Source organism: Epargyreus clarus, unplaced genomic scaffold (genome assembly GCF_041222505.1).
Source record: "Epargyreus clarus isolate Ecla_fem2 unplaced genomic scaffold, WU_Ecla_fem_2.2 ptg000034l, whole genome shotgun sequence".
Classification (NCBI taxonomy): Eukaryota; Metazoa; Arthropoda; class Insecta; order Lepidoptera; family Hesperiidae; genus Epargyreus; species Epargyreus clarus.
This window is the reverse complement of record NW_027332239.1, coordinates 11,823,553-12,111,910: the sequence shown is the minus strand read 5'-3', so window position 1 is coordinate 12,111,910 and position 288,358 is coordinate 11,823,553. Positions and strand designations below refer to the sequence as shown.

Below are 288,358 nucleotides of genomic sequence, written 5' to 3'. Positions count from 1 at the left end.
CAATATGAGCAATATAGCGTAGATAAATGAATGTGATCTGTTAGTTGTCCTAATAAAAGTAAAATTGCATGCGAAATAAACAAGTTTCTCTATATGTCCGTTTGGGAGTTTGTAAATCAAGGACCACTGATTCGCATTATCCTTTTCAGTATACAATTTTGAAAGTTCTTATTGTCCGTGAGATTGATTACTATTCCAAAAGTGTAGATTTCGCGAAAATCTAAAATGTCTGAAGAAAGTCCAGAGCCAAGTCAAATATTCATTAAATACATTAGCTACAGAATCCACTAAACATTGGTTAAATGTCATAAATTATCGCTTGTCATAAAATATCGCTATAATAATTATTATTATAACTCTTTATCGCCCACCACAAGAAAACCCAACTTTACAAGTGGTGGAACATTCTGTGGTTCGGCCCCAGTATCACCTTCACACCTATTTCTGCCTATTATCAGCAGTGTTATGCAAATGTAGGTATATGTTAATAAACTGTTTAAGAAAAAGCCACAATGGATTATATCACAAACTTATTACTACAATTCGTACAAATTCCATGCGTCTATTTTTAAATTTGAAATGAAATAAAAAAAAATGAAATTAAATATATTTATTTTGTATAGGCCAACGACGGCACTTACAAATTGTCAGTTACAATATTTTTCTTAAACTACTACCGGATCGGAACTCGACCTCTACAGATCCGGTAACAAACTCGGTGGGTTTGTCTTTTTTTAATATTAATTATTATCTTTTTTTAAATGCTATCATTTTTACATATTATTAATAAAGCGTTAGCTCCAGTATCTTCCTTTACGTTTATCTAAAAAAGAAGTCTGTTCAGTAACCTAGCTATTTACCTATAGTTGTCATTTCAATTAGTACTTGACAAAGCTGAGTAACTCTTTCTAAGGCTCCACCTTGTATTTTTAATGAAGTGGTTATTAGTATAACTGACTGGACAAACACTACTTATCTACTTATATTTATATTACCAAAATATTTCCATTTACATATTAGTCATGACCCGCTAATTAAGCACCGTTAGAATCTTTTGTGAGGGCATTCGCTTTAAATTGAAGATGAATTTAAATATTGGTCCCATCGGTTGGTATTCGTCTTAATTGACGCTTTCATAACGTGTAGCGGTTTTTTAATCGTTAGGCAGTTTGAGAAGACATGTTTTGTTAAATCTTTATTTACTACGTTCATTTAAATCATTTTTTTCGGGTCAAATATGTAGTTTGTTTTTTCAAGTTATTAAAATTTTGTGCGTATGTGTAACAAAGTTTAACTTGATAACTTGATACTAGGATATTCTCAGGAAAGGTAATACAAACTTAGCAGACATAATTTTAAAGAAATATAACAAACGCATTGCACAAGATAAAGGCAGAACAAAGATAAACACTCTCATTATCACCAATAATTATTCTTCGTTTGTTTTCAAATTAACGTTTAAATACAACAATTTATTAAAGAAGTATAACTTATTCCTAATTTATTTCCATAAAAAGTAATTACCGGCGTACATGTAAATATAGTACGCTAAAATAAATTTGTCGTAAGTAGCAGACTTATTAATATTTACCAAAATGAAACTAAAACTTGAGTACATATATGTTAGAAGTTGGGCAAAGTCGGTAATTCTGTTATGTCGCATGAATTGGACGCTAAATATTTTGCTCGCATCGTATCAACTTTCAGAGCTAATATCACGGCTAAAAATAACAGTGTAGAAACCAACAGAGGCAGCCTTGTACAATTTTACAGCCTTACCCTCTATAATCTCAATATTGTAGAACCCTTTGTGATTCGACTCCGACGGCACGACCGCCGCTCCTATTTTTGCCTTATAACAGCAGTGTTGAGCGTTGCTGTGTTCTGGTTTGAAGGGTACGGTAAGGGAGCATATTCCAACACGCATTTCCCCATAGTTTTGTGAGACTGGTTAGTGTTTTTATTGTTTTCAAACCGGCCATAAAACCTTCAAAGTTTAACGGGTGCTATCCAATGGCAATAATCAAGATAGATGGGAAACTATACATAATTTGTTTATTTATTACATAAATATACCAAACTACATTTGATGTCATTGCCTGAAAATCAAGCAATTGAAGCTATAATTAATATTCCCGTATTGGACTTGCTTAACTGAAGCATAAAATATAACATAATTTAATTTTGAAAACACAGTTGAAATCACAACGAGACTCCTTATTAACATGTAAAAATTCTGCGCAACCTCTTTGTCTCTGTTGAATTTTGAAATGACACACAGAGAGACTTCAATCCTATACAACATATACATTGTGCATATTTTGCTACAATCTTATTAACATGTACACATTATATTCAACCTCTATGTCCCTATTACTCTGTACCGAAAGTTCCAGCGTCTTAAAATCAATTTACGTGCGGGCGGCTCAAAGAAAGAATTTCTCATAAGACGACCCGTTGAGGACACGTGCCCGGCAATAACCTGCCCTGTTGTTTAGGCTTTGGCTTTTCTAACTCGAATGGATTTGGGCTTTGTGTTAACCGAAACGGCTGTACGGATCCGAGTTCAAATCTGGGTTTGCAATTTTTATGCAATAATCTGATAGTTGACGCTTCGGTTGATAACTTAAATAGATTAGATTCGAATCTGGGTATGCAATTATTATGCAATTATCTGGCCTCTATGTTGTGTAGTTTTTCTGGCCTAATGAGACTCGTTTTCTACGTTTACGATGGCTCTGAAGATCCGGGTTCGAATCCGGAGTATGTAATTTTTATGTGTTGTTAAATTTAAGACAATGTTACCCAACATTTACGGCACCCCACGAATGACGTCGCATCACTGCACGTTGCGACGTCGTGTAAAGTTATGACGTCGCGTCCTGGAAATATACGACATAAATAATAACGTCGAGAAAATTAATGACGAAATCCAGAGTTATTTTTTTACTATTTCATTATTTCATCATAGATAATACAAAGGAATGGATGAACTCAGTATGTTAATGTGTTTTATCCTTACAAAGCGAATTCGCAAAGAATTCACGATATCTAAAAGAATTTGCAATACCGCTCTAGCCCCGCCCACACACACACGTACGTACTATTGGCGAGCGTGTATCGGAAAAATGGGGGAAATCGGTGAAAAAGGCCCCGTATGGAGAAAAGAGTTGGGTGGAGTTTCGTAAGATATGCGAGCGCCTTGGGGCAAACACACGTTAGGAGTTCGCATTGTGTCGTAACTTGTAAGGGTACGCCTGTAGCATTACCATGAGTTGGCATAGAAACGCCACTATAGAAATGGTAAATAGAAAACTATTGTCATTTTGCTAGTGAATAACATAACTACTATCGTTACGGTATTTCTTGACAACATCTGTCAAATTAATGACTCATGGGACCGAATTTGTATGGCAATAGATCATAATGACATTCGCTAGCGATTTGATTTCGATAGGTTTTTAGGTATCGAGTTACGTCACTACGGATTTTAGTTCTACGAGTAACCACCAGAGGCGCTGTACAATTTTTCATACATTTATTTTACGCAGTCGCTAGCGAGTAATACTTTTGTAAACTCATGGTAGTCCTACTGACTTATTAGTGTATTTTGAAGTTTTAAGATTAATACTAGTAATGTTGTACATTATTCGTTAATACTGATATTGATATTGATATTGGAAATGAAATTCGTAGACTAGCAAATAAGTTTATTATGACATGAGAACATGAGAATAAAATGATGATTCAATATGAATCAAAATTAATGATACGCCTTATAAATGAAGTTAATTTGTACGCTGTGCTCATTTTTATTTAAATTTGAAAACTTGGCTAAACAATTTGCCTAAAAGTTCCGCTCAAAACCAAGAAGGGGTCAGACTGGAAGAAAATTAATTCTTAGATTAGTTTGTCGTTCTTAAGTATCTTTAAATACGAGTTACAGTGTGGACAACATTGACATTTTTTAAATCGCCTGTTTTAAAGTTGTCAACATCATTATATGTACTCGTACTTAATGACACTTTAATTTAAATTATTTGCATAGAAAACCTAAACACGAACACGAAAACTCATAGTTTTAACCGCAATTAGATTTGCCAAGGAATCTGACTTTGATAAAATAGCCAACCGTAAAATGCATATAACCACCGAACTGTGCATCGATGTTAAAAAGAAAGGGTTCCATACGAAACTACGTAATATTTACCCTGGGAAGATACCACCGTCACGCCCAGTCCTAGCTTGAAGCCCTTCTTATGTTTCTATGGGAGGATATGTAGATTGGCTGCCTTACATATGAGTGCGACCATCTTTGTCCTCAGTGACATATCTTTTTTTTATATAGTTTAATCTAACGATTAGGCAGACGTGCTACCTGATGGAAAATAGTCAACGCCGCCTATGGACATTTGCAACATCAGAGCAGTCGCCAATGCATCGCCGGCTTTGTATGCGAGCTCTTTTTGCACCTTTTTTGAAGAGCCCCATGTCATATCTGTGATCGGCGTCAGCTTAAACTTGTTGGACTCAAAAACTGAAGAACTACGTTTTCAATTTCCAGCTTTGAGAAATGTGATTCTTATTATACCTGCTTTCTAACAAGAATATTCTTAACAAAGTCCTAGTTTTTTCATCATATACTCCTACATTTATAAAAACAAAAAAAATTAAGCGTTTGCCTGTTATTAATTTTCTTTCTTTCCTACAATACATTTTTGAATTTTTACCTGTCTAATTGTCTGTTTTCTCTGAGTACCACTGAGTTATATTCGCGAAATGAAAAAAAATACAAGAAGTATTAGAGGTTACTTTTAACCCGAAAATGTTCTATATATTGCACCTCATCTCAGATGTGCAACTGAGTAAACTCATGAAGAAAGTGTTCTTAGTATGAGCTCACGGAACCCTAAGCATTACGGTTCCATAGATAGAGCCCTGTGACGGACGGACAGACGTACAGACAGCGAAGTCTTAGTAATAGGGTTCCGTTTTTACCTTTTGGGTACGGAACCCTAAAAATTAACGTGCATGCAACACGACAAACTGATTCCAAACTGTAGAACATTCCGCGCGATAAGGAGTTACAAACTAAAAAGGCCAGAAGTCTTACTTCCGGAGCAGACGTGAGCCGTGTCAGACGCGATATTACGAAACTTGCGCAACGTTTTATTAATGGCTGAGCTTCTTTCGTAGTTATCATTCAAATTTTATTTATACTAATATAAATTGAAGGTACCTAGACCACACCTATTTCTACCTCATAACAGCAGTGTTAAGCGCTGCTCTATATTATAATAATTAGTATTAATTGTATTGTATTAATTAATGAAATGAAAACCCTGTGACAATTGTAAATTATATCTTATGAATAATATGTATATAATATAATAATAATAAATAATTAAAATAAGTAGAATAATAATAATATTGTATAAAAATTGCACGCCCTTAGGGTATACACAGAGGAACTACCATTGTAAACACCATCATTTTATGTACCTGTTGTTTTAGCAATAAATTACTGATTATTGATAAAAAAATCTATGAAAATTGGATACAACGCGAACAAACAGGAAATTTAGACACGCACACACATAAACATGTGCACTTCCGCACTTACGTTTGTATCAAAATTTAAAAGACAATTTACTCGAAAAATTAACTAATTTCTAACTGTGATATGAAAAATTCACAATCATAAAAAATACGAGATTGAACCTGGGAAAAAAAAACACAGCTCTGTCGCATGCAAGTTTCGATTATCCCAGACTACAACATGTTTTCCCATTTCAAATTATCCACCACGCAAAAAATACGTATATTAGAAAGAGCCACAAACTAAAAGCCAGAAGTCTTACTTCAGAGCATGAATGAGCCGTGTCAGACTATCGCGATATTGCGAAACTTTTCCCAAGAACTTTTATTAATGGCGGCCAGTCTTTTGTTCACTCACACCGCCTTTGAAGTTATTTACACCAAAGTTGTTTTAACTCTTTATTCCTACTTAGGTCCATAGTGGACCCGAATACGCTATTTGTCTTATCAAGTCCCCCATTAGGGCCTTGTCGAAGTTCTGTGGGACTTGTACGTTTTATTGCAGTAAAATACTGCTAAATGTTGAGTTTTACGACTGAAAGATAAAATATTTTACTTGCTATATCATACTTTGTCAAAGTTTTGCAGCTATTCGTCATTTCCTTCCGCTCCGGGGTTTAAGCCTTTCTTTATGTTAGTACTTAAGTATTACTTTGTTATCTTATCATTTATTTCAATATTACATGTTTGTACGACTGAAAAACGTATGTAAAATGTGCACTCATTACTTTTTCCCTCCCTTGAAACAATACCACACACTCGGCTATTAAAAGAAACAAATAGGTATCCCGGTGGTGCTTCCAGATTCGAACCTCAAAAGGATCTATTACCTTCAGCTCTCTTACCACCATCAAAGCGATCCGCGATCTCACTACCCAAATTTATAAAAATGTTAAGATTAGCGGTCTATTTCTAACATCGTCTACAACAAATAATACATACGTATAGTTCCAATCCACTTAACGTAATCTAAATAAACAAGGCAATCCGATGTCGGTCGAAAAAAAATCATTCGCATCCATGCTTCAGACTTGCTCACTTATTTTCCAACGCTTTCCCATTTTCGTCTCTCGAATAAGTCTACGGTATCTGTGAACCAATTGTATTTAATGTTCAATCTATATACGAAGCTGGGTTATGTACATGCATTTCATTTACTCCAGTCTTTCGTCCTTTACTGGCACATTTGTTGTCCCTTTCTTTGGATTTCCAAGCGCCAAATCCTACTTATAACGTCTCTTGGCTCAGCTGAAATGGATTTTTTCTGATGTATCTCGCTCGATCGGTTTTGATACTTTTGCAAACCATTTTTGTGATAACTTATCGAATTGTATCAACTAATTATTCAAAAGTGACAATTCAAAAGTAAATATGACATAGGATGTATTTTTGGCTTTATTGTTGCTTAACGCTTTGAAAGATGTGTTAACGGAGATATAATTATACGAGACGTCCCAACTCAGTCCTCTGAAGCACCAACACCTAAGGAAGGCGCATTTATCTCCTACCTTAGGTAGGAATGTAATCTTACCTCCTTTATTTTTTTTTTTATAATACCTGTTTGAGTGGTAGAGAAGTATGCAAGATGGCAAGTACATCTATAATCAACCTCAGATAAGATTAGACTCCTACCTGATACGTCAGCCACAGATGCGCCGATAACCCTGAGGACTAAGCTGTAATACCTCATAGAAGTTTCCCTTGCCACACCCTTCAAACCAGAACACAGCAGCGCTTAACACTACTGTTATAAGGCAAAAAAAGATTTCTATCGAAAGCTTTGCCAGTGGTAATTTCAACAAACATCAGTTTTAATGCAATGAAAATGTAAATTACAGTATAAATAAACATCAATGCAGTAACAAGAAAGTTCAGCGAAATTTAGCTCTGTTTTGTAATTTAAAACCTAAAACGAATGAAGCACGTTTTGGCTCCCCGCCAAGATTAATTTTATTCCGGCCTTTCCCTCTTGTAACATCAATGCCAAAGCGTGTAAAAACAACCAAAACATGCCAAAAACAAACGAGGTACAAACTAAACAGCTAACCAATCCGTAAACAGCTAAGTTAACAATGTGCTAACTGTATTTGGTTCATATTTCACAGAAATATAACGGATTTTAAATCATATGATATTATAGTTTCTGTGACGTGGCTGCGAACATGTTGTGCAATACAGAAGTTATACTTCTTCAAGTCAAAGAAAAAAATACACTCTAGGCACATACAACCTAGATATGGACCCCATATGCCCTTAGAGTAAAGACGGAACGGCTATATATGAGAATGAATCTATCCATGTGTTTTACCTTATTCAATGTGGATGATTGTGTAGATGAAAATCAATATGCATCTTTTCTTAAAATTTTAAATAGTAATTAGCGATTGAAATTACAATTAAAACTTTTAATAACAATGGCAAACTAATTTATTCACGGAAAAGCGGACAGCTAGGGCTGAGACATCGTATTGTTTGTATCGTAGTGATGTGTCTACTCTTACCTAATCAAAACAACCATACTAGAAATTAATCATTTTTAACGAACTTGATTTAACGGCGAAGGAAAACATTTGGAAACCTGCACACCTGCAAGACTTATAAAAAATGATGTGTGAACTCTACCAATACACACTTGGCCAGCGCGATGGATTTAACCTAATCCTTCTCATTCTCAGAGGAGACCCGTGCCCATGTGGGCAACGGCACATGTGGCATGTGGGCCCAATGGGTTGATAACAAGACTTACAAATAAATAAAAAACTTACTTTTAACCAAGTCAAAGGATTTGTTTTTTTGTTTTAATAGAATCAAGATTACTCAATCCAAGTAGTGAAAGAAGAAATGCCACGGTACGCACAGAGAGATATTTCTTTATATTCAGCGACACGACCACTCCTGGGAAATATACGTTCTAGCTAGTTCAACGCCCGGGCGTTGCTCGAGTGATTACCGCAATAGATTGACGAATAAAAGCTTATTGACGATTTTCGTATCAAAACCCAGAAATTAATTTTCTGGTGTTTCACTAAGGAAACTATAACTTAGTAATAAAGTTTAAGTTTAAGTTTCTAAAAGGCTGAACCGATTTGACAGGTATTTTAATGACAGTTTGGTGATGTTATAAGGCTTAGACTTAGGCTACTTGTATTTTAGAAAAATAATTAGGGTACCGCAAAATAAAATTAAAGCCCCTGTAAATTCGCGGTTACACTTTTGAACGCGGCCGAAACGCGGTTTCATCATTAGTATGCTCCTTGACTACCAATATAAATGTGTAAGAATGCTCATTACATCATACACAAAGCATTTGGGATCATCGCCTGGGGATTGCCCAAGCATTGACCGCGGTACCACATATATGTAATTATGCTGTTAAATATCAATCAAACCTTAAAATTGGTGATACAGCTGATACAGCTGATAGCCATCGATATCCGCTTCCGAATAAATAATAGTTAAAAAAAAAACGAAAAAAACACGCTTTTATTGCTAACCGAACTGAAAACTAGAAAATATTTTTTTATGACAAAGAGTTTAAGAGTAAAGAGTTTCAAATAGGGTAAAGAGCATGGGGTGCTTGATATATTAAATCCTGAGGAGGAGAATGAGATAAAATTATTAAAATCGTCTATTACCATCGGTTTTTGATAATTGTTCAAAATTTTAAATTAATCGGACCGTTCAAAGTGGGTGAAAATCGAGTTCAAAGATTCCGTTACGTACATACATAAATACAACCCAAGCTAATAAAAGCGTGTTAATAAAAAATTAAACGCTTTCTAAACTCACAGCCCACACAAGTATTCCCTTTGTCGTGAGTGACATGGACAAATACACCTACACATAGACAAAAACATAAAAACCCAGACCCAGAAACAGACACCTAAATTCATCATTTAGATATCTGTTTGGTCGAACCCGAGACCCTCTAAGCGTCAGACCGGAATGGTGACCGCTTCGCCATGCGGAAGGTAGTAGAACTCTTTGTGGTTCGATTCCGGCGGCACCACCGCCACACCTATTTCTACCTCATAACAGCAGTGTTAAACAATCCTTTGTTCTCGCGTAAGCGCTGCTGTGTTCTGGTTTGAAGGGTGTGGTACACTTTTGGTATACATTTCCGAGGCATTCCAGCTTAATCCTCAGGGGTGGCGGCGAAACTGCGGCCGACCTCAGGTAGGAATTTAGAAGGTGGTAGAACCCTTTGTGGTTCGACTCCGGCGGCACCACCGCCACACCTATTTCTGCCTAATAACAGCGGTGCTAGGCGCTGCTGTATTCCGGTTTGAAGGGTGTAAGCAAGGGAGACAGCCTTTCCGAGGCATTCCAGCTTAGTCGTCAGGGGTAGCGGCGCATCTGTGGCCGACCTCAGGTAGCAATACCTAATCCTATCTGGGGTTGATTACAGATGTCTATGGGCGGCAGTAGCCACTTACCCTCAGGTGGACTGCATGATCGTCTGCTACTCCTATATTATAAAAAAAGACTAAATTAGAACGCCCACGATAAGATATCACCCTTAACATACCCTTCAAACCCTTCTCTGCTACTCCTATATTATAAAAACAAATGATTATTCTTTGTCAACACTTTTTCCTGATATAACTCAAAAAAATTAAAGGCAACGTTCAATCGCTCATTAACAGTTAACGTTAACTCAATTCCTTTTTATGACCACCATTTTACAAAGCTTTACAAAGTAACCGCAGTTAAAATAATGAACTTAACAGTCGAGCTAAAAACCGATTAACATTTAACCGAAAGAAAGATTACATTTATCTCTCTTATGGATTATTTAAACGTACTAAAGATGGATATAGTATTATCTGTCTTTAGTGCATTTTAATTAGTATTCATTACGTATCTTGATGGTTATGGGTAATATTTAGTATTTAAGCACCGGATGGCAATTCTAGGCGCCATAACAATTTCGTTCTTCACTTTAAAGGCAAATTTGATGGGTGGATCATGTCCGTGCCACTTCTAGGCAATTGCGGGGAATGGTTACGTATAATAATAAGTAATAAATTAACTTGTGTTCCCGACTTGGTCTGCGTGGTGGTGGACTTTGCATTGTGTTCTATAAAATACTAGCTGAGACCCGGCAAACGTTGCCATATAAATAAAAAAATGCTAAGGGTGAACAACCCTTATCACTTAGCGGTATGAAATATAGATAGTAGCCGATTCCCAGACCTACTGAATATGCATATAAATTTGGTGAAAATCGGTAAAGCTGTTTCGGAGGAGTACGGTAACTAACATTGTGACACGAGAATTTTATATATAAGCTTGCAGCTTGCAGTCCATCTGATTGTGAGTGGCCACTGCCGCGCATATATGATCAAGTCCGTATAGAACAAGTTCTTCTTGAAGCCGATTACAGAAGCATCGCCACTCCTGAGGGCTAAGATGGCTGTATATTATTATATAAGTTAGCCAGCATTCACATACATACTTCTACCGAAGCACAGAACTGATTCACGCTAGAAATAGGTGTGGTGGTGTTACTCTAATGCTCTACCACTTTACAGTATAATTTAATTCAAATATAATTAAAAGTTCCGTATTTTTGACGTGATATGTCTACAAACAGACAAACAGCTTTATAATAATATACGTAGATATTTTTTTCTTTAAAAGCAGCAATCAGCCTATTAACATACAATAGTGTTACAGGAGCCATCATGCGACCGCATATGCACATTCCTCGATTAAAATTTGTCAAATGCTAATCATAATTGCGATGAATAATTTTATTGTTGAATGCAACGTCATCAAACTTTATTGAGCTACTATTTTAGAAGCCCGACTACGGCGAAGCAAAAAGGGGTAATGATTTCCACTTGATCGAGTCCTTATACTTAGACCATGATTATACTCTGAATATAACTATAAAATATTTTCTTGTTTCATGCTTCTTAGTCCGCATTATTACATAGTGAGCTTTTAGATTCTAAATGTTTTTTTTTAAACCTGGCATCCTGAATTAACTAAATTAATTTTACCTTATTTTAGTCACATGTCCAAATGGCTCAGCGGACACCGCCTTGCAAAGAGTTCCGAATTCGCTCTCCGGTCAGGTTAATATAATTTGCTGCCACAACCCAGAAAACCTTAAATTAGGGGTATCAATAGATATCGAAAGCATTAAAAAGGTTTCATAACTTTCTTCAATGATTATGTTCATACCTTGCTTGTATGGAAGCCTGGATGTGTATTAGAATACCATGAAAAATATTGTTTAATTTGAACCAAAAACAAACCAAGGAGTCGTGTTATTTTTCTTTGCCATCTTACGAATTTTCGTACAGGTCACGTGTCCTGACGTGAGTTTAAGATTTTTTACCCCAAAAAGTGCACAACGCCGCTAATGAAGTTTTGACTTCTAAAACCGTTCCCAAAAGTGTAACACTATTTCTGTCCCATTTCTGGATACGAATAACTAAAACACCAACAATAAATGGAGACAAGTTCTAATCAACTTGCCCTCAGAGGTCTGTTCCGCTAAATTGTTTGAGGCTTCTTGGGACTTAACAAAGACGGGAAAGTGCCTGCCTCGGTCAATATTTAAGTTTGATTTATAAGCAACTTTTATTTTGGTGCCTTTTCGCGTTTTAACCTACGTGCTTAACAATACAGGATGACTTTTTGCTATATTTTAATACATGCGTATTGTTTTTGATAAGAGTATTCCTTGAGGTTGGACACAGTTGCATTGCTTTCCCTGAAGACTTTCGAAGGTGGTAGAACCCTTTGTGGTTTGACTCCGGCGGCACCACCGCCACACCTATTTCTACCTAATAACAGCAGTATTAGGTGCTGCTGTTTTCCGTTTTGAAAGGTGTGGTAAGGGAGACATACTTTTCCGAGGCGTTCCAGCTTGGTCCTCGGGGGTAGCTGCGCTTCTGTGGCCGATCTCAGGTAGGAATATCTGGTCCTGTCTGGGGTTGATTGCAGATGTCCATGGACGGCAGTAGCCACTTACCATCGGGTGGACTGCATGATCGTCTGCTACTCCTATATTATAAAAAAAGACTAAATTAGTACGCCCACGATAAGATATCACCCTTAACATACCCTTCAAACCCTGACACAGTAGCGCTTAACACTTTTGTTATAAGGCAGAAATAGATGTGATGGTGGTGCAGCTAGAGTCGAACCATCTTCGATATTCTTTGTAGTATATAATATCTACCAGTAAACATTTCTCTTATTTTCGCGCGAAACATCTTTGAATATTAATTGATTCTAAGATTACAGAACAAACAAAATTACAGATAATTTACAAAGGAGATGAGCACGGAAATTCCGTATCCCATAGGTGTATTTCAAAGTTATTGCATACGACCACACATAAAGTGTGGAATTTTAATAGTTTTCGGCTTTTAAGTAATAACTTAGAAAACTAGTCGGGCACCACAAGGTTTTAGTGGTTCGTGGAATTTTAATTAGTAACTAATTAAAGTTGTGATCATCAAAGCTCAAAGCTTGGGGCGTTTACAAGAGCTTACAAAATGTAGTTTCAGCTCGACCTACAGGACTGTGTTGGATTTGTGAATGTTTTTATTTTCCACTAGCTGACCCGGCAAACTTTGTACCGCCTCGAAATCTATTTATCAAATATATTTCACATAAAATATAGCCTAGGTTACTCGTGGATAATGTAGCTTTCGAATGGTGAAAGAATTTTTAAAAGTTTCGGTCCAGTAGTTTTTGAGCCTATTCATTACAACCAAACAAACCAACAAAGTTCTCCTCTTTATAATATTAGTGTAGATTAAAATGGTTAATTTGGAAATGCTAAAAAATTATGTTTATATGGATCCTAAGCTTATTTTTTGAAGTCGAGTTATTGCTAGTTTGATGTCGCGCGAATATCATAACTTTTACTTAATCTTACACAGCTTTATTAGGGAGATGGTGTAAGCTACAAGGTACTGGTTAAAGGTTGCCATGACAGTGATGTAATGATATCAAAATAATGGTTCATAGTAAAACAGCGTTCTAAAGGCTTCTCAAGGATGACACACATCTATGTTTGACCTTAGTTTCCAAATTCGATTGCCGTTTCTGCCGCAATGAAAGTTTACTCGATATCTTCGGGATAAAGTGTCCTAACTTCTTTATCATTGTCTTTCTTGCAGCTCTTATTTAGAATTGAAATTCTAAATTATCACGCAGGATACGAGAAAATTGAAAAGAACGACTCATTCTGTATTTAGGCCCGATTTAATTAAAACCCTTCAAACTTTAAGACTTTTCGTATCAACTTCAAACCCTTACGACGAGCCGATACCGATAATGGCGGCGCCGAAGTAGCGTACATACATTTACAGCTTGTCCACCGCATGTCCGTCACCCGAGCACCGTCATCTCGGCCGCCGATATTTTATCGGACCGATATGCCGGCAATATAAAACACGTTGGAACTTGTCCATACACTGTCGTCACACGCCGATATTGATCGAACAAAATAAACCGCCGATATCGGTCGCGGTGGACAAACTATCGCCGTCACGACATAATTAAAGTCGGCCCGAAAGAATCTCGTTCTCGGTATCGGCTCGGTGACGGTGCAGTGGAGAAACAGCCTAGTGCACGAAACTATAATTTCTCCATAATAGCAAACAATTTTTAGAAGCCGCACTGTAAGAAGCAATAATCCATGACCAGTGATTCCCGAACACTTCCGTATGAGCTGCGAATACCGTTGTTTTCAAATAGCCTATAAACTAGCTTATAAGCAACGTGAACATACGCCACAAACAATCGGCGTTCACGTGGCTTTTAACACGGTTGGTCTTTATGTATGTATGTATGAACGTATGTATGTATGAATGTATGTATGTATGGACGTATGTATGTATGTATATATGGACGTAAGTATGTAAATGTATGTAAACATACAAACACATAAGAGATAGACCCTTTTTCACCCGCGATTAAAGTTGTAAATACTTGAGAGGATATGAAATTTCATAGGTTCATAATTTTTGCGCGGAACCCTAATTTTTATACAAAAATAAAATATAATTAACTGTCAGTCAAAGTCCCATCTAAATCGGTCCAGCCGCTTCGAAGGTTAGCCCAAACTCCACAAGGCCCCGTCGGGGTCGCTAGCCGGGCAGTTCGAGCTCCCACTCTTGCCGCCCGCAACCCTGAAAGCCCCTTTTACCTGCCCGACAAGCAGGTGATACCGTAGCCCTATTCTGGTCCCGGAACTACAGGGACATCATAAAATAATAATCTGCAAAGCTTTTAAGGTAACAAAACCTTTTCCTCACCTTTAACTATTTATATGTTATCCTTTATACCTTTATAATTATCTAAGCAACAATTATTTCTGGAACGGTTTATAGGCGTTAATTGACTTTGAAGTATGACCTTTCTCTTGACCTTTGCGGTAACAGTCGGAACCTGGGCTTAGGGCATTAAAGGTGAGTGCATACTAGAGCTTGCCCCATCCCATTGTGTAGTTTAACCGATTTACAATGTTAAGCAACTTCGAGCGCGGTTAGGTTAGTTTAGGTTAGATTTTGTACTGTGACCTTTCTCTTGAACTTTGCGATAACAGTTGGAAACTGGGTGTAGGGCACACTTTAAGCTTAGTGTATACTCAACCTCACAACATCCCATTGTGTATTTTAACCGATTTATAATGTTAAGCAACTTCTGGCGCAGTTAGGTTACTTTAGTTTAGATTTGGTACTGAGACCTTTCTCTTGACCTTTGTGATAACAGTTGGAACCTGGGCTTAGGGCAAAGAAGGCGAGTCCACACTAGACCTCACACCATCCTATTGTGTAGTTTAACCGATTTACAATGTTCAGCAACTTAGGGCGCGGTTAGCTTAGTTTAGGTTAGACTTTGTACTGTGACCTTTCTCTTGACCTTTGTGATAACAGTTGGAACAGGGCTTAGGGTATGATTAAAGGAGAGTGCATACTAAAACACATCGACTTATTGTGTACATTAAGTGACCTACACAATTAAGCAACTTCGGGCGCGGTTAAGTTAGTTTAGGTTAGATTTTGTTTGGTGACCTTTCTTTTGACCTTTGCGGTAACAGTCGGAACCTGGGCTACGGCATTAAAGGTGGGTGCATACTAGAGCTTGCCCCATCCCATTGTGTAGTTTAACCGATTTACAATGTTAAGCAACTTCGAGTGCGCTTAGGTTAGTTTAGGTTAGATTTTGTACTGTGACCTTTCTCTTGAACTTTGCGATAACAGTTGGAAACTGGGTGTAGGGCACACTTTAAGCTTAGTGTATACTCAACCTCACAACATCCCATTGTGTATTTTAACCGATTTATAATGTTAAGCAACTTCTGGCGCAGTTAGGTTACTTTAGTTTAGATTTGGTAGTGTGGCCTTTCTTTTGACCTTTGTGATAACAGTTGGAACCTGGGCTTAGGGCATTAAAGGTGAGTGCATACTAGAGCTTGCCCCATCCCATTGTGTAGTTTAACCAATTTACAATGTTTAGCAACTTCGGGCGCGGTTAGGTTAGTTTAGGTTAGATTGTGTACTGTGACCTTTCTCTTGACCTTTGTGATAACAGTTGGAACAGGGCTTAGGGTATGATTAAAGGTACATAATTAAGCAACTTCAGGCGCGGTTGAGTTAGTTTGGGTTAGACTTTGTTTTGTGGCCTTTGTCTTGACCTTTGTGATAACAGTTGGAACCTGCGAGGTTAACCGTAACTCCCTGAGTAAATTAATCGAGGTACAAACATAGGTAACTTCGGATTCAGTTAAGAGTTGGATGGGTGACTGCTAGTGGTTAAATGAGTCTTGGCTGTTATCCACAAATAGTAATCGTTAGACCTGAGACCTTATGGTCGGTCTGCAAACATTTGATTCATTTCGGCCCCTAAGCTGGACCTTCCTCTACCAATCTGCAAGGAAGCAGCGTTGTGGAATAAGCGCCAGACCTCTCGCATTACTTGGAAGAAATATATTTGTGAAAGATCACAACCCGACTTACTCACACGTTCATTCATTACGATAAACCCACCATCTATCACTTGCAGAAACGATTTATGACCTATGTCATTTTTTCCCAGAGAGTTCAGACCCTCACCTATGTTCTCCCCAAGTTTGTCGTGGTACTTAAGGGACACCCTGTATATGATATGACAGGTGTAAAGTGTATCTATATACACTTCACACCTCATCCATATCACGGATGCATCAGGATCAAACCTTTGCTTTTGATTGATACAAAAAGACATAATACAACTTGTTCTGTTTTTAACGTTACATTACAAGTGATCTAGTATGTATACACCTTAATAGCTGACCACACGATCCACGAGTAGGCAGCAACAGGTCAAACATAATGTTTAAGACAAGTTTCCGCTCGTTTACCACTGGCGTATGCCTTTCCCAAATAAAAACCCTACGTGAGACCTTAAAAGTGTTGGCCAAATGGTTGGCCCAATTATGTGACTGTTGGACAGATGACCTCAAAACTTAAGCATCTCGTAATTAACGTAATCATGTAAGTTTTAGATATTAATTGCTTTAAGGATAAAAATATAAGGTGTTCCATACTTTTAGCAAGTTTCTATTTAATTTGCTGTGTTAGTTCATCTGCATGAGAGCTACTACAAATGAGCATACAGTCCAGTCAGTTTTGAAAGTGGTAGACCCCTTTGTGATTACACTCCGGTGGCACCACCACCACACCTAATTCTGGATCATAACAGCGGTGTTACGCGCTGCTGTGTTCTGGTTTGAAGGGTGTGGACATACTTTACCGAGGCGTTCTGTGCAACTTAGTCCTCAGGAGCAACGGCGCATCTGTGGCCGACCTCAGATAGGAATATTTGTATTAATATTAAAATCAATACGTTCAACCCTTGCGACCCTAACAGACACATTACTTCTAGCATCAGCCCTTCGTTCCACAGAAGACATCTAAATTCATCGTTTAGGTATTTACTTAATCCAGAATCGAACCCAAACTCCACAAGGTACCCTATATAATGGCCACTATACCGCCCAGCCACTATTTTTACCCATAACTTAATCTAAAATAAATTTACTCAAACCCAATAACTAATAATGTTTAAACATAGAGAAACTCGAAGCTCCAATAAGATTTGTCGATAGCTAAAATGTTTATTTATATTTGTCGGAATTTGTCCCTCCGTCGGGAGTTTTTCTCTTATTTCATTTAAATTTCATTTTCAGACCGAAGGCGGGCAACTCGTTCAAATCACAGCTATAAAATTATTGGTAGGGCGGGAGTGGTGTGTCCATGAAAATTTGATTTCGTACATAACATTAATTAATGTTACATTTTGGGCTAATTTGGGAATCGGTAATATAATACAAGTGTGCACTATATACTTTTTTACAGATATATCATGGTATGACTAATAATTGTGATCACATTATTATCCACAATAGTGATTATTACAATCTCTAGATTCTCTAAATATTTCAATAGATTTTATTTCATGTTTGCACTTAACTAAAAACTTTAGGACGCCAGTTTAAGAGGCTGAAATTCATGTGACTCGGAAACTGCAGAATTAATTATTAAATTAAACTAATACCATTTTATTTAATCCTCTCAAAGTTACTTATAAGTTAATCATGCATATGCCACAAATACTATTCTCCTGTATTACAAAAATATTGTTTTTAGACAAATGTATTTTGAAAGGAACTTTAAAAACTTGACACAATTAATATTTTTGTTGTAACACAAATAGGAAATTCCGAATAAAATAAAAATCATTGCCACACTACTCCAGACTGTAAATAGGTTCTAAATGAATATTATCGTCTACGTCAACTTTATTGAAACTAGCCTTCCGTGCGACTCCGCCAGCATTTATCTACACAAAATAGTAAATAAAATTGAAATATCTGTCTGTGACTTCAAAATAAGTGTCATTTCAAAATAATTTTAGGACTTCATTTTACTTTTTACTACCCAAAGGGTAAAAACGGAACTCTATTACTAAGACCTCGTTGTCTGTCCGTCTGTCCGTCTGTCAGAGGACTCTATCTCTGGAACCGTAATAGATAGACACTTGATATTTTTACAGAAGATGCATAACGGTGACCGCTGTAACAACAAATTGATATTATTTAAACGGAATATGGCAACCCGCGTGGCATTAGGATTTGGATTCGGTCCCTAGCCAGATAGATATTATCTTAATATGAAATTACATTTTAGTTCAAGATTAAAAAATTAATGACACAGGAAAAATCTTCGTGTACTCTTGTGTGTAATCTTGTGGTATAAGTAATTTTTAGGCATTATTACTAAAATAATCTAGCGACACCATCGTCATATTCGTCTTAGTCGTTTAATAGTAAAGTTAATCGCTATTATTATATAATGGTTTGAAGGGTTTAGTAAGGTTAACACGAGGCTTTCTAACTAAGTTCTCTGAGGTAGCAACATCAACACATTTTTAGCTAATTCTTATATTTGTGTTCGATTAGTGATGTCCATGGACAGTACTAACCTTATACCACTAATTCAACTGTATGTCCGTATGTTTTTTTACCCTACTGCGGAGGATGATGTTTTCGAGTGTATCTATGTATGTGTGTATGTCTCAGTTTTTAAAACGCCCCTACAGCTCAAACGATTTTTAGGTTTTTAACATAATTATGAGGTTTCGTTAAATTCGACTAAATTTTCGGAGTGACATAGGCTACATTACTTTTCTTTTCAATTTATAATTTTTAAGCAGTCTTCTTTTTATAGCAATTACTAGAATTCCATTAAAAAATGTTATGTTTTTTTCTCCTAATTATTTTAAAGAACTTCTATGCTTTTGTTTTAATTTTCTTAAACTTGTAACTTCAAACACAATACGCAAACAAAACCGGGTGAGCCAGTATGCCAAAGAGTCTAAAGTTCGCCAAGTGTTTGGTGCCAAGTCTGGGCGAGTATTGATTTCAGGACGAACGCCGCACCAGAAAAATATGCTTACATCATACAGTCTTTGTCGCCGACTGAGAAGAATATGAACGCTAGACAAGTATGGAGATGGATTTTCTTTAGGCTTTTGTTTTGATTTTAAATATTTGATATTTGAAGTGAAAACTTCTTTAGCGGCGTTGTGCACTTTTATGTTATGTGATGGGTGAAAAACGTTAAACTCGGACACGAAATTTCGTTTGGAAAGTTTTCACTTCTGCCAACACTCCCGGAGCGCAACCCGTTAATTTTTTTTTATAATTTCAATACCGATATAAATGAGTTGAGTTGATAGAAAGGGGTCGCCGTCGCTTGAGACATTTGCCACAGTAGTCTAATTACAATTGTCCACATGCCCGTGGACAACTGTAATCAATCCCCGATAAAATTAGACTCCTGAGATTGATAACAGATGCATTACTACTCCTGGGAACTGGGACACCTCGGATATGTATTACCCTTACATGCTGCTGCATTTGACAGAAATATATGTGTTGCCTTTGGAGTCAAACCACAGAGGGCCCTACCATCTTCAAAAGGTGAATACTTACATACAGTAAGGCAGGGTTCATCAAAAATATTTAGGGGTCCGTTACAAAAAAACAAAGACTGGCGATGCAGGTGAGCAGCGTAAAACCAAATCATAATTATTTTCTTAATTCACACTCATTATCACCGTGCTGGCAGTCATTATGTAATTAAAAAGAAATGTTTATTACAGTAATTGAGGCGCTTTATGTTACGACCATATATGTTTATTTGATTAGCCTTAAATATTAAAGAAACAGTTTGGGATGATGCATACCATCGTTAAACTTAATAATAACATTTATCACCTGGGTTTACAACCGAATTACTTTTGAAAATTCTTTTGCAACTTTGTTGTTTCTGCAAGTATGCGTTTACGAAGCGAAATGCATTGTATGTAAACTGTATTGGTTGTATTGTAGATTATGGCTAAAGATACTAAATATATAGGGATATAGAGTAGATTTTAAAAGATAACCCATTAACCATTTCACACTGATACTCGGGTATCTTAGATCGATTCACCAATTGGTACTAACTTGTGCATGACACTTTTTCTCACCATGTGTCTCTTTATAGTAAGAGAGGCTAAAAACAGTAACGGTAGCGCTAAAACAGTTAAACATTCTTACAGAATTTTCTTAGAGAACTAAACGACATCATTCCACGATCCTCTACCCTTATAATGAGTTTTTATGTTTTTACAAAAATTACTGTTTTGGTATTTGTTTACGTATTTGCCCATACATTTCCAATCAGCACCCCTAGCGCATTGTCAGAACTGATTGGAAATATTTGGGAAATACGTAAACAAAAACAGTAATTTTTGTCAAAACGTGAAATCTCATACTACTACTGTTAACGTTCTTACAGATTTTTCTTTGAAAAATTGACACAGGCCAGAGAGAAACCAAACGACATTGTTCCTAGAAATATCCCGGCCAAAAATTTAAAACCTGACACAGACTCGTAAAAATATTTTTACCATATAAATCTGAGCTAATCAATGATCAACACGAGCCATGAATTATTAAATTTATGGCACCATCGTAAACGTTAAGAGGCTATTCATTTGAGACGAACGCTTTATGATCATGATTCTGTATGATCTTATTTAATTACATTTGATGAGTAAAATACAAAGATACTTCAGTACCTTGAAATTGAATGAAGCCACAAAGGGATGATTTTATCATTTTTGTTTAAATTCTTGACAAACATGAAACATTTTTAAAGACAAAATACGTGTAAATAAGTAAATGCTAAGTAATTTACGTAATAAATAAATATTTCAAACATTTTAGAGACATTTCAGAACAACAATTTCAATTCTCAAAACTGGTTCACTTTCTTGTTAGGAGTGATCAATCTATGTATTTTACTCGTCTAAGCTATTACAGCTATATGCTCTAATGGCTGTCCAATCGCAGATTCAGAACTAGTATAATAGAGTCAACATTGCATTGTGGAGATCAATAAAGATATCAATTTATGTGATGACTTTAATTAATTATTTAATTGTTTTAATACCTTACACTAGGATTTCTTGTGGCATGGACATACACAAAGACGAATATATAAATGCCTTTAGACGGTGGTAGATCCCTATGTGGTTCGAATTCGGCGGCACCACCGCCACACCTATTTCTGCCTCCTGGTTTGAAGGGTGTGGTAAGGGAGACATACTTTTCTGAGGCGTTCCAGCGTAGTCCTCAGAGGAGGCGGTGCATCTATAGCCGACCTCAAGTAAGAATATCTTATCCGATCTGGGATTGATTACAGATGTGGGAGGCAGTAGCCACTTACCATCAAGTGGACTGCATGCTCGTCTGCTTCTTATATTATAAAAAAAAAAACCTCATTTGTATACATATTAAAAGGCAAACATCCATTTATAGGTGTTATCCCGGAGAGAGTTTTAAAATATTTTCCACTACCGTTGAGGTGAATAATTATCGATTTTCTAATACGCAAGTAACATGTAAAGCTCAGTCGGTTATTCTTAGAAATTGAATCTCGAACGACAATCACAACTGAACTTCATAACTATTAATTCACATAGAAAATAATAGACTCATTCCTTACTTACTTCGCCTAAAATCTATCAGGGTTTGCTAGACAAGGACGCAACAGCGCGTTAGAGCGAGAGGGAGCGCGTAATCCACTTATACGTTACGGTCGGGTTGCTCTCATACATTTTTACTGGAGAAATTTCGGGATACCCTTAATGCATATTAAGCCCGGTCCAGGGATATTTGCAATGAGGCTAAGGGATACTCTAGACTAACTTTTGCCCGAGACTTCGCTTGTGTTTGCTAAGTAAATACAAACCAAAAGCTTTTTACTATCTATCTTTCATTATGTATGTATTCAGTAATAACTTTCGTTTTTATTCCAATTAAAAATTAAAACAAATAATTAAAAAAAAAATCAGTTTATAGCTGAAACTGATTCCAATAAATCGCTCCTCTCATAATAAGAAGGATTAGGCCATAGTATTGGTAGATTTCACATACCTTTGAGATTTTTTTTTATAAATCTCTCAGATATGCATATTGTTAAGAAACCATATGCATATCATATGCATATGGTTTCTTCACGATGTTTTCCTTTACCGTTTAGCAAGTGATAATTAATATCTAATACGCACATAACTATAAAAAATCAGACCTGGGATTTAAACCTCGGACCCTACGATCGAGAGGCAGTTTCTTAACCACTAGGATATCACCGCTACACTCTCAAAATGATTTAATTGAGAAAATCATAGAAACAGATTACCTCAACAATAATTATTTTAAAAAATACAGACATACACACAAACAAATATCCATATATATGTATATGTTTAAAAGAGTCTGGTATCGGGCGATTGAAATGAAATTTTCCGCCATGTGGATTTTAGGGATAATGAAGGTTCTGTACTCTAAGACTGTGACCCTTCCCGTTCGCAGGATTATTGTTTCGAGTACTTTTTTTATTAATAATGACTGCCGTTTCGTTATATTTAATACGAGTGGGTTCTATTTTACTTCAAAAGGTTCTCGTGGGTTTCTTGTATGTTACACGATTAATGGATAATTTTGGAAATTTAAAACAAGTTAAAATAACAATTTAAAATAAGTTAGGAAATGTATTCGGTAGTTTTCCTGAAATCCTGAAAAAATGTAGTCGCACAAATAACGTATTACAATAACTATAAGTTTTTTTAATGTTCCTTATCTAAAGCGTCTAAAGCGTATACAGTTGGCATACGGCACCGTGCAATATTTTCCTAGTAATCTCTACGAATCTCATTTTTGAGCATAAAGTAGAGTTTGCCACCTAACCAAATTCTTTATACATAAAAAAAGTAGAAATTAACTCAATCAACCCGTCGCTCATATATTAAAGCCCTTATTCAGGCGTTTGCAAGAGGACACTATTAAGTAAAATCTACGTAGTAACAAGTTGACCATAAAGCGGAACTCAGTCCTCCAAGTACTCATAAATAGGTATCACTTACTTTTACGATCAGAGAAACTACGTTATAAACCCTAAGTGAATGTTCTCCATAATATTTTGAAAGATTTGTGAAGACTATGATCACCTATTGCAACAATCTACTAAATGTAAAGTTTAATACATTACGCTTTACGAGGCGTTCCAACTTAGTCAAGCAAAATAACGTAACTATGTAGGTATTGATAAAATGCTAAAAGAAATTGACAAAAGAAAATAATTATTGAAGAAGTAAGCTGTATGTTTGAAGTTTGAATAATATAGCATCTTGGCCATGCCACTTGATATAAATGTCGTCTACATTCTTCAAATAATCCAATCATCAGTTACAATTCTTCAAGTAAAACTCAATGCTTTTCTACTATCGAATATAAATATTTTAAGAATTAATTTTGAATCATTTGAATAGTTTACCAACATGACTATTTCACATGCTCAAGCACTTCATAAACATTACTAATCAAATTCTAATCTTAAAGAAATTCAGTGAAAAAGTAATAGTCTGAAGAATCTACTTTGAATATTTGAATAGTGTAGCAACATGACACACCACGTGACCTAAATGTAGGTCGTGTTCGACGATCAAACTTAAGTAAAGAGTCTACTCTGAATATTTGAATTTTGAATAATGTAGCAACATGACTAAGCCACATGACCTAAATACAGGTCGTGGCAAACTTTGCGTTGCCTTTTGTGAAGTCTTTTGTATTTCGTATTTCGCTAGTTAGTGGAGTTTGCGTCACCCTTTTCAGCTGAAGCCTGCTTGCTGACTGGGTCGAGTTCCATTATTGTGCCTTCAATTGCCAATTAGGCTGAATATTTAAAATTCGAATTCATACTAATAAAATTGCCTATTTGTAATTTTGTAGAGACATTTTTTAGGATACTTAATTGTTTTTGATTGTAGATAAACAATAAACGGAATGCGAGCTAATCTTGAAAACGTCTACTTATTTGTATATAACTTGTACTAAAAGATAGGTGACCTTACGAAGAGTAACAACGTTAAAACATTCACAGTTCTAGAGCAAAAATCAAAAACCAATGAACTGCGATAAGTCATTAAGCCACACGGAAACGTTTGTTTGAAACAGGAAAACTACATATATCACATTTACATAAAATTATAATAACTGTTATATTATATACCTCCAATACGCTGCACGTCTGTAAAACTGTATCCACTTAGTCATTGGGTCCTTGATAGTGTGAAGTAGCCTGAATGAGTTCAAACATATGATTATGTTTACGCCACTGAAGCTTTGTATGGTTTCCTTTCTTATCCATATTCCTTGAGTTGAGCATGTCGAACAGTAGAACACACACATGTAACACATACATATACATATGTTCAACACACACCACTAGTAACTTAGCATTCACTGCGCAACCAATATTTTCCGATTCGAGTTCTGAAAACCGAACACTTGAACATTGTTTTTGGACTGTCAACAACTGTACAATGAAACCTACGTTTTAAGTACTCGGCAGCCAATTTTCATTATTCATTAAGTACTCGCTATTGTAATTAAGACAGAGCTTAAGCTAGCAGTCTACCCGCGACAGCGCCCCAGTCAGCACTGGTGGGCTAAATGAGAAAGATTTCTCCTATTTCTTCCCATTCGAGAGAGAATATAAAACTCTTTTTCGCCTTTTTTTACTTCCAACTTCGTCTTAATATGCCACCCGCTCGGACCTTGGGCCATAGACACAGGAATGTGCAAGACATGGCTTCACATGATATTTTTGTTGCAAACGCCCTCTCGCGGTAAAGTTCACAATCTCGAAGCTCACGAAGATAACAACAAAATGTAAATTTAAGCAACGTTATAACGTTACACGATTGGGCCGTATTATAAGTTAGCCGCTATCGTGTACTATCAGAAGTCTACATCCAAGTATAATTCAAGATAGTAGTAGTAGTAGAAAAATAACGGGCAGGGAAAGACTTGAAATCTATATCTTGGTCTTTTAATAATTCTATAGCTAAGTGACTACTTATCTATTGAATTATCCCTTTCTGGCATAATATTTCAAATTTTAAAGAACACGAAAAAATCTAGAGCATCTAAAGCACAGATTTTAAGTAATTCAAATCAAAATATTATTTTTCACGGGATTTTTCACACATTTACTTTTCAACGTCAACAAATTTCTTGTATCATTCGTGAAGAAGCGACGAGAGCAACACATAAGACACTGTACGTCGTATTTCTTCCAGAGCCAATACTAGTGACTCGTAAGTCTTCCCGCAGGGGTGGTTGTGTTAATCGCGGCCGCCCCCGGTCTTCGTTAGTCTAGAATTAATTCGTTGATAAGACGCCGCGCCTCCCGGCAGTGGCGTCTCCAGGCTCCAGGGCTGCCACATGGGGAAAATTAGGAAAATTGTCCTGGACAATTACTATTAATAACTCGGAATCACATTGGAGGGATCCGAGCTACGAATCCTCTGATTTTCAAAGTGTATTACAAATACGCCTTATATAATTAAGATGACTTGCTTAAAACGGTAAAATTATCAGTGAAGTCTACCAATCCACACTTTTGCGGACTATGGCTTGAATCACTCGATCTCAATCCGAGATGAGATCTGTGTCCATCAGGCAGGACATTAAAGGGTGGACGACGTTTCTCTTCCATATTCCTTGGGCAGCAACGCATCTTTGAGGTGAGACTCTTGTCCTATGTAGGATAATTTACCATGCCACAAAAGTCTGCAGGCAGCATTGTTTGCATCAGGTAAGCTGCAAGTCTCTTTCTTATTCTCCACTGATATTATACTTTTTTTTTTTTTTATAATATAGGAGTAGCAGACGAGCATGCAGTCCACCTGATGGTAAGTGGCTACTGCCGCCCATGGACATCTGTAATCAACCCCAGATTGATTGGATTAGGTATTCCTACCTGCGGTTGGCCACAGATGCGCCGCTACCCCTGAGGACTAAGCTGGAACGCCTCGGAAAAGTCTGTCTCCCTTACCACACCCTTCAAACCGGAACACAGCAGCGCCTAACACTGCTGTTATTAGGTAGAAATAGGTGTGGCGGTGGTGCCGCCGGAGTCGAACCACAAAGGGTTCTACCACCTTCAAAAATACTTATATAAAATCAGTTGCACTCAGTTAATATTTACCAAAACGGCAAGTTTGATGTTGTTTTTTCCAAAATCATCGACAATTACAATTAAAAGCTTCTTTGGAGTCTAGAACAGAGTCCTGAATACTGTAGTACTAGTAATGCAATTAGTTGTATAGTCTGATTCATAATTAGGTGTCCAAAATGTAAACAAAGAAATGTCATTGTCAAAATACGATTACAGGTATTGCAAACCCTAACAAATTAACAAGAAACGAAAACTTTCACAAACTCAACAAAAAACAAAAACTTAATAACTGCACACAATTTAAAAAAAACGCAATACGAAAACTGGAAAACATCCGAGTTCGACCACGATCACGAAAATGAATAATATCAACTACGAAACTTAAAAATGGCGACACAAAAATGTTTTTGATCTCTATTGTGTTACCATTATCGCAATTTAATTTTCCACCATAAATCTTGTTTTTTATTATTATTACTGTATGAAATGAAATTTAGTTAATATAGATATTGGAAAATGTGAATTGATTTTAATTTATTAGGATTATTATTTTATTATCGTTGTATTAATTTAATATTATCAAAAATAAGAAACTACCATTTGAAACATATTTTCTTGGTAGGTCAACACCTTTGTTTACATTTTGGACACCTAATTATGAATCGGACTATAGATTTGGAGTTCGACATAGAGTATAATCCTACCAATTGTAATCAGATTTTTCAGCGACACAGCCCTGAAACTCAAGAACAAATTAAAAAGACGACCACAGGATCGCCTCGAGGGACGGGGGAAATTACACCCCCACTCGCTGACCCTCTTTAATGAACATTGCATCTCTCGCCGTCCCCCTCACTCGTACCACCGACAAAGGGCAGGATCGTCTGTCTCTTTCTAAAAAATATTTGCTATGATACCTCATTGTTGTCAAGACTGCATTTTTATACAAATACTGATATTAAAGATGTCTCGTTCAGAAACTGCTTACGTTTCGAAGATTTCTTGCTGACTGTTTTAATCCGCAGTCTTATTGAAAATTTTGATGATTCTCGAGTCACAGTGGTCATCGTTCTGTTCCGCCACAGGATTTTAGGTTCGATTCCTGGTCAGACAACTATTGAAATATTTATTCTCAATATATTTTTTTATATAATATAGGAGTAGCAGACGAGCATGCAGTCCACCTGATGGTAAGTGACTACTGCCGCCCATGGATCAACCCCAGATAGGATTAGATATTCCTATCTGAAGTCGGCCACTGACGCGCCGATACCCCTGAGGACTAAGCTGGAATGCATCGGATAAGTAGGTAAGGGAGGCACCCTTACCACACTCTTCAAACCAGAATACAGCAGTGCTTAACGATGCTGTTATGAGGTGACGCCGTAGTCGAACCACAAAGGGTTCCACCACCTTCAAATGTGAATGTTTCTAATTAACGTAGCCGGCAATCGAGCAAGTACCATAACTGATGGTGCGTTTATCACTCATGAATATGTAATCATCCCAAATAAGATTAACATGCGACTTTTTTAAAAACATTCGCGTGAGTAGGTTTCCTAACGATGTTTTCCTTTACCGTTTAAGCAAGTGATAATTATTTTCTAATACGCAGACAACTTAGAAAAATTAGGGACGCGTACGTAAAGTTCGAACGTCGGACCTCGGCTTAAAGATCGAATTTTTAACCACTAAGCATAGATAAGTATAGATATCTCACCGCCTTGTAATTCAAGGAAGCCATTAAATGGCTTAAACGACTGACATTTCTGTCAGCCATTTAATGTCTGTCATGGTGTAATTTACGGAACAATGTCGACATGCGCATTTAAGTGGTGCAAAAACACGAAATCGAAGAAAATGTGCGGAGAAATATAGTTTCATTCGTGAATGATCTAAAAACTACATTTTTTTAATATTTTTCAGACACGAAAATAGATGACGGTGACAATTTCAATTGTCAATGCTGGTTACATTTTATTGTTAGGAGTGAGTAATCTTTATTAATCTATGCCACTAAGCTATCACTACTAATATCGAGTACTAGAATATTATCTCCTTATTCTGAGAAGAGACGAGGTACACGATGTCAAGAAATATTTATCAACTTTCCTTCCATTTTTTCTAGTAGCACAGACGAATACAAAGTTGCGAACATTATCTACTTCTTTATAAATGGACCCTAATGAGTTCCCATTATACACGAGTGCATCAATGTAATCGGCAAGATTATACTTTTTACGTCCCCGCAAGGTGCAAACGAAATTACACTGGCTATATCAGCATTTATTACTATCACATAATGTGACTAATTCACTGCACTTACACTTTTTAGGGTTCCGTACTCAAAGGGTAAAAACGGAACCCTACTAAGACTCCGCTATCTATTTTTATCTGTCTGTCACAAGTCTCTATCTCCTGAACCGTAAAAGATAGATACTTGATTTTTTTACAGAGTATGTATAAGGGTGGCCACTATAACAACAAGTACTAAATTTAAAAAGTTGAAAATAAATGGAGGTTGCCATACAACAAAACACTATTTTTCGACTTCATTTGCTTTACATTCAACCGTAATTATGCAGGCAGTTAAAATTTTAACAAGGCATTTTCTTCAATTGCTGCTATAATAACAAATACTTAAATTTAATAAAAGCGTGTTAAAAAGAAAACAAATTGATGGTACGGAACCCTCCGTGTGCGAGTTCAGCTCGCACTTGGCCAATTTTTTCTCTATATCAAATGTACAGAACCCTATTAGGCGACTAGGTGATAACAGAACGCAAGTAAGATATCCGATTGATAAGAGGTTAGAAATTAGATATGCAACTGTCAGCTGTGTGTGAATGTACCACTAGATAACTTTTAATAGTTTTGTGTCTGTTTAACTGGATTTCTCTACTATATTATATATTTATACTATATTTATTATATTTACTTATTTTAAAACTTGCCTTCACCCGGCTCTTTCTGAGTTATTTTTTCAATTTCTATTTATAAAATTCCGTAATAATATTCTATCAAAGAGTAGTCTATGACAATATTTATAAAGTTTAATGTAGAATTCCCATCAAAATTCGTTCATTGAATGGTTCCCTAGACTTACGAAAAATAAAATATAATTTCATACTGCTTCAATTGTTCCCAATATTTCTAATATTCCTTATTAAGAACAATTTACTTAAACAAATTAAAAATTTAACAAAATCATTATTCTTGAGTTTTGACAATTATATTATGAACGTGATACCATACGATATGATACGACCTCGATACCATAAATATACCGTCTTCCATTACGAAGCCGAACTTAACATTTAAAAATATCAAAATATTCCAACCTTTAAATTGCAACGTTATGTTACACATCGATTATTCGCCTTATCGCAAAATTTTAAATTTTACGTAAAAGCCCACATTATACGTTTACGATCTTTATACGTAATTACTAGGGATGGCGATTCATTTCGAAATAGATCGATTCTTGAATCGATTAGAATCGAAGTGCAATAAATCGATTCACAAAAAAATGGAGGCTAAAAGAATCGATTCTCCAAAAATCTATCTTCGATCTTTTTTGGGCTACATAGGGCGAATATAGCGAAAAAAAAGGTTATCAGGACCTAACAAACACTGAAATCCATCAACAAAAAATGTCCATAACACGGTCAACCAACTTCGAAAAGGTCGACTTTCGATTTTCTTGGATGAAACATCGATTCACTGACTCGATCCATTACTGGAGATCGATTTAAATAATCGATTTTTTTGGTCCAAAATATCGATTATCCGATCTCAGATCGCCATCCCTTGTAATTACCTGTGTGCAGTCATAAAAACTTCACACCTTGCTAAGTTAAGTGATTTTTTACGTTACTACGAAAAGAAATTTCCGGTATTAAAATAATTTACATACAGGTATCGAGAACGTTTGTGTATTCTTTTTTTTTTAAATAAACTTTAGATTCTCAAATTAATGAATTGAATACAAATGCTTCATATTTATGTTAGGTTTAAATACACCAAAACTCAAGGTTTTGTATGAAGGAGGAAAAAATATGAATAATACTTTATGTTTTTAGGATTTTGTACCCAAAGGGTAAAAACGGAACTCTATATATAAGACTTCGCTTTCTTTCCGTCTGTCCGTCTGTCACAGAGCTATATCTCCGGAACCGTAATAGATTTTTTACAGAGGATGCATAATGGTGGCCGCTACAACAACAAATACTATAAATAAAATAAAGTTGAATATTAAAGGGGGTCTCCATACAAAATACCGGAATTTTTCGGCACTTTTCGATCTAACTGTTAAACCGTACTAGGGAGACGGTTGAAATTTTTACAATCCGTTTACTATAACTGATATTATAATAAATACAAATAAGAACCATAAAACATATTTTAATATAAATAGTTATTTTAATTTTATTATACGTTGTTTACGCATCATTCATCATCACCCCAACGCCATCTATTGTTGTTTCATACAACTCAGTATTGTTGAAAATAATAAAATTAATAAAAAAAAGTAAAAAAATTATGAACATTTTGTGGCACGGAAGCCTCCACGTGCGAGTTCGACTCGTACTTGGCGAATTATTTTAATACAGTACTAATAAAAGTGATTTCAGAGACAATAACACATTATTAGGATACATAATAATAGCTTATTTTCTCCAATGCTCGTTTCCTATTAAGACTGATACGGTAGAGGCGCCATGGCTTCGTACATAGCATCAAGCACAAATAATAGAAAACCCAGATGCAGTAAGGCTGGCACGAACAAGCCATTGTTTGCTAATTTGACTGCTAATTGACACCGTGCCGGGCGCCGCGGCGCCTAATAATGACAGAAACGGCTTTATTACTTAGTGGCCAACACTGCCTGGAAATGGTAGGACCTACTTATTGTTTACGTCTGTGCCGCGTTGTAGAGTTTCTAGAACCCTTTTCGGACTCTTTTGAAAATACAAAAAATTGGCGTGCAGTGAATTAGGTGACCACTGTCGCCAAACTGTTCGTCATTTTTAGAGGAGGAAACCTTCAAAAGATACCCGGTGCTATGGGAGCGACATAGTTATGTGGTATTCATATCGCACGAAACCCCCCCGGTGTCCGTCCTCAGGATCTTCAAAAGAACGCAACCGGAGTCCTCTTAGCGCCGGGATACCGTAACCCTATTCCGTTCCTGGAACTACAGAGACACGCCAAACTGTTCTAACAACCACAAATAGTATTGGAGTTCTACCTAATCCAGTCAACATATTGCTAAAATACAAAAATACAGTAGGTTAATAGTTATGAACGCTCAACGGTCCTTTTAAGCAATGTAATAAACAATGTTAATAATCGGAAATTAATTGGAAGTTAGAGCACCTTCAAATTCTTCTTCAGGGTCTATTCAATTCTATGGGACTATTCAAGAGGGAAACTGAGTAGAAAACACTACGACTCTTCAATCGCAAAAACCTGATAGCAGTGCTGCATCTGCGCGACACACAGCGGCTAATTTGAAGACACCTTAATTAGAGCATTGTCTGTTGCCTGCCTGTCTGACGACTTCTAAAGGAGATGTTTCAAAATGTATGGGCTTCTGGCCACCTTTTGTACACTATTCTAAAAATTAAGAAAAAATGCATACAACAAGTCGTAGTGGTTCATATTCTTCAAATAATTTTCGTTTAATTGTTCAAAGCAATAATTGTTCCAACGCCAAACACAAAACATATTTGACATAAGTCGACACAACGGAATTAAACCATACACAATTCGACTGACAACAATGTACTGACACGTAAAAAAGTGTTGTGACCTCGAATAAATTAAATTGAATACGGCACAATATACGTACCGCACGGCTACCGTACCAAATTACGGAATTATGTTGTCATAAATAAAATTAATTGAATTGCTCGCCTGTTGGATGCCTTACGATGATGTAGATGAATACACTATGACCTTTTTTGAGGGAGCATTCTGAAATGTTTCTTTCTTGGTATTTACGGATTAGAACTTTTCTCTAAATTTTCATCGTTTATCAGATAGTTTTCATATATTTAACATAGTAACATTTACGCGAATTGAGCCATCTAAAATTAATTGTTATAATTTGATATAAGAACTTTTCAATTTTTGAAAACATGGAATGTCACACAGTATATAACATAGTGTCCTAAAAAAAAAAGAAATCTCGAAGGTGTGTGAAGTCTACCAATACGCACTTGGCCAGCGGGGTGGACTATGGCCTGAACCTTCTCACTCTGAGAGGAGACCCGTGCCCAGCAGTAGGACAGTAATGGGTTGATGATGATGATGATGATTATGATGATGATAGTGTCCTAGCCAAAAAAACATATTAAACGTAATAAAATTAGTAAATATAAATAAATTAAACACAACTGCCAGTAATTCCATAACTGCAATTTTCTAGTCATATCATGTTTTTCGAAAATCAAAATAGTTTTCTTTTTTTCTTTTACCACTTATATAAGTCATTTGACGGGTGTTCACAAATTAGTTACCTGAACCATAGATTAGTAAAGATTACTCACTCCTAACAAGAAAATATACCCAGTTTTGAGAATTGAAATAGTAGCGTAAAAAAGTTTTGCCACGTCTCCGTGCTAAAATGTCCCTAAAATATTTGAAATTATTATTATAAATTATTTAATTATCATGTAAATTACGCAGTATTAGTTATTTATTCGTAAATTTTCTCTAAAAATGTTTTTATTTGTCAAGAATTCAAAAAAAGAATTATAATAAGCCATTTGCGGCTTCATTCAATTTCAAGGCGGCGAAGTATCTTTACTAATCTATGACCTGAACTATTATTTTTTGAGTGCCTAAACTATTTTCACGTCTAAAATTACATTAAAAGTTTTTTGTTTGAACATACACTATTGACAGTACTAATGCCGAGATGAATAGCCGTCAATCATGGGTCCACAGAGGTCACATTAATCTGGACAAAATAAACATGACTCAGAAATGCTTTTCATACACTCCACCCACACATTGCATTATTGTAATATTTGCTTCACAAGTTTGACAGCGAGCGCGAATAGTGTCAAAACTGACATATTATTATTGTATGGGTTAAATTAGTTGAGTTTAGCCATGTTGCTTGAGTTAAGTATTCAGTGCGAATGCGCGTTTTTTGAATTTCATACAACAAATACAACTCTATTTAAAATTAGGTAAACCGTATACTAACAAATAATACATTTTTTCATAAAAAAATACCTTATTCGTTTTGAATTTCTGAACGTGACAGTGTCATTACTACATCCTATAAGGATAGAAGAAGAAAGTACCCTATGCATCGTTTTTCCATTTTTACCGAGGAACTATTTTCTTCGTGCATTCCTCTAATTCTTCTTTACTTTCATGTAAGTTCAATTGAATTCGATTCAACATTTCCTACTTCAATCCATTAAGAGACACACATGAAAAATCAAAACGGATTACTGGCTTACAAAAACTAATCAAAAAAGAATTTTGTCATAATAAACGGACACTACAATATTATTTATTTTAGCCATGTCAGACAAGGTCGCGGGATCAAGCAGGGCGCATGCCATGTCGCCGGCCTCCAGAGCGCGTGATTGATGCGCGGTAATGACTGCCTCAGGGCTGTGTTACCATTTGGATAATATATTGAAATAGTGCGAATATGCTGTGACTTAGATAAGCAACCGATCTACGTCAAGCAAATCGTTAAACAATGTAACATTACACACAAAGAACTTCAATCCTCTCTAGGGTCGGCATCCACTTACTTCCACCTGAACTTAAAACCGCTTCACGCTATAAATGGGTTTGAGGGTGTTACCTCGCCCATTTAATCGTACTACTTCTACTATAAGGTGGTAGAACCCTTGTGATGGTGTGAAACAGCAGTGTTAAGCGCTGCTGTGTTCTGGTTTGAAGGGTGTGGTAAGGGAGAAAATTTTCCGAGGCGTTCCTGCTTAGTCCTCAGGGGTAGCGGCGCATCTGTAGCCGACCTCAGGTAGAAACATCCGATCCTTTCTGGGGTTGATTACATATGCCCATTGGCGACAGTAGCCACTTACTGTCAGGTGGACTGCGTGCTCGTCTGCTACTCCTATATTTTAAAAAAAACGTGACATGGGTGAATTACCTATCGATCTATAACATCAAGCAACCGCAGTTAAAGGTGCTCTTCGTTGTTCGACTGTGGAGACGTCGCCATCACACCTATTTCCACCCTGTGTATTAACAGCAGTGTGAAGTGCTGCTGTGTTCCGGTTTGGTGAGTGTAAGGGATATATCTCCCTGAGGACTTGGAGCGTCTCGCGTACATATATACTTATGCGACACGCTCCAAGTCCTCAGAGGTAGTAACATATGGCCGTCCTCACGAAGATCATCAAACTCTGCCTTCGATCTATACTATCTTTACCTTTCGTGATAAAGTATGTTCCAGACCACCTCCAGCTATGAAGACAGAAACGTTCCAAACGGTGGGACATAAAAAGGTTTGTAGCCATGAACGTTTTGAATGTTTTACTCGAACACACATATGTAAACTTAAAACATCAAGTGACATAAATTGACATTTTTAACTGACTCCAAAAACCAATGGACAAGGGTTCAATTCCACCATATAGTTTTATATGTAACGTGATATCTCTGGCATGTATAGATATAGATCGTATTTGTTTAATCAAGGTGGTCCTTATGAATACTGCAGTCTTATAAGTATTTTTTGTCCTTCAGCTTATAAGTTTTACTATATCAAGTCGTAAAAATTGTGTGTTATGTTTTGTGTTTCTTCTTTCCTTTTCGCCCACGCATCATACTTCTCCAGTTCAGAATTATTATAAAATGAATACAGGTAAAGCAGCTAAATAATGAAATAAAATTTGAAATTGAATAAATTCACTATACCGTTGTACCACACTGTTCCATTGTACCATTCTTTATGTTATGCCTCTAAAAAGTGAAAAAAAATTGGAATTTATTCCATGATACGAAATTAATTTCTGATGACCCTATCAAGGTACCGTTCAGCGGATAAATGCTAAATGGTTTTTGCCCATGAACTATTGGGCTACAATACAGTAACGGCACCTAGGCCGGTTTTGCAATAATTTATGTAAACAAATACATAATTGTAAATAGATTTTCTATAGCGCAAATATAAAATAAACGTTGGCAGCGTGGGAGTGAAGTGCAAATAACTTATTTATGATTTGGTTTTCCAAATTTTTTTAAGAAACCCTAATGATTCTACTATGAATAAAATATTTTTGATTTTTAACTTGAATGAGTCTTCGATTTTAAAAGAAGCCTTAAAGAGTTTGTCCAGAGTTATGAGTTATGACGGTTTAGTTGAATGTTGTGGATGCCGTATGACTTACGAGTACATAAAGTACCTAATATAAAAAATATAAGTACCTACAATTTTAGTCATCAGAACTGACAACGCATGTACTACGTCACAACCTTTGAAAATAAATATCCTTCTGAAATTAAATAGAAAGGCCTTCAATAATTTTGGACATAAGCATTTATAACAGACAACTACAGCAATCAAATTCTCTTCCTCCTCTTAGTGGTTCCTTATATACTTATAATTATTTCATAAAAACACTCATTACACATACCTACAGCTAATTACACTTTTATTATATGTAAGATGATATCAACCGACCATCAAGTCCATATAAAAGTCGGGAACATAAAACTTGACAGTTTTTTCGCTAAATGTTCTCACGTTTTCATACTTGAAGCGTTTAAGAAGTAAAGAGGTTCAGAAGATAAATGAATTTTAATTTCGCCTATAAAGGAGGCGCGTAATTTCTTCGCATTTAAGCGTAATTTAATTAATGGTTCAATTTACATTAATTCACATAAATATATAAGAAAAAGTGCATAAGCCATTTGTCAGAGATTGAGCGACTAACGAGCAACTATAACAGTAGGAAAGAAAGCTAACGCATACGTTTACAGCTAAAGTTGCATTCGCACTATGTGGGATAATGCGAATTAGCGTAAACAGTTGCAAGTTAGTGACCAACTATTATACAATCTATCTAAACCCCTCAACTTGGGAGAGACTGGGAGAAAATGCTATTTAGCATTAAGTCCGCCTTTTGCACCACACTGTTTTTTACATGGTCAATAAAGAGTAAATAAATAAATAAACTTATAGAAAGCTTATGGCGTACAAACTTATAGAGTTATCACGCTTCAGCTATTCTTGCATGGATAGAAATATATTTTACTAGCTTTTGCCCGCTGTTACGAATGTGTCGACATAATTTACCACTCTAGAGAGTATCCTATGTATTTAACTAAAACATAAACTATATGTATATAAAATTACATCCAAATCCGTTCAGTAGTTTTCGCGTGAAAGAATAACAAACATCAATCAATCCGTATAAACTTTCGCGATCATAATATTAGACCATAATATTAGTAGCAAGATTTGCACGTGGTAATACTTAGGTGTAGCCGTGATGTTACGTTATTCGAACCATGAAATATTTAACTATACTCTGATTCATAATTAGGTGTCCAAAATGTAAACAAAGGTGTTGACCTATCAAGAAAATACGTTAGAAATGGTAGTTTTTATTTTTGTCGATATTTAAGTAATACAACAATAATAAAATAATAATCTAAATAAATTAAGATTAATTCACATTTTCTAATGTTTATATCACCTCAATTTCGTTTCATACAGTAATAATAAAAAAAAACAAAGTTTATGGTAGAAAATTAAAATGTGATAATGGTAACACACAAGTTACAAGTTTCGTAACTGATATTATTCATTTTCGTGATTGTGATCAAACTCTAATGTTTTCTCGTTTATATAATGCGTTTTTAAATTGTGTATATTTGTTAAATTTTCGTTTTTTGTTGAGTTTGTTAAAGTTTGTGTTTCTTGTTAATTTTGACAGTGACATTTCTTTGTTTACATTTTGGACACCTAATTATGAATCAGACTATATTTAAAGTGCTATCTAAACCCTTTATATTACTAGTATTAGTTTGTTAACAAACTTACTCGTCCATGGTCATACAAGAGCATTAATAAAAGTTCATAAAAACTGCAAGGTAATGACAGTAATGTCATTTTATGGTGATTGCCACGACTTTATCCTGTCGTGCGGCAAGTGACAAAGTATTCTTAATTTATTTTATTATTTTTATGTATTAATACACTTGAATAGCCTTAATAAATTATTGTTCTACTGCTACGGTATTTATACATAGAAATTAAATTGTCACTTATTGTAACGATAATGGAAAATAACGTGAAGAAACTTATTATGTCAAATAGTTCTCTAAGGAGAGATAATTCTCATAGTAGTGTAAAATCTACAGATACTCACTTTGAAGGTATTGTATACTTCGCATTTTTACCATGTGATGCCATGTGATGTGATGGGAACCAGTCACTGCTGTCCATGGACATTTGGCAGCAACTTTTTATTAAGACCACGCTTTTGTACACTCAAAGACCCACGATTCATGATTCGGATATCTGTCTGACCGAGGATCGAATCCGGAACCCACTGCCCGTTAGACCCATATGGTGACAACTCCACCACGTGCGTCATCAAACTAAGTCTGTAGCATTTTAAATAACAAACAATCATTATACACCATTATCTAGCAAAATCCATCTACAAATGGGTCGTTGAAAAGGTTAGCAATTATTTAAAGTACTTGCTTACAGAAAATTTTATTGTGAATTACAAAAATATGAAATGTTAAACAATTTCGCTTAAAGGTAAGTAGTCGATAGCTATTATTAATTTATTTTTACACATCGCCATTGTCGGGAGCTGATACGCGTGACCGACGCCGCGGGCCACGTCTAGTGTAATAACACACTGTTCATACAAAATTGTACCATAGAGCTCGTAATATATAGAAATGACCTGCAAATTTTAAAGTGGTAAAACCCTTTGTACCTTTTTTTGTTGACGAGGGGAAAACCTTCAAAGGGTACCCGACGCCATGGGAGAGACGCCGGGTTATGTGCGATTTTTACCGCACTAAAACCTCCCCGGTGGCCGTCCTCAGCGTTTGGTGGAGAACTCCGGGATCTCCAACGGAACACAACCGGAGTCCTCCTAACTCGATGCCCTTCTATCGGGCTCTGCCCTGGGGGGAGCAATTTACGATCCTCTCACATCCCCTGGTTATTACAGCGATATGCGACCACACAAACCGCTGTCCTTCCCGGGGTCGCTGGGGGGGGTGCTGGACGGTTTGAGCTCCCACTCTTGCAGCCCGCAACCCTGGAAGCCCCTTTTAGTCGCCTCTTACGACAGGCAGAGGATACCGTAGCCCTATTCTGGTCCCGGTACTACTGGGACCTTTGTACCTAATAACAGCAATTATAAGTGCTGTTGTGTTCCGGTTTGAAGTGTGTGGTAAGAGAGCCATACTTTCCCGAGGCGTTCCAGCTTAGTTCTCAGGGGTATATCTAATTCTATTCGGTGTTGATTACAGATGTCCATGGGCGGCAGTAGCCACTTACCATCAGATGGACTGCATGATCGTACTTTAGCTTTTATTTAGCGACAAAATAAAAATGCGCATACATTTTCATTTTTAATTAGCGAAAGAACGGCTAAGTGTGTCGGACCACGCTCAGTGAGTGTTTTTGTAGTCGGGATGAGCATTATTTTTACGTGCAGTAAAAATAATTTGAGTTTCTTATTATTTCCCATGCATTTGTTTAGTTTCTATGTCTCTTATAACCTTTCATAATTGACTACACGATTGTATTCCCTACCGCTTAAATTTTATCCATAATATGTTACCAATAATTGTGGGCGAAATCAAGGTTTCAGCAACTGACCGCGGAACTTAACAAGACCATTTGTCGACAATTTCCTCTCTGTAAGATTATATACATATAACACTTAAATTTTTATCACCCTGCCGTAATTACAAAGGTGATGTCTAATTGATATGAGTTCTGTAACCACGAAACACGCCCACATGCACGGGAGCACCTGTACTTTTGGTTTGCAAATTAGCTTACAAAGTAAGTTTCGTACGTAAAAGTATTGAAAGCTTACACGATAATATTAACATGAATATTACACTAGGAATTATAAGACTTAAGCCATATATGGGTAAGCAATTAATACTTATTTTCCTTTTATCCGTATAGCCCGCGGCTAAGCCGCGTAGATCTCATCTGCAATTACAAAGTTAAGCGACATCGGGTGCGGTCGGGAATTGGATGGGTGGCCGCTGGTGGCTTAGATTTTTGGTGCAGTGTTTCAGTGTCTTTAACCTTCTGTCTTTATTATCATCTCAAGTCACGGGTTTATAGGCCTTAAAGTTGCTTTGAAAATTACCTTTAAAAGCTCCCCCATTTGTAAGAGGGTGGTAGATATTCTTCATTATAACAGTTTAGCTTAACAGGGTTTAACGCTTCTGTAGTCTGCTTTGGAACATGTGGCAAGGCAGATACGCTAAGTCGAGGAGTTCAAACTTACTCCTAATAGCAAAACCATGTTCAACTTTAAATAGGATTCTAATCAAATTCTTTTTTTGGGTTATGTCTATAGGAGGCTGTAACAATTGACCATCAGAGCCCTTAGTATGAGTCTTTACGTTTTTACAAAAAATGCCTGTTTTTTGTATTTGTTTACCTATTTGCCCATACATTTCCAATCAGCGCCCCTAGCGGACAAATACATACTAAGGGTACAGGTGTACTGCCAGCTACTTCTTTAATATGTCGCAAAACATAGGGATTACATGTACAGTAGCATTACCATGAGTTGGCATAGAAAGGCCACTATAGAAATGGTAAATAGAAAACTATTGTCATTTTGCTAGTGAATAACATAACTACTATCGTTACGGTATTTCTTGACAACGTCTGTCAAATTAATGACTCATGGGACCGAATTTATATGGCAATAGATCATAATGACATTCGCTAGCGATTTGATTTCGATAGGTGTTTTACGTATCGAGTTACGTCACTACGGATTTTAGTTCTACGAGTAACCACCAGAGGCGCTGTACAATTTTCATACATTTATTTTACGCAGTCGCTAGCGAGTAATACTTTTGTAAACTCATGGTAGTCCTACAGAAAAACCTTAAACTACACAAGTAGGATAACCCCCTTAACCATACGTTACTGACGATGCTAACCTCAGGAACAATATTCAGAATGGATGGAGCCAGTGGCGTGGTGGCTCGGTATTAACGATGTGCCGATATCCTCCGGACCTCCCTGAAGGAACCAGGGATGTATTGGAAGTCAAAGAATAATCTACTTAAAAGACTAATAATGGTCTAGAGCACGAATTATTAATCAGACGATTTTATGTAATTTTGTACATAGCACTAAAGATTTTTGAAATTGATTCGGTAACAAATCTGAGTAAGAGATGAACGTTTGTATTTTTTACCACGCTTTTATTATCTTGACCTGTATGTTAACCAATTTCAATTTTTAGTATCTTTATGTCAGTTTCTTAATAATTTCTATATTGCCGATATTTCGACCAAATTTGATGGGTCATGGTAAAGGGGGAAACTAAGTTTCGTAGAACATTTACTTACAAATATTTACAATCCTTAATAAACCCTTTATAAATAAACCTGAATTTCCGCTTTCCTCTAGTCCAGTGAAGTAGCAAGCTCAGTGGTGAAGGTGGTAGAACTCTGTGTGGTTCGACTCCGGCGGCACCACTGCCAAACCTATTTCTGCCTCTTTACAGAAAAGTTAAACGCTGATATGTTCTGATTGGAAAAGTGTAGTAAGGAAGACATAATTTTTCGAGGCGTTCCAGCTTAGTCCTCAGGGGTAGCGGTGCATCTGGCACGAGCTACCTAAGGTAGGAATATCTAATCCTATCTGGGGTTGACTACAGATGCCCATGGGCAGCAGTAGCCACTTACTATCAGATGGACTGCATGCTCGTCTTCTACTTTTACTCATATAATATAAAAAAAAGTTATAACATTTAGAAAGTTCCTCATAGTGTAATCCATTAGTTTCATTATTATCCACTGACTCGACATAACATTAAAGCGAGTTAGCGCATTAATATAAAACACACTGCCGGCCCTGCTCGATCTTTATCGGCGGGAAAAAATCAAAAACGAACTTCGAAAATAATTTGCGGAGGTATTATAATAATTTATAGCTTCATCGACATCGATAACAGACTTGTTCTACCGCGAACGAAGAGCGATGAACGAATTGTTGAAATATTTTTTAATTAATTGTTCAACTAGTTGTACTACATTTTGGAAACGTATCGTATATATCAACTTTCGTCATAGATTGCTTTACAACCACAGATATACGAGGCAGCTATGAAATTGTTATTGGTTATTAAGTTAAATATGTGAAATCCAACAAAAGGATTACTTGATTCTCAATGCTTTGATAGCTTAGGATTGGTAAGAATGGAATGAAATGAAGGTATTTTTATATGAAGGGTATAACCGGTGTCGATATAAAATCTACATAGCACATTCTACTATAAAATCTAAATAGCTTCACTTCAACATTACTCACTGCTTAGCTACTTCACATAACTTTAATGCAAACGCAACCGTATTATGTAGGCAAATACTCCCTGTAATGACACAGTACTAAGTTGATCATTATCAATCCAGCCCTTCACGATTTTCTCATCATTTTTTCACTTAAATCGCTACTCGCCAACGGTCGAAGAAGTCCTACCCCGAACACACGCGCAAACATTAAATTTTTATGTTAAAATCACTACATAATAAACTCACGTACGCTCTCGGTTTTTAAGTTAATTTACGACGAAATAATTGAACGGGGCGGGAGTCAATTATACTACTAATATCAACATTGCCTTGTAAATTATAGTACCCCGTATATTGTAAGAAACATTGTAAGTACGAGTACTCCCTTTGTGGTTCGACTCCGGCGGCACCACCGCCACGCCAATTTCTGCCTAATAACAGCCGTTTTAAGCGCTGCTGTGTTCAGGTTTGAAGGATGTGGTAAGAGAGACATACTTTTCCGAGGCATTCCAGCTTAGTCCTCAGGGGTCGCGGCGCATCTGTGGCGGAACCCAGGTAGGAATATCTAATCTTATTTGGGTTGGATTGCTGATGTTCATGGGCGGCAGTAGCCACTCACCATCGGGTGTCTGCAGGCACGTCTGCTACTCTTATATTATGAACTAGCTGACCCGGCAAACTTTGTACCGCCTCAAAATCTATTTATCAAATATATTTCATATAAATTAAGGCCTATGTTACTCGTAGATAATGTAGCTTTCGAATGGTGAAAGAATTTTTAAAATCGGTCCAGTAGTATTTGAGCTTATTCATTACAACCAAACAAACAAACAAAGTTTTCTCCTTATAATATTAGTGTAGAAAAGTAAACTCAATCAAAACAAAAAACCATGGGATTTATCAGCTGTTGAGTTATTATATTGGTTCTTGAGGCTATAAATGGTTTTGTGGCCAATTCAGATAGAAAGTTGTTGGTTGAAGTACCTACTGTAAGTAGGTATTTATTTTGTACTACTACTTTTACTTCTATTCATAAACGGTTACTACGGCTTTGTGTCTTTCTGTCTTTATTATAATAGAAAGACCATATTTATAGCTAAAATATTGTTTTGAGAATTTATGAATAATGGTATAGAAATTGTGGACAGGAAATAAAGAATTGATCAAATGAGTTATACCAAATGCTTTCGTCCCAATATTTCGTAATTCATAATTCTTTATTTGCATAGAATAAGGTTAACGAAGGTCTTAAAGCTACAAATCTTCTATCATTCTGCCATGTCGGCGTGCAAATTTTGTATAATTAGTAAGGATTTTGGTAAGGTAGTTGGATGGGTGACCACTTGTAGCTAAATTTCATGTTCGCTTCTGCATTTCAAAGAGCTCTTTAATTCGATATTAAAATGATTACATTCATTAACTTGTCGAAGTCGTCCAGGCAATAACCTGCACCTTTCACCAATCCACATTGGAACAGTATAGTATCAGTAATTTGGTTCCAGACCTCGTATTGGAAAAATACTTGTACCTAAACATAGGACAAAAAGCATTGCAAAGAAAATGTGTGCGATCGTAATAAATAAACAACTACAAGACTACTGCAAATCTCCAAGAATCCCTTTATCGCCTACAACAACAGCGAGTACAAATTGCGTTTTTCTAACCTTTTTCTAACTCTAAATTCAATCTATTCTTGCATCGTAAGCTAAGTAACAAATAAATTATTTAGATAAGAAATATTACCAGCTATAACGTGTAATGAGAGAAATTTCCAACATCTTTATAATACATCTGAACGCGCGAGATGCTGCATCTGGCAATGGGCTCTTCTTCATTTAGACGGCACGACACGACACCGACTGAAAAATAAATTTTAAAGGTAGAACTCTTCATAGTACGATTTTAAAGGCAACGACGTCATAGACATAATCTTATATATAAAATTCTTGTGTCTCAATGTTAGTTACCCTACTCCTCCGAAATGGCTTTACCGATTTTCACCAAGTTTTATATGCATATTCAGTAGGTTTGAGAATCGGCTACTATCTATTTTTCATACCCCTAAGTGATAAGGGTCGTTCACCCTTAACATTTTTTTAACCAGAATTATACAGAATCCATTCGCTTGAACAGATAATATCAAACTGTGTGACGCCACAGTAATTAAAACATTTGTTACCCTTGCTTTCACACAGATCGGTAGTAGGTACACTAGGTACATACACTATTTAGTTTGATTAGTGTCTAGTTCCGGCACTGACAGAACTGACAGAACTGACTAAAATTCTAATATTATTGTTTCCGTGTCGTGTCGTCGCAGTAAAGAAGCGCCCAATAGATTGTAACGTTTTAATACTGCAAGAAAGCCCGCTGTAAGCTTGATAAGATCAACTACAATTAAACACGCACATCTTAGTTGTATGGAGGCAGCACATCTTAAATTTCATACGATAAATCTCGAATACCGTTGTGTAAACCATAGCTTAGTTAGTACACTTATCTTGCGGACATCCCTGCGAGATGCGATAAGGCTTTACAACTTATTAGTAAGAATTCAATTGCATTACCTGTTACCAACTAAATGTTTGCTAATGACTTTACCGAATAAGGAGTTTTTAAAGGTACTTCATGCAATTTACGCTTATTGAAGATTTAATATGAATGTAGTGGCAATGTACGGCGCCTATGTGTGTTTTGTTACTAGTTTGAAGCTGTTATATGCTGGTATGAAGAGTGTGGTTAGGGAGAGAACTTAATCTCCAGATACTTTGTATATTCAGCTGAAATAGGATTACTACGGCGTTGTCCACAGGTGACGACCACAGAAATCCAAATCGAAATATGTTATTGAAAGTAGTTCCATCACAGAATTATTTTTGAAAATCTATAACTTTTGTGCACTTGGCAAGATGTGTGGAATGTTTTTTTGGATGTGTGAAGAAATGTAGATTGTTTACTCATTTGTGGCTTACCTAAAGTTTAAAGAATATGAGTGTTATTTTACAACAATTTTCAGTTTTCCATTGTTCTTCAAATTGTGTGAGGTCAAGTTTTCACTCAGTTAAAGTTTTTGTTTTTTTTTTTATAATATAAGAGTAGCAGACGAGCATGCAGTCCACCTGATGGTAAGTGGCTACTGCCGCCCAAGGACATCTGTAATCAACCCCAGATAGGATTAGATATTCCTACCTGAGGTCGGCCACAGATGCGCCGCTACCCCTGAGGACTAAGCTGGAACACCTCGGAAAACTCTGTCTCCCTTACCACCCTTCAAACCGGAACACAGCAGCGCTTAACACTGCTGTTATTAGGTAGAAATAGGTGTGGCGGTTGTGCCGCCGGAGTCGAACCACAAAGGGTCCTACCACCTTTCATTTCAGTGAACTAAAGAGTCATAAAGTAGCTAAATATCCTTATTTCCCCTGAATTCTATGCGCAGTGAAACAATAATCTGACCATTCTACACGAAACTAACACATCATACACGAACCCACACAAGCGATCCCACACGCGAACCCATGGCATTCTCCCATGCATGTTTATTACAGATTACAGCACAATATCCATTCATCCCAAACAAGATCTCGACCCCATAAATCGTTCGCGGACGCTTCAGGCTCGCCGTAACCGATTAGTAGGTGCGCCACGGTTATCCACCGCGAGAAACAATTTCCAATGCATTATATAATTTATGACTTCATCGGCCAATCGCGGGGTCACGAAGACTGAACGTGAGTCGGGTTTCGAGAATCAAGGAATGGGTTAGGGATTGTCTCCATTGGATGGTCTCTAGTTGTGACGTCATTTCGTGGTGACTAACAGACGAAGTATGACAATAATAAATATTTACCTAAGTGACTCCAAAATCCTGAGTGAGATTCATAAATTGTCTCAAAAGTGAAAGTCTATCAACCCGCTCTTGGCTAGTACGGTTATACAATAGCAGCGACATCTGGTTAATATTTCTATATTTCTATATTTCTTTATATTTGTTTTTTCTGTAGGTAATTCAAAAACTTATGAGAAAAGCCCATTTTTTAGGTTAGGTTAGGTTAGACGTGGTAAAGAGAAACAAACCTCATATTACCTACATTAGACAAAGAGAAGATTTACGCCCTGATGACGTACTTGTGCTCAACAATTTTATTAGTCATCGTTGTATCACACTTGGGTTGGTACATTAACATCTACGGCAAAATTACCGTATCGGATCCGTTATTGGAAACAGATCCTAAGGTCCAGTTGTTTTGTACAGTTCGGAAATCGAAATGTCTGCCACGAATCACGTCGTGATTTATTTCCCCGAGTGTACCGGCGGACGATAAACCGCGGCGAATCGCTGATTGTGCCACAATAACAACAATTACACCTCCATTTTTTATCTAAAACAAGTTTATCCACGCGGCTTTGATTGCTACCTCTGTAGGCCTATATTAGACTTTGTTACTCGCTGTCTTAGATGAGTAAAATACATAGATTGACCACTCCTAACAACAAAGTGTAAGCAGTTTAGAGAATTGAATTTGTTGCGTAGATTTTCCTCATCTCCGTGTTAAAATGTTTGAAATACTTATTTATTTATTAAGTAAATGACATTTTCTCTAAAAATGTTTCATTTGTCAATAAATAAAAAAAAATTGACAAATCAGATTTTTATGGCTTCCAATTTCATGAAAAGTATCTCTCTATTTTACTTATCAAAGCTCCCTGTAAAAACAATGTTTTCGAAGTCCCGTCAAAGGCTTTATACAGCAGCCTCGATATTTTAGGAGTCAGACACATTTCTAGGATCAAGAATATTTTGCTGCCTTAACTTTCGTACCGAATAGGTTCAGTAATTTCTGAGAATAAACAGTATAGATACTTGCCTGTGACATTTTATTGACGGGAGTGCTAAGGTCAACTTTACAAGCGGTGCTGACCTCACCATCTAAGTTTGACGGCGTCATAGTTGCATACCTCACCCTTCAAGCCAGAAGCTTCAAACCAGAATTACAACATAAGGCAAAATATAGGTGAGTATACTATAATATTCGCTTTGTTTCGAAGCTCGTAGAACCCTTTGCGATTAGACTCCTAAGGCACCACCGCTTCACCTATTTGTGCTAATAACAGCAGTATTATCCGCTGCTGTGTTTTGGTTTGAAGTGTGTGTTAAGGGAGACGTTCGCGGCGTTCCAGCTTACTCCTCAGGGGTCGACTAGCTCGGTCAGCTAAGAATATCTAATCATATCTAGGGTTGATTATAGATGTTCATGCGCGGCAGTAGCCACTAACCAGGTGGACTGCATGCTCGTCTGTTACTCCTATATTATAAAATAAAACTACCTTTACTACTGTTACTGTTTATTCTTTGAAGATGGTAGAACCCTTTGTGGTTCGACTCCGGCGGCACTATTTCTACCTAATAACAGCAGTGTTAGGCGTTGCTGTGTTCCGGTTTGAAGGGTGTGGTAAGGGAGACAGACTTTTCCGAGGCATTCCAGCTTAGTCCTCAGGGGTAGCGGCGCATCTGTGGCCGACCTCAGGTAGGAACATCTAATCCTATCTGGGGTTGATTACAGATGTCCATGGCCGGCAATAGCCACTTACCATCAGGTGGACTGCATGCTACTCCTATGATGCTCGTCTACTACTCCTATATTATAAAAAAAATCGGTTGTCTGTAAAGTCGGTTTACTAACGATAGTTGAACGTGACAACGTCATAAGAAAATACTGATGACACGGTTGCATTTTTCAAAAGAAAATAATTAATTAATTTTAAACTAATAATTTACTTAACACTATCAACATTTATCAATAGTATGACATAACCTATAAACTCAGTTTCTCAACTTTTGTGTCAATCTAACAATTAATCAATCAATCATAGTTTACGATAATGAAATATCAGTGTACAATTATTTACCTTTATTGTTGTAGTTGTTGTAAATGATAAATGACGAATCTAAGCACTCCATATTTTCACTACAGACACAGCTGACGATACTTTAACCACACGTGTGAACTTGTATTGTGACGCTTTCTTGTTTTTCCAACGCCAAGAACGTTCGAGAAAGACAAAGACAGAGACACAAGCATGCGCCGATTCAATGCGCCTAATTCTCTAGTGCTGCGCGCGCGGCAGACCGATCATAGTTGAGTGGGAGAGAGACGCAAGGCATTCGGCGGGCCTCTCTCTCGTTCGGTGACTCATCGTAACGTTACCGGGCGTTACACTTTTTCATAAGTGACTCCCAGCCGCAACCTAATTTAAGACGTTGTCACGTCAAAAAATAAACAAAAAAACTTTACATATCTTGACATATTAAAAATCTCCCAAAAGTAAACATATATTACGCGTAGCGGGTTTCCACAAACGGTATTAGAAAAAATCTAAGTTTTCCCTCTATTTAAAAGCTCGTAAACAGGTACTAAGCTGGTTTGTAGGAATGCGTTTAAATTCAAATAAATCCGCTTTTTGTCATAACAGTTTACCATAAACTATACGTCTGAACGCCGAAGCCGCTGGCACTCAGCTAGTACTTAGACAACATTGTAAGTTAATCGACGTCAACCGTGTTAAACATGGAATTAAATCAATAGATACGACTTATTTTACGCGATAGTATTAAAGGTTATGAATGAAAAGTGCGCTCATCCAACTCACTTATCAAAAGAATGATAATAATTATTTTCCGAAAATTTGCATCTTTGATTCTTCAAATAATACAAATGACAGACCTATTGATGGACGATACAAGGAGTTTTAGCTGTCGTTACCGCAAGTTGTTTTGTTTTATAATGTTGAAACAAACAAGCAAGGAATCAACCTGATAGCAAGTGGCAACTGCCGCACGTAGACCCCCCCCCCCCCCCCCCCCCCCGATTTCCATAATCAGCCCCCGATTGGTTTAAAGTGTTATCTGAGATCAGCGACAGATGCATTGCGACCTCTACAGACTATGTCGGTACACAGTATAAGTGTATCTCCCATATCTTAACAGTGTTATATGCCACTGTGTTCTGGTGTGGAGGGTATGGTAGGTATAACGCTGAAATAGGCATGGCACTGGTGTTTCTACAGTCAAAGTACCGAGTCGGGTACCACCATTACTTGACGGTTTGGCGAATAAATTCAAGATTGATGCCACATTGGAGAAATACCATCTATTATTTTAAATCTATGGTGCTAAATGTTTTAAAGTACTATTCACATGCAATGCGGAAGCATTGATCATAAGTGTATTCTGTTAGGCATCTGTCAGGTTACATCGTTTCCTTAACAACAGAATTGTCTTAAAGTGTGATTGTAAAGTAAAATAGGATGTATTTTAAAAATAATTTACTTGGATACAAACAATAACTCATAAGAGGTAAATACTTCTCCTTTTTTAAGCGCAATGTTCTGTATGTGTATGTAATTTGTGTATACAACGGAAATTAAAGGTGGTGGAACCCCAGAGGCACTACCGCCTCATCGTGAAAGGTAGCAGAACAAGTATAGTTCGAGCAGAAGATGCCAACAGTACACCTATTGCTATCGTGAAGAAGTACTTGGTTTTAAGTAAAATCGTGTGTATACAGGATGATTTATAATCATTGAGACGACTATCTTAATTCTCAGAAGTGGCAACACCCCCTCGTGGCTCGAGTCCTGAGGAATCACCGCACGATCCCTATCTGCCTTATATTAAAGTGTTAAGCGCGGCGATAGTCTGGTTCAAAGGACTGGAATCAATTCCTATCCGTAGTTCATTATAGACATCATGAAAAGCAGTTACCACTTAATATCAGGTGGACTGCCTACACGTATACAGGGTGAATTCTTCAAATAGGCCTTCAGGACCAAATCCGAAACTATAAGGATTAGCGAAAAATGCTGAAACGAGTTACGAGGCCGATTTTGACAAAAACTAAACCTGTTTCATTAGTTTTCTAAAATACCTTTTTTGCTAGCCGGGAATTGAATGAGTTCATTTTGAAAAAAATACATACCTCTATATTATTCCTCTATTTGATAGTGTTGCTCATAAGGATCAAATTCTAGGAAGTAATGATAAATGACAAGTTAAAGGAAAAGGATTCAATATTTTGTTCAACAAATTACGTCTTCCTTTAATCTGAACTGTCTACAAACCCTAAATCATCATCAACCCATTACTGTCCCACTGCTGGGCACGGGTCTCCTCTCATAATGAAAAGGATTAGGCCATAGTCCACCGCGCTGGCCAAGTGCGTATTGGTAGACTTCACATACCTTTGAGATTTTTTTTTTATAAATCTCCTAGGTATGCAGGTTTCCTCACGATGTTTTCCTTCACCGTTACCTAATACCTAATACCCTGAATATTATAATTATAATATTCATTCGTAAGTTGTAACATCTTTAATAAATATGAATGTGTATTGACTGTGCTGACAAAGGTCAGCCAACCCACTCACACTAGTTTCCTGCCCGTTGACATTTCGGGATATTACTAAAATGGCTCATTAAATTTGATGACACCGACAATGATATAATTACTTCATTAACATTGCTTTGTTTGATTAAACGAGCGAAAGCGGGTAAGAAAAAGCTTGACGTGTGTGCTTAGGCTGTTTTCACATGTACATACATATTTCTTGTCAGGTATTATACATCAGTCGCAAAAAGCAGTGATAGCCTTGTGGTTAAAAATTGGCCTCTCGATCGAGGGATCTAAGAATCGAAGCTCAAGTACATACCTCTTAATACTTAAGTACTTAAGATTATGAGAAGTCTACCAATACGCACTTGGCCAGCGCGGTAGACGGGTTATTCTTCTCATGCTGACATGCTCATTCCCAGCAGTTTGACAGTAATGTGTTGACGACAAAATGAGTCGCAAAATTTAATAACTACCCACAAATATTCATAAGCCACTGAACAACAGACATCATATGCGCCCTTTGTTAATAAACAATTGTTTTAATGTTTTGTATACCAGACATCGAAATTTGACAACTCCAGTAGACAGAAATTTTCAGGCAAAATATTGGAAAGGTTAACGTATTATTTTGAAGAACTAATAACAACGGCATCGAACGCACCTACAAAGATAAAACATTATTTTCGAGAATATGTGAAAACATGTGGGAAGAGAAACGCGAGGCGTTCCAACTTAGCCCTAAGGGCAGCAAAGTTCCTTGGTCGACCTTAGGTATGACTGCAATCTTATCTTGAGTTAATTACAAATGGCTGTGCTGACTGACGACTTACGATCACGTGGGCTGTTTGCTCGTTAGTTACTTGTATAACATCAACAAATGCCCTTTCTTGCCCACCTATTAACATGCTCCACCTGACTAACATACGGTAAATAAATATAGAATATATCTAACTATGTACTAACTACGTTTATAATATGTAAATGTTTTGCTTAGAAAATATATGAAATATTTTATTATCTGCTGTTAAGTGTCTGTCAGTATTTGCAGATGTGAAAAGGGCTTTACATAATAAACAGGTTCCAATATTGTCTTAACCGACATAAAAAGAGATAATGTTTGACAGTACTCATGAATATTCAGATACCTTCAAACATTTTACGGCACGTTAAATATTTGTTTTAAACCTTTAAGTACGCCCGTAAATGGGTTGTTAACATTTATTTAGTATTATTATTTTATATTCATTATAACTAGGCACCAATTACAGTCATTAGCATGTATGTACCTATTATAATCCAAGATGATTGTTCGAATATATTTTTAAAAGAATGTTGCCAGAATTTTATGATGCCACTGGAGGTAAAATCTAGTATTGATTTTTTTCAAAGGTATAAGAAAAGGGAGGAATTCTTTATAAGTTCCTCTACTAAACAAACGAAATAAAATAGATATGTCTTTAAGCTTACGCCAAAAAAATAATATTAATTTGCTTATTACTGTAACGTTGCGAATCGGATTTATTAATGTCGAAATATGTCTATCAACCTAAGAACATTATGGTGGCATTCTTTTCAAGATTTAAATATTGTAGACAATGGGACGATCTATCGGAAACCCTTTACAAAAGCAATTTGTATGATAGGTTTCATATATGTTGTCCCTGTAGTTTCGGGACTAGAATAAGGCTACGGTATCCCCTGCTTGTCGTAAGAGGCAACTAAAAGGGGCTTCCGGGGTTGCGGGTGGCAAGTGTGAGAGCTCGAACCGTCCGGAGAGCAACCCCGGAAAGGACGGCGGCATGTGTGGTCGCATGCCGTCGTAAACACCATTTGCGGGAGGAGTGTAAAGTGCTCCCCCCAGGGCAGAGCCCGACCGGGGCATCGCGCTCGGAGGACTCCAGTTTTGTTCCATTGGAGATCCCGGAGTTCTCCATCAAGCGCTGAGGACGGCCACCGGGGGGGTTTTAGTGCGGTAAAAATCCCACATAACCCGGCGTCGCTCCCACGTCGTCGGAAACCTTTTGAAGGTTTCCCCCTCGAATACAAAAAAAAAGGTTTCATATATGTACCGTATTTTTTATTAAGTACATTACATTCTACGTACACCTCCTTTATAATATACTTGATTTGTTGAATAATACCGAATTATTTACAAAATATTCGTACAGATTTTGTCACAGACGAAACTTTTAATTTCAACGAATTTGAAATTGAGTTTAGTATTCTACAAAACTTTGTTTGAATCTATCTTTTTGATCTACCTACGTAACGCTTTGATATGCACTCATTTAACATCCCATAATGAATTTCCCGTTCAGTGGTCCGTATAAGCTTCTAATTGGTCGGTGTCGTGTGTCGTGTCGGGGATGTTCTACACTGATTGATTAGTACGCTTAAATTAATTCGTTACATTTTATAAATGTCTTGTCTAGTTTACAAAATTATGAACGCTTCTGAATATTATTATATGGTTATATTGAGTTCTTCTTTGAGGTATAGTGAAAGCGTGATTGAAACGCGGTTTTCAATCGGAAGTTCAAAGGTTCGAATCCCTCGCACTTTTGATTTTCAAAATTATGTATTATAAATTAATTGTATTATCCATAGACTTAGATATTTTTCGCTACGCTATACATCTATGGTATTATCCATAGACTTAGATTTTTTTGACATCCTATATCTATGGTATTATCACCTGTTATTGTTATAACTTGTTGTTACTTGGCGAAGGAAAACATCGTCAGAAAACGGGTATGTTCTTAAGAGTTTGTGAAGTCTACCAATGCACAATTGAACAGCGCAGATGACTATGCCTAAGTTAGTCTCACTCTAAGAGGAGACCAGTGGACGAGATTATTTTTATTGTGAAATTGCAGTAATATGCATACTTACGTATTAAAATTAGCTTATGTAAAGAATATAAATACAATAAAATCCCGTGTCATTGTATAGAAACAAAAATACCGCAACAAATATTGTTCGAAAAACAACGTATTATTTGATTCGTTCAAAATAGTAATCAACGCCATCTTTGGGTACGACGGCGAACTTTTTAACAGCAACTGTTGTAACACCCCACATCAGAGGGTGTATTCTGTACGCACGGAATTCGTTGTTTCGTCCCTTAAGCATTATTATTTCTACATTGACGGTGAGGTGAAGGTGGTTGAGGAGAATGATGTAGAATTTTGACTATTTAATATATTACTGTGTGATTTAAGAAAAAGAAATTGTAGAGAATTTTGTGACGAATGGGCAGAAGTCTTTTCTTAAGCCTCATAAACAAAATTACACAGACGACCTTATTTTCGAAACAGAATCGCTTTTTTCACATAATTTATTAATGATAAGATTAAAGTAACACACCAAAATATTGTGACATCCACTCAATATATTTCCGATCGCGCGATGACACCCACACAAAAACATTTAGCACTCGATTAGCAGTGAGCTCGCTCAATAGAATGGGTTTCGTATGCCCACGCATCTCCCAAAAATGGATATCCATCATAAAAAGCCAATAAACAGTCCGCTAAAGCAATCTCCTCTTCTAAGTGTTACAATCTTATATGGCCGCGCCCGCAATTAACTAATCTCACACCTTTCTTAGACCCCGTTAGGTGTCGTTCAATTTTATCGCGTAATTAGAGTCCATAAAATCAGTGGAGAGGGCCAGCTCCTCAATCGAGGCGTCTTCGCGTTTCAAATTCCAACATTCCACATCTAGAACCGTCTAGAATGCCGCTCGGTTCGCATATTCGAGTCCGCCGTAATGGGACTCAAAGTTGACGCCGCGGACTTTTTGCACGATTACAGTCAACATCATAAATTGTTTTTCTTTGTCATGACTGTAAAATAATAAGGCGTTTAACCTTTTCGTCGTGCGACGTCCTCTCGTCCATAAATAACCGATAGAAATCATTGTCGACGTTGCTCCACGATTTCCGAACGGTGCACTGTTATTACGATCGCCTTTTTAATTAAGCGGCCGTTACACAGTTATTCCCGATAAGTAGGCACCTCCCTCATGAATTATACATGTTAGGTATCTAATTTACATCGTATCAAAAACACTGCGCGGCTCTAAATCGCCGATTTGGCCATGTCGGCAATTTAGACTGTAATTTTCTGGTTAAAGCTGTATATTATCATAACCGGATGATTTAGTGCATGAGAACGGCTAAGACCGGACCCATTGATGAAGATTAATTTTTTAAATTAACTTCGCAGCGGTCGTAGGAACGAAACCGCGGGCTGTTTATTAACTCTGTAAGTATAGCTTATCCTAACCACAATCAGGTAAACGCTAAGAGAAACTATTTTACGCTGTTTTTAAGCAGACTCATTAAGTAAAGTATGCGTAATAATAGGACGTGGCAGAGATACTCGTAGTCGAGATGTGAGCGAACATTCACCATTGGTACGACTCGCACTGGATTATAGAGGCCGGTGAGTTCATTATGTGTGTTACGCTCGCGGCGACGCGCTTTCTTTAAAAATGTATTAAATAGCACAAATTCTGATTGAGGGCGATTTTAAATTTGACTTAGGTACTCACAGAAAGTTGTTTTTTCACAAAAAAAAATGCTATCTTCCTAAACGGCATTGAACTACTCCGGCACGGTTTCGAGTCAAGATTTTTTGAATGAAAAAAAAAAATAAACGTCCGTGTGCAGTATGACGACCGTCCGACTGTCGTGCGGTAACAGTCCTACTCAGATCGTCTAGGTTGAAAGCGCCCTAAATGTAATCTATGATTCACAGTAGAGTTATTATTACAATAACATTTATTTTCACTCAAGCATTATAAGGAACCAGCAAGAGATAGAACTTCCACTATTTTCGACTATAACCGTAATTGAAATAAGTTATACGAAAGATACAAAGATCATCATTATGCAATTCCATTACGATATCATTATAATATTCATTTGTCATGTCATCTATACCCACTTTAGCTTAATGACAATCTTCGACACCGTCAATGTCACTCAAACGTACATACATACATTTGTATACGTAGTATATTACTTTAGTTTTAATTCTACGCCAGTGGATAGTATGGTACAATTGACCATAGAACAGAATTATTATAGAAAAGCCATAAATATAAAACATAAAATGTAAAGAGCATTCATCCATCATTCATCCATTCGAAAATTTAACATAGTCCCTTAAATCCCTATATACTTTTAAGACAACATACGTAATTATATTTGCAACTAGCTGTGCCCGCGATTTTACCAGCGTTAAAAAAGAATAACGCGTATGAAACCGCGGGGCCCAGGTTGTTCTAAAATATAAGTAGCCTAAGTTACTCCTTATTACATCAGCTATCTGCCAATAAAATCGTCCCGTCAAAATCGGTTCTGCCATTTCAGAGATTAGGCAGAACAAACAAACAGACAAATTTTGTAAAAAATGTTATTTTGCTGTATGTACCCTATGTATATTCATATGCATGTAGTAAAAAGCGGTTATTTCAATATTAAAAACAGACCCCAATTTTATTTATATGTATATATATACTTGTACATATTTTATATAGATACGGGATATAAGCCATTGCACTCGGTTATTCGTGTAGTAGTGATATATAAGAACCATCATAAAAATAAATATTAATGCCAAAGAATAAAAGATTCCATTCAAATAAAAACTCATAGGAAATGACATAGCATATCACATATTCTTTCTCTAAAATATTCCCGAAAGGCATTTCTGTTTCATAGTTGCTCTATGCTCACTATTATATAGCTATCTAATGATGTTGAGCCATAAACAATAGACGAAGACACCAGTTACAGATGGCAGCACTGTCCTCATTACGTGAGTGTCGGAATCTCGTTACTGTCGTTTGATGCGCCCGCGCATCGAAAATAATATTTTGTGGCGCGTTCCCAAGTAATAAAGCAGATTAGCATGCCGCCACGTTCGCTAATTGATTTAAATTATACCATGGCGATTGGATTGCGGTCTTGTCGGCTAATTAGTTAATAGTTCTTATTTTCCCTTTTTACAGACACCGTAGAGGACACTTCCACACATAGATTAGTAAAGATTACTCACTCCTAACAAGAAAATGTACCCAATTTTGAGGATTGAAATAGTTGCATAAAAAAGTTTTGCCACGTCTCCGTGCTAAAATTTCCCTAAAATATTTGAAATAATTATTTATTTATTATGTAAATTACGCAGTTTGTTGTTTTTATTTGTCAAAAATTCAAAAAAGAACTGACTAATAAGCCGTTTGTGGCTTCATTCAATTTCAAGGCGGCGAAGTATCTTTACTAATCTATGCTTTCACACTACACAATATATTCCTTATGTGACGTTTATTAGTACACGGAAGGAACAAACTAAAAATATAATTGTTGTGAATTTCTATTCATAGTTTAAAGTTATAACATTTTCTAACAGACAATATTTTAGTTCCTAAATTGTTTTCGGTGAATTTTAAAAGAAAAAAATGTTTTTCTAATTTAATGCAACAGGTTGTTATAGAACAAATACTCCATTTTCTTTGTTTGTCTCCGATATATTGGTTGTTCCCGAAGACAGGGCTCGGCATCGGCTAACTTCGGAATGAAAGAGCGCCGTTTCCGTTGTAATACTGTCAATATCTGATATCTACTACGAGTTGTTACAACACGTATTTATTTTTAAACGAAGGTAATTTTAAATCTCTGTATTATATATTTTAAAGTGCCCGACCCGCCTCAACATCTAACAAAAAACAGAAGTTCTCGAAAAAGAAAACGAAATTCAGAGAAAAAATATCTGCTTGGACTCTCATATCGCCGATTTCCACTAAGTGTATTTAGTAAAACAAAATCTGTCATTGCCTAAACCGCTAAATAGTCCAAAGAAATTAAATACCTCTTTAGAGTTTTCTACGACCTTCAGTAGGCCTGTAGTGCTCCCAAGAGAGCGTTATCTTCAACTTTGACAACCACTGCTCCAAAACTAACTCACTTGTAAGAAACACGTGCCCAATAGAACATGAGAAGAATTTCTTTAATATGTAATTGTCACCAGGTTATAAACCTAGTATTGTAAGTGTTTGTTCATGTAATAAAATTAGTTTATATCTCCAGGCTAGTAAAATGAAATATTTGAACGCGAACGCAAATATTAAAACACCTGTAATGAAGTTGCCACTCAATATCTCTGACAGGTAGACAAAGGAATTTAAATTGGCAGTGTAATTTACGTGCAATTAACCAGTAGCTAGGAGTTTAAATAAATATTGTTTAGTACTCTGAATACAATTAAAACTATCGGTATACTCATAAATCTTATAGTCTATGCTAACAAGAGTTGTGTCCCGCGGTTCCACGCTTAAAAATATAATTTTCGTGGTTTTTAAGTGTGATTTGTTATAAATATACATTCCGCCTGAAGCTGTAAGCTTCTGCTGCGGCTACTGCTGCCCATAGACATGTGTAATCAACCCCAGATAAGATTAGATTCCTATTCGAGGTCGGCCACATATGCATCGCTAATCATAAGGACGAAGCTGGAATGACTCGGAAAAGTACCTATGTCTACCTTACGTCACCCTTCAAACCATAACACAGCAGCGCTTCACACTGCTGTTATTAAGTAGAAATAGGTGTGGCGATGGTGCCGCCGGAGTCGAACCACAAAGGGTTCTACCACATTTAAACTACAAATGTCATTTTCTACGTTACGATAATAGAACTAGTTGCATTAAATGGGCATCATTAAAACTTATACTATGAAAAACTCAACATTAGGCGGGTTATACGCTTATTCGCTACTTTTGTCATTAAAAGATTGACAGACAAGCTATAGATGATTGACAATTGTACAGTCAGCTTCAAAAGTAGGTGTACAGGTTAAGGTTCCAAAAATACCTGTACATCCAAGCGTTCATAACATCATAATTAGAACATCGTAAGGCGTCAAAATTAGATAAACACTAACGCGTCAAAAGTAGCTGAACACTGACACACATGTGCAAAATGGCATTTTTTTAACAATAAGTCGAACTAAAAAATGTCCACTTTCTTCATCGCTCCATTCTCCATTTATCAGTTTTCAAAAAGCGTCCCATACTTTTTACACAATTAACTGTTCCTTAATTGATTTCTAGATTGAAAATTATTTCCTTTCTACATTTTAGTTGATTTTATCATCTATTATTTGATTTATTTTCTTTTAACTATATTTATTAAAACATTAACCTGGTCATTTACTTTTGGAGCTGACTGTACAATCCCGTTCGGCACGCGTCAGTCAGTAATTTGTTACACGCCCAATAGTAAAAACTTGCAGTAAAGCCTTTAAAGCAATACACAAAGCAATTCATGTTTTATGTGACTGCATTATGTTTATTGGCAATGTTTTCATAAGCCTCGTGCAGGCGATTAGCGAATACCGCTGCGGGGACTTTTATACTAGCGCTGCTGGACGCGTTTTTTACGGTGAAAGCATAGATTAGTAAAGATACTTCGCCGTCTTGAAATTGAATGAAGCCACAAACGGCTTATTAGTAAGTTCTTTTTTTTTATTCTTGACAAATAAAAACATTTTTAGAGAAAATTTACGAAAAATAACTAATACTGCGTAATTTACATAATAAATAAACAATTATTTCAAATATTTTAGGGACATTTTAGCACGGAGACGTGGCAAAACTTTTTTACGCAACTATTTCAATTCTCAAAGCTGGGTACATTTTCTTGTTAGGAGTGAGTAATCTTTACTTATCTATGGGTGAAAGTAATAAATTGGGGGTTTAGTTGATGTTACATACATAGTTATAGTAGTCCATGGGTAAATGTCACCGAATTCAAGTACTTAAATGAACATTTTACATGAAGATAAAGAAAGTTTAAGCACCCCATAAATACCATAGCTTACTTATTTTTTTTTAATAAGTACTAACAAAATAGCGTGCAATCCACCTAATCGTAAAGTCACTGCCACCATGGGTTCGTAACCAACACCACATAGAAAAGTGATAAGTTGAAATTAACCATTTGTCAGGAAAAAGGAGAGGTAGCCTATGATAGAGTAGCATACGAGCGATTCCCAGCACTAATGACCATCGCCAACGGTCGCCGACTGTCGCCGTATGTTTTTAGCGGCTGCCACTGACCTCAAGCTGTGGGAAACTTCAGGGGCTGTCAGTTAGTCTGTCGGAGCCCTAAGATCGTCCCCCAAGCCTAAGGCTTTTATTTATCAACGTCAAAATAACGCTAGTGTTCAACACTCAAAACATCGAACCTCCACGTTTCGTGCCAATACTCCCACTCGGTCATTTCTCAATCACATAAATTGTTATTTTGACTGCCTGAATAACCTTTGGTGTTTATAGCAAATAGCACCCGTATTGTCTAACAATACCGGTTCGCAGATTGACGGCAGATTAGTAATGTGAATAATTATATCGAGATGGAAAAGAATTGCAGTATGCAAAGTTTGTGTATCAATAATAGTATTGATGACTAGTAGTGCCCACGGCTTCGCCCGGAAAATAACATGACATACATATAACTGATAATTAGTACCTTCATTGGAATGAAAGTGGCGCCATCTGTCGAAAATCTGTCGTACCAACTCAGAAACCTACGTGGGCTCATGCACAATTTTGCTAAAGATCATCACATGATCAAATGTATGGTTTCCGATTCTATAAAGGACATACAGACAAACATTCATTTATATATATAGGTAATGACAAAAACGTCTTAAATTTGCAAACAGAAAGACACTTTTTTTGGGTAAAACGATTGAAAACTAAAAGATAAATAAATAAATAGATCTGGAAAGACTGGAAGCATTTACTCTTCAGACGTAGCAACGTATTTTAGCCCGTCCTGAAGACCTAAGAACGGTATCCAAAGCTTATTTCCTTAACAATGAAGATCAACTTATTATTAAGTAAGAACTTATATTAAAGACGAACGTAGTAGAATCCTTTGTGGTTCGACTCCGGCGGCACCACCGCCGAACCTATTCCTGTCTAACAACAGCAACATTAAGCATTGCACTGGTTTGAAGGGTGTGGTAAAGGAGACACACTTTTTCGAGGCATTCCAGCTTATACCACAGGTAGGAATTTAATCCTATCTGGGGTTGATTACAGATGTGCATGGACAGCAGTAGCTACTTACCATCAGGTGGACTGCATACTCGTCTGCCACTCCTATGTTAAAAAAAATCCCGGCTATTAGGGAAATAACACAAGACCGACACGGAATCAATACACGGGCGACAACCGTCGACTGTCGGCGATCATGGTTGGTCATCCGTCGCTTACAATAAGCAGCGACAGTCGGCGGCAGTCTGTGAGGCAGCGACAGTCGTCAGTGTATGCTGTCGCTAGTGTTTAAGCTCCATTATGTAAACTATAAATTTGATTGGAAAACCAATGCAAATGGGGCCAAAGGGCACAGTATAGTACAGAAATGGCACTTGTTGAATACGAAACGACCACCTACCGGGGACCTCCCAACGCTTTTGCAGATAAATAATATATTACGACAACAGAAATAAAATAATGACTATTATATTTTAAAAACATTGTTTTTTTAACGTACTCGTTACATAAATCGTAAAGAAATTATTTTAAAGCTCAATCAACTTAATTACACAATCATATATGAACTACTTACGTATGGAATAAATCAAAAACCGTATGCTTGCTCCAAGCTAAGCGTCTTGGGTTAATTATTATTTATTTTCATTCTGTCAATTTTTATTTATGTCTAACGGTACCGCATATGCGATCAATTTAATCGCAGTCAATAGAGAGAAAGTCACAACATGCTATATTATTCCTATTTATTTTATGAAATTGAAGTAGCTAAGAGGCAAGGGTCCGAGGTTCGAATCCCAGGCTAATCCCAATCAGATTTTTCAAACTTATGTGCGTGTTAGAAATTAATTTTCTCTTGCTTGAACGGCGAAGGAAAACATCGTGAGGTAAATTTGTATTGTATTCACTCGGCCATCATTCCGGTCATGAGCATCTGTAGTTAAACCCATGTAGAATTGGCTCATAGCTGAATTTGGCCTCAAATGACTTACCACTCCTGGGGACCAAACTGAAATGCCTTCTGTAAAAACCTTACATACACCCTTGAATAAGAACAAGAACTTGAATAAGAACACGGTAAATTGCAAAGCATACGTCTTCATACAATCCTATAGGATTCCTTAGCTTACAGATGTTCACGTACCGGAATAATGTTAAAACCATATGGCCCCGTTAGCTACATCTACAGCATACAAAGCAAGCTGTGTGCTGCAGCGTAGGCCGAGCACGTGTGTCGAGGCCTGTAGCTGCCTCCGCACACACACAGAGTGGGCAGTGCTGTAGTGTGCTGAATAGTCTTCTCTCTTACAAGATGGCTATTGACTTAGTTACAAATGTCGCACACCGTGGCAACAGGAAGGGCACACTAACGCAGCTATGTATAGTCCGCGCTAAACTTTTAGTCCGCTCTGAAGTTGTTGCGCGCAGGTATAGTCAGAGGACCAATGCGGTCGAACACAACTACAAGCATTACTCCGTAGCAACAGTGAGGGCACACTAACACAGTTATGTACTTGTGGGGGTCATGCGCGGTCTTCGTCCCGCTAATATCTACAATTTGCTGTTGCGACGCGACTCGCTTCTATATTCAGAGCGGACTAGAAGTTTGACGCGGATTTACGTTTCTCTGCTATAAGCAGTGCAAAGCTACGTCTTCATACAAATCCTCTCGGATTCCTTAGCTTACAGATGTTCGCGTACCGGAATAATATTAACACCATCTGGACCGTTAGCTACATCCACAGCATACAAAGCAGCTGTGTGCTGCAGCGTAGGCCGAGCACGTGTGTCGCGGCCTGTTGTAATGGGAGCGTATTGGGAGGCGAAACAAACGAAGGTTGGAGAAACACTGTATTACATTATACTATCTAATAGTACATCAAGTATGAGTAATAGGTACTCATACTTGATGTACTATACCACACTAGCTGCCACCGCACACACACAGAGTGGGCAGTGCTGTAGTGTGCTGAATAAAGACTTACATGATGGCCATTGACTTAGTAACAAATAGATGTCGGTTATAAAAAGTCAGTTAAAGGGCAGTCTTGGGGGACTGTCCATAGAAGAAAACACTTTTAAATTGTATCGTCGAGCTATTTCTATTAGATTATTATTTTTGAAAACATTTGACCAATTTAAGCTTTGATGCTTGATCATAAAGTGTTCGGTGACGATGACGATGATGACATTTTTTCACATAGCTTGCAATATTTACTGGAAGTTTACAATATCGGCCTTATTTGCAAAAACTCATATTTTTTCCCAAACGCTCCAAAAGTCCAATGACCAGATAATACTTGTTTGTTAATAGTAAGGGTGAGACAAGTGGTTTTCCTACCTAGTCCGCAACGGTAGCAACACATTTGTAAGCAACCCTAGTTAGAACTTTAATTGTAATTGAATATCTTAGTAGTCTATAAAAGGCAGTATCCACTACCTCTTGTCAGACCGACAGATACGATTACTCCTACAATTTCATAAAAAATAACAATGTAAACGTTTGTTACAAAGACGAAGTTTCGCCAATTACAACCAATGGGCAATTAGCATCATTTTCACACTTTGCAACTAACACTGCGGTAGGTAACTCAACCCAACTCTCTACAAAACCTGCTTGAACAAAGGGCTTAAGACTAGAAATTAGAGAAAAGCCATATTTCTCGATGGAGGCTTCGAAACGACTAATAGCATAGCTAATAGCGCGTAGGCGAAAGCACGTGTGAATTAGGCGCGGCTTTATTCATTAAATATTCCGGCCAAGTTTATATGTAAACACGGTTGAGTGGGTAGTTTATACGTTTATCACTTGGTAACTACGCATGGAGTAGTAAGAAAATCGGCCTCCCACGCTAGAGGTACTCGAACTATGTATTCGAACTTGCGGGCACCTTTGATGTTGATGTTATTGTGTGCTTATTATAAAGAAACTAGCTGACCCGGCAAACGTTGTGTTGCCATATAAATAAAAAAATGTTAAGGGTGACAACCCTTGTCACTTAGGAGTATGAAAAATTGATAGTAGCCGATTCTCAAACCAGATATAAAATTTAGTGAAAATCGGTAAAGCCGTTTCAGAGGAGTACGGTAACTAATATTGTGACACGTTAATTTTATATATAAGCAGTTTAAATTAAATAAGCAGTTCACCTGAGGTAAGTGGTCACTGCCGCCCATGTACATATGTAAACAAATTTATTCAGAACAGGAATTCTACTTGATGCTGATTACACATGTGTTGCCAATTCTGGCGACTAAAATGATCACCTCATACGTAAATCAGCTGGCATCCACACCCTTTTACTAAAACTTCTTCCCACTAAAAATAGAACTTTATAGTCACTCTCTGAACAAAGACAATTAATTAATAGGTAAGAGTAAAGAAGAAAGTGAGGAAAGCTAGTTCCTCATGAGTACGCTGTTCTAGAATGCCACTTGATATCTATTACAGATGCGTTTCTACCCGCGGACAAATCCTTACTAAGATTATAAATCCGAAAGTAACTTTGTCTGTCTGTCTGTCTGGTTGTCTCTTCTTCACGCCTAAACCACTGAACATATTTTGATGAAATTTTGTACAAAGATAGTCTGCGACTCGAGAAAGGACATGAGATAGTTTTTATCCCGGAAATCCCACGGGAACTAGGGATGGCGATCTAAGATCGATTAATCGGAGAATCTTTTGGACCCAAAACATCGATTATTTTAATCGATATTAGTAAGGATTGAATTGTACAGTATGCATTTAATCAAGTGATGATCTTTAGCAAAGTTGAAGGTACGAATTTTCAGTTTTATGTATGTTAGTATGTTATATTATTTGCTTTTAAACGCGGGCGAAGCCGCGGGCATAAACTAGTTAGTTATATAAGTCGCCACACCGTAAGGTGCACCTCTTCTAAGCCGAGTAAGCTTACACCACCATTGTACAGTAACAACAGGTGATGCCACTACAAGCAAACTTTAAATTACTTGGCAAAAACAATTTCTTAGGTTCGTTTACATACAATTGTTATGCATCGCGTTGTTGCAAGAACGGTACATCCTTTATTTAAAGCAACAAACAATTTCAGTAGTTAGCACCGCACGCTATTTGCAACTTTGTTGTTGTGACACACAGTCAGTTAGAACGATATACACTGGCGGACTAAGTCAGGTAACTTATTGTGTTAAGAGAGACATACTTTTCCGAGGCGTTCCTTAGTCCTTAGAAGTAGCGATGCATGTAACCGACCTCTGATAGGAATTTAAATCTATCTGGGGTTGATCATAGTTGTCATGGGCAACAGTAGCCACTTACCATCATGTCGACTACATGCTCGTCAGCTACTCCTACGAGTATATTATAAAAAAGCCAGGGACGGTGCGTCCCCGGCCTCAGGTCCTCGGGGGCCTCCTAGTTCCCTTGTAGACATTTGCAAAAGCTTGTAAACTTAGATCAAGTTCTTATACTGCGTTCTTATTCAACTTTCTGTCTCGAGCCTCTTCTAACATTTCCGCCCCGGGATTCCGACGCGCTTAGCCCGCCATTCCCGACAGGGTTGATAAGGATAAATACAAATAATATAATCTTAATCCCCTTTTTTTGATGGATTACAATTAAAAAACCCTTCGTGTGCGAGTTCGACTCGCTGTTAGCCATTCATTAACCTATCTTATAGATTAAACATCTATTATCAGAAGCTTATGCACTTATCTATACGAAAATCGTCTCGTAATGCTTATCCACACGTCATAAAAGCAACTCCTGCGCAATATTCCTGTTTCTAGACCCACCGGTGTAAAGGTAGGTACAAACTGTTGTAACAAGCAATGTAACATGAAAGGAGCATTTCATAAGTATGGAGTGCACCGCGCACACGATTTGAGCATATACCCATTCGCATCTGTTTGCGGCATGCGCGCGGCGAACATAGCTGAGTCTGTCGAGAACACCGAAGTCAATACCGTTCCTCACTACAGACACACATAGACAGACATTGAACCCTTTGTGGTTCGACTCCGGCGACACCACCGCTACACCTATTTCTACTAAATAACAGCAGTGTTAGGCGCTGCAGGCGTTCCAGCTTAGTCCTCAGGGGTAGGGTGCAGCTGTGGTCGACCTCAGGTAGGAATATCTAATTCTATCTGGGGTTGATTACAGATGTCCATGGGTGGCAGTAGCCACTTACCATCAGGTGGACTGCATGCTCGTCTGCTACTCCTATATTATAAAAAAACACAAACCGCATAAAATGCGCGCCTCTTTGTGTTTGACGAAAATACCAACAAAAGGCGAAACGCAGTACGAGTTAAAATGCTCTGTTCGCACGCGTAGTATGCACAGTTCGTGCGCGAAAGGCGTCTACACTATGAGAATTCTGTAGCACTACCATGAGTTTACAAAAGTATTACTCGCTAGCGACTGCGTAAAATAAATGTATGAAAAATTGTACAGTGCCTCTGGTGGTTACTCGTAGAACTAAATTCCGTAGTGTGAGCCACTCGTAACGTAAAAAACCTATCGAAATCAAATCGCTAGCGAATGTCATTATGATCTATTGCCATACAAATTCGGTCCCATGAGTCATTAATTTGACAGACGTTGTCAAGAAATACCGTAACGATAGTAGTTATGTTATTCACTAGCAAAATTACAATAGTTTTCTATTTACAATTTCTATAGTGGCGTTTCTATGCCAACTCATGGTAGTGCTACTGTTACATTGCATGTTACGCTACAGTCTGTACTCACCCTAAGCTGACGCTGTCTGTCAGTCAGTGTTAGTTTTATTAAGTAGATAGATGAGTTAAACATCGTATGGGTATCTGCGCACATTTCACGCAACTTTGTTGCTGTGATTCAGCGGTACGGCGCAGAAGTAATTAATTCTTGTTTTAAAACTGATGACTTTCCTCCTTTTTGATTCCTTCTTTCCCGTTTAAACGGCTTATGGTCATTTATTTTCTGACTTGGTAAAGATGGACTACATTTATAACGTTCATGTGTGTGCAGCCCTTTAAATAAATAACTATGTACACTGTACACTAACTAAAACAATTAAGGTCAGGATTTGAAACTGCAATTCTTGATGTACATTTTTTTGATGAACAGTCAAGATTATTTGAAATTAAACATAATTTAATCTTAAAGATAAAAAATGTACAATAATGTGTAATTATAACGCATTATTAATTATTTTATAATCTTCGTGAATACTAAAGAATACAACAATATTTACCTAAAATAATATTCTTAAACAGAATAATATACTTTTACTTTTAATATCTCGTTTTCTTTCTGTCTTCTCACTCTTACGAAATAAAACAACACAGCAGCCGCTTCTTAAGGATCATGTACACATGAAAGCCGCTTACTAATATTTACAACGAGACACTGAGCCACTTACACTGTCCGCACAATACCACGCTGTTGTTGTGCGCAACAATGTTGTTGTGACTCAGACCTGAGTTATGGAGCATCTTGACACCGAACACACTTCTATTGACAGCTGATTTAGTACTTTTACCTACCGAAGTACTACGTGAATTCGTCTGCCATTCTTCAATTTTTTACAGTACCATTATTTTGAAAAGTTGCTTTTATATCTTTGAATGAACTCCTGAAGATAAAAGTGGAGAAAGGAATCCAAGAATAGATTTTACTAAAACTTTCTGGACCAGGGCCTTATGTGGTGATGATGAATTTCGTTAGACCCTGAAGTAATAATGTTCTTACTTCAGGGTCTAATGAAATTGATCATCATCACCTAACCAATTACGAAACACTATGGGCAAAGCTATATGAAATACAATATTATTGGCTAGGTTCGGTTGGAACAGAAAAGTAAATAAATCAAACAAAGTGATAAAACTCTGTGAGTGAAAAGCCTTGGATCAGAAAAGTAAATAAATCAAACAAAGTGATAAAACCCTGTGAGTGAATCGGTTCAATTCACCTTTATTTAGTAGTTAAGAAAAACTACAACGTACGTATGATGATGAATTTCGTTAGACCCTGAAGTAAAAATGTCCTTTAATCTGCCCACAGGAAAAATAAGAGGCGTCTTACTTTGCCCTCAAAAGCAGCCAAGCAGATGCAATCGAGCTAAAGCACCTTATTTAGGATTTACATACACAGATGTGTGTAATCTTTAGTCTCCATAGTCTAAAATAAATCGCACTCCAGCAAGCTCAGTTTCTGCAGCTACACTTATGAACGGAGAATGTAGATTTCTATGTATCAGCACACGCGTACGTGCATATGCGTGTATCCAAAACTTACAGGGAATACTGCTCTGCAGCAATGAGCATAAAAAACGTAATTTTTCACAAATAAGACTAACTCACAAAATCGCTACCAGTCCGAAGTAGAACCAATACCCTTACCATGGGTTTTTACGTTTTGGCAAATATAACTGTTTTGGTATTTGTTTACGTATTTGCCCATACAATTTCCAATCAGCCCCCTAGCGGATTGTATCAGAACTTGGAAATTGTATGGGCCAATACGTAAACAAATACTAAAACAGTCATATTTGTCAAAACGTAAAAACTCATGGTAAGGGTACAGTTACCTTGTTCGTTACCTAGAAGATACATCCACTAAACCCCTACTCTTATGGTAATTACACGCCGGCCGAGATAACTGCACGATAGCACACCATAACTCGCACGGAATGAGAGGTTCAAAATAATAATTCACAATAAAAGATACGGGCACCTTTGTCTGCAACCTTTTGTGGAACAAATTTACATTTAATTTCAATTCTAGCGTGAACTGTTTATTTGCTATCTTTATTATTTTATTATTGACGTCATTTTGAACTAATTTAAAAGTATTATTTCAAGAATTCTTTGCGTTTTAAGTCTATAATGTATGTAAATAAATATATCCATTTAGCCGTTTTAAAAATAAGTCATCGTCACCATCATCATTACATCAGTCCTTGTCGTTCTACTACTGGACATGGCCTCACTAAGATGTGCCAGAATACTCCGGCAGCACCACCGCCACACCTATTTCTGTCTAATAACAGCAGTGTTAAGCGCTGCTTTGATCTGGTTTGAAGGGTGTGATAACGGTGATATACATTCCGAGGTACCAGATTAGTCCTCGAGGTTAGCGGCGCATCTGTGGCCCACCTCAAATTGATTACACATGTCAATGAACGACAGTAGCCACTTACCATGCTCGTCTGCCACGACTATATTATAAAAAAAATGACATTTTGCGAATTGTACATGTAGCGCTTAAAGCATCCTATTTCATTGTTGATTGTGAAGAAGCGATATTTGATCGCTTCTTCACAATCTTCAAAGATTAAGAAGCGATACTAGGAAAGTCAATTCCTAAGTTGTAATATTATTTTACAAATCATTTTCATTGAACACCGATTATCTTTATAAAAGCTACCTACCGAATGAATTGCGAAACGCAAATAAAATTAGCGCTCAAACATCACAAAAACACGACTAAAATATTAATACCCAATCTGTTAGAATGCCCAATCTGACACCCAAACTCATAATTATCCAAAACGGAGCGAGCCCGCTCGGAAATGTTAAAAACATAGGTGGAGTTTAATTAGAAATTTAACGTACTAATAAATTACATATGGCCACCACCCAAGGTGTGGCAACACTCGACATATTTCCCCTGAGAAATAATGCCGGTGTCAGGTTGCAACGCCATTCATTTCTGGTTATTTTTGGTGTGTATCTATAAAATAAATTACTTTGAAATGTCTGTGTATAATTCGGAATTACGTACAAAGATATTATCGTACTGTCGATACTTGATACGTGTGGAATTTCATGTTTCGACGTTTATCTACTCGTATCTATAGTATTGTAAAGCTAGTTTGTCGGTTTGTTTGAGTATTTTACTAGGACTAAGGGACTGCTTTTAGTCATTAATATTTTAACTAAGAAACCACACTAAAATACTTTGCGAATCAAAATTGTTTAACAAGACTTTTAAGCTATATATACATGCTAGACATGAGAGTAATGATAGAGATGCGAGAGGGACATATCGAGGATAGCAGTAAACGAAAATTTGATATAAATTTACAATCATAAATAATACTACGAAGTAAATATTTTTAATATCTATATCGTTAAGTAAAAAATAAGTATAGTTCAAAAAACTAAAAAACACGCTTTTATGATAAACTCAACTAAAAAGTAGAAAATAATTTTCAATCTAGGAATCAATTAAGGTACAGTACAACAGTAAATAGTATAATTGTGAAAAAAGCGTGGGGTGCTCCACTTATCAGTTTTCGAAAAGCACACTGACGGAATTGTCAGTCCCTTATGCCCTTGAAACTAAGTTGAAATACCTCGTATAAAAATCTCCACGACACCCTTCAAAGCAGGACACAGCAGAGCTTAAAAATGTATAGTGCAAAATTGCTTACTCCACATCTTCAAATATACTCGTACTTCAAATATAAAATACTAGTTCGTTGGCCTACTTGACCGAGACGCCTCCACCATCTTCCCTAGAACGTCCAAACCATGTTTATTATATCATTTCCCCCAAACGTATTATCCTCATTAGTGTCTCCCAAACTACCGTTATTTTTGTTTCATTCATTCTACTTAACTACGAAACTAATTCTAATGATCCTCTGAACGGGTTGTAAATTTATCTACGTTCAAAATTATTATGCTACATAGTCTATGCTCGCGGCTTTGTCTGTGTTTAGAGCGATTTAATTATATTGAGATTGATGAAAAGTTTTGATTATATTACCATACCTTGTAGGTATTTACTTATGGATCTTTAACCGACTTCAAAAAGGAGGTGGTTATCAATTCGGCCGGTATCTTTTTTTTTGACTTATGACATCCTAGTAATTTAAGAAATGATCAAAAATATCCATCTCTCTTAATGTTCACTATATAAAGGAATCATGTCGTGCCTATTCATAAAGTATTTTTTAATATGTAGCAAATTAAGTAATTTTAAAATTAATTCTTAACTTTGCGGCACTTAGACATTTGAAAAAAGAACTTTAAAAGCAAGAATCAAAGTGGTACATATAAATATTATTGGTATTTCCTCCAAAATACTTTGATACACAGACATAATTACAATTCTACTGTATAATTAGTTAAATAGATTCCACTCCTACCGTGAAGTTATGTCTCGACCGATTGAATACGAGTTCGTTAGAAACAATAAAAATAATTAACATATCCGCTTCTCTTTCAGATTGTCCGTGATGTGTGGGCAATTATTACTGAGTTAGAACGATTCTGGGAGAAAATAAGCCATTTCTAAACAGAATTCTAATATTAGATGTCGTAAATATAACTAATTATTTAAATTTAAAAACTTTAATTATGATTTATTTAAATCTAGTTTCACGTGTGGAGTCTATCGGCGTCCATAGCACACGGAGTTTTTAGGTTTACGCAGGAACCCTAAAATGAAACTAGGAACAAAGATCTTTGGTCTTCTTACAAAATAATTATGAGACAGGTATGATATTATGAAATAATATAATTTAGATATAAGAACAAATAACAAAAAATAAAAAAAATCTATACATAAGCGTGACATAACATTTTCTGCTTACGTGACGATTAGGACTGCGTCAAGGAACTTCGTTTTAACTAAATACCTACTCTATTATACAGATGATTTTATTAAGACATTATATGTATGTTTAATTTTTTATATATAAAAAATCCTTTATACGATCAAACGTGCCGCTAACCGCGACAAAAGAACCAACAATAAAGCTTCGTGGCTAGATTGATTTTATACAAATCGATTAAAGTAATTTAAACGCATGTTATTTATGCTAGTTGTGTGGTTTCTTATTTATAATGAAGAAATAATAAAGGAGCATGCGTGTCTTAAATCTAAAACTTATGTCGATTTAGATACATTTATAGTAACTTCGGTCAAAAATCGATCTTTTAAAAAATATATTCCTATCACCCGTACATTTTATATCGAAGAATATATTATAGTCTATCTTTTAGCTGAAGACTAAGCTGGAATGCCTCCTAAAAGTATGTTTTCCTTACCACAGCGTACAAACCACAACACAGCAGCGCTAAACACTGCTGTTTTAGGCAGAAATAGATGTGACGGTGATGCCTCTGGAATCGAACCTCAGAGAGTACTACCACCCTTAAATAAAATAAATAAAAAAAATCAATGCAAATTCAATAGATATGAGCAATGCTTTTAGAAGGAAGCTTCTAAGGCGGTTATGGAACTGTATTTTTCCATTCAGTCATTATACAGCATGACTATAAAAAGATAAATGTTATCATTACGAACTGTCTAGCAACTATGAGATGTTTGATAGTCACCTTAGGTCATAATTATTGCTAGCCATGGACCGCGATTACCCCTGTGTATTTTATTAAAATATTTACGAAGTCAATTTTAAGCTATAACCTCTTCTATCTTTGAGTAAAAGTGCTATCAAAATACATTTTGCCGTCTCCAAAATTATCATAGGATAATCTTTAAAAGTTAATAGTAAATAAAATCATATATAAGGGTTAAATTGAGAAAAATCTTCCTTTTTGAAGTCGGTTAAAAACAGAGCCTTTCAAATTTGTCAATTTCTAGTAGACTGGCATTATACAATTTCGACTTTTGATAGACAAAACTTTCGCATATCCATTAGATTATGCATAAATTATTATTATTATTAATTATTATGATATTAGATAAATTATTGATAACCGGCGTAAAGATAAAATCTTTTATACGCAATATATGTGCCGTAATATAAGGACAATCATAAGCATATTATGAGTTTCAAAATCTTTAATAACATACATACAGACATTGTTATTTTATTTCTTTGTATAGATTATCACACGAAACAGTATTAAGTGATTATCACATAAAAGCTCTACCTTAACTCACTTACGCGCATGCATCGTGCTATCTTTATCGCTATCAGATAATTAATTGAGATAGCAATAGAGTTAACTGGCACTTAACTTGTATATGGGATAACTTTATAACGTTCTAGTAGATGCATTTTATATCCGTACTACTTAAATTCTATAAAGTTGAATATGATACGAGTAAATGGCATAAGTGGGGCATTAGTTGCGTTTTTGCTCGTTAATGCCAAAAAAATAGCCAACTTGGTCAATTCTTACCATACAATTATCATAACAGCTCCAAAAAATATAAACGTTGTGAAAATATAAAGCGTTTATCTATTACGATTCAATAGATAAAAAGGCCTGAAAATACACTTTCTTTGTATGTCCGAGGAAAACGACGTGAAGAAAAATATGCGCTTAAAAAGTTATTATACAAAACGAAGTGTGTGAGAACTCTACAAATATGTACTTGGCCAGCGCGGTGGACTATAGCCTAAACCTGTCTTGTACTGAGAAACCCGTGCCAGTGGGACAATAATGGGTTGATGAAAACATAGACGAACACAAAATAGGCAACCAGCCATCTAGACGGTAGGCTAATGTTTTGAAGGGAGAATGCTTCATTTTATATATAAATATTCCGTTTTTAAAATGACATCATATTATTTTGGAATTACCGCTCCGTATTAACAATTGGCTACCTGTATCATGGTATAAAAAGGGGCGCGCAACTGTCAACAGATCAGAAGTTGTCCAATAGTGGGCACGGCACGGTGGTGCTCTGAACTGTTTGGTATTTTGCTTGGGTGTTATTGTTACTATGGTGGCATTAACGCTTATTCATTTAATTATTTTAACTATATTTTTTAAAATATTGGTTAAATTAGTTGAATCGAAATACCATTGTAGATTTATCTACCGGCCCGCCCACATGTCTATCTGTAGGTATTCTATAATCTACACACAGGTAACCACTATCATACGGATAGACACGCAATACGCAATACATTATTATGAAAATTTTATCAAATGTTTGGATCGATATGTAGTTATTAATCGCCCTGATGTCTCGCATTAATAACCATAGAACTATTATTAAATAGAAACGGACCATAAGAAGCAGACAGACATGTTACAAAATCCATTATTTTTGTAATTTTAAATTAATAAACAAACATGCAGTCCACCTGAATGGTGACTGCCGTCCATGGACCAATCCCAGATAATTAATCCCAGGTAATCAATCCCAGATAATATGAGATTTCTTCCTAAAATTGGCTACAAATTATTTACTACCCCGGAGGACTAAGTTGGAACACCTCGCCGCCTACTACTGATGTTATCATCATTATCATCATTAACCCATTATTGTCCTATTGCTGGGCACGGGTCTCCTCTCATAATGAGAAGGATCAGGTCATAGTCCACCGCGCTGGCCAAGTGCGTATTGGTAGACTTCACATACCTTCGACAACTTTTTTGTCTCAGGGATGCAGGTTTCCTCACGATGTTTTTCCTTCACCATTTAAGCAAGTGATAATTAATTTCTAATACGCACATAACTTTGAAAAGTTAGAGGTGCTTGCCTGGGATTTGGACCTCAGACCCCTCGATCAAGAGGCCGTGTTTCTTCTTATTTCTTTCTTAGGGTTCGTACACAAAACTGCGATGCGACGTCGCATCGCAAAAATCTGCGAGCTCCCTCGACGCATCGCAAGAACTTGCGAATTGATTCGCATCGCACAGTGGTTGTTGTTGTTGGTCACCCTGAGAGACGCTACGCCGCACGATATCGCATCGCAGCAATTCGCATCGCAATTTTCTGCGTTGCGAATTCGCATCGCGTCGCATCGCAGTTTTGTGTTCGAGCCCTTACTAATTCGAAGTTTTATGAACGAATTCCTTGATCATACAAAAATAACATTTTGTTTATTTCCATAGCCCATCCTAGCTCATCCTATAAAAAGATTTTATTAAATCATTTTAGTGAGCCACTGATGCTTAAGCCAAATTATAAATGTGACTTCTAATAGTAATCTATTCTATATCTGTAGCTAAGGCACCATGTTTAATGTTAATTTAATAGTAAGTACGAAGTTGTAAGCATTTCTTGTACTTTCGCAAGATGCATGGCTGATTAAAATTAGCTATATTTTATGTTTAGCATTTAAGGAAAAATTTATAATATAATTTGTCTTAATGATTACTTAGTCATATATTAAAATAATTTTATTAACGTTGGGTTGCGTTCAGACCCCTATGATTAAAATAAAAATTTACTATGTGACTAATTAATTTAGTCTTAAAATAACTATTTTCTGGAAAGTCTAGTTTTTGTCGATTTTAACTTGTTTTTGGCACAAAAATGTTTAGAGTCTATAAGAATGTGGTAGCCGGTCGATTTTTTTACGTCACAAAATACCATCATGTTTGAATGGCTAATAACTAATAGCTAATACAGTTCTTCACGCTCAGTTAAAATATACAGGGTGAATTTTTCAAATGGACCTTCAGGGCTAAATCCAAACCTATAAGGACTAGCTAAAAATGCTCAAAGGAGTAATGAGGCTGATTTTGATACAATAAATCGCTGAAAAGAGACGGCATTTTTCGCTAACTCCTATAGTTCCGAATTTGGCCCTCAAGGCCCATTTGAAAAATTCACCCTGTATATTTTTTACATTACCGATCAGAACACGACTTAAACTGAGATCAACTTAAAATACCCATGAGTCTTAAGCACACAAGACATGAGTAGCATTAACAACTAGAACAGTAGAAGTGGTCGTGTGGTTGATGGTATTGCTTCTAGGAAGGCTCTGGGTCATGTGTCTGGGTCATGGATATGCATGACATGACCACGATAGACACGTACGGGTACTCGGAACGGTTGATTTAATCGAGGCTATTGCTTTTTGGAAATTCTGTCTCTTATTTACCCGACTGTAGAGGGTAAATTATGAACGTATGTATGAATGTATGTATGTCTTGTTCATTAGAGCACCTCGTAGGCCAAGTAGCTCTCTAGTTAGAGACGTATTATGATTTTATAACTTGACTATATATTACTCATAGATATGTATAGATATGCGCCTTGTAATTGAAGGAAAACATTAAATGGCTGACACATAAGTAAAATGGCTGACTGTTTTCCCATTACGTCTCCGACTGTCATGGTGTAATTTACGCGAAACAATGCCGACAACTGCAGTTAAGTGGTGCAAAAACAACACGAAATCGAAGAAAAAGTGCAGCAAAATATCGTTTCATTCGTGAATGCTTTTAAAACGATTTTTTTTAATATTTGTCAAACATGAAAATAGATTACAGTGACAATTTTAATTGTCAAAACTTGTTACATTTTCTTGTTAGGAGTGAGTAATCTTTGGCTAATCTAAATTTCTAAATCTAAATTTTGTATTACTATTAATGGTAAAATTACTATTAATTTATGACAGACAGACAGACGGTCTGTGGCAAAACAAAATTCTATCTTTCTATACTTTTGAACGCTTGATGCAACAACTAGACCCAATAAGCTCAATGTAACATCAATGCAACTGAAACGCGAAACAAAATGCTAAAATTAGGATGTCTGCTAGGGCCAATATAGAAATCTCAGCGTTGTGTAAAGACTATTTGAACTTGAATACGTAGGGTGTGATTAACTAGGTATAATCTTTCTCATTAATAAGACCAGCTATAAGTACAGTAATAGGTAGAAAGGCTAGATGATAATAATATATTTCTAATAGGAATATATTTGTTTGCTTTATTTAATGGTAGATACCTTTTTTCTTTACGAGGGAGAAACCTTCAAAAGGTACTCGACGACGTGGGAGCGACGCCGGGTTATGTGGGATTTTTACCGCACTAAACCCAAAGGTGGCCGTCCTCAACGCTTGTTGGAAAACTCTTGGATCTCCGACGGAACACAACCAGAGTCGTCTAAGTACAATGCCCCGATTAGGCTCTGCCCTGGAGGAGCAGATTTCGTTTCTTCATTTAATGCTACCTACAGAAACAAATCGTTCTGAAATACACAACAGAAACTACGCAACTCCGCATATACAATAGCTATTAAACTATTTATAACGCGTCTAACATGAAAACAATTCAGGAGATTATATATTAATCTCTACAATCACATTGTCTTGCAACATCCTTAGTTTTTCCACTGTAATTGACATTTCAATTTATCATATTGTAAATGACCCGCAGTGGGAACTCCACTGCGGCCATATTTCATATGGAAAGGTTATCTATTTGCCTAGTTTGAAAAATTGCACCGCGATGGCATTCCCTTTGTTCAGTCTCGCGGGTTAAATAATTGCGGTAACTCATGTGCTAATTATTTGTTTATTTAACTGTCTGGCCATTTCTGCAAATGCTTCGTTGTGGGCTAATTAATTGCTTGAATTGTATCGACAATGTTATCTTGGAGATATTTGTGCCGGCTTTATATTATTGTGAATGCGACAGAGCTGCTGCAGATGTTGTGTTAACGATACTTAAATTGTGGTTTAAGTTTCGAATGTATATGTGATAAAGTGCTGAAATATAGTCCATAATTGGGCCGTTGACCCAGGATAGTTTGATCAATTTTCCGTTAAGATGGTGGTGGTGATTATACATTTTAGTTTAAAACTTATTACTAGAAATTTAATTTAGGCACTTCCTACGGGTCAAAAGGCTTGAAGGATTTTAACATAAAGATTTAAATTTGGATTCTTGTAAATTATGAGAGCGATATAGGCTTTTACGCTAAGGTGGGAGTGTATTTTAAGCTAAGGGTTTTTTGTTTTTATAAAAAATCTCTTTTGGTTCCTATACTAGTAGCACACCTTAGTTAAACCTGTAGCTGAATTTTAAACCACTTTTTAATATAATAACCATTCGTGTATTAACAAGAAATAATTTTACAATTCGCAATAATTCACTCCTTCTGTTTTGTGTTGGTGTTATAAATAGTTAATTGTCTGTTGCATATTGCATGGCATCTGGCCGATGCGGGCGTGAGCCATGCACCAGTGAAATATATGTTTACACTGTGTCATACTTGGCCGTGAATCATATGAATCATGTTCTGCAATTAATACCGTGTTTATTATCAAAGACTTCGTAGTGTAGCTACACGAGTATAGTCCGCGCCAAACTGCTAGTCCGCTCGGAAGTTGTTGCGAGCTGGTGTAGTCATGCAATTTGCTATGGCGACGCGATTCATTTCTATATTCAGATATATTCTATAAACAATGCGGGTTTTATTTAGGGAAAATTAACATGTTAAGCATGTATAGTCAGCTTCAAAAGTAACTGAACACCCTATAAACAAAAACAGACAGTGTCATTGTTCAGCTACCTTTGCCACTGTAGTGTTCATCTACTTTTGAAACTTTACGCTGTTCATCTAATTATGGTGCTAGTTGTGTTCAGCTACTTATGAACGTTTGGGTGAGTAGGTATTTTTGCAACCTTCATATGTTCATCTACTTTTGGAGGTGACTGTACATTTGATATGTAAACTTTGGTTATTCTTGGATTAGTAAGAAACATTGTCAACATCGGTTGAACATTTTTAAAGTAGCCAGAAATTAAAGTAAATTTGTGTGTTTTGGTATCAAGAGAATGAAACACCGCCATAATCCTACATGTACAGTGTAATCCCATTAGCAATAATAGTAATCAATTTACCCAATTTGTGTCTACCAAAGGTAGGCTAATTGGAAATTTCGAATAGAAACAGGAATTGTCAAATTTCGTTCTTTGGTGGTAAATCATTAGATAGATTGATAATTAATAACGGGAGTAACATAGAGCAGATATTTTGAGATTTAATCATAATACGAAATCCTTCGCCTTACTTTGACGACCCGCGTGGCGTAGTGGTCACCATACCGGTCTGACGCGCAGAGGGTCCCAGGATCGATCCCCGGCCAGACAGATATCTGAATGATGAATTTAAATTTCTGTTTCTGGATCTATCTGGTATTTGTCTATGTGTGTGTCCATGACACCCACGACACAGGGAATCCTTTGTGGGGGCTGTGAGTGTAGAAAGCGTTTTTTTTTCCTTTACACGAACCCTCTTTTGGTTTAATTTATGTTTGACATACATATATGTCAGAACAACATACTTGATAGTAAGGGTGGACATTTCGGTTTTATTTATCTTTGACATATATTGCAGAACATCTTCTTACTAATAACTCATAGATTACACTTTTTTCCCCATATCGCTTCAATTGCTATTATATATACTTCAACGTCAATGTTTACAAATTGTAATTACTACAATTCGAAAGACAACATCTTAACCCCCGTTGATTTATAGTGATGTGTTAAAAACAGTTTATAACATTTCAGGTCAAACAAAATTATCTTCACCATTGATATATTTATGTTCGAGTACCAACGGAGCAGGGTAGTGACGGCGGCATGCCCGCTGAAAGGCACTGACCGCAGATAGCGCGTTTGATGTCCGCCGCCGCACGCTTCGCCTGACACGATGTATGGACTCTATTTACCCATTGCCGCGTGTTCACGGAGTCTCTACATTTGATATCGTTCAAACGACTCGAACTGACTTACGCCTCTATTTGTTGTTATTGAAACAGTCGAAACTGACTTACGCCTCTATTTATTGTCGTTGAAACGACTCGAAGTTGTTCCGTATTTATTCTCATCGAAATAGCTCAAACTGACTTAACGCCTCTGTATTTGTTGTCATTGAAACGGCTCTAGCCGACTTTTGACTCTACATTTGTTGTCATTAAAACTGTTGCAACTGACTTATGCCTCTATATTTGTTGTTATTGAAACAGCTGAAGCTGAGGTAAGCCTCTTTATTTGTTATCTTTGAAAGGGCTCAAACTGACTTACACCTCTATATTTGTTGACGTTGTAACGACTCGAAATGACTTATGGCTTATTTATCTATTGTCATTGACTGACGTTTAAGGGTGGCAGAACAGTTCGTAGTTCAACTTTTAAAGCTCTACCTCCATACCTTATTCTGCCTTATAAGAGTCTCAGTGCTGATGTGTTCTAGTTTGAAGGGTGTAGTATGGGAGATAGAGATATGTAAGGCGTTCCAACTTATTCCTCAGGGGTAGCAACGCACCTGTGGCTGATACAGATAGAAATATAAGCAATCTTCTAAATGAATAGTAGCTAATAGTAATAAAATTATGAATGAAAGTAATAAAATAATAAATAGTTGTAACTATTTATTACTTACAGCCGTTCACCTTGTATTGTTTAAATTATTTTAAATAAATAAACCTTAAGAACGCCATTTCAGTTTCAAAACAAACAACACAGCGCATATCAATCAGCTTGACACCGATCCAACAGCACTAAACGTAAGAACTCCCCACGACGCATGGACTTTATTTGCCCACCGGTGTATGTTAATGGTACACAGCCGCTTACAGTGCCAAAAACATGGTTTTAAAACATAACGGGCCTTGTAATTCGGTGTCACTGACTCCACTTGCCCCGTTGCCCAGTGGTGACATAAAAACTTGCCGCTAAGCCAGGGTTTCTCAAAGTGGGATACCCCTGGGAGGCGCCAGTTAATAAGGGGCACACAACATTTACGTCGCGGCTGCTCATTAAATTAAATTAATGCTGAATGCATTAATTAAATTAAGCCAATTAATTATTAATATAATTTATCTAACGTAATTATAATTAGGCTACTCTATCGCTTTAGGTTAAGAAAACGTGTAATGATAGATGTAACGATAAGTAAATAAATAAATTTGCAACAATAAACAAATCCACTCTTCATATTAATTGCATAACAATATGTAATGGTATATCTGTATTTTTACACCTTAGTTTATTCCATAGTCATATTTTTTAAACGGGTTCATTTGTAAGTCTCTCAGGGGTATGGGTGTGATAAGTTTAAGAAACGCAGCACTAAACTCGCCATAAACCACGTGAATGCTACAAAGTTGCAATTACGGCATGACAAGTGAACAACTTCAAAAGTTTAGTGCCGCTTAAGCTTTCCGCCTCGTGATTCCAGTTAGAGATATTGCTTCTTCCGCAGTACTTATCATAAAAACGTCTATTTTCGCAATATTCGTAATATGTAGCACGTGAGAATTTGCAGAAATTGATTAAATGTGAATAAAAATATATGTAACCTGCCTTCATTATCCGAGGTATTCCAGCTTAGTCCACAGGGGAAGCGGCGCATCTGTGACCTCAAGTAGGAATCTAATCCTAACTGTGGTTGATTACAGAGGTCCATGGGCTGCAGTAGCAACTTACCATCAGGTGGACTGCATGCTGGTCTGCTACTCCTATATTATAAAAAAAAAAAGATTAGTTTATAAGTAAAACAGATTTGTTTTACTAAACATGATTATGTTATATACATAGCTTAGTTTTTACTTAGTTTTGAGATCTTTTCACTACGCGTCCGATGCTATTTTGATGTAGTTAAAAGAAGGTTTATTAGATTTTTTTAAAATTAAACTAAGAATTCCTCCGTTAATTGCTACTTTTGAAAAAAGTTATCCAATATACGCTAAATTTATTAACTCTTATTTTGTCCATTTTAATTTTTCTAAATAGAATAATGTCAATTCAATTTCAATTTTGTAAATAGAATAATGTCACTTTAATTTCAATTTTCCTATATTCAATTAAGTTCTTATTAACTTTCTATTGCTAGGTTACTATAACTTAGTTATACCCACTGCTTAGCACTAATAAATCTCCGTTTGATACAATGCCCCATAACTCTAACATCACATACTCGTATACATATCTATTCGTACCTTACAATTCAAACTCGAACACAGCAGCATAAACACTACCATATAAAATTTCGCGTATACTCGAAACCTTAAACCTACACTTAACATTATTACTGTGTAATCCATTAAAGGTACACAAACAGTAGTACCCTTTAATTTGTCGCTACAAGGCTCTCGAAGCCGCAATTTGTCAGTGTCCCTTATCGGCGTATCGATTCAACCATCAAGATCGATATCGACCCACTCGATTATCTGATTACGTACCGATTCAGCATTATACTCTGAATAGCAACGAAGAAGATGACTGTATTGTTTCATCTCATATTGAATATCAATATCTGACGTTAGTGGGCGTTGAATACTGATGACAACACGGATTTAAATCCAAGATATGCTCTGTCAATTGTCGACATTTGTGATGTGTGATGTGTCGACAAATGTTGACAAAATATTTCTTCAAATGTCGAAATCGCAATAAGGACTTAAAACCACATATCGGCGTATTTTTTATAGTATAGGAGTAGCAAACGAGCATGCAGTCCACCTAATGGTAAGTGGCTACTGCCGCCCATGGACATTTGCAATCCACCCCAGATAGGATTAGATATTCTTACCTGAGATAAGCCGCTACCCCTGAGGACTAAGCTGAAACGCCTCGGAAAATTATGTCTCCCTTACCACACCCTTCAAACCAGAACACAGCAACGCTTAACATTGCTGTTATAAGGCAGGTGTGGCGGTGGTGCCGCCGGAGTCGAACCACAAAGGTTTCTACCACCTTCAAAATATCTCGACGTCAACTCCATCACTGTCCCATTGCTAGGATGGGACTGCACGGTTCAGATTTCCTCAAGATATTTTACTTCAGTGTTTAAGCAAGTGATTATCAATTTCTAATACGCACGTAACTCACTCATTTTGCTGCTTAAAAAGTCTCAATTCTGCGATAATAAATCTAAAATAATTTAAAAAATCTATAAAGATAGTATTTAAAGTATTGTCTTGTTTATTTACATCTACAAATTACTTAATTAATTCAACTGCGGTGTAATATTTTAATCCTAACTGCACTGGTTGTAATAAATCACAATTAATTTAATAGTTAAGAGAATTGCTATAATTATAGCGACCATTTGAATAGAATATACTTCAATAGAACCGCAGTAATTCCTAGAAAATTTAATATTCCTATCTATTCTCCTGCTACCGTTCTCTAGACACAATTTAATTTGTTGCATACACATTCTAAGTATTTAAACACTTAGACGAACGAGTTGAAAATGTTACTAATTTAGACTTAGTGATAATATTGTCTCACAAAAAATACATTAAATTTTCGGCTTCAATTATTATTAACCTACTGTTGAGGTCCAACTGTTAGAAACAAATCTCTAAGAATGCCACGGATTTGAGTTATATCCACTACTAGGGTCAAGTGGGTCAGAACATTTTAAATACCTCTAACTCTTAATCATGTAGCTGACTTATATTAGCATCTTGTAACTTATAATTACCATCTTGTCCTCGAAAGTCATGTAGAGGTCGAGCAATGTATCTGAAATCGGCTTCAGATAGAACATGTTATATACGCAGATGATTACACATTTCCATGGGCGGCAGTTGCCGAGGCGGCGCTTACTATCAGGTGGACTGCATGATCGTTTGCTTCTTCAATCTCATAAAAACATCAACGGGTTACACTCCAGGAGTCCCGGCAGAAGTGAACACTTTCGAAACCTAACCTGAATTCAAAAATGTAATAAAAAGTGCACAACGCCACTACAGAAGTTTTCACTTCAATAAGAAATGAAACTGACACCCATTGACATATTTTTTCTATGCTGACACCGAATGATATCTTGACTTTGGCAGTTTGCTTTGCCGTCTTACGATCAGGCCACGTGTCCTGACGCGAGTTTAACCTACCCATTACCCATTTACCCATCACAAGGGCATAATGCCGCTAAAGAAGTTTTCACTTCAGAAATGTAGGTGTCGCACGATTTTTCCGGCGTTAAAGTTTATAATAATTTTATCATGAAGGGCATATTTAACAATTTATATCTACGGATGTCACAATCAGCTATGCAAGGCGGACTGACATGTTCCGCTCGACATTGCAGTCACGATTTAGTGCTTGACAATCTATTTTGAATTAATACAAACTTATACAGCCACTTCGCGTGCTAGGGATGGCGATTCTTTCCGAAAAAGATCGCTTCTTGAATCAACTCGAATCGAAGTGTAATAAATCGATTCACAAAAAATCGAGGCCCAGAAGATCGTTTCTTCAAAAATCGATCTTCGATCTTTTCAGGTAAAGCACGAAAATAGCGAAAAAGAATAATCAGGAACAATCAAGCACTGCAATATGTATCCGTCAACAAAAAATGTCTATAACAACCAACCAACTTCGAAAACATCGACTTTCGATATTTTAGGATGAAGAATCGATTCACTGAATCACTGAATCGATCCATTTCTGGAGATCGATTAAAATAATCGATTTTTGGCCCAAAAGGACGATTATTCGATTAATCGATCTCAGTGCGCAACCCTATCGCACACAAAACTACAACAATGTTGCAAAGTGCCACTGAACTGAGATTATTGTATTAGACCGAGCCTCCATGTAAGGTAGTTATCTGTTGTGTTAAATTGCAAAAACCGATCCCATTAGTTGTATAATCTATATCTTTGTGTGAAGGCCCCATTAATGTAGGTGCAGTGATAGAAAATTGCCTGTTGAAACAGATTCAAAATGTTTTACAATCTGAAATCAGGTGAATCATTTGCTTATGTGTGTTTAACATTCTTAGTATGGTAAAGCTTACAAATACTTACTTATATTTTTATTCTTTTATAGGATTTTTTTAAATCAGAATAATTCTGATCTTTAGATCTCATTTATACACCTATATTATACACATCGTATGTCAAACAATTTGTTAGTTTCCTAACATTAAAATTATAAATTCTTTCAAATAACCTGAAATGTTTAGTTGCGTATAAAAATCACAATAGATATCCACCTAGTTAAAGGTACTTTAAGTCACAGTGAATTACTACAGTAAATAAAATATAATTTCGAAACACTAATTGTAATGCCATGAGAACGACACATAAATATTTAAAGGCAGTTCCAAATTTAAATTTACATTTTTACGAGCGGCCAATTTTCCTAATTCCGTTGTGCGCCATAACAATCGATACGTCATCATTAGCGCTACGAAAATACGCTTCTAGGAACCGCTAGATGGCGGTGTTATCTATAAATAGGTATTTATGAAGATCAAACGAAGACAAACTATTAGAAATATTAGAACGGAGATTTTGAAGTTGTTTGTAGACGAGTCGTTATCTTAAACGAACTCTCGGCAGTCGCACTTCAAAGGCGACGTGATTCTCGACAACAATAATTAGTTACTACTATTAAATATTGACTGATGAAAACTTGAAACGCAACTTTGTTTGCTGATATATATGTAATATATAACTAGAGTATAAGAATATAAGAATATAGATAATATAAGAGTTATATATAACTCTTTACAACTTGTCTTCTGTGGTTAACTTTAACTGTAAACTTAGTGATGCTATAGTATTTTTCCCGGTTTTTTCTCAGAAATAGCAAGCTGAAGTTTAAGTAGATAGATGTAAGATAAATGGCCGTTAGAAGAACGAGGTCCTTGATTAAACCTGACTAAAGATGAAGTTTGAACAGACTAACCAATGCTGGGTACAGAATACCTTCCAACCAGGGCAACTGATGACCAATGAAAACTGTTGGATCTTGACGGTACAGGACCGGTCGGAGTAGCCCAAGTAACAGTAAGCCTACCTTAGTCCTATGTCTAGCAGTGGACCATAAAAAGATAATAGGCACATTTGAAGCCCTAAGAACTAAAACGATATTATTTAAATGAGATTCAAACGACTAGGACAGGTCAGCGTACAAGTACAAATTCCAAATAGCTGGGAACAGATACAATTTACATTTTCGTAATGGTAAAGAATCTTCAATCTGTAATGTATCTGATTTGCATCACCGACTTCCGTCGTCGTAACCGGTTCTCCGACAGATGTTCACTAAATCCAAAAATTTATTGGAAAATTATGCCGCATCACCGCGCGTTTGTTTAATAGCCGGCTTTATTATCCGTACCTGCGATAAAGAACCTGTCTGCTTATCATTAGACTCCATTTCAAGAGTTAGAGACTTGTCTCATTGGTGACTTATAAGTATTATAAGTCATAGATGTGGTTAAAGACTAGAAAAAAATGTTGCACTCCGGGAGTGCCGGCAGGAGTGAAATTTTCGAAACCTAACCTGATTAACAAAATATAATAAATAAATAATGAAACTGACACCCATTAACATATTTTTTTCACCGGATTTTTTTTTTTTGTATATATAAAGTACCAAGTGAAAAATAAGGTACTTTATATTAATAACAATCTATCCTAATTGAAGACTAATGAGTAATTCTACGCTAACTTAAACTGCTAAATAATCATATAATGAAGGTAGCGTCCTCTGACACTGCACTTCTTTGTCTTATCAAATAAAGGAGTAGACACATTGTTCTTGTGTTATATAATGTATTTCACCGGATGACGTCTTAACTTTTGCAGTTTGCTTTGCCGTCTTACGAATTTTCGATCAGAAGACGTTATCCTGACACGAGTTTAAATTTTGTTAAAGAAGTTTTCACTTCAAAAATATTTTTTTGTATGCACAAAGTACAGTTTAGGTTTGAATGGTAAGCAGAGATACTAAACGAAGCGTGCTACTCAACCAAACACTAAATAGGTAAACCCTTTTCCACACTAGGATTCCCTGTGGGTGCCATAGACACACACAAAGATGAATACATAAACATCCATATCCTTCGAATATCTGTCTGGCCGGGGATTGAACCCGGATCCCTTTGCGTGTCAGACCGGTGAGGTGACCGCTCCGCCACGCGGGTTGTCAAGTCCTAGGGAACGAATTAATATTCCTTAATCTGGGAGCACTTTCTCTAAACTGAGTTTTTACAGTTTTTACTAATTAATACTCAATCTATCAAATATTTGGAGTTTTGGACTACCAAAAATTAATATTTGAAATTTTCTACCGACTAGAGATTGTTAAATTTCAATCTTTCATTTCAATAGATGTAGTCAAATCGTTTGGTCAATTTTACAAAAATACACATTTGACAATTTTTGCCTACTAGAAATTGTTAAATTTCAATCTTTGATAGGCATTTCGATAGATCGAGTCAAATCGTTTGCCCGCTTACAGTAGTTTAGCGGCACGGCATACGGAAACAACCGTCGATACATGTCGAGATTGTTCGCGTGATACCTAATAGATATACTAGATACACGCCGAATGCAAATTGCGAAAAATACGCCGAGGAATTCCGCAGATGTATGCATCGATAGCGGTGTCAGCTCAGTACAAGTTCCTCTCGGCAATCCATACAAACTTTACTTTGCTGCTCCAAAACGGATTTATCTTAAATAGTCGAATTTATACTTTAAATAGTTGGACATTACACTAGGTATATTTTTAGTTATTTAGTTAGCAATTATAGTTTTTTTGTAGTTTGTTAGTTATAAGCTGGTTTGTACAATTATTATTTACTGGGTTTTTGGTTAAGGTTTATATATCATACGTTCAACCTTAGTCATATCAAATAGACGTAATCTCTGATTACTTTTTAATTACAGAGCTTAATTACGGTCCGTACCGTGGTGAGAGCAGGTGTTGGTTTTATAAATAGTTATAGATATGAATTGGATTTCTATGTTATTATAAAAATATTGGTCCTTCAAGCTGGATCATGACCTTTTTACAAAAAGTTCTTTCGTCATTTTTCTTAGACCTCTTGAAAAGTAATCAGGTATCATATTTTATCAGGTATCACTTAGTTATTTTGAGCCAAATTATTATTGATAGAGAAAACAAGTAAATTAACCTGATTGTTTAAGCATGGCTATAATCATGTATGCAATTAAATTATGATAATATTCTAACATATTATAAACAAAGAAAATAGTTCATTTAGTACGTATTTAATAGACATAGACAAATCTACAGATAAAAGAAAAAACGTTACTTAAAATTACTAAAACTTAAAGTACTAGGTACAATTTGTTATAGTACTTTTTTAACTCAATTCCATTTCTGATTTGATTTCACATGAACCAAGATAGCTTAGCCTTAAAGGTTTATGGTAGCTACGAATGGACTGTGGTATTCCGTATCGAATATCACAATGATGGCAGCAAGGCGATCTGATAAACTGCGAACGGAAACGCAGAATAAGCTATGTCCCGCTGGACTTCAAGAACCGTTATTTACTGATATCTGTAGGTCGGTTTAAAGGTAGAGTCCGCGCCAAATTGTGAGTCTGCTCCGAATAAAGAAACTAGTGGCGTCGCGATAGAAAACAAATTGTAGATATTAGCGGGACGAAGACAGCGCGGGACCAGCTCTCGCCGACGGGTACATAGCTGCGTTAGTGTGCTCTTATGTTGCGGAGTATATGCCAACTAAACCTGCGCGCAACAACTTCAGAGCGGACTAGAAGCTTGGCGCGGACTTATACCCTCTATGGTTCAACTGCGGCGCCACCATCGCCACACCTATTTCTGCCTAATTACACTAGTTGAGCGCTGATGTTTTGGTCTGAAAGGTGTGGTAAGAAAGACATACTTGTCCGAGGCATTCCAGCTTCGACTTCAGGGGTAGCGGCGCGGCCGACCTCAGTTACTAGGAATATCTAATTCTATCTGGGGTTGATTACAGATGTCAACGGTCGGCAGTAGCTACTTACCATCAGGTGAACTGCATGCTCATGTACTCCTATATTATAAAAAAATACTTTTACTACACTTACCTCTTTTACGACGTATCATCTAATCAACAAATCTTAAAAAAAATCTTTAAAAAATAAAATGCATTATGTACAGTTATTTCTGAATCAGCGATGCTATCTCAATTTGCAGACGCATCATAACTGTAACCTGCACAATGTCCCTTGTTAACATTCCACATAATTCTCAATTAGAACCCTTTAAGGTACACACACATTGAGGTAATCCTCGCGAATGTTAACCGGAGTCGTTAAGCTTGTACTTCAGAGGTCTCTAAATGTCGGTGTTAACTTATACTACACGAAGATATATTGTAGAAAGGCAATATTGATTGAATTCAAATTCAGAATTTATTCTATATGACTTATTCTTATTCTTAATTTTAATATTTATTCTTAATTTGACAAAAGCATCTGCAGTAAACCTTAAATAGGTGCCTCAATCCCCTGTGAGGTCAATAAATCCATGATCCGCCTTCTATTTAGAAGTTTTTCTGTGCGTCTTTACTATTGCGTAAAAAGTCATCCAGCGTACAGCATACATGTTTCAGCTTAAAATACTTGTTTGAATTTGTAGTCGACACGTAATTGAAATAATTTTCTTATGGTTTTCGTTCGTTTATCATCTATTTGTTATGTTCCATCTGTTGTGATTTTTTTTTAATTTATTAAATTTTACCCATATTTAAAGCGCAGGATAGGTGTAGCCGCGATGTCAAGCCGTTGTCATACCAGTCTCCATAAAACTTCGTACCGTGACACCACTTTGCTTACATATATTAGTATTACAGATAAGAAATTACCTGTTCACTACAAACATATTTAATCACAAAAGCACAAATCTTGCCACCTTTTGAAGGTGGTAGAACCGTTTGTGGTTCGACTCCAGCGGCACCACCATCACACCTATTTCTGTCTCATAACAACAGCGTTAAGCGCTGTTGTGTTCTGGCTTGAAGGGTGTGGTAAGGGAGACATACTTATCCGAGGCGTTCCAGCTCATTCCTCAGAGGTAGCGGCGCATCTGTGGCCGACTTCAGGTAGGTATATCTAATCCTATCCGGGGTTTATTGCAGATGTACATGCGCGGCAGTAGCCACTTATAGTCCGCGTAAATTGGCGAGTCCACTCTGAATATAGAAATGAATCGCGTCGCCATAGCAAATTGTATGACTACACCTGCTTACAACAACTTCAGAGCGGATTAGCAGTTTGGCGCGGACTATACCATCCAGTGTACTGGATGCAAAAAAATAAATACAACAAAAACATTTCTTAACAGTAATCGTCCGAACCGACCAAGTGTGTCTTTACCTCTACCAGCCACAAACCACAGAGTATAAACAGTTTTAGCCGCTAACGTTGAATAACAAAGATTATTGTCATTTGGCGCTCTCCCAACTCCGGAATGAGTCAAGCCCGCGTTTGTATTATTAAACAATGCCTGGACGCATCCTTGGACTTCCTTGTTCTATTGTTTTAGTTTATGACTAGTTATTATCCGTGACACCACCTGTTGTATTCCCCACATGTTTCCTTCACATAGAAACCCTAAATATGAACCTTTGCGTTTATTTAACTTTATATATCTTTTTTTGTTTCTAGCAAATTTTTCAATAGAGGTAGTTCTACTACACTACTACATCTCACTTAAAAGAGTTTGTATTCCATTTAGTTATTTCAATTTCTTATAATATTTGTGCGTTATCACGTACACATCACTAATCTTTCCATCATCACTCTTAGATTAGAGACTAGATATGTACATTATACACACAAAAATCATTACCGGCAGTGATAGCCTAGTGGTTAAGAAACTCGGCCTCTCGATCGAGGGGTCCGAGGTTCAAATCCCAGGTACGCACCTCTAATTTTTCAAAGTTATGTGCGTATTAGTAATTAATTATCACTTGCTAAATGGTGAAGGAAAACATGATGAGGAAACCTGCATACCTGAGAGATTTATAAAAAAAAAAGAAATCTGGAAGGTATGTGAAGTTTTCCAATACGCACTTGGTCAGCGCGGTGGACTATGGCCTAAACCTTGTCATTCTTAGGGGAGACCCGTGCCCAGCAGTGGGAAAGTAATGGGTTGATGATGATGAAACCTCCTCCTTTTTCGAAAACGATTATAAACAGCAAAACATAAAATATTTTAATCTCAAAAAATGAAGGAGAATGAATGAATGAAGAAGTAGTAAGGTATAGGATTTTTATAATACAAACAAACGGTCAACCTTTATTTTATCTTTACATGTATATGCCTTGTTGCTTCCTTAGGCTCCACGTTCAATTGTTTTAGTTTATGACTCAACAAGTGTTTACGTCTACACGATATAAATCCTTGTTTTGTAAACGTAGTAATCCTCGGCTCGGGAAGGTCTCCTTTTGTAAACTAACGAACTAAGTTTATACTTCTGTTCTACCATAAGCGGTATAAATGATTCCCTCGCTTAGGAAATATTATAACTTTAGGCTACTTTTAATACACTTTCCCTCAACTACTAATGGATTCCATTCAGGAGATTGGCACAAATATCTTGTACAGTTGTCTATCTATTGAGGATCTTCGCAAGATTGACTCAAACATCAAAAATAAAGCATCATGAGGTGATAAACCTAATATATCCTACAAACTACAAACATAACCTGTTGAATCAGCTGATTCATTCGGACACAGCAACACGAACTGTTTAACTTATGGGAAATTTAAATATTTATTTGCTGATCTTATTAGAAATTTTTAAAACTCCTGGGTATTTTTAAAATCTTTGATATTTATTTGCTTACTTTACTACTTATTCGGTAATGGTGAAACAAGTCCTCGACAACGGATTTTGTAGATTAGTGACCTCCTCATATTTATGGCATTTGACGAAGCTTAACAAGTCGAATGCGCTGTACACAACACAATGCATAAGCTTTATTTATCTATAACCTAAGATTAAAGTATACTTTATTTTCAAAATATACTGAAGTCTTTCTGTACATTAAATAAGCTTTCCATTTAATTTTCCACAAAATTCAAACGTTATTTCTGTATGAAATTTCTTTCTCGTCAAAACATTTTCAAATTGGTATAACTAGGTCTTTTAATATAAAATTACCCATTGGTATGTTTGTTTTAAAACGAAAAATTCCAAATGCGTTCAAAGTTTCCCACGAAATCAAATTACTTTTTTAATCAATCGTTTAAGTTACGGTTTCACCTACTCAGAACATAATAAAAGTAGATATTTTATTACTATAAATCGGATTACCAACAATAAAACCGCGGGTGTTACTATAAAAGAGAATCAATTAGCATTAAATATTAAAGTCCAAAAAAAATCTTCCGCGTCCAATCACATGATTTGTGATTTAAAAGACGTTATGAGGTAGCTTCGAAAGTGGCCATAAAATTTTGTAATCCAAGAAGTATGGGCCGGCCGTTAGGTTCTAGGATTATTACAATATTTTCTCCATTTGTTACGAGCGATGGCGTTTATTATTATTGGAATATGCTAATCTGACGACGCCGAGTGTCGCAACAGAGTATAAAAGGCGGGATGCCCTGTAAATGTGACCATATTTGTACGTACATTATTATTATATGGAAAAACGCTGAAAAGATTTATCGTGACATTTGATGCCTGGTACTTTTTACACCATTATCTACATGACTATGTATTTTCCAAACCAATCTTAGGTGCTAAAACAGGGTTCATATTCAACTGTGACGGTACCAATATACTCGTTAGTTGTACATCTGCCTGAAAACAGGTATATTTAAACTTATTTTCTAATTTTTATGGTGTAATGAATAAGAAATATGTACACCTTTGTATTCAAGGATGGCAAGAGTAAGATTTTGATCCCTAATACAGGATTTATTTTATAGGCGACAATTACCCAGTGGACTGCCTGCTGCACGTTCATTTATGACTGAAATTTCATGAAAAATCAGTACAGTCATGTTCAAATATGCTTTCAAATTATTGATTCTCGTGATTGAACAAAATAAATAACAGTGTTCCAATCTAAAGTTGCTGAACGATTTCCACTTTCACACTAAGTGTCAGACACTAAGTAGACCGATGTCTTCGACATCGACTCTCCGATCTATGATGGCACGACGCTAAAATTAATAGCGGACAAATGGGCCAGCGCTCTCCAGCACGATCGGAACCCGCTATTTATTTAGCTGCGAGCATTACCCGCGACGCTGCCCTAAATGTAGCCAGCCTTAAAAGGCTACGGAACGTTGCAAGTAAATCGCCATATTGTTAAAGTAAATTGGTATTTTACTGCACGAAGTTTCGTGTGGCATAGCCTTGTAAGGTGTTAGTCGTTGTCGATTTGCATGTACGATGCCAATTTTTGCTCTATTTTGAACTTTAGGACCTAAACAATAGGTTAGTGTGGGATTAGGACGGTATTTTGATTACAGAGGTTGGTTGTCTGTGGAATGAAATGTCAAACGCGATGACAGTCGTTAGTGCGACATCTAGCGGCCAGGTCGCGAAAGGGTTGGAGGCTATTATGGGAAACCCAATTAAAGTGTAATGTATAGGTTTATCGGCGAGCACTTAAACGGACTTATCTTTTGCACTATCTAGGATTGGTCTACTATTAGATAGCTGTTATTTGAGGTGATTAAGGTGGTAAGTTTAATATTATTTGTATTATATGTAACATATTTTATATAATATATATTTTGATAAAAACATCATACTATACATACGATGGGATAATATAATTCTCGCCATATCGGTTAATAATGTTAATAGTTTAGGATTTCAGGCTTGTCATCTGCTTTTTACTAATTTATTATTTAGATCTCTCGATTAACTCAAATTCGGTCATTTGTTTCCTATCTAGGCCTTTGGGCCTCCAAAGAGCATGCAGCACTTTGTATAAACAAAAATACCATTTTAAAATTTGTCTGTGTGTAAATCAAATCCTATATTTTGGAAACAGCAGAAGTACCTAATTAATGCCTAATATGAATACCTAATTGTCACGAGCAAGTATTTATTATCTTTCACTAATTACATTCAACTATTAGCACAAATAGAAAAGATTTGACATGGAAAGGAAAATTGACATCCACGACATATTACAACTGTTAGAAGTTGTTATGAAATAGGTATATGTATCGCCAATCATTCGAGGCGGTATCAGTATAAAGCGATATAAATATTATTGACCAATGCCCGCTCTATAACCCTACGTTCTCAGACATGAACTACTTTGAAACAAATATATTTAGGAAAGAATAAAAACTTAAAAAGCATGCAAGAGGCGGAGTCGCGTGAAGAAACGCAATAAATAACTAAGCAAGAAACTAGTTTTATTCAACGTCGTATTACACATTTAAATTATAACCGTATAATTTAGTGTCCCAATACAATTTATGAATGGACGGAGCTGAGAAAGTATTGAAATAGACATGTTTACGGACATAAATATGTAAGCGTTGGTCCACGACAGGCGGTGTTTACAACGTGCGACTGGATATATTGGCGCGGCGCTAGTTCTTCATTGAACAATGAATAAGGCTTGTTTCAGTTAGCCGACTATTTTAACGTTTGATTTATAATACTTCAAGCACGTGCCTTTTTGTTACGGAAAAAGATGTGGGCGACTTCCACATGCAAAATCTAAATAAAATATTTACTAAGAGAATTTGTAAGCTAAAAATGAGGTAAAATATATGAAATACACTTGTCATCTTCATTACTACCTATTATAGTTTAAGATAGTCACATACTAAGAAATTGTTATAGGATTGTTTAATCATCGTTACTCTATTAACCTTAACATAAGAACTAAGCACAAGACAAAGTCGAACATCTGTATCGAGCCTAATCTTGCAATCGAATCGAATACAAAATAACAGCCTAAACCGCAGCACAGCGGGCATTCCAACAAATCCGCGCAGTAGGAAGTCCGCGCCCATTCTGCACCAGACTGGAACTCCTGAGCCAACCAGTAATTTCCAACACTCCATGTTTCATTTCATAACCACGTAAAAATAAATAAATGTAATACTCATTTTAGGTACGTATATTAAATCATTGACTTGTCACATACTAAGGTGTAAATATTTATAAAATTATTAAAACATCGTTAATTTATAAACTTAAACACAAGAGTACTTGCCCAACAATAATCGACAGATTAAAAAAACGATTGCAACTAACAAAGTCGTACATCTGTACGGAGCCTAATCTTGCAATCGGATCGAATACAAAATAACAGCCTAAACCGCAGCACGGCGGGCATTCCAACAAATCCGCGCAGTAGGAAGCCCGTGCCCATTCTGCACCAATCTGGAACACCTGGGCCAACCAGTAATTTCCAGCACTCCATGTTTCATTTCACTGCCATTAAACGCACTTCCGCATAACGTAAACGTAGCCTTCGAACCGCATTCGATATAGGGATGGCGATTCTTTCCGAAAAAAATCGATTCGAATGGTAGTAACTACACTAGTTTGTCGATTCACAAAAAAATCTAAGCCCAAAGAATCGATTCAAAAATAGATCGTCAATCTTTTCAGCTGAAAAGGGCGAAGATAGCAAAAAAAAAGTCATCAGGACTCTAAACATGCGCTGAAATACGTCTCCGTCAGCAAAAAATGTCTATAACACATTCAACCAACTTTGAAAACATCGACTTTCGATTTTCTAGGAATCAAATTATTGCTGAATAGGCACTGAATCAAATTATTGCTGAAGGTCGATTAAAATAATCGATTTTTTGTCCCAAAAGTTCAATTCTTCGATTAATCGATCTCAGATCGCCATCCCTAATTCGATATTCAAAACAGCAATTGCAGAAAGAATTACATCAGTTCTCTGTTTCTTAGCGGGTAATAAATCTTGATCTGGATTCGCTTTACGGGATACCTTATTTGCACGGACCACGCCCACAGCCCACTGTGGCTTTGAACGCCATTTCCCTTGAACTGTAGATATTGTTATTTCGTAGTGAAATGTTAACGAATGTAATTTATAATTCTATCGTTGAGCGAGAGCTCCGTTAATAAAGATTTAGTCGCTAAGATTAATGTTAGCCAGTATAAATGTTAGCCTATCTTAAAGGCAAGGTTAAAATTTTGTTTTTGTCGAAATTTTAATTTTTAATATATGATCCGTAAGTTCCTTTGATGTAATACTTAAAAATTGACCTTTTGTCAATCGACATACTCACTGAGTATTTTGTACAACGACACGATAATTTTGTTTTCTTAACAAATGTCTGAGTTATAATATTTCCTAAAAAAGTGTTAGATAGGGTTAGGTACCAATAGAAATCATAATCAGGTTCTTTTCAGCATAAAACTCAATATATACTTATTTATACTTAAGTTTTCATAGTAGTTTGTTTCATTTTGTACGCATGCACAAATACATACAATACCCACTCATAGATGAACGCAAAGACAACCAAACCTATAATTGCAATCCCTACATTACGGCAATAGAAACCTTAAGCAAAGATTTGTATACAGCACTTATGTAAACAACTATCTAATGCCCCATTATTGACCCCGTGGTCAATGATAGGTTCACATTCTGTGTTCCTGTCACAAGATTGCCTGTACACATATGTACAATGTACATCTATTGTTAAACCTTAGATTTCTCCTGACATGTGAGTATTAATGAAAGTTGTTAAGTGTGCAAACTGCCTAATAGGCTATTAGCACACTATGAAGTTACTAGCGTTGAGTGATTCGCACTTCATCCTTATTTTAATTGTTATTAAAACACGGTACATACGATATTTAAGTGAATATTTCTACATTTTATATAGCAATGAGGTTACGATTAAGACCTAACCAGCGTGATGTGTTTAGAAACAACTTTTTTATTACTACAATATAACTATTTCATGTCAAAGAACCAAACCAAATTATTTATGTAAACAGATCATGTTAATAGTGTTATGGGAGATGTTGTGGACCAAACGATGATTGTGTTATAACCACGAAAAGATTAGAAAGCAATATTTAAGAAAATTTATTAGAGACTCTAAATATAACTAAATTACTATAAGAAAATAACAAGCATAGATGAACTTTAAAACAATACAGATAATATAAAACGGAATAAACAATTATATAAATTAAACTACGCGTCGCCTACACTTGAGATTTAACCCAAAACTCTTTGTATCTACTCCGCCGAGCGGCTTAAATCGAGGATCGACTTGCATGTATCAAAACTAGTGAAATATCCACAGTATTCATATTTACTGTGCATATGTTTTGTAAATGATTTTATTATTATTATCATTACATCTGTACGCTGTTTAAAATAACTGGAGCAAACGGTACGAACCTCATAGACCATTTTACCCTGGGAATCGATCACTAATTTTCAATAATAATTGTCTTTGAACACGGTTATCAAAGCTAACGGCATCAACTAATTCAAACCATATTTACATCAAACATCAAACCAGTGCCATTTGTTGAACCACTTCCTTTTTCGACGAACCAGCTGATGATCTCCCCTTTCAATCTCTTGAACAACGATCAAGATGCTATCCTCAGTCATGACAGAGACAGACACGACCAGCTTACACCTGTATTTGAGACGAGGAAGTAAAAGGCAAAACACCCCATTACTTCTCAAGGATACAATCTTTTGGGCCAGCACGATCTACAGTCATGATTACACCATTATTGTCAAACATGAGACAATCGGACAATCATGATCTTCGACTGAACACGACGTAACAATATGGTAAGGTATGAATAAAGATTATTGTTACATGTCAGGGGTTATCTCTCAGGGTATTTCAGACGTTGTGTGGTATTCATACAGAAACTTCAAAGCTATTACGGTTTGACTCGTGTGACCCTATTAGCTAAAGTTAAACCCTAAGACCATTAGCAAGACCCAACCGAACCCATATGACGAAATCTTATAATCCTATGATAATAGTGCTTCTAAACTTGCTTAATAAACTTACCTAGCAAGAAAGACCATCCCAGTATAAGCTACATAAATTAATTAGTGTTTAATTAGCATAGTTAAATCAAGTAACACTTGATACGATGTAGCAATTATTAACTTACAGCTTGAAATGTATGAATATAAAATAAAAGTATAAACATGATTAAATATATTATTTTGAGGACTACTTAGAGTTATTTGCGAAGTCCTTATCGATGTTAGGCATGTTGTGATAAAAACTTAGTCAGATCCAAAATCGCATTACCGAAATAACTTTGGTCCCATATTTCTTTTTTCGATCATAAGTGTTTTCTTGAAATTACCATTCACCATGTACTTACTTTCGAAGTTACAATACTGTGTTGGTACTCAAGATAATTTATGCTACAAATTTTGATACAAATGTAATCAAAATTGTAATACCCGGACAACATAAAAGACACTTCTTGTTATTCAAACGTCATCAAATTTCGATCGATTAAGAGTTGACTGGGCATATAAACGCAAATTAATGGATTTATTCATCCAGATACCTTCAAAGAGACCTAATAATTCTCCTTAAATACTTCATTTCAAGTAATAAAATGATATTGAATATCCACTTATATGAAAATCTGACGAACGAATTTTCCCATAAAACAATCTAACAAAAAAACCGATTACGAATATCCAAACTTCGAAAGATTTAATTCCGATAACAGTTAAGTGGGAACATTTAGTGTCAACGAGAATTCGCTTATCGGTAAAACGACAAAAATTCGTTTCCACAAAACATCGAAAATTGACTCCTGACAATGATGGATAAAACAATGATGGATATACCCTTTCGGGTCGTGTAACTCATAACGACCCTTAAAAGGAGCTCGGTAAAGTACACAGCTTACCGATATAGTCATGGTCGGTATTTACAACGTGTTGCCAATGTTCATCGATACTTATAAGAACAAAACGAACGACCGTTCACGCCCGTGCCATATGTCATGCGCCGAGTCACTTCATAAATATCAACTAAAGGTTCTAATCCATTGCCGTGGAATACATTATCTTTGCCAGGATAATAAATCGTTTGATAAGAATTTTCATACTTATTGTTCTTGCGTTGTCTGCCAAAGTGCAACCGTGTGTCGCAGATAATTTTAGCATTCATTTTACGCTCCACACCTTCTAAACTGTGTTTGCTTCATTGTATTTCTAATCTACTTCCTAGGCTAAAATTAATATGTAAAGAGAATTATTACCTTGTCTTCACCCAATTTTAACAATCTTTCAAAAACTTTTCATGGCAGATAAAATACGTAAAAAATCACATATTATCGATCATACCCAATAATTACGGGATAGCAATGTGACTTCCAAATTTGGGTACGAAAAAGCGATACACGAAAGATCCTTGATTCGCAATGGCATGAAAAATTGCTTCTGACTGAGGTGGCGATCGAGGCACGCGATTTTCTCGTCGATGTATCAGAAACTTAAACGATTGCGATTAAACCCTGAGATGCATCAGGTGACTTTTTTCTTTTAGTGCAACTGTCTGTCATTATTTTCCCGACAAAGGTAGTTATCCCATCGGCAGTGATTAAACGATATTATCGCCGTAGAATTGGACGCTGGGCTGTCTTTATAAAACGTCTGCGTCAAGGAGATGGAGTCTCTAGATGTCAAATCAAGTTGATGGCTACAGCGGATAGCATTAAGAAGTAACTTGTTCAATTCTAAATGAATGACTCAATGTACATAGTGACATGTAAATACGTATAACCTGAGGGAATGACGACGAATTCTTCCTTAATTTATTTAATATTCACATCCTGATTGTCATAATCGTAGCTCAGAACCATGCTTGTTGATATATAACATATGTTGTGTTTTACCCCAAATAGGTAAGATCTGGAAAGAAAATCCATCTAATGTAGTAAATCTACATTAGATGGAATTTAATATATAGATAAAAAAGAACTATCTAAAGGCGAGGAGGTATTCTAGTGTTCAATTTCAGTCATCATCACCAGACAACAGTAGACAAGCTCGACTACCTTATCACTAGATACATTTGTGCAAAAGACGTATTATTTATTTCATAGAGTTCTGATGGCATAGCAGATCTGATGTTAAATGACCTGTGTGTCACATAAACTTTTAGGATAAGAATCATTTCTGAATGATAATGATTTAATAACGTGTAACGTGTCATAGAGATGTGTGTCTCATGCCATTTTTAAACCAGAAAAAAACAGCGCTGCTATAAGATACAAAAAGATGTTAAGTTGATATCAATCTAAACATTAGTTTAACCACCAACGACAGATCCCGCATTGAAGAAGGCTGTATCTCAAGTTACATCTAATTTGAGTTATCACCAAAGGCACCTACACGACACGACACGTCACCAAAACATCTCACGACAGTTTTATCGATGTGTCTGTAACATAAATATTGTAGTTTCTAATATAACCAGTCGTATAATGTATATTATAGTCTGTTGCTAATAAAAAACTTATTTTTGGCTTATTCAGACTGGCCGACCATTGACTATAACTTGAGCAAGTGGTAACTTTAGCTATTAAGTACCAAGTGGTTAAGACGACTGTCAAAATTTGTTCAGCTACTATTTAGTAGCTTATGAGACTATATAAACGCGTAGAAAGTCGATTCCAATAAAAATAACCCTGTCCTATCCGTCGGTCCCTCAAACACCAAAAAGGATGTGCGGGCAGTCTTAAAATGTTAGAATCTTGTTCAATGAGAGTGTCAACATATCCTCGCTCTTCTATATCTCCTCTTCGTCACTAAAACAAACACCTAATAAAATTCCATCAATACACATGTTTTATATTTTTTCTCCGTCTTGTCTCATTTGTTCGATTATGCTTTATATGATTAAGTTATCAGGCTAAATGCGTAGCTTTGAGACACTGTTACTTGTATTCACCATCATTACATTAATGAACGCTATCAATCTCTTCGTGTTAAGATAAATTAGGCATGCATTAAAGCATTGCTTTTACGCTCATATGTACAAGATATGTTATGTTATTATTTCTTATTAAAACCAGTTGTTATCGCGAGACGAAATTTACATGTCTTGCTGACGCTTCGTTTTGTTGTTACATGGCCTTTGAAAAACAACGAATAATAATATCTGTCTATAAACCATGTCTGGTGGATTGTATGGATGGATGGATATGGATTGTATGGATGGATATGGTATAATGTACATTTTTGAATTTAGACTTCTTTTAATAAATTGGATATTTTAACGAGTAACCGAATTACGATTTCCTTTAAATGAGCTAAATATAACTATTATATTAATTTACCTAAATTAAAAGTACCATGCTTATAAAATTTGGATATTTTGAAACCTGTTTACCAATCCAAAGTTAACCATCATAGTGGACTATGAATTAAGATCTGATCAAAATCGCTTTAGCCATTTCCTGATTTACAGATATATTTGATTGCTCTTATTGTTCCATTTTTCGATAGGAAACTTTTGGACGGTTTATTAATTACCGAAATATTCCATGAGTATTGGTTTTCCAAAAGATTAGAATATTCCTCAAATAAATAACAGTTACATTTCTTCTCAATAGCAGCAGTTATATTCCTAAACGTCATATCCGTTGCAGCTCATCTGAAGACCAGCATCGATAGACAAGTGACCGAGACATTGATATGCAGTCCTACTGATTACAGCTGCGCTGCGGGCTCACGGGAGCAGTCGTGTATTAACTGCGGCATGTTCTCCATTACTTATGTATTTTACCTTGTGCGGCTTATGCATTATATTAGTTTGACTGTCATCGGGTATGTTGAACGTATGAATTTCAAAGATTGGCTGTAGCAGACTTCTACGATGGTCGAGTACGTTATGGAAATTGGCGACTAATGCAATTTTCGTTACACTAAAACATCATGTCTGAATTCTTTCAATTATATGTATATTCCATTTTACAATGAATAAGTTGCACTCCAAAAACTTGTTAATTATAGACTTGTAGCTCATATCAGAACGTAGGTATGCCGAAGGATATACTTTAATTCTGGAATAAATACTTTAATTTCTAAATGTTATTTTAACGCAATGGAAAAAAAAATAGTTAATTTAATAATAGTCTGTTTATTTTTGTATACGTCGCGAATCCAGCTGTACAATTATGACGCAGGTTTCATTTAGTCTTCACAGACAGAAGAGACGAATTGATACGGATGATACATAAGGCTCTCAAAAACGACAAACGCAAACGGACGCATCAACATTAAACTGTCAGTGCAATTCCTCGATCAGCTGCGCGGCCGAGGGCATAAATTGCAAAAACAAACCACAAACTGACAGATCGACCTCACGCGTTTGAAAACTCAATAACCCTTTATCGATGCGTCCAAACGGGGCAAAGTAAAACAATTTAGCGAACCGACTACCTAGAACGTCATTATCTTCGGCCATAAATCTTGCGCGAGTCAAATTGTTCTCATTTCACACCAAATAAGTTACGGGAAGGCTGGAGCACGGGGCAACTGCAATTACGCATGGTAATGGCGACCGACGCACGCATCGCCACGACGGCTCCGTGAAAAACAATAATTTATTGTATCGCTCCGCCGGACTGTGGTTAGCTCCAATTGGTTGCTAGGGATGTTGGGAATTCATAACCGGTTCCGAATGTATCGGTTATGTCTAATTTTTTGTCGGATATCCAGCCATTTCGTCGAAGAAATGCCAGTAGCCATTTTTGCTTACTCGCAAAAATAATTTCGGATCTATACAAACCGTTTACCTACCTAGTAAAAATAATCAAAGAACCGATATCCGAAACAAGGAAATAAGTAACCGTCTAATATCGATTTTTCTGAGTGGATACCATTTCAGTAAAGATCTTTCTGCAGCAAAATGGATACAAACTAAGTTATTAAAGATATTTCCGGATACATAAAGAATAGTCGAAATCGTTCTAGCCATTTTCTCATTTATATTTGGTTGGTCTTTATAGTTCCCATTTTATTATACCAAGTTCTTAACAATGAAACGAAATAGCATACAAAAACATTGTAACCGAATATCTGATACTGCAATAACCGGATCCGAATATCCGATAATGCGATAACAGTTACAAACCATCCCTATTGAAAACGTTTTGAAATATCGATAATAACCGAGCGCGCGACAGCTCGCTGCAAAATTGTCGCGCTCAAATACATTCGTCCTCTAATCGCTTTGCTCTCTTTGGGATCGGCGCGGATTATACAAAACGATGGCAAATTATAGTTTTTCGAACTTGTTCTCGCATTTATCAAAAAGTTATCACGTCAAGCAAACACCTTTATTAACACCACGAATAGCAATGCCCATGACATGTTTAATGACTGGATTTTTAACGAAAGTTACCATACCACGACTCCCTTCAAATAAGCTAAAGATTCTATGTGAACTAAGAATTATGTACTTATAAATATTCTTAAATATCTGTACACGTACTGCATAGACTGTTCTTTAGCTGCTATCATATTTATTTTTAACTTATAGTCAAGAATATAAAATTACAACTTCCGAATCAGTGACAGGTCTCTCTTTAAATTTGTTGTCAAAATAAGGAGCAAACTGGTAATACAAATATAAAACAACCATTTACGAAGTGCTTTTCTTAGTTTTAAATAGTGGAATGATTATTTGGATGTTTACAAAGTTTTACATATATTTTTTTCGGTTTTCTGTTTTCTAGTGCGGAGTACTTAGTTACTCGTAATAGCGATTCAAAATGTATCTATTTACCATTTTTACCATCACCGCTCTTTCATGAGGTCACTCACTCATCACTCATTAAGTCACTATCCAAGACACTCGATCACTTACTATTATCTGACATTATATTAGTATTATCACTTATTATTGTGGAAAGTCAATTACGTGTGTAATTTACAAGTCGATTAGAATGTTACCTGTAAAATATTATTTCCACCTTTTTAGATAAATAAAGTGACTTACAGAGCTTTTAAATGTACAGTGTGTGTTTACTTCACGATAAATATTGTTTTTTACTTATAAATAGTTTAATTCGTGTCACGCACGCAATGCCTATATCGGTAGTCTATCTTTAAGCTAGAACGTTTAACCTGTAATTCTGTCAAATAAAAAATATACGTATGAAGTAATTATGTAGTGGCAACCCTGCATTAAATTGTAAGCGCACGGTCTGCCAAGAAATTGATAAGCCTCATGCATAAAGATGGCTGGACGTGGCCGCCGGAACTTTCTTTGTCATGTGTATCGCACGGCTTAAGCGGGATACCCACTAGCCAACCTGCAAGGAAAAGACAAAACGGATGCAGTAGCTGTTTTTAGGGATGTGAATGTTAAAACGAAAAAATCCCAACCTTTGAAAGTAGCTCGTGTATCTCTGTTTCCGTCTGTAACAACCAGTTTGCTTGGATTTACTGAATGAAATAAGGTTAAATTTGGTAGATACGCATATAAATTTCTGTAACCCAAATACCTACAGATGTCTAAAGTATGTTTTTATATGACTATAAAAGTTTATTTTAAAGGCTACCAAGTGACTGTACTGTGTGACATTTCAGGGTCTTGTTAAAACGGGAGAAACGTCCAGCGTCCAGGTTTCTCTTCGGTTGCAGTTATTGATAACGACAGTACGACATTTTAGAATATCCGTAAATAGAAATATATTTCGGATTTTAACGTTGCTACTTGTTCTAAACGTTCGTACTACTCGTACTGTACTACTCGTTCGAAAAAGTACTTAGAAGTTCCCTTTATAAACAATTTTTTTGGCTTCAGGATTACATTTTTCATTGATTAAAACAATATATGATTTTAAACTACTTACTATTTAAATTGTAGCGGAACTGAGTTTATTAGTAATAGTTTAAAATTTTGAACTTAACTCTTATGAAACCCATGACACGGGGAATCATTTACTAAAGTATCAATTTAACCGCATATTACCTGACAATGCATAGCGCAAGAATCCAGCAAGCAGGACAGTGTGTGCCCACCTTAATCCCGCTCACTCAAGCCCTCAAGGTGATAAATAAATAGCTACGTAATTTTACAATATTCCACCGTGTTCCTCATTAACATTTATGTTTTTCGACAAGCTTAACAAATACACTGTTATTACTATAATGTTATAAAGTATTCAATACGGGTCGTGACTGACATTTCTTTGTAGCGTTAGGTATTCATTTTATTGATGAAACATGTATTGACGTCCATTTTTAATAAAACAACTGTTCGGTTTTTAAGCCCTTAAGCTTAGTGTGTTGGCCATGTACATGGCGATTATACAAGCCACGTACAAGCCTCCAGGTCGTATTTGTGTCAGTTAATTATTGAATTTATATTTCATTTTAGTTCGGGCCTACTACCATCTTTTAAAAACCATCATAGTTCAGAAAAGTTTTATTTCAATATTGCATCAACATTATTTTGTTTCGTACCACGACCTCCTTAAAACAGTTTTGTTATATTCCTGCCGAGCGATGTAAACTTAAACCCTTATTCATTTTTCGCTTATCCATTGTATAAAACCAACTGAAATTGTCATATGTTGCTTAAAAAGTTAAATTTCGTGCAAAAGAAAGAATGAATAATTTCGACCGACATAATACAAAACTGCATATTATAATATTATAAAAACAATCTTGCTTTAACGAGGTAGGAAATTATAATGTATGATTAAAATAATATTGTTTTAAGAGATGGTAGTAAGCCCCCTGGTTGTGAATTTGTCTATGAGTGTTTATGACACCCAGTGGCCAGGGAACGTTAGCATTGACTGCGACTACAAAAGACTTAAATTAATAGTTTGTAGTCTTTGTATACAAAGACATACAGATGTTTTCCCATTTTCTGAACAGATTATACGATTTTAGAGCAGTTTCAACTCTAGTTAACACTCGTAGCTCCTGCTTGCTGTCGTACGCTAATCTTAAAATTATAGATGACTACATAAAGTCAGTTTTTTTACATTAATTAACATTTTAAATAAATAAGTTATCACAATGAGAAAAAAATTGTGATATCTAAGTGATCTTTCCCGCAATAGAGATCTGTAAGTATCTCCATATATAATTGAAGACATACATATAATTGGAGCACCGTTTTGCTATACTATATAGGAACTCCTCGTGTTAAGTATATTTCTCATTCTAGAAATAGTTATATATCTACCTTTAAAAATATTATGACCACTCATTCTGTAGGTATCACACCTATGTGAGTTCACTATTTTAATTGTGTCTATTATAATAAATATAATCATCTATTATAAAATAAATATCTAAATAACAAGTCACAAAGCGATTACGAAATACACAAAACGTCGTGACTGGAAATTTTAAGACATGTCATTTCCATTCGTTCGTCGTTAATCAGGATTGACACTCTAAGGACTCCATTCATCCGATCGCGGATTCAATTGTACAAATAATTTACTATTTACTATTCAACTCAAGTAATAAATGGTTGGTACATTACGATTGTAAACATAATGGAAACGTCCACTACAGATGGATGCTGATGTGCTAAGCCTGTTTAATAAGGTAAATATTTAGCAACATTACAGGCACTTATCCCACGAAGATTCAAGTTTCCATCGCAACTCTCGGAATTTTCTCGCTTGAGGTTTTCTCCATCCGACAATTTTTCTCACGGCTAGAGAAAGCTGGATGAAAACTGAGGATCTGGATGAATACGGGCAACCTATATAGGAACAAAACTTTAGAATAACTATTAATTTATTCAATAATACACGATAAAAAAATGTTGCATATGTCAGCATTTTAGAAATAAATCAGGACTAAGATTATGTCTTCATACATCTAGATTCGGTATATCTAGTTAGATTAGGTATGTATTATGTCTAATAAAATCAGTGTTAAGCGGTGCTGTATTCTGTTTTGAAGGGTGTGGTAAAGGAGACATACTTTTCCGAGGCATTCTACGAGTAGGTTAGTCCTCAGGGGTGACGACGCATCTCTGGCCGAACTCACGTGGCCAATCTAATGTTATCTGCGGTTCAGTTTTCCATGGGCGACAGTACAGCCACTTACAATGGTAACTTAATTAAGTGAACTGCTTGTTTGACAAAGAAGAAAGAGAAAATGGTTTAAAATCATTTTATTTTTGCCCATTCAAAGCAAAAGTTTAACTAAGTAACATTATCAGGATACCTATAAATAGCAGATTTGTGTCACCAGATAAAACAAAACAAATTACGCAATTGTCGTAATTTAGAGACACAATTTAACTATCTAATAGCGAAGAGGATTATTTCATCATACTTGACGCACGTCTCGCGATCATTCAGGCGGCGCAGGTGCGTACGTACAAAGACGAACAAACCCTTTAGACTCCTCATAGCATTTAAAATTAGACTCCCAATAGCATTTCCCAGAATGTCTGTGAACATGTTGCTATTTACGCTTGTTGTTAATAAATCAATCTATACATTTTTTGCTTACCAAAGATCAAAGTTAGTCACTTTCTAGTAAGCAGAATTTTAAATGTCGGTCTTTGGTAGACAAAACATAGATTACGTTATTATTAATAAAGGTACATGAACAGTACTGTAATGTTGACCTGTTGTAGACTTCAGAGGTAGAAACGCATCTGTAAACGTTGGTACCTCTGATGTCTAGGTTGGAACGCTTACTTTTCGAACCAGAACACAGCAACTGTTAACACTACATTGTTTAAATAGAAGTAGGTGTGGCGGCGGTACCTCCGGAGCAAATTGTATTATAATTATTAATAATAATAATAATACTTTATTTGACCAAAAATGTTACATAACTTTGTATACATACTAAATTAGCTTAGTGTTTAACAAAATATTTCGGAAGGCATTGTCTGCCGTGCTAGGTGTTACCCTGTATTCCAGTATACATCGCCCACTCCCAAGTTATTTTAACTATAAAAAAAACTAGCTAATTTAAATTAATAGTAACACATTGTGCTTATATTTCTAGTTAGTTGTGTAGTGTATTAGGAGTCTATTCATTTGGTTGTTTATGATAGAAACAAAAGACTTAGTATACAACTCAGCCACCAACACGACGAAGCACTACCCAAGATAATTGCTTTTATATTCTTAATTGCATTAGGTTTATTTTCCAAAGGATCAGTGCAATGTTGTGGCTTAGTACGTATCGTAGTATACGTAACGTGACCATACGTCATGTTTTGAATGGGACAGTCCCGTTTTCAGATACGCTGTCTTGGTGTCCCCAAGAACCAAACGTAGATAAAAAATAATACAATTTTGGAAAAGCAACGTGACTGTTAATTACCTAAAGTTTATAGTGTCTTGTTTCGTCGACAAATGACAGGAGACTTATTTATTCTATTTAGTCTTCACGATTTTTTTATTCCGTATAGTCTACCAATTTACACTTGTCCTATGCAGTGGAATATGGCCTATACCCCTGTAACCTCGCAAACATATTCGTTCCAGCAGTTGGACAATGATGGGCTGGCGACGAGGGGACGATGAATTTAAATTTCTGTCCACGGCAACGCGAAACTACTTTGCCACTGAAACTTGAAATATTCCGTATATTTTCACTTGCTAGATATAAATAAAACTTTCCTTACCCAAATATCTCTATTTAGCAAAGGTTTTCCATTATAAAAACATTTCTTATCGAAGTTTCTCTATTTAGCAAAGGTGTCCCATTCTAAAGTTATAAAATGGTCAGTCCAAGTATACTAAAGCAATTGTGGTAGCGCCAACCGCTTCGATGCACGATGAATAACAAACGGCGGTTCATATAATTAACCACTAAACAGTTGAGACAGCGGCTAAACAGTGGCACATCCTGTCATATACGTGAATATTACTGACAGGCAGACCTTTATAGAGTTTTTAGAATAAATAAGCAGTTTAGAGCCAACTGTCATACACACTGAGACAAATAATGAGTGGATCGTGACCGTTTCACTACTTTGACAGTTCTTATTTAAAAGGAATACCGCGATTTTTTAATAAATTTCTTTGAAAATCCGGTATTTGTGGAGTGAAAAGTAAAAGTTACAAAAGCAGATTTTTCATCATCTTCATCGACCCATTACTGTCCCACTGCTGGACACGAGTCTCCTCTCAGAATGAGAAGGATTAGGCCATAGTCCACCGCGCTGGCCAAGTGCGTATTGGTAGACTTCACATACCTTTTAGATTTTTTTTATAAATGTCTTAGATATTCAGGTTTCCTCACGATGTTTTTCTTCACCGTTTAGCAAGTGATAATTAATTTCTAATAGGCACATAATTTCGAAAAATCACAGGTGCGTGCCTGGGATTTGAACCTCGGACTCCTCGATCGAGAGCCCGAGTTTCTTAACCGCTATCAAAGCAGATTTTTGCTGACTGTCTTTCTAAATTAATTAATGAGTACCTATTTGTCTATTATCTGTCATCATATTTAAACTTAAATGTCATCATATTTAATATAAAAAATATACTATATATATATATATATACTTGCGGTTTTCTACCGAATTCATTTTGGGGAGTGTGCGCAACAGGTTCACGATCTAGTTGCCCCAGCCCCATTCTATCTTCGGACGTCCAGACGCACGGCAGGCTACCACCCCTATCAAGTCGACCTTCCTTTGGTTCGTACGAAGCGTTTTGCCTCGTCTTTTCTAATACGAACCGCCAAGGAGTGGAATGCCCTGCCGGCTTCTGTGTTTCCCGACATATATAATCTAGGAGTCTTCAAGTCAAGAGTGAATAGGCTACTTCTAGGCAAGCGTGGCACATCTTAGGCCTCATCGAAGCTTACCATCAGGCGAGATCGAGGCCAAGCGCATGCCTATCAACCAATAAAAAAAAATACAGACTGAGCTATATGTATAGCTATACACGAGCAATCTTTAAGAGCTACCTTAAACGACTAACATCTGTTACTTTATTTTAAAACACGACTGAATAAATTTATAAATCTTATACGTACCTTCAATAATGATCTTAACATCCAGTCATAAGTCATACCCGATTGACTGGCCCGAGGCGGCATTATTCAGCCTGATAAAGTAGTATATTACATACTAAATTGTTAAACTACACTCTGGTCGCTGTTTTACTCATATCCTGCATAAAATAATGCATACATTACTTCTCTCTAAAGACCTTTTGACGATATACTTCTTAAGACATATTAGGGAGACAAATTGAGAGTGAAACTTTAACATGCGCTAAAAAAGAACAGAATTAAGTTGACCGTTTTAAATATAATTTATGAATACAAAACATCCCAGTAAAGGTGTTTAACACGTATTGAATAATTACAACTCTTTACATTTCCTATATTAAAATAATCCAGTAATTTATAACGAGGACAGCATAGTTTTTGTCATCCCCATACAATGTAACTGACATAGAATGTTTAAATTTAATGAGTAGGTAAACTTCTTAATTTATTGCCCTGTGTTTAAGTCAGAATGTCAAGCATAATTAAATACTTACAATTAAAAATTCCCTTGGCTCAATAGAAAACTTAATCAGCAATGCAGTACTAAAATATACTTAGTCATTACTTAATTCATCATGCAGTGACGTAAATGTCTCTATAAATTATAGACACGACTTTTGCATTCATTTTGCATCTTGATATCAAACGTGTCAATTGACGAAGCGTTTTATTCAGTAGATGTTCGCCGTTGATTAAACCATGTTAAATATCTAAATAGATTATATCTATCTAAAAGTAAAGGTTCTTGGTAAAGAAATTTCATTTCGTTAATTTATGTACATTTCTTAAAAGTGCTGCAAATAACTGCAAAACAAACAATAATTGAAAATTTGTTAAGTATAGTTTTGGCCTGACGTTTTAGTACGAAAGTAGTAGTTACAAAAAATATCCTAAAAATCATGAAAAGTATTGTTCAGAGGGAAGGCGTTGAGTATTTTAATTTATTTGTAAATGTGGCAAAATTACAGTTCATTTAATATGTCTAGATTAAATCCATACATTGTTAAAGATATTTCGCCGCCTTGTAATTGAACGAAGCCACAAAAGCCTGATTTGTCAGTTATTTTTTTGAATTCTTGACAAATAAAAAACATATTAAGAGAAAATTTACGAATAAATAACTAATACTGCGTAATTTACATAATAAATAAATAAGTATTTCAAATATTTTAGGGACATTTTAGCACGAAGACGTGGCAAAACTTTTTTACGCAACTAATTCAATTCTCAAAACTGGTTACATTTTCTTGTTAGGAGTGAGTAATCTTTACTAACCTATGATTGAATCATACATTGAACATGTGTCAGACAAAATCATATACTTCTAAGCAATAGTTTGAAAGGCAGTCTGTGTCCGCGCGATCGCATTACGAAGATATAAATACACATTGTATACAATAAAATTATTTTGTTTTACCTCGACACGTGTCTAAGAGGCCGCCTAAACGGTCAAATATTGTGCAATATTGCGAATGGTGCAATATTATTGACCGTTTAGGGTTATTATTGAAAATGCTCAAATATTGAACGAAAGTTTGAGCGAGTTTAATTTTTATTGCACTATGTTTTTATTGCATCGTGTAGGGTCAGTACTGCGAATTTTTTTTTACTCAAGACAGATTAAATCAAAACATTTTTTTTTATGAAAAATAGGTTCTTTACAGAGCACTTTTTGAATGTCAATACATCTACCGTCAGGTATTTCGTTATGGAGAGAACTATTCTAAATATCCGACTGAACACGAAACATTGTGCAGATCGAATTATTGTGCAATATAATTGCTCGTTTGGATTCAGAGCGCCTTTCAATCTTATTGTACAATAAAAAGTATTGTACAATGTTATTGTAGGGGCAGCCTAAGCCATACCTAGTTACAGGATATAGCTACATATGTTTATCTAGTCAGCAACATTAAAATCTTTAAAACAAAATCTTAAATCAAGTCTTTTATACTCCAATCAAATATATTAGTGGTTAATGGGTGTTGTAAACCTCCGCTATCAATATGATGATACGAGCTGCTCCTTACTTAGTAAATTAACGATTCGTTACGATATGGGCGGTAAAAGTTAACTAAGCAATAAATCCTATGAACTTGATTTGCTTATAAATGATGTAACCCATGGACTCCTATAATATATTGCAAGCATAAAAATATTGCTCCGACCAATTTACCACTTTTATTATTGCCGCGCAAAACTCAAACGTCAAGAGAATTATTTTTCTTTTTTATGCTCACTCATACAATCGTACCAGCCAATGACTATATAAATGACAAGTTATTATTATAAAAATAACACATCATGAAAATAACACAAAATAATACTATAATAAAATAATTTGAATATACACATTTCTGTACTGTAAATATACGGTCAAACTCTGGTAACGAATTTTATATAAAGGCGAGACTTACGCAAATAAGATTTAAAAAGAAAAGACAAATTAAAGCTACTAAAAACCTGTAAAGAAGAAATTTAATTTTAGAAAGATTTGCTAAAGACAAAGACAAATAAAGGAACAAATATTTCATTTTCATCCAAATTTTCGTTCTGCATTTTCTGCTCCTTAACCTTGCTCTACCTTGTATCGAACCCTGAACGTTGTGCATAACAGACCGGCATGACTGCACCATGCGGTCGTCCATTTAAAACCGTATTGAGGTAAGAGCACCGTTACCGGCCCATATAATACTAACCGTTTATTACTCCGACTTAGCGATTCTCCACGGCGTGGGCGGGAAATTAACCGCTAAGACAATAAATACTATGAACTTGTGGTCATTGCAATTAAGCACTTCCTAAGCCAACTTTCTGTGGACTCATTGCATTTGTTACAAGTGCGGCAGTTTAGTTGCAACCTTAGGTATACACTGTTTCTATTTTGTGACGCACTATGTGAGAGTTAAACACATATCGGTACTTACTTCCGCTCTAATTACCAATATAATTATATTATACTACAATACAATTAATACATAATTAATTAACTACAATACAATTATACATAATTAATTGTATTGTAGTATTATGATTATGTTGATTATTCGACTGCCAAGAAGAGGTAGGTATTTATAATACCAAATTGTCTAACCTGATGACTAAGCTTACCGTCTTATATATAAGTCTGACTTATCAGTCGGCATCCACACATTTCTAACGAAACCTAAGAAATCTTTCACACTAGAAATAGTTTTAGGTGTACCTACTCAAGTTTGTTCCTGTAGTCTCAAGACCAGAATAAAACTAAGGTATTCCCCGTCAGACGTAAAGACAGCTAGACATATAACATCTTGTTACTCACAAGACGCCGGAAATTTTTTGAAGGTTTCCCCCTTGTCAATAAAAAAGTGTACTCTAGATATACACATTCAAAAAGTTATAGCACCTATCATAATATTTCGTACCACCCTTCGAATTCACATAGATAAAACCGTACTTACACTAATAATTGATGTCACTAATTTAATATCATGAAATCGTATGCTTATGAATATTATTCCTAATAGCCATAACCGGACTTCGCATAGCGACAATACCAAACATTGCAGCGGAAGCCAGTGGCTCCCAACCCTGGTTCACAGGTCGCCTGTTGTCAAACTTCGCGAATGAGTTATCGCTTCTAATGAACGCAAGAAACTATGAGATTTGCTAATAGTTACGGCGATTTATTGTTTCCTATTTGCATTAATCATGAGCTGTGTAAGTCGGGTATAAACTATTCATTTGACATCCATTCGTATAAGTAACCCTAGGATTATTTTGATTAGGTAGTTATCGGCTTTAGTAAATAGGTGTTGCAATTTTATTCTTTTAATTTTATTATTCTTGTTGCAAATATTATAATAGAAACACAATTTAATAGTCATCAATTGCTTACAATAATATGTCAAATGGTGTTCTACGCACAATGTGCCATTTTATTTTTCTCAATTCAAGTATATAAATAAGTTTTTGTTAGCAACAACACAGTTAATATCGTTTGTTTCTTACTGAGGTATTATATTAAATATATCTCCTAAATTAATTAATATTTATTGATCAATAAATCTGCGCCGATCATTCATTAGCATGCGTTCATCAACGACAATAATAATATGCATTAACATCATTAAAATTTTATTATTTTGTCATTTAATTATTTTAGATATATTGTTGCATATAATTAATGTTAACTTAATATCAGAAAAGCTATGATTAAGAATTAAGTGGTCCGGTAACTTTCGTATAAATGCCTCTTGAATCTGGCTTCTTTATTCATGATTACTAGTGCAACATAAGCAACTTTGGAAACTCTAAAGCCAGAATCCCGTGCTCGCCCAGTACACTAGGTGCAAGTACTTGTATGTAAATAAACATTTGTGTGTACTCGGCGCTCTCCACAACGCTCGTCCATCCTCTGACCTGAGTCCTCGTGTGCGCCGTCTACATACTCGTCAATATTCAGCGAGTTCCTCGAATGATTCTTCGCGAATATTTAATTTTCTAGCATTTTATTTGGCTTTGTGTATGTGTGTGCTATCGCAAGTTTATTCGCTGCCTTCTAGCTGCTCATCCGCCTCTCTAAAATTATCCTTTATAAACAGCTCTTTCGAGTTGACAACACCAGATTTTTTTATTTCCGAGTCACGACTCTTCTGTCACGCATCAATCGAAACTTTTTCCCCGATAAATATGTATAGCCACGATTATAAAACAAAAATCTGTTTGTGCATCTGGGTGTACTTTTAAAATATAATGTTTCAATTCGAAAAATGATTTATGTATCTAACTATAAGTAACAAAAATCTAAAAATGATTAATTAAAAATCTTATAAATTTAAAAAAAAATGTGAAATGTTTTGTATGTATTTGTAAGTATAATAATAGGACATTTTTAATACTTCTAGAAAATTCTGTAGAGTGTCATAGACAACTTTTTTTTTTAATTCGATGGCTAAAGTCGGATGAGCCAACCTGTATTGTAGCGGTAAGTGTCACTCAATGCACGAGCTGTCAGTTTGTCACCGTGACACGTGACTGAAGAAATCCTGCACCTAGGAAGTCACGCAGATGATAATAATAATTGCAATCAACGTTCTAAACACGAGCTGTGGAAAGTCCGGCCTTATAGGTTTCTGTCACTTTCTACGCGTACCTACGTTGATAGAATCTAGCAATTTAATTATTTGGGTTGCCACATTACAATGGTCGGACAGACCAGTGGCATGAAAATTAACTAGATAATATAGTCCCCGCCAAACTACTAGTCCGCTCTGAAGTTGTTGCCAGCAGGTGTAGTCATACAATTTGCTATGGCGACGCGATTCATTTCTATATTCTGAGTGGACTAGCAGTTTTACGCGGACTATATCTCTATAATTAAAGAAGCGAAGCCTTTCGAATTTCAATTAATTATATTTACACACACTTTAACTTTAAAGGAAAATATGATGCAGTAAATGCCGAATATAGTTATAGTATTCTAGAAATCATTTCAGAAATTTTGTTTCGTATAAACGTAATAAAAAAAATATAAAAATAAAAATATCAGCAACAGTATGACGTAAACATTATAATTAAATACAATACAAAAAAAACTTCACATAAAATTTATTTAAGACACAGATGAATAAAAATCAGCTTTTTTATTTTACAAATTTTACTTTGGCACACTCATTAAAAATAAGTTAAAGGTATATTGAAGTGATCCTTCTAATGGCTATGCGCAAAATGTACGTTGCCACTACAGAGAAAAAACCACAAGAAAGAACATAATATGTATTACCTGTGTAGTTACCACCAAAAATTTTTTAACAAAAAATACAACCGACTTCTATGTCACTACAAAGTAAAAAATAATTGAAATAAATGTTGGTTTAGTACATATTTCTGAAAATCATATTCAGAATGTTAACCTTATGTGACTGTGCATCTCTTAATTGCCTCTAATTCTACGTCACGGTCTATTAAATTAGTATCCATCTTAAGAAATTGCCATGCTTAACAAAAATAAATATTTTGATTGGTGTGAAATTTATAATTCAGCTAAGCGTTCCGTGTAGTCCGTCCGTCAATTGGCGATAAAATTTAATCAGCGCACGCTTTCCTAATTTTCTTATAATCTATGTAAAGAAACAATTAATAATCTGTGCAAATAGTGATTACTACATTTAATAATGAAAGTACAATAAAGTTAGGCTGAAAGGCAAAAAGCCAAGGCCGTAAAACACCATTTAAAAAAAATGATTACTACATACCACTACGGTGATACAATTTTGTTAATTTCAAAACAATATATTTTGAAAAAGTGTAAATTCTACCGTAAATAATGTGTGTATTTTTTATCTGATTGTCTAGGTAGTTAATTTAAGCAGCTGAACATCCATAACATTAAAAATGTGAAAGAACTTAAGCAACTAAACTGTAAGAGGAATATAATTGATAATAATAGGTCTTTAAAAACTAGTTGGCAACCTCCTCAACTTGTAAAACAAACAACGCGCTTACAGCGTCCTTAAACTGTGTATCTTTGTTGTTAAATTGTTGAAAATCATATTTTAACGTCAGCGAGCCATTAAAAGTGAAAAGAAACACAATTATCCTGTTATATCGCCCCATTCTATTATTATCAACACGAAGACGTGATAAAATTACCACATGAATTAATATAAATGTCAGCTTGCTACTACATCTTCGGATAAACTATTTATAACTAATGTATTTGGATAAAAGTAGGTATAGAAATCAAATCCGAATTTAATTCTATTTATCCAAATATCGACGTGGTTATAAATACGGCTGTGGTTATAATCACTGCTGGGACTATACATTTTTTGAATATTGTAGAGTCGTATATTCTACCAATGTTTTCCTACGTATCGTTAAACATAATGATCGCACATAAGGTAGGAATGTTTTGGTCAATAACGTATGACATGATTTCGAACCCAAACATTCACTGACGGAGACCATCAGTCACTTACTTTACTTCATTTTTCAGGGACTATATTGAAAGCTTAGTTTGTTTTGCTAAAATCTTATTGCCAAATCCTCTCAAACTCAATCGTGTGGACAGAGAATCAGTACGTTTATGTACCAAATAAGCCAAACGTTTGTAGACGTTTAGTTGCGACAGGTACCTACAGCGTTCGGACTGCGGACACGGCATTTGACCCCAAATCAAAGACGAGCTTTAAAGTTGAAGCCATCATCTATTTGGTTGTCTATTTGTACCTAGCTAACACGTATGTGCACTCGAAGAATAAAGCTATTTTCATCCCATTTTTTCATTTAAAAGTTGGATAAATAGAGAAAGTTCTTACCTGTATGTAATGCATGTAAATCTATTATGCCGGTTTTTTGCGAATTTTGTGTCGAAGTACTTCTATTTTTAAAATAAAAATCTATCATTAATAATGCACCGAATAAGCACTGTCTTGTTTAGGGTCCGCAATAATTATTGAAATGGCGAAACAAACATTGCTAATTGAACAAAAAGTGTACAAGGCATTGCAATCAACCAATGACCGAGGGGTAAAAAACGCCGGCTGGCGTCAACCTTCGTCAAGCAGCCAATTACAGGTGCCCGGTCAAATTTACCCCTTAGCGAAATTTATGAGCTTATTCCTACCGAAGCATATATACTGCTTAAAAAATTAAGAACTTGTTCGGTGGTAGAATCATTCATGATTCGGGTCTAGACTCAACAGTACCTCATTTCAAACAAGAGAGACACAAAAAGTATTTCGACTTAGTCCTTAGATACGTGTCTGCTGCTGACTTCAGGTAAAAGTCGGTAAAACTGCAATCCTATTTAAATTCAATCACAGATGATCGTGGGCAGCAGCGATCACTTATCATAAAGTTGACTCAAATAATGAAGCAGTCCAAGTTAATTCCCTACGTCCTTCTGATGTCCTTCGAAAGGCCTTTTATTCTGGTAATACCACATCTTTCAAACCAGAATACAAGATATTAAGTCAAAAGCGGGCGTGACCGCACTTAGACCGCTAAAAGAACAGTTATTTTCAAATACCACCTTTATCTAATGAATTACCGACTAATTATACATTCCCCTGACTTTTGTAGTACCAACCGACAACAATTATTTCCACCGCTATTCGTCCAACGTCCCATTTAACAAAGGTGTGCAATTTCTTATTTGTTTCAACAACAAAAAAGCAAGTGACAATTGAATGGCAAACCGCTTACGATAAGTGATGTGACTTTTCCGAGAAGAGTGATTTAGATGCGAGAAGGCATTAAATTAGTAACTGAACGTCGTTTTATCCCGTGAAAAAGGCTCGAAGAAAACACATATGGCATATCTGGTTGTTAAGCAAGACAAACACTATCAAGATTCTTGATTAGATGCGTAATAACTCTTAACCGTTGTAATTAAAATTCAGTATGATAGACTTCATTAGAAGCAATAAAAATGCTGCGAGACGAACTCGTACACACTTGCTCTGCCCGCTGTGGATCAAATGCTACTATGGTATTATTATTCACATAGTTATTAGCGATTTTAATCTGCCGGTATTCCATGACAAGAAATTTCCATGAAACCACTGTACTTTCACGTCTTTACGAGAATATCGCGTCAAAATCACCTCAGCCTTATCCTAGATATAGGTACTCGTATAGGTTACATAGGTTAAAATTATTTACTATCTGTTTAAGACAAAAATATTTTAAAATTATATTTATGGTATAGTCCGCGCCAAACTACTAGTTCCCTCATAAGTTGTTGCGAGTAAGTAGTCATACAATTTACTATGGCGACGCGATTCATTTCTATATTCAGAGCGGACTAGCAGTTTTACGCGGACTATACAATTATTATTATGTGCTTATCTCAGCTATAGGTACGTATAAAATTTACACTTTGTTTGACATTTATATTTATAGATATACAGAAATATACCATCGTAAAAGTAAATCATAGCCTGGGTGCTAACTAAATGGGGTTTATATCTTATATCTACACTATGGTTATTTTATTAGGTACTACGAAATAATCTTATATTTATGAACACATTTAGGCGTCATACTCCATGCAAAGTTTTTTTTTTTTTTTTATATAATATAAGAGTAGCTGACGAGCATGCAGTCCACCTGATGGTAAGTGGCTACTGCCGCCCATGGACATCTATAATCAACCCCAGATAGGATTAGATATTCCTACCTGAGGTCGGCCACAGATGCGCCGCTACCCCTGAGGACTAAGCTGGAACGCCTGCAGCGCCTAACACTGCTGTTATTAGGTAGAAATAGGTGTGGCGGTGGTGCCGCCGGAGTCGAACCACAAAGGGTTCTACCACCTTTAATCATGAATGAACATTAATGAAAATCTACTCGTATCTACACATAAATTAAGTTGCAGCTGATTTAATATACTTACGCAATATTAAAATCATAGACCCTTAATACTTATACAGCTTATTTATGATTATTAGCGAAATATTAATACTGATTTTATCAGTTTAATGTGTACCTATTTTTTTTTAATATTTCATGATCTCCTCTCATAAAGACAAGGATTAGGCCATAGTCCACCGCGCTGACCAAGTGCGTATTGTTAGACTTCACATACCTTTGAGATATTTTCTTAGAAATCTCTCAGTTATGCAGGTTTCCTCACGATGTTTTCCTTCACCGTTTAGCAAGTGATAATTAATTTCTAATACGCATATAACTTTCAAAAACCAGAGGTGCATGCCTGGGATTTGAAACTCGGACCCCTCGATACAGAGGCCGAGTTTCCTAACCATTAAGCTATCACTGTCTACTTTAAATATTTAATTATTAATAACTATAAATTCTTTAATATTTTTCCAGATTCCTTAATATTGACAGCGTGAAAAATAGCATGATTCCCTCTGAAGTCCTGTTAAATTAAAAGCGACACTTCCCATTTATTTACAGATAAAACAGATATTTAAAATGGTTAATGTAAACAAAAGATTATAAAAAATATAAATTACTGTCATTTAACATAAGTCGGTACAACACTAGCTCAACACTATGTTAGACCATGTACCGACTACGTTTTAATACCACTAACAATTCAAAACAGCACGTGCGTGCAGGCAACATGTAATGTTAACTACGTTATAATATTTCCGACGCGAGAAACATTCTCAACTCGTCGTATCTTTCCTGAATTCATCAGAGAATAGTCCAGTCGGGAAATGGATTGTAAATCTTTATGAGGTGTCTTATAATTCACGCGGTTACAAACATCTGAGATTTCTATAGCCGAAGCACCTTTATGATTCCTAATGGTTTTTCACACCAGTCAAATAAGACGCTGAAGCTTCGTCAAGCGAACTTTTATTATACTTACTGCAGTTATTAATATAAAGATAATAAAAAGGGTTAAGGTCATAAATTATATTCCATAGACCCATTACTGGACTTAATTTAGAAATTCTCCAATATAAAAAAATCCTTCACGTGTACTCCATTATTAATTAAAATTAACTATTAACTAAAATTGTCACTTAAATATTTTACGGAATTGCGTATATTCATGCGTTAATAGTTAGAAAGAGAAAGGGATATCCTAAGGTAAATTACACGAAAGAAAAATCAATAACTCATCTGAACTATCTTATATATAGAAGGTTTGACAGTCACACACTACATAATACTTTAAACATTTGTTACAGTCCCAGTATTACAATACAAAATCTGTGACTCTGTAAAATTGATCTTGCTTATACTCTTGCGTTTGCTATTAGTTTTAAAACCGAGCGTTCATTCCGCCTGTGTGGTGGTACTCTAATAGACTATAGTCGTAATTCATGTATTCTCCACTGTTATAAAATACCACACTTGTTATCAAATGACTGGTCAGAAATATTAATTTAATCGTAGAACAGACATCAAAGAGAAATGTCTCTGGCATTTACATCATAATGAAAATGTTTCTGAGTAGGCAGCTAATAAAATAACGGAAATAAACATTTGTAGGTTTTTGAAATGGTGTTCTAACCAATTGAGCTTTAGATAGAAAAGTTGGCACGTGTAATTGCATAGATAGATACGCGTGTTAAAAGTTATACATCTTTAAAACGCATTCTTAAAAATGTAAACACAAATATGATACAGATATAGTAACAAATAGCAAAAGTTTAATTCAACATGTAATTGTTTAACTTTATATATATGTTTGATTATTATTTGTATTAATGTAGTGGTGCTTTCAAACACGAAAATACATGACAGTGACAATTTCAATTGTCAAAACTGGTTACATTTTCTTGTTAGGAATGAGTAATCTTTACTAAACATGTTTAGAGACTTACAATTATTAGACATATGGATAAATCCTAAGCTTCCTAGGATTCCTAATATTTTTTTCTGACAAAGCGGGCTGTAGGTACATATAAGATGATCCAAAAATGTGAGTAATCACTGGTTAATACGTCACTATACATACAATAAATAAAATACTACGGCCTATGACTAATTAGTATCATAGATTGGAGTTTTATTACTTTGTTTTAATTAACGTTCAAAATCGTAGAGGCCCGCGCTCAACTCTGTACCTTTCTATTTGATCTGCTAATTGACCTGAAACCGTGACCGCAAATCATCTGAATGCATTGAAGAGAAATCAAGATATATCTCCAACTCTATTGCTTAAGAAATAAAGATTTCAAATGCAATAATATGAAAATTGTGTAAGAGTTCATACAAGTGACTCGTGTTCATAGAACAAACGTCTGTATAGTGATCGATCACTGCCTGTCAGTTGTATGTCAAAAGTGTATAACAATATGTCATGTACTTTGTGAGATATTAAATTTAAAATCGCCTGAACAAATTCGAAAGGCCGTTTCTTTCGCTGACTTAATTAGCCAAACGGTCAATACAAAAATACCGATTTAAAATAATATTATTAAAGTAACATACTTTAATAAACCGAATTAACAATGGCACTGTTTTCACATGTCAACGTCTGTCTGAAAAAACATGGCTAAAAATACAGCTATCAACTAGTTTTATTTTCCCGCAATTTATTTTAATTATCTATGGCTTCAAAATAAACGCTCAGAGCAATGTACGTAGTATTTATTGTTCTTCTATGAATAAACGTGCTTGCAAACTTGCGTGAATCCAATTATCGACTGCCAGGTACAAGTCAATCAAAATTAAGCTATTATTTTATAAAATAATTTGAATCTCCATAAAAATCTATACGCAAAACAAAGACAAACCAATAATAAAAATAGTGAATAAAAGCAACTGACTTTTATTTTGTCTATACCACTAAGATTTTCCATATTTAATCTGGCAACCCTATTGCAACAGACAAGCAAAACAACGCCATTGTCTGTTTCCCGCCGGTTTTATTTCGTTAACATTAGAAAGTTTTCCCTGCTCTGTCCAATTGGAAAGGAAATGCAAATATTAACACTGCAACACAAACAGTCCTCCTGCTTGTATTTCAAAATTGTTGATTCATTGTGAAATGTTTTCTAGAAAACAGTTTGTACTAACCTTAATGTCATTGAATGGTCATTGAGTATAGAAAATGCCAACAACTTTTTTAATAACATAATACCTATACAATGCGTACCAGAAATTATTTTTCACATTTTACTGTAGACACTAATCTATGTGTAGCCAGATTTTTTTCTACGCTAGATTTTACCTTTCACACAACTTGCCTTTCAATCAGTACCCTCTACACCTCGAGGAATGGGGAAAGATAGCCAAACAGTAATGTTTAACAGTAGATCATGAGTTGATCATAAAAATGTAACATATAAGTAATACATAGCAGCAATAAACCGGACTCCTAGGATACGAGTGGAACAACGATAGACGTAGAGACTGATAGACATTTTATACAGGATGAATACAAAACATATTTCAATATTTGTCACTCTCACATTGCAAGAAATAACGGAATTGCATGATATTGCAGATTGATAAAACCTCGCAATCGCATCGGCCATAAATTGTAGCATTAGAAAGTTGAGCATTTGACAAGCGCGAATAAATAAGATCTTCGCAAATACAACTTACTGCAACAACAGCATCCGTTTACAAGCTTACATATAATGTTTTCTTGTAAAGGGATGCTTGTAAATCGACAGTTGAAATTAATTTCTCTAATTTACTCGACAAATAGTAAAACCTTATGAAACTTGTATTTGAGCGTCTAAATGAGAACAAGTACCATTAGTTCTAATTAAACAGTGTGTGATCATAGTAACAGATTTATTTTAATCATAAAAAGAAAAATCAGATATTGGTATAACAAAATCAAATAACAAAAGTACAATTAAAGCGGTTGAAAACCTAGGACCATACTAAAAACGTTTTTTTTTTAGGATTTCAGGAAGATTGCTGAATAAATTTCCTAATTGAAATGGGACCTGTGGACCTTCACAATACCTTCTGCTTCAATTACTTTGATCGGTACAGGTAAACAATTCAGGCCAATCACTGTTCAACATACATAAAAAATATATGATACATACATCGAGTTGCGAATATTTTGCCTTTGGAGAATTTGTTAAACATGAAACGTAATTTGTTTTCACAACAAGAATTGCTGCGACAGTCAATATCCTCCTTGTCAGAAATATTATTAGAAATGCTACGAGTTTCCTTCTAAACTTATTGTACAAATATAGCTTTAATTTGATTCTTGCAAAATTGTGTTGAATCGCGAAATCGTATACAATTTACTCGCACGCATTATTTAATGTTAAAGTTGAGATATTTTTTCTGGATAAGCGAGAATCTCTTTGAAGAATCCAGGGACTCACAGATCGTTAATACAAACCAGGTATAAAGATATTTAGCTGCTTTGCTCGATTTATTTTAAAGTCCAGCCACGTTAAGTGGTAGAGAAATCCTTGTTAGCACATAAAATATTTTTAATTTGCCATATGTTAAAGGCGTCATTGACACTTGAATGAATCGACCAATAAGTGTGATATCCACCAGCTGTATCGATCTACTTTCCTCAATTAAAGGAATACTTTTATCTGTAATTGGTTCGAACTCCAAGTCTACTTCAACGGACTAAGATAGAAAATCTCATAGCGAATTCTCTACATTTAGATTGATGGTCTAGATTAAAATCCCATCAAATGAGAGTATTAAATCCAAGAATTTCTTTTAGGATAAAAGTCGTATTAATAACTTCCATATCTTCATGATAGCCATGATTCAGCAAACTAGATACCTACCTAGCTTCAAACCACTTTAAACGATCAATTTTTAGATGGAAGTCTGTTTATGGAAATTTTACATTAATATTTTCGTAGTACAGATTCATCTAGTGTTGTTGAAATAACATATCATAACCCGTACCATACCGTAGTGCAACAGGCAAACTTTGCCTTAAAAGGCACTATACTCCTAGAAGCATTGAATACGCCATTGTACCATTATTTATGCGATAATGACCGCGGTAGAAGATGCAGGCAACGGCTAGTTATTTAGCAAATTGACTTACTTACACTTCCTGCAGATTTATAATGGCTCTATGATTAATCTAACCTCCGATGCGCAATTTCACCGCAGACACTAAAGATAAATGACATAATACACGTATCGGCTTATTTCAATTTTCTCCTCGTCGCCGTTGGTATGTGACTAATTGATGGGAACCGACGTCTAACGGCGTTTAAACGCTCTCACAAAGCCACACCTGTTTCACTTCACGACGGCCAATTATCTCACCTTTAAGACCTGTACTGAAGTCAGAAAATAGGTTGTTACCACGTCCTCGTGAATTGCAGCTACAATAACTAATTACTTGCAAAAAGGAAGTGTGGGGAATCCGTAAGGACCCTTCTCACTCGCAAGAAACTGTCGTCCGCAGAATTATGGGCTCATACAATTGGAGCAGGTTCTCACGTATCGCAATTCGCAGCTAAAAACTAACAAACGAAACATTAAATATCGCAAAATAGAGCCCGAACGTGCAGCTGCTTTAACAACTCTTTCTTACGGACATAATTAGTACTTTAATACCCCAGAGTGTTACGTACATTAACACACGTTAATACACTTAAAGGTTGGATGTACAAGAAAAGGTTTTTCTTTTAATTCCACATAGTTAAAATTTTCACATTCAAAGAAAATATTTGGCATGACATTGCTTGCAAAAATGGTGAAATCTGGAGCTTATTTTTCGTGTACCTTATATGGAATTATTACGTTATAGATAATATCTTTATACGTAACGTATTATCTAATTATTATCCTGAAATACTAGCCAACTTTATGATGTCGAGTTTATAAATGTCGGATTGGTCAAAAATCTCATTAATTTTTTTAAAAAACTCATCATTTTTTCCAAATGCATCGAAAGAATAATTTCAAGAATATAAAATCAAACTAAATATGTTTACCGTCACTAAAAGTTATTTGTAGGTACCTATTAATTTTATTTCTATTTCTATAAGCTATAAGGGAGTGGCGTAACATCTAAATGCCACGTTCTCATAGTGATACTATGCCTCAATGAATCAGTTACAGCAGAATCATTTCCGCGGTGATTAAAACGGCAATTTGCTTTGCCCTTCGATTTCTGAGCGACTCCAGCCCGCCATATGACGGTGAGTTTAGAGCCCATAAATAATATCCTGTAGTGTATACATTAAATAAAGTTTTATTATTATTTGAAATTAATTATAGCAGCTTTAGTGAAGCGAAGTATCATCGCCTGAATATTTATAAAGAAAATGAAAAAAATATTTTTCGACGAGAAAATGAAAAAGTATGACTTCAACAGACGTATCTATTGATTTTAAACTTTTGAAGCTAAAATTATATAACAGCCTGTAAACCATTTCTCCAATACTTCTTATTTGAAAGTGTCGTCAAATTCATATTCATTTCAAAAATTTTGCCCCTACGTTATTTTGTATTATCATATTTTGTAGATCAAGAAATTTACTATATTACGAACGAAGGTGAACATAATAAATCGACATCAAACCATCACTGTCCTACTGCTGGGTATAAGTCTCCTCTCGGAGTGAGAAGAATTCGGCCATAGCCTAATGGTAATTGATCTTCGCAAACGTTAGAATTTTTAAGAACTCTCAGGTGTATAGGTTTCCTTACAATGTTTTCATCCGTTGTTAGCAATTGATAATTAATTTCAAACAGGTACATAACTTTGCAAATTCAGAGGTCGATCCTCGGACCTCCCGGATGAGAGGCCGAGTTTCAAACAATAGGTTATCAATACGTGAATGTTTCTTCAATATTATGCGGGCAATATTAAGTTTATTAAGGTACTATTATTAAGTTTATTCAAAACGAGCTTTTTCCCGCGGCTTCGCTCGCGTTACGAAGTAATATTTTCGTCCCCTATTTTATCCCCTTGGGGATAGAATTGATCAAAATCCTTTCTTAGCGAATGCCTAAGTCATAACATCTACCTGCATGCCAACTTTCAGCCCGATCCGTCCAGTGGTTTGGGCTGTGCGTTGATAGATCACTATGTCAGTCAGTCACCTTTGAGTTTTATATATTTAGATTAAGCGTGGAAGATACTCGAAATTGTCGACATAACTTTCGTTCTTCAACTTAATTGTACCCACTAACTAATGCTCCTCTCCATACTGTTTCCGACCCCAAATAAATCCCATATCTGTAGTCTTACATTGTTACTCCACGATATTGTCAGGTGCCACTGACCTGTGTTCACTTAACAGCTATCTAATTCATTGGCCCGCCTATCCGAAACACAATTCACTGTGAAATATCTGGGAAGATAGCCACACCACTAGTTTGCTAGCAGGTGGCGAGCTACGACTTCAACAACTAACGATATTGCTACACACGGTAAATAGTGGTTTTCAATCTTTTATTGTTAAATTTACATACCTAATATAATACCGCTGAATCTAAAAAGAATTGCAGCATGACTTTAAATTCATTACAATAAGCAGATTCCAACATTTTAGTGTCTCTAACTCTCTACACAACAGCGCTTTCCAATTTCCATCAAATATTTTTTTGTTACAAAACATATTTCAAGATTACGTTTTTAAATTGCTTCAAACGTTCGTCTTACATTCGTCTTACGTCAAAAATGTATACGTATGGACTTATGGAGTAGTATCAGTAGGACCTATAGATCCCGTCAGACAATACAGTACCTGTTGTTATTTATCATCCATAATCTTTATGTATCTAATGCCAAATTTATGTAAGTATTAATTCTATTCTACTCTACATATATTAACACAAGAGTTTAAATAAACCCTTTAAGACTATTTATTGTAATTTGTATCAAAATAGGCTTAAACACTTTAAACGTTTTGCCTATCTGAACAATTTTAACTGGATAGATATAAACATTAACATGCCACCCATGATCACAGAGCCACGGTGAGTTTGAGAGCCGCTGCCTCAGGATATCAGTTTTTAATCACGGTCGCATAAGGAAGCTGTCACGGGCACTTAAGGTGAACATTCCTCCTTTACGATCGACGACCGTGCGTGACCGTGGACGTGTCGTCACACCGCAAAAGGTTCTGTGTCTAATTTAAAAGAAAAGAATGTAAAGAGATAAAAGAAAAGAAAGAGCACAACAAAAGGAATAAAATATCACTTGCCGTCTTCAATTCAGTGACGGTATTTTAATAAGTAAATAATATGAAGTTCAATTGTTTAATTATTTAATTGTTCAATTATTTTTCATCTTGCAATCACGAAGCAAATTTTACTTCAAATGAGCACCAATACTACGATAGTGATTTTCAGTACTCGTACAGCCTGATTTTTTTTTTTGTTTTCTTTTCATTTAACATCTATCTCACATGCAGTGCTGCATGTATGTATGATTAATTATTATTTCGGAAAATCCTCAAATATTATCCGTAACATTTGCACATATCAATGCCGGTATAATTTAGAGTTTATTTACAGTTACTGAAGAATATTTACATACATAGCATTCATTTTAAAATAAGATACAGATGAATACTTCACATTTGTTTACATTTAATAAATTTTATTTTCATTCAATTTAATTATTTCAAATTCTAATCCACTCGAAACTATGCTGCTCAACTTGACGTCAATGCTAGGTTCGTAGTCCATCAATCTCCATTCTTGCGTTATCAACCCGTTATCATTCCTTAAACTATCTTTAAGGTACAATCGTGGTCGTGAGTTCCAAATGCCTCGGTAGATAAGTTCAGCTGTGATTGCAAGGGCCTTAGGCCTGTAATTATCGCCGGATAACAACTGATGGATGGAACACATTAGTCGGTACAGACGCGTGCGCAACGCTTTTGTATTTGATTGATGTTATTTCGGTTAGATAGAGCTGTTTATTGTTCGTTATTCATAAGGTGTTATTATTAAAAACAAGATAATAAAAGGTAATTTTAAACGTTTAAATTTGTAAGTCATAACGGCTTTGTGTAAATTTTTAGCCATGTAAGTTTTAATATTATTGAAAGCTTAAGATGCTAAAATATCGTCATCTAATAATCATTTTCTAATTATGGTAAACGATCGCCGTTCATATTCGAGAAACGCAATGCATAGTTAATTAACACTGCCTAGTGTTGCATTATAAGTTGCCTATTCATTGCCACTCTCGTCTCAATATTCCCGTCTAATTAAAACCTCACTGACTATTTTCAATCTAAGAAACAATAATTCTACACTATAATTATAATGAAAATATTATATACACATATTTTCTATTCTATTTGAATAACCGTCTAGCTTTTAATGAAGGAAAGTGGTTATTGCTGCCCATGGTCATTAAAATTTGTAATCAACTTCAAATAAGGAACCTCAAAGATTTCTGAGGACTAAGGTACAAAGCCACAGATAAATATATCGCCATTAACACACCCTTCAATCCCGAATACAACAGCGCTTGACATTGGTGTAGACAAAGACGGGTGTGACAGTGGTGCCTACAGATCCGAACCGCACAGGGCACCTTTAAACACCCATAACTTTATTTCGTTTTTTTCTGTTTGAACATCATAAATTACAATTGTAAAGGTATATTTTAAAAAGCATGTTCTCGACACTTCATAATAAATGTAATAAAAGCTAGAGATTACGCAAGCAGCTTATTACACGAACGAGCGACTTCCTCGGGCGGCCGTATTATTATATTAAAAGCTCAGTAGACGTTTAATTTGTTTGTCCGGCGCTACACGTCGTTTATCGTTTGCGCGGCCCACTTAGTGTTGCCAGCCGTGGGTTGTGTATAACGCGATTACAGTGTGTACATTATTTTATTTTTATTTTTCGAGCTAATATAGCTCGAAAAATAAAAATAAAATAACAAAGCACCGATAGTTACTTAAGAAAAAAAGACATTTATGTCGCCCTTTTCATATCGTGGGCATCATAACAGGCAGATTTTCTACATTTTCTACATTTCACACAGATAAATATGAGCGAGAAGGGAATATATATATGACATTTTAATTACGCCGCCATTTTAAAATGCAATCTTTATCGAATCAAGTGCATAAGGATTTTCAAGTTATTAATCTATGTACAACCTTTCCTATTGCAGGCAAAATACACTTCTTATAAAATGTGTATATCATAATAGGTTATGTTTTATCCCAAAAGTATATATAATTGTTTTTAAAACCTCAACCGAGCACAGTCGCAAACTGCAACTCGTCTAAGAATGTAATTAAATATATTTTTAATTAAAAGCCACAGTGCAGTCTGTGCAAACTGGTAACACTGTAACGAGCCAATGAAAGAATCGCTGGCACCATTTGAAGGCTAGTTCTGGTTCCAGTAAACGGAGGGAATGTTAAGCGGCCAACTATCGGCTGTGTTTTACCTCATCAGCAATTTCCGTACAGGTGATTGAGAATACATTCCGATTTAACGATTGTCCGCAAAAAGATTATTTAGCTTCCTGTACGCCTCGTTAGTGGCAAATATTTGTTAAAAGCTAGTTTTTAGACACCATTAAAATCTTCGAAAGAAATAATAATGCGGCCGTTATTTGTTTCTATTTATTTTAATGATAATTGTACCGTCACAATGCGATGTTGTCTTCGCTTGTTAGACTGGAAGTGGCTGAATAATTGCTCTTATGTTACGCGATTAGGATACCTCGACTCTTGCACTTAATTTAATTATAAGCTTCCATGTTAAGTAGAACATACATATATTTTGTTATATCTATATTAATCATGAGCATGTAACCGTTTAATTGAAACTGTACATGCTAAATCCCAATATATCCATATAATAGTTAATAGATGCCCATCCATTAACATCCCACGCCATCCACCGACTGCGACTGCCATCGAGCCTCGCCGCCTGTCGTTGGGTACCGACGACCGACCACAATAATCGCCGGATGTCGCAGCCGCTGACTACCGCTACCTATCGCCAGCGACGTTCGGCGACAGTGAGAAACTATCGCTAGTGTATTTACTTACTGTCACTCGTGTGTTACCTCTATTAAGAATCCTCCAGATGCAGAAACAATTGAAAAAAGTGGTGCTTTGCTTACACGCTCGTTATTTTCTTCGACACTTACTCGCTCACTTTCCTTACTCACTTAAAAACAAAATGAGCGAGTAAATTTTAACCATAATTCTACACGCTCATTTTCTCTGCAGTTTTCCTTTTGAATTTTGTGGAGAATTGTACTCGTATCGTGATTTGTAAAAAGCTTCAAGGTAATTAAATTAAACAACCATTGTTCTTACGCGCTCATTTTCCGGTACGACGCTTATATGCTCATTTACCTTATAGGTTTCTGTTAAATCATTATTTTACTTAGCTGTAAGCCTAAGCAGTGGGGTATGTAATTTATGACAATTATGGCTACCTTGATCCTTTTAGCTTCGGGCTTCACATTACGAGAACGTACGAAGTATCTATGTATGTATGTATGTATGTATGTATGTATGTATGTATGTAATTATATTAGAATCGTCCTGAAACAAGGTGTATAATTATGATGTTTGTAGTATTTTCTTTAAAGTCAAAACTAAACAAATGAGGTCTAACATAAAATGTGCTGAGTCGTCAAAGTGGCGTTGAACCACTTTGCGATACGCTCAAGCCATAAGCCAATTCACCTAATATTCCTGAATAAATCACACACTTATTCAAACCAATTTCCTTTGATTCTGTTCTATGAGTACAGATCTCTGCGAAAATTTTATTTTCTAATGATGCATTGAAGGCTAGAGAAAATATTAAAATTACATAGTCAGTAAGTACCGCAAACATAACATCACTTATTAGATTAAAACACATTACATACAGGACAATCGGTACATCCATGAAATGTACACTGCCTCTTAAAATCACTAATACAGCTTGTGCTTTAATGATTTTTTTATGAAAGTTAGTAATGAATGGTTTTATCCTCTTTCAGTTCATATTATATGGCTGAGGTTAGTCACATATTTTTTGGATAGTTTCTTGCCAAACTGCTAGTCCGCTCTGAAAATGTTGCGAGTAGATGTAGTCATACAATTCACTATGGCGACGCGATTCATTTCTATATTCAGAGCGGACTAGCAGTTTTACGCGGACCATACGACATGAAACGTCATAAAAAATCGCGCGTCGTACTAATACATCGAACCAAGCCTCCGTTGCAATGCAGTTAAATATTTCGTCGTTCAGTCTAAATCCAGTAACTGCCCGTCTCTGACCTGCATCATGTAATAATGAATCCAGTAAGTCCTATTCACACGTACCACAACCACAGAACAAGACACCTGCGTAGAAGGGTGCAAATTTGAATGAAAAGGCAAATTTTGTATGAATAACTTCAGTCTCAATGTTTAGTCTCATGGATCACATGTTGCTGTCCAAATCAATAATGTCGATGATACTGACTACATCGCAATCACAAAACACTTTATAGTATTTTTATAACATGTAGGTATGTCAGACCCCGTCTCCGGAGGGAAAATAATTAATCCTTATGAGGATGAGGACCATGGGAATAAATATTAAAATCATGTATTTTTTCAGTTTTTGATAATTATTCAAAATTCAATCTGACCGTTCAAAGTCCATATCAGCACACATAGGTACAGGTCAAACTAATAAAAGCGTGTTAAAAATCAGCATTGCTATTTATACGGAAACACCGCTGCCGACATTTGGTCGCTTCCTACTGTGATTGTGGTACGTGTGACTACGCCCTAAGCTAATTTAATGTTATCACTCTTCGCTATATATTGCGTAGACCGCTAAGCATAAATAGCTATCTGACCTTTCAGCATAGAATTTATAGAGCTACTCTAATCGCTTTGAAATATTGATATGAGACACTAAATTTCATGGTAATGAGGCTGGCACCACAGTGAGAGGTGTAACTGACGACCTAATTATGCGGCGGCAATCGTAATCATAAAACGTGAATTGACGTCTTATCTGGGCTTGGCTGGCTGTAATATGTTTAAATATGTATCACTTCCGCCCTCACGTGTGTTACTGCGTAATATTTTTTGTTATGTTTTATTTTGAACTGCCTTTTGAGTTTAGAGTACTTGATGATGCCTTCGTTGTAGATTATTGACATTCACAAATAGGCATGATGACAAATTTTGAACTCCCCTTCTATAATGTAGGTACATGTCTACTGATTCCAAAAATCGTATAATTTCGGCATTAAATTCAATATTAACGGAAATATTAGCATTTTTAAAACAAATTTTGAATTAAGCGCTAAAGGGCTCACGGGTGTCATAGCGTCCGCGAGTGACGTCACGCTTCGATATCCCATTGAAAAGTTAAAGTCATACGGTGACACGCCAAAAAATGACGTCATTTCGCCCCGATTAGCGTTTAGACAAGATGGCCGACTGCAGTATTTTATACTTATATTTTATTGAAAATATAATGAATCCTAAAGTTTTTATTAAAACTGGGCTTTTTTTAAGAATGCTTTCAACATATTGTTTTTAAGTAAATCATTTATTCTTCGATTTTTCAATACTGTCATCATGCCCATCATTAATTGATGTAAACACAAAAAAATATCTGCTTTAATTTAAGTTTATTAACTAATAACAGTAGGTGCATAATAAAAGTAATAGGCATGTCCACATTATCCCACACAGTCGGGTAAAATATACTGTGTACTTACCTGTGAAATGTAATATGTATTGGTGACGCATTGATGAATTTATGATTTTCCCACCAAATAATTTTATAATAATTTCAGTTTCTTTTCGTTAAACCCGTAAGCTAATTAAAATAAACCTCTAATTAATATTAAAATTAACCTAATTTCTATGTAAATAAAACTTATCATACAGATTGGTAAAGATTGCAAATTTCTTATTAAGTATAGACCTTTAAAGTGATTTTTTGCATAATTTTATCACATCTATTAACGTTTCTTTATGAGGTTACTGGCTGGGTCAAATTACAACTGACATTGTAGAACTAAATCCATTTTGAAGCACTTTTAATTCTAACATTACTGAAAATACCCGATGTTCATACATTGGATGATTAACTGCTTGCTTAAAAATTAAAATTCGTTTACATCTGCAGGCATTGGACGTGCTAGATACAGGACGTAGGAGACAATATCATATTCTCTATACAATACTTTGTCTACCACGGTACGCATCTTCTAAATTGCTTCACTAATAATAAAATTCGTAATTTCATTACCATTAACTTTGTGTTAGTACACCCATCAAAATGTTTATTTCAGACTTTCTCCATTACTCGCGAATAAATAGAGCAATAGATCAGTACTTTTGCTCATGAATACAGATAATTAGGGTACAAATCCCTTCGCAATTGAATAGAACGAATGGTTAGACATGAACGAATGGTAGGACGAGAACGAATGATAGTACGAGGACGAATGTTAACGAGTAAACTTTAATACAGACTTTTCCCGCGGAATTGACCTTTTTCAATAATAACATGAACAAAAAATGCTATGTTATGTCATCAGATCACAGCCTTCTAAGTATGAATTAAAATCCCACCAAAATGAAACAGCAATTTTAGTTTACCTGAACAAACATTTTTTTCAGTTTTATCAAATAAACTACGTACCTAAATCCAGCCAACCTTCGAAGTCTGAAAATCCTATATGAACTAATCCTAGAGAAATTAAAATACATAAAAAACACCGTAAAATATATACAAATGTCGTAACCAAATATACATACAAAATTTACCGAAACCAATTGATCGGTTTTATCGTAAATTAGCGTCAACGAACACGACGAACACGAACAGTGGCACATAATTTATGTACTTACTACATTTTTTTCTTTTTTTTTTTATAATATGAGAGTAGCAGACGAGCATGCAGTCCACCTGATGGTAAGTGGCTACTGCCGCCCATGGACATCTGTAATCAACCCCAGATAGGATTAGATATTCCTGCCTGAGGTCGGCCACAGATGCGCCGCTACCCCTGAGGACTAAGCTGGAACGCCTCGGAAAAGTCTATCTCCTTTACCACACCCTTCAAACCGGAACACAGCAGCGCCTAACACTGCTGTTATTAGGTAGAAATAGGTGTGGCGGTGGTACCGCCGAAGTCGAACCACAAAGTGTTCTACCACCTTCAAACTTACTACATTACGACTAATAAATAAACTTAGATAATGACATTCATTACGTTACAGACAACCACATCAATTTTATTTCTATATATACATTAATTGATAGTACGATTCAGGCGCCAGTGTGTAAATAGAAACAACATCGCTAACTAAGCTGTTATCCTTCAGGTTACCAATAGACATTATTTATGTTGGCCAGTATAGGGTTAATTGGTTAAGTGATTGTTATCTGAGATATTGAATAAAATGAAGTCCTTTTCATGCTATCTTGATTAATAAATTAATATTAAACGGTTTTCTGTATAAATAATCACCTCTTCAATAGTAATTATTAACGTACCTACCTTTATTACGATACTCTTGTGTAATGATTGTAGCGAACATAGCGATATAGTTACATAGCGAATCTTAATATTAGTAGTATTTACATTGCGAAAAGAAAAATGACACTCGCTAGAGCTTTTTGTAGTATAGTCATGTATCATTTTTATTTTAATAATTTAATTTTTTTTGTTGCTGTTAAGTGCTGCTGTGTTCCGCTTTGAAGGGTGAAGTAGGAAAGATATAAATATCCGGCGTTGTAATATTTGCCGCCAAAATCAGTACCCTTACCATGAGTTTTGACGTTTTGACAAATATTACTGTTTTGGTATTTGTTTACGTATCGGCCCATACTGTTTTCAAGTTCTGACACAATCCGCTAGGGGCGCTGATTGGAATTTGTATGGGCAAATACGTAAACAAATACCAAGACAGTCATATTTGTCAAAACGTAAACACTCCTGGTAAGGGTACAGGAAGCAATCTAATATTGTCTGAATATATCATAACAATTGATATGAAGCATTTGAAAGAATATAAGACTTTTATGCGATCATATGCGTTGAGTAAAACTATTATTTTCATACTAAATCGACGCTTCAATTTTATTATTTGTACAGATTACGACCTAAATAGGAAGGAATATAGCAATGATAGGTTTATAGCAATGATGCAACAGTCAAACCAAGGAGAGTTCAACCATCCTCTAATACCTGAACATATCAGATACACAGTGATTGAACGAGACTAAAGTAGCAATTCCGTTGATTTATACACAATATATATTTATAATTACAGTGGGCGCTCGTTACACCAAAGCGCAATAAGTTTGCACCGACGTGAGCAATTTTCATCTATCGCTGTTGATAAGGTACCTGTCTCATCGCCATCGATACATAGGTTAGATACAAAACGATTATAAAAATACTTACGTCAAAATATTCAGTGCCTAAGCCTAGGATTTCTTATGATATCATATTATATGACGTGAAATTGAAAATCTTCATAAAGTGATACGTGGTAATATAGCTCAAAGCGATACATAGATTTTTTTTGGGATAGAGTATTTAATCAAATGTAAGGATACGGATTAAAAGAAAACCTTAATAACTTATGACGTCAAAGACCAATACTTTTCTGTCTCTATACGGATCTCTCTTCATATCACATACATGTTAGATATAATATTTAAGTCTGTCCTTCATACCTAGAGGGAATATATGCATACTGTACCATGAAACGACTGTATATTATACACTTATTGTTATTACTATATAATTAATCAATCCATTGAATAGTTTGCCTTAAAAAGCTGCATATTAGAAATTGTCAAATTCCGATCTTTACTTGGAAAAAAATTGGTTACGTCGAGTATTAATACTAGTCTTATTCTACGTAGCTGTAATCGTTAATAGCTTGTCTCCTGGCCTGTAACAATCAGCTTATACGAACGAGGACCGTTTATCGCGGTCGGCAGGAGCGTATTAATAAGAATTTTCTTCGCTTTAAACTTTCCTGCTAGTTTGCTATAATTAAGTTGATAACCCTTCATTTGTTTACAATGTTAACGGATTTCCAGGGTTTTGTACATCTATTATTATTACATTTTATACTTAACTCTATTTAGTTGGCATAATAAGGTTGACTTGCGTCCTTTATTAATAATCAGTTTCTATTATCTAACATCACACAACAAAAAATAAGCTGCAATTAGACATTTCTATATAGGTAAGAACTAGCGATGGTCGTTGAATCAACGAACTAGTTAAATCAACCGTTGACTAACTTTCAACGAATTGACGTTAATCCGATAGAAATTAACTAGTTAAATTCGTCAAAGACGTTTACTTACGTACGGAACGTTTCGTTATTTTCAACGTAAATCGTATTTTGTTTAGTATTAAACTTACGTTAAAAATAAAATAAAAAATATTTTTTTTTACAATATTTGAGTAGCCGACGAGCATATATCTAGATTGTCGGTATAATGACATTATTTGAACTCCGATTATGTAGAATATATCTAATAATTTCCTAATAAATAAATAATAAAATCGATAATCAATTAATAAATAAATATCGAGAATCAATTTATATCAATTCTTAATATTTATAATACCGTTTATTATTGATGCAAGTTGAAATTAGTAGCACGTTAACTCGTTGACGAAATTAACTAGTTGATCAACTAGTTGATCATTGGAAATTAACGTTGACGTTTCGTGGATGCTAAAAATCGAAAACCACACGGGGAACTTCATAATGCTTAATAATATACGACATTAATTACCAACCGATATTTTATATAATAATTTATAATACCAATTACTCCTGTTTAACGATTTCTTCCTTAATTGATTAAACGGCACAATAGCCAGAAAAAAAACTAAAACTTGTAAAACAAGTGATCGACATTTAGATAACATTATTAAAACAAGATACTGTAACGCCGCCTTATATAGCATCGGTTCGCTCGCGCCTTTACCTACGTCTCCGGCGCCGCGAGTTGCGTTCGCTCGTTCCCCCGTTCGCCGCGCCAGTCCGCTTTACGCCGTCTTTATGAATACACGCTTTTGTGCAAGTACCAACCGACTATCATTCCGTGTCTCCCGCCCTCAGTTGAATCATTTACAGTGGCGTCCCAACTCGTGGCATCTAAAGGATTTTTAGAACTCACATTCGTAAATTAATTAGTGTTAACGATCGTGTTCAACTGTGTTGACACGCCTGTGACTATAGTTTATCGTGTTCGTGTACTTGTGTTAAGTGTTAAGTTTTAAACATGCCTCGACCACGTCGTAAGAGACAATCCTTGGACAGTGCAGAGGGCACTGACAAGAACTTGGACTCGTCATACGAGGATCGGCTGGAGCCGTTGTTGTCAGCGTTCGCCAGAGCTCAAGCTCAGTCGAATCGTGAGCTTATTGAATCTATTCTGAACTCGCACACGCTCAACCAGAGCTCTACCAGCCCTACGTCTCCAGGCATGTCATCAATGGTTCAGACTGGAAACTTCGCGAATTGTACCGCTCGTTTCAACGGATCAAAGCAGGACTCAGAAGTCGTAGAAGCATTCGTCGACGCTATATGTGTGTACAAGGAGTGCACTAACATCAGTGACGACCATGCACTACGTGGCCTTCCGATGCTCCTAGAGGGAGAGGCCGCTGTTTGGTTCAGGGGAGTTAAAGCGTCGATCGCATCGTGGGACGACGCACTCAAGCGCCTACGTTCAATGTATGGAGCTCCTAGGCCTCCGCATAAGATTTTTAGGGACATCTTCGCGTCAGACCAGCGCTCCGAACGTGCAGAGGTCTTCGTGACTCGCCTCCGTGCTCTGATGGCGAAACTACCCTATACCATCGAAGAAAGAATACAGTTAGATATGATTTACGGTTTACTCAACAACATAATTCGTGAACGTGTCAGTAGAGAATCCGTTCACAGCATCGAAGATTTGATAAGTAAAGCCAGACACATAGAGGACACCATCAATGAAGCGCCAGCGTATCCAAGTACCGTCGGTACTTTGCGCGGTTTTCATGTGTATCAAAAGAAAACGCTCCCTTCGTTCGCCGCGCGCGGCTTTGCGGCGCCCGCTTTGAATACAAGCGTGCCGCCGCCAGCCCTTTGTAGCGCGCCGCCGCCGACTTTGACCGCCGCCGCGCCGTCGCCCGCCCTTTGTGCGAGCGTGCCGCCGCCGCCGGCCGTCGCGTCGGTTAGAAGCGCGGGAAACGCATCAAACGCGCCGGTGCTGACCGCTACTTCTACGAGTGACGACACGACTAAAGTAGTAAGACTTTCGTCGAGTGCAGGTAAACTTTTCTGTGTTTATTGTCGTAAATCGGGACATTCGCGCGATTTGTGTCCGAAAATTAAAAGTAAGAGTGAAGTGTCCGGTTCTCAAATTTCGTGTTACGGTTGCGGTCGAATAGGTGTTATCCGTCCTAACTGCGTAAAATGTAACTCTTTCGCGTCCATTAATGTTTTACAGAACTCTAACTCGGGTTGCAAATGTTCGAGTGATGTTTCTATTTGTAATCGTTTAAATCATGATTCTGTTTATGTTCGTAATGTTACAAAAGATAAAATGTGTAAAAGAAATTTAAAAAGTGTAAGGTTCAAGGACACTTGTCTTCACGGCCCGAGTCGAAACTCAAACGCATGCCGACAGCGTCCAAGGCTAATGATTTTGAGTCTTCAATTTGTGATAACATACCTACTCGCGAACTTTTGCCTCTGGAAGACAAGTTACCTTTCAACGGTTATAGTAATAATGTATCTAAGAATGATGTTGTACCTACTTATGCATGTTTGCCTATGAGCGGAACGGTTTTGCGGACGGGGCGACCGACTGAATCGCGTGTTTCAGATTCTAGTAAGGGCCGTCCCATTCTTTATATCGAGATTTGTGGTAATACCGGTACGGGTTTAGTTGACACGGCTGCCAAGCGTTGCATTGCTGGAGCCTCACTTTATGCACTATTCCAAAGGCTAAATTTACCTTTTCGCGATAGTGTCATGTCAGTGAAGCTCGCGGACGGAGTCGTTCAAACACTGGATGTCAAACTAGTACATGTAAAGGTAAGGCTCGATCGAACTGATGTAGTAATACCTACCACCTTCGTTATTTTTCCGCACGCCGTCAACAACGAAACTCTTCTAGGCGTCGATTTCTTGCGCAAAGCGCGCATTACTATTAACATGCATCGTAATACATGGTTCACGGCTGATCGACCTCATGTTACTCACCGCTTGCACTGCGAGTCTTTCCGCAGTCTTATGGGGTGTGCTTCCGCGGATTTTCTGAGGGCAGACGAGGGTACGATGTTGGAACCAGGTGAGCGTACAACACTTGCTGAAGTACTTCAGGAGTATGAAGACGTTTTTAAGGAAGGGGGAGGTCCAACACCGTTTGCTGAGCACCGAATAGAAACGGGTGATCATCCTCCCATTGCAGTTCCTCCTTATCGCCTCACTCCAGCTAAGAGGGCTATTATGGAAGCCGAGCTCGAGAAGATGTTACAGCAAGACATTATTGAAGAATGCGAGTCTGCATGGGCTGCGCCAGCATTACTCGTTCCAAAGAAAGACGGAACTTACCGTTTCTGCGTCGATTATCGAAAGCTTAATGCCGTCACCAAGAGTGATTCCTATCCATTGCCGATCATCGACGACCTACTGCAGTACACCGGTAAGAGTTGTTACATGAGCACGATAGACCTTCGCGCCGGGTACTGGCAGGTGTGTGTTCGAGAAGCCGACCAGGATAAAACCGCTTTCGTCACACCTTTTGGGGTTCACCGTTTCAAACGTATGCCCTTTGGCTTACGAAATGCGCCCGCGACGTTTCAACGCCTCGTTGACCGATTTCGTTCGGGTTCTTCTCTCAAAAACACCACAGTCTTAGGTTATATCGATGACCTTATTATAATTTCTGACTGTTTCGTGAAACACCTTGAGGATCTCCGTGCTGTATTTGACCGTCTTAGAGTCTTCAACCTCCGAGCCAACCGGGATAAGTGTGTTTTTGCTCGGGAGAGTGTGAAATATCTTGGTCACATCATAATGCCTCAAGGAGTATCACCTGATCCTGATAAGATCAAGGCCATAGCTGATATGAAAGAACCTACATCCGTAAAGCATCTCAAGAGCTTCTTGCAGACCAGTTCTTGGTTCCGGAAATTCGTGCCAGAATTTTCGAAGGTCGCACAGCCTCTTACGATGCTCACTAAAAAGGCTCAGTCTTGGATCTGGGGTGACGCACAAGTCAATGCGTTTACAGAACTGAAAAGGTTACTCACCTCAACGCCAATACTCGCCCAACCGGATTATAGTTTGCCGTTTGTTATCCGCACTGATGCCAGCAATTACGCCTTAGGCGCCGCTTTGCTCCAGGGGGAGTCATCACGTGAAGAAAAACCCATTGAGTACGCGAGCCGACTTCTCACGCCAGCAGAACGTAATTATTCAACGACCGAGCGGGAGGCTCTTGCCGTCGTATGGGCTTGTGAGAAGTTCCGAGGATATATTGATGGACATCCAGTTCGTGTTGCCAGCGACCATCAACCGCTCAAGTGGTTACTTACCCTGAAGTCACCAACCGGTAGATTGGTACGATGGGCCATGAAGCTCCAGTCTTTCGATCTTCAAGTCGATTACACACCGGGAAAGGCCAACGTCATCGCGGATACGCTGAGTCGACCGCCCTGTGAAGAGGATACTCGCGAGTCCTGTGGAGTATGTACAGTTATCGTAGAGGTACCTCGATGGGATGCGACGAACGTCCGTCAATCTCAGCTCGATGACCCCGAAGTTTCGAAGATCCTTAAAGACCTGGAAGGAAAAGATGAAGTAGCTCTTAAAACGTGGACCGAAAGAGGATACCACCTTGTTAGAGGAGTGTTGTACAGGTACATCGAGGCTGACACCGAAGAACCGCAGCTCGTCGTTCCTGAAAGCCTTAGGAAACAGGTTATGTTGGAATGTCATGATTCTCCAACTTCCGGTCATGGCGGTATAGAGAGAACTCTCCACCGCATTGCCGAACGTTTTTATTTTCCCGGGATGCGTCGTTATGTAACAGAATATCTCAAGACTTGTGTAGAATGTCAACGCTACAAGCCGAGTAATGTGAAACCAGCTGGGTTGCTCCAAACACCAGTTCCGGCTCAGCGTTTTGAAGTTGTCGCCGTCGATCTCTTTGGGCCTTTACCCAAAGGACCTCTAGGTGAGAGGTGGATCCTGATAGTCGAGGACACCACAAGCAAGTGGGTGGAACTCTTTGCCCTCACCGAGGCCACGGCCATGATCTGTGCGAAAACATTAGTCAATGAAGTCTTCATGAGGTTTGGACTTCCGAGGCGTATGATTTCTGACAACGGTGTGCAATTTGTAGCCGATGTCATGCAGCACGCTATGTTTGTTCTGGGAGTCAAACAAAATCTGATACCTCTGTACCATCCAGAAGCTAATCCCGTGGAACGGAAGAACAGGGATTTGAAAGTCCAACTCGCCATATTAGTTGAGAAGGAGCACCGACAGTGGGCCGAAGCTTTGCCGTTTATCCGGTTCGCTTTGAATACTTCGTTGACCCAAGCAACAAAGCAGACTCCTGCCTTTCTTACTTTTGCCAGGGAATTGCGTTCGCCCATCTCTGTTCAAAGTGACCTTCGAGCGATAGTTGAGACCGAGAATTATGTCCCTCAGATCACGCCTTATTTGCTCAAGCTAGCCGGTATTCTCTCAGATGCTAAGGAAAGCATCGAGAATGAGCAAGATAAGAGGAAACGCGTTAAGGACAAGACTCGTCAAAACGCCGAGGGTTATGTTCCAGGCGACTTAGTCTTGTTACGCGGTCATATATTAAGTAGTACTAGTAAGGGGTTCAGTTCAAAACTCGCCCCACGGCAAGATGGTCCGTATGTTATAACTAAGAAGGTTAGTCCAACTACATACATCTGTCTCGTTGTGGTAGACCTGACGAAATTTTGGGGAAGTACCACACCAGGGATCTGCGTCGATACCACGCTCGTCAGGACGATCAGCCGGAGCCTGTATGTCCTAAAAGACCGCGCGGTCGTCCTCGTAAAAACCCTGTCGCGTAAGTTTTACTGGTGTTTGACCTGTCGTGAGGTCACCTGACTAGGTCAAAAGGGGGAGACTGTAACGCCGCCTTATATAGCATCGGTTCGCTCGCGCCTTTACCTACGTCTCCGGCGCCGCGAGTTGCGTTCGCTCGTTCCCCCGTTCGCCGCGCCAGTCCGCTTTACGCCGTCTTTATGAATACACGCTTTTGTGCAAGTACCAACCGACTATCATTCCGTGTCTCCCGCCCTCAGTTGAATCATTTACAATACACAATTATTTCTACAAAACATTGATGGCTTTATCTAAATACTAGTCTTAATAATGCCATCAATAATATTACTATAGGTGCTTGATAATCCTGTAGATAATTTGAACTTGAAGCGAAGTTACTTTCTGTTTTATTATAAGCTTTCATTATAAACAAATGTAACGTGAGAACGTGACTCTCCCCATAAAATGACAACAGCTCAGGCTGTATCTTACCACGAGGTTCGGTGCACTTCACACATCTTTCAAAACCATATTAAATGGAAGAACTAATACTTGCATGTACCTATTAAAAATATATAGATATATATTTACTCATATCATTCTTATTTTGTGTTGTTATTCCAAGACACGTATTTTATACATTAAATGGTACTTAATACTTATTATTTTGCAATTATAGGTATTTATAAGAATATTAATTAAATTAATTTCATTAAGCCCGGTTTCTTAACCACAACGTGTAAATTATCATTTATATTAGAATCAATGATTTTATCGCAATATTATCTCTATTAATGTTAAATACTGTTATTAATCGAATCAATTGACCTTTTGTTTGCATCATATTCTCATTTAGCGGTTGGCAGTACATATTTCAATAATTACCTATAATACCTATATAGCCGAGGTTGGCAATAAATTGATGCAATTATTCAAAAGTGTGTTAACAATTTTATTATAGGATACTTTATAAACAATTGGACACCTCGATTCGATAGTGCAGTACTTTGTAAAAAATTAAAAAAAGATGGTCACATGTCACTATTATAATTTAAAATTGTATTTGGCAATAAGGATATATATAAGCAGTATTAATACAATTTACAATATTTTATTAACCCACTATGGAAGGTAATGTTTTACGAGTGTATGTTTCAGGTACACTCAGGTATGTATATTTTATATCTCATTATTTGGCACGCCCTGTGTCCCAAATGTCTCGACGGATTTTAACTTGAAGTGTCCTGGGATTCGTCTGAATTGTGTAGAACATAGACTATACAAGCAGTTGGGTTTTGTCCAATAAAAAATTAAAAATATCTATAAAAATGTAGAAATAACAAACTGGTCTGTCAAGTTTTCAGCAAATAAATGCGATATTGCTTACCAGATGAGTACCGTTTCAAATGATTCCTAGTGCCTTAGATCATCATCACATAGGTAGGTAGTGACGTTAGTCAATATAACCGCGGGCAGCTAGATATTCAATTTATAATCTTAACGATAGAATAAGGTTAGGGCGCCGCGGGCGACGGCAAAGGTTAATCGGAATGTGTTCTGAAACACGTCACAGTATAAACGAGCCATTATGTCGTGATGCTATTGAGAAATCCCACTTGATGTATGAACGACAGTGTGATGCGTCACAGAAAGAATATCGTGTAGAAAAGGTCCGAAATGTACCCGTTCCACATGACAATAGAAATGACAAACAATGACATGTTACACATAATACAAAAAATGTATAATTATCCACTTAACGTCGAGAACGGCGTCATTCTTATCATGGCACCCAACTAATCTGAAGGCGAGTGGAGCCCTTCATTATGAATTTAAGATTTGACGGTATTTACTTTCTTTCATCATCATCATCATCAACCCATTAACGTCCCACTGCTGGGCACGGGTCTCCTCTCATAATGAGAAGGATTAGGCCATAGTCCACCGCGCTGGCCAAGTGCGTATTGGTAGACTTCACATACGTTTGAGATTTTTAATTTCTTTATTTTTATAAATCTCTCAGGTATGCAGATTTCCTCACGATGTTTTCCTTCACCGTTTAGCTAGTGATAATTAATTTCTAATACGCACATAACTTTGAAAAATCAGAGGTGCGTGCCTACTTTTTTTCGACATTAGGTATTTATACACGTAGATACAATTGAAATAATAAATGCATGTGTCATGTTCACAACTCCTTCATTAGCACACGTGTACTTTCTGTATTGTATCTAATCTATGGTCAAACTAAGCTGTCTTGGAGGCCTCGAGGACAGTCTATCCACTTTGTCATTTCGCGATGCCCTGTCAGCTCGTGACAGCTGGCGACCTGATCAATCTGTCATAACGGTCAGTAAGTTGCAATGCGTAATGAATCTTTTATTTTATCTTAAAATGCAAAGATAATACACTTAAGAACCTTGGTGGACTTGCTATTTGAAAAGTGACATATATTCTTAAGTGGCTAATGTTTTGCAAATAAGTATGTCCTTATTATTATAGAACAAGGGTTTTGTTAAAGTATTAACGTACATTTTTTAAGTTTTATTTTTTGTATTTGAAAAAAATATTTTAAAGTGTTTAAAAATAAGGTTATATTACTTACATACGAACGGCAAAGTTTATTTATACCTACGTACTTTTATTTTATTTTAAACGTTTCTTTTTTATTTACAATTACAATTACTCAATTCATAAAATACAAAGTAATAAAATAAACTACAAACTAAAAAAAAAAGAAACTTATTTGCAAAATATACAAGAACACTATAAATAAAACAAACCATATAAAATTGCCGTGCGAGAGTAGGTACTTCTAGCTTACGTACTTCTTAAGAGTAATTAATTAAAAAATCTTTTATATGCAACATTGACGCATACAACTTCGACTCGTATTAAAAATACCTACTGATATTTTTTTCCGAACGTGGCCAAAATATAGGTATTTTTTCAAAAATATTATCAGAACCGAATTCACAAACGAAGTAGCATCGTCAGATAAATTAACGCCGATTAATCATTAAACAACTAATGATTTACTCAAATTACAAATATAGGTAAGAGCTAATGAAATTAATGCGTGTAATAACTAAGCTGAGTATGGTATAGTTATGTTTCTAAGATGCATCATCCCATTTAGCGCGTAATAGAGCGTTTTTGTCGTGAAACCTTTATGGATGAGCATTAACGTTTTATTTATACATTTAATAGCTAAGAGTTATTTTGAAAAGTTATCATTTAAATTACTTTTTTTTCTATAATATAGAAGTAGCGAATTGATAATAGGTGGCTACTGCAGCCCATAGACATCTATAATCAAGTACAGATAAGACGTAACTGCTACACCATGAGGGTTAACTTATAACGCCTCGGAAAAGTATGTCTCCCTTAACGAATCTTTCAAACCAGAACACAGCAACGCTAAGCAGAGATGGGTGTATGGTGGTACATCCATAGTCGAATCGCTAAGCGTTCTACCACCTTAGAAAGTGTTATTAGAAGCATATAATAATTATCTTCAGAGACTAACTTCATCCTATAGGTATTTCTGCTACGCGCACAGCTCCTGTTTCATAACACTGAGCGATAACAACTCAACAAGAAAGCATAACTTCAAAAATGAATATTAATGACATCACATAAATATTTACACAGGTAGGCAAGTAAGCCTGAAGCCATACCAAAACTGCACCATTCAATGCGATTCACGCACAATCGTACCATCCTTCTTCACCACATAAGGTGTGAGCCGGAAAAACTGACAAGGCAGCGGTTTAAATACATGACAAATTGCAACTATTAGCGTCGCACTCATTTGGTAACTGTTCATCCATAACAATAATTGTGGCATGCCGTTCGCTTCGTGGAAACCGCTTTCCATTCCTTTGGAATACTAACTGCAAGTAACTGCGTATGGAGTAGGCGAGTGAGAGCCTATTTCAAGCTATGACCCACATAATTATAGAGCTAGGAGCAAGGGTTCTGCAAAAACAGTAAAACTCAATTTCTCGCTAAAATAAATGCCACTTTCTAAGCTTGTCGCAGACGCTCATTCGCATGATGCCAAAACAATCGTTTTATAGTAGTATAAGTAGAATCATACTAAATGATTAATCTTTAAAATAACCAGAGATTCTTATATGACACGCACATATACTCTAAAACTAAACGGTTGGAATGCAAGAAGGAAGATTGGAAAGTAGATATAAATATAACAGGGCGTATTTCACAAAAATCAAGTAAGCTCCAAATAAGCTAGTTGGAAAATACGAGAACCTGTGTACCAAATAGAGATGTTATTTGGCGTTTCAAATATTAATTGAGCAATAAATTTGAACGGACTCTAACGTCAAACTATTCGATAAATAATTGATTCTCTACACAACTTTACTGAGGCATTGCAAAAGAAACCATTAGGATTACAATTATAAATCTAATAATCCAGTCTCTAGTATTAAAACAGGTGAGAATACTGAACCAGCGCTGGTATTTATTGCTTGTTCAGGGCATTTTATTAACTCCATATAAGTAAGAGTGATCTATGATGATGAGTCGGAATGAACGAACTAAATGCACCTTAAACATCAATTAAGAAGATTAAATACAATGTCTGCTCGAGCGAAATAATTTCGAAAGGTTTTTGCGCCATTGCGCACTTTATGACATTCTGTGCGCATTTTGCAATAATTACTCTGATCTATTAAAGGCACAGATGCTCTGTTACCGCCGATGCGGCACTATTAATATATTTAGTGACTTTATTGAAAAACATAGTTTTGCGGTAAAAACAGTATGAAGCTGATAATCGGAAATGTAATTTATAGAGCTTACATTATTATTAGTAGGTAATCTATTAGTAAACGCGAAAAAATGTTTACCAACGTACCATAGTATAATTAGTTCAGAAATTCTTACCTTACATAATTAGGTACTGAGTTCGATATTGTGTATTTTGTTTTGTCCCTTAAATAGTTTAAGGTAAAAGTGAATGGATACTTTTGAACGACGAATATTTAAATATGTATTAGAACCTTAATGCTAACTTTTCAGATTCAAATTAGGTACCTATATAAGAAACCACTTAGGCATGCAATCCACTTGATGTAGAGATGTAGAGTTATACCGCCATTAGAACTGCTTCGCCAATGCATTAACATTACCATGAGTTATTTAGCAAATTAAAACAAGTTCTTAGCAAACCTCCTCATAATTTACCAGCCCAGGAACTCAAAATAGGACACATAACAGTTTTCGCACCTTACATTAGATGCACGCCTCACTTCCAGCTAATCCCGATAGACATCTTTAGCCCGTCTAAAAATAGTAGAAACTCATTAGCAGTCTACCAAGAAAACCTTCGTGTGGTTACGAAGTTACTAATTTACTATGACGACGGATATATAAGTATATAGACCTCAGAACAATGACTAGTATTGTTCTGAGATATATACACTAATCACTATGATTGACAATGCAGAGCGAGAAGATTTTAATTAATATATATGTAGTTAAAGCAGTGATAGCCTAGTGGTTAAGAAACTCGGCCTCTCGATCGAGGGGTCCGAGGTTCAAATCCCAGGCACGCTCCTCTGATTTTCAAAGTTATGTGCGTATTAGAAATTAATTATCACTTGCTAAACGGTGAAGGAAAACATCGTGAGGAAACTTTATTTATAAAAAAAATCTTAAAGATATGTCAAGTCTACCAATACGCACTTGGCCAGCGCAGTGGACTATGGCCTAATCCTTTTCATTATGAGAGGAGACCCGTGCCCAGCAGTGGGACAGTAATGGGTTGATGATGATGATGATATGTAGTTAAAGCTATAATTCTCTGAACGCGTTAAGGTCATATCTTTAGGTACAACATAATAAAATGTGATACATAAATTAAAAAACGGTAAATATGAAATACCTATAACTGTGAATATAAAAATAATTCTACAATCTTTGTATGCTTAAGTTTCAAACTGTGTAGGCTATGATTTGAACTGGACTTGATTAATTCATTATTTTGCGGTTTCTATTTCTACATCGAGCAAAAGCTTACTCACGTTACCTTCCATGTAATAAAATCGTTCTTTTCTTAAAGCCTGTTATAATTAAAAACAAAACTATCTCAGTATTAATTCTAGTCTAGATAAACTTTGCAGTGGAACAAAAAGTGCTCTTCCGTAAACCGACACAGATCTACTGGATCCGAGAGCGTCTATGGAGGTGACCGCTAAGCTGATTTTCTAATAAGCTATAAATAATTAATTAATCGTGTGAGTCGCATTTGCGACTATGTAATGAGTAGTTGCGTGAAGTGGTGGACAAAAAGCGTACTCGATGGTTGCGGGCGAAGAATAACAAAGTCGCGGGTTAGGCTCGTGCCAGACGAAAGATTTTTGTTTTATGAATGTCATTCATAAATATTTCAGTCTTATATAGATAATATTTTAATTATCTTTAAATAATTAAGATGACGACAAACAAGAGTAATGACTTGTGTAGCAAATCAATTTTTAATCAATTCTGTTGGACATAATGACACGATGTTATTTATTACTTTTAGGCTCTACGATTTTAATAAGACTTTTTTAAGCCTGTAAGCTCTTATATTTTGATTATTAACTCCCACATAGGTACCGCAGATTAAAAACATACCTTAACCTAAGTCTTTATCCAAGTAAAAAAAAACATTCAGGACGTCACTAAACTCTCAAGTATGTCGTTACTTCTGTCTCCTGATCACCATTTAATATTAACTATTAAACCGATTATATCTATATATCGTTCGTCTATAACCAGCCTTAAGTTTTTCGTACCGTAATGCGGTAGGTGAGCGTGCCAGGACGGTGGCCGACGACCAACACATCTAGTTACCATACATCTACATCCGCGGTTCATCGCGGCCTACGGCTATCAAGCTTCTTGTAGAAATCGAACAACCTTTTTGTCTTGCTCCTTATCCAGGGCTTAACTGCTTTATGGCGCCTTAATAACGCCTGACAAAAACCGATCGCCATATCGCTCCAACAGGAATTAACGTAGATGGTTAATGTTTTAGCGTCAACATCCTGTTTATGCATTGAGACATTATATGGAACATAAAGTAATATAACCCATCACAGATGTATATACCTAAGTACAGTATTATAAAATAACAAATTCGGTTATATAATTTTCTACACTTTACACTTCTACTTATCTTTCCACTATCACTTGAGATCGGAGCGTGTGACGTCGCATTTATAATAATATTTGTAAAATATGTAAGAATAAAACAGATATCTAGGAAACTCTAAAATATTGTTAACTATTTAAATTAAAAAAGAGAATTTTGTAAATGGATTATCTATCTATATAGTGACGGGCAGGATTCCACTCAACGCAGGTCTTAAGTTATCAAAACGATCGTTATCGTTTCATAAGTTCTATAATATACGAGTATTCTGTGCTTAAAGACGGAAATAAATTTGAATGTGCTGAATCCAATTCAAATTATGTTGTTAAGATGTAATCCACCCACAATTTGAAAACTATGTTTACCTCCCACACAATCATTTATGTTAAAACGGCTCGTAAACCAGCTATAATAGCTTTGTGGCAATTACTATCTATATACAATTATTTCTACCAGACAATGTAGTACAATTTTGCAATCTTATTATAGCCAAGTGATATTACGGTTATACTTTTTATAAGTACGCCTTGATGGTAAGTATTCACTGCCAGCAATGAACATTTACATAGTTCGCGAAAAACTGCTAGTCGGCTCTGAATATAGAAATGAGTCGCGTCACCATAGCAAATTGTCTGACTACACTCGCAACAAGTTAAGAGCGAACTAGCAGTTTGGCGCGGATTATAATTCTGTCCATATAGACCAGGGCTTCTACCTGAAACCCATCACAGATGTATTGGCACTCCTGAGGACTACGACGATCGCCTGATTATTATGTAATTGTCTAAAGATTTTTGGAACGCTTCTTACATATTACCTAACCCTTTCTCTTATCTCTCCCTCTTTAATCTTTTATTTTCCTCATTCTGTGCATTTCTTATTTTGCTATTTTGTTGTTCTATACAAGCTGCAAACATATTAAAGTTAACACCCTACCCTATTTCACTTGCTACTGTATTTTGTTGTCTTAAAATCAATGGTTGTCTGGAAGAGATCACTATTTTAGTGATAAGACCGCCTGTTGTACCCTTAATTATTTGTTATTGTTGTTTATTTTATTTTGTCTTAGGTGTGCAATTAATTTTTGTATTCTATTGTATTTTACATTTCCGCCTTATCACACCTATTATATCAGACTACTTTAGCACCTTCAGTGCTATTGTACTCATAGTTCTTTGTAAGCAAAAGTAAAACGAACGACTTTAATTGGAATAGGAACGAAATTCGAAGCCATCGAATTTTATTGGTAGTAAGATACAAAATAAAACTCTTTATCAATAATAAAACTATGTTTTATTACATTTGATTCATAAATGCCATGATTTCATTAGCTTTCTACATCTTCTGTGAGCACCAAGTCTAAGGTCAAGTCGAACTGGCCTTTCTCCAAGTCAGAAGCTAATTGGTAACTCCATTTATTAGTGTTGTTCACTATATGCGTTTTACTCTGAAATAAAAATAAAATATAAAATTGGACAAATTAAAAATAAATAAATAGTTCGCCAAGTACGAATCGAACTCGCACATGGAGGCTTCATTATTTTTTACTTAAGTCTTAGTAATAGGGTTTCGTTTTCACCCTTCTGGAAACCTAATATACAAAATGCCGTACGGTATCCCTTATTCTACTATGTTCTTCACTTACAGGTACATAACGGAATTTAATTTATCGACTTAAACAGTTTGATCAGAACTAATTTTGACAGAATTTGACACGTAAAGCTACGTATAGTCTGATTCATAATTAGGTGTCCAAAATGTAAACAAACAAATGTCAAATCAAACAAACAAATGAAGAAGAAATAAAAACTTTAACAAACTCAACAAAAAACGAAAACTTTACAATTATTCACAATTTAACAAACGCGCTATGTAAACGTTAATATATTCGAGTTCAATTACAATCACGAAAATGAATAACATCAGCTACGAAACTTAAAAATGACGGCACAAGAAATGTTCTGGGTTCCGATTGTGTTACCATTATCACATTTTAGTTTTCTACCATAAACCTTGTTTTTTATTATTATTACTGTATGGAACGAAATTGAGGTAATATAAATATTAGAAAATGTGAATTGATCTTAATTTGTTTAGATTATTATTTTATTATTGTTGCATTAATTTAATATTATCAAAAATAAGAATCTACCATTTGAAGGGTATGTTCTTGATAGGTCAACACCTTTGTTTACATTTTGGACACCTAATTATGAATCAGACTATAGCTATAAATAATTGATAAAATAAATCACGAACACTTTACTTATCATTTCTTTTACGTTACGTAATAATAGTACCTAATATATATTAGCATCTGTTCTTGTAAGTCTTGTCAAAATCAGCTTAATTGTTGTCAAAATGAATCTTTTAAGTAGCACTAGTTCCTACTCTTGAATTTGTAGCATAAACTCAAGGCTAAATCTGTCCTAGGCAGATACTCACAAGTATTTTCACAGCCTGCCTCGTATGTTCGTCCCACACAACCCGCTGGCCCACGCTGGGCCACTCGCTGGGTCCAGCGCTCACCGGCTTGCCGGAGCCCCTCCACACGGCCCACACCGCGAACCCGTTTATTGAAGCCTCGCCATCTCCTTGAGACTCGCTGAAAACAAAAAAAACATTATTTTTACGACCGCGAGAAATGTGCTGATTCGAAATCCGGCCAGGCAATTAACTAAGTGACAAATTGAAATTACTCGTCTAGATTATTATGTATTCGTTTTTGTGTTACATGATAGGTATGTAGGAATACATAAATATTAAAACATATACCCTCATAGATTATTATTTATATATGATATACCTAAATTAAAATTAAAAGGTGTGAATGAAACAGTTTCAAAGTCGCTCAAAAAATTCGTCAAAATTGTCACATAAAAAATCACAGAATCCACTTCATACAATAATGATATGGGCGGTGCCTAAAAAATACCCTGAACATGCACCAGGCGCAAAAGCATAACGTGTGTCTTATTTATCCCCTAGCGGTCAGCCATCCAACCCGACGCTAGCAACTGAAATATAAGAAACGAGTTAATCATTTTATACTTACTCAATTAAGAATGTACCGTCAGCAGCAAACTTCGGCTTCAATTGCAGCATGTTGACCTCGAGCAATTTTCTAGGTTGTCCGCGGCACTTGCACGGGTACTCCCATAGAGGCTGCGCCTCGATTTCCGCGTCACTTATCGTTCTCGAGCTCTGCTGAAATAAATTCACTTACTAACCAGGGAACTGTTATACAGGGTGAATCTCCATAAAGTGCACATATTGAAACATGTAAAATTAAACCGCATTTTGTCGACAAAAAAAATATAAAAAAAAGAAAAAAAATTTTTTTTGGGTTTTACGATCTTTTGAATTTTTTTTTGGGAATTGTGCACCTGAAGTAAATAAATCGCTATAACTTTTAAACTAAGAGGGTTATCAGGTTCAAACAAAAATAACAATGATTGCCAATGACAGGCCGTACTGATCCATGAAAAAAAAAACAAAAAAAAATCATCTTCCCAGGAAAAAAATGTCAGATTAGTGCAAAAAAGCACTTTTTTAGGTAAAATTTTCAGTAATCATCAATTTCCTCAAAATAATCTAGGCATTTTATTTTTTTATTATTGTTTAATGCAATTCTACGTCGTATTAGCTTTCAAACACTAAAAAAACCACACCTCTAACTCAAGTATAAAGTTTGCTAGGAACGTTTCAAAAAAGATACTCATGACGCGACGCACGTGCGCCCTAATAAAACTGGTATAGTCCGACCCATAATTAGATGTCCAAAATATAAACAAAGAAAACTATCAAAAATATGTTTCAATGGTAAATTCATGGTAGTTTCTTATTTTTGACGATATTAAAGTGATAAAACTGTAATAAAATAAATCTTTAGTAATTAAAAAAAAAACACTAGTTTGTATTAAAAATGTTATTTATTACCAACACCCTTAAAAACTGCCTTTGTTTAAGCGCTCGTAGGAAACTTTATACTTAAGTTAGAGGCATGCTTTTTTTAGTGTTTGAAAGCTAATACGACGTAGAATTACATTAAATAATAAAAATAAAATAAAAAGCCTAGATTATTTTGAGGAAATTCACGATTACTGAAATTTAACCTAAAAAAATTGCTTTTTCACACTAATCTGACTATTTTTTTCTGGGAAGATAAGCTTTTTTGTTTTGTTTTTTTCATGGATCAGTACGGCCTATAATTGGCATTCATTGTAATTTTTGTTTGAACATGATAACTCTTTTAGTTCAAAAGTTATAGCGATTTATTTACTTTCGGTGCACAATTCAAAAAAAAAACTTCAAAAGGTCGTAAAACCCAAAAAAAAAATTTTTTATTATTTTTTTTATTTTTTTTGTCGACAAAATGCGGTTTAATTTTACCTGTTTCAATATGTGCACTTTATGGAGATTCACCCTGTATAATAGTAGGTACATAAAATAGATAAAGCAATGCAACAGTACTTAAGAATCTCGACTAAATAGTACATTACGATACGCGTGGCCAAAGTAGCCTATTTTTGCACGGCGTGAAGTTAGCGCCCGAGCGCAGCGAGGGTGCTAAACGCCGTGCAGATAGTAGGCTACTTATGTCACAAGTATCGTATACTATTTTATAGCACTCTGTGACCTAATCCCGCATTTTAGCCACGTATTTCTGTGTCCAAAGTAGCCGATTTTTACACCGTACGAATATTAATACACTACCCTCACAGTTGAAAAAAATAAACATAGCTATAAACGTTTCATACTTTTAAATGCCATTTAAAAATTAAAAGTGAGTAATGAGTATTTTGTTTAAAGCTATAATTATTTTAATATTTTATTTTGGAAGTATTTATAAATGGTTTTGCCATTGTGTACATACTAAGCAATAGCATCACTATAAGACTAACTATTGGGCTTTATCGAATTTTATTGTTTGTTTTGACTGTGTTTGTTTTATTTTCGCTACACACCATAGTAGGAGATATTTAAATTAGGAATCGTTATCAAAATTAGCCATAATACTACTCCAGTAGAATCTCGACTAAGCGACCTATTTGTTATCGTATTTGTGGCATTCGGATTATCGAAAATTTGGATAATTGAGTTTATGAAGAAAAGCTATTTAAACCGATTTAGGAAGGTGATGTTTTTCGACTATATGTTTGTTACGTATGTATTTTTCATTCTTTGGCAAACTCAAACGACTTCATTAATTTTGATACATGATGTGTCGCTGAATTCGTCTAAATTGTGGCGATAACTTAGGTTATATTTTTAGCATTCGGGTTTTTGTTTTTTATAGTAACTATTTTGTTGCGATTTGGCGACTTTCCGGAATTTAAATGCACAAGTCACACAAAATGTGGCTGATCTGTAAGGGTTATTACAAAGTTACTTGTTCACGTTTCACAATCCGAACAATCGCGAATATTTATAACTAAGGTCCGGATAATCGATTTTCTACTGTATCACTAGTATTAGTTATGTATTAGTACATTATGTGATTGCTTATCATATGTTTCTTTAATACGCCTGTATGTAGCCTAAATGGCTTGATAGATTTCGACGTATGTGTGGTGTTAGATTTGTCTTTATCACAAGTGCAGAATAATTACTAAATTTTCTAAATTTCAATGGTTTTGGTTGTGTCACATTTTTATTGCTTTTTTAGTTCATAATTTTTAGTTTCAATCATTTATAAGTTTCAAAATAATTATCATATTTTTTCGTTATTTTTTCGTATAATTATCATAATTATAATTATTTTGAAACTTATAAATGATTGAAACTAAAAATTATGAACTAAAAAAGCAATAAAAATGTGACACAACCAAAACCATTGAAATTTAGAAAATTTAGTAATTATTCTGCACTTGTGATAAAGACAAATCTAACACCACACATACGTCGAAATCTATCAAGCCATTTAGGCTACATACAGGCGTATTAAAGAAACATATGATAAGCAATCACATAATGTACTAATACATAACTAATACTAGTGATACAGTAGAAAATCGATTATCCGGACCTTAGTTATAAATATTTGCGATTGTTCGGATTGTGAAACGTGAACAAGTAACTTTGTAATAACCCTTACAGATCAGCCACATTTTGTGTGACTTGTGCATTTAAATTCCGGAAAGTCGCCAAATCGCAACAAAATAGTTACTATAAAAAACAAAAACCCGAATGCTAAAAATATAACCTAAGTTATCGCCACAATTTAGACGAATTCAGCGACACATCATGTATCAAAATTAATGAAGTCGTTTGAGTTTGCCAAAGAATGAAAAATACATACGTAACAAACATATAGTCGAAAAACATCACCTTCCTAAATCGGTTTAAATAGCTTTTCTTCATAAACTCAATTATCCAAATTTTCGATAATCCGAATGCCACAAATACGACAACAAATAGGTCGCTTAGTCGAGATTCTACTGGAGTAGTATTATGGCTAATTTTGATAACGATTCCTAATTTAAATATCTCCTACTATGGTGTGTAGCGAAAATAAAACAAACACAGTCAAAACAAACAATAAAATTCGATAAAGCCCAATAGTTACTCTTATAGTGATGCTATTGCTTAGTATATACACAATGGCAAAAACATTTAAAAAAACGTCCAAAATAAAATATTAAAATAATTATAGCTTTAAACAAAATACTCATTACTCACTTTTAATTTTTAAATGGCATTTAAAAGTATGAAACGTTCATAGCTATGTTTATTTTTTTCAACTGTGAGGGTAGTGTATTAATATTCGTACGGTGTAAAAATCGGCTACTTTGGACACAGAAATGCGTGGCTAAAATGCGGGTTTAGGTCACAAAGTGCTATAAAGTACATTTCAATTTCAGCCCTATGCATTTTAGTCTATTAAAGTCTATTACTAATTTTAATTAAATTATTAGTTATTATGTCCACAGATAAAGTTAAAATGTAAAAACATATTAATAGAATAGAATATACAATTTATATTGATTTTAAATTTTGCTGTTTATTTAATTCAAAATTGTTGTACAGTTTGACAAAATCAATGCCTATTATTTTTCTTACTAATACTGTACCTCGACAAGATCATCAAAAACAGCCATATCAATCCCTTCACAGATTCCAAGCGGTATCCTTATTTTGTGTAAATCCTGAAATTCCACAGGCATCCCCCAGAACTCGCATGTCTGCGGCATAATCGTAACATTCTCTTGCAACTTGCCTCTATACTGGTGCAATAGGTACGCCATCTTTAAGTTCTCCCAAGGTAGTATCGCACTGCTAAAATTTGGATCACAAACAACATTCGTCACTTGTTTTAGTATCTCATCATCTACATCTGGTACTATTTTAACATTGTCTATGTTATTCTCTCTAATATAATCCTTGAGTACTTCAACATGATGATTTGCTGGCTCTAGTATGTAAACATCCTTCGCTCCCATCTTTGCTGCAGCCATCCCAAGAAAACTGCTTCCATTTAGGTCTAAAACAACAGCATCCTTGACTAAATCTTCTCTTATCTGAGCGAGGTACTTCTTACTGCGTCTCCCGTCATTTAAGTACGACACGTGCGTCCTTGACAACGTCATATGCACGCCACATTCACAGGCCGGTCGGTTATATTTCTCATGCTTATTTTCTGAATCTTCTAAATAGAACCACAGAGAATATTCATCTTGGCAGGATACTAATGTTACTTTGGAGTTCTTTTTCACTGTTATTTCCTTAGGGAGGTAGTAGACTGCTTGCATCCAGTGGTCGCGCCATGGTATGGTGTCTTGCGGTCGTTCAGAAGATATATTGGCGTCGGGGTGACACCACCAAGGGGCACAGCTTAGACAAATTTTACCTGAAAATTAACAAAATAAGAATCAAGTATCACTAATGTTTATCTTATAATTATAAACATTCGCTTCCTAGAAGATTCTACACCTTTCTGTTAAATTATAATATCATTTAATATAATACAATATTGTAGGCATAAACAAAAAGGCGTAAATATATATAGTGTATATTATTCTGGAATTGAAGGACTTCATTTAATTTTATTACTGTGTCATATAATCAGTGTAAATCATCTACTTAATAGGAAACTTAGGTATAGAATAGTTGTAACTGATAATCATTTCTTTTAATTCACACACAAAGTTACAAATATGTCACAATATGCCAACAAGTTCATTAAATTGAAATTATCTATATAATTATTATGCAAAATGTAATATTTGTACAAGTGCCAAAACTTCTATAATTAAGTATAATAAAGTTGTAATGCACATAAATTATTTTATAAATAGACTCATAATTTCTTAAAATAACTTTCTAAATTATATGTATATACAATATATTAAAATAGATATAGAAGAAGAAATATAGAAGAAAAAATAAAGGACCAACCTTCAGGATCCATATTAAGCTCCCACCACATGAACACCACCTGGGCTTTCCCCGTGTTTGTCGCCACAAAGTTATGTTTCGCAACCCTGTTCATTTCTAAGGGAGTGCGGCCTGACCAGTCATAGGAGAACACAGGAATCTGGTCTGATATTTCCCTAAAAGCGTACCGCGGCAGTTGCGATAATTGGATATCATGTACTGCTGCTGAACCTGGACAATCTCGCATCTAAAATAAACCAGAAAAAATGGACCTATTAAGTTTTATTCATTATAGTCCGTGTAAAACTGCTAGTCCACTCTGAATATAGAAATGAATCGTGTCGCCATAGCAAATTATATGACTAAACCTGATCAAATAACTTCAGAGTGGACTAGCAGTTTGGCGCGGACTATACATCTTTACAACTGTAGTCTACCAAAATGCATTACAACACACAAATAAACTTTTCACACTCTTCACTATTTTTAACATAATTTTATTATTACATTGACTTGTATGTATCTGGGCTTCTGGGCATGTAATGGATTCTCTGAACTCAATTTTTACCCACTTTGAACACTCAATTAGTAATTTAAAATTTTGAACTTTTATCAAATAAAATGTGAATACAAAATTTCAATAATTTTGTCCCATTTTTGTTGTCAGGTAATCCTAATTGTTAATACAATTTTCCTAGTACCACTTTAGTGTGGTTTTAGTTTTTTAATCTTTAATTATTCTTATTAACTTTTGCTGTAAATTTCTGATTTTCTAATATCTTTTCATTAACTATCCTTTACTACCTTTCGTGGTGTCCGTAGCACGACCTCCAAGTCTTCATCAGCGAGATCATTGAGTTTGTTCCACTTCTGCAGAGTGGGAGACTCCACAACCTGTGCGTATATCACTGCAGAGTCTGGCACCACAATACAGTCTTCCTCTAGAAGGTACTTGTGAGCATGGGAGAATGTTGAGAGAGCACCTGGAAAAACAGATGGGTAATATTACATAGAATTGTTATTATTGATAGAGCTCATTGTAATATATGGTGAATGACAATTACAACAACCTTTTAGAACCCTAATTGTTTGCTGTGAAGAAGCAATAGTTTTACCCAGTAGTTCCTTATATAACATTGTAGGTGATCCCTACCGAAGGTACTAAAAAGATTTTGAGATTTATACCACCATTTGAGTAACAACACCACATAGAAACTGTATTGTGTTCCGGTATAATGAATACAATAAAGAGTATAAGACATTCTTATATGAAGTGATCCAACTAATTATTGGGGTCAATTACAGATGGGCGACAGTACCAACATACCACCTGGTTTACAACATACTTGTTTACTATATAAATATTATAAAAAATTGACATACCTTCACCAATCAATTCAGTGTCAAAAACTTCAGTGACCAATATATTGGCTTTATACTTCATGTCACCATCTTGACCAACCGTCAGTTCAGTAGACCGCTTTGGTATCACGGTAATCTTGTCCGCCACTCCATTCCTTTGTAGAATCTTTACACAGCACTCTGCCATCGGCTTGAATGCTTCACAGGCAATGATGGAGTCTGCTCCACACTTTGCGGCCATTATTGATAGTAACCCTGTACCTGTGCCTGAAAAAAATATATAATTTTGATTGATTTGACGGATAAAGTACCAGAAGTCAAGTTTTGTAGTAGGACAATTATATATATACTTTCATGGTACACATAAAAATAACCAAAGAAATTGTTTCATACAATTTAGTTTTTTATTCTCAAATATGTTTTGAATGTCTAAATAAAAGTCAATGTCCAATTTAATCCATTCAGGATTTATTTTTGTAGTTATTAAAGATATAATTCTATAATAATTTACAACATTTTTATTCTTTCTTTAAATGTATAAAAAATCAAAATCAAAAAATCATTTTTTTACCTAAAAATTCTGTGAGATAACTTAAAAAGCATTTTCACACCTTACCAATATCTAACACATTAGCCTTTTTCCCGGCAGCATGCATCTTCTCTATAGCCAGTTGCAATGCTCGATAGTACTTCTTGTTCCTCTCGGTGTCGTGGAGCATGTCTGCGAAGGCTGACCGCGCGATTTCCTGGTGGAAGTCGTAATCCTCGTGTTGCACGTCCCATTCTGTACTTCCAGTAATTGGATTGCGTTTTTGAGTGAATACTTGCATTTTTTCAACTCGGATAACTGCACTTTTTAATCTGAAAATGAAATAAATCAAATAAAATATGTATGTACAACAATAATAACGTTTCCAATTGGCTATTGCCGATTTTACTATTTTTTTATATACTTCATTTAAAAAGTTTGCTCCATCCTTTACATAAATATGTGGGTTATAAAAAATGTTTTAAAAATTCAATCATTAAATGAAATAAGCTGCTTGGTTTTTTAAATTTAACAGTTCATACTCCTAAAATTATGAAGTCTAAAACTATTTGGGTCCAAAATCAAGGAGGTTCAAATAGCGAAAATATCCTTTTTTGAAACTATAAAATTAGAAATATCCATACCTTCTGGGCAAATAAACTACACAAAAGATATTAAACTTTTGAAATAATAATCTGCTCATTTATACATTGTTAAATAAAAATATTTTTATAAAAATAAAAATAATTTCTTTTATTCATTCAAAAATAACCAAGGCCAACGTGACTGCAACTGTCAAAACTCAAAAATGTCAAAGTCTGTCAAACTAGTCTGTGGTTCGAAATGTAGATAAATGTAGATTATATTCGAAAATTTAACCTCAGAGTAAAAATTATTTTTTTTTAACTTGACATAGCATCAAAGATATGGAACTTGTAATAATAAATATTGTAATAAAAGATGGCAGCAATTTTAATTACCTCTTGCCCGTTTTCTATAATATGTGATATACAGTAAGTAAGTCGCAAGTATGCAAGACTTGAAATGAACCTCCTTCTGAAATGTTCCTCGAGATTTTTTTTCAGTCAGCCAAAACGACTTTGATTTTGTAAATGCCCATATGTGACAAAGCCTACTAGGTAGCACGTCTACGTCTATCTCATCGCTAGACGCTAGCACTTTCTACATAGGTTACTATACTCGTTGGCTAGCACGTCTGCCTCAGGTATAGTCCGCCCCAAACTAGTAGTCTGCTGAATAGAGTATTATATACATAATTTGCTATGGCGAAGCAATTCATTTCTATATTCAGAGCAATTCTAGCATTTTTACACGGACTTAGGGTTCGTACACAAAACTGCGATGCGACGTCGCATCGCAAAAATCTGCGAGCTCCCTCGACGCATCGCAAGAACTTGCGAATTGATTCGCATCACACAGTGGTTGTTGTTGTTGGTCACCCTGAGAGACGCTACGCCGCACGATATCGCATCGCAGCAATTCGCATCGCAATTTTCTGCGTTGCGAATTCGCATCGCGTCGCATCGCAGTTTTGTGTTCGAGCCCTATACCATAGTTGCGACATGTATATAAAAATATTATTATTATTTTACATTAATATTGTAATTATACAACGTAAACTTAATTTTATCCATAAATAATTTCGCTTTATAACAAATCTCCCAATTTTATATTAACACCAATTATAATTATTAAATACCGCAGAATGGAATGTATGGCGAGTTATATTTCCTTATGATACGTGTTGAATTTAAATGTAAAGACAATAATTGGGTACTTGACAGTTATAACAATAAAATATGAAATATGTTGGATATGATAGCTTATAAGTAAACATAAATTATGCAGTATTTCGTTTATTTTTTAATATGTTCTAAGTATTTTAATTTTTAAAAAGAAATTTTCGATTTTTTATCTGTGGATTTTAAATCCCAAAACGGCGACAGTGCTGCCTCAAATGTCATGTGACGTCACTACATCGAAACCTGTCGATCACATCGAAACCTGATGTATGTGTAACGTCGAAGTTTATTTCTATATTTTCAATGTGTTGACGTCACGCTACGAAATGACACTTGACCGCCTGTTTTGGCGTAACGTTCCGTTTACCGTAATAAAAATATGTTTTTTATTAATAAATAGCCCTTTTTCGAAAAAATGATCAATGAAAGGCATATATAATACGTATATGAATTCATTAAAACAGTTTCCCAAAAAGTGTCAAGTAGCCAATTTAAAATATTAAATGAAAATGTCTATATTCATAATATGTAGGGTCTGCGCTGATCTTAACATTAATTTTTGACATGGCAGTTAGGCATTAGTTGTCAATCGTTTCGTCTTTCATTACGACGTTTTACTATCATGGCGGCCGCGGTAGGCAGGATTTGTGGGGCACGACTTTTGAAAAATTATGGTTTAGTTGCACCCCAGGTACTAAAAATCCTAGTTAATAAGAAATTGAATACTTACCGACGCAATATAGAGCCATTCGGGGTCCGTGTAATTTATGAACATGTCATTGCAAATGACCAAACCTGTATGGTGCAAGGGTGTATTTTAGCAATTTTCATAATTTTCCGAAGTTGTTCGCGTGTTTTATATAGAATTGTGGGTGTGTAGAGTTAGTACCAGTATAATGGTAGCTCAGTGTATGAAAATTTTCGTAGAGTTGGTAATAACCTTACAAACATTATGTAACAAGTGAAAAACTAATGGTGACCATCCATTGCAGGTATGTCAGCTGTCCACCAGCACCCAAGGATGGACGAGAAACAGAAAACTGGTAAGTTATAATTTTTCATTCATTAAACTATGAAATTTGATAATCTTGTGTTAAAACTTCCTTATGATCAACTGTGAAAATAGATAGTGGAAGTATTTGCCTATATCATAAAGGTCAATTACAATACGCTATATTTATCAATTAATATTGATTATACCACATACTTTATTAAAAAAAAAATATTATACACATACTTTATACACTTGAATGATCAAAATTCAGTAACCTATCATAAAACCAAAATATTCAATTAAAACTGTCAATTTATTACATGTTTTCGAATTAGAAATATTGACAATGACGAAACTAATACTGAGCAATAATATTTTAGTAAGATTTGATTTTTATATAATCCATAAATGTTATTTCCAGTTGTTATCCACATTGGGGGTGGTGGGGGGTGGTGTGGGCGCCCTGCTGTTCGCCCTGGAACAGTCAGTGAAGGCCTCCGGATCAGAGGCTCATCCCTTCCATCAACCATGGAGTCATGCTGGCTGGTTCCAGTCTTTTGACCATGCCAGGTTTGTTACATGACATAACTAAATAAAGGAACCTATGAATTTTCTTATTTATATAAATATCTGCATCAAGATTGGAAATATAGAATTATTAGTTATATAAAATGATGCCTGGAATTTCTTTAATTAATAATTATTATGTGTTTAAGTGTATTTTTTTTTACCTCTGATGACAAATTGAAAAACACCCCAGACTAATATTTAGCAAGATGATTTCTAATAATCTTTCTCCCCTCGTCCCCAAATTACCTATATGTACTTGTCTCATATTGAAAAGAAGACTTTTAAAAGCCACATTATGTGACCAATAGTGAAGTACAATATTTTTATAATCTTAATCATTTTTTGGGTACAAAGAAAAGTTACCCACTCAAATTACTATAGGACATGAATATTATAGGGCATAAATATTATGTAATTGTCTTATTTTTTTATTAAATAACTTTAATTATGTCCTTGAAAAACAAGCCAAAGCTGGTGCTTTGGCTTGTTTTTCAAGGTATTAAGTTCAAAGTTTCAAGGTATTCAAGTTATTAAGAAAGCCTGGTGGCTTTCTTAATAACTTCTTATCAATATTAAGAAATATTTTTCTTCTTAAATTTAACAAGTAGGGATTGTAGCAAGTGGAAACTGTGGCCAAAGATTTCTGAGTTTCAATTGGGGAGTTAGCCTAAATATCTTAAGTTAGTCAAACATACCTCTCTACTAGCAAATCAAAGTAAGCACTGCTAACACATTAATATTACTACTATTCATATTTTGAAGGTGGTAGAACCCTTTGTGGTTCGACTCCGGCTGCACCACCACCACACCTATTTCTGCCTCATAGCAGCAGTATTAAATGCTGCTGTGTTCTGGTTTGAAGGGTGTGATACGGGAGACATACTTTTCCAGGGCGTTCCAGCTTAGTCCTCAGGAGTAACAGTGCCTCTGTGTCCAACCTCAGGTAGGAATATCTAATCCTATCTGGGGTTGATTACAGATGTCAGTGGGCGGCAGTAGCCACTTACCATCAGATGGACTGCATGCTCGTCTGCTACTCCTATATTATAAAAATAAAAGTATATTAATATTTCTTTAATCATTTTTATCACAGTGTCCGACGTGGCTATGAAGTATACAAGCAAGTGTGTAAGGCATGCCACTCATTGCAGTACATCGCCTACCGAAACTTGGTGAATGTTACCCACACTGAAGAGGAAGCCAAGGCTGAAGCTGCTGAGGTAATTATTATTTCATGTTCATTTCCAAGATGTTCAGACCAATTTTGAGCTTATATCAGACTCCTGAGTGTGAAACAGTATTTATATAACATGATGATAATATAGGTTATCAAGGCAAAACCCCTCAATGGTTTGAATCTGGGAGTACCAGGTATTGGCGGTATTGAGTGCTGCTGTGATCTGACTTGAAGGATGTGGTAAGGGCGACTTTTCCGAGGACTTTTGTCTATTATAAAAAAAGGTTTAACAGGGAATTAATATTAATTTAAATAATTGTGATGCACCATATATTGTCATCAATACACTAGTCATATCTCCCTTTTGTCAGTATGCTTTTTGACTACAGAAGTCTACTACAGTAAGATGTATGGAAGTAGTTTAGATCATATATCACATAATACGACATGATGCGTGAATTTCGATATCAAGTATTTTCGAAACCATTGTCATCATCAACCCATTACTGTCCCAAAGCTCTGACCAAGTACAACTTGGTAGATTTCACATACTTTTTGAAAACTTTTTTAAGAATTCTCAGGTATGCAGGTTTCCTCACGAAGTTTTCCTACACTGTTAATGCAAATGATACTTGATTTGTAATACGCACATAACTTTGAAAAATCAGAGGTGACTGACTGATTAACCACATGACTTTTTTTTTTTGGGACATATTAGTCGTAAATTTATAGTCCACCTATAGTTAATAACTTAGGCTTTTAAAGCAACACATACAATTACTGGCGTTATATGTCTTTTTATTTTTCCAGGTGATGGTGAAGGATGGCCCTGATGAGGAAGGCAACTACTTCGAAAGGCCCGGCAAGCTCTCGGATTACTTCCCGTCGCCATATCCCAATGAGAATGCCGCCAGAGCCGCTAACAATGGTGAGCTAACCTAAATATTATTATTATGATGGTTCATATGTTAAGGTTTATAAAATAGACATATGTGCAACATAGGCTAATCTTGAACACCACCTACACACAATTTAGATAACATATTTAATTTAATTTGTCCTATTTCACAACAATATCGCAATGCAGCATAATATCGGCGGATCCCTAAAGTGGTTAAATGTGCTAAACTTACAATAGAATAATATTATATAGCTTATAAAGACTACCTACCGGTTTGTTTTTAGGTTTATGTACCCAAAGGATAAAACCGGAACCATGAACTGGACCGGAACCAAACCCGCAGCCGGAAGGTTCCATACCACCAAAAAGAATTTTATTTTCTTTTATTTCTAGTATTTGTTATTATAGCGGCCAATGAAGTACATACATTGTGAAAATTTGAACTGTGTACATATAACGCATCAATAGTTTGAAAAATATCAAAAAATACCAGTTAGTTGTATGAGGGCCCCTTTTCATATTCAAGTTTTGTTTATAATTAGGATTTGTCGTCATAGCTTCCACCATTATATATTTTCTGTAAAAATTTCAAGTGTCTATCTATTACGGGTCCAGAGATAGAGCCCTGTGACAGACGGACAGACAGAGGAGTCTTAGTAATAGGGTTCCATTTTTACCCTTTGGGTATGGAACCCTAAAAAAAAGTATAAACCCTTTTCATGTAGAACTCTATATCATACTTGACCATTTTTTCATGTCATTATAAGAGGGCATATTTATTGTCATAATAACTTATTTGAATAACCTTGCAGGCGCTTACCCACCGGACCTGTCGCTGATCGTGTCAGGCCGCAAGGGCGGCGAGGACTACATCTTCGCGCTGCTCACCGGCTACTGCGACCCGCCGGCCGGGGTCATCCTGCGCGAGGGACAGAACTACAACCCCTACTTCCCTGGGGGCGCCATCTCCATGGCGCAAGTATTGTTTGACGAGGTATGTGGACCATATTACAAATAGATAGACACTTAAAAACCGCCGTGACAGCAAATAATAAATAAAGGTTTGTGATATCTGGGAGAGTTGAAGCTTTCAGTTATATGGTAGCATGTGGTTTGACTGGCACAGATTTTATACTTTGAAAGGTAATAGAGCTTGTTTGTTTTTTTTATAATATAAGAGTAGCAGACGAGTTTGCTGTCCACCTGATGGTAAGTGCACACTGTTGCTGAGGGATGTCTGTAATCAACCCCAGATAGGATTAGTTATGCCTACCTGAGGTCGGCCACAGATGCGCCACTACCCCTGAGAACTAAGCTGGAACGCCTCGGAAAAGTATGTCTCCCTTACCACACCCTTCAAACCAGAACACAGCAGCGCTTAACGCTGCTTTCATGAGGTAAAAATTACTGTAGAGATACTACCAGCACACTTATTTATGGAGTGAAGAAGAACGCGTTTGATGGAATGGATGCGTTTTGATGGAAGTGGGTGTGTGCTTGTTGACTTAAATATGTGGAGACTATCTCACTCCTCAGGAGTGACAATGCTTCTGTGATCAGCTTCAGTTATAACTTCTGTTCTGTATGGAATTAGTTGCAGATGTCCATAGTCAGTGAAACTTATCTTTAGGTGGACTTGATGCTCATTTACTACATCCACTTTATAATTTTTTTTTATATATTTTATACCTCAAGTTATTCTTCATCTAGGCTTCATGTTAAGCTGATATTTCATTTTGGGTAAGATCAAACGTGAAGGAAAATATTTGATTTTCATTCAAATTCAATCCTTTATATTGGGTTTAATTCAATAATGGTTAATGACATAAGGCTCATTTATGCATTTATTTATTTTCAATGAGGTAAATGTCAACAAATACCAGTCGTGGAACTTTGGATGTATGTATGAACATATTATGATATGTATAAGGAAAACCTAACTGTAGAAATGATAATAAAGTTAACTGCAGTTATACATCATTAGACATTATCCATTTATTTACATTTACATAGTTATGAAGAACGGATATTACAGCTTGGTATGGCCCTCTTTTTTATATTATTATACTAACCTACAAATTTGAATTTGTATATAATATAATGGTGATTGTATTATTTATCGCTACTTTCGAAAAGATGTAGTTCATATAAATATTGGCATAATAATAGTAACAATATATTGAAAACAGTCTAATCCTGTCTTATTGCATAATACTGCATTGTAAAAGTTCAATTCCCCTGCAGTGATTATGTAACATGCCAATTATTCCTGGAATAATGCCAAAATAACGCTCAGATAATAGTAAACATACACAATTCTCGGATTGTTCTTAATGAAATTTTATGAATGTGTGGTTCCAGGCTCTAAAATTTGAAAAATTACGTAATTACGGAAACTATCTTCATTGATTCTTCTTTATTTTTAATTTAAAAGTGATGGAACTGTTTTCTGGTTCCTACAATAAATCTTTTTGTCTACTTCAAGCAAATTAGCATGACCCTCAACAAATTGTTTGATTAGGCAAATTTAAAATTTTGTATGATTTCATGGAAACGACACCAATACCTTCTGTGCTGTTTCTCAGGTCATCAATTGCGCTGGTTTGAAGACTCCCTAATTCCAATCTTATTGTATTGCAGGCGGCCGAGTACAGCGACGGCACGCCGAACAGCGCCTCGCAGCTGGCGAAGGACGTGGCCACGTTCCTGCGGTGGTGCTCCGAGCCCGAGTACGACGACCGACAGCGGATGGCCATCAAGATGATCGGCATGTTCTCGCTGCTCGCCGCCGTCGTCTACTACTACAAGCGGCACAAGTGGTCCGCGGTCAAGTCGAGAAAGATAGCCTACAAACCCGTCTCTAAGAAATAAAACAACACTAGTAGCATTAAAACGTTTTAGACAATTTTTTTTCAATAGGCACAGTTACATGTGATTTGTTTATAATAATTAAAATAATTTATTTCGTACTTCCAATATGTTTTCTTTCTTATATCGTAATCATGTTGCAGTGTTGGCCTGTTACCATATTTTAGCAGCCGGGTAGGTGTGGTCGAGGCGTGATATTATTTATATTATAATGTAATATAATGTCAATGTGAGCATTTCGCCTCGTGTGATTGTGGCGCAGTCAAATTAACTTAATATAATTATTTAGTGGTCTAAATGGAAACTGTGCTTGTGATGTTAAAGGTTAATTGGACTCAGTGTACAGTTCAATAAATGAGTTAACAAAAATTGACTGAATTGGTGTTTTTATTACATTGCATTCAAATACATGAATCAATCATAGAACAGTCATCATTTTGTTAAAATACTATATTGCATAGTAACGAAATAAATTGCAATCATAGCTTTTATATAATATAATTAGCTTTAATATTAATATGTCAATATGTACAATGGGAAATTGTGTGCTAGTTCTAACGTTCATGTTTACTGATAAAGTAATAATTTATCGAAGGCTAGCATGATAAGATCTTATAGTATTATTATGAAAAGATATATAAATGTTGAAACTTAATTATTTAACCTTAATTGTTGAACTAATTAGTTTAGACAAATAATAAAGACGAAAAAATATGCCTGAATTTTTATTATGAAACCAAAAATATCCGGTGCGATCCGATCCAAATAGAAAAAAAGGTTCCCTGAGATCATTATTTACTAGTCATATAACCTACCGCCACGTAAAAAGAATGCTATTCCTTTACTCCTTACATTTATTTATTCAAAAATGTAATAAGTATTCAAATATTAAGTATTAAAATAATGTAACATACTTTATTACGCATTTATTTTGTCAGTAAATGAATTAATAAATTGTTTTTCTAATAATAATGTAATATAGATGTATAAAACTTTATTGCAATAAACTTATTGTACAAAATATATTAGGAAGGCTGTATGATATAAATATAACAGGGACTCTAGAATTATTAAAAAAATGTCACTCAAAAGTAATGTCATCAACGTCAAAGTCAAATTGACATTGACAAAATGTAACACATGAAATATAAACACTGCGTATTTAGTTTTAAAAATATTTTTCTTTTCGTTTCAATATTTACTAAATATTATGCACATAGTGCATTGATAATGAACGCTATAGTTGGGTTGTGTCATTTCTGTGAGGCTCATGGCCCTCGGCCAGTTTTCTGTACATTTACAACCGACGATGAGAGTCATACAAGAGAATCCTCGAAATGTTCGGTGCAGTGCAGTGGGTGCTCCTCTCTGGGCTCCGAGACGGTGTTGGTGTCTCGTGACGTCGATGGCACTATATTCTGCAGCAGAGAATCCGTCCCTAACGCAGATGTTACGGCATTTTTACGGCAAGCAGCGTTACGAAGTATTACTTGTGAAGTAAGTTGTAATATTCGTTAACAGCTATATCTTGTAGATATAACTAATTAATTGTATCCTTAGTTTCCACATTAGCTGGATACACGCGCTTGGTGGATCCACATACTACAAAGCTTACAAAAATAAGGCAAATAGATTTTGAAGCCCAATATTTGATTTGATTTATCGTTTCTCGTGGTTCTCTCTTTATGAACACTTTAATTATTGATATATTGATAATATATCTAAACTATTCAATACAAATTATTCAACTTGAAGCAGCTTATTTGCCCAATGCCAAAGTGACACTACCATTTTTCAATGTCTTTATTTATATGGATTCTATATATAGCCATTGGTCCTTCTCTTTATTTAACAATCTCCACAAAAAGGTACTTATTTTAAGAATTAAAATGTACCACATCATATACTTAAAAACAGGTAAGTTGGAGCAAGGAAGGTGGTGTGGTGTATTTCAGCGAGACTCAAGGACATGTGCTGAGTCTCATGTTCCAGCTGAAGGACACCAGGGCACGAGGACTAAAGAGACTTTTCTCTATTGTGGTGCTGATGAAGGATAAGATGCTGCTGCTCAATATCACACCAGTACTTTCTGAACATATGCAGGTGAATTTAATACTTGTATACATTAGAAATTAATGACTGCTTCAATGACAAAAAATAACATTTTTAGGAAACTTGTATAGACCGCGCCAAACTGCTAGTCTGCTCTGAAGTCGTTGAGAGCAGGTGTAGTCATACAATTTACTAGGGCGATGCCATTAATTTCTATATTCAGAGCAGACGAGCAGTTTTACGATTTGCTTCTTTTGCCAGCTTTAAGTTACCTTCTAAGTTTTTAAAACATATTTGTCAAGTGTGTGAAATGTAGTAATTGTTGAATTTCAGAAAATATCAAAAGAACTACAAGGTCTTGCTGATGCTGTATACGACAAAGAACAAAGTATATGTTCTCAACGAGCTCTGAGGTTGAGGACGGGAAGGAATGACTTTGGTCAGTCCAGATCTTTAACACAGCTGACAGGTATAGTATTTCTTTTTATCACAAGCCTTATGAGTATGGTCTTTTTATTTACTGCGGATGTAATATGTTTTCACTGTAAGTCTAATTTTTTAGCATTCCCTGCATCCCAAATGATTTGTCTAAAATGTGGGAGTATTATAAGGTGTTAAGTAGCCGGCTTTCTATTTTTACGTTACATTTCTTATCTCGTTACTCTTCTGACATGACATGGTCATGTAAAAAATCTGGTCAATGATAATAGCCCTCACAAAGGTTTCATAAGCACATAAAAACTATTTTATGTATAATTGATGGTACATGGTATCTTTTTATTGAAGGTGATGAAAATATATATAAACAGCTCCACTCTCATTTCACTTGGATGTTAAAAACTGGTGCACTAACTTTTACCGAAACACTGTATACAAGCCAAGATTTGCTTAAGAAATTGCAACCAAATTCAACGAGAAGAACTATATTTGATGAAGATGCATGCTCCACGAGCAGAGACAGTGAGGCTATGCCACTGAGGGCATTGGAAAACTTGTTGAGCAAGCAAGTTTTTAGAATACTGCTGTATTGCTTACTAGTTGGTATTAAGGTGAGTGAAAACTTTTAAATTGTATAGAAAATGAGTAGAGGTATACTATCTATCAGACACTACAAGCTGTGCTCCCTGGGCCTCCAAACTAGTAAAATTGGATCAACTCAGACTACGAGCTCATTGAACTTTTCGCCCAGTTGGTGGGGGGCCCCCGATCTTCGGAGCCCCCAAACATAGTTGCTAAAAAAAAGGTCTTCAGAACCAAAGAATCTGAAATGTGTATAAATCAGCGAAAAAAAATATCACTGGAATCATACGTATTCGTCGTGAATAAGTCTTACACTGGCGGCCTCCATTCTACTTTCCGCGCCGGGCCTCCGACGACATTAGTGGACGACCGCCACTGCTCAAAGCCTAATCTCAATCATGAAAAATTTGGGGAAGACTTAAAGCTGACCCATTCAAGTATTGTTTAATACTGCAAATGCATTAACTAGGTACTCATAAAATAATATTTTTTTTAGATAATAATTAAATCATCACATATTGAATCTTCAAAAATAGCCAAAAGCCTTGACACTCTCCTGCCAAAAGCAAACTACCACAACATAGCAGCTATTAAGCCTAATCAAGACAATGTTCAAGTGGCTCCGTCTTCCAGTGTTTGTATACTCCAGGAAACGGAGAATAGCAATTTTCACTGCCAGTGGACAGGAGTAGTACCACTTAAATGTAAGTACCACCATTAAAACATAATCTATTCTGTTAAACAAGTGAAAATAATGTGGTTTTGAAATATGCTTCAGATGTCCATTTCCCAAGTTTGAATTATCAAATTTCCTGATTTCCATAGCTTGCATCCCAGAATCTAGTATGCACTGGCATTGGTGCATACACAATTATGAATCATGCAATTAAAAATATCGTATGCTTTAATATTTTTCGTACTTTCGAACCAAAAATATAAAAAAGCCCTTACTTCAATGTCACATTACTTTTGGACAATATTTGTAAATGGAATCTGGGTTTAAACAAAATGTAAAAAACTTCACAAACATTACTCATGGAAAACAAAATGGTTATTTTTTTAACTTTGCTATTTCATATAACTAGCTATTGTATAGTATTTAAACTTTTATTACAGGTCCTACATTGATGACCAAGATAGAAAATGCAATGATCAATTCAAATTTTAATGATGAAGTACTTCACCAGCATCTTTTGTCATTGCGACTAGAATGGCTAGGGTATGTAATATTTGGATGAACTTCAGATCAAGACTGAAATAATTTTTAACAATATAATTATTACACATTTGTTTGAAAATGTAATGAAATTTCTGGTTCCTTCGTATATTTCAGTATGAATTATATTCGATTGTCATGAAAATAACATGTATACTCTTATTCATTTCCAGAATGGCAAAAACACTAAAATCGGCCGTCCAGACTTCTGGTTACGCGTCCGACGCGGTCACGAAATTAAAGCAAATATTAGGAATAAGTCAACATGATGATGTACTTATAAAGTATTGGATGAACACTTTCTGTTATTAATATGTAAATTAGATCTGTGATAGAAAACAATATTTAATAAAGTATATTTAGTGATAAACTGTTTATCTTATTCTTCAGTTTAATATTACTTGTCAGTTTATTAATATACATATCTAATATATATAAGATTTATACATAAACACAATAATTATCTATGCAATGATTTTGGCATTTGGGTTAATCTTGAACATGGCTGAAAATATGGGCTTATAGTTCCTGCATGGGCTCATGAAGACTGAAAAAGATTGTTTTAAACCCTTTAAAAATTTGGTTTCTGGCCTACATAAAAATTTGCAAGTATATGTTATTGTAGGTACATTGGTCAGTAAACTGGATCTAGTGTTTCGACAGTATTATATAAATGAAACAAGGGAATAGATAGTACTCCTTATATTAAAGTTTAAACGTTGGAGCGACGGCTCGGCCTGGCGCGCTCGTGTCCCTTAGTACGCACGTAGGGCTTGGTGTGGGAGCGGGGAGCGCCCGGGGCGGGGCCGAAGTGGCGGACAGCCTCGCGGGCGTTCCTGCGGCCCTGCATCAGCACTGTCTTGCGGCCGGTGGGCGCGCGGAGCGCTAACTGGTCGAATGTCAGGATTTCTCCTGGAAAAAGATGACATTTCTGTTGTAAAAAATTTCATATATCTAATATAATTATGAAGTTCAATCCTAGTATTGAAAACTTTGGGTAATCCATTTTAAAGCTCTGGATTTGAATCCAAGAATTTACTACTATTTTTCAAATCAAATCATATGCATTAATATGATTTGCCATAAATAATGGGTACATTAATAAATGTAATAAAGTGTGTAATAAAATAATAAATAATTGGCCAAGTGAGAGTCAAACTCACACAGCACATTCCATACCACCAAATTTTTCTTTTTTTATGGTATTTGTTGTCATAGCAGCTATAAAAGTGAGAGCATGGTGAAAATTTGAAATCTCTACATATTACAGTTAATAGATAAAGCGAAAAACGCCGAAAAATAGCTGTTGTATGGCAACCCACATTTTCAAGACTTTTTATATTTAGAATTCGTTGTTATAGCAGCCACCATTATACATATTCTGTGAAACATTTAATTGTCTATCTATTACAATTCCCAAGATTGAGCACTGTAACAGACACTGTCATAGACCGACCAGCAGACAGTGGAGGCTTAAAACAAATAGGGTTCCGTTTATGCAGTGAATCTTTAAAATACTAAATATTAAAAATAAAAGTGATCAGTACAATAGAAGATGGTACATTTTGGCCTGTTTCAGTTTATTAATCCAAATCAGTTTATTAATCTATTTAATTGTAATAGGCAGACACTAGAATTTTCTATATCTGTTATGGTCAAAAATAGTATGAATAAATGAAAAAAATTGTGGTACCATCCATTCACATTCAATTTCTTTATAATACATAGAAATATACAAACAAAGCATTTCATCAGATGGTAAGTGGCCGATGCACTGAGAACATTTGTAATCAACATCAAGTAAAATTGAAATCGTAGCTGCAGTGCAGATGCACCACACCCTCTAGTGAGTAAGTTAGATCTAATAATAGAAATAATTTGGTAATACACTTTTACTTGATACTTTTAAAATATCTTAGTGAAATTATGAAATTTAATTATTCAACTAATATGAAAAATTACATTACCATTAGTATGTTTTAAATTTTATAAATGATGCCAGTAAGTCTAATACTTTGGAAAACTAACACTTATTTTAAAAGAAAAACATAAGTTGTTAATTTGTTTTATTAGGCACAAAGAACTAGAACTTCTAAGTGAAAGACATGCTATGTTGTTATTGTATGTTTATATTACAAACACTATACCTCCGCCACGATGCGAAGAGAATTCATGTAAACAAACCGATATTAGGGTCATCAAAATTTTGGTACTGTAAAAATTACTATTATCCTTGTTTTCATTTTTAATTCAACAAAAAACTTCACAATTAAATTGTATCCATTATTTCTATACCTTATTACATGCAAAGTACTCTCACAACTTTCATATTGTTGCGTATAGACAAAGATGAATAAAATATCCTTATCAGTAAGTAAGTGAAAACCCTGTAAATAAACGTATGCCAGGTAATAAGAACTTTTGGTTACGATTTTGAAAAATCGAAACAGTCCATCAAAAAAAAAGAGTACGTAAATTTCTTTACAACCCCACTTTTACTGCATCATTTTAAATTAGCTGCATAATAATTGCTTTATAATCCGACTATTTTAAAAACACAATTGCGTTTCGTTTTATTTAAAGTAGCAAATAATATTTTTTGAAGTGTAAGCTGACATTTTAATTTATCCACTATTTTCGTAGTATATGATTAAATTATTATTTGAAAATAATTTTATTTATACTAATGTATAATATTTTAAATATAACTTTATAATAATAGTTCATTGTTACAAATACAAAAAAAAAACATTTTGTTTACATTGACTGCTTAGCTATAACGAAACGCACTCTCCGAATTTGGTCGTGTTACAATGATGTTTACAACATGGCTGCTTACGATTACGAGTATTGTGCGTGTTAATATCTCTGTTATCCATTGTTATTTGTTTGTTAAATATTCCTGTTATAGTGTTGTTCTGTTATTTTGTTGAGTTTTTTTTTGTTTCGTTTTGTTTGTTTTGTTGTTCTTGTTATAATGAGTGATTCCCAACCGGGTCCGAGTGGCCTGCAGAAGTTTTCTACTCCAAAGAAGAAACGAGCGAGGTGTTCACTCAGTTCCTCGGAGAAAACAGTTATATGTAACATTTATAAAACTATCGAAGAAATGTGGCCAAAAGATAGTTTTATATACAGTAAAGATGTCGCAAAAAAAACTGCAGAAACTGCCGGCGTACATTTGAGTACTGTGTACCGAATAATAAAAGAATATCGAACTCATAAACGAGTTTCGTCACCGACTCCAGCTCCTAAAAAGGGGACAATAATGGACAAATTGGACGATATGACCTTGAGTGGAATTCGTAGGAAGGTGCACATGTTATTCTTTGATAACGATCCACCAACAATTGAAAAAGTTTTAAATTTAGTGAACGAGGACGACAGCTTACCAAGCTTTAAAAGAACTACCTTTCAAAAAGTTTTAAATAAACTAAAGATTAAATATTTGAAACGGTCGAGACGAAGTGTTCTCATTGAAAAGGAAGAAATTGTGCGATGGCGCTTCTATTATCTTCAAAAAATGTTAAGGATGAGAGAACAAAGACGCAAAATTTATTATTTGGATGAGACTTGGGTTAACGAAGGTACATAAACAATTTTAACTTATTTTTTATATAGAATCAATCATTTCTGTATACTTATTGATCTTTATTTAAACAGTAACCATATAAATTATTATTAATAAGTAGAATTTAAATGTCATAATCAATATTTTATCACATCTTTGGCACACACTGTGTATAAAATTATTTATATTAAAATAATTTAAAGCAATAATATATTATTTGGTTTCAGGACATACAAAAAGTAAAATATGGCAAGACCTTTCCATTGAGTCTGCTCGACAAGCCTATCAGGAGGGACTCTCAACTGGCTTGAAAGCTCCATCGGGAAAAGGGAAGCGCTTGATAGTTGTACACATTGGTATGTTATCATCCTAATATTGTTAGCTTAAGATCACATAATTTTAGATGTGTGTTATCATGGAATTGAAAAAAGTTTTGTAAAAAAATAAACTCATGCATAGCTAATCAGGTTAACGTAAAAGTATAGTTTCTATGCCATATAGTCAATATATGATCACTAGACTGCTACATGTACTTTTCACATTTTAATATTTATCATTTTTTTATAGGTAACGAGGATGGATTTGTGGAAAATGCAGACTTAATTTTCGAAAGTAAAAAAGGTGAAGGCGACTATCATAGAGAGATGAACTCGAAGGTGTTTGAAGTGGTTCTCTAGAACTCTAGAAAAATTAGAACCAAACTCCATAATTGTAATGGACAATGCCCCATATCATTCTCGACGCTTGGAACGAGTTCCTTCTATGAATTGGTTAAAAAAAGACATACAAAGTTGGCTAACAGAAAAAGGTATCTCGTTCCAAGCAGAGATGATAAAAGCACAGCTTATCGACTTGGTAACACCTGAACGGGAAAAATACTCAGCATTTGTATGCGATACAATGGCGAAGCAGCACAACATTGAGGTATTAAGATTACCACCGTACCATTGCGAATTAAATCCTATCGAGTTGATATGGGGCCAAGTAAAAGGCCATGTCGCAGAAAAAAACAAAACATTTAAAATAATTGATTTAAAAAAAATATTAAGTGAAGCAATTAAATCTATAACTTCTGCGGCATGGCAACAATGTGTCAATCATGTAATTAAAGAGGAAAAGAAAATGGCAGAACTTGACGGCATTTCAGATAATGTAATTGACAATTTTATTATTCGAGTGACAGACAGTTCAACAAGTCCATCAAGTTCTGCCAGTGATGAAGAAGATTAATAATTTATTTATGATGGTATTCTTTCCCGTTTGATGTAATTCCCGTTTGACGTAAATTTGATGAATAATAACAACATGTCTGTAATTTTGAACAAGACTTACAAACTATAATAATTACAATCTGGAGTTTACTAATATCTGCATTCTCTTTATATATTAAAGTACTAACTGGACTAACCTTCGAAATTTCCTCAGGAGTCTTATTCAAAATCTATAATGGGCGGCCAAAAAACCTTAAGGATTTGTATTTTTACATGATGTATTACATACTTGTAATTTGTGCTATTTAATTTAATCATTTTAACCCGTTCATACATGTAATAATAGCTAAATAAATATGTACAAAACTCCAAGTTTTTATTTTTATTTTTAGTTACTACTAAACCAATTTTAATTTTATTTTCCAATCTACTCTGGGAATAGAGTATTTACTAACTTACAGTCTATTTATTCTCGAGTCCAAATACGAGACGTGTACATATTGCCATGGAGGATATTAAACTACCATTACTCTAAATTACATTATTTTATTCATTCTGATTAAAATAGAATATCACACAGCATAATATGTAAGAAAATTGTATAAATTCACTTAATACGCATTTAAATGCTGATTTAAAATATATCTTGCGAGATTATTCTCGAAATCTAATTAAACTCAAGGTCAAATATTTATTCACAATATTTAATTCAAACCAGACATTAGGTATAGTGTATAGAATAGGATAGAAAATAACGGAAATTTTCTTTTATTTTACATAATATTATACATTAATAAATTGTGCTAATGAAAAAAGGTTATTGTTATATGCCCGTTATCGGTTGCTAAGCGACGATTGTTGGTAAACATTCTTCTTCCAATTTGGCTGGAGTATAGTGCTACTGTTCATGGAATTAAAAAAAATCTGCAAATTCAAATGATAAAGCTCCTATAGTTTATTCCTTGCATAACCTACAAACGAGTATTTAAACAAAACCAACTAACCCAAGCAACATAACCTATAACTTTATTATCAAACACTGTACATACCTCCGGCGGCCAAGATACGGGCGCGAGCCTTCTCAGTCACATGCAGAGCGGCCACGGTCAGCTTGGGGACCTTGTATAACCTCACATCGTTGGTGACGGCGCCCACAACCACGGCGATCAGACCCTCGCGCGTAGGCTTCTTCATGTGACGCACTAAGCGCGACAACGAGATTGGTGGCCTGTTGATGCGGCTCATGAATAACCGCCGCAGAATAATCTGGTTGAATTTGGCATTTGTACGTCTTGCCAAGTACCTGTAAAGCTGACAACATAACAATAGGTTATCGATCTGACTACCAAAGTTTGTACACGTTTTAACGTAATTGAACAGTGAAGAAATGTTATAAGGCCAGGGACTGGTTTACTTACTTTGACGAGCAATCTCAGGTACACATCCCGAGATTTAACTTCGGTACGCCGTACCTTCCTATCGTGTTTATGGTTGATGTCGACACCCTGAAATAAACAATGCAACACATTCTTGAATTGCTCTTCCGAATGTAAAACACTATTAAACCTCACAACACTTAATTATCACTCGGATTTTTATTGATAATTTTTATTTTCCGATCTACGAAACTCACCATATTGACAACCGGAAGAAAAAGAAGGTCTATAGACAAAAACAATAACTGACACTAGAATTCAAAGTTGCCAGAAATTTCAGCTGTATAACGACAATAGACAATCTGTCAAAAACATAGCAGGCAAGATATTGAATCAAATGTTTAAAAAGTTTGTAAATGGATTTTATTTATTTTTCAGTGAAAACAAATGAAAATAAAAGATGTCTGTCATATCGACAGACAACAAGTTTCGACTGTCGTTTTTCGGAAAGGGATGGAATTTAATACGAAACGTCGAAAATTATCAAAAAATAAAAATTCTGTTCGTATAACATCATCTACAAAGCCCCGTTTAACTAGAAAAAGGACCGTTTCCAGGAAAAGAAAATGTATATGTTTACCTGAAAATTATTCAATAGTTGAATTTCCAGCAATATGGAACGAACTGAGACAGAATGGCCAACTGTGCGATGGTACGATTACATGTAGAGATATGAAATCTATTAGAATACACAGAGCTATACTTTCTGCTATCAGCCCTTATTTTAGAGCCATATTTATAAATTCACTCAAGAAAGGGGAACCTGAGGAAACTGAAATTTTCGTTGATGTGCCTAGCTGTTATATGACTTTAATTCTTGATTATGCATACACGGGAACCTGTGTGGTAAACGCTGAGAATGTAGAATATTTATTACCCTATGCAGATCGGTTCGATGTAGTTGGAGTCATTCAATTGTGTTGCCAGTTTCTCTTGCATGAGCTGAGGCCTCATAACTGTTTGGGAATATTCAAATTCGCTAGATGCTACTTTTGTAGTGAGCTTGAAAAGAAAGGAAAATTGTACATAAGACAGCATTTTTCTAGAATATTAAAAGAATGCAGTGAATTTAAATCACTATCCTTCGAAGAATTAGAAGATATATTACGGGATGATGAATTAAACGTTCGCAACGAAGAAATAGTATTCCAAGCAGTCAAAACGTGGGTAGAGCATGATTTAGAAAACAGGCGAAAACACATTCCGTCATTATTATCTTGTGTACGTTATGGTCACATTAGTTTTAAATATTTCAAATCAAAAATTTTACAATGGCATCCTGTGATTGATGATGAGGTTGGTAATCTCTCGTATTGGATACTAGAATTATTCCGAGTATAAAAAATAAAAACTATATTGGTTGTATCTTATTTAGAAATGTCAAGAGGCCCTTTATCCAGCGGTTGTCTTCCTGACGCTTTTGGACTCAAGACCCGGCATAGAAGCCGATCTCAACGACCCTTTGGCACGTCCTCGCATACCCTATGAAATTCTATTCGCAGTTGGCGGATGGAGTGCTGGTAGTCCGACCAGTTTTGTTGAAACTTATGACACGAGGTAAATATTTATTGATATTGAGATAGTAATTTAGCGTGTGTTGCAAAATGCATCCTTTTTTTACGAAGGTGAAACTTTCAAAAGGTACCCGGTGCCGTGAATCCTAGGCATTCTAATGCATCCTAGGATTATTGAGAGTTGTTGATAAAAAGTTTTAATTTTGATTTATAAAAGATAACCTGTAACTGTTATGATTACAATTTTCTCAGTTAAAAATCCACTGTAAGTATGTATATCTTTATTTGTTACTTTAGGGCGGATCGGTGGTTCTTATCAATCCACATGGACCTCACACCGCGCGCGTACCATGGCCTCTGCGCGCTTAACAATCTGATCTACATGATCGGCGGTTTCGACGGCAGCGACCACTTTAACACGGTCCGCTGTTACGATCCTGTCGCTAACACATGGCATGAAAGAGCCTGCATGTATCAAGCGAGGTGCTACGTCAGCGTCGTCGCACATGGTAAGTTACGAAAATATATACAATTCTGTAATCCCAAGAGCATAGAGTTCCTTTTGTGCCCGGCACCTATTTTTGCGTGCTAACAATCTAATATTGAACGTTCTGGCTGAACAATGACGTAAATTAAGCTTTTAACAAGCATTACAAAGATTTTGTCGCAATCGGAATTATATTACCATTATACCATCCGGTATAGGTGCATATTACCATCTGGTACTGGTACTATTTGTTTCTGGTAACAAAGCGATTTCAATTATAATTTTTACAAAATTTCTTAAACGCTTTCAGATGGTCTTATATATGCTTTGGGAGGATACAACGGCAGGACGAGAATGTCATCAGTGGAGCGGTACTATCCTGATAAGAACCAATGGGAGATGACAACGCCGATGAACAAACACCGATCTGATGCTAGTGCCGCATCGCTGGGTGGAAAGGTACCCGTAGATTGCTATTCCTAGCTACAATAACATTAGGTCGTCATCACGGTTTACCGTGTTTCCACTTTGAAAGTCAAAAGTGCGTAGAGTATCGGTACCAAATTTAAAAAAATAAACGGTTACCTATTATGACGTAATAAGTAACATTTTATTAGATCTACATAGTGGGCGGCTTCAACGGTCAAGAAGTGCTCAGCTCGGCGGAGGTATTCGATCCGGAGACGAGGACGTGGAGTTTCATCAGATCGATGCTGAGCCCCCGATCCGGGGTGAGCCTGATCGCGTACCGAGACTGCTTGTACGCGCTTGGAGGTTTCAATGGATATAGCCGTTTGAACACTGGTATGTATCTTCAACACAAACTTTTTTCAAAGTGTTTATTTGTCTGTATACATAAAAGAAGTGAAATGATGCAATTTAAATTTGAATATAATTTTATGCGGCAATATGTCAATGCGCGGCAAATTCTAAGGTTAATTTTATAATTTGTGCACTACGCATCATGAAAGTGTATTTGAATATAACAATAAACACTAATATCAGTAATATTATTATATGCTAGTAACTAGTCTTGAAAACAACTATAGTGATTTTGACGGGACTTGCCTCACCAATCACACTTTAGGGACATCATTATCCTTAATTTTCTACGCAAACTAAAAAAAATAAAACTAATAAAGAGATCGCAGTAAGTCCCCAATAACCTCTTTATCAACAAAACTGTAAACAGCTAAGATGTTGATAGTACGAGTCAAGTCGGGTTAAGCGCAAAGTTGTTGCAGGCGAAAAGTTCAACCCGCAACGCGGCGGCGAGTGGCAGGAGATTACAGAGATGTTCAGCGCCAGAAGTAACTTCGCCACCGTTCTACTCGACGATATGATTTTTGTTATCGGAGGGTTTAATGGTATGGTTCAATTTTGCAATAACAACGACACCTCTTCACTTCGTAAGCTGCTTTCGATAAAAAAGGACATTATGTACGAATAGGTCATAGATTAGTAATGTTGGTATAGTTCAAATTAGATTTGGGAAATTTTCTCAAAGACCAGTCATGTTCATTTCCAATTGCCACCAGATTATCATAGGCTAAATAAGGCTAACAAAAAAAACGATCAAATAGTAGGACCATTTTGGCTCGGATTACAAGACAGTGGTTCTTAACCGTTAGGTGGTTATAGGCACCTTAACGTATAGGCCATATGCACCATTTGGCTCACATTTGGGTTTATCGTTGCTAAGATATTTTTTTCTTTTCGGATGACGATGATAACATGTCCTTAATCTTTACAATTAGAATATCATATTTAATTATTTATTTATTTAAATCTAATTGCTCAGTTTTAGTTTTCTAACATTTTTCGCTATTCCTTATACTTTTGGATTTCGGCATCCATGCTACGTACTTATACACCGACACGACGAATTAAGTATTTAACAGAATTTAAATTTACATAAGCATAATATAACCATATATATGAAAAAATATTATTGTAATGCGCTGCATTACATTAATCTTTTTTTCACGCTAATAGTCGCCAATGACCATTTTTTCCCGCCAATATAATACCAACATAAGCTTTGGTTTCAATTTATAAGTTTGGTTTATGTTTATAAGCAGTGGCGGATTTACCAGCAGGCTGAGTAGGCCTTAGCCTGGGGCGGCAGATTTTTGGGGCGGCAAATTTGGGGACCGATTATTTTTTGCTAATTAGGAAGGCATGAACGAACTAGTTCATGCCTTAAACGTGTCATGAACTGGCGAGCAAATAAATAGGGAACCGTGTGTCACAAGCCGGCGTGACGAGCAAAAAAAAAACGGGAACCGTATCATAAGCCGGCGCGACGAACAAAAAACAACAGAAAACATGTTCTGAGCCAACGTGGCGAGCAAAAAAAAAAACAGAAGCGCAAACTACCTAGTCCGATATACTACCTAGTCCGATAAACTACCTAGTCCCGAAACTACCTAGTCCGGGAAACTACCTAGTCCCTGAACCTATTCCAGTATATACGCCTCACCTCTAGTAAGACATGACAATTGTAGAAGCAGGGGCGGCAAAAACTGTACAGCCTAGACCTTATTTTTTTTTTTAATTCGCCACTGTTTATAAGCAAACATAACTTCTATTAAGAATTTTGCTCCATTTACATTCTAGGAATTGGGAACTACACAACTGCATTATGTGTATTTTAAGAACCGTTAATGTACTTTTCGTCTTTGTAAGCTCCTCTATTTGTTGATCTTACGTGCTAACTACGTTTGCTTACATACAATACTCTTCATGAGTATGAAAGTACCATAAAACATTGTTATATTATGTTAGATACTGGAATTCGTAGTAAATCGACGGGTGAAGGCGGTGAATTCTCGTCATGAGGCGATCCATTTTTTTTGTTTATGATATAGGAGTAGCAGACGAGCGTGCAATTCACCTAAGTGGATACTGCTACTGTCGTACATCTATAATCTTCCCCAGATAGGATTAGATTCCTACCTGAGGTCAGCCACAGATACCCCTGAGGACTAAGGTGTGACGCCTCGGAAATGTATGTCTTCCTTACCACACCCGTCAAATCACGACACAGCACTGCTTAACATTGATTTTATTAGGTAGAAATAGGTGTGACGGTGGTACCTACTCGAGTTCCTAAAAATATACAGACATCTTATGCGTATTCTTATCTTCGTAGCAGCACTGAATCCATATCCATATCCATATTTGTACTGTGACTGAACTGGTCTTCGATTCAATCATATAAGTATTCATCATCTTAATTATAGCTATTAAGATCGTCACCGTGAGTTATTATATTTATATCATGTGAAGAGTAACATCAAACTCCTCAGGATCTACAACAATACCCCACGTGGAGTGCTACGACGGCGACACTATGGAGTGGTATGACGCGACGCCAATGAATCTGAACCGGTCCGCGCTAAGCGCGTGTGTCCTCACCGGCCTTCCCAACGCAAGATCGTTCTCATATCTCGCGAAAGCCGTACCAGCCGCCGGAGCTGATCAGGCACACCATTCTTAACTACCTCCACTCTTGAAAATAGAACAAAATATATTTAGGCTACTTCTTTTTAGAAAACCAAATCTAAATTATTTGTTACCAAAATTTCTACAAATCTAATTCTATGTATGTAATTAGTCGCAAATTTTGGGAATATGTACTTATTTTGATAAAATCGGTTAGTTAAACCTTATTATTATCAAATATTGCAAATTTTGCATCAAAAAAAACAATGAACAAAATTTTTTATGATTAATTTTACTGACTATATAAGATGTTTATTGTTTCAGTTAGACATATTTTTTAGATTTAGCTCTTTATTTTGTTAGTTGCAGTAGATTTCATACAATACGGTTAATATAACTTTGACAAATACTATAGGATTATATAAATCCTATTAAACTACATTGAAAGCACCTTAGTTATATAATATAATTTGGCCGACAAAGTACCCTTTAATTCCTAAAAATATTAATAGCAAATGATATAGACATATTTTAATCATTAATCGTACTTAAAAAAGATGAGTTACTGCAAATATTTTTCTTTTATGTAAATAAAACAGACAGGTCATATTTACTCCCAGACAAAATCAAACTCTTTAAAAATAATATTTATGTATTTACTTTTATCCAAAACAGTACGTGGTTGGGGCTAATGGGATATTTTGATTGTAAATAGTGTTTTGTGTATGATCCGTGTTTTGTATATAGAAATCTTAAATCATGGCTATAATTTTGTAATATTAGTGTGTATTTGTTTTTGTATGTTGACATTAAATCGTGGCATGAAAAAAATGAAAAGTTTTTGAAAGCTTTTGTTTAAGGCTTACATTTGTAAAATTTGAAGGTTTTACATTTTGAATTTATTACAATTTTTATTTTGGTGCTTTTGTATACAATTTGCGTCCAAAAATCGGTTTGGTCGTGTTTTTTTTTAATGAGCACTTATGTAATTAAATATTTTGGTGAACGCAACCACCGCTATCTGTGATATTTTCACTAGTCAGTTGAAAAAATTGAAAAAAATGTAAAATTTTTATGGAGAAAAATTTATTGTACCAGAGTTATTTAGAAATTCACAAATAAAGTAAAAAGTATACGGGAAATTGTGTTTTTCTTATTCACTCTTTACAGTAGCGTATGGTCGCATATGTTGCAGACGCATATTTATTCTTGCAGTTATAGGCTGTGCGGCGCCCTATATGACAAGAGGTGGATGGTCAGGACTCCGACAGTAGCTGGGTCCGCAACCTTCTCTCCCTCCAGCGAAGGTGGACGGCTTAGGGAACCGGCAACGGTGACCATAGTTATCCCTCCCTTCTAGCCCATAGTCTTCTTGTCCCGGCTGAGCCTTTGGCTCGCCTCCTAAAGCCCGGTGAAGCTGTACAGGTCGCTAGGACCAACAGTAACTACAGAAATCGAAAAAAAGAAGCTGTGCGGCTCATGCGCTGTTACATACATGTTTAAGTATATACTAATGCGTAAAGTAATATAATATTCCGATAAAATTATTATATTCAGCAATTCCACTATCATGTTCAGCAACTTTTATTCAAGGTCTAAGAACGGAGAAAATTCCCGTCGCTGTCGGTACGAATCATGTAACGATATAAGTACCACTGTAAATTTCATTACAATTATGAGAAGGTTACAATGGGGAATGGGACAGGCCGTGGCGATCCTATAGTAAAGCGTACGGCGAACGTACTACGAAACCTATTTATAGCGTACCTACAAAATGTCCTGTGAACCAAACGTCCACATGAACGTGGGTGCAGATAGCGAGAGTGCCGTGCAATCGTGCGTACATTTTACTACAGAAGGGGAATTTGGGGTGAAACCGGGAGCGTTCCCCCTACCGCCCCCGTCTCCCCTAGTTTCCGTCGCGATCGAAGCACACCCACATCGAGCGTAGTGGCGGCCGCATTCGGGCGCAGTGCTCTCTCAAAATAGAAAATTATCGCAATGGAACTGAAGGGAAAGGTTGCTTTGATCACCGGCGCCGCTGCCGGCATCGGCCTCGCCTACAGCGAGGAGCTACTCAAGCAAGGAGCCAAGGTGAGTCAACCCTTTCTTAAGTAAACACCAATTTTGCGCACATGCCTCATTACAACCAAGTTATCTTAAGTTCAAGGTAAAAGGTTGAAGTATGTGCTATGTAGCACATGTAGAATATTTATTTTGAATAAAATTAATGAGAATATCTTAAATTAATGTAATTTCGCTAAAAAGTCCATGTTCAAGCATACCTATTTGTATTGATTTTTGCCGGCGCCCCGGACGTCGGATTAACTTCCTTTTGCGTTTCCTTGTGGGTTACTGTGATAAGAGTATCTGTAGCTATGTAGGTATTTGTTTATGTGTACGAGCAAAAGTAAGACATAGTATTGATTGCAATGGTTACGTTAGAATCAACTTATTATAGCACACACCTACAGTGCTAATTGGCTTAGAACGGTATACAAACTAAACCGCAATGATTTAAATATATGCTACTTCCTTAAATAAGTAATTCTATATTAAATTTTGTTATTACGCAGCTTGCTCATTTATTTTAAGAATTTATTTTAACATCAAGATTATTTTGGTTCATGTCATTGATCTACTGAGAACAAAGAAATCTTAGCAAAGGAGGTACATCTATGCAACTATACGGATTTTATAAATAAACTTTAAATCAAAATACAGATAGTTATTAATAAAATCGGATCTCTTCGGATTAAGTTTGGAAAGTTGAAAACAACTAAAAACACTTAAGTATAACAATATATACCTATATAATAACAGTAGGTAACATTCAACCGTACCTACGCTAGTCAACCATTGGATATAAAACATTTTATATTTATTCCGTCATAAAAATACGAACATTTCAGTTATTCACTTAGTTAGGAACTCATGTCGTGTTGGGCGGCACAAATTTAATATTGTTTACTTTGCGTAAATTGGATTGAACTTCATACCTACAACAAAATACTACATGTTTGTTATTTTATATTTTGAAGTTAGGTACCATTAAATACATATATTGATAGCTTTTACAGGATTGTTTACGTATAGAGATATTTTAAATTTCTACATAGTTCTACTTAAAACACTATAATTAGTATTTGGCGCTCATATCCAAGAGAGTTAGTAGTGTCTAGAAGCGTTAAACTTAGGGAGGTGAAAAGGGCGCCCTTGCAAATTTCCATGCAACGTGCATTGCGTGATAATGGCCTGAGTAAATACTCCTTTAGCAGTATCTTCATTTCTACTTATTCCCCTTACTTTTACACTTATTAAAGTAAGTATTATTTATATCTCAAGGCAGTGCGGTGTGGATAGCCAAAAAAAAATTTCTTTAGCTTTGATATTTAGGTATAACCAGTTGCCTAAGATTTCCAACCTGTTTACAACTATGAAGTCTATTGGCTGATGTAAGTTACACCAGATTATAAAGTTGTAGTAAACTAGACTAAAGTACTATTGTGTTGTGTTGTACGCTAAGAGAGTAGTATCCATAATCACGGCTTTTACAGACACCTTGCGGGCTTCGCGGTATGTCCCGGTGGTATCGATTTTGAAACGTGAGAACGCTCGCAGATATAAAACCTAGGCACATTGATACACAATGTTATTGATAGGTGTACACATTGTTTGTTGTTGATGTATTTACTTTCTTTCCTCGTCATGAACAATAGATTTAGAGATCAGTACATCTGTAACATACATTTTCATTGGAACTCCAGAAATATCGAAAGATCTGGGAAACATTTAAATCATTTTGGAATCAGCAATTAAAATTAAAATGTAGATGGAAATACTTACTTAGTCAAAAAAAACAGTTTTACTAGTAGTAACTTCATTGACGTAGAAAAACTGGAGTTTATTTTGCGTGATTAAGTGGTTACTGTAGCTCATGTACCAATAGGTACATTTGTCACCAAATCCAAATACAAAGACAGAATTGTACCTAAGTACTAAAACTTTTAAGTAGGTAACGATGCGTGTTATGCGTGAAACGAGGATTAAGTTTTAACGCCAGTAAGCATAATTACATGTGTGCCATGGCAAAGTGTACTTTTAGTATGTTAAAGTTCTTTTCACAATTTTTCCTATAAACGCATTAAAAGCATAATAAGTTTTACCAAGTTTCTTTAAAAGTAAAATCGCACCAAACGCTGAATTGCCTTTTTTACACAACCTTACATATTTTGTAAATAAATGTTTGTTTTATATAAAATTACTATTTAACCCCCATTTCATACGAGTATGGTCTAATAATAATCCTAATAATTTATACCAGGCGGGGCCCCAACGAACCCCGGCAGGGTTAGGTAAAACTGTTGCATAATTTAAGAGTAAATGCTATATAGTAAACCACGATTTCTTCACAGGTTTCACTGTGCGATATTGATTCTGAAATCGGAGAGCAAGTGTCGGATGAACTGGGCGCCAAGTATGGCCGGAAGAACGTTCTCTTCTGCCAGTGCGATGTCACTGACTACCCACAGTACGAGGGTAATGATAATTATAATCATATTACAAAAATAGAACTACTATGTTATTCGTTAGTTAGCGATAAATTTGATAATATTAATTTATTGTAACATATGAGTCACGCGGCCTATATCTTTGGGTGGGTATCAGATGTCTACTCTAAGATGATTAGAATTATGATTTAAATAAGTCATTTTGTTCATAATACCAATTAAGGTTTGCTATTTAAGATAATTACTGCTTTGCTTCAATGACTTTATTATTTTAGGAATTTCTGTATCGTAAACTAATGTAATGAATATGTATAATGTTTTCTACATTATTTAAATATAACATTATTTAAATATACCATTATTTAAATATACCTTCAATTATTGAAATATAACAATTATTTTACCAATTGCAGAAGCCTTCGAGATGACCATAAAAGTGTTCAACAGACTAGACATAGTCATAAACAACGCTGGAGTCATGAACGACAGATTTTGGGAGTTGGAGGTTGACGTTAACTTGGTAAGTTATTATGACTATTTAGGTTGCGTTAAATTATAAATACTGTGAATATACTTATCTGTAATGATATGTAGAACGATGTGACAGCTACTTTAATATTAAGTTAATATATGCCCACACATTTATAAAACATATTATTATCTTTCATTATTCGGTTAATTTAGAAGTATTTATAGGATTAGCCATTTACTTAAATCGATTAAACGTTGCGGTGTATGGATAAGCTAGTGTTGACTTAGCCAGCGTTAGGTAATCCCTTCTTAAGTTAATCAGCTTTGAGTGCAAGAGTTCACACCTATCTTACTTAACTGAACCCTTGAACTTTAATATTATTTTATTTGTTATTTAAAATATAAAGTTTTCATGATCTCTTCAGGGTAATCAAAAGCCTATGCCTCTATGTCCTATACGATTAGTTAAAATAAATCGGTGCATTATTTGATATCGTACAAAATACAAATAAGCACATGGGCATAGACAATCTAAATTAATTTAATAACTATTTAGACTTGACATGAAATTGAAGTTATAGCCATTATTTTTTAAAAATATAAGAACAATTACATTAGAGTTTATTATACGTATTGCTATAATTATAATACACGCCTATCTATACCTATAATAATTCTATTTAATCAGGCTCATGTTTATCATATTATTAGAATGATTAAAAAAAGCACGAAGTTTACATATTTTTATTTAGGAAACTATAATTTTATTAAAAGGCGAGTATGGTTATAACTTATAACCCTTATATGTTGAACCCAGACGAAGCACTTGTTGCATTCATTGAACCACAGCCGCATTGCGACATTGCTGCGATAGTTTCATCTATTTCCCTTCCCACTATATATCGAGCAGTTAATGGAATTTTAGAATACGTTCCAATTGAATTACCAACAAGCCTTTATAGCGTGGACGGCCTTATGTGCTCCATATACCTACTACTATACGATTCACGACAATTCACTAGTTCTACATCTTGTGGGCATACATTATTAAAATAAATGTGCATGTAATTTGTATGCGCTGTTGAAACTACATTTCTTTGATAAAATACAGGCAAATGCTTTAAGTCAACTTGCAATCACGACATGAAATCGGTGACAAAATTATTTGAGTTGCGCTATTTAATCGTTATAACGGGAAAAATATTATAGGTATTTAAAAAGGTTTGATTTGATATCATACGAACTAACAAATCCGGTTAAAATAAAAGCTTTAATAATAAAACATTATGTACCTACTGACGTTCTAATTTACCAACGAACTCAACATAAATCTTGTTAGCCTGATAAAATTAACTGGTCGGTATTATGACGACTTTAGTTCATTGCATGACGTCGGTGCCATTCAGGTTAATGCCATTAAGTGTTTTGCTGTCGTATTTTACATACTTGCGTCTCATGTGAATCATACGATAATATATATTTTGCTATATCACTCTACTATTGTTACGCGTAATTCTTTAACATATTTAAGATGTTAATACTTACGTTTTAATTTTAGAATGGAGTGATCCGCGGGACTCTGTTAGCGTACCGCTTCATGGGCAAAGACCGCGGAGGCCAGGGCGGGACCATCATCAATACGGCCTCGACTGCGTTCAACAGGCCCCAAGTCTCGACGCCGATCTACACTGCTACCAACTACGCCGTAGTGGGTTTGACCCGCTCATATGGGGTATGCATTTTGAAAGACTGTTTATTATGGACAGTGGCGTAGCTACCTAGGGGCTAGGCGGGGCAGTGCCCCGGGGCCCTCGAACCCTTACCAGAAATCTCGATCGAATGGAACTTTTGGAAATTTCTCCCATTTTCAAAATAAATATGAAATGTTGCAACCCCACTTTAAACATGACAACTCAGTTGAAAGTAATTTAAAAGTTATGCCTAGGGAATCCCCCTAAATTCTTTCTGTACTAGTACTTAGTTTTACCTCAACTAACTCAAGCATGGACTGTTCACCAATCATGCAAGGAAATAATGAGCAAATATGGAGTGCTAGAATGCGACCTAACGGAACTATTCCGCCGTGGGGCCCCGGCGTTGTAAAATAGGGCCTCCCCCTCTCTTTCCGTGGGTGCCGTAAGAACCGGCTAAGGGATACGGTGCAGACCACCGATGCACAAATGTGAATAGTTTGCAGACATATGTTTTTTTGTGTTTATTTGTTAGTATATTGCGGTTTGGTAGACATATACGAGTATATATATAAATGAATAAATGTATTGATCGGCATGTTAATGCGCAATCGTATCAAATCGGGGTGCGCCGACACATGGACCCTTAATTTATTTAAGTAAGTAATGTTATGTGACAAATTAAAGGAAAAGGAAAATTTTGAAGTAAATACGTATTTTTTCATACATTTGCATACTAATCCTTAAGGATTATACATAAATACATATGTCATAACATGGAAGAATTTGTTGGTTAATCAACTAATTCTTCGATGTTATGACATATATGCTTGTAACTTGCGAAAATATAACGGACACATTAGCGTCATAGGATCGTATCCAATCGTGGTCCTATGACGCTTTGATCTGCCTATTTTAAGAACAAATGTCCCTACAGTGAAACATTTTTGATTTATGTGGAAACGTCATACTTTTGCGGAAACTAAAGCTAGGAAAAATTTTAAATAAAATAGTTATTTAGTCAGTTAGGCCCGACCTTTATATGATAAATCCTTGACGATCCTATTTCGTTTTATTAGCCAAACCTACATCCAGTATTAATTGTAATTTATGTTGTTACTGTTTAATATTTTTATTACCTGCCCTGCACTGCACAAAAAAGGGCTTACATAGCTTAGCATTTATAAAGTATTTGTATATTTCATATTTTTGTTTGATAAAACCTAATCAGTTTCCATAGCAGTGGGGCCCCATTTTTTTATTTGCCCCAGGGCCCTTGGTTAGCTAGCTACGCCACTGATTATGGACAAGTAATTTAGGTGTAGGTAGTAGGGTAGTAGGTACAGTATTTTAATGTCTAATTAAACTGCATAGTATACAAGACGATGGAACTGGACCACCTGGAATATGATCTACCACAGTGACTTACAGAAATTAAAAAAATCGCTTTCTACACTCACAGCCCCACATTCCCAGGATTCCCTGTCGTGGGTTCCCAGACCCTCGACAGGAATCTAACGTTACCTGTATTACTTTATTTGTCGTTTGTTATTGTTAATGTTGTTGTTACCCTTAAGATTTATTTTGTTGATAATCTTAAGGGTAACCTTAAGATTTCCGTGCTTTACGATTGTCAGTGATGCTGAAGGAGTCAAATCAAATCAAATCCTAAATTTATTTTGTTCCATAAAATTCACAGGATCAGTACCATGTGAACTTGACCGGGGTGAGGAGCCTCGTGATCTGTCCGGGGCTGACCGACACGGGGCTCGTGAAGGAGATCCGCAAACAGCTTATGTCCTCGGAGTACGAGGCTGCCTGGCAACGGGACAATGCTAACTGCAAGACCCAAAGGTGATAAATAGCTTTAAAATTATTCATTATCATAATCAGCAAATCAATATTGTACCTATCCATGCTTTGCACGAGTATTCTGAGGAAAAAAATAACTCTCTCCCCCCTTTCGAGACTTAGGTACATGATTAATAAAAAAATCTCAAAACCTTACGTAACTTAAACAAAAGAATACAAAGTCGCACCCTAAATGTACATATCAATCCACTCATATCAGCTATCATAATCCTCCAGGTTTCGTGTGAATTTCTTCTTTTCTCTTATCGTATAAAGAAGCAACTGAAGAAGTATAACTTGCCTTTTATATATTTCCAGTGCTGAACATGTGGGGCGGGCTCTCATAGAGATCCTCGCCAAGGGCCAGAGCGGCTCCGTGTGGGTCGTAGAGAACGGCCAGCCGCCCAGGGAGTGGCGCGGTTAATTTTCACCAAGCTCTAATATTTATGAAGTGTTGCCATGCCATAGAAGTGTATTTCATTATCTATGGTCATGTATCTTGCATTTAATACGAATAATGATCAATCCTTGTTGATTATGGAATATGGCAGATATTGGAAGTGAAAATGTATGTAGCTTATTAAGCTATCTTGATACTCATGGTTACGTAAATTGTACTGAATGTATATTATGAATGTGACACAATGCTAATATTTTTAGTCTAAGAAGATATCTAAAATTGATGTTCGTCGACAAGGACATTTGAATTTGGAATGCCTGTTCCATTTACAAGCGAGATTTTTTATAAAAAAAAACCCTTGTCAAAGAAATAATGATTGCATTGTGGGCTACATTTGAACTTAGCCATGGAGGTAATCAACTAAACATAACTAATATTAAACGGAATGTATTAAAAATATTGAATATTTTGGTAGTCGACATTATGTATTTCTGTTAAAATTTAAACATAATTAGTATATCTTAGAATATTTAAACGTATTGTCAACTATTGTCATTAACCACATTTTCCTAGTTCTGAAACTAAGCAATCTCAATAATTTATTTTTAGTATTTTATGTTATGTAACAAAGATAATTCTGCCAAATACGCAAAGATCCCTCTTTTAGCTGATACTATATACAAGTAACCTGAGATTTATTTATAAACAGCTGAAATAGAGGTACCCGGCTTGCTAACCATGCTGCGGGCAGTAAAAAATAGAACCAAAATTTGAAATCGGGTACTGCCCGGTACTGCTACTCGGGTACATACTTACATTCAATTTAAGGAGGATAGCTGACTGTAGTACAGTTAGCAGCGCCTCTCCCGAAATTCATTCTCAATTTAAGGAATGGCGCTGCTAACTGTACTGCAGTAATATATTGACAAAACGTAAAAAAGTACGTTTTTAAAGGTTTTAAGACGCATTTTATGCTTTACTTCCCTTTATTCCAGTACGTTTACAAATACGTTAGTTTAGATTTTCCTAACGTGCCCCTGACAATATTTTTTGTATGATTAATTGATTATTTGTACTTATCAAATAATGGGGTATACCATTTCAACAGTATGTAATAAAAACTTAGAAACATGTCTATACCAAAAATATTTAATTAATCTAATGGAATTTTAAGCACTTATGCTCAGCTGCAAATAATGATAGGATATTATATTATGCTTATTACTTATGAATTCTTCTCAATAATAATGAATATGTGTAAACAAGACACCTATATCTGTAAGCTAAGGTTGTGTACATAATTTCTTTCCCTAGAATAGTCACCTGTGTAAGAAACGGTATTTATATTTTTATCAAAATGTTTTATAAAGTGTAATATAACGTAGGTACTAATCGTGTTGACTATCAATATCATAATCAAGGGTGTATTTGAAATATGACGTGTATTACTGCATTTATTAATTGAAACTGACGTACTTAGGAATTTATTGAGATTTTGTGCCATTAGATCTAGTATAGGCTCAGATATTGAAAATGAGCAATAGTACTTTAATTCAGGAAGCATAGACCTTTGCTTCGTTGGATAAGAATCACATGATTTTATTATTTTAAAATATTCACTAATCAGAACAGAAATAGGTCATCTTCATGGACTTCAAGTGGGTTTTATTACGGACAGACGTATTCCGTAGACAAATTGGTTCGACCCATAGACTAAACCAAATGCGCGCCATACCGTATGTACGAGGCGCAATTGAAATAAATTCAGTTACAATTTTCTCTCAAACATATTTAAATATTTTACTGTGTAATATTTAAAATTGTAACTGTGAAAATTAAAATATCCGAGGATTTTACTAAGAGTACATGACAGTGAATGTTTTTTTTTTAAATAATCAATATAACTATACCATAGTTTCACAGGTATTAATATTGTCTTATTATTTTTATTCTGACTCAATGTCATGAAGTAATTTAAATATATTGAACATTTCAGTATTTGAAATCTTAGCATGTTGATGTTATGATAACTATGAAGTTACTGCTTTTGGTGTGTAAGTTACGAATGTCAAACATTTTGTTGCAGTATGACCCTTTATTGTGGAATTTATATATTTTTTAGACCTTGTATCAGTAAGAAATATTAATTGATATTCCTAAGGAAATTGTTCAAAGTGTGGAATATAAACAAAATGTAATGAAAAAAGCGTAATTCTACGAAAACAACTAAATAAGGCTAGGTTTACATGAGGCCTATGTATTAAGCCAAAGCGATACATAATATAAGCCCTATTCTGGCTTAAATATGAGTTTGCCTTTTTATGTTCCTCGCTTACATTGCCCTTATGTAAACCCAGCTTATAGGCATTTTGATAAGTTAATCCCTGTATTTACTTAAGATGTACTTTTTATATGTTTTATATCGAAATTTGTTACCTACTTGAGTGTGTTAAAAATATTGCTACATGTTTTATACGGGCTTAAGTTTTTATTTGCAATAAAAAAAATATAAAAAATAAAACTTGATTTTTAATTAAATAACCAGTTGGAAGATTTGTAGTAAATGTATATTTCCGTATTAATACAATCACCAGGTACAGCTTTTGAGTTACAATTTTACAAATATATTGTATCTTGTCAAAATCTTTACTTCAAATTTTCACTCAAAAAGGACTTTTTTTACAGACATCTTTTACAATATACTTTACTAACTGATTCCACTTTGACTTAAGAAACAAAAACAGTCCTTTGATAGAACAATATTAACACTAAAATTTGTGTGATAAATGCTGGATCACCTTCAGCAGAATATTATCAGAAACCCTATGGCAGAAGCACACTGACACTATACAACATTCATTATAAACATGAACCAGTCTACAAGGACACGGATTCCAGTGGTACTGCCATATGATTCCATTGCAGTCCTACTATCACAATTCATTTGCTAACAATAAAAATGACAGTCAATAAATCATCTCTAGTCATTCAGCGGAGCCAAAACACCTCGAAAACCGAATAAAACTATACCATACGGAAACCTGGCCAGCAGAATTCTAAATCGCTCAAAAGTATTTCAGCTCTCATTTTGCTACAAATATAACTATACATTTATTAGTAGGACCACTCCAATACTCCGTCGATACGTTGCTTAAAAGATAAAATTCAAAAGGGCAACGATCGACGGTCACAATAAAACACGTTTACGATAACTATCATTCGTTACAATTTTATAGGCACAAATCGCGCGTTATAGGGGAAGCTAGGAAAATATATACTTCAATTGGGCGTGACATAAATAACGATTCAATTACACTATGCAGTACCCTACCACATAGCCTCGCTACAATTTACAAGGGGGAGGCTGTCTTGGTTCAATCATCACGATATTGACGTTGGGGATCACAGAAATTTGTCTAATGTCGTTAGTGTCAATTCGTATGACGCCAACGCACAACTGCCCAATCAGCGAGCTGTCCGCTCAACTGCACTCCTATACTTACGTTACGCTACTGTAAGCGCGCCTGGACGAAGTCGATTTGTTCACACGCGTGCTCACGGGAATTTCCAACTGATACCTTCCATATATTGGATACAACACTATCACACCAAAACAATGTCCAGCTACTTTTATACCGTGCCACCTTTTAACTTCCCGTAAATACGTCTCCCATCTCTCATTTAATCGATTACGTTTTATTACACACTTCAATCACCAACATACACTTTTCCGTTACTTATTCCATTTGTGATCAGTCCTCGCGATAATAAATTAAGATTCAGTATACTCTCCATGTTGAACTTCCCCTACTTTGCTGTAAAAAGAAAATAATGTTATAATATAATTATATGCAATTATCTCATCTCTTGATGAAAGGGTCGAAGTACACACTTCAGATTTTTACAAATTTTGTGGGGGTCTCCGCCTCCAAACTGCACCATACCCACCCGCCCGCACTACTTTAATGCTCCGTCCCCCGCGTATAGAATGAGTGCGGGCGGGTGGGAATGGTGCAGTTCGGGAGCAGTTTGGAAACAGTTGATACGACTGCAATTGAACTGTAATCGGACTGTGCGTTTGGTTTGCAGTTCTATTGCAGTCGTGTCAATTGCATTCAAACTGCACCTGAACTGCAATTTGCCGTTGGATTGTAGTTGAAATGCGGTCCGTCTGTCTAGAGCTTAAGTAGTTGTGTGTGCGTACCTGCGGCGGTGGCGGGCTGCGGCTGCGGCGGCGGCGCGGCGGCGGGCGGCGCGGCGCGGCGCGGCGCGGCGTGCGGCGCGGGCGGGCGGCCGCGCGCGCCGCGCATCGCTCGCCAGCTGGGGAAGTACCACATCCTACGCCTCAGTCGCGGACACCGTCCCGGCCCCGGACGGCGCGCGCCCCTCACACACACGGTAGAACGAGTTGAGGATGGCGAAAAGCATTACGAGTAACACAATGTTATAGCAGTTGAGTCTTTGTCTTACATGGAAAGGATACAAAATGACGAGTTAGAGACATCTCGATAAAAAAAGAAATATTTTCTTTCGCGAGTAGTAGCAAAGTGCCAAATGCGAAAAACGATTTTATAGCGAATATTTTTGTCCTACACGAAAAACACAGAATACATTACGAGTTAGTGAAGTCTCAATAATTAGATACTCGTATTTCTGTCAAGAAAGGAAAAAAGGTCTCAAACTACATATAATGTGATGGAAGACGATCTCTTTCTACCGTGGGCAAACTCTAGGGGCCGGCGCCGCCCGGTCGGCACAGTCAACAAGTTAGGTGTGCAGTGTGCGTGCGTGCAGTGTTTATACCAACGATTAACGTGAAAACAAATATTAATTAGTAATGTCATTTATTATGTATTCATATAAATTTTAAGAAATCAACCATTAACAAATGCATAAAAAGAGTGCAGTAAGAGGGAGCATTGATTGTGTATAATCATAAAACCGAGAATTATGTTATCATTAGTATTGTCAGTAAATGGCGTTAGTAGAATTAATTTTGAGTATATTTGTTGTAAATTAAATTATATCAGTACCATTGGTACATTTTTTTGGCCAGTAGTTTCTGTAACTTTAACTGGCAATGTCTTTGCTTTGCTGTCTTTCTGTAACTGGCATGATGACAGGATTACAAACAAACAATAAATGATTTTGGTGAAAAAAAAAACTTGAAGGATTCTAAAAACATGTCCAGTTTTAATAAAAAGTTTACGATTAGTTGGGTTTTTAATAAAATAAGAGTATAAAATATTGTAATCGTTGATTTTGACTGAAACACAAATCGGAATGAATGACGTCACATTTTTAAGCAGCACCGTATCGCAGAACTGCAAGCGCTTACGAGCTTTATTTAAAATATAAATTTTAACATGAATAAGACGAAATAATATGATTTTTGGGAACAGTAGACATCATCTATAACTACTACTAGAGGGAGATTCCAAAGCCTATCAGTCAGTGGAGTGTTACGATGCATGCGTGTGGGAACACGTACGGCTGCTGTTGCACGTGCCGTGCGTGCGGCAGGTGCGGCGCGTTAATATAGAGGGGGATTTCAATCCCTGTCATCATGCCTCGTGTGTTAGTATTGTGAGTGGAGTGTTATGGTGGTGGTATGAGATGACACGTACGGCTGGTGCTGCGCGTGCTGCAGGTGCGGCGCGTGCGGCATGTGCGGCGCGTGCGGGTGCCGCCAGGCGCCGCGGCCGCGCCACGCGCCGCGCCGCGCTGACGCCACGCCGAACGTCTCCGAGTTCAGCTTGCGCTCCGTCCGCCAGTCCGTCCGCTGGCTGCGACCCTTCGACCTGACATCACAAACGTAGTGATTAGTGTCTTTCACCGTTCACGTGAAGCCTCCGTGAGAAGACCGCAAGAGTCGTAAAATAATATAAAGAAAAAGGCAAATAAAAACGTTCAAAGAATAAAAACAACTATTCCGCGTCCACGCGCGAACGTATACGAATAACAATCCATGAATTCAGCCTAAGTTCAACACAATTCAAAAATTTGGACGGCATCAACCAATTAAAACAGCTGAAACCTTTTTACTACATTGTCAAAAAACATCTTTACAAAATATAAATAATGTAGGAAAATATTATCACAATAATATATCAGATTCTTGATTGCAATAAACTGTCTACAGTATTTCATATGTATTTTTTAAAAATTATTCCTCTATTCACGTGTCATTCTCAACACACAATATTCCTTCTCTATAAACAAACTATTTGTCCACTCACCTCTCCACAGCCTCACAAGAGATGTTGTCGAAGAAGCTCTTCTTCTTGTCGTAGCCCATGAACTGACTGTCGTCGTCCAACTGCTCCTCGCCCGCACCTGTTTCGTTGCCGGAATCGTCCTTCTTGTCCACTTCACCCTGTACAAATTGATATGCGGGTACTGTACACAGTTTTTAAATAAAACTTTGAAGGTGGTAGAACCCGTTGTGGTTCGACTCCGGCAGCACCACCGCCACACCTATTTCTGCCTCACAACAGCAGCATTAAGCGCTACTGTGTTCTGGTTTGAAGGGTGTAAGGGAGACATACTTATCCGAGGCCTTTCAGCTTAGTCCTCAAGAGTAGCGGCGCATCTGGGATCCCATCTGGGGTTGATTACACATGTCCATGGGCGGCAGCAGTCGCTTACCATCAGGTGGACTGCATGCTCATCTGCTACTCCTATATTATAAAAAAAACCCTAAGTAACTTGAATAGCCTTCTTGCTCACATACAATAGAGAACAAGTGAGAGATAAATAGTAATACCACCATTTCAGACTTCCCAAAATAAGGGTAATTTATTTTAAATCCAAAAATATTACTGAAATAAGTAAAACAAATAATTATCCATTTAGTTGTATAAATACCAAATATTCATGTAGCCCAGCTTATGTTAAAGACAGCAAAGTGAAACCGCCAATCACAAATCGTTAGCCAACCAGTCCTACTTGAGGAGTAAATTATAAGTGCAGATAGTTCTATTTTAAAGGACTGATAATTTTCCACAAAAATATAAAGCGTTTAAAATGTATTTTAGGATACATTTACATAGCTTAATACAAATAATATGGAAAATATGATTATTGAACGAAATGATGCGATGTTTGTAGATAACATTTTGACTACACATTCTAATTTTAAACTAGTCTCCAGCATCAAGTTATCATCAATATGCAACAATTTCTCACCTCGACCTTAGTGTCCCCATCAGTAATGTTTGCCTTCGCGAGTTGGCTCCTCAGCTCCTCGAAGTTGTTGCTGGCCTGCTAAAAATCAAAGTCTTAGTCAATTTTTGAGTCCGATCTTGTTTAGGCTTTACCCAGAGGTACCCATAGTCAATAAATCTATGAAAATATTTTGTATATAAGAAAACACATTGATATTGTTGAAAAAAATAGTAACCCCTATAACTTTAATACTAGAAATAGAGATAAATTAGCAATTCTTAAACATAGATTAAGAAAGTTGGCTAGTAGACCAGGGTCGATAATTTTTAAAACCAATTAAAATCGTAGTAGGATGAAACCCATTAGAAAAGGAGGGGAATATTATAAAAATGAAGGGAAAAATAATTTACGGGCGATCTGAGGTCGGGGAGGGGATGGGGGTGAGTCTTTAAGGGTAAAAAACGGTTTTTCTCGATTTCCGGCAAAACTAAAAGTCCTATCGAAAAAAGTCAAATGGCAAAGTTGTAGGTAATAAAAAGATCTAAAACTTTTGTATTTACACTTTTTTCACATAACCTCAAAATTTATGTGAAAAATTAAAAAAAACAAGTTTTTGGTTTTTTATTTTTATCTTTTACAAAAAAAAAATTTTTTTAACGAAATTTGGCGAAAACTTACCTTTTTATGTCCCAAATACGCTGTAATTTATTTGATTAAAAATATTTATTTTTTCACCTTATTTTGAATTAATATCGAAAAAACACCCTAATTTTCAATCGAAAACTCACCCGTCAAAATATCAGCTTTTTTCAAAAAGTTGGTATGTTTTCTGTTCGTTGAAATCTCTATTTTTTGATGGTGAAAAAAAAAATATATGTTACTATAGTAAATTCTCAGAAAATGTAAAAAATCAAAAAAATCTCGAATTCGAAATTTGGATTTGAATTTGAAATTTGGAAGTGCTGGATACCACTAAACGACTCGAAGCTGCTTTTTTTATTTCATACACTTGCTTATCATCTGCCTTATTGCAGATGATACAAACAGATTCATCCATACAGATAATCTGAAAAGACAGAATCGAATTAATAATGCCTTCACTATTTTATCGTGAATATACCCCCATAAAAAAAATATATTAAAGAAATAAATGTCAAAATTTCTAAAAAATATATTAAAAATCTATTTAAAATGTATAAATATATAAAAAATATGTATAGTAAATATATTTTTAATAACTAACTTTTGGCTGATTTTCAAGTATATTTCATATATTTTGAATACATCTGAAATATATTTGAAATGTAAAAAATATATATGAAAATCGGCCAAAAGTTTGTTATTACAAATATATTTATGATATATATTTTATATATTTTTTATAGATTTTTAAAATATTTTTTATGTATTTTGAAATATTTTTTTTTCCATGGGATTAACTAAATTTGTTTGTGCAAAATTAAGGAGATTATTATTTTTTTATCTTTATTAAATGAAAAATATTTACAATTCTAATTATACTTATAGACAATTAAATATAATAAGATAAACTATAAGTAAATATAAAACAGCTTATTTACAAAATTATACAAAAATGAAAAACAAAAATATAAAATCAAAAACACTACCATAAAAAATTGTCACCATCACTGTCTTTGGGCAAGGTTCCCAAGACGCTGGCAGCATTTCCTCTCTGAATTGCTATACCAATTCTTTGAGCAAAATGCATGCCAGCTCTCGGGTCCCCAGAGACGTCGACCAAACGAGTTGACAGCTGTTTAAACAACTGCCAAGCATCCGGACCCCATGGACCCAAAGTTTCAACACCAAACGCCACAAATATATAGTTATTGCATAAACTAATATATTTACGACGCTTGGTGTTTTCAGCAGTAGTAGCCGCCGCCCCCGCGCCAGAGGAAGACGCCTGGAGGTGAGAAGGAGCCAGTGTGTCGACACACGTAGCGTCCCACACTAGCATCCTCCCCCCCTTCCAGGGTATTAACGTCATACCGTCGGGCCGTTTATTTTTTTATCTTGTACTAAAACATCATTTAATTTCAATCTTTAGGTTACGTTACGTTAAGTATACTATTTTTTAAAGAAAATATTACGATTTTTATGTTTGAGTTGATTGATACAGACAAAAATAGATATAGTAATTACCTTCCTATGCAGATTCGAAAAGTTTTTTTTTTAAGTAAACTTGTCACAATTATCTTCAAGAAACTCAGCGTGCACGTGTATTTTTATAAACGATGTTGTATATTGTACTGTATTTCGAATACTGGTTAGGCTAACGGTTGTAACAGCTGCTACGAAATAGTAGGTATGTATGTAGTAAGACCCAGACTCGCCTAGCCCCTTCCCCACTTCTCCATGAAATACCTTTTGATGGGCTACTATTTTTCGTAGGTCACTCAGGTATATAATTTTTCTTAAAATAGTTATAAATAGACATCTACGCATATAATTTAAAGAAGATTCGACAACTTTCTCCAAATATTGTAAATGTCTTATTAAATATTAATTTTATTAACTGATTTGTTTGTTAATTATAGTAGTATATTCTTATTTGCATTTTTTTTTATCAATGTAACATGTAATCTAATGTTTTTCGAGTAATTAAAGTGGTAATTTTAATAAATAGCTCAAATTTTTTTATAAAAATAAAAAAAAAAATCGAATTCGAGTTTTTTTTTATTTTTTACATTTTCTGAGAATTTACTATAGTAACATATATTTTTTTTTCACCATCAAAAAGTAGAGATTTCAACGAACAGAAAACATACCAACTTTTTGAAAAAAGCTGATATTTTGACGGGTGAGTTTTCGATTGAAAATTAGGGTGTTTTTTCGATATTAATTCAAAATAAGGTGAAAAAATAAATATTTTTAATCAAATAAATTACAGCGTATTTGGGACATAAAAAGGTAAGTTTTCGCCAAATTTCGTTAAAAAAAAATTTTTTTGTAAAAGATAAAAATAAAAAACCAAAAACATGTTTTTTTTAATTTTTCACATAAATTTTGAGGTTATGTGAAAAAAGTGTAAATACAAAAGTTTTAGATCTTTTTATTACCTACAACTTTGCCATTTGACTTTTTTCGATAGGACTTTTAGTTTTGCCGGAAATCGAGAAAAACCGTTTTTTACCCTTAAAGACTCACCCCCATCCCCTCCCCGACCTCAGATCGCCCGTAAATTATTTTTCCCTTCATTTTTATAATATTCCCCTCCTTTTCTAATGGGTTTCTTCCTACTACAATTTTATTTCACTTTTTATTATTTTTAAAGGCTTCTACCCTAGTCTATAGATCTTTCATGGGTAACTGTATTCGTTACTACAATAAAATACCTGAACACATTTTGAATCTCACAGAAAAAAGTTCAAACATGTCGTTAAACAAACGCTATATAAAAAGCGTACTATAAACTAAGTGATTATTTGACTGACAAGACAGTGTGGTCTTAGTAGTTCCAGTTCCACATGTACCATTAGGTTGAGTTTAACATTGTAAAAACATTTTTTTTAAAGATGTGTGTTATGGAGTTTCTTTTGCTGCTTCTTCTCCATAACGAAACACCTTGTGAAGTGGTGGTAGTTGTATTGACATTAAAAAAGTAAAGAACCTATTTTGAATAAAAAAAATTGATATGATTTGATTTGATTTGCGTCTAGTAGCTGAACAGATATGAATATGAAAATGATTGTATGAACTCACCTCAACCTTAACGTCTCCGTCGCATATCTTAGTCTTGGCGAGTTGGCTGCGGAGTTCCTCGAACTCTGTGTTGGCTTGCTCGAAGTCGTAGTCGTTTTCGAACTTGAGGGTGTTCTTGTTGCGCGGCACGAAGCCGCCGCGCCCGCGCCCTCGCGACCTACCCCGCCACCCGCCGCGGTTGTAACCTTCGGAAGTAACAAAAGATTTTTAGATAGCACAATATTGAGTATTTTCCCATTAAAATATCAAGTAAATTACCTTGTTTGTATGTTTTGCAAGATATATAGAGTGGAGTATTGCTTTTAGTAATATAATGAATAATGGGAACAAAAATATTAAATCTGGCTGTGTTTTACAGAAAATGTCTTGATCACAAATTACAAACATTATGATGAGTTTGAGCATAAAACCCAATTTGTCAAACACATTTTCTTAGATCATAGCAAAAGAACACTCTAAATTGAGTAAACTTTTACACGAAAAAACTAAATCAAAATTGTTCCATTTGCATAAGAGCTATGTAGCAACACACATTAAACTTCTAACATTTTTGCCTATGAGCTTACCAAGCCCGAAATATAATTTGGATTGTGGATTTATAAACATTTCAGAACAATTAAAAAAACTCACCAGATTGATAGTGGTGCTGCTCGGCCTGGTGGTGATGGTCAGCGGGCTGGTGGTGTTGGTTGTGTTGGTTGTGTTGGTTGTGCTGGTTGTGTTGGTTGTGGTTGTGCGCGAGCGGCTGGTGCGGCGCGGGCGGGTGGTGCGCGGGCGGCGGCGCGGGCGCGGTCTGCGAGCCGCTGGACACGCGCTGCCGCGTGCGCGACGCCGGCCGCCCGCCGCGCGCGCCCGCCGGGCCCTTCGCCCCGCCGCCGCCGCCGCCGCGCCGCGACTCGCGCTGACCCGACCCGCTCGCACCCGAACCCACCTGGACACCACACTCATGTTTAGTACATCCATCCATCAGCCATTATTAGGCCACTGCTGGACATAATAATAATAATAAACATCATCAGAATTAGATTCCATATTATAAAATTAAAATTAATTACAAATGTCAACAAATAAAATTAAATAAAATAAAATTAAATATAAATAAATACTATACTTACAACTATGTTAGTAAATTACACTAAAACCTATAAGAAGGTACATAGTTCACAATAAGAGAGAGTAAAAAGAGACGGGCACATAGCAATTAATATAGACAACTCTTAACGTTTCATAAGCCTCCCCTAATCTGCGCCACTCTGACCGATCTTGAGAGTCTGGATCCAACGGTTACCCGTCGTCCGCTTCAGGTCCACCCGGTCAGAGGGCATCCTGTACTCCTTTTGCCGAGTTTTTATGTTATACTTTAACTTCAATTTTTAACTCATGTTTAGTAATGTTCGCCAAGTGGAATCGTTGCTAGACGTCCTGATTTTAGCAGAACATCCGATTTTTAGTTAAAAAATTGTTTACCCGCGCGAAACAGATTTTCAAAGAAACTTTCAAAATTTTTTAAATTAGAAGTTATTGTAAATGTAATGCATTGAAACCAAAAAACTACATCATACAATTTTAAAATAAACACATATTACTTTCTCTATCCCATTTTGACCAAGAAAATTTGGTAGTGCAGCCCTGTATATGAAATTTCACTACAAACATTGACTAATTGAAATTGAATACTGTTATGTTATACGGTCACTTCATATCATAGTATGAAGAAAACTCAAGTAATAACCACACTTCCTATGACATTTTTGTAGTGATTAACTATCATAGGAAATGACAAAACCCTTACATCAATCTTATGTGTCACAACTGTTACACAAAAGTAAATAAAATCAAAACTTACTTCAAATTTGAGCTTTAAAAAAAACATAAACAATCTCAATGCTCTCAATAGTTACCTGGGTCTCCTGGTCAGCTGTAGGGCTCTTCCTGTGACCACCGGTTGCAGGTGTACCAGACCTGGAAGCACTCTGCTGAGAACCACCTCCAATAAGGTCTAACATTGAACCTGAAACATGTATACATCACATTTATGTAATGATTATTTCAACAGAAAAAATCATATCTGTTTTGTAATTGCTATTTTATTAAAGGTATGATTTTATAAATGCTCAGAGCATTTTAGTGTAGATGGAAAATTCTTAGTAAATAATCTATGTGATTAGATAGACCTTAAAAGCAAAACAGATTTAATAATAATTTTATTCAGAAGAAACAAAACAAAGTTTAAGAGCAAATGCATTTTAAATAACCCTATATAACTAAGGCAACTTATGAATTAAGCATGACTAAAAGATTATGCATAAGCAGTGTGAAAATAGCAGGAAGAAAAATAATACAGATAAAAGCACATCTATATGAATGAATTGTAAACACATGGTATTGTATACAATGACATTATAGGTATATTTTATTTTAAAAAAATATATTCCCGAAAGTTTGTTATATTCTTTATGACATTCCTTTGAAGATGAACAAAAAAATAAATGATTGGTACTTTTACTGTAAAATTTATAGAAATTAAAACAGTAAAAGGAATAATTGCTATTATATTAAAAAAATATGAAAAAAGAAATTTGATTGTGTTTATGCAATTTTGTGTGGAATTGTTTTTTTTAACTTTGCTTTCAAGCAACAGACCAAGGAAATGACAGTGCAGATTGCGATTTTCTCAACTGTTAATCAATTAGTATCACTTCTAGAAAGTTAAATGGTATTAGTTTGTTAATACTGTCAGTCAATTAGTATAAGAAATTTATACAAATAAGTTATAAATATAAAACGTAATATTAATTTTACATAAGATAACAATAGATAATAACAGATGTTAATATAATGCCTAATTCATTAAATTATTTTGTAAAATCATTTATTAACAGAATAGGGTAGGTACATATTAAATACATGGATAAAAAATATTTTAAATAATGATGTATTAATCATGCAAGCAATGTTAAATATTAGAACAGCAACCAGACACTTCTCCGAAGTTGTCAATAGAAATTGTTATTGTTTTCAAGTTACATTTTTAAATATCAACAGTGAGAAGTGTCCAATTGCAATATGGCAAAAATCGCAAGGTAGCAAAGCATTTGAAGCAAGAATCAGTATTTTTAAAGGGAAACCTTGGTCTTTCGCTTGGTTCACGTGGTGTATCACTCCCGATCCAATGGGAGCGGCAATGGGTTGGGGCTGAGGAGCCAGCTCCACGGATGTTTGAGGCGACAACTCACTCGTCTTGCTAAGTTGTGTGTGAACACCACTTTGGAATCCAGCCATGGGATGATACTGGTTGAACTGCGTCTGTCCCACCACTGGGTGGTTGTACTGCCCAGGATACTGGCCCTGGGCGGCACCACCACCGAGGGTTGGCGGCACGGACATCTGCACAATGGCAGGATCATTTGGCATCGACGAGACATTGGTGAGGACTCTAATATCCTTGATGTCAGTCCCACGGAACAAGATGTAGTCATACACTTGAGTCTGAGGAGCTACAGGATACTGCGTCTCCCGATCCTCAGTGCCAAAGGATCGCACTGAAATTGAAAAAAATACAGACATTCATAATACTGAAATAAAACAATAAACCTCTTATTATAGGATCACAGTGATAATTATAACAATTATATACTTTTCGAATTCAAATGTTAAAAATTGGAATATAAATAATAATATGGTTTACTCCAATATGGCCAGAATGTGTTGAAATAATGGATGGCGAACAAAAAAAAAACAGTATAAAAATATACAGTAGAAATTTAAAGTAAATAATATTTCTTTGTTTTTCTAAATAAAATAATATGTAATCTAAAACATTAAAAACATTTCTATTGTATATGTATATACACAGTAGGTGAAACCAGTTTGACCCTACATAGTAATGATGGCCTAATCTAGCAGTTTCTACCCACCTTATAAAAAAATGTTAAGCGATTTCTCAAATCATATAGGTCAATCACCCTGGCACGCATTATAATGCATTGTTTAGAAGGAATCAAAATCAATTTCGATGTCAAATAAAGTCAATAATGTTTTGTCTATGTATTTTTACCAATATTTTGTAATTTTAAGTTTTAACAAAATACGTATAGAATCCTGCTGGAATTACGGGGACATAAGTTGTTTACAATAAAACAGGGGTATCAACGTCATCAATGTGAAACTGCGGTCAACATTTAACTTTAACATCTATTATTGAGGGTAGAACTAAAAAAATGTGGTCTTTCCACGTCGAAACTTATCTAACAACGAATCGACAACTCATACTGTAATACGAATCGTTTCGGTTAATCACCGTTTCACATACAGAACGCTAGCTAAACAGTTCAACGAAAGGAGGGAAAAGTATCAAACTGTCTACATTAATAACAAAGTCGGTACGCAAAATTCACAAGAGATACATAAATACGTAAAGAATGAACCCAGTTTGAAGCATAATACACGACAAGAACGCATAACAAGATAACAGTATCCATTTGTCAACTTACCGCTAGCTAAAGCGATGGTACATTCCTGAGGATCGACGGTGAAGAGTCGGCCTTCATACCGAATATCCGCTTTCGATATTAGGCTTATCTTGGAGCCCAATTCAGGCATTCCAGAACTCATACTGTCACTTTGTAAATTTCTTGCCGATGACGAAGATTTTTTACGATTCTCTCGACCGCAAAACCAACAGCCATCAAATAAAATGATTGACGGGAAGTTGGCAACAAGCGCAGCGTTTACAAACAGCTGAGAATACAGAGACAAAAATGACCATAGATAATATAGTGTATATATGTGTGTATAGTGTATTTGTGTGGTAAGGGAGACATACTTTTCCGAGGCGTTCCAGCTTAGTCCTCAGGGGTAGCGGCGCATCTGTGGCCGACCTCAGGTAGGAATATCTAATCCTATCTGGGGTTGATAACAGATGTCCATGGGCGGCAGTAGCCACTTACCATCAGGTGGACTGCATGCTCGTCTGCTACTCTTATATTATAAAAAAAAAAAAAAAAAAAAACATTATTCCTGTTTTTACTTAAGAAAAACATTTTCAGATCATAATATTATTATTTTAAAAATTTCACAAATTGCATGTATAATTGCACGAAACTTCACCTTTATATCCATCTTACTCTCATATATAATATTTTTTTTATGAAATGGTGTGTAATGTAAGTGATATTTTTATTCTCTCATTTTTTGTTAAATTTATGAAAAACTTAAAGCAAAATCATTGAATTGTGCATACTAAATTGTAAAATATGGAGTTGTGTCTCTTACCTGAATTTTATAATTATTTTTGATACTATTTATAATAATACTAACCGTATACAATAAAGTATCTTGGCCGTAAAAATGTTGTACTCTACAAAAGTAAGTAAGTATATTGTATTGTCTATGTCATGTTTGGCCACGGACTCTGCTCGACGTAATTGTCCGTTGAATTTTAATTTTATAAACATAGAAAACTAAACGAATGTAATTCAAGTTCAAAGTGAATTATATAGTTGTAAAAAATAAATGTTATATTTAGATCTGTGATTCGAGTGTTTTGTGTGTAATGATGATAGAAACTCCAATATCTTCCATTACGGGCTTAACAAGGCTAAGTATTGGCGGGAGCAGCAATGGTTCAATACGAAGAAGAAGTCTTATACCAAAACGTTTTACAAATGCGGGAGACGAGGTTTGTATTTTTAACATTATTTGCCTATTGATTGCATTCTTAACAAGTAAACAATAAACCATTAATACATATTGAATGATGTACCATTTATATTCAATTTTAACTTCATTCCCACTGATAGAAATACTTTAATTTGATGAAAAGCAATTTAAATCAAATAACCTTTTGAGTGGTTTCTAACTATTCTGTTTAAAAGCTGTTTATTTACATTTACTATGTAAATAATGTTAGGTTAAATGTCAATTTGAAGTTATAGTTTTTTCCAATATTGTTAATGTTTCAGGATAAGAATGATGATGAAGCGGAGAGATCCTCACTGGTGGCGTCGGACCGCGCTGTGGCCACCTCCACGCCGCGCTCGCCGTCCAGCAGGCCAGGCAGGGACACTATGTCATCGTCACCACAGAAAGAGCACTTCCAGGGCTGTTTGAAGCTGTACGCTGAAAATGTAAGACTATATCTTTATATATATATTTCTTATGTGCGTGTGTATGTCACTGAATTCCTCCTAAACGACTGGACTGATTTTGAATTTGTTGTGTGTATTCAAGGGGACTTGAGAATGGTTTAGATTCACAATTTAGTCCGTGGGAAAGGTTTTTTTAATTAATTTTTAATTCTTAAGTAGTTATAGAATCGCAAACTATGCATTTGATCAAGTGATGATCTTTAGCAAAATTGTTGTCCAAGAGCCCACGAGGGTTTGGGAGTTGGTAAGACCAATTTTCGACAGATGGCACCACTGTCATCCCAATGCAGGTACAAATTTTCCATTTTATGTATGTCATATTATTTCTTTAAAATGCGGGCGAAGCCGCGGGCACCACTAGTACATTTATAAGTATTTATATAGTCTACCAATACCCTTATGCATATTGGTCCCAAAATTTAAACTTGGATTTCTTAGAGAAGCAGGTACTCAAGGAAGGAAATAATAATAAAAAAGAACTTTAAATTTCCACTGTTTGTGTGATATAGAAACATCAGATAGAAGCTGTTTGATTGTAGTTATATTTTGTAGACATTAGTAACCAGTGTTATAAACATATCTAAATAAAATGTTTGTTGCAGAAAATAACAAAAGACAATGCATGGAACCTGCAGTTGATAGACTTCATGACGTCTATGCTGCGTCGTCATGACGTCCGCATGGAGAACCTGCAAACTGCTTCCACGGTCATAGATGCATCCACCAGGATATACTCATTTCGAGTAGACGCTGTACACTATGATGTGTTGAAAATGGCTGGAGGGTTAAGCAAGGCTGCTCAAGTAAGTAAATAGTGGTAGAGCCAGTATGGTTTGATCAGGGACATACTTTTCTCTAGCGTGAAGCAGTTTTGCATTTTTTTAAAAGGGTGTGCCATATTGGTTAATTTACAGGTGAGGTGACTGTCATAGAGCTCAGGACTGGAAATGCATTTGTAATCAGCTTTGTGTTCTGTATATTTTTAGTCATAGATGTCTATGTGCGACATTTACCATAATGCAGTGGTGGAGCTAAGTCGCTTACATGGTTGTTGTTAAGTATCTTTAAAGTTATAAAAAAACAAGACATCCACCAACTTTATTTTATGAAATTGAATTGATTTTGCATTCAGTTTATCTAATAGTATTTAAGTCACTGCGGCAGCACTAAGCTCAAAACCAAGCTCCATGTTGTAAACTGTAAATTTTTCTCTACTTTTTAGTCTAAAAGAGGTAAAAAGGACGATGACGGCAATCAGGAGGAAGGCGCGGCAGAGGGCGACGCCGCTCCGGTTAAGAAGAAAAAGAAAAAAAGCAAAGGCGCTATTGCCGCCAATCCTGATGTTTTCAATGGAGATTTTGACGCTAATGACTATGTTGGTAGGTGAACATATAAAGTCAAGTATATTACTTGCTAATTGGTAGAAATTCAACAATTATTAAAATAACGACCAAACTTGATATATCAAATTTGGTCGTTATTTCAATTATTTTAATATGGTATAACATAATATTATATTAATAACTTAAGTATAATTTGATTTGCTCCCAATTTTATTTTCGATATGGTGCATAATATCAAAACAGTTTTTATATCTAAAACAGTTTCTTTCATATTCAAGTTATTTCAAGAACACTACTCATCTAGTTTTCTAATTTTTGATATCTGCATTTCCCATATAAACTTTAATTATGCTAAATATCAAAAATTTACTGAACTTATAATCTTTAAATCTTCTTCATTATGTTTTATCTTGTTTATATGTTTGTTTATTAGATCCATTCTTCGAGAGACTTGCAGCAACAAAAGGCGACGTGACTTCTTCAAACCGAGCATTTAATGCCACATTGCCAATTCATGACAAAACTCTAGCGTTAATTTTAAGGTAACTTTCTAGACTATTTAATTTTTCATTCAATAATTATGTGGCCACTCCTTCTAATTAAATTGAATGTTAAGTGATCTTACTGACCTCTAAAAAATAGTTGCTATAAATAACTATGGTGTCTGCCGTATTAGTGATTCCAAATAGAACAGGAGTCTTTAGTGAAGCTGATAACATGTGACAGTTCTTTGGTCCACAATACCTAATGCAGCTCGCATTTCTCATTTATTTTCATAAGATACAATAAGCAAATGTTCTACTAGCAGTTGAACCATCTTACTTTTTTTTATGTATAATATAGGAGTAACAGATGAGCATGCAGTCCACCTGATGGTAAGTGGTTACTGCCGCCCATGGACATCTGTAATTAACCCCAGATAGGATTAGATATTCCTACCTGAGGTCGGCCACAGATGCGCCATTACTCCTGAGGACTAAGCTGGAACGCCTCGGAAAAGTATGTCTCACTTATTACACTCTTCAAATCAGAACACAGCAGCGTTTACCACTGTTGTTATGAGGCAGAAATAGGTGTGGCGGTGGTGCCGCCGGAGTCGAATCACAAAGGGGATACTAGTATTGGGATAAGATTGTGACAAATATGTTAGTGTTATAATATTTGTTACTCTCACCAGCATTTTGTATTATAATGTTTCTTTTTATTTTCAGAACTGATGACCAGTTTCTTGAGCCTATCAAGGAGAACATACCTGAAAACCTGGAGTTAAATGAACGTATCACGTTAGCGTTGACGCTGCTTCCAGCTTTCAGTGAGACTGACAAGATATGTGAACCTTTTACTGGCTTCTCTATAAATAATTGGGATCCGGAGAATGAGGATAAGTATGTAGTTTTTAATTTATCCGTCAATTCAATAAGTTTACTAAACAAGATGTGCGAGCAATGGAACAGTTAAATACCCAAAAAGTAAAATTGGAACTAAATAAAAAAAAAAATGTTTCATTTAATATATTATGAAAATTTGTATTACATTTTGGAGTTGTGTAGAAATATCTAAAGGCCACTTAATTTTCTAATTTTTTTTAATTTATTTCAGTGACAACCGTGTCTCCAACTGGGTGGAAGATAATAGATTGAACTTATCTCAGCAGGCGTTGGCTTTTGATGTCAATGCTGAAGTGGAGCCAATCCCTCAAGATGATGCACATAATGACTTGTATGGTTTGTATCCTTACTATTGGTTATTTATTACCTTATTTGTGAATAGTTTTTTTAAATTTCAGTTTGCAATTTGCTTTTATTTCAATTATGTTTATTCTTATTTCTATACACACAGAGCTCAAATATCCAATTAGGGCAGAATCATTTGTGGTTTGACTTTGTGAGCACTACTGTCACCATATTTTTGCCTAATAGCAATAGTGGTAAATGCTGCTGTTTTGCTTTAAAGGTTGTGGTAAGGGAAACAAACTTACAACTTAGTGCTTAAAGACAGTAAGGCAACATGTCCGTTGTCAACATGAGGGCGGAATCTAATCTCGTCTGAGGTTGATTACAAAAGTCCATGTGCAGTAGGAGCCATTTACTATTAGGTGGAGTGTATGCGTGTTTGCTATTTTTATGTTATAAATAAATATAGTAAAAAAAATTAAAAAACACGCTTTTATGATAAAATCAACTAAAAAGTATGAATTCTAATGAAGGCGTGTTAAAAAAGTCAAGCGTGTTGCCTTTATTATCGTTAACTATTGATAGTTAATGATATAAAGGCAATCGTTCGCGTTAACGAATCGTTCATTTACTCTTGGTGATGTTTCCAGACGAGGAGCCCCTGGGCGGCATCGAGAGCGAGGAGGAGGCGGACGTGGCGGTGGCGGCGTGCGTGGCGGCGTGCGCGCGGCCGGGCGGAGCCGCGCGGCTCACCGACATGCGGCCCGCCGCGCCGCACCACTCGCGCCTCGAGTACTCGTACGCCGCGCTGCACGCCGCCTGGGCCGGGCCCGCGCACTGGCGGCTCAAGAACAACAGAGGTACTGGATATACGAGGACGACAGTTGTAAACAGAACGTCGAGAGAAAGGAGAACGTAGTAGAGATAGAGACAGAGAGGTACAGAGTTCTCCACCAGAATTCATATGATAACTCCACAGACACGCCTATTTCTGCCTAGTAATACTGGCCCGAGGTATAGTCCGCGCCAAAATGCTAGTCCACTCTGAAGTTGTTGCGAACATGTGTAGTCATACAATTTGCTAAGGCGACACGATTCATTTCTATATTCAGAGCGAACTAACGGTTTTACGCGGACTATAATGTCATTCCGAGAGTGATGTTCAACTAAAACATTAAATTTTCCAACTTAGTTTTCTGTGGTAGCAACTTCTGTGGCCAATTTCAACCACTGTCAAATAGTTTACATATCTTTTTGCTATTTGAATAAAGCTTTAGTAAGAATAAAGAATGGTTGTATGTAAAAATATTAATTACATAATTTTAAGACTCTTATTTTCAAATACACAAAATAATAAAAAACTCCAAAATTTATGAACATTAAAATTAGGACCGAAACAAAAATAGACTAATACTGAACAAAAAAATTATCCTGAATTCATATATTCATTCATAGTATTCATTCATAGTTTTGGTTTAATCAAATTAAACCAAAACTAAGGTCGTATGAAAGTATAATATTTTGTTACTTCCACCTGTCCTGTGTATTATATTTACTCATAACATATTCCAGCGTCAAAACTCTCAGAGCGCACTCAATCCACCGCCGGACGGTTGCCAGTGGAAGGCAAGAAGCCCCCGCGCACGAAGCGCCAGATGGACTTCCTCGGCGCGGGGATGGCGTTCGATTCCAGCTCGGAGCCCACGGGCGAGTACGAGCCCACGCAGCCGGCGAAAATCATGATCAGTAGGAAAACTCTGGCCACAGGACATACGTGGAACGAAACCAACTTCAAGACACCCATTGACAGGCAAGTTTGCAAAAGAAATAATAAAATTAAATATCTGGATATTCTAAGCTCCAATTATTATAGTAATTGATGTGTACCGTGCAAAAAATCCATATCTTGTGAGGCTTTTGAAGGAAAAATTTAAACACCTTAATTTGATATCTCATAGTGTTCTAAAATCAAACATGAAATGTATAGTCATCTGTGTGTAATATAAAGTATCTGTGGATCACCAATCTTATCCTAAGGTTAATTCCAGATACACATGGGGCTCTTGCCACTTATCATCAGATGGGCTCCATAGCAAATGTGTGCTAGTTCTTTGGATTTTATATTCATTTCAAGTAACTTCCTTGCAGAGGTCTAGACGAGTCCCATTTCCGCAAGCTGTTCCTGCGTCAGAACGTGATGATGCTGCGCAAGCGGGAGCTGGAGGCCAGCCGGCAGAAGGAGCCTGAGCCCCTCACGGTGGAGGAGGCCAATGATTATGATTATAACAACGAGAACGACGCCTCGTATTGTCCTACTCAAGTACCGGTTAGTATCGTTTGATCGAGGTATATAAAGTCTTTCGTCAGCAACACTTACTTTTGGGAGGTTTTATTTATTGTTGTAGATAAAATAATATAAACCTCTAAATCGCTTTATAAGTTTTCTGTGAAATTTTTGAATTTAAAATTAGGGTAAATTCGCAGTTTAATTGAGAAAGTTTAAACTGAATCAATTCAGTGCAAGGTTATTATTATACCAACTGAAAACTACAGATAGACAATATATTTTCCTTGTGTTATTTTAAAATAACAGTAAAAGTTTAAGCCAAATTTGTGGTTTTCTATGTATATCTCACTCACAAACCTTCGATAAAGGTCTGTGATGTCAGTAGTAAATTTTGTGTGTCATTCTTTATCGAAACAATGAGAATGTTTGAATTACCAGGAGGGTGGGGAGTGGGGCCCCGACGAGGGCGCGGCGGCCGACCCGCACGCCGCCAGCGCGCCGCTCGGAGACCTGCTCGAGCCGCCTACTAAGGTACTACCTACCTTACTTATGTACTACATTCTTCGCACATAACGTCAACTACCCCTCGTACCGGGTTTTACTATTTTAATAATAACTAGGATACTGTACAGGATGGTACAGGACAATTTGTATTCCAAAATATTTAGAAATGGGGTAAAGATCTGAACATGCTGGAAGATAACTCATTTAATTTTTTTTTTAAAAAAGCTTCTCTGTAAGAATGTACCTTTATAACCAATTTTTTTAAAGCCCCAACAAAATCTGTTAGATAGTTTCCAATAAAGTTATTATTAATATTTTGTATTATGCACGCAATGATTTTTAATAATACTAATATGTTCACAATTACAATAAAAGTACTAAATATTTACAGGTTGCCAAAATATTCATACCGTACGCGATGCGAGCTAAGAAAGTGGACATGAAACAACTGAAACATTGTACCTGGAAAATGCTCACAGAAAAATCAGAGGGAGATAAAGAAGACGTATCACAAACTACTTTCTTCTCTGTGTACTCGAGATTACCTAATAAATTGGGGCCCAATATGCGGGAATCGCTCAGTGTGCCATTAGCCTTATTATCTTTACTTCATTTAGCAAACGAGAAAGGACTCATTTTAGAAAAAAAAGACGACCTAAAAGATATAGGTGTATTGGGTATGATAAAATAATCTATGTCCACATCTTAGAATGGACAAAATACATTTTGTAAAAATCTTTCTTTCTTCTTAATAACTTTTTTAAGAATTTTTAAATTCTATAAAAACTTAAGTGCATGTAAGATGGATGTAAGTATACTTAATATTATTTTTTGCAATGCAGGACATTAAGTTTTAGTAATGTTTTTTTAGGATGTCTATACAGTTAGTTATTGTGACTTTGTACAGATGTTATGTAACATTTATTTTTGCATTATATTTTGTCATATTGAAGAATAATAAAATAGTTTTAAACACTTTGTTGTTTCTGTTTTTTCCCTTCCTTCTTGTTAACAATGAGTTTAGATACAAAGACACGATGGCGTTACGTTGTTTTATTAAAGTTTCTATGGCCACCAGACTCCATGTCCTAGTATTGTAGTCATCGTGGAAAATTGTTATCCTGATAAGGACAATATTATGTATTAAAATTCTGTATTGTCATCGGTTCTTGATAAATTGATCAAACTTTTGAATTAATGCGACCATTCAAAGTCACAATCACAATGCTAAAAATCACTGAACAATTAAGTTTTTTTTGTTCCGTGGTAAAAATATAGTGCAAATATTCCATTACATATAAAGACCTGTATTGATACATACATCCAGATCAAGTTAACAAAAGGGTGAAACAAATATTTAAGTTAAGATAAAAGTGTGTCGACATTCTCTAATCAATTCCTAGGCTAGATCTTGTCCTGAGGAATCAGCGAGTCCAGATGTAGATATGTCGCTTCGTTTTCGGACATCTTGTACAGACATTATAAATAATCTGTATGTGTTGTAGCTAAATTCTGAAATAAGTATGTATTTTCTATCAATATTCAGTAACAAAAAAAAAAGATATTGTTTCAAATTTTTATTCTTCGTACAATTAAAACAAAATTGGAAAACGTAACTAGCATGTCGTGGATAACAAATCAATATAATCTTCAGTAATAACGGACCCAAAATTGTGACCCAAATACTTCACTAGGTATGAGTTAAGTCCTGTTAATTACATAATACCGTGTTTTAAACTTACATAAGATAAGTAATAAAATTCACAAAGGGAACATTTATATACCTCTACAAAGCTCAAAGCGGGTCACAGTGATTAAACACAATGAAAAAATCAACCTTATAAACTATAAAAATGAGTATTAACAAAGACCAAAACAACACATTCGTAACATTTATCCAAACGTAATGTAGAAGACATATATACGCATAAAAGAAAAGCTTTAATATAAGTATATGTTTTCGTAACATATAGTAATACTAATGTATAGAAGAGAGACTAATTGCCTTGATATGCCTTTGAACAAGTACAATTATGTGAGTTAAAGCCATAATCCTGCCTTTTTATATTTTTCCACTTGTTTCTGTTGTACTTGTTTGAGTTAATTAAAGAAAGGAAATGCGTGCCAAAACATCAATCATTGCAAATGGCAAAGCATAATATCAATACAAGTGGACGACTTTTAATTTTATTGCTTGCAATTTAACAATTATCAATTAGCATATTATTTAGCAATTGAATATTATTCCCAATTTACTTCGTTTAAATGTAGCCGTACGTTGTTTTGATTAAATTAGTGCCGAAGACATATTTTGTTTCCAAGTAAGCCAACGTAATTAGTTTCACTTTTATAAAGTAATATTATTCTTTTTCAACGACAAGTATAGTTTCATATTTTAACACTTTACAAGTGAGATATAAAATACTTTTGTATTTTAAACTATTGTTTCTATATAAATATTATTTCTATACAAAGACAATTATTAGCAAAAAGTAATAAAAAATTAATCAGAAATTTTAATGTGTGAAATATGTTTTCAAACGTATATTTATTGAGGTAGGGCTCAGGAAATTCCGCATACTACGATAATAAGTAGTTACAGTCGACCGGCCACAGTACAAATGCATACGTAACATATTTCTTTGTGAGAAAAAAATTAGATTTTATATAATACAGAAATGGTTACATAAAAATGTTATTTGGCAGACTCGTTTTCGGTTTTATTTAAATGCGTCGTAGCTTCAGGCTCGCATTCTTTCTTATCTAAATCTAAAGTTGCCACTGTTTTTTGTTCGTCATCGTGTACCTCCGTTATGCTTTCAGGTGTTTTTATTGGTGAAAGGGATTTGTTCATACACTTGTCGTGATCACCGTCACTCGTATAACCAGTGTCCGTGTTGATAGAATCTTTCGATTCTTCTCTTTCTGGAGTTTTTAAAGTGTCATTAGAGTTTTCTAGGGTCTCAGATGACGTGTCTTTTTCGGGTGTCGATGATACTTTTTCACTGGGTGTTTCCCCAGTAATACTATCATTGGCATCTTCCATTTTATCTTCAAATGATTTATTTTCTATAACGGTTTGAGCGCTGTCAATACTTTCATCCAAATCATGCTGCGACGAATCTAATTCACCTGTCGGCACATCTCCAATCTCTTCAACACTTTGTTCCACCTGTGTATCACCATCCTTATTGTCTTCTTTAGTAGTAACAATACCCTGATTCTCTAAACTAGATTCCTCTGAAACTTTGTTAATTTCTTTAACTTGGTCATCATTGCTTTCAGGTGATACTTTTGTTTGTTCACTTGCTTTATCAACAACTTCACTTACTTCACTTACTTTAGTTATTGAGTCATTTTTGATTACTGAAGTGAAATCATTATCGTTTAAAAATAGTTTAACTAAATAAGGTTCTTTAAGACTATCTAAAAACTCTACTTGGAATGTGGTGTCTTCTGATGCCAGATCGTTAAGTTTAGATTTCGCAAGTTCTAGTAATGTAGGGTCTTCTGTAAAGGAAGAAAGCTGACAGCATTTAGCCATGGGTTCCATCAATGCGAGGGTTTCTGGTAATTGCCTGAAATCTTCACATTTCGCTTTGTTTCCATAATCTATGAACTGAACATGGTACCCTACGTCACAAAATTCCAAGATACGGGCCCTATACCACTGTTCGTCTTCCGACCAAAAGGCGGCACATATGGAACCAACTTTGAGTTCAGTGGCAGGTTCATACTCCTCTGCACTCCCTAAACTTACTGTGATCTTATCGATATCGGGTATTTTATCTTCTAAATGGACGTAAAATTCTTCAAGTGTGTTAACATAACAAACTTTTCCATTGCTGTGTAGGTCCTGACCGACCGGAGTCGGCCTCTCAGCCACCGGCTGTTCTTCACACAGACCTACGAGCTCTTCCGTAACTGATTTACCTTCAAGATACAATTCAACAATGGATATATCACCGGAAGCGATAAATTGGACATTGAAAATAGTGGCTCCTTCAGCTGCCAATTCGTTGAATTTAATCTCTGATTTACGCGACCACGATTTTATGTCGCGGGGTTTTTGTAGCGCACACTTTCTCGACAGCGCTGGTTTTAGTTTCAGTTCGTCCGGCAGACTGCGTAGCTCGTTTGCTATCGACGCGTTTCCATAGTCCATGAATAGTACCTCAGTTCCTTCAGAGCCGTCGACGATAACTTGTGCTCTGTACCAAGCGCCATCTTCGGGATACTTGGCCGCACAAATAACGCCTTCCTCCTTTTCATTGAGCGGCGGGAAGTTTTCAGCGTCGACCATAGCGCCCTCCATGGCTTGCAGCTCCGGTGCCGCTGTTTCCAACTGTATCCAAAACTCCGACGGAGAGTTGACGTGACTAGCAAAACATGATGGCAAGTCTCCGCAATCATTATCCTCAGATCTACTGGCATGTCCTTCAGAGACTAATTTGTCTGTCAAATTTTGGCCATTGACGTAAATGTCGACATATGTTGTGACATCCTTGAGTACAATCATAGCGTCAACGGGAGCGGAGAGGTCGCCGACGAGCTGCGTAAAGTAATCGGAAGCCGGTTCCGACCACTGGCCGGTTCCAGTTGGAACTGCGTTGACGCTCGACTTCACTGCGAAACGTTCTATTTCTTTTAAATTATCCGGAATAACTTTGATCAACCCCGGCTGGTTATCTAAAACGTCAGTATTACCGTAATCTACAAAACGAACGGTAGTTATATCGGAGTCCGAATCCAGTATTTCTGCGCGATACCATAGATCGTCTGCTAGATATTTCGCGACGCACAGTGTTCCCATGTCACGATTCTCGATATCCGCGTAGGAATCGGCGTTCGCTTGCAGTTCGGCTTGTATTTCTTCGATCTTGTCCACCTTGTCGATCATTTGCAACCAGAAGTGTCCGGGCGTATCGATGTGGCTGATGTATACTTGTGTGCATCCATCTGGTAACGACACCGGTTCAGCCGCGGCGACTTCCTCTGTCGTTTCGACAACTTCTTCGTTGGATTGTATTTGAGGTGTCGCTAATTTCTCATTCACCAATTTCATGGACAAATCAACACCATCCAAATGTAGACTGGCCAACCAGCCGTCGTTACCGAACGCTAGAGTAACTTGCACATCTTTCTCGTTGACCCATTCAGTTAGTTTAGTGACGGCTTCCTCTTGTAACGCAACGAGCCCTAAGCTCGCGACGAGCGCCAGAGAGCATGGTTCATAGAATTTAGGGTCGAGTTTCTTGAGAGATTCCTTGGGCAGAGTTTCAGAGTTACCGTAATCTGTGAATTGTACTTTCACTTCGGAATCTTGTACTTTCACTATCGATCCGCGATACCAGTTGCCGTCAGAGGACTTCGCTACGCACATTCCATCTTCTTCGAAGGTAGTCAAATCTTCAGGTTTACCTTTTGAAAGAGAAAACAAAAATATTAATACTTTGAAAAAGGTAATTGTCAGGTTTTCAAATGCAACTATTGACATGAGTATTTCTATAACATTTTCCTATCTTTAACGTCAGTCAGCGTGAAAAACGGCTGAATGACACATATCAATAGGACAAAAGCCAATTGCCGAGCGCATTTTCATCTATGATTTCAATTAATCCAAAAATAAAAAGTTCTCAAAGGCATGTGAAGTCTACCAATACGCACTTGGCCACCTCGGTGGATTATGGCTCTATCCTTCTCATTCTGAGAGGTGATCCGTGCCAGCAGTGGGACAGTAGTGTTTATTTTATTTATTGAAGGAAAAGTTCTAGCTAGGAGTAATGTATATACAAAGGAGTAAGTAAATGACAGCTATTTAAATGTTTCCGCAAATAGATAATACCAGCATAGTAAATGTAAATGTCCGGTAGATACATAAATGGACAAGATAAGTTAGAGCATGAGGGGTCGCTTATTGGATGGTTCGAGCTCCCACTTTTGCCGCCCGCAACCCCGGAAACCCCCTTTTAGTCGCCTCTTACAACAGGCAGCACCATAGCCCTATTCTAGTCCCGGATCTACAGGGACAGGACGATTGAAACCCACCTTCCTCATAGTGCTTGTACAGGTCATCCAGCAGCTGTGCGATGCGAGCGCCGTCCGCGGAGCGCTGCAGGTAGAACTCGTTGAGGTGCTCCGCGTGCGTGACGTAGGCGAGCCCGAAGTTGTAGTTGAACACGGCGCGCGCGCACAGCGGCGACACCGCGCCGTACGCGCCCTCGTCCGGCGAGAACAGGCCGAGTTTCTCGCCCGACACCGCGTCGTATAGCGTCGACACCAGTCTGGAAACGTTTGCGTTGTTTATTCACGTGTACTTTAACACGCTCGTTACAGATAATCAGTATATCCCGTATTTAATCTACGAAAGATCGAAATTTTGCGATATTTGCTTAAGATAAATCGTCAAATTTCTATCTTTAAGAGATTAATTATTTATAAAGAGTGTTAGTTTTAATCAATATTGTAAATTATAATGCAAAAGTAACTAAAAACATATACAAAATGTTGACATTTTATTAGCGAAATTGACAAGTAGATAAAAAAAAATACACAAAATTTGATTTATGTATACCTACACATATACAGAATAATTTGTCTGTGATCAAACGCTTAGAAATTGAATAAAAAAAATTGACTATTACGCAATAGGCTACATTATCTAATCTAGTCAATTATAAACAAGTGACATGACTAAAACAATTTCTCCCTTTCTGTATCAATCAGTGGTCAAATAATTTGTATATGAAAAGTGAACGCTATCCAATTCTGTAAATCTATACTTACTTGATATCTTCCACATCATTGATGTATATGACGACCTTCTTGTTGGTCAACGTCTCTTTCATTTCTTCGAGCGTCATGAGGGTCTTTGATTCGCTGGTGTAATTGTTCAAGCAGCATTCCAACGCCTGGTAGTAGTATACGCTTAGTTCCGTCGGCAGAATCATCAGCTGCAATTAAATTATGTACATAAAATCGTTTATTTACGTATAACAAAAACGTATATTCTTTGTGGTTCTATTGCAATGGTATAACTGTCACATAACAATAACAAATGCGTTGTTTTAATTTAAGGACTATGTTAAGATGCCTGATATATGTGTTTGTCTACATATGTCTTAAGCTCTGTTAATTGGTAGAAACAGAGACATCCGTTCTACAAAGAAAATTCTATTAAAATTGAAGATCATATTACTGAATACATATTAGGTATCTGGAAACATAGTAATATTATATCCTAATCTTTTATGTTTTAAATATCAAAATGAATAAATTTCATAAACTGGACAGCAACTAAAATAACTACTAATGAAATGCATATAAAAGCACTATAAACATATTAAACAAGTATTTTTTATTAGGAAAATCGCGGAAAAGAATTACTTTTAACAACATACATCAGCCAAGGTGGCGGTAACGGTGTTCCCGTAGTCGGGCAGCACGGCGCGGATGTCTCCATCGTCTCCAACGTGCTCGAGTATGGCGCGGTGCACGCGGCCGCCGCGCCGCAGCGTGCAGTGGATGCCCTCCGCCAGGCTGTCCGCCGCCAGCGGCGTCAGCTGCGGACATACAACTGGTTACACCGACTGGCCCGGAAATTCGGCGTGTTCTCCCGTTGTTTCGATTCGTAAAACCGGAAGGTTTAGAGAGCCATGGGTGGGTGCCCCGGAAATTGCTTTAACGAAAAAAAGACTTTACCCCGACTGCTCCTGAATAGTGAAAAGCTTTTCCAGTCACGCGTTTTTACATTTTTTTTTTTTATAATATAGGAGTAGCAGACGAGCATACAGTCCACCTGATGGTAAGTGGCTGCTGCCGCCCATGAACATCTGTAATCAACCCCAGATAAGATTAGATATTCCCACCTAAGGTCGGCCACAGATGCGCTGGTACCCCTGAGGACTAAGCTGGAACGCCTCGGTAAAGTCTGTCTCCCTTACCACACCCTTCAAACTGGAACACAGCAGCGCCTAACACTGCTGTTATTAGGTAGAAATAGATGTGGCGGTGGTGTCGCCGGAGTCGAACCACAAAGGGTTCTACCACCTTCACTGTACGCGCGCTCATTCTTATACTCAAATTAACTCGATGTAGTTCCTTCGTGATGCATGTGCATGTTTGTTTGATACGATAGGATGCCAGTGACACGCGTGCGTGCGGGAGCAAACATGCGTAATGGGTAAGGCCCAAATACTGTAGTTCAAAATGGCAGCTTTGTATATTTCTCAATTAAATTATAAATAAAGTTGACAACACAAATGCCATGTATTTGAATTTAGAAATTCTATCCCATTTTTGCGGCTGTCAATACAGATAATGGAATTAAATGCCGCAATTTTACCAATTGAAACACTATAATTATTTACCGTCGTTATCTGTTCCAAAACTAAAATTAAACCTACTTATACAAAATTTCCATTCCAAATAGTCGCCATAGTTTGTATTTAAAACCAATAACATGTAATATTCCTTTATGAAGTCTGAATAAACATATTATTCTCGGAAGTTCCTAAACAAATTCCTTACCATAGCAGAATCGATGTTGGCTATGGCGCTCTCCACTAGGTCCGCCTTGTCGAGATCGAGCTGCACATAGAACTTCTCGAAGGATTCCACGTGCGTCACGCGACATAGGATCTGCTGGCCCACGATTATCGTCAGGTCTATCGCCTCGTCTGCAACAGTGTTTGCTACAATATAGACAAATTTATCCTATCAATGAACAAAGGGCCACAGAATGTAATTTAATTCTAATGCAAACTGATATGTTTGATTATAGCTAGTTTATAAAGTATAAGTCTTAACTAAAGGATGTTTATAAGATAAACTTCCATTGGTGGTACCATTCCGTGGTACATTGTAGGATGAAATTTAACACTTTGTAACTCAGCCATAAATAAGTACAGCAACTCATTTGTGATCAACTTACGTTGACTCATCTGGGTAAGGAAATAAAAAAATAAAAGAAACACTATCATGTGATCATAGGTAGTATTTTTTTATAATATGGGGGTAGCAGACGAACATGCAGTCCACCTGATGGTAAGTGGCTACTGCCACCCGTGGACATCTGTATTTAATCCCGGATAGGATTAGATATTCCTACCTAACTAAGATTACTAAGAGAACTAAGTTGGAATGCCTCGGTATGAAAGTATGTCTCCCTTATGTCCCCTCCACACCCTTCAAACCAGAACACAGCAAAGCTCAACAGTGATGTTATGAGGCAGAAATAAGTGTGGGGTGGTGCCAACGGAGTCGAACCACAATCGGTGGAAATACTTTTTGTAGTTTATCTTTTGAAAATTTATTTTTCATTGCCTAACATGATACGCACCTTTCAATGTAACAGACGACTGATGTTCAGACAGGGCGGCCAGTTGCTTCTCAACGAGCATGTCGGCGACGCTCGCGCCGTTGTTCCACAGCGACACCTTGTACGTCTCCTCCACGCACTCCTGGAACACGCACTGGTACCGCGGCGCGTTGAAACACAGATCTATCTCCGGATCGGCCTTCCATTCACCGTCCTTCGGCGACACACCCACCAACGAGCAGTGGACCGCCATTTTAGGCAAGTCCATAAGCTGTTTGTCCAGTTGCCAAAGGTCCTTTGCGTCCACGAGCTGCTTATTCCCGAAATCTACGTAACGAACGATGAATTTGGAGAACGGTTGGACGGAGACTATGGTCGCTCGGTACAGGACGCCGTCGGCCGGGTACCGCGCGAGCACGGAGTTGCCGACCGCCACGGCGCCGGTGAACGACTTGACGCCCTTGTACAGTTCGGGAATACTGTGCATCATGTCAAGGAACTTGGGTTGGAGCGACAGTATTTGGGTGTAGAAGCTGTCCGGAGAGATTATCCAGGTAACGGAGACCTCGTGTTGTGCGCCGATCTCGACGCTTGGCTCGATGAAATGTGAGTCCAAAGGCACGGGGTTTGGCAACTCCTTGTATTGGACCTGTGTGAATTTGCTGCGAGTTTTGTATGGAGGAGCGCGGCCCGCTCGCTCTCTGCCGCTGTCCTGGGAGCGATGGCTTTTGTCCGATCTCCTATCAGTCTCCGAACCGAAAGACCGTTCGGCTCGTTCAGCGCGTTCTCTTGGCGTGAAGTTGCTCCTGTGTCCCCCTCTCTCAGCCCTGTTATCCCTGAACTCCCTCTTCTGGTTCCAGTTCTCCTTCTTATCGCCCCAGTTGTCCCGCCTGTCCCCGCGGTTGTCCCGTCTCTCCGGTCGGTTGTCCCTAAAGTTTCTGTTGCCGCGATCCTCCGTATGCGTTTCTTCCCAACCATCTTGATTATGCTTGTTCTCTCTGGAACCAAATAAATGTTAGTTAATTTAATTTATATTGATTCAATTACAATATTAGTAGTCAATTATATCGTGTAAAAGGCGAAAAGTGCTGTAAAATTAAATGCTACATAAGGAGCTGAAAGATTGTGCTATACAATGAAAATGCTTGCTAGCTTTAGAAAATTAGCATAATTAATTTTAAGCATACAATTGTTACATTTTTGTTAAAAGAATAAAGACAGGCGAGTTTCAGCATTTCTAAAAAAAACATAATTATAAGAGATAAAATTAAAAGTACAAAACATTAACAGAATCATAAAACAATAACATTATGTTAACTTAAAACAATGTTAAATAATGATAAAATAACAAACATAGTAACATTAATAAAGAAAACGGCACAAACATTTGACAAACCAAACCAGGCATCTACAAAATGCATTATTGAAGTGAAAGTGTACAAATATAGAGCTGAAAATACAAACAGAAAATGAAACATTCCTTTGTACATGTTGCAAGCTTTGCAATCATCTGTCTTTTCTGATATTTCCTAAAATGCAAGTGAATTTATTAATGCCTGTAGTGGTGTTACATACTCAGGTTAATAGAAATATTAGACATGAATTTACTTATTGTTCATTTATGGTGGTGGAACTTGAAACAAAGTACCGCTATTAAAAAGTACTCATTAAAATTGTTATAATTAGAACTTTTAAGTAATGAACGTTGTACACCCCTACCGTATATCTGTTATTTAATATTTCTATCTTGCAATAGCTATGGTTGCCTGGAAAAGATAGGTATTCTAGTGATAAAGCCACCAAGTGTAGACTATGTTTTTAATCTTGTATTTGTTACTTTTAGAGTTTAGTGTAAAATTAAGAGTTTTTGTATTGTACTGTCAATAACCACCACAAGCGTTATACAATCCGGCAACTACAGGCATAGACAGATTGTATCGCAAGCCTGCAACATGCGCAACACGAACTGTCTGTACGAATGTGCCGCGCGGCGAAGCGTGACGCCAAGCAAATGGTGCGGGGAAACTGGTGCAACTCACTCAACTAATATCTATACCAGGAGTTGCCAACCTCATTGAACACGACATCTACTATCGACTGATTAGCCTCTGTGCGATCTAATATAAATTTATTTTGATGCCCGCTCTCTAGGCACCTGGATCGGCAAAAAATATGTATTTAGGCTCAAATACTTTTTGGAATTCGTATCTTTGGCAATTGCCAAAGGTCGCCGAATTTATTTCCCTTCCCACGATCGACTGGCTAGTGGCTTATGAATAAATTGTTAGATCGCTCTTTGGTAAGTAAAATATTGGAAGGATAGATAAATATTGGTGTAGACTTATCGCGGAATTTATCATTCTCGAGGAGTTGGCTACCCCTGGTCTATACGCTATTGAATGCTAATTGGTACGCAGCTCTTTGTTTCTATTCGCATTGATCGTGTCTAAACGATGCATAATTTATTGTTCGTCTATTCATCTAGTCACACTCATTTTCTTAACAATACACCTCCGCGCAGTAGTTATTTGTGTTACAAACGTGATCGAAGAGATTTCATTATCTTGATTCAGTCGTGAGAACATGAACATTTCAGACACGAGATAACACATTAATAAAAATGTTTCGATCCATTAATCTACAATTATGCGCCTGTTACTTTCAATAATTATGCATTTTTATTACAAATAAATTTTGGTGCGATGATTATCGACCTAATCTAATAATAATATAATTGAACTATTATTAAATTTTCTTTCTACCAATTCAAATAGTCTTGGCTCTTAAAGTCTGAATGTAATATTTGCTTTCTATATTTTTTTTGTAAACTATAAATCTAACATTACAGCGTTAGGTACTTTGAACCGGGATTGTATAAGAAAATCTATCATCGGCCGACACTGTTATATAAAAGGCGCTTCGTAACTAACAATAGTATAGAAATTATTGAACTTTCTCCACTACGTGATATCTTTGATAATAATATAGTTGATCGCTATTAGCGATTGTAATACAATAACAATAGATAATTATAGAAAAGTGAATGATATGTACGTGCCAGAGTAGAATCACATTGCATTTGAGCTAGTTTCAGATATTTTGAATATTTCTTAACTTTTAAATATACATTTTATTTAGTAATAAATAGTTTTATTTCAAAATATCTTATTTCCAATATTTAATATAATAATTACGTTATTTTTACAAAACATAAAAAAAAAATATTCTTCAAATTTTTTTGTTCATTTTTGTCTATAACAACACTCCCAAAACTGATTCTTCGATATGGGCGAATTTTCAGGTACTTACAAAGCCAAACCAATCACAACTGAAGTACACATAGGAAGAATATATGCATGTTAGATACGTGTATGTACACCTACAACGCCTAAGACGGAAATGGTGCAGCGATGATGCAACACAATCACACTTCAAAAAAATCCAATTAAAACCAGAATATATGCATGTTAGATTCATGTACGCCTACAACGCCTAAGGCCGTTTGTCCGCCCTCACCGTCACCGAGCCGATACAGAGAACGAGATTATTTCGGGCCGATTTTAATGACGTGACGGCGGTAGTTAGTCCACCGCGACCGATATCGCCGGTTTAGTTGGTTCCAGCTGTTACGCGTGTGACGGCAGCGTATGGACAAGTTCAAACGTGTTTTATATTGCCGGCACATCGGCCCGTCAAAATCTCGGTGCCGATCTAACGATCACGCCGATCTACTCGAAATATCAGCGGCCGGGATGACGATGCTCGGGTGACGGACGTGCGGTGGACAATTGGCTATAGTAAATGTATGTATGATACTTCAGCGCCGTCATTAATTATCGGTATCGGCTCGGTGACGGAGGACGTTGGACAAAAGGCCTACGACGGAAATGAGTGCAACAATGATGCGGCAGACACAACCAACTTCTTCAAAAATCCGATGAAAACCAAAGCGAGCGTAGCACACCGCAGAAGGTAGTGTGGAGAAGCGTCACGCCGGCACTGTGTACGGTACCGTTTGAGGCGGTCCTGCACGGAGGGCTTGTGGCTCTGCGCGTCGAGCGAGGCGGCCTCGGCGGCCTGCTTGATCCGCTTGCCCACGCCGCACGTCTCCTTCTTCCACGCCGCCCGCTGCTGAGGGTTCTTCTCGTGCTGTTCAGACCTAGGTTTTCTTCTGTCGAATCATTTTATACACTCTGTAATTTGTATACCCTCTATGACTAGACAAACGTGAACTTATAATCGTTCTATTGTAGATAACTATCACTCAGTTTTTTATCCTATTTTTTTAGATCCCTTAGAGATATAAATGTCATATAGATGACCCGTACAATGTACATATTACTAAGATTGAATTCATAGCTCTTAACATATACATATTTAAAACTTCGAATTTAAATTTAGGCAGCTATTATTGTGTAACTATAGAACTTTTTTTAACTTTTAAGCCAATTTAAAATATGTACTTACCAAATTTTAATTTAACATTATTAATTACCAAAAATTGAAAACCGTGTTTTAAGAAAAATAACAAATTTTCCCTCATTAATATTCTTTTAGGAAAATATGTAAGTAAATACCCTGCTATTTTCTAATTAAATCGTTGATACGGTCCGCAAATTAGGTACGTTTAACATAACTACAATCCATTCAGCTGTAAAATCTATTATAAATAGTAAATTAGCACCTACTTTGATGATAATATCTTTGTTACATTGGAGACTAATTGTACAACATGGCGGTAAAAATAAAATAGAAGATTACACATGAAAGAACAGCATCATTTAAATTTTGAAAATATATGTAACCTGTCGATTTTTTTTTAATTAGAAAATAATATAATACAATACAATAATAATTTATTCATTAAAAATAAAAAACACACGCATCACCAACACATTTCATTTCATTTCTAATTTCAATAATTAATAACATGTTCCGAACTATGCTTTAATTTTCATGGTACGAAAAAAGTCCGTTTATAGTGAAACTGTGCAACACCAACAACAGCTACATACCGATGCATCTCCCTGTTGTCCCGGTGTTCCCTGCTGTCCCTGTTGTCGCGGGGCGGGCGGGCCGGGGCGGCGGGCAGCGCGGGCGCGGGCTCCTCCCACTCGTCGTCGGCGGCCGACAGCGGCGCCGCCGCCGGGGCCGCATGCGCTTGCGCCTCCCAGGGCTTGCCACGTCTGGTATCACACGATAGAAAAGGTATAACCAGCAGGTACAGACAGCAGATAGGTTCAACTAGGGAGGTACAACAGCCGCAACTATTTCTACCGTGAAACTGTTCTTGGGTTTCGGCGGCAGGGTGTGGATGATGGCTAAGTTACATACGAAGCGACAATCTTAGACCTCGGGCAGTACTATGATCTTATCTAGGGTTGATTACAAACAGTTGACGGTTGTCATTTGCCAACAGTTGTATTGCATGTTCCTTTGCTATGCCTACAATATATAAAAAAACCTTCGAGCCCTTTTTCCTACACCGTAGGTATATGATCATAAATTTCAAATGTCCATGACTGAAAAATCAGATGTGAGTACTTTAAAAGTGCATGTGCAAGTTATATTACGCATTTTGAAGAGGGTCTAAAACATGACATCAGATGATGCCCAAAAACGACGACCAATTTACATAAAATAACATATTACGTTTATTGTTGTATTTTGTTTTGTAGTATTGTTGTAGTGTGGGTTCAAACCCTGTAATGAGGTGACGTTCAACCCAATGATATCATCGCTTATACATCTCTCTCATTCTAACACACTGATGCGCCGGAGAGCAATTAGACAATCATTGTTATGTTCGGTACGCTAAGTTATTACTAACCTTTCTCCTCTTTCCGCGGGCTTTCCACCAAACTTCTCGCTGTGGCGTCCCGGGCCAGACCTGTCGAAGTTCTCCTTGTGATCTCTGTCAACACAATCACATGCACTTCACCAAATTGCAAATCTATTCTAACCAAACCGTCGCAATAGACCTAAGCACATGTCACGTTTAGTTATCTAAGCCAATCACGATAAAAACTGAACGGATTTCGACGCTTCTTATCCCATTCGCTAAGTTAGGTTGCAATTAATTCACGGATACCTCATTCGCGAATGAGCCCGCGGGCTGAGCCTACTTAACGAATGATTAATGACCGTCTAAACAAATTACCTATACATCTTGTTAGTATCTCGCTTCGACTGAAGCCGTAAGTTCAAGGAACCGAGATGAACGTTGAGAACATGACTCACAATACTATTATCTTTTTTGCTGCATTTCCATAAAAAAGTTATGGCACGTAATGTAGTTTATTTTTTAGCCACGTCTCCAGCTAAACCGAGATTACATTTTTTTGTTGCAAGTAGCCTGCAGTCTATCTGATTTAAAGTGTACACTGCAGTTCATCTACCACTACATTCACCATCAAGGTGTTTCAAATAGCTCCCTTATAAATGAATGCTTCATCGTGGTCTATAATAAGACCTAATATTCCAGCATTTTGAGTATTAGCGTCGCTAATACTCAAAATGACTCGCTATGATGAAATCGCTAATTTAGCGATGTATTTCGGGTAAATAACTGTCTTTTTATAATGCATCATCAATCATCATAATGTTTCCTTATATTTACAAGATTTGGATTAGCCTACACTCATAGAAACCATCGATAACATTTTAAATTCAAATGTGAACGATGAATGACTAATGCAATAAAGATGAAAGTGTAAAGCTAATCATATACACTACAATTCACTACATAGATATGCACTATCTGTCTACGAAAATAATCTCAACAAGAACAGCATTTACGCACATTTGCTGACCATTATAAAGTAAAATATTTCCCACTTAATATACAGTGTTATGATTATCACCAGTTGAATGCTAAATCAATTAGATACCTAACAATCTGACACTCATTATAACTCTCACGAGACACGCATGAGGCATAGTTATTAAAATTCGTATATACTGTACATCTTGAAAATTAGAAATCTTATTAACACACTACATAAAAATCCCCTTGTCTATACATATTTATAATCGCAAATCTTTAAAAGTAGTGAATTGAATTGAATTTTTTATATGTTACGTTTCCGAGCGTTTACATACATTTTGTTCTGGAGCTCGCTCGGACACCAAATTTTATGTATTTTTACTGACTTCAAAAATAAAAAAGTTATCAATTCGACATGTATGTGTGTATTTTTTTTTTTTAATCTGTCTCGTTGTACATGTATTACCTGCCACGGAAACTGCTTCCACGCTGGCCAAAGTCTTCATTGGCGTCCCTGGGTGAACGGCGATCGTCCTTGAAACTCTTCTCGCGACGGAAATTCTTCTTTTTGCTGTCATCCGGGACGCTGCCTTCGGGGGAACTGAAGCTCTCGGGCGGGTCCTTGCGTACTGGTGTTGTTACCTTGGTCTGAGGTACAAGTAATATAATACGTGAAATATTTAGAGCGACAATGTACAGTATGGGAGGAAAGAACCTATAAATGTATCATTTGGTAGTAGAAGGTTGGATTTCTACCCAAAAAAAACTTGCAATCAGTACAGATATACCGTAACTAGAATATACGGCTGCAATCCTCATCAAAATCTACTACTTCGGGAGACGTAGAGCATAAGAAATTGGATGCTAGTTTACAATGGCAAGTTTGTCTGTATGCGTTAATCTTGAAAATAACTTTCATTTCACGTAACTTTCATCTGAAGATAGTGAGTGGCGTTGGGTAATTTGTCTTCTCAATTTTTTCTGTGATTTCTGAGTAAATATTTACGCTACCTATGACGAGTAAGCAATCAGTAAACCATGCGTATACTAAAGAAAAATAATCAAGAAAAAGAAATCTTATTAATTTTCAGAGCTTACCGGAATATTAAACATATTGTATACGACACTAACGTGCATTCATGTATATTTATACTCAATTATCTACAGTTCTAAACAAATAAACATGACACGATGTTATCTGATGTCATCTGTATATGATGCGGATGATACATCATATAATTGTAAAATTGTATCCAATATCCACACAAGATAGACTCGTGAAAACCTGTCTCATGAATTGCAGCAAAAGCGCAGTTAGCGAGAAAACACTGTTTGTAATGGGGTTAAACAGCATTAGCTGCGAAGGTAGGCTAGATTCAGGTTAGTGTTCCAATCCGTGGTTACATGACTAACCAACATAACGACGATAAAATATGTAACTAATTGTTAACTCATTTAAACATCTTTACGAAAACGTTAATGTTTACTTTAAAACGTTTAAGTGAAAGTTGTAAAGGGATTAAAAAGCAGCAGATAAATAACTGGCCAGTGAAATAGACCTCTTGACGACGATAGACGACGCCTTGTTATTGAAAGATCAAGCTATATCTCAATTCATTATTCGACAATGTTAATTAAACTGGCTTAAGTATGTACCTAACATCAAAGTACGCGCCTTTGAATTACAAAAGTTATTTCGAATCAGACTGTCTGATTTTCGCGCGCCGCCTGAACAAAAATAATTCGCATTGTAACAACTTAATATACCTTCATATTTCAGGACAAGATATATTGTAGCAAAGTTAGTGTAGTAGAAAGCGACACTTAACCTTTAAATTAATTATGATCGCCTTACAAAACCGCACGAGGTTTCCGGCGCGAATTTTAAGGATCTAGTTATGTGTAACAATAATTGTTTATGAAACAATTATAAACTCAAGAACGTTATCATCTTTATTAATAAACCAGGTCACGAGAATGCATGCAATTGATACATTATTACTGTTTCGATTCTACTTGATATAATTTTTGTACTGCCTATTGTAAATACATGTATTTCAAGTGTTGGTATGATGTAAATAAGCATATGAGCTTCGAAGATAGTAGCATTTTTTAAATATTAACCAAAAATTGGGTTGTGTCACGATTACCTTTTGGAGCTTTCGAAAAACGCAAGATTTTACAGGCAGTCGTTTTGTCGAGCAAGTGTGAAAGTAAAGTGAGAGTGAATTTTTTCACGTCAGCATCCTACACAGCCGCGAGTCGAGATTTGGATAATAATAAAGTAAAATTTCAACAAAAGCTTAAGGTTTCAATTTACATTATTATAAACAAGAAAAAAGTTGCTGCGTGTATCATAATATATAATATGCGCATAGCAGTTATCATTAGTGCTAAGCTCAAGGTGTCCGAGGTTCTAAACCCAGGTATATTGACTGATTTTCAGTTGTGATGTACATATTGAGAACACCCGAGGGTTCTATAAAAAAAAATCAAAAATGTGTGAAATCTACCAAGCTACACATGGTCAGCTAGGAGGACTATGTGTTAAAGCCTTCTCATTCTAAGACCCATGCTCAGCTGTACGGCACTAATGATTGACGACGACTGTACACAATAGAAATCACATCATAGCATTAGCTAATTATTAATAGATTCCTGTCGTTTTTGTGTGACAATGTATGACTACACCTTACACTTACACATAAATAATGTGAAAGTGTAAGACGCATGGTTAAGTATAACTCGTATAACAAAGAACTCATATAATAACGCTAAAAATATGATAGGTTGCTCTCACCTCAACATTACTTCTCGGTTGCGACAGTTGGTTCATACGGCGAGCCACGTCCAGCGGAGGGTTAACAGTGTCGTCCACCAGTGTCACCAGCATGGTGTCGTTGGATAGTATGCCCACGACATGAGCCATCAGAGTCTTCTCTAAAGCAATCATTTCCAGCTGGTTCGAAGTCTTTGTTTCTACTGGCTTGTTTTCGAAACCCTGATAGAATACACCAATATTGTATAATAACAAGCTATTAATCCTACCATGGCATACAAAAAATTAAAAATTAACACACAAATACATAGGGTTTGAAGGAGGTTCAAATGCGGCAACAACACCGCCACATCTATTTATACATAATAACAGCGGTGTTAAGAGCTACTGTTTTCTTATTATAAAGAATACATATTTTTCTGAGGCATTCGAGCTTAGTCTCAGCTGGGTATCGACGCAACTGTGGCTGGCCTCGCATAGAAATATCTAATCCAATCTGGGTTTGATTACAGATGTTCATGGGCGGCAGTAGCCACTTAACATCAGGTGGATTGCATGATTGTCTGCTACTCCTATATAATAAAAAAAAACTAAATGAAGTAATGAATGATAATGTAAAGCATAAACAACCACTTTTAATTGAAAAATGTGTATGTATTTATGTATGTATATTTAGATCAAGTCTTGAAAGTCTAATTTGAACCACTTAACAGTGTTCAATGAAGCGAGGTAATGAAGGCAATACAATGATTTGGTATCTGCGAATTAACACTACAGTTAAAGAGTTTGAGCACAAAATTCATTTTGAAAATGACTACATGTACGCATCTCATTATTAGAAATATTAAAACAATGTCCTAAAATTGCAAAAAGTATATAACTTAAATTCTCTTTAAAATTGGACCATAGATAGTTTTTTTAATTATTTATGTGATATTAAATTAATGCAAGGATTTTTACATATTATGTTATAATGCATTTTTCTTACCTTCAGGGCACATTTCATGGCCTGAGCTGGTAGTCTGATCAAATCAGGAGTGATTGTTCTCAAGTCCGACGCTTCTACTTCTTGTTCATTCCCATAGTCTACGTACGCTACAACAACCTTACTGCCAGTCACTTGTCTGACCCTCGCTCTGTACCATTTATCATCATCAGGAAACCGTGCACAGCATACAGAGCCAACTGGTAAAGCTCCGGGACAGGAACTATTCTCACAGTGCACTTTCACAGCTTTCATGACTGCATTCAAATCATCTATTTTATCCGACAGCTGTACGTAAAATTTTATGCAACTGTCCACATACGACACTAAGACAGAGTGCCTGCTTCCTAGCGGTAACATCTCTATCCACTTAAACTGTAGCTTGTCCTTCATATTTGCCATCAGCATTTCCAAAACATTTTTGTTGTCCATAAATAATTCACCGTACTGTATTAATGGGGGACCCTCTGGTGCCACCACTCTTAAAGTCAACACTTTACCATTGACAAGTTGCTTAAAAGACTCATTTAAGTAAGGCCCCTTCTCCAATTTCTTCACACCGGACAAACAAAATCTCATAGCAAACACATTTGGCTTCACAAACTCCTCAGGTATATCAAAAATATCATAATATGACACCATTTCTGTATCACCAAAATCTACAAAGAATAGCTTGCACTGAGATCCGGACAGGTTCATTACGATAGCCCGGCAAATTATGCGGTCACCGGACATTCTGCCCAAGCACACTGTGCCAATCATAGGTGGCTCTGTAAGACTTCTGTGTGGTCTTCTATTGATTTCGTCCATCATGTCTTGGAATTTTTTTGCATCGGCTACTAACTGTACTGCAAATAATTCAGGCCCTTCTTCAGCAAATGAAACAAACACCTTATGTTGAGAATTCACCTCTAGGAGCCTGCTCTTGTAGGTGATGGACTTTTTCGGTGATGCAGGTTTATTTGTTGGTGGGGTGGATGGAGGGCTTGTGGCACCTGCTGAAGCATTTGTTGCAGCTTGCTGGGGCTGGCGTACAGGGGCCCTGAGGTTCACAATATTCCTTGACGTCTTGTTGTTGTTTACTACTAGCCTCTGACTCACACTCGATGGGGCAGTCATGGAACTTCCATTGTACGGCAGTGCTACATTCTGATTTAACCGCATTGCTGAAGCAGGATTCGGGAAGTTCTGGTTAATTAAAAATGGCACATGTTCTGTAAAGGTGGGTGCCTCTGTGAGAAAGCTCGGGGACCAGTTGGGCCCCTGTTGGTTTTCGCTAGTTAATTGCAAAAGCAATACTTCCTGCTTTGTCGTAGGCAGGGCTATACCAAATCTGTTTGCAACCAAATGTGACGATAAATCGTTGCCTTTAAACTGGATAGATATAATAGGCAATGTACGAGTGTGCGCTTCGATCGTCGCAGGATACTCCGCGTAACAGAGCAGGCTCTGTAGCTTCAACACGAGCGCCTCCTCCCACCGGCCGGACGGGTGCATTATCCGAGACAAATAGTAGTCGGCGGCTTGGCCGCGCAGTTGCAAAAACATTGGGTCGTAACCGTCGAGGAAACGTATGGTACTCAATGAGATTATATCTTTGTTACCGTAGTCGATGAACTGTACGCCGACAAGGCCTGTTGCCAGACTAGTAGTGTTTATAATTTTCGCCCTGTAATATTTTCCATCCTTGTATTTTGCGGCACAAATAATGCCTTCGCGAATAGCTGCCGGTGGCACTGCGCCTATGCCCTTTTCCAGGTTCTCGCTGGCCGTCTTAAACAGGCTCTCCACCATCATCGAAGACTGGTTGTCTGGCTGCCCACATATCTTCAGAAAGTGACCCTCTCCATCCACATGGGTCACGTACAGTGGAAAAGATCTGGAGACTTCGTTTGACAAAGCCATGACGATAAATAGTTAGTGACTATGGAGTTGTATAACAACAAGAAGTTAGTAACTAACTCACATAACTCTTATAAGAAACGCAATTATTCACTGCTGCACTTTTCACACACTTAAAAAAAATACCGCTTTCTTTTCCGTTTACGTTTTCAGTTCAGCTAACATGGCGCTTCAGTTTGCAATTTTTTTAATTTTGTTTATGGACTGTCTATGCGCTATGGTACAGTCTGCCTACCTTCTTCATTTAGTTTAGTATTAGTATGACTTACATATTATAAGGCAGAGTACCCATTGTAAATAATTTTAAGTTAAACAAAAACTTATTATTAAAACTGAGACCCGAAATTACTATATATCTCTTAATATTTTCTAAGATTGTTTGTAATCCATCCATTGGGAATTAAATAAAACGTAAAAAGGACTGAATAATTTTCCAATATTAACATCAATAAAATTTAATTAAACTATCTCTCCAGTATGTTCATTTACAAAATATATATGTACATTAATATATTATATGACGGCGCATCCCTAGCGCCATCTATTAAGCTGTGACGAAACAAGATTGTCAGCTGGCAGTCTAGCGGAGCGTCTTGTCGATGGAGCGCCGCCACTATTTTTTTAGAGGAGTATAAAAAAAAGGCGGGAAGAAGGGGCGCACCACGTCTTAGACGAATCGCTATTGTTTCGCTTAATTTTTCAATTATCTTTGTTTTCTAATACAATTGTTTGTGTGTGTGTGTGTGTGTATGTGTGTGATGTGTGATATTTTCAATAATTGGGAACTGATCTTGCTAATTTAACGTGCATAACTTTATTGGAATAAAATTAACTTTTGGTTTTGTGATCTTGCTTGCAAATAATTTTAATCGCCCAAACACCCACGTGAGACGCTATGGCCAATCCTGATGTAGGCGGGCAACCGTCTATATATATAAGTCTTTTTCTTTACTTGTTTGATACAATAGTTTTTTTTAAGTAGTCTGTGATTCTTCTTAGCGATGCGCGATTGTTAGTAAAAACAATCGAATTATTCGATTGTTATTGTGTTCGATTGTATTCGAATAACTATCGAAATTCTTCGATTGTATTCGAATAACTATCGAACAATCGAAATTGTTCGATTGTTGGTCGATTGTTCGATTGTTCGTCGATTGTTCGATTGTTCGATAGTTCGATTGTTCGTCGATTGTTCGATTGTTCGTCGATTGTTCGATTGTTCGTCGATTGTTCGATTGTTGGTCGATTGTTTAGTACACGCAAAACTAGTAACAGCGCAGTAAAGCGATACGCGATTGTTACGTAAAAATAGAACTATCGAAGCTATTTGGTTGTTGGTCAATTATTTAGTATACAAAAAGCTACTAACAGCGAGGAGCCCCTAATTTCTGTGTTTAAGAAATCTGAGTCAGTCTTATATACTTGGTGGGGGAAGCGCACGTGCGTTGTACACCCTTCCGCTGCTTCGTTGCATTCCGTTATTTAATGGTGCGTCCACACCTTGCGTCTCGCACTGCTCACTGCGCCACGTGGCCGCACACTCTCACACCCTACTCGCGTTGTTAACATTATCTTTCTTCAAAGATATAGTATTTCACCGATTAATTTTAATGTAACTATGAGTACATAATTTTTGTGATAACTTTTATCTATAATATACGCTAAACATATTTATATTACATATTTTATATTTTCTGATCATATTTTTCTATAATATGCGCCATGAAGACGTATATTCTATTTTTCAGATGACCTCTTTTTGAAAACGTTGTTATGAAACGAACTTAGGGGATGACTACGACATCTGGATTATCGATGATACTCCATAGTATTTGATACAAAATGATTTATGGTATAATTATTTCTCAACAATATATAGTACAATTGACTAAAATGTAATACAATACTTTACATTTTCCAACCAGTGGCAAGTGACGAAAGCTTTGCAACACGACGCACCTGCACATTGTCTTGAGCACACGTATGTGGCCGCGCAGTATAATTTGTATTCGGTCGTCGATTGTTATTCCAAGGTCGATTTTTATTCGTACGTCGATTGTTATTCGTAGGTCGATTGTTATTCGTACGTCGATTGTTATTCGTACGTCGATTGTTATTCGTACGTCGATTGTTATTCGTACGTCGATTGTTATTCGTACGTCGATTGTTATTCGTACGTCGATTGTTATTCGAACGTCGATTGTTATTCGTACGTCGATTGTTATTCGAACGTCGATTGTTATTCGATTGTTTTTTTGTTACTACGAATAAATCGACAATCGATTGTTGATTCCGTCGATTGTCGATTTATTCGATTGTTTTTTTTAGAACAATCGCCCATCGCTAATTCTTCTATGTGACTTAGGTTTATCTTAGCTGGGTTGCCGATTCGTGACGACTTTCCCGATTTGCGGGGAAATTCAACTCAAGTGGGAAGTAGTGTGGGGATTGGTTTCTGCATGGAATATCGGGGGAATTTAACATGTTAACATTTAATTGTTAATAAGTAATAATAAACACTCGATTTTACTGATAAGATGATCAAAGCTCGACTTAGTCTTAAAACTATTCGGAAATGACTCACGTTTATTCTTGGACGATTTAGAGGAAATATATACTAATAAAAGCGAATCGTTTCGTGATTTGAAAATCAAATAAGTACATCGTCATCAACCCATTACTGTCCCATTGCTGGGCATGGGTCTTCTCTCACAATGAAAAGGATCAGGCCATGCCATAATCTACCGCACTGGCCAAAAACGTATTGGTAGACTTCACATTGGTTTGGGATTTTTTTATAAATCTCTCAGATATGCAAGTTTCCTTGCGATATTTTTATTCACCGTTAAAGCAAGTGGTAATTAATTTCTTTGTAATACGCACACAACTCCGAAAAGATGTACGTGGGATTTGAACCACGAACCCCTATATAAGTATATATTAACTGTATTATGAGTATAAATTAACTGATAAATGTTTATTACGTCGAAAAGCAGAAGGCACATCAAACAAATTGCTTACGAGTGATACGCTTTATCACACGCTTGAATTTTAGACGGTTTTGTAAGCTTGAATTAACATAGATATATGATAAAAATTGCTGGAATCTTTTCTTTTTCATTAATTTTTTTATGTGGCGAATTTGGAATTTTTTCTTCCCGAATTTAGGGAATTTGGCTTTAAATTTTGGCGAATAAAGCAAACGGGCATCGCAACCCTGAATCTTAGGTCTGTCAAGATTTGACATTTGACATGTTTTGTGTTTTTTTCTTTGTAATTGTGATTAATAATTAATATTGTTCTAAGTTGTGATTTCATTTTTCATAACTTTTATCAATGCTGTTAGTAATTAAGTAAAGTGAAAGGCAAAAGCAATTGTAATATTCAACGAAAACGATATTTGATTGAAGATCAACGAATATGATTGAGACATGTTCGAAACGATGTATGCTCTTAGGAACTGTGTCTTTAGGGGTGTAAGTAAAACAGGATATTTCAAACTATTTTATATGTAACCTGATTATTTAAATAATAATAACATTGTGTAAATATACAATATTTCAGCAGCAGCTCAAATTTATTCTTTTTTAGTTCTTTTAATGCATTGTAAAGTTACACAGTAGTATAATGTGTGATTGGTGATTGCATCATAAAAGTCTTAAGAAAATGTTATAATATCATACAGTAATGATAATATTCCCATCCTCATATATGGTATGATATTTACGCCATATAATTATACATATTTGCTATAGAAAAGTTTATCAATGAACTACCAGCTGTTAGTTACTATTCGAAACTGTATTTACATTTTCCTGTATTATTCGTGTATTCACTACATTAAACCAACCATTACAATATTTTATTACTACTAATACAACAGTGACTTCTGATTTCAGGCTCACCATTGTGATTTTAATACTAGAATCGCAACTGGCTGAAACCCTCTCTGGTAACCATAGAATGAGGAACAAAACATTTCCAACAGAAAACAATTCAACTTGCTGGAAAGATCAGCCGTATAAGGTGATTAGTGAATGCCATCCATGTTCAGGTAAGAACGGTTTAATGTCATGAAATAATGCCATTTATTCTGTTGTATTTTCCTCATTCTGTGTAATTCTCCTTTTGCTATTTTGATGTTCCATATAAGCTGCTGACATTGTAATAACTAATATTATATGTACTTGTACAGTGTAATACTGTAAGATTTATCATGGATACTTTTCACACACAACACAACTTTTTAAACACTTTATCTAAGTGTGTCAGCCTGACTACACTAAACCACATTGTAATGTATATAAATAAATAAGTAAATATAATAAGAAATACTACAAATCCATCCAATACATCATTACCATGCTGCCATCATAATATGAAAAGGTGTGAAATCTTTCATTAAATGTTTGTTAAATTGTGTTACTTTGAATTTACAGACTTTGAAATAAAAAGCAAGAGCATTGGAGTTTGTATACACACAAGTTTTAAGGAGATACTAAAATGTGAAAATGGTGAAACAGTAACAAGAAGGTAAAAAGAATTATTCTTTTTTTTTGTATTGAAATGAAATGAAAATAGTTTATTTCTCTCACAAAAAGGTCTTACGTATAATTGCATGATTACAACATATGAATATCTTAAACCTTATGTTATGAGAGACTGGTGCCTATTGTAGGTAAAAAAATACATGAATTATTACAGAATCAGATATAGTTCTTCGTAGAATTCTTGAAATAAATTATGTTGTGATGTTTAAAAATTCTCTGCCTTTTTATTTTCAGCTGTGACAGAGTGGCCTATTTGGATGAAAGGGCATACTGGAAGTTCACAATTTGGTCCTTTGTGGCAGGAGCCATGTCTTCAATAGCAGTAATGTTAAGAATGAGAGTTTTGAACTATAGAGCTAAAAGAAGAGCTCGACAAGTGCTTAGCAATGGTTCTATATAGGTGACATAATTCTAGAAAATTCAAAGAATTAAAGTAGGATTCATATTTCTAGGCATATTTATAGGCCTTTAATGAGTTGTAACTCGTGTCTGACATGACTGTTGCATTATATACACAGCACTACCAATTAATCGCGTATAAAATAGATGTCTAGTCAATGTATTGCAAAACATTTACTTCCAGAGTATTCATACTAGAACTTTTCTATAAAATTAACTATGTGGAACTGAACTCATTCTTCATTGTATGAAATGTTAATTTACCTCGATCTTTCAAGATTGCAATACTTTATATACTGTCTTAAAAAGCCTTGAGGCTTGTAAGCTGTTTGACTAATTTTTTTTTTTTTGGTCGAGTGCCTTACAAATATTGTTGTCTATATGGGCATTGTGGACATGAATGGTATGTGAACTTAAACTTGTTACATAAGCATCTATCAAAAATGTAAATAATTTAATTAGTGATTATTCATAAGGTACATATGCTTAAATTTGTTGCTTATATAAAAGTGTATTAAAATTCAATGATAAAGCATTTTTATTTGATGAAAATATAATTCATTTATTTATTATAAGAAGAGTATTCTTAATAGTTCACTTATAACTTTAACATTAACACTGTTGCCTAGTAATCTATAGCATTGTTTTGTTGTGATATTTTCAGGAAAATTGTAATATTTTGGAAATGCCATTAATGCCAATACTTCAGTGGGAGTGAAAAATCTTAATTTAAGTTCTTTTACTGTTTTAACAAATTCTTCACTACCAACTTCATGTGAGTTTGCTCTTTCAAAACATTCTTTCAGAGATTCCGGAGTTGCATTTGTGAGAACTGACCCAGTTCCTTCAACATAGTGTGAATATGCTTTTGTGAAACAACATGATCTTCTTGAATCCTTGTAGCAAATGTCCAAGATTTTTGCTCTTTTCAATAATTTATCACTTAATAGGTATACATCTGAAGCATCCTTGTCGATTATTTCTTCTAACTGGAAGGGCTCACTATAATTGTTTGGGAGTGATGACATCTGAAAAATAAATTAACATATTTGTTACCAGTTCATTGAATGTATTTCAATATTATAAAGTAATAAGTTTTATAGTTTCAATGGTATGATAAAAATTGGTGATTAACATACAAGAGCCTGCCATTGGTTGAAGCAAGTTTTATTGAGGAAGCCTACTGTCAGATAATCAACCACTATGTTGAGCAGTTTTATAGGATGGACAAAGCAAACACTTGGCATGAGCTATCCCGATCATGCTCTACATGAAAATATAGAAAAAGCTGGAGAAATGATTCTTACAATTTCATTTTTCTGTTCAAAACTCCACTCTTTGTTACTTCTCCTCGCTACACAATAATAGCGAAGCCTAGAGTTAGGTATACCAACACTCGATGGACATAGTAAAAATTCTTGATATGCAAATTTACATTCTTTAAGTTTTTCTACAAACAAATTGTGAACAGTAGAACACTCAAAACCTTTAACATTCTCCATTAGAATATAATCAATACATTCCAAATCTGATAAGAGTTCAATTATGTAAATAAATGAATTTGTTCTTGGGTCGTTGTTGTCTAAATATTTTCCGTTTCTTGTGAAAGGTTGGCACGGTGGAGACATTAGTATTGTGTTGACTTTAAGCTTTTCTATTTCCTTGGCCGTGAGTGTCTGAATGTTTCTATTGAGTAACATAATCGTAGGGAAGTTATGCTTATATACTTCATTCGCAACTGTATTTATGTCTACGGCTGCTACAATTTCCCCTTCTAAACCCAATTCTGGAACGTAAAAACGATAAACAAAATTTATTCAATTGGGTAATATATATTTTTAATTTTTAAGAACGCAGCTTTAATGTTCCAAAATTTCCAAAATAAAAATAATTAAATTAGGGTTATAGTACCGTTCCATGCACAGTGCATGCCGCCTATACCACTGTATAGTTCTAAAATACGTGGATACATTTTTATTACTTCTAGACTAGACTATGTTTTTTGACTATCCTTTAACACTAAAAATATAAAGTTTGCGGACGGAGAGTATACAATATTCATAGTTCATATTAACTCATAAATCTTTTACTATTCATTTTTTTCACTGAATCAATATTCATTTTCATTATCCAAATATTCTGACACAAAATAAATGTCAATGTCAATATTGTCCGTATTGTCAACCAAAGAGTATAGTAACCTGTTGTCAACTATCAATATAGCTTATCTATACAACGATATATCGTAAGTTCAGTAATATCGATATCTCTTACATATTGGTATTGAACCATACTCGTTGATAACTTGATATAATCATATTATTCAAAGATTTCATTACGAATGGGTAATTATAAAATTATTTTACATAGTTACATTTGTCAGAGACTCAAAGCGGCTACTGGAAGTGGAAAACAAGTGCGTCAAGAATAAAATAGTCCCTAAAATTATTAGCTTAGAATTATTGATTATAATTACAAATATCGATATCCATGATATCGATTTTCAACTTGTTTTCAAAAACTTTATGGACATTCAGTAAGCAACATGGTAACACTGCTTAGTTCTGTTTCGGTTTTGGCTTCCCTTTGGCATTTGGCAGTTGGCTTGGCACTTTTCAGTTTTTGACTTCTGTCTGTCTGTGGAAGTGTTGTCAAAGTGATGTTTTATTTATTGTGAGTTGAACATTGAAAAGAACGGTTTCGTGAGCTTGTTAGTTATGGCGGAAACAAAGCTCGGTATTGACGTTCATAATGCCAAGGAACGCAAGGATGTTGAAAATACAGATTCAAAGGAACATATTTATCTAGAGGAAACATTCTATATTCTTTCTAAAAAGAAATCCGTGTTTCGAGTACGTCTCACTTCAAAAGGATTGTCTTTAACGAAAGAAACAGATGATTCGTCTAAGGAGCAAACTATACTTCTCCGGGATATCGTCGGCAGCAAATGCATGCGGAGTAAAAGACGGCGGGCGGGAGGCGGCTCTTGCGTGTGTACTTCTCTCGGTGGCAAGGACCGGGTCACCGTGGTGGACGAAAACAGCGGCGACCTTGATGAGAACGATATCTCCGCGTATCTCTACATCTACGCTTACATATTAAAGCGCAGCCGCCGTACGCTGAAGAGGGAGAGGACGACGATAACACTGCGCTTCAGGTCGTACGACAAGTACGAGGACAACAACAAGGAAGCGCAGAAGTGGCGGACCACGATAAAGTGTCTGATAGCGAACCAGCCGATCACGTACTCTCCGCCGCTGAACGACAAGAAGCTGCTCATACTGTTGAATCCGAAGTCGGGGCCGGGGCGGGCGAAGGAGTTGTTCCAAACGAAAGTGTCCCAGATTTTGCAAGAGGCGGAGGTGCAGTACGACTTGCACGTGACGAAGTACGCCCAGTACGCTCGCGAGTTCGTCCGGACGAGGAATGTGTACGGCTGGCGCGGCATCGTGGCGGTGGGCGGCGACGGCGTGCTGTTCGAGGTCGTCAACGGCATGTTCGAGCGGCTGGACTGGCAGCAGGCGCTGGCCGAGGTGCCGCTAGCCATCCTACCCTGCGGCTCCGGCAATGGCCTGGCGAGGACCATCAATCACCATTACAAGTGAGTAGCCATTATGACCTAATCCTACCAGCATCCTTCTGAGATCCTTGGCCCATAGTAGGCTAGTAAAGCTTAGTAATTATGGTGGTTGTAATGATTAAATTATAATTATGCAGGTAGGTAATTGTTTTGCAAAATAATTGGGAGGTAAGTCTGTATAATTATAGACTTTACTGATAAGATTACAGTTAAAAGTTGTATGCATGCAGGCTTATAAGACTCCAATAAGAAAAAATATTATTGTATGAGATTTAATGTGTCTTTACATGGCTAGTTTTTGAAAAAAAAAATTGCTTTGGAAGTCTATTTAAAATAAGTTCTGGTGACCTGGCGGTTGACATGGAAAACTTAAAAATTGTTGTAAAGCAAATAGTATTATGTATTTCTGAAACATTCAATTATCTGATATTGGAAATTAATTAAAAATAGCCTTGACTGTTTAAAATGGCCTTAATTATCAGTTGTGGAACTGCTATATTTATAAAGGAAATACTAAATGTATTATTATTATTTGTTCTTATCAATGCAGCCAATTAATGAAACTGGTAATTAATTAATAAGTTTTACTTATTACCTGTCACTAACCCCACATACTGATTGATGACTAAGTCCGCTGTAAGATTACTAAACATAATATAAGAAGTTATAATGACCTGTCTATTCACTATGTATTATTTATTATTCCTGTGTGGTTGACACTGGAGACAACACTGCTGCACCTGTTTCTGCCTGATAATAATAATAGTTGGTTATTTAATAGTGTTCTGGTTTGAAGGGTAGACATACTTATCTGAGGTATTCCAACTTAGTCCAGACAAGTAGCAATGTATTAGTGGTCAATCGTCATAGGACTCTTGATCTTGTCTGGGTTAGATTACAGATGTTCACACGGGCAATGAGGGATTACCATCAGGTTTTTTATGGTCATTTGATAATTCTATATAATAAAGAAAAAAGGTAGATTGCATTCTTGTTTGTTAGTTTTATCACAAAAATACCTTGACATTATTTAAATGAAGAAAACAACCTCGGACAGATGAAATTACCCTCATAACCCGCCTCTCAATTGAATATTAAAAATATAAACCTGCTAGATACTTTACCAATTTCATTATTTTCCCTATCTACAAATTTAATTAGTAATTAGCATTATCTGAATGGTGTTTTCAGGTGTTTATGAATTATTATTATAATATAATTCATATAGGTATTATCCCCTCATTACTATGGATTGTTTTTGTTAAGCTTTTTCCTTATCTTTTAGACTGAAAATAGAAATTATAGAGTTTGTTTTATTACAATAAATTGTTAGCGCTGATGTAGTTCATCTTCTAATTCTAACTGTTTATAATTAACGTCATAAAGAAGATAGCAACTGGTTGAACTAATGAATGTTCATAATTGAGCTGTCTAATTAACAAAATATTTAATTGGTTCTTTTGTGAGCTACATAAGAAGAATTTAAACTTTAAACCAATTTTTGTTATCATATTTTGTTTTTGTTTTGTTATTGAATACAGTTCTTTTATAAATGGTATTACATTATTTTGTACTAAATATTTTCAAACAAATTATATTTAGGAACAAAGTAAGGTTCGCAAGTGGCTAAATACATATCAAATCATACGCATTTCCGTGCTTTGGAGACAGTAGATCCCAGATTTCATCATTGGACAGTAAATGTAAAACTTTTTCAAAACATCCTAAAACAATTCGCAATTAAGTTGGAGCGTGGTCCAATGTAGACAAAAAGTGTAGCAGACAGGAAAGTGGTAAAGCTATGAACTTGAAAATATACCATATATGAATTTTTAATAATAAAATCAAGTAATTATATTTTAACAAACCTCAAAATGTATTGCGTATTTAAATATGCAAAACATTTTAATTAATCAAAAATACAATATTTTACGCCCACAGGAGGAAAATGTTATCTTATATCCCAACTCGACAACAGAAATATCCCACTGTAGATATTAAGTCATGCTAATTAAGTAACCCGCAAGATACGAATGGTCATGTTAATTTCAAAATCCGATTAAATTATGACGTGTTTGTAAGAGAGCGTGCCTATATTCTGCTTTTATTTTTTTTAATAGGAACCCTACGTATTATTGGGGTAAAGAGTAGCGAGTAGCGAGTTAGTTCATTAGCTGGAACGTTAGCTCATGCAGAAAGGAATTGGCAGTTGTTGGTTCTTTTTACGTTCGATTTTTTTACTACACTTTGAACGGTCCGATTTAAAATTTTGAACAATTATCAAGAACCGATGAAAATACACGATTTAAATAATTTTATCCCATTCACCTCAGCAGGATCATCAGGAATCAGGATTAATGATTTTCCTTGTGCGATTTTAGTTTTTAAACTATAATTATTAGTTTCAATAATCTATTTGTGGATGTTGAATACTTAATAAATGTAACATGTATATCAATATTTTGAGTTTATATCATTTAAGCACTTAATGAAGGACGAAACAGTTAATTAAATAGGTACATATTTTTTTCGTTAACTTATTTTTTTTGGTAGCTACTGATGAGCTTAAGTCACTTTGGTGCTTTAGTGTTATCAATAGATTTATTTTTATTACATGGCGATTATTTTCAAATTTGTCTTAAACTAATTAATAAAAACTAGTACAGAATCCTTTTTGCATAATTATCTTTAATTTAGAAAGTTATAACAAGATACGCGCGAAAAACAACCCTTCTTTGGCACTCGGGTAAAAAATAAGTGTTAATTACAGTATTTGATAAGTTGTCTGCGACCCGAAGACTGATCATAATAAATTTATCAATATCACGAAAAAGTCATATCGTATATTCCTATTAAAATACGTAGGTATTAAATAAATCCGTAGTTTTGATATAAAACTTCAAATGTCAAGTACTTTTTTATACTCACACTGTTCTTTTTCCGTTTGTTTTTCATATGTCACTTAATATGTTATTAGCGGTAATTCTATGAAACTACATCAATCATGCAAAATGTTTTTTATTCTTTTTCCTGTAGGGGAGAACTATGAGAACTTTGAAATTGATATGAGATGACTAGGTCATTGTTATTAAACAACTGGTTAAGGATATTGTACCCAATTAAGTTGCGGTTAGATATATAAGTAAACAAAGTGACTTTGCATTTTTTGGTTGGTAAATATTTTGTGTTCATGATACAAAAGTATGGTAATTTAGTTTTTAGTCGCTTGGCAATTCTTTGGAGGTAAACAGAATAATTATGGTACACATTGGTAATAAAAACTTCGTGAACTGCGATAATAACAAAACACGTTAATTGTGGAAACGTTCTACTAGTGAGCTGTGAGATACTATCGAAATTATGATGTTACAGTTCTGTGATATCACTAAATTAACTAATATTCTTATTCACAAAACCGCTATTATAATAGTAAAATCCACAATTCAACGCAGAGATCTTGATTGTAATTCCTCGAAATTGATGTATGTATTTTTATTAGGTCAAAAACTCTCAAAAAAGGTGTTCTACTGAAATATTTAACTTCCCCTTGTAAGTACTTAAGTTTCGTGATCCGAAATATTCAACCGTATTTAAAGTCTTTTCCATTGAACCACCCACTTAACAGTGGGGTTGGTCCATTTTTGATACTTGTTCATTATATTATAATGTTTTAAATAACATTATATTATTATGAATAAATATTATAAATCCAGGGGGCATTTGACCACCTGAGAATCTGCCCGGGCAAAGAGGGTACCCTCGAGACCCGAAATTCCGCCCTTATGTTGACATTGCCGCAATATATGTGCGCATAGGGGGGGGGGGGGGGGGGTAAGACGTCCCAGTGATGATGAAAGTCTTTTCTCGTTCAAAATTTAGAAACCATTTTTCTAACTTTCAATGATTTCTAGATTACGTCAATTTGGACAATTCTGGTCAATTCTGTTGTACACACGCTATATTTTGAAACAAAGATGTTTTGTAACACATATGAGTACATTCTTGTTCACCTACTTATTCCTATTCATATGACCTAGTCCTCAATTAAAGCCGTATCGCTGGCTTCGTTAATCTGTAACTAATCTTATGTGTAATTATCCTTGATTACTAACTGTGTTACACAAATAAATAATTTTTTTTGCTGGACCATTGTTCCTATTTACAAAATATAATTTTTGAAAATCTTAACAATCGCGTCCACATCGTTTCGTAATTATAATCTTAACAGTATTCCTTAATTTCCTCATGCTGGAGTAAAATATTAACTATACAGGACATTGTAAATAAGGAATTTTTAAATTAAAAGCACACTAAATACTAAAATATGGGTACTTATTGAGATCAGCACAATTCTAAACAAGGATATTTTATCTATATGAGGCGTTGATATCGCTAACATCCGGGTTCATCATCAGATTATTTTAATGATAATTATCATATTATTGCAGTGGAGTGACATAACTTTCAGTTCAATCGGTTACGCGGAACTAGAAAAATTTAGCTGCAAAATTTGACCCTCACATTCTAAAATTGCAAGTAAAAGTTATGATGTAACTAGCTGTTCCGGCAAACGTTGTGTTGCCATATAAAAAAAAGTTAAGGGTGAACAACCCTTATCACTTAGGGGTATGAAAAATAGATAGTAGCCGATTCTCAGATCTACTGAATATGCATATAAAATTTGGTGAAAATCGGTAAAGCCGTTTCGGAGGAGTACGGTAACTAACATTGTGATATGAAAATTTTATATATAAGATAAAATGTGTAAAGTATTTAGTAGAAGCTCCATTTCATTTTGAGCTATGTCAGCACATATTGACGTTTGCAGGTGAAGACTTAACCGCAATCGCGAAAACCTTGACCTGAAAATTGAGCTTTTGAGAAAAAAAACACCGTCATCACGACATTTCGAGGGCTTCTCCGACCGTAGCGATGCATAATTCAAAAAGCCAGGTTTTTAACATTGCTTAACCGCGCTTAACCCAAATTTTCGTAATTGTACATCGTGGCCTATTTGGCTTTTTATTTCTTGACAACAAATACGTTTTAATAATTTAATCACTTCTTAACGTATGCGCTATATTTAAAGCGGTATAGTTTTTTAGCATTTTGCACCAAACTGACATGATTATTTTATTAATTTGCTTAAATCCAAAATAATACGTTCAGTTTGTAAAAATCTGTGTATTAACAAAACAATCATTTCGAAATACAAATTAAATGACTATCAAGGGAAATAATAAGCGTCTGTGAACTATAATTAAGTGTATATTTGTAATTATGACCATTTAGTTTTGTTTGCATCGATGTAGTTAACCTTTATATCATACTGCTAATTGTCCAACGTTCTACTGCGATAGAGTAAACATTACCTTAAACGAAACATAATAAGGAACTAGTACGAACGAATGATATACAAGTTTAAAGCATTTCTTGTCGTTATAATTTCCGTATGCCTTTCTATATCAATTTGTCCGCAATAGTTTATCTATACTAATATTCACAAAGGTTCAAAGTAAAAATATGAATCATCACAATGCTTTACATAAAAGGTATGATTAATGACTGGATTATTAGCATTTGCATATAAAGACCATTGACTGAGGATAACCAGTTTCTATGTATAACGTAAATTATAATACTTGTAGTTGTTGACCATTATTATTTGTACATTGCTCTCGTGTGTACGAATTAATAATTAATAATGTATATTGATTTTTAGGATCAATCTGATTTTCGGTATTTTGATTTTCCGGATTAGCTCACAATATAAAGGTGTGTTAATTCAAAATACGTTATTTACCTTTCGAATTATTGAACAATTTTTTATCGAAAAGTAATCTAAAAACATTATTTTTAAAAACAGTTGTAGGAGAACCGTATAATAGTTGGCCTAATTTTTTGCCTGCTACAAATATAGTTTGTAGTATTTTCTATTTTTAAACTATATAAGAAATTCAGAAAAAGGATTGCGTATTTTCAGTTATAAAAGTTGGCATCCAAACCACAGTGGCTTTGTTAATGCCAGTGTCAAGCATTGTGGAGAGGCACTTATGCCAAGAGAATGATCATTTCCAATTTGAAAGCGAGCTTCGTTTTTGTTCCGGTTTAATAGTACTAGAAGTCGATGAATTCATTAGCTTTTCTTCAAAATTGTAGTTTATATTATAGAAATCATAAGAATATTTACTCTACGGGTTTTGTGAATTAGACGTAAGACACTTGACTTTACAAAGATTATTATATTTTTTGTTCGTGTTCTTCAGGAAGTCATGAAGTACCTACTTAGTGGTGAGAAAAACAATAATGTAATGTGGGAAAATATATTGCAGCAATTGAAAATACTTGTGTCTACCATCTAGTTTACGAATTTAATTATTATTTTAATTTGAGGATGTTTTTGTTGATATCATTAAAGTTCATCAAAAGCGAACAGAAAAATAAAATCCGTGGTCCTATAAAACAGTATTTCCTTTTGTATACAAATAACTATGTGGATAGTGAATAAATACTTAGATCAATGTATTCTGAGCCGGCGGAAGCTGAATTATATTGAGCTGCAACTCTTTCGGTTCAATACAGAATACTCCTGACCATGGGTTAATGTCTAACATCATACACCACCGAGCTGATCTAATACGGAAGAAATGTAGATTAACAGCAAATTCGTGACGGATGTTTTCAATCCGGCTTTCAGGCCTTCGACAAGGTTGAACGAATCCATCCAATGATAGCATACGCACCGGAATACACAGCTTAACGTGCCCTCCAAAGGGCGAAATAGCTAAAATTGGTTGCTAGCGATCACTTATTAATGGGAATATACATTTATTAAATACTCATTTATTGAATCAACAAATTAGACGAACTATTAAGTAAGTTCGGAGGTGGTAGTTCGACTCCTGCGGCACCTCGACTACACCTATTTCTGCCTAATATAACTAGCGTTAAGCGCTGCTGTTACAGTTACAGTTGTACAGCTATTACAGTTGCCTATGGGCGGCAGTAGAAACTAACTATCAGGTGGACTGCATGCTCGTCTACTACTCCTATATTATAAAAAAGTACTTCCTCGATATTAGTTGCACGAGTACTCAATCTTGGCATATATACCCAAGATTAATAAACGGTGGCCTTTTAATGACAATCATTTAGGCGAACCATGGCAATGCTTCAATTGGGCATGAAATAGATAAAGCGACATTAATGGCCTAATAAAGACGATCGTACGTCTATAATAATCATCAATCAAAAGTAATTATTTTTAAGGCTTTTATAATGGTATTTTAAAATAAGGCTTTTATAATGGTATTTTAAAATTGAAGTAAAATGTTCCCCGAATCTGCAGCGACTGATTCATTTCAATTACAAACGATTAGTTGGATACACAAGTTGGAAATATTTGATTTTACACTTTGAATCGAACTGTTATCAGATATACGACTTGGCCATAACTTCAAAATGTCGATAAAGTTGCAAAACACGACAGAAACATGCACGGCTGACTGCGATTTTAATGCTGTTTTACGTCATGGTGACTAAAAATATTTGTTTTAAACATTTTTCTTTGCTTGTTATATTATTCTGTAATTGTACTGCTCATAAACCGCGACAAGTAAGTCTCGGTTCAAGAAAACCTTTCGAAAATAATGTTGCAAGTTACATGTTTATTTTAACGAGTTTTGACGTCATTCTTTTTATGGCCGTGATAATTTTTCACACATGTATGTATTGTTAACTGTTTTGCTCGAGTGCATTGTAAATTGTAATAATAATAATTACCATACACTTTGTAAATTTGCATAACTGAAATTTGAAATATTTTACAGCGTTCTTGAAAGACAATTAGTGAGTATTTTCGAGACCAATAAACCGTTCTCGTGTTTATAATTAAGGTTGTAACCGCAATAAGTAATATTAAGTAGTTTTATGATCAAGTTTTAATTGCAGCAGGCAGTTGTTTGACTACCTACGAGAATAAGATAAGGTTTATTTGAGTCCTTAGTCTTAATACTCAGACAAATAAAAATGTTAGACCACTAACGGAATTGATTATTATGAAAACAAAGAACTCGACTGTTTAATATAGCGAGCTAGCTATAAATATAGCTAGTCTCACAATTTTGACGAATCCAACGACACCTCATATAATTTAATTCGAAAAGCCGTTTGGGTTGCAGGGCGTGCCAAAGAATGAGAGTTACATACGGACTCGAAAAACATATGTAGCCGAACCTCCTCCTTTTTCGAAGTCGGTAAAATCCCTGTCCTCCGCAATCGAGTAAAAAGATAAACAAAGTAGCACTTTGTCCATCTTCATATCTTTGTCGAACTGTAACTTACACGTGGCAAGGACAGAGTGCCTTTGGTAGAATATCGTGAATATTACAAAGGTGTCCTTTTATGTTATTTCGAATAATTTTTGCATATAAGTTGTGTAAGATCCTTCGTGTCCTTTTTAGGTCTTATCTGATTATCATAATTATTAAATATATTTTGGATTTTATGGAAGATTTCCTCTCATTTGCATTTGTAATAAAGGCTTAAATTACGGATTACGGATGCAAATCTGACCATCCATCTTAAAAACAAAAGTACAACACACTCCAACACACTACAACAAACACAAAGTATTTGTGTTTTTAAGATGGTCTTTATTACTTTTTTGTACAGTCACGCCAAAAAATTGGCCTCGAGTTAACGTCACTTCTCAAAGATGAACATTGGACTTAGCACGCGGCATTTGTTTATTAAACTTGTATCTCTACTACCAGTCGAGAGACAAGACTACCTACATTGTCGTCATGCTGTTAATAAACATAAAACGCTGGGTGACTTGTAATGTAAGGCTGATCGCGCACTAACGGGCGTTTGCGCTTAAATGCCCAAGTAGCAGCAGCTTAAGCAACTGCTCGATATTAGTTATTAATACTTAAACTGTCCAAATTTTGTCTACCAAAGACCGAAATTTAACTATTAGTAATATTAATGTGAGTATCCAAATATTTGCGGACCAAAATTAGTTAAATCTTAAGGTTAAAATTAAATGGTTTAAATAAATTATTTTGTGAATTGTGAATTTCGAAGTAGGTTCTAATATTATTCTGATTTTCTCGTTTCAGCGAACCATACATTCCAAATAACTTAACGGGACTTACAATGGGTTTGACGAGAGGGAAATCTGCGCCCATAGACGTTGTTCGAGTTGAAACCAAAACTAAGGTAAGTTTATATTACTATATGATTACTTTGATAAAATACGACTACAGATCAGGGGATAATCATTTTCTCTGTGTACAAAGGTATAAGAACGCCGACATTTTTCCATCTTGTTTTAAAAGCAGCATGATAACATATTAAAACAGAAAACAACAAGACAACGACTTTTAATAAACATTGTATGTAAATCATGTGTGTGTCTCATTCCATTTATTAAAGATGCGATATGTTGTGATAACTATGTTATTGTTTAGGTATTTCTTAGTTTGTAAAAGAATATTTGTATCTCTTGTCACGTTAAAGAAGTACGCCTTCTTATACTTTTTTATACAACTACCAAAGAAGGGTTATTTTTTTTTACAAAAAACGTGCATGAAATTAATTTATAATTGTAAGTCTAGATCTTTAAGATAATTATTTATAACAATGATGACGTGAACAGGCTGATAAACAACATGCGCGTTAAACCAGTATGTCCGGCCGCTGACAGCTTGGAACTTTCCAACCACTGGTCAATTAGGCTATCCGATGACTGCAGACTGTATTACGTTCTTAGGTCATACTAGTGGACAAAGTATATTTTGATAGTAAATGTTGGTTGCATCCGTTTTATCTCCTTGATTGGTGCGGGTTCTCTCTCACAAGTCAGGGAAGCCTGAAGTATACATGAAGATGTTGTCATTGACTTGATAATCAATGCGAAATGCAATCGACGCGAAAAGTAAATAATGTAATGGCTCGTATTTCTAAGCCTGTTGTTAAGTAATTAAAATCGTAACAAGACAATTAGAACCAGAACGCATAATGACAAATCGTAGAGATTGTAAAATTAAAATTGTGTATCAGTGTTATCTGATTAACGTTATCACATTAAAACAGATAAATTCGCCACACAAACTACATAACGCAATATACTCGTAGTTTCACCTTCGGGTCGAGATTATGTTACACTATTCAATTGACTACGTCCGTCATAACAAACGGCGAGCGACGAGTGCGGATGCAATTTTATTCTCACATAGCTCATCCCATTACGTTGCTAATCTACGCGATTATCAATGAATATATTACGCACATCCATTACGTCCTACCAACGACTATAACGTAACATTATCATTAATATTAATATGATCTGTTTACCGTTACACCGTTATTGTTACAGATCATGTTCTCTTTTCTCTCGATCGGCTGGGGCTTGCTCTCGGACATCGATATAGAGAGCGAAAGACTTCGAGCCATCGGAGGGCAGCGTTTCACGCTGTGGGCATTGGCGCGGCTCCTCGGACTGAGGAAGTACAAAGGTGTAGTCAGCTACGCGAGAATAAGAGACGTCAGCAATTTACCGAAACCGAAACATCCATTGACGCTCACTCACAGCAATAGCCACGACGGCGCGCTGGACTCCCCCGATGCGGAAGCGTTCATTGATTGCGACGACAGCTCGGAAGTTTTCACCAGCGCCGTGAACGGGAAAAGACACGAGAGAGTTGGCTCGTTTTATTCCGTTTATTCAAGGCACTCTACCTTTTACAGCACGCGCGGATCCGAGTACCTCAGTGTGACGAGCAGCGGCTCGGAGATGCGGTCGCCGGTCCACGCGTGTATGCACGGCCCCGCCTCGCACTTGCCATCCCTCATGTCCACGTTGCCCTTACACTGGGAGCACGAGAGCGGCGAGTTTGTTATGGTACACGTTTCCTACCAAGCTTACATAGGAGAAGACTTGTTGTTCGCGCCGCGATCGCAACTTTCAGACGGAGTAATGTGGATGCTCATCATCAAGGCGGGGATAGGCCGGTCTCAACTTCTATCGTTCCTCTTAGGTTTGAATGCAGGCAATCACTCTGATATCGATACGGAGTTCATTAAAATGATTCCCGTTAGTGCATTTAGAATAGTGCCGGAAAATACTACTGGTCACATCACCGTGGATGGCGAGCTTGTAGAGTATGGTCCGATTCAGGCTGAAGTTTTTCCAAATATAGTCAATCTCTTGGTACCAGATACAAATTAACATGTAAACTAGGTAAATTCAATTCTACATGATAATAATATTGAAATGACTGATTAAGTTACATGAGACTCAGCCGAGCCGTGCAATAAGAGCGAATCGGGGATTATAGCAAAAATTTGTTATATGGTTGTGCGAACGATTTTAAATGTTTAAAAATATATCATTATCCGAAACATAATAAGAAATTGAATCGATCTATTCCATTCTAATTGTGATTTATTTGTTGATGTTTTAAATTGTGATAATATTTATAAGTAAACAGATTATTTAAAATGTGCAACTATTTAATAGCTAGTCAAGTGTCGGAACGTACTAAAGTAAGTGCCAAAAAAATGCACTCTAAAAGTGATTCATCATGTGAAAGTCGAGAGTTCATCACGCCAAGTAGTTCTTAAATAGGTTAATACAATTAAGTTCAAGAGTCGCTCAAAGAACCAATCAATTGCATGTTGTTTGTTCCTTTGTGGTTTAGCAAACTTTTTTATTTATTGCTTAAAGCAGGTATTTCGGCACAATATGGTTTATTAGTTTTAAGGCCTCTTTTCTACTAAATAATTATTAAATCCATTTATTTATGGTTCTGTTAGGTGTTAGTGTATAAATTTATGTTCAACTCTATGGAACTCTAATGTAAGTTTCTTGATCCCTCGCGTTCCTAAATATTTAGTAGGCATTATTGTAATTATTTTGTTAATATAAATACAATAATTATTTTCTTTTATACCAACTTACGTAATCCAGTAATATAATTATTATAGATAATATGGTCGAATAGTTATACAATTTTTGGGGAGAATGAAATAACATAAGTGGTTCAGGCTTCATAAGTTTACTTAACTAATTAAGCAGTATTAATGTAACGTTAAATATAATTTAATACTCTGTGATAACAATAATATCTGCCATATTATTCTATTACGCATATTTGGCACAATACAACCCCATAATTGTCTGCCTAATACATTAATAAAACAATGTGTAAATATGTATGTAGTTGAATTAAAACGAATGAAACATTATTAAATTTATTTGCAATATTTCCGATTGTTAATATGTATATAGTTTAATATTGTTGTAAGTATAAAAACTGGTTTGAATGCGGCAACGTATATTCAAACTTATTTCTACTTTTTAATATTGGAATCAATTCTAATTAAACATTTGTATTGTGTAGTTCACTTTGTTTCGTTTGAAGAAATACACATGTTCTTACGCCACAATGATCATTCAAAGCTACTTATATGATTATATAGAATAAAATAAAATTGTATTTAAATTAAAAATGTAAATCGATTAGTATTGTTGTGCTATTCTTACATATGTAAAAATTGTTTTAAATGTTCAAAGTTTATTTTCGTACAAATAGAATGTGAAACTTGCACAAATATAAACGATATGATACTGGTAATAATTTTATTGCGCTTTTTTTATTAAGTATATAAATCAACCTGTTACTATTCCTCATATTGTAGTAAGTGAAAGTTCATATCAGGAATTGAAACTGTCATTCCAAATGCAATTTATTATTTATGAATTATTTAATTTTAATTACATTCCATGTGGAATCTAAACATGTTCAGTGGGAGTATATGAAATTGTTATCAATAAATAATTAATTATTATTTTGTCATTATTTATTAACATAATCCAAACTACATTTGAGTTTTCTTAGTTATCTGCATATTAGAAATAGATTACCATTAGCTTTAACTGTGAGGAAACTTAATAAAGTACAAACTGTTCATGATGTGCCTATCCGACGTCGGCCGCAGATGTTTTACTACCCTTGAGGACTAAGTTGGAGTGTCTCGAATAAGAATGCACCACGCCCTTCAAAGAGCTTAACACTACTGTTATTAGGCAGAAATAGTCGTAGGAGAGCCCATGATGCTAAATGTGTAACAAACTCTAGCGTCATTGGGACCTATAAGATTGTGTAGATTAGACATTCGAATGAAGAATGGGGGTTTTCTTATTCTGACAATTTGAAAAAAAAAATGTATGAGAATGTAAGAATAATGTATTTTCCTAAAAATTAGCATTTTCCTTTAGTTTGTGATGCATCATTACTTCCCAGGGATTCATGCTAATAAGTGACACTATCAGATAGTATAATAATGCAGGTGTTTTTTTTTTCAAAATGACCACTACTTCGACGTGTGGTAATTGGCAGGTTATGATGTTTCCCGTTTTCTAGCATTATTTCCTATATATTGAAAATAAGATTGACCGCGCTCGTGCAAGTACAGTGATCGATTTTTTGATTCTGCAAACCCCCCGACATAGAAAGCTCATTTATGGTTTAGGATACTCTACAGGGTGTAAGATATTTCCCATATCTTAGTATGACTCTCTCAAGACACTTCCGAAATCCCCTCTTGGGCTCCCCAACTATAGGATTTACGTTTGTGCCACAGGAGTTGAACCACAAAGTATTCTACCACTGTTAAAAGTTATTGTAAAAACATAAGCATTTACATGGAAATAAAAGTCCTTATAACAATCAATATTTTATTAATGACTTACAGAAAGGAGTATAACTACAGTGATATCTATTTGTAATTAGAATATAAATCAATCAATAAGAATAATAACCTAAGAAGTCTAAGTACAAAGTACATTTTTAATTGGTCAATAACACTTACTAACCTCAATTCCTTGTAAAGACAAATTTAATACAATATCTACTTATTACGAAAAAACATTATATTTTGAAAATGCCTCCAATTAAAATAAATATGAAGCTGGGACTAGCCAGGGGTTAGTGCAAAAAATACAACTCAATTTGGAAGACAAAAAAAAAGGTCCCAACTTCTGACTAAAATCTTCTATAAATAATACCAATTTCACGAAAAACCTTAACAACAAAGAATAGAAGCCTATTACTTAACGATAAAGAATAAGAAGCCTACTAACAACAAGCAGTTTCGTTTTTGAAGTGGGGTAAATGAAAATATGTTGTGAACAGTTGTGAATTATGCCCATTGTGACTATATTAATTATGTTTAATGCATCTAATAGTTGTGATTTATTATAATTGAATAAACAAGACTTGGATCATAGTCTACACAGATGTTGGTGGTGTATCAATAAAACTATATTATTATTTTATGGTTTTGAAGTACTTATTGTAGGAAATTGATTTATTACTGTACTACTGTAACCAACTATTTAAGTTTATGTGTTGCTATCTAATCACATCTTTAAGCAAAAATATCTATTGCTATAAGAGAAAAGAACTTGTCGCCATTTTACATGAATAGCCAAAACCATTAAAAAATCCTTTTTGCCAAATGTAGAATTTAATGTAAAATATTGCTAATTTTAATGTGTCTAACTATACTGTGGTACTTATAACTGTGTTAATCATGATGTAAACTCCATTTTTACAAAAAAATTGTACATTCTTGAACTCCTGGAAAATTACCTTTCTTGAGTTGAGCGACTATTTTTTGCAAAGCAGAGAAAGCAGAGATTGCATAGAATGTTATGGAGGGAAATAAGTTCTTTGCTGGGCATGCTTTGCAAAAGATAAATAAATTGTGAACTCTTTATATATATAATTATTAGGCCCAGATCTATCGGGGCAACAACTCATTATTTACGCACATACATTATTATTTGCAAGGCGCATAGGCATAGTTTGGTAAAAATAAATATAAGTGGTCGAGGGTGGCATTTTTGAGTTTTAGCCCTACCTAAAAAAATTGAAGATCCAAGGCTGATATTATAATAACATAACATTTTTAATCCATTGCTTTCATCAATCATCTACTTTTAACACATTTGACAAATACTAAGTTGACTATAAGATAATGCGTAGACTTATTCAAGATAAAAAAGTAAATGTTTTAGATGGAAGTCGAGATGATAATGATAATAAGCATTACTTTTTTATGCTCATATAAGCTCCAACATCTTTTTTGGACAATGTATGTTGTATATGTACAGAGAATCCAGTGAATACCACAACCTAATATTTTATAGTCAATATTAACAAGTAGAAATAGTAAATTCCATAATATTGAAAATTTATTTGTAAAATTTGTCTACAGGTCCATTTACAATTTACCTAATAGCATTTACCACACTATAAGAGTTAGTGTATAACTATATAATTACTATCTTGGCGATAATAGTGGTAATAAAGAAAGGAAAAGTATCATTAAAATTAATTTTAATGAACTAATATAAATTGTAAATATAATGAAATCTACTCGCAGATGTATTAATGATGAATTGGTTTCATAAATGTGTAGTTACCATTACAGGTACACATTTTAAAATCACCATGAATATTAACTATCACAATGTAAATTCTCATATTATGGCAGGACCAAACATAAATGATAAAAATATGCTTAATATTAGCTCTTCTTAAACCCTATTTAACCTTGTGAGCTCTTAGGCAGTTACAAGAACAGTCTTTATATTCGAAAGATTAAGTAAACATCCATTTATCTCAGTTTAAGTGAATCAAGACTGTCAAGTAAGTTTTGTACTTCAGAGTCGACCTGCTCACGAGTACTGACGCGCTCCAATCTCTCACGGACGGATTCCAGCTCTCCCGCATCAGCTTTCTGAATCTTCATGTACTTCAACATCATTTCCACAACCAAACAAATTTCACCAATAAGCTGTTTGGTCTCCTCGAAATGCCCCGCTCCACTCGGACGCATTTGTATTAACTTCAGTTTACTTTGGGCTATTTGTATCGGGTTGTGCCCGTTTTTGTCGTGTGATGACACATCAGTGCCTGCATCAAGAAGCTCGATAACGACTGGGATATTATTAGTGCAGGCGGCAAGGTGAAGGGGCGTATTTCCGAGGATGTCCTTTATATTAGGGTTAGCACCGTTCTTCAGTAGCGACCGGACGACGTCGACGTACCCGCGGCAAGATGCCAAATGAAGCGGACTCCTTTTATGTTCGTCCGAACTGTTCGGATCGGCACCTGACAACAGCAGCTTTTCTACAAGCTCAGTGTTATTTGTGGATGCTGCAAAACGAAGCTTTTTGTTTCTGGATGAGCAAATGGTGCCACCGTATCTATATTTCAATCGGCAGTGTCGGGCCTTTGTGGAGCATTTTATTTTTCCTATATGTTCGTGAGGTTCGCCTAAAAAGTCTATTGGCATGGGCTGTCCAGCCTGATTGATCGGAATTGCTGGTGGATTGAATTCAAACGTACACTGCGAATGGTCGAAAACCGGATTATCGCTGCTCTCATTGCTAGTGTCTACGCCAGAATCAGCCATAGTTATGGTGTTATAAATCTGATGTAATGATTAGTATGTCATACCTAAAGTAAGTAGAGCATGGAAACCCACACGCTGAAATGTAGGACACTGTTCTCAAACTAAACTTTCGTTTTATAAATCGTATTTTCGATGTTTTTACACAGATCCATCAAACAAAACTTGTCAGTCAAGGCTTTTTTTTTTTTTTTTTTTTTTTTTCTTTTGTGGCTTTGGCGCATGGACGCTCAGCCAATGACACGTAAAAACGGGGAAACGAGGATTAGAAAAATAAAAAACGGATGAAATTTGGAAAAGGAAGGATCAGTACAGTAGGTTGAATATAAATTTACATACAGATAAAGATATAATAATTAAAGGTAGGTATATAAATATTAAATTTTAATATCATTTTTCATAATAAATAATGCCAAGATTTTATATATATCAGGATCAAGGGTAGACAATAAATATGGTATACATAGTGGAAATGATACATTCGTAAGACAAGATAGATTTTGGTAAAGGGCGGAGGAATCGTGTAAAGGACAGGAAAAAAATATATGGTTTAGATTATGAGTTCCACTTTTACAAACACATTCGGAAGTATCAACAATGCCCAATTTCAAAAGATGTTCTTTAGTACAGACGTGCCCCAGGCGCATACGTATAAGAATAGAAGTAGCAGATTTATCAAGCTTTAGTTTATAAAACCAAGGCTTGACAGGGATTGTTGGCTGTAATTGATAATAATATTTCCCCTTTTTTTGGGAACTCGATGTCCAGTGTTCACTCCATGAGTCGTATAAATAATCTTTAGCAAGGGATATTAGGTCTTGGGCGTAATTTTTAAAAGGAAAAACGTCACCACACTCCACTGCATCATTTGCCAATTGATGGGACTTTTCATTTCCTGCAATCCCGGAGTGACTTGGTAACCATATAAAAACTACATCAAATTCATTTAATAGACATGTATGGAGTTTATTTCTAATATCCAAGATTATTGACAACTGAGCTTTGTATTTAAATGGGAATTTCGTGACAGTCTGCAAAGCACTCTGAGAATCAGTAAATATTAAAGTTTTTCCTAATTTCATTGTTAATATATATTCAACTGCTTTGAAGATGCCATAACATTCACCTGTAAACACAGAGGTTTCAGGTGGAAGTTTAATTTTTTGTACAATATTGTACTGGGAATGATACAAACCTACACCCACACAACCAGATTTAGATTGTTTAGAAGCATCGCAGTAAATATGATGCCAGCCTTGCCATTTATTATTTATAATTGAATTAAATTTAACATTACATTGAACATCATTTTTCGATAAGGAAATCTCGCAGATTTTAGGAGACATTAATAAAGAATCGTAACTATTGTTAAACAGCGGTAGCATAGTGTCAGCGGATGTAGGAGCTTTAATACTATTAAATTTCTCAAAGCTTCGAAGAAGGCAGGGTGGAGATTTATGTGTCCAATATGGAGAATTTTTTAATTCATAAATTTGACAGATTTTTGTTAAAATTGGATGATTATAAATTTGGAGACACCGACCTAAAAATCTATCCGACAGATATTGTCGTCTTAAGTGTAGAGGGGGATCTCCACACTCAATTTGTAACGCATTGATTGGGCTAGATTTCATTGCACCTGAAATGATCCTTAAGGCTTTGGCTTGCACACCATCTAACTTTTTTAAACCAGCAACGTTACACGGTTCTAATAGGAAAGAGCCGTAATCAATAACACTTCGTATCATGGCATTATATACAAGTTTCATTGTATACGGATGGGCACCCCACCATACACCTGACAGACATCTTAGGATATTGAGGTTTTTTTCACATTTATTAGCTATATATTGACAATGTGGTATACCTGAAAGCTTAGAATCCAAAATGAAACCTAAAAATTTTACCTCACTTTTTGTTGGAATGGTATCATTATTATATATAACATTTAAATGTGGAGGATTTCGCATTCTGGAAAATAGAACTATTGCACTTTTGGACACTGATATTTCTAAACCATTTCTGTCTAACCATTCTTTAAGTAATTTAAGAGAAAATGATAAATTTTCACAAGCTGTGGGTATTGATGAACTAGTAGAATAAAGCAATAAATCATCAGCGTATTGGAGAACTCTAACAGAATCATTAAGCGTTTTATCCAAATCATGAGTATAAATGTTATATAAGATTGGACTAAGGACCGACCCTTGTGGAAGCCCCTTCCATATCGTCCTTGTAATGACACGATCTTCTACATTTAAGTTAATATCTCTTTCAGATAGCATATTTATAATAAAATTTACAAGTATGTTAGGGATATTCAATTGAAGCATCTTAAGCTTTAATATTGGAATGAGAACATTATCATATGCAGATTTTATATCTAAAAAAGCTGCTAATATACTACAATTATTAGAAAAAGCAATGCGTATATCTGTTACTAAGATACTTATATTGTCAAGGGTACCTTTACCTCTCCTAAATCCATATTGACTATCAGCCAAAAGTTTATTACTTTCGACAAACCATTCAAGTCTATTTTTAACTAAATGTTCGGCAACTTTTGCTATAGTAGTTGAAAGAGCAATGGGGCGATAAGATGAAACTTCCAATGGAGATTTGTCAGGTTTTAAAATGGGTATGATAATCTGAGATTTCCATGATGGAGGGATGTGCCCGCTAATCATAACAGAATTAATTAAATTTAAATAATATTCAGTGACACCATAACAATTATTTGAAAGAAATGAGTATGGTATGCCATCAGCGCCCGGTGCAGAGTCTTTTAAGTAACTAAGTACAGACGTTAATTCAGACATGGTAAATGGCGAGTTTAATCCGTCGCGATCATCGTTATATGAAATAGAAATAGGAATTATGTTATCTTCAGGAACTGAGGCTGGGGCTAGTTTGTCCATAAATTTACATGCAACTGATAATGGCATTGTATGAGTTACGGATGGGTTAAAGGCTGATCTAAATTTTTTAATATTCTGCCAAACCAGAGTAGGACTAACATTAGGGCATAAAGAAGAACAAAATCTTTGCCACCCTTCTAATTTTTTCTCTTTAAGAATTTTCTTTGAAGCTTGTGACACCTGACAGTAAATGTCAAAATTCTCAGTTGTCATTGAATTGCAATAATCTTTTTCAGCTTGTTTTCTTTTCCAGACTGCTTTAGAACAATCTTCATCCCACCAGGGTGGTGAAGGAATTTTATCGGGCCTGCTTTTTCGAATAGGAAAAGATTCGTCGGCAGCTTCAATAATTAGTTTTGCCAAAGCCTCGGCGCAAACTGGCTCCTGTCCTCTACAAACTTTAGGCAAAGTAGATAATCTTTTGTCAACATTAGACTTAAATAAAGTCCAGTCCGGGCTATTGAGTTTATATTTTAAACGGAAGGATCTTTTGAATGTATGTGGTTTAAGATGGGGAAAAGAGATCAGCAATGGCATATGATCACTGCCATATGAATAAGGCAATGATTGCCATGTAAGAATAGATGCAAGATCACGAGTGCATATAGATAAATCTGGCACACTATCACCTTGTTCAGGCTTAGTTCGCCGAGTAGGTGTTCCAGTATTAAGTACACACAAACTATTTATATCTAAGATTTCTAATAAAGATTCTCCATAACATGTAGATTTTGAACTTCCCCATGTAACATGTTGACAGTTTAAATCACCTAATAATAAAAATGGCTTTGGTAATCTGCTTAGAAAGACATTTATTTCAGATAAGATTGCTGAAGAAGGATTAGGAATATACATAGAAATTATATTTACATTATATACATAAGCTCCAATAGCACATATACCTTCACTATGGGATGGCAATATAAGTGGAGTAAAGGAGACTGAATTGTGTATGAGTATGGCGACTCCACCATACCCATCAGGCCTGTCTTCTCTGAGACATGAAAAACCTGGAACTCTAAAAGAGTAACCTGGCTTTAACCATGTCTCAGACAGAGTAACAACTATAGGGCTATATTTATTAATTAAGTGTATTAAATCACTTTTGTTGCTAACTATGCTGCGGCAATTCCATTGGACTATGTTGGTTAACTTGTCCATCTTGGTTTTGCGCATTATTCATTTCATTTATTAAAAAGGCAGCGTTGTCCGGTTTTACGATATTTAACTTTATTAAAGTATTAATTAATTCATTTATGATATCTTTTACAGAAAAATGTTCAATTGTACTTTTTGCAATAGCAGAACCATTGGGTGCAGAAAGATTTGGGCTATAATCTTTAATAAGAGAGTTATGAGCTAATTTGTCATATCCTCTCACTTGTTTAGGTGGTACACGTGGTTTCAAAAATATTGTTTTTTTTGTAGATGTATTAGTACTTGAGTGTGGTGCTGTGGAAAGAATAGATTCGGAATGTAATGTGTTTGGTTCAGAAAGTAAGACTTCGGCATATGACCTGGAAATAGGGGGATGTATTTTAGAGGCTTCAAGATATGACATGCAACTTTGGGCCATTGTCAGCTTAATCCTTTTTTGTCTTTCAAATTCTGGGCAACATTTATTTATAGCAAAGTGAGATCCTGAACATGAACAGCAGTATGCATTAATTTCAATGACACTACAAGAGTCTCCTGTATGTTCCTGACCGCATTTATAGCAACGTGGTTTAGATCTACAATGCACCTTAGTATGACCATATTTACAACAATTATAACATTGTATAGTTGGATAGATATATAGTTCCACACTTAATGAATTATAGCACATGAAAATTCTCTTAGGTAATATCTGTCCATCGAAGGTCAGTACTACAGATTGAGAGGGTTTCCATACAGGTGATCCTTCAACAATTACCTTATAATTCAGCCTACGCATGTTTATAACATCACCACAACCAATTGGTACTGATATATTCGACTTAATTTCTTCTTCAGACCATTCTGAGGGAACTCCTTTTACTATGCCGACTCTCGTAACATTAAATGATGGAATAAAAGCTTTTAACTTGTTTTGTTCTAAAAGGGGGCTCAAAACAAATTTATTAGCATCTTCATAGTTGGTAAATGCCATACTTATTCTATTGCGACCTATTCTTTTAAGACTGCCATTAACAATATTCTTAATCACATTATTATTTTTTTTGAGGAAATTACCAAATGTAATAGGGTGGAGTGTGGCACCGTCAGACAAAGATTGTGTAACTTTTTGGACATGTACAAGGAAAGGAGCATTATCTGTTTCAATATAATAACGAATGCGCCTAGTTGGTTCTGTACTAACTCTATCCTGGGTATTAGATACTTCCAAATTTGAGGTGTTACATACATCTGCGGGTGAAGATTCCAATGGAGGAGAGCTAATATCAACTTTTTTATGGGCTCTATGTTTTTTCTTTTCATTTCCACTAGATTCCTCACTTAAGCACATGCAGCTACGATTTGAATTATTATGGTGTTTTGATTTATCGGTCCTTTTCTTTTTATTGCAATTTTTACAAAATTTACGCGGAGCTTTAACACGTTTCCTTTCAGACCTGATAGAACTATCAGTGTCCATACTGGATTCGTTATGAATTATAATATTAGCTCCGACCTGGGGGATTTCAGGTCCCCCAGGATCGAAGGTACCATCCTCCGCCATAAAATAGTTAAAAAGACTTACCCAAGTGAGATATTTACACAACTATATATAATAAGATAAACTAATAAAAATATATTTACAATACACTACTTAACTGATCTTTAAATTACTAAAAAATAAATTTAAATGAAAAATCTCAAAAAAAGGCGCCCGCCAAGTTGAACGTTTCCCGCGCTTTTTTCACAGTCGTTTTTCAGTCAAGGCTTCAAAACTCAAGAAATTATTCAAATGTCATTAGTTTTTTTTTTAAATTTTACTTTTTAATGTAAATATCTACTTGGATTCCTTCGTTTTAGTCTCACTTTATTTATTTTTACCATAGATTCTAGACCAAATTACGCACAATGGACTATACCATAGACATTTTGTCTATGCATTTTAATAATTTTATATAAATTATTATAGTTACATGCAGTTATTTTTGTTTCTTTTTTGTATTTTTTAAAATTAACTTTGTAAATAACTAATTGCTTAATCAACATAAACTTTTGTCATCTGTGCTTAAAATGGTATAGTCTGTTTTGATCATGCGTGACATGACAGGTGGTAATGGATGGTGAATTGACAACGACAGCGTATTCGCCAATCTTGCGCCAATCGGTTTCCCAAGAAAACTGTGACGATATTTTTAACAACAGTGCTGCGTAAATTTGACAAAATATGCAGCAACTAACTGTATTTATGGTGGGTAAAACGTTTGATTTTTGTGTACAAAATAATGTATGGCGTTCCACTTGTTTATAACCTATATCGTTTTGCCGAAAGGATATCGAAAGCTCGCGATCATACATCGACGAATTGTATTCATCGGACTCTGCGAAGATTATAGAAGCATTAGTGACACTGAAGAATTCCGTTATCGGTAGCAACCGGCAGAAGAGTTCCGTGATCCAGCAGGGTATCGTTCCCCGGCTGCTACAGCTGATGCTAGAAGACACTGACCCCAATATACGACTTGAAGCTACCATCACAATAGGTGAGCACAGTTCTCATATTTAAGCAGGATTTGAAAAAATATTTTATTTATCATTACTCTCATTCTGTGTATCTGTTGAAAGAAAATAGTGTGAGAAAGTAATTATCAGAATGGTACCAAATGTGGTAGAACTCTTTATAATTTGCCAAAGGTATCAACAAAACTGATACTGTGTTTAATTAAGTTAAAAAGAGGAGGTTCACATCTGTATTTTTTAAATAGCATGGTTCTTGCTCCTCGTTGAATGGTATGATTAAAGAGAATTGTGATAACAAGATCACCCTCCATACAGCATCAGAAACATTTTTCAGGAACTCCAAGATATCTTCTATTTGCAGCTTAATAACATGTAATTAAAACCTTTACTTTAACACTTGTTAAAAATGTGTAATCATCATTAAACAATGTCCAAAGTCCACTTGTTAAGTTAAATTACTTCATAAATCTCAAATAATATATTATAATATAGTAAAACTAAGTATGCAACTAGAGTTTGAGAAACAAAGTTTTCGTCATCAACAAATTATTATCCCACTGCTTGGCTTGAGTCTCCTCTGTGAATGAGAAGGAATAGGTCATAGGCCGTGTTGGCCAAGTGCATATTGTCAAACTTCACATCCTTTCGAGAATATTTTTAAAGGTCTCTCAGGTATATTTTTAAAGGTTTCTTCACAATGTTTTCCTTAAAAATTAAATTCACTGATATATCTAATATGTGAAAAACAAACAAAGTTCTTGAAATTCAAAAAGGTATCTATTCTAATCATACTTCTTGTGTCTTAGACACAAGATGTATAATATTATGAGATGTGTTTTGTTATACATACTTTGATACTTGGATTGCCCTTTGTTATCAGTGTCACATAACTTATATTATCATTATAACTACCCATAACACTTGTGTACTTGATGTGCTAACTGTTTACTACAAAGTATAAGAAATATCTGTTATTGAAGTATTTATATGATTGCAAAAGTGGAATGTTGATTATAACAAGTCCAATATCTTAATTTACACAGTGCATTAAATATCATGTATGTATCAATCTATCAAGTGTATAATATATTGTGGCTACAGCCTGTTGAAGTCTCACTTACTGACTTCAATGTCATAAATTGACAAATTGCTTGCGACCAGTACCCATTCAGTTAATGATCAGTGGAGTGTTTTTACATATGCAATATCTTGTATGTAACTTGTTGTACTAATTATATGTATGAACACCGAGATATCTCTTTTTTTTGTTTACTTTAGATAAACAAATTAATAATAAGTATAATGAATGAAGACTACTAACAAAACTACTATAAATATCAAGCATATAATTATGAAGTATATTATGGTTTCGTTAGTTGCTTAGATATGAGACTTAACTACATTATATATTTACCTCTCATTCGTGATAATGTTATTATACAGGATCTTTAGCAAAAGGCACACCAGAAAATGTAGCTGAACTAGTCGAGCAAGGCACAGCAACAGCATTGGTCGAGTTACTAAAGACTGCCCCTTTGGACACTAAACTTCTTGAAGCTGCACTATGTGCATTACGGAATGTATTTCTACATCCTCCAGCGCCCATCAGTGCTCTGCCATCAGACATGAGGCTCCTGATGAGACTGACACGTGAGTTTTTCCTAAACTATCCCTCTCATACTTTAGTACATAATAATTTAGTAAATAAGAAAATACCTGTTATTGTGAGAGTTATAAAATTACCCTGTAAAACCTACTACTTAATAGTATAAGTAATACTAAGTAATAGCCAATTTGAAAATAAATTTGGACAAGAGATAGAAAATTGTATTTATTTTTGTGTTTGCACATTTCAATCTTGCACATTAAAAATCTAGCCGACCTAGGAATAACTAAAGACTTAATGAATAAGGTTAAAATCTTTTAAGTATTTTGACATACCTTACTATGCTCTATGCTCTAAAAATCCTCATTCAAGCATACTTGAGAATGCTCCAGATATGGAGGTCACTCTCAAGTAGTGAGAATGATCTCCACCTAGCAGCAGGATCTAAAAGAGATTTTTTTTTATAATATAGGAGTAGCAGACGAGCATGCAGTCTACCTGATGGTAAGCGGCTACTGCCGCCAATGGACATACGTAATCAACCCCAGATAGGATTAGATATTCCAACCTGAGGTCGGCCACAGATGCGCCGATATCCCTGAGGACTAAGCTGGAACGCATCGGAAAAGTATGTCTCCCTTACCTCACGCTTCAAACCAGAACATAGCAGCGCTTAACACTGCTGTTATAAGGCAGAAATAGGTGTGGCGGTGGTGCCGCCGGAGTTGAACCACAAAGCCAGCTAGCAGGAGGATTTAAAGGAGAATGCAAGCCATTTAACATCTTTACGCAGAAATAGCTCGCGAGGGCTCACCGAACGCCCGCGCGTGCGTGGTGCGCATCCTGTCGATCTGGTGCGGCGGGCCCACGGAGCAGGAGGCGCTGTGCTCGGCGGGCGCGTGCGCCGCCATCGCCGCGCTGCTGGCGTCGCGGCCGGCGTCCGGGCCGCCGCTGGGCCGCGCGCTGCCTGCGCTCGACCTCCTCGCTGCCATGTGCTTCAAGAATGCTAATGTCTCTGAAATTGCGCTCAATACTAGGTTAGTGTCATATGAATTCATTTGCAACTAAACTCTCACTCTCCCACGCTTTTATTACTTTGGGTTGTATATATGTATGTATGTATGTATGTATGTATGTAACGGAATCTTTGAACTCGATTTTTACCCAAGTTGGACAGTCCGATTAAATTAAAATTTTGAACAATTATCAAGAACAGATGACAATACACGATTTTTATAATTTTATCCCATTCATCAACATCGTCCTTCGTTTCCTTGTGCGATTTTAGCGTGTTTTTAGTTTTTAAACTATAATTATTTTTACTTTTTAGTAATGTTCATTCTTGATCGATTCTTTGTACGTTCTGATATTGTGATAGGTGAATATAAGTTTATTTTTACTTATAAATATGCTTCATGCTTGATTTCTAGGTATGTTTTGAAAATATGTGTTTTTTTTGTTCAGTCCCTTGTAGGATACCCTTTGAAAAGGATGAGGTTTCCTTTACTTCGATTTTTTTAAGTCATTGAAACCTGACCATATATAAGCCGCAAACAAATTAGACAGATATAAAAGTAGGATAATTTCCCTTGTAAGTCTAATGCTTTTGAATGACCGAGTGTTTATTTTGATTTCTCTCCTCATTGCCATTATTGTGTGGGTGAATGTTATCAGTTATCACATACATTACAAAAAGCTTAGTCCACTTGTGCTTTCTGCCAAGTAATGGATTATTTTTTATCGCTGCTTATAAAAAGTCTTAGCGTTTGTTGGCAATTGACAAAAATCTGTTGGATATATTAAAATACTGATATTAGTTTTTATTACCATGATATGCAGAATAATTTAAATTTACAACAAAAAATACTTTTAGGTGGTAGTCGATAGGCGTGACTTCATTTTATTGTGAAAATAGTTTGCCTCTCAGACATAATAGTAAACAAAGAAATAAGCGAGGACTAACCCACAAATATCAGAAAGTGTATAGTGTGGATATTAATAAACTAGTTATAAATAAACTTTCAAGATACACAAATCCACTTAAGGTATGCATTTTATCATTAACATCTATAGATAGGAAAAAGTTGCATCGTACAAAGTAAAGCAAGCATACTCTAAGCTTATGACACACATAGCGATTTTCTTTAGACTTCGCTTGAAAATCGCACACGCGTAGTGGTTCGAAAATGGAGGTAAAATATTGTTGTCATTTACAAAACAAAAGACCAATCTATAAGGAGCTCTGTGAGTTCTGGCTCTTCTTTTAAGTTTCTGTTTTATGTTTTTTTTTTTTTGTTTTTTTTTTTTTTTTCTATTTGAACCTGACGATAAAGCAGACGTGCTACCTGATGGAAAGTAGTCAACGTCGCCTATGGACATTTGCAACACCAGAGGAGTCGCCAATGCATCGCCGGCTTTGAAGGAGAGCTCTTTTTGCACCTTTTTTGAAGAGCCCCATGTCATAGCGCTCCGGGAATACCTCAGAAGGAAGTTCATTCCACATTTTGCACGTCCGTGGCAAGAACGTCCGCGCAAATCGAACCGCGGAGGACCGCCACGAGTCCAGTTGGTGTGGATGGAACTTCATCCTTCGGCGAGTGGTGCGATGGAGGAACGGTGATGTAGGCACCAGGTCAAATAGTTCCTGGGAACACTCACCATTGTAAAGCCGGTAGAACACGCAGAGGGAACCTATGTCCCTCCGTAAACTTAAAGGTTCTAGCCGATCGGAAATCCTCGGATCGTTGACGATTCGTACTGCGCGTTTCTGTACGGAGTCAAGTGGGTTAAGTTGGTATTGGGGTGCTCCTGCCCAGAGATGCGAGCAGTACTCCATGTGGGGTCTCACTTGCGCCTTATAAAGCAGAAGGAGTTGCCCCGCAGTGAAGTACCGCTTCGCTCTGTTCAGAACGCCCAGCTTCCTTGATGCCAACTTCGCCTTAACGTCCAAATGACCCCGGTATTGCACATCACACGATATGTCAACTCCTAGGATCCCTATACTTTTATCAATGGTGAGTGGAATTCCCTGGAACCGTGGCGCTATGACGAATGGGGTTTTTTTAGCGGTGAACGCGCAGACTTGCGTCTTCGTGGGGTTGAACTCAACAAGGTTAAGTCGACCCCATGTCGAGACCTGCTCCAGAGAGTTCTCGATTTCAGACACAAGTCGGATTCTGCTTTCCTCCACGAGAGTCCGAGAGGTGTTTGCACGGCCTGTGTACACAGCATCTCCCGTACTATCATCTGCATAGCAATGAATGCTGCTAGATTTTTGCAACATGTCATTGATATGCAGAATGAATAGCGTGGGAGAGAGGACAGAGCCCTGGGGCACGCCAGCATTAACAGGCTTCGTGTCTGAGCAGCACCCGTCAACTACGACTTTGATTTGCCGCTCAGACAGAAAACTGGCTGTCCATGTGCACAACCTCTCGGGAAGACCGTAAGATGGAAGCTTCGCGAGAAGGGCCCTTTATGTAGTTACAATATGAATTTTATGTAGTTACAATATGAATTTTAATAAAATCCAACTGCAAAAACGCTTCGTACTTGATTTAGTTGACTTTTTTATATTACCAACATAGATTAGTAAAGATACTTCGCCGCCTTGAAATTGAATGAAGCCACAAATGGCTTATTTTAGTAAGTTCTTTTTTTGAATCCTTGACAAATAAAATCATTTTTAGAGAAAAATTACGAATAATTAACTAATTTACGTAATAATTACGTAATTTACGTAATAAATAAATAATTATTTCAAATATTTTAGGGACATTTTAGCACGGAGACGTGGCAAAACTTTTTTACGCAACTATTTCAATTCTCAAAACTGGGCACATTTTCTTGTTAGGCGTGAGTAATCTTTACTAATCTATGATTACCAATCAAAATGTGTTAGTAATAATATTAATCATAATTAATAATACATTGAAATGTAAAATTAATTAAAAAATCTAATTACTTTTCACGTGATAGCCAAGGAATAAAAAACATCATAAAGCACCCTCCTCCTCTTCGAAGTCGGTAAATGAGGACATTTTCTTAAGATAAACTTGGAATCACTTATCCCAGGGATTGAAGGGAACTGCTCTTTACAGATTTGACAAACATATTCTAGCCTTAATGTATTTTTTCTTTAAAGATTTATCCAAATTAATGAAATCGTCGACTTTACCAGAAAAATAGGTAACCGAAAAATTAAAACCGGTTGTCTGACTTGTTAAGCATAATAATGAGCTTACAATATGTATAGCGGTTGTTTTAAAAAGCTCAAACGCCTTGGTACTTTATTTATGGTATTTTTTGTGTGTGTGTGTGTGTTGTGTGTTTTATTCTTTAACCGAAAGATGCTTTGATGTCTTTTCCTTTCAAAATTTCGATTTGTCACTTTCGTATTAAATGGGTCATTCGGCGCACGTGTAAATGTTAATAAATTTTCCCAGTGTCTTCTGTTTTAAATTTTTAATGTAGAAATAAATTAGCCTTATATAAATACTCCATTAGCGTCTTAACTCGTTTGCGAGGTGAATGCCCGTTTTTCGTTATGTTGCGCAGTATTGCAGTCGGTATTATGTTTAATTTGGACTCGTACCCAAAATCTGAATCATATAAACGAGGTCTGACGCAATTGTCGAATGCGTTTACTGAAAATACGCGTTTGAACGCGCGTCCAATTTTACGACGTTATTTATTAAATTAAATGCGTCTTCAAATAATTTTATCAGTAAAATTAGATCAAGGTTAGTAACTGCCTTTGTAGGATTCTGTGTTGCGCTGTAGAATCGCACGCTTGCATATTCATATTTTTTTTTATAAAATAAAGGCTAGTAGTCCTATATATTAATCTTCAGTATGAATCTGTCTATCTACGCACACACATCCTCATAATTCGTTCGAAGTTAAGTAATCCCGATTCGACAAGATTTCATATTTACTAGGGCCATTTATTTCAAAAATTTAAAAGGCGTTAATTTTTGGTTTCAAGGTATTTGGTTTCCAAGTAAAGAACATGTGCAATTTTATTATTGAAAGTAATCGGAACTTTTTGTCTTTTTATTCGGGAGACTCGACGCCATCGCCATATCTGTCTCTAACTTATAACAGTAGTGTCAAGCGTTGTTGCATCCTGAGTGGAAAGGTATGGTAACTGCGTATTTATTCGCAACTTAAAACGTGATTTTTTTTGTCTATGAGTATCTGGACTGTCTGGATTTTTATCTCCCCCAATATGGGGATATTAACCCAGATAAGATTAGATTCCTAGCTGAGGTCGGTCACACGTCACTTCCCATGAGGACGGAGTTGGAATGTTTCAGAAAAGTACATCTTCCTTACCAGATCCATCAAACCAGGTGGCGGTGGTGCCGCCGGAGTTAAGCCACAAAGGGTTCTACCACCTTCAACCTACTACCTGAGATCGTTGACAGATGGGTCGGTCACCCTGAGGACTAAGCTGGAACGCCTCGAAAAAGTACGTGTCCCTCACCACACCCTTCAAACACAGCAAGGCGTAACACCGGTTTTATGCAGAAATCATTATGTTTTTACCTAACTACCTACCTAACTATTGCTACCGAATAACAGCAGTGTTAGGCACTGCTGCGTTCCGTTTTGAAGGGTTGTGGTAAGGGATACAGACTTTTCCGAGGCGTTCCAGCTTAGTCCTCAGGGGTAGCGGCGCATCTGTGGCCGACTTCAGGTAGGAATATCTAATCCTATCTGGGGTTGATTATAGATGTCCATGGGCGGCAGTAGCCACTTACCATCAGGTGGACTGCATGCCCGTCTGCTACTCCTTTATTATAAAAAAGTTGTGGCGGTGATGCACTACAGAAGGAGCTACTATGTTTGTCGTTCGTGTTAGGTTAGGTTAGTGCACTACAGAAGGAGCTACTATGTTTGTCGTTCGTGTTAGGTTAGGTTAGTGCACTACAGAAGGAGCTACTATGTTTGTCGTTCGTGTTAGGTTAGGTTAGTGCACTACAGAAGGAGCTACTATGTTTGTCGTTCGTGTTAGGTTAGGTTAGTGCACTACAGAAGGAGCTACTATGTTTGTCGTTCGTGTTAGGTTAGGTTAGTGCCCTACAGAAGGATCTACTATGTTTGTGTGGGCGCAGGCACGGCGAGCGCTCGATCCCGGAGATGCTGTCGGGGCTGGTGTCGCGCGACAAGCCGCTGGCCGTGGCGCTGGTGGCGGCGCGCTGCCTCACCTTCATGCACCGCGCCGGCGCGCTGCCGCCCGACGACACCAGGTCAGTTCACACCAGTACCCTTACCCTCAATGCAATGATACATATAAATAAAATTGGAGTGTCTGTTTTCAATATTGCTTTTTACTACATGTATATTATTGTATATACATACGGCACGTACACCAAGATAACATTATTTATTTTTTTGTCAGTCTGTCTGTCTGTTTGTTCTGGCTAATCTCTGAAATGGCTGGACCGATTTTGACGGGACTTTTGTTGGCAGGTAGCTGATGTAATAAGGAGTAACTTAGGCTACTTATATTTTAGAACAAGCTGTGCCCCGCGGTTTCCCCGCGTTATTTATTTTTAACGCGGATGAAACCGCGGGGCACAGCTTGTCCTCAATACTATGATACTTGTTGATATGGCTATGTGCCTTAGGTGCTGAGAGTGCACGGCTATTAATGGGTTTCAAAGTATACATACCAAGTGCAGAAATATTGAGTAAACGTTTTTCTTGGTAATAGATCGACGTTATAATTGGTGCCAGGCTTTAAATAAAAGCGTATTAAAAAGAATGTTATTATTAAGTGTCAAGATGACATATTTTAATGCCCGTTATTAATAATCTATCTATTCAATGTTATTAAAAAATACTGTCAATATTGTTTATTGTTTGTAAGTTTTCATATCTAAAACAAAGTGGAGTTTGGCTCCTATCCTAAAGAGTCGACATCATCTTCACATAAATCATTCAATTTAAACATATTGACAACAATCTAACCTATTTCCGGGATTGTTTTTGGTTACCTAAATATCTTTCTCTGTGTCTCTCTTTATAAGAAGGTATGGTTGAAAATTCTCTGCCAGTAATTAAGTGCGTAAATATATGTATGAATAATACTTTAATTGCAGGGTGGTATTTGGAGCGTTGCCATGTTTGGCGCGGCTGTGCACTAAAGACATGCCGGAGGACATCAGGGCGACTGCCGCCGAAACTTTGGCATACTTGGCCGAGGTACATACGCATTTTTGTTTTAATTAGCTATGCGATAGTAGCGATAGCCCAGTGATTTGAGATTGGAATACCTTACTTAAATATTCGGGGGATCGAATCCTAGAATTAGTTAAGATGATGACAATGTGCACGAAGCAGTTTTATTGGGTAGATGGTACACATTTTTTTTCAATAATTCGCAAAGTCATCATTATCATTAAATTTAAGCCAAACTTTCACTGCGACGTTATTATAATGATTCATTACAGGAAAATGTCAATTATGTTGCAAATTTTAAAAAATGATGTCCCAGTACCCTCTTTCAAACCAGATCCAGCCGATGCTTAACCTTGCTGCGATGTGGCGGTCGTATTATGCAGTGAAACCCCGCAGAGTCCTACCACCTGTAGATAAATTACAACACAATCCTCCATCAGGTAGACACTTCCCTCCAGCGGCTGGCGGCCATCTCCAACCACCTGATGATCTCGCTCGCGGAGATCGTGAACTGTCCGTCGGCGGCGGCCAAGCAAGGCGCCTTCAAGTGTTTCGCGTCGCTCGGAGCCAATGACGAGGACATCCGCAAGCGCATCATCGAGACGCACGGCCTAATGGTGCACGTCGTCAACGGCATGAACAACTCTGAGTCTAATGTGAGTAATGTCTTTATTTTTAACACGCTTTTATTAGCTTCAGACGTATGTATGTTGATATGTTGGTATGTTAGTATGTAACGGAATCTTTGAACATGATTTTAACCCCCTTCAAAACGTCGGATTAACTCGAAATTTGGCATACTTATTAAGGACCGATGACAATTCAATATTTTAAACATTAATAGTTTTGTACCATTGTCCTTATCAACATCCTCAGGATTAACGATTTTCGAGGCGAGAATTTTCAAGCACCTTCAGCAAAGTTCATCGCAACTTTAGATTGCAAATAATAATTATTGCTATTTAGTTTCAATAGGCGTAATTTATATATCGTGATTTTTAGTTTAGAAAATAATAATGTTATTTCCCTATAACTCAAATGTTCTGAAACATATCTATAATGCCCTCTTGTATAATGATTTTTAGGATTCCGTACTCAAAGGTTAAAACGAAACCCTCTGCGGTCTGTTCGTCTGTCGTTGGGCTTTATCTCTTAAATCGTAATAGATAGACACTTGATTTTTTTACAAACGATGAATAATGGTGGTCGCTATAACGAGAAATACTAAAAATTAATAAATAATTATAGTTCAAAAAACTAAAAAACACGCTTTTATGATAAAATCAACTAAAAAGTAGAAAATAATTTTCAATCTAAGAATCAATTAAGGAACAGTAAATAGTATAATTGTGGAAAAAGTGTGGGGTGCTCCATTTATCAGGTTCGAAAAGCACCCCACACTTTTTCCACAATTATACTATTTACTGTTCCTTAATTGATTCTTAGATTGAAAATTATTTTCTACTTTTTAGTTGATTTTATCATAAAAGCGTGTTTTTTAGTTTTTTGAACTATAATTATTGTTGGTACAGTTCGATGCGGAGACTTTTAACACGCTTTTATTAGCTTAGGTTGCTCCATTTATCAGGTTCGAAAAGCGCCCCACACTTTTTCCACAATTATACTATTTACTGTTCCTTAATTGATTCTTAGATTGAAAATTATTTTCTACTTTTTAGTTGATTTTATCATAAAAGCGTGTTTTTTAGTTTTTTGAACTATAATTATTGTTGGTACAGTTCGATGCGGAGACTTTTAACACGCTTTTATTAGCTTAGGTTGTATCTATGTATGTATGTTTGTATGTATGTAACGGAATATTTGATCATAATTTTCACCAACTTCCACAACTCTGATTAATTTGAAACTTTGTACACGTACCAAGGACCGATGAAAATGCGATAATTTGATAATGGTGTTCCAGTATCCTTATTGGATTAATTAATTCCTCAATTTATGAGTTTGTCACAGACTAAAAAATAAATAATGGTTAAAAAAAAACACGCTTTTATTGCAAATTTAACTAAAAACTAGAAAATAATTTTTAATGACAAAACTCTTTACTCTTAAACTCCTTGTCATTAAAAAATATTTTCTAGGTTTTAGTTCAATTAGCAAAAAAAGCGTTTTTTAGTTTTTGAAACTATTATTTATATGTTGTGTTGGTTTAATGTGTAAATTGGTATAATAGAAATTGTTATTACGTTTAACTATGAAACATTTTGGAACGGGTACTGTTGGCATCATCAAACCTTTTTTGCTTGACTCAAGATGAAAAAGGTTGGGGATGTGTATGCTTCAGTGGGTGAGATTGTGTATTCGTATACGAATATATTTTTGAAGAAAGTTTAATAACCAAATTAAGATTATTAACCTCAATAAATAAACGCAACATTGTTCATAATAATTAATGATACATTATTATGGTGTAATACATGTTTTTCAGGTAAGACTAGCGGCAGTGAGGTGTCTCCATTCGCTATCAAGGTCAGTGCAGCAGTTACGGACCACATTTCAGGTAATTGCGCACAGGTAAATATTGCATGTCAAGCTACTTTGTAATACTGTATTTGTAGAATTTCCATTATACTACATTGTTATTTGTTGTAAAATACTAAAGTGAGTTTTTTCAATTAGTATTTAGCTTTATTACTTTTTGCCTTGTCATTATACGCCTTTATAATTATACTATATTGCATGTATTAATAATTACTAAATTGCAATATTATTTTCCCATGAATAGACTTTTCAATTCTAAAGATGAAAATATATAAATAAATAACGCTTGGCACACTTATAGGTTCATAGCAAAAATCTATTATAATGGTCCTAAAAATAACCTTAATTAAGTCGAACATAACAATATAAATTCTTGGAGAACAAAATGTCCGCTTTCGATTGATTTTAAACATTAGGTCAAAAATTAGTTAATACACGATTTGATTAAATTAATGAATGGCGGGAACTTAACTGCCAAATTATTATAAAAAAAATTGTTTTTTCTTAAAATTGAGGCCTTTAGTTTGTCATTTATCATTACTTCTCAGAATTTGATCCTTATCAGAGCAACACTATCAGATAGTGGAATAATATAGAGATGTATTTTTTTCAAAACGAACTCGTTCGATTCCCGGCTAGGGAAAAAGAAATTTTAAAAAAGTAATGATGCAGTTTTAGTTTTTATCAAAATCGGCCTCGTAACTTCTTTCAGCATTTTTCGTTTATCCTTACAGTTTCGGATTTGGGCCTGAAGGCTTATTTGAAAAATACACCTTGTATAAATAAATAACGCTCGGCACACTCATATAGGCTTATTATATTCAGATTCTCTTTATTATTGTTTGTGGTTGTAATGGACACATTATAACTATCGTCCAAAATACCCTAACGCACAGCAGAAACATAAATGTTACATACCTACCTGGTCGGGGATCAAATGTGTCAATTAATAAGTGTTGTTACATTGATGTGTCAGGACCACGGCGTGTGGCGGCCGCTGATGCAGCTGCTGTCGGAGTCGCCCGGCATGGAGCTGCTCACGGTGGGCTCCTCCACACTCTGCAACCTGCTGCTGGAGTTCTCCCCGGCGAAGGAGCCCATGCTGGATCAAGGTATAAATCGCACCAAACTGCTAGTCCGCTCTTAACTATGCGCGATACGTGTCGCAGAAGCAAAACAGATGTATCAGAGGAATGAAGGCGGAGGGAGGCGGGTGGACCCACCTTCACATTCTAGCCGCTCTCTATGATTGCGAGCTAGTGTGCGTTCAGCACTTCTCTGAATCATATGTGTACTTGTATTTGTAGCAAAGTACAGTCGCCCACATATAAAATTGTTTTGTTTATATTACCTGTAATGTTTTAATTATATTTTTGTTATTATTTTTATTACCATTTTTTTGTTGCTATTTTTTGCTTATATTACAAGTAATTAAAATGCTTTACCGGAATATGGTTTTACGTCGGCAACCAAGAAAAATTCTATGTAATGTTTCAAAATTTATTGTGTCAGAAATAAAGAATTATCTTTTTTTTTACTGTGACAGAATTTTTTACATACATATAAATGCTGAGCTAATTACTTTGACACGATAATGCCCGACTGCGCGAAGCAAGTGCAGAGCGGACTAGCGATTTGGCGAGAACTATACATGAATTTATTTTGGCTTTTTGCGTAAGATAAATCTATGGATAATTAATATTGTGATATAATTTTCAGCTGTAGCAATTTAAAGCTGCAGCTTAAAAAAAATTTCAAGGACCAAGGTAAGTCATTGGGTTGCTGCTAGAAAGATAAATTAACAAACAATCCAATCTCATTTATAATATTAGTAGGATTATATTAGCTAGCAGTATGTTTGTTACGTAATTTACGTATTTCTTATTAATTTTCCATGAAGTTAAATGTGACGGATGTAACATGTGACATTTTAAGATTGCGTGCTTACAGGCGCGGTGGAGATGCTGTGCAGCCTGACGCGGCGGCCCGAGGCGGCGCTGCGGCTCAACGGCATCTGGGCGCTCATGAACATGGCTTTCCAGGTAAATGGAGGTGGCGAACCCATTTGGTTGGTACGATTTTAGTGATCTTGTTAACTGTTTCTGGCAATATACAGGGTTACAGGGTACAGGATTACAGTCGACCTATATATTTAAGAAGGTTGTTAATAAGATCGTTACTGACGTATTTGACCCTATAATTATGCTTTTTTATCCGTTTTTGATTGTCTCAAAATGTAATTAGGCAAAAACAAAAAAGTTGAATTTTACTTTTAAGATTTATATATTTTTTAATAATTTTTCACTCAAATTTAATCAAGAAAAAAAGGATAATATTTGCAGCTTTTTACTGTATTTAGGTAAAGGCTGACTGCTAACTGTGTAAAGTGGCAATCATTATTTGAAGTTGATTACTTAAAGGGATTTTAAACGAAAAAAGTTACATGAAAGTTATTCAGTAGACTAATAAAAAACTTCTTCATATTTGTAGCTTTCTAAAAACGTATAATTACTACATTAAAAATAATAAATAAGAAAAAGTTATTCGAAATATTCCGATTTATTATTTGAAACTTGTTTTAATTTTTTAAAAGATTTGAGTGTAAAATAATATAAGATGTAAACTAATCATTACATTATTAATAGCACCTACAAAATGTCTAACCTTATTTCCAGGCGGATCAGAAAGTAAAGCAGCGGATCCTCACGACCCTGGGCACGGAGCAGATGTTCCGTTTGCTGGGTGACAGCGACACCAGGGTCATCATGAAGACGCTCGGCCTGCTGCGGAATTTGCTCTCCACGCGGCAACACATCGACGCCATCATGAGCGAGTACTCGCCGCAAGTCATGCAGGTTTACAATGTTAATATTTGTTAATAAATTATAATACTTGTTAGCAGACCACCAGGAATGTATATGCGGTTCGTGGGTGTGAATAAAGCCAATGGAATGAATTGTTACACCGAAAAGAATCACTGAACTTTCACTTAGTCGTTATTTCAATCAATTGACGACATTCCACGGCACACCTGGAGCGCGTGCGCATTAGTCGGAGGCTACGATCGAACTGCCAGTAAACCTAGCCGGCCCCCGCTTCCAGTGTACGTTATGATGTCATAATGGTTCGATATTCGATTAAGAGAGGGTAGTGGTACAAAATCACATCTACAACACTAGCGATATCACGATGAGAGACTAGGCTTAGGATCAAGTGGACACAAAACACACATCAAAAGCAAACATACAAAACAATAAAACATTTCCATCTAGAAATTAGTTAACACTTGTTTAAAGCATGAGGGGATGGTTTAGATTAAATATATACATTGTTGACAGGCCGTCATACTAGTGTTGGAGGGCTCATATCCTGCCGAAGTGAAGGAGCAGGCGCTGTGCATCCTGGGGAACATCGGCGATGGCGAGAAGGCAAAGGATCTCATTATGGCCAACGAGGACGTGTTGCGGAAATTAGTTGACTATTTGGTACAGTTATAATCAATGTTTTAAATGCAAGTAAACGTCTCGTGAATAATAAATCTGTTTTTTTTTTTACCTTTTTATTTATGTTTTATTGGCGTCATCTTCTTATTATTTGATTCATTATATTAATATGTTATAAAAAATAGTGTTTTTGAAATTGAGTCACGATACATTTGGGGCATAATAACACTTCTTTAGAATGGTTGCGTATTGTTTTCGCACATGGAGCCGTGATATCAGCAAGTTTGAGAAACGTTGCTACAAAACATCGACCATTAACCGTACATTGGGATGTCGGCAGGCGCACCCGGAGAGCAAGCTGCAGGAGGCGGCGCTGTTCGTGGCGGGCAACCTCGTGTGGCGCGGCGAGGCGGGCGCCGCCGCCCGGCAGGCGCGCCTGGCCGAGCTCGGCGTGCTGCGCGCGCTCAAGCTGCTGCGCGCGCGCCAGGACGCGCAGCACCTGCACGACAAGTGAGTGGCGGGGGGCGGGGGCTGGCCGAGCTCGGCGTGCTGCGCGCGCTCAAGCTGCTGCGCGCGCGCCAGGACGCGCAGCACCTGCACGACAAGTGAGTGGCGGGGGGCGGGGGCTGGCCGAGCTCGGCGTGCTGCGCGCGCTCAAGCTGCTGCGCGCGCGCCAGGACGCGCAGCACCTGCACGACAAGTGAGTGGCGGGGGGCGGGGGCTGGCCGAGCTCGGCGTGCTGCGCGCGCTCAAGCTGCTGCGCGCGCGCCAGGACGCGCAGCACCTGCACGACAAGTGAGTGGCGGGGGGCGGGGGCTGGCCGAGCTCGGCGTGCTGCGCGCGCTCAAGCTGCTGCGCGCGCGCCAGGACGCGCAGCACCTGCACGACAAGTGAGTGGCGGGGGGCGGGGGCTGGCCGAGCTCGGCGTGCTGCGCGCGCTCAAGCTGCTGCGCGCGCGCCAGGACGCGCAGCACCTGCACGACAAGTGAGTGGCGGGGGGCGGGGGCTGGCTGAGTGAGGCGTGCTGCGCGCGCTCAAGCTGCTGCGCGCGCGCCAGGACGCGCAGCACCTGCACGACAAGTGAGTGGCGGGGGGCGGGGGCTGGCTGAGTGAGGCGTGCTGCGCGCGCTCAAGCTGCTGCGCGCGCGCCAGGACGCGCAGCACCTGCACAACAAGTGAGTGGCGGGGGGCGGGGGCTGGCTGAGTGAGGCGTGCTGCGCGCGCTCAAGCTGCTGCGCGCGCGCCAGGACGCGCAGCACCTGCACAACAAGTGAGTGGCGGGGGGCGGGGGCTGGCTGAGTGAGGCGTGCTGCGCGCGCTCAAGCTGCTGCGCGCGCGCCAGGACGCGCAGCACCTGCACGACAAGTGAGTGGCGGGGGGCGGGGGCTGGCTGAGTGAGGCGTGCTGCGCGCGCTCAAGCTGCTGCGCGCGCGCCAGGACGCGCAGCACCTGCACGACAAGTGAGTGGCGGGGGGCGGGGGCTGGCCGAGTGAGGCGTGCTGCGCGCGCTCAAGCTGCTGAAGTAGAATGTCTGCAAAAAAAGATATTTAAAAAACATATGAATTTACTGAACTAATGTAATAAATTTTGTTTCAGGGTGAAGACAGCGCTAGCTCAGTTCAACGAGTTCTCGTAGATGCGACGGCGTGCAATATGTTATATATTAACTGCTTTGTTCGTTAACGCGTTGATCGCGATGGTTCCGTCGAGGACAGTGGGTGAAGTCAAGAGTCATAACTAGTTTTATGAAGCAACCTATTGTACATAGCTAAGTTCGTGTCTAATGGAATGTTACTCAAGTTATTTATTTTGTTTCTATTTTAGTTTTATCATGTTGATCGATTTAAGTGACGTTGATAGTCGTCTAATGTTCATTTGTTTTGCTCATTACGTTAAAACTCCTTTGACAAGCACTCGGTATTTAATTGTGTAATCGCTGTGTTTCTCACATATACGCATATACTAATAACTAATTAGAAATTAAATTTAAAGTTCGGTTCAAGGTAATAAATTAATTTTATTATTTTTTCTTAAGTCTTATTATCTTATAAAAAATTATTAATGAAAGAAAAAATATTCTGAACATCTGTATTTTATGACATAAACTTCATATTAATTTACTGCGAATTACACATAAATACCGAGTGCCTATATCATTATGTTAGTTAATTCGTTTTGCAAATTAGCGATTACGTTCGAATAATTTCGCAAGGAAAAATGTTTCCAACGACAGAGGTGCTATCCTCGTAAAATATTATTCTTATGCTTAACGAGTGTAGTAAAACTACAGTAGTGTAATGTTTAATACGAGCGTTTTACCTGCCAATAAAACATGTACTTTGATAATGCTTGCTTAATTTAAATTAGGGTTGTTTCATTTAAAAAATAGGACTGAGTTAACATTTTCCAGTGTAGTAATTTATGTATAAATTTCACATTTTTGTGAATGAGTTCCGCATTCCTTTTCCGTAGTAGGTCTTCAAGACCGTTGCTTTAGACGTAAAAGAGGTAAACTGGTCGACATAAAGAACCGGAAAAATAACTTTCACTACATTTTTTTTAAATAGTAGAAACTAGCTCTAACCTTCGCGTGTACCGCACGCCCGTAATTTTATCATTTGAACTACTTGTCGTTTCTTCACTTACATCAATGATATCACAGACTTTACCTTGAGCTAGCGCAGTAATGTAATGTAATACTTGATATGGAAGTCCGAATTATTATATTACATTTAAATGCACCAATCGAGATGATTCATTGTAACGTATTTTGTCGGCAGTTAAAATGCTCTTATAAACTTAGAGTAATATAATATTTAAATAAATGGGTATTTGTTGGCTAATTGTTACTGTAATGCTAGTGTAAGCGTGATCGATAGAAAGACTAATGCGAGGCGATGTGATAAAGATTAGCAAGGAATGTTGTAGCTTTTGATAAAACATGGATTACAATGTACTGTACAAATCCTTGTCCTTTACTGTATAAATTAATATAATGCGTTTTATATTTTAGTAAGGATTTTATTAGTCAAAGAGTAATGCATAGTGTTCGTATTTATTCCCAATATTATAAGTATGTACATGTGAATATAATATTGATCATGACCGTTATATTAATCTCAAATGAATGATGATACTTTTTAAATGTATGAGGTGCCCATAAAATTGGACTTCCGACACAATTATTTTTACATGTTTTTCATCGTCAAGTTTCAATTTCACAAACAAATTTTAGATTCTGTAAAAACCCTGATAGCATAGAAATTAAGGGGGATGAGTGCGTTTGGTGGGTTATAGGAATTGAAACATCACCTTGTCTTATTTTATGGGGACCTTTAATACAAATACTTGTATAATATACAAAATAACATTGTATCGTTCGAGTTTGCCTTTCATTATAACTATGGTCTTTGAATCTGAAATACGGGCCTGACAGTTTGGGTTATACCATAATAATCCAAACTACTTCTAGAAGTTTCAATGAATATGACACATTTTAAAAATTTGTGTGCTATATTAAAATGGCGATAATATATCCATTCTGTCTTTTCACGTTTTCTTAATGACGATAGAACTAGTTAATATATGAGCAGGCTTGTTTCTATGCTATACAAATTATTTGAAGTTTTGCTTGAGTACCGTCGAAAATTTTTCTACGATTGCTATGATCAGACGCGATGTAATGTGTTACATGCGATGATGAGTTCCGATATAAATTATTTACTTGTTATGTAATTTTAAAATTGTATAATAATGTAAGATTATTTATTTTAGCAAGAAAGGTGTCTAACTTTATCAAATAACTGTGTTCATAATGCAGTTAATATAATGTAAAATGGTCTGGTGATTTCTATTTTAGCAATCAGTTATTGATTAAATGATCAGATGCAATATGGCGTCCGAGAAAATATTAGCAAGTATGTATAAAATTTCAATTAGAACACATAAAAGGATATAAATAAAATGACGGTTATTCGTTTTGTAAGAATACCAGTGTATAATATATCGTGAATAACGTAGCTATGTATAAAATGTACAAGACTGATAATTCATAATTTGAATTACAGTTCAAATATTACGTAGTTGTGTATGAAAAAATATTTTGCACGTATGATGCTATGTATATTAGAATAAATATTGACTATGAATTAGGAAACAAATTTGAAGTTTTAAGTAATAACTGTACATTGCAGTCGTAGGTAGTTATGCCACCCCAGGTACGCGACAATGCAAATTATAAATTAATAAATATAAATTTCAGTTTATGATTTTGAAATATTTACACTGTCTAAATTATTATATTCCATAGCTTTTCAAAGGATTCGTAGATCTGAGATATTTTAAATACTGCATATTCTGTCTCACTACGAGTTACGATCATGTTTTCTTTGATGCCCGTTTTAGCTAGCGAAACTGAGTTCCGTTTAAACTAGTTCAATACTATTTTGATGTAGGCTATCGATAGCGAGATTTATGGTGCGGGTATAAAGGTCCATTTATACGTGATACATAAAAAATGTAATGATGCTTAAAGGTTATCTGATAGTTACCCATTCATAACCGTTGCCCTGCAACATCACAATAGCCGTCGAATTTCATTTAAAAAATTGAAAATGAAATCATTGTGACATACATGTGTGACTTTATTTCAATTCTTTCCTTTTAGAAATTCAAATAGCTAATTATTATGTTTTATTTACGTGCTTTTTTACTTGAATCTACGTAGCAGATGATTTGAACGCACTAAGTCAGTGAACTTTCGTTCAAAGATGCTTATCTTGGTGACTCAGTCACGTTACACTATACAGAAGTACGTTATTAAATTGAATCTCTTATATGGATTGTGGTTAAAGTTAAATTTATATATTATGAAAAAAGTATTTTGTTAATTAGATTGTATTTTGATCATTTAGTAAGGCTATTTGCGTACATATTTGTATTCACGTTAAGTGGAATGTTTAGAAAATGTGAGAAAATACTCAGATAATTAATTTAGACGATTTGAAAATGTGCGGTCAGAGAGGTTATGGAACGATTGCGAGTGACATGATTTTTATTATAAAAGGCCTGCACTCAGAAGCGAACCTCTACACAATATATTATTGATGATGAATGATGGTAATAAAATTCTGATATACTTTAATGGTTATATCGAATTTCCTTAAAATTCTCTAATGATATGCAAAACACATAATTAATAAAATATTAATAGATTTTATTTATTAATTTATTTAAAATAGAATTTTATGTGCTCTATTTACTGAATGATATAA

At 35.9% G+C, this 288,358-nt stretch overlaps 14 protein-coding genes and 2 long non-coding RNA genes across 25 annotated transcripts; 10 read left to right on the top strand and 6 right to left on the bottom strand.

Moving 5' to 3' along the window:
* Positions 1 to 150,043: 150,043 nt before the first annotated feature.
* Art7 (arginine methyltransferase 7) lies at positions 150,044 to 159,808 on the bottom strand. 4 transcript variants are annotated; one of them, XM_073091169.1, is made up of 9 exons: positions 159,657 to 159,808; positions 159,100 to 159,344; positions 158,505 to 158,750; positions 157,926 to 158,104; positions 157,143 to 157,368; positions 155,819 to 156,594; positions 151,801 to 151,949; positions 151,191 to 151,350; positions 150,044 to 150,192 (listed from the first exon to the last, which is right to left on the bottom strand). In XM_073091169.1, exons 1-9 carry the CDS (start codon positions 159,713 to 159,715, stop codon positions 150,073 to 150,075), a joined length of 2,160 nt encoding a protein of 719 aa, XP_072947270.1. In that variant the 5' UTR covers positions 159,716 to 159,808; the 3' UTR covers positions 150,044 to 150,072. The 4 variants fall into 4 exon arrangements, with proteins under 4 accessions (XP_072947270.1, XP_072947272.1, XP_072947271.1 ...); XM_073091171.1 differs by having other exon boundaries at positions 151,801 to 151,952; positions 159,657 to 159,672; XM_073091170.1 differs by lacking the exon at positions 159,657 to 159,808 and adding an exon at positions 159,437 to 159,575 and having other exon boundaries at positions 151,801 to 151,952.
* Positions 159,809 to 161,336: 1,528 nt separating this feature from the next.
* Cyt-c1 (Cytochrome c1) lies at positions 161,337 to 167,663 on the top strand. The gene is made up of 7 exons (XM_073091515.1): positions 161,337 to 161,466; positions 161,768 to 161,818; positions 162,191 to 162,339; positions 163,433 to 163,559; positions 164,327 to 164,444; positions 165,230 to 165,411; positions 167,058 to 167,663. Exons 1-7 carry the CDS (start codon positions 161,398 to 161,400, stop codon positions 167,286 to 167,288), a joined length of 927 nt encoding a protein of 308 aa, XP_072947616.1. The 5' UTR covers positions 161,337 to 161,397; the 3' UTR covers positions 167,289 to 167,663.
* A 731-nt stretch (positions 167,664 to 168,394) lies between these two features.
* On the top strand, positions 168,395 to 171,943 carry BHD (folliculin). The gene is made up of 7 exons (XM_073091514.1): positions 168,395 to 168,782; positions 169,203 to 169,388; positions 169,671 to 169,806; positions 170,124 to 170,386; positions 170,854 to 171,061; positions 171,474 to 171,576; positions 171,747 to 171,943. Exons 1-7 carry the CDS (start codon positions 168,426 to 168,428, stop codon positions 171,883 to 171,885), a joined length of 1,392 nt encoding a protein of 463 aa, XP_072947615.1. The 5' UTR covers positions 168,395 to 168,425; the 3' UTR covers positions 171,886 to 171,943.
* Positions 171,944 to 172,260: 317 nt separating this feature from the next.
* RpL18 (ribosomal protein L18) lies at positions 172,261 to 178,058 on the bottom strand. The gene is made up of 4 exons (XM_073091517.1): positions 177,986 to 178,058; positions 177,771 to 177,857; positions 177,402 to 177,663; positions 172,261 to 172,485 (listed from the first exon to the last, which is right to left on the bottom strand). Exons 1-4 carry the CDS (start codon positions 177,986 to 177,988, stop codon positions 172,286 to 172,288), a joined length of 552 nt encoding a protein of 183 aa, XP_072947618.1. The 5' UTR covers positions 177,989 to 178,058; the 3' UTR covers positions 172,261 to 172,285.
* LOC140756107 (uncharacterized) lies at positions 174,368 to 176,724 on the top strand. The gene is made up of 3 exons (XR_012103871.1): positions 174,368 to 175,157; positions 175,369 to 175,497; positions 175,709 to 176,724. It is a non-coding gene; the product is annotated as an uncharacterized LOC140756107 (long non-coding RNA).
* A 124-nt stretch (positions 178,059 to 178,182) lies between the features above and the next one.
* On the top strand, positions 178,183 to 183,441 carry LOC140755984 (kelch-like protein 10). Its single transcript, XM_073091357.1, has 7 exons — positions 178,183 to 179,084; positions 179,164 to 179,345; positions 179,600 to 179,811; positions 180,100 to 180,248; positions 180,407 to 180,593; positions 181,034 to 181,156; positions 183,101 to 183,441. Exons 1-7 carry the CDS (start codon positions 178,242 to 178,244, stop codon positions 183,289 to 183,291), a joined length of 1,887 nt encoding a protein of 628 aa, XP_072947458.1. The 5' UTR covers positions 178,183 to 178,241; the 3' UTR covers positions 183,292 to 183,441.
* A 1,548-nt stretch (positions 183,442 to 184,989) lies between these two features.
* LOC140756104 (15-hydroxyprostaglandin dehydrogenase [NAD(+)]) lies at positions 184,990 to 192,460 on the top strand. The gene is made up of 6 exons (XM_073091516.1): positions 184,990 to 185,330; positions 187,652 to 187,775; positions 188,161 to 188,267; positions 189,777 to 189,950; positions 191,609 to 191,763; positions 192,079 to 192,460. Exons 1-6 carry the CDS (start codon positions 185,238 to 185,240, stop codon positions 192,182 to 192,184), a joined length of 759 nt encoding a protein of 252 aa, XP_072947617.1. The 5' UTR covers positions 184,990 to 185,237; the 3' UTR covers positions 192,185 to 192,460.
* Positions 192,461 to 194,671: 2,211 nt separating this feature from the next.
* LOC140756100 (protein LSM14 homolog B-B) lies at positions 194,672 to 207,798 on the bottom strand. Of its 4 annotated transcripts, none has more exons than XM_073091510.1 (10): positions 207,547 to 207,798; positions 206,182 to 206,595; positions 204,955 to 205,064; positions 203,684 to 203,984; positions 203,054 to 203,238; positions 199,349 to 199,426; positions 198,400 to 198,536; positions 197,788 to 197,961; positions 196,365 to 196,498; positions 194,672 to 195,975 (listed from the first exon to the last, which is right to left on the bottom strand). In XM_073091510.1, the coding sequence occupies exons 1-10, from the start codon at positions 207,665 to 207,667 to the stop codon at positions 195,968 to 195,970; spliced, it is 1,662 nt and encodes a 553-aa protein (XP_072947611.1). In that variant the 5' UTR covers positions 207,668 to 207,798; the 3' UTR covers positions 194,672 to 195,967. The 4 variants fall into 4 exon arrangements, with proteins under 4 accessions (XP_072947611.1, XP_072947613.1, XP_072947614.1 ...); XM_073091512.1 differs by having other exon boundaries at positions 196,365 to 196,480; XM_073091513.1 differs by having other exon boundaries at positions 206,290 to 206,595.
* A 639-nt stretch (positions 207,799 to 208,437) lies between these two features.
* barr (non-SMC condensin I complex subunit H) lies at positions 208,438 to 215,984 on the top strand. Its single transcript, XM_073091509.1, has 12 exons — positions 208,438 to 208,733; positions 209,017 to 209,181; positions 209,805 to 210,005; positions 210,425 to 210,581; positions 210,979 to 211,087; positions 211,757 to 211,930; positions 212,145 to 212,269; positions 212,869 to 213,078; positions 213,791 to 214,028; positions 214,367 to 214,544; positions 214,944 to 215,036; positions 215,401 to 215,984. The coding sequence occupies exons 1-12, from the start codon at positions 208,608 to 208,610 to the stop codon at positions 215,698 to 215,700; spliced, it is 2,076 nt and encodes a 691-aa protein (XP_072947610.1). The 5' UTR covers positions 208,438 to 208,607; the 3' UTR covers positions 215,701 to 215,984.
* Positions 215,985 to 216,571: 587 nt separating this feature from the next.
* tud (tudor domain containing protein) lies at positions 216,572 to 236,953 on the bottom strand. The gene is made up of 12 exons (XM_073091519.1): positions 234,862 to 236,953; positions 233,895 to 234,095; positions 231,561 to 231,742; positions 230,159 to 230,242; positions 229,344 to 229,514; positions 228,341 to 228,499; positions 224,350 to 225,326; positions 223,539 to 223,687; positions 222,410 to 222,571; positions 221,796 to 221,962; positions 221,058 to 221,293; positions 216,572 to 220,430 (listed from the first exon to the last, which is right to left on the bottom strand). Exons 1-12 carry the CDS (start codon positions 236,761 to 236,763, stop codon positions 217,705 to 217,707), a joined length of 7,116 nt encoding a protein of 2,371 aa, XP_072947620.1. The 5' UTR covers positions 236,764 to 236,953; the 3' UTR covers positions 216,572 to 217,704.
* Positions 236,954 to 240,092: 3,139 nt separating this feature from the next.
* Positions 240,093 to 242,120, top strand: JTBR (jumping translocation breakpoint protein JTBR). The gene is made up of 4 exons (XM_073091364.1): positions 240,093 to 240,236; positions 240,660 to 240,814; positions 241,200 to 241,293; positions 241,545 to 242,120. The coding sequence occupies exons 1-4, from the start codon at positions 240,181 to 240,183 to the stop codon at positions 241,708 to 241,710; spliced, it is 471 nt and encodes a 156-aa protein (XP_072947465.1). The 5' UTR covers positions 240,093 to 240,180; the 3' UTR covers positions 241,711 to 242,120.
* Positions 242,121 to 242,170: 50 nt separating this feature from the next.
* Positions 242,171 to 243,792, bottom strand: Mt2 (tRNA (cytosine(38)-C(5))-methyltransferase). The gene is made up of 3 exons (XM_073091362.1): positions 243,621 to 243,792; positions 243,017 to 243,495; positions 242,171 to 242,737 (listed from the first exon to the last, which is right to left on the bottom strand). Exons 1-3 carry the CDS (start codon positions 243,679 to 243,681, stop codon positions 242,279 to 242,281), a joined length of 999 nt encoding a protein of 332 aa, XP_072947463.1. The 5' UTR covers positions 243,682 to 243,792; the 3' UTR covers positions 242,171 to 242,278.
* A 524-nt stretch (positions 243,793 to 244,316) lies between these two features.
* On the top strand, positions 244,317 to 258,144 carry LOC140755990 (sphingosine kinase 1). The gene is made up of 3 exons (XM_073091361.1): positions 244,317 to 245,310; positions 254,412 to 254,511; positions 255,671 to 258,144. Exons 1-3 carry the CDS (start codon positions 244,427 to 244,429, stop codon positions 256,520 to 256,522), a joined length of 1,836 nt encoding a protein of 611 aa, XP_072947462.1. The 5' UTR covers positions 244,317 to 244,426; the 3' UTR covers positions 256,523 to 258,144.
* Positions 258,145 to 260,682: 2,538 nt separating this feature from the next.
* Positions 260,683 to 261,952, bottom strand: LOC140755987 (ankyrin repeat domain-containing protein 54). Its single transcript, XM_073091360.1, has one exon. It carries the CDS (start codon positions 261,778 to 261,780, stop codon positions 260,980 to 260,982), a length of 801 nt encoding a protein of 266 aa, XP_072947461.1. The 5' UTR covers positions 261,781 to 261,952; the 3' UTR covers positions 260,683 to 260,979.
* Positions 261,953 to 264,614: 2,662 nt separating this feature from the next.
* Positions 264,615 to 267,616, top strand: LOC140755989 (uncharacterized). Its single transcript, XR_012103857.1, has 2 exons — positions 264,615 to 266,352; positions 266,902 to 267,616. It is a non-coding gene; the product is annotated as an uncharacterized LOC140755989 (long non-coding RNA).
* Positions 267,617 to 267,936: 320 nt separating this feature from the next.
* On the top strand, positions 267,937 to 286,732 carry LOC140755782 (armadillo repeat-containing protein 8). 4 transcript variants are annotated; one of them, XM_073091104.1, is made up of 14 exons: positions 267,937 to 268,080; positions 268,162 to 268,372; positions 269,793 to 269,999; positions 270,749 to 270,992; positions 276,075 to 276,209; positions 277,065 to 277,167; positions 277,584 to 277,799; positions 279,590 to 279,661; positions 280,619 to 280,754; positions 281,593 to 281,684; positions 282,318 to 282,497; positions 282,981 to 283,127; positions 283,426 to 283,595; positions 284,682 to 286,732. In XM_073091104.1, exons 1-14 carry the CDS (start codon positions 268,057 to 268,059, stop codon positions 284,719 to 284,721), a joined length of 1,977 nt encoding a protein of 658 aa, XP_072947205.1. In that variant the 5' UTR covers positions 267,937 to 268,056; the 3' UTR covers positions 284,722 to 286,732. The 4 variants fall into 4 exon arrangements, with proteins under 4 accessions (XP_072947205.1, XP_072947204.1, XP_072947203.1 ...); XM_073091103.1 differs by having other exon boundaries at positions 282,318 to 282,506; XM_073091102.1 differs by having other exon boundaries at positions 281,578 to 281,684.
* The last annotated feature ends 1,626 nt before the right edge of the window (positions 286,733 to 288,358 follow it).

What these genes read in the sequence shown, in the direction of transcription:
- Art7 (XM_073091169.1), bottom strand. Translation starts at nt 159,715, where the DNA reads ATGAGCAGATTATTATTTCAAAAGTTTAATATCTTTTGTGTAGTTTAT. An exon ending in CACTGAATTGATTGGTGAAG is followed by an intron (nt 158,105 to 158,504) that starts GTATGTCAATTT and finishes CTGTTTTTCCAG; the next exon opens with GTGCTCTCTCAACATTCTCC. An exon ending in TTTTTGATGATCTTGTCGAG is followed by an intron (nt 151,950 to 155,818) that starts GTACAGTATTAG and finishes TTATTTCAGCAG; the next exon opens with AGCTCGAGAACGATAAGTGA.
- Cyt-c1 (XM_073091515.1), top strand. Translation starts at nt 161,398, where the DNA reads ATGGCGGCCGCGGTAGGCAGGATTTGTGGGGCACGACTTTTGAAAAAT. An exon ending in CCAAGGCTGAAGCTGCTGAG is followed by an intron (nt 163,560 to 164,326) that starts GTAATTATTATT and finishes TTATTTTTCCAG; the next exon opens with GTGATGGTGAAGGATGGCCC. An exon ending in CGCCAGAGCCGCTAACAATG is followed by an intron (nt 164,445 to 165,229) that starts GTGAGCTAACCT and finishes ATAACCTTGCAG; the next exon opens with GCGCTTACCCACCGGACCTG.
- BHD (XM_073091514.1), top strand. Translation starts at nt 168,426, where the DNA reads ATGAAATATAAACACTGCGTATTTAGTTTTAAAAATATTTTTCTTTTC. An exon ending in TACTTTCTGAACATATGCAG is followed by an intron (nt 169,389 to 169,670) that starts GTGAATTTAATA and finishes GTTGAATTTCAG; the next exon opens with AAAATATCAAAAGAACTACA. An exon ending in GCTTACTAGTTGGTATTAAG is followed by an intron (nt 170,387 to 170,853) that starts GTGAGTGAAAAC and finishes TATTTTTTTTAG; the next exon opens with ATAATAATTAAATCATCACA.
- RpL18 (XM_073091517.1), bottom strand. An exon ending in ACCTGAGATTGCTCGTCAAA is followed by an intron (nt 177,664 to 177,770) that starts GTAAGTAAACCA and finishes TTATGTTGTCAG; the next exon opens with CTTTACAGGTACTTGGCAAG. An exon ending in CCGTATCTTGGCCGCCGGAG is followed by an intron (nt 172,486 to 177,401) that starts GTATGTACAGTG and finishes ATCTTTTTCCAG; the next exon opens with GAGAAATCCTGACATTCGAC.
- LOC140755984 (XM_073091357.1), top strand. Translation starts at nt 178,242, where the DNA reads ATGGAATTTAATACGAAACGTCGAAAATTATCAAAAAATAAAAATTCT. An exon ending in CGTCAGCGTCGTCGCACATG is followed by an intron (nt 179,812 to 180,099) that starts GTAAGTTACGAA and finishes AAACGCTTTCAG; the next exon opens with ATGGTCTTATATATGCTTTG. An exon ending in CCGCATCGCTGGGTGGAAAG is followed by an intron (nt 180,249 to 180,406) that starts GTACCCGTAGAT and finishes ACATTTTATTAG; the next exon opens with ATCTACATAGTGGGCGGCTT.
- LOC140756104 (XM_073091516.1), top strand. Translation starts at nt 185,238, where the DNA reads ATGGAACTGAAGGGAAAGGTTGCTTTGATCACCGGCGCCGCTGCCGGC. An exon ending in TACTCAAGCAAGGAGCCAAG is followed by an intron (nt 185,331 to 187,651) that starts GTGAGTCAACCC and finishes ATTTCTTCACAG; the next exon opens with GTTTCACTGTGCGATATTGA. An exon ending in GCTAACTGCAAGACCCAAAG is followed by an intron (nt 191,764 to 192,078) that starts GTGATAAATAGC and finishes ATATATTTCCAG; the next exon opens with TGCTGAACATGTGGGGCGGG.
- LOC140756100 (XM_073091510.1), bottom strand. Translation starts at nt 207,667, where the DNA reads ATGAGTTCTGGAATGCCTGAATTGGGCTCCAAGATAAGCCTAATATCG. An exon ending in TACCATCGCTTTAGCTAGCG is followed by an intron (nt 206,596 to 207,546) that starts GTAAGTTGACAA and finishes TTTCAATTTCAG; the next exon opens with TGCGATCCTTTGGCACTGAG. An exon ending in ATGGGGACACTAAGGTCGAG is followed by an intron (nt 198,537 to 199,348) that starts GTGAGAAATTGT and finishes CAATTTGTACAG; the next exon opens with GGTGAAGTGGACAAGAAGGA.
- barr (XM_073091509.1), top strand. Translation starts at nt 208,608, where the DNA reads ATGATGATAGAAACTCCAATATCTTCCATTACGGGCTTAACAAGGCTA. An exon ending in TGCACATAATGACTTGTATG is followed by an intron (nt 212,270 to 212,868) that starts GTTTGTATCCTT and finishes TGATGTTTCCAG; the next exon opens with ACGAGGAGCCCCTGGGCGGC. An exon ending in TTCAAGACACCCATTGACAG is followed by an intron (nt 214,029 to 214,366) that starts GCAAGTTTGCAA and finishes ACTTCCTTGCAG; the next exon opens with AGGTCTAGACGAGTCCCATT.
- tud (XM_073091519.1), bottom strand. Translation starts at nt 236,763, where the DNA reads ATGGCTTTGTCAAACGAAGTCTCCAGATCTTTTCCACTGTACGTGACC. An exon ending in GGAAGCAGTTTCCGTGGCAG is followed by an intron (nt 230,243 to 231,560) that starts GTAATACATGTA and finishes TTGTGTTGACAG; the next exon opens with AGATCACAAGGAGAACTTCG. An exon ending in AATGATGTGGAAGATATCAA is followed by an intron (nt 221,294 to 221,795) that starts GTAAGTATAGAT and finishes AAACGTTTCCAG; the next exon opens with ACTGGTGTCGACGCTATACG.
- JTBR (XM_073091364.1), top strand. Translation starts at nt 240,181, where the DNA reads ATGATTGAGACATGTTCGAAACGATGTATGCTCTTAGGAACTGTGTCT. An exon ending in TGAATGCCATCCATGTTCAG is followed by an intron (nt 240,815 to 241,199) that starts GTAAGAACGGTT and finishes TTGAATTTACAG; the next exon opens with ACTTTGAAATAAAAAGCAAG. An exon ending in GGTGAAACAGTAACAAGAAG is followed by an intron (nt 241,294 to 241,544) that starts GTAAAAAGAATT and finishes TTTTATTTTCAG; the next exon opens with CTGTGACAGAGTGGCCTATT.
- Mt2 (XM_073091362.1), bottom strand. Translation starts at nt 243,681, where the DNA reads ATGTATCCACGTATTTTAGAACTATACAGTGGTATAGGCGGCATGCAC. An exon ending in CATGCACTGTGCATGGAACG is followed by an intron (nt 243,496 to 243,620) that starts GTACTATAACCC and finishes TTTACGTTCCAG; the next exon opens with AATTGGGTTTAGAAGGGGAA. An exon ending in TTGAACAGAAAAATGAAATT is followed by an intron (nt 242,738 to 243,016) that starts GTAAGAATCATT and finishes TTTATTTTTCAG; the next exon opens with ATGTCATCACTCCCAAACAA.
- LOC140755990 (XM_073091361.1), top strand. Translation starts at nt 244,427, where the DNA reads ATGGCGGAAACAAAGCTCGGTATTGACGTTCATAATGCCAAGGAACGC. An exon ending in ACCATCAATCACCATTACAA is followed by an intron (nt 245,311 to 254,411) that starts GTGAGTAGCCAT and finishes TTCTCGTTTCAG; the next exon opens with CGAACCATACATTCCAAATA. An exon ending in GAGTTGAAACCAAAACTAAG is followed by an intron (nt 254,512 to 255,670) that starts GTAAGTTTATAT and finishes TTATTGTTACAG; the next exon opens with ATCATGTTCTCTTTTCTCTC.
- LOC140755987 (XM_073091360.1), bottom strand. Translation starts at nt 261,780, where the DNA reads ATGGCTGATTCTGGCGTAGACACTAGCAATGAGAGCAGCGATAATCCG.
- LOC140755782 (XM_073091101.1), top strand. Translation starts at nt 268,057, where the DNA reads ATGCAGCAACTAACTGTATTTATG. An exon ending in CTGCCGCCCGACGACACCAG is followed by an intron (nt 276,210 to 277,064) that starts GTCAGTTCACAC and finishes CTTTAATTGCAG; the next exon opens with GGTGGTATTTGGAGCGTTGC. An exon ending in TCATGAACATGGCTTTCCAG is followed by an intron (nt 281,685 to 282,317) that starts GTAAATGGAGGT and finishes CCTTATTTCCAG; the next exon opens with GCGGATCAGAAAGTAAAGCA.